This window comes from Aedes albopictus, chromosome 2, assembly GCF_035046485.1.
Source record: "Aedes albopictus strain Foshan chromosome 2, AalbF5, whole genome shotgun sequence".
Classification (NCBI taxonomy): Eukaryota; Metazoa; Arthropoda; class Insecta; order Diptera; family Culicidae; genus Aedes; species Aedes albopictus.
In genome coordinates this window covers 91,921,275-92,182,205 of record NC_085137.1, presented here as the reverse complement: position 1 = coordinate 92,182,205, position 260,931 = coordinate 91,921,275, and the positions used below count along the sequence as shown (strand labels likewise).

The window sequence follows — 260,931 nt, the reverse complement described above, 5'->3', positions numbered from 1 at the left end:
TAACCTCCGGTCTATCTGCTGCTGGATGGGACACGAGCTGAAATTCGTCGTTTCCGATAAAAGTTTATCACGGTCCCTCAAGACACACCGTGGAATTTTCAGCCAACGGAACAGCATGGAAATGTCATCTTCAGCAATAATTCCCCTGCTGGAATTACCCCGAGATAAGCAGGGATCCTCATTGCTTTCTCATTCGTCGTCGTCGTTGGATTTTTCCTTCTGCGGTCGCGTCGGTCCTACTAGAAGGGGTTATAAATGTGCTTGTTTACATGTCCCGACGCATTTCGTTTCCAACCCAACTCACTTAAGAGCGCTCTAGTTTGTGGCCCTCATCAACTGAGTCAAGTTTTCTTAAGACAACACTATGTCACCCCCCTCTGGAACCCTCAAATCTTTCCTTTAGATTTCCACTGCTTTGAACGGACTCATAAAAGAAGCTCCTTTTTTTCCTTTTTGGAGATGAACCATTCCATCGTGAGCAGTTTGTTTCCTTGGACCGAATTATCATAAATTTTTGATTTCCAAGCAAGTGTTGCGTGTGGTCAAAGGGTTAAAAGAAAGGAATTGAAAAGCAGAAAACGGATGACCCCGAAGCAAATTAGAACGCGCCCATCAGGGTTTTCCGATCTCTGGGGCGAAGAGTTTTGCACAGTGGCAGGATAGAAGCTGGTGCTGATTATCAAGTAGAATGGAATATCCTTTACATTTTGAGGAACTATGATGTTGCAGATATTTTAGAAAGCAAACGTTGGGAAATTTGTTTATGATATCATATGGAAGCAAAAGAGTGTAGCCCATTCGCATAAGGACGTTTCACATAAGGATGTTTCGCATAAAACATTTAAGCAAAATCGATGTTTCGAACGGTTCATACACGAGCAATTGGACTTGAAGTATTCAGCGATAAGTGTTGAGGAATGGTGTCCGGTCATTTGGCCGAATGCTGTTTGACCGAATGTCGTTTGCCCGAACGCCATTTGGCCGAATGCCATCTGGCCGAATGGGTCCTTTAGCCGAATGCCGTTTGGTCGAATCATTATCAAAAGATTCCAGAGGAATTTTTTGACATTCTAACAACTGTCAATATGATCATCAGAAAAATTTCATTCTTTCAATCATAAGGTATGCATTCAAGTTATGCCATTCAGGGATTAGTTGGCATTAAAACTGCTAGTATCAACGATTTTTCCATCTTTATTGTAGGCAAATCTTTCGAGTTATACTGACGTGGAAAATAGTGGAATGGACACCTATGTTCATCATTCATTTTTCGGCCAAACGGCATTCGGCCAAATGGAATTCGGCCGGATGACCCGGAACCTTGATGAATATCTTTTGCCCTATGCAGGACAACTGTATGTAGCGGCGAAGAATTAACTACGAGCTCGCTGTACTCTATGGCGAACTCAATATAGATACTGATAGTAAATCAAGCTAGACGAATAAACAGTGGGCAGGAATGTTGCAAGAATGCCGAAATAGAACCTCGCAAAGTTGGTGTTTGACCGACGAAACTGGAGAGCTACAGATACAAACCGAAAGAGTGAGTGTGTTACACTAAAACCCAAAATTCTGCCTGAACTCCAGGGGGTTCTATGAGGTCTTAGGGGCGTTTCAGAAAGCATCTGGGGGTCTGGAGGCCCGGGAGGATACAGGGCAGAGAAGGGAAGGTCATGTTCGGAAACAGAAACTGATGGAAATTTAATTCTGTTGGTCGTGACACCTAGCGGTAGAAGTCCCTTATTTTACACAGAAAATTTCAATCGTGTTGACATGGAATAGCAATGCATTTATGGTTTTTTTTTTACTATCGTACAAATTGGGGCGGAGGTTTTCAGAATTTAATAAAGCTAATTCTGTAAAATTTTAAAAACATGTTTTTTCTTCGTTCCAATTTTGTGGAAATTTTCCAGATGTTACTAGAATATCGACCGTCTTAATAATGAATTTCCACAAAATTGGTTATTACTCGGGAACGAAAAAACACATCCTCAAAATTTCCAAAATACAGTTTACAAAATTTTTCTTCCGAAATATTTATTTTTTATTTTTTTGGACTTCATAAATTGTGTTTCCAACCGATTTTCTCAACAGTGTAAAGTTGTGTGGAAATTATTTTGAGAATTTTGAGAAAGTTTGCTTATGATTTCACAAAAAAACATTGTGTCTATGATGCTTCGATCTTGAGTTATGCTGTTTCTAAATAGGTTGCATCTGTAGAAACGTTCTTGTTCTCCACTGGAGTTTTCTGGAAATTTGGGCGACCCTGATTTATTTCAATTTAATTTTTGTATTTGTAAATAATAACAATCTTTTGAGAAAAAAATCATATTCTGAGAACATTCATACCATTTTGTACGATAATAACGAAGACATCTCAGGAAGTTTCAGCCTGTTCCAGGCGGTTTTCAGAGGCATTACAGGTGTGTTTCCAGGGGTTTCAGAGGGTCTCAAGGCCATACGGAGTTTCAGGGAGTTTTCGGGGCATTTCAGAAAGTTTCAAATGATTGTTTAGCGAGGTTCCGGAGCGTCGCAGGTATGTTACAGGGGTCCTGAACAGAATTCAGTAGACTTTCGGATGGATTCCAGGGAGTTATGAAGGATTTTCAGCAACAGGCTTTTGAGATTATTTAGAGGCGTTTTCGGGAATTTCAGAGGATCTCAGGTCCGTTACAAGAAATTCGAGCGTCCCGGGGAGTCTCAAGGGGCCTCAGGGGCGTTTTAGGGGGCTTTTGGGGCATCTCGGGGAGTCTCGGGGGGTTTCATATAGCATCCCCAGGGTTCTCAGGGGGTCCCAATAGGCCTCAGAACCGTTTAAGAGAATTTCAAGGCCATTTCGGTGCGAGTTTCAGGGAGTTCTCATGTGGTCACAGGGGGTTTAAGAGGCGTTTGAGGGTGTCATAGGGAGTACTAGTAGACCTCATGGACGTTTCAGGGAGTTTTAGGGGGGTTTCGGGGGTGAGGTCTCAGAGGCGTTTCAGAGAGTCTCAAACGGTTCCAGGGATTCCAGGTGGTCAGCGTTGTTTTAGTGGTCTTAGTTACGTTTTAGAGGGCTTCAAACCACTCCATGCGGTATCATGGGCGTTTCTGGGAGTTTTGGGGAGACCCCGGAGGTTTTCAGGAGCTATTGAGGGGATTCATCAGGGATTTCCAGGAGGGGTTTTAGGAGATTTCGTGTACTGCCCCGCAATCCAAATATATATCCCTTCCGGGACGAAGCGCAAAAAATTGGAATTTCTATACAAATGGCCCAACTTAAGCTCTCCAGAATTCATAGATTTCCTTTGTTTCGTGAGGAAATGTATTTCGGAAATCCTTCCATTGCAAATTTTAGCGGCATTGACTTTCGAAAAAGGGTTATTTCTATGGCGATTCCTTTGGAAATTTATTATAGAATTTAATCAGCAATTTTGATTTGTGATTTGCTTCGGAAAATTTCTTCGATATTTTTGTTTTAAATTTCTCTAAAAACACGTTTGAATATTGAATTGATTTAAGAAGTGTCTCTGGCAATAAACTGTTTTTAAGTAATCGTTCAGTAATATATTGGTACATTTATTTAACAATTCTGTTGGGAATCCTTTAGAAATTCCTTTTGCCTATTCTTTAAGGATTTCAATGAAAATGATTTCGAATCTTTACTGATATTTTTTGTATGGATTCAGCCAATTCTTTTGAGAATGCTTTCGCTTTTGAAAGTTTAATCCTTTGGCAATTCTTATAGGAATTTTATCGGCAATTTTTATGGAGTTTTCTTCGGTAATTCCTGTAAAAGTTTGTTAGAGACAATAACTCAGCAATTCCAAAATAAACTCTTCCGGATATTCTTTTGGGAATCGTAATTGCTTTCGAAATGTATTTTTAATTCCCCTTAGCCATTCCAACTATGAATTTCTTAAACCTCAAAAAAATTATCTGAGAAATTTCCAAAGATATAGCCGAATGCGTTATAGAAGAAATTCCTAAGAAATTTCTAGTGCGTTGCCGATAAAGTTTTGGATTAAGCTTCCTGGCTATTTTATGAACAAAATTTAAAAGAAATTTGCTGCTAGACAAAGTTTTCAAAGATGTGCCAAAGCAGTTTACAAAGAGATTGCCAAAGAAATTTTCAAAATAGATTCTAAAGAATTCGCAGAAGGAAACCTCTAAGGAATTGCCGAAGCAGTTTCCGAGGAACCAATCTAAAAACAAAGAAGTTAAAGAAATAATCTCAAAAATTTCTGAAGATATCATCAAAAAAAAACTTCACCAGGAATTTACAATTGATTGCCGAATCACAGTAATTGTTTTTCAATTTTCCGTACAAATTATAATTAAATTTCCGAAGAAATTCTAAAAAAAAAACTTGACGAAGGAATTCCCAAGGAAATTGCCAATGCAATGCCCTTTTCTATTATATTCTATTCTAGTGCTTGCACAGCTAGTATTGAAAAGCATTGTGGAAACATCAATATTTATTTTGATATTTTCTTTTCAGCATTAATATTGGCAGCATGTCAGAGACGTGACACAAATATTAAAATGGCCAGGCCCACTGTGCACAGTGGTTCCATTTGTTCGGGGAAGCGGTCATAAATCATTTTTTTCGTTTTTTGAAGGGCAGAATCATTATAAGTGACCATAATGATTAAAAAAAGGATACTCCAGTTCATTTTCATGATCATCACTTGAAAAATATGAACTTTGAACATTTTTATTTATGATAAATGAAAATATCATTAAAAACCTTTATTTTGCATCAGTAATCAAATATTTTAATTATTATGAAGAGTGGGTCAAATTCTGAGGAATTTCTGCTAAGTATTGCACGTTAAAACATGTATAGCACGACTGTATCATAATAGATTCTTGTGAACAGAATCAGTATTAGCATTATAATTGTGATTTTATTAGTAGGTTCTATTTCTACTGCAATAAAATAAATATATGAAACTGAATATTTTTTTTTCAGAAATAAGGTAGTTTGCATTGTCGAAACACAGAAAAAATCACATCGAATTAGTATGTATAACTACAGTACCTAATGCCCAAAAGCGATAATTCTGAAACAATAGTAAAAATAGTGCAATTACAGAATCAATTACTTCTGAAATTATTTCAAACAAATATTCAGAATTAATTCACAAAACGTACGTAAAAGGAAAATTTTCATGGGCCTGCGTTTTGCACAATAAAAAAGATTCAAGTATCTGTCCAGCCGTATTTGTTTTTTACAATTGCATTGCAACTGCTATCCAGTAATATAGTACATGGAATTTTAATCATGTATAGCTCTAATCCAATAAAAAAAATATATACAAATACCCTTCGTCATTGCAATTTAATCAGCGCCTGCTATTTTAAAAGAAATGAATTTGTACACTAAGATTTAACGTTAATGAATTTATCAAATATTCCGATTTGGGAAGGGAATATAAGGAGTAAATACGCTCTTTTAGTAAATATTACTAAAAGAGCGTATTTACTCCATTTTCTTCCAGCACTACAGTATTAGGTACTGAATGGATTTTTAGGAAATTTTTTAAATGTTGGCAGCAAATGCGAAAACTTCTTATCAAATTCGACAATTACAGAGGTAAGTTTTGACGAGGCCAAATAAGAATGGTTGTTATGCAACTACTGAGGTATTAATACCTCAATTCCTCCAGAAGTGTATTTTTTTTCATAATAAAAAAACCCAAATTAATCCACCTAGTGGTGATAGTGCCTTTCTCGACGAACATGTTCTCACAATCTTTCCGGCAACGTAAGTCAAAGTGTTTCTGAATCCGAATATTTTTATAGAAAAGCAAGCATTTTATCAGACATCTTTGAATTGACTTAAAACTTATTGATTGCACATAGTCCGACGTTATGTTCAACGTATAAGCAGGGCTGAACAATATCAGACTTCTCAGTTGACTGCTTGAGCACTTTGTTGAGCACCTTCACTAACACTGGAGGCTGATCAATATCAAGACGATACTAACAAGCTAAGCTATAACTCTTTACACAATCACAGATCACAATTTTTTTTCTGAACATTTGGGCTATATTTTATTGACCGTTGAAAACAAGAGCGATAGGTAGTGAGTATAGTGCGACGTCTGTTTGTATGCGGGTTTAATTTGTAAGATTTTGTTCTCTTACACATATTTATCGCTTGCATTGGTTTTATTTACTTTCGTAGTTCCGGCGAAGCACCAAACGCTGGTTGTGCAACCCTACCGGTAGTCTGTAATGTGGTGTGAGCCTATTTTCTAGTTAACCGTTCCTCGGGTTATTCAAAAAGCCGTGATGTAATATGTTGCATGTTACATTTGGTTACTTTCGATGCGGTACCGGAACAGGTTCCGGAGCACACCGGGTCTCCCAAATATAGTCTGAGACTATTTCATTGCTAACGTTCATTAGGTTACCAAAAAAAAAAACACGATTTGATTTATCTCATGCATGGGTGGGTATAGATCACTTTTACGTTTGACCACTTCCAGTGGGACACCCAGAACTGGTTTCAGGAGACTACCGGTTGTCTAAAATATGGTCTGAGGCTATGTTCTTACGAATCGATCATCGTGTATTCAAAAAAGCTGCTATTTGATGTACTGTCAAACACTTATTTGTGCATTTCGCCAGTTCCGGCGAGACACTCGAAAGTGGTTCCGGTACACTACCGGTAGTCTTAAAGTGGCCTGAGACTTTTCTTGCTGACCGTTCTGCGCATCATATAAAAAGCCGATATTTAATGCGCGGTGTGCATGCGTTTGGTTCTGTTCTACATTTGACCACTTCCGGCGGAGCACCTGGAACCGGTTTCGGCACAGTATTGGTTTTCCAAAGTGTGGTCTATGATTGTTTCTCTTGTTAATCGTTCATCAGGTTACCAAAACAGCTATTTATGGGGTTGGTTCTCCTTTACATTTGACCACTTCCGATGGGGCACCCTTAATCGGTGAGGTGAGGAATACTACCGGTTGTTCCAAATATGGCCGGAAACTTTTTTTTTGCCAAATCAAGATACCTAAAAATCCGCGATTTGATTTGTCGCATGGGTTTGGTTCACTTTTTTGTTTGGCCATTTCCGGCGGGACACCCGGAACCGGTTCCGGATCACTACCGGTTCAGATACATATGGTCTGAGAATATTTTCCTGCTGACTGTTCATCAGGATATCAAAAAAAGCCTCTATTTGATATGTCGCATGTATGGGTTTGGTTAACTTTGAAACTTGGCCACCTCTGGCGGGACATCTGGAACCGGTTTCGGAACACTACTGGTTCCGATATGTTCTGAGAATGCTTTCCTGCATACTGTTCATCAGGTTATCGAAAAAGCCGCGGTTTGATATGTCACATGCATGGTTTTAGTTCAATTTTATATTTGGCCACTTCCGGCGGGACACCCGGAACCGGTTCCGGAACACAACCGGTTCAAATATGGTCTGAGAATATTTTCCTGCTTACCTTTCATCAGGATGTCAAAAAAGCCACTATTTGATATGTCGCATGCATGGGTTTGGTTAACTTTTATACTTGGCCACCTCCAGCGGGACATCTGGAACCGGTTCCGGATTACTACCAGTTCCGATATGGTCTGAGAATGTATTTCTTCTTACTGTTCATCAGGGTATCGAAAAAGCTGCGGTTTGATATGCCGCATGCATGGGTTTAGTGCACTTTTATGTTTGGCCACTTCCGGCGGGACACCCGGAACCGGCTCCGGGACACTACCGGTTCAGATATGGTCTGAGACCATTTTTCTGCTTACCGTTCATCAAGTTATCGAAAATGCCGTAGTTTGATGTGTCGCATGGATGGGTTTGTAGCGTTTTCATATCTGGCCCCTTCCTGAGGTACCGGTCCGGAACACCTTGTTGACCGTAACTCCGGAACGGCTGTACCGATCCGAACCATTTTCAATAGGAAACAATGGGACCACATTCCGCGTCGAATGAACCATCGGTCGTTAAAATCGGTTGAGGTTTAGTTCAAAAAAGTGATGTGACCTTTTTTGTACACAGACATACATACACACATACACACACACATACACACATACACATACATAAACACATACAGACATTTGCTCAATTCGTCGAACTGAGTTGATTGGTATATGTGATGCGACCCTCCGAGCTTTCTATCAAAAAGTCGTTTTTGGAGTGTACGAGAAAGGCAAAAAGGGTTTCCAGTTGGCCTAGTCGTTAAGGCTATGAATCTCCAATCCGGAAATAGTTTCATGCAAATTATTAATCAGTTTTCCTAAAAAGCCGCAAATTGATGTAATGCATATGCATGTATGGGTTTGGTTCATTTGTGAATTTTGCCAGTTCCGGCGAGGCACTCGAATCTGGTTCCGGAACAAAACAGGCCTGAGACTGTTTTCTTGCTGACCGTTCTTCGCGTTATCGAAGAAACCGTTATTCAATGTGCTGCGTGCGTGCGTTTAGTTCCGTTCTACATTTGACCACTTCCGGTGGGGCACCTGGAACCGGTTTCGGCACACTATTGGTTTTCCAAAGTATGGTCTATGATTTTTTTCTTGTTAACCGTTCATCAGCTTACCTAAAAAGTCATTTAATGTGTCGAATTTATGGGTTTGGTTCTCCTTTACATTTGACCAGTTCCGATGGGGCAACCGTAATCGGTTGCGGAACACTACCGGTTGTCCCCAATTTGGCCGGAAACTTTTTTTTTGCCAAATCAAGATGCTTAAAAATCGGCGATTTGATGTCTCGCTAAGCGATTCAGATATGTTCCGAAAATATTTTCCAGCTTACTGTTTATCAGGATATCAAAAAAGCCACTATTTGATATGTCACTTGCATGGGTTTAATTAACTTTTATACTTTGCCACCTCCGGCGAAACATCTGGAACCGGTTCCGATATGGTCTGAGAATGCTTTCCTGCTTACTGTTCATCAGGTTATCGAAAAAGCTGCGGTTTGATATGTCGCATGCATGGTTCAATGCATTAGTTCAATTTTATATTTGGTCACTTCCGACGGGACACCCGGAACCGGTTCCGGAACACAACCGGTTCAGATATGGTCTGAGAATATTATCCTGCTTACTGTTCATCAGGATATCAAAAAAGCCACTCTTTGAAGTGTCGCATGCATGGGTTTGGTTAACTTTTATACTTGGCCACTTTCGGCGGGACATTTGCAACCGGTTCCGGAACACTACCGGTTCGGATGTGGTCTAAGAATGTTTTCCTGCTTACTGTTCATCACGTTATCGAAAAAGCCGCGGTTTGATATGTCGCATGCATGGGTTTAGTTAACTTTTACGTTTGGTCACTTCCGGCGGGACACCCGGAACCGGTTACGGGACACTACCGGTTCAGATATGGTCTGAGACTATTTTTCTGCTTACCATTCATCAAGTTATTGAAAATGCCGTAGTTTGATGTGCCGCATGGATGGGTTTGTAGCGTTTTCATATCTGCCCCCTTCTTGGGGTACCGGTCCGGAACACCTAAATGGCCATAACTCCGGAACGGCTGGACCGATCTGAACCATTTTCAATAGGAAACAATGGGACCAGATTCCGCGTCGAATGAACCGTTGGTCATTAAAATCGGTTGAGGTTTACTGCCAAAAAGTGATGTGAGTTTTTTTGTACACATACACACATACACACACACACATACACACACACAGACATCACCTCAATTCGTCGAGCTGAGTCGATTGGTATATAAGACTTGACCCCTCCGGAGGCTCTATCAAATTTTCGTTTTTGGAGTGAACATATAGCCTTTCGGTACACCTTGGTGTACGAGAAAGGCAAAAACATTTTCAAAGATTGTTTTCAAATAAAATATCCCTCAACTATTGTAAAAAGCTTTGAAATATCTCCTGTAAAAATTTCAGTCATTTTGGTACGCATTTCAGACAATTACAGAAAAACTAGTATATATATAATTTTGTAGTTATTTGAATACATATTTTTTATAAAAATAACGGGTAACTTCCAATACATCCTGCAAGCTTGTATGCAGATATTTGCAGTTACAACCTTCACAGATTGATTACATACATACATACATTTATTTGTTCAACATCATTAAGACAAGACATAATCAACAATAGTACGCCACAATACTCGGTTTGTGGCTGCCGCTCTCCATCCTCGGTTGCGCCCAATGCTCGCCAAGTCACGCTCCACCTGGTCCGCCCATCGTGCTCTCTGCGCTCTACGCCTTCTTGTGCCAACCGGATCAGTTGCAAACACCAGCTTTGCAGGGTTGTTGTCCGGCATTCTTGCAACATGCCCTGCCCACCGTATCCTTCCGGCTTTGGCCACCTTCTGGATGCTGGGTTCGCCGTAAAGTGCAGCGAGCTCGTGAAAACTTTTCATCCTTCTCCGCCACACACCGTTCTCCTGCACACCGCCGAAGATCGTTCTTAGCACGCGTCGCTCGAAAACTCCGAGTGCTTGTAGGTCCTCCTCGAGCATGGTGCATGTCTCGTGCCCGTAGAGGATCACCGGTCTTATTAGCGTTTTGTACATGGTGCATTTGGTGCGTGGGTGAATCTTTTTCGACCGCAGTTTCTTCTGGAGCCCGTAGTAGGCCCGACTTCCACTGATGATGCGCCTCCGAATTTCACGGCTCACGTTGTTGTCAGCCGTCAGTAAGGATCCGAGGTAGACGAATTCCTCCATCACCTCGGAAGTATCCCCGTCTATCGTACTATTACTACCCAGACGGATCCGGTCGTATTCGGTTCCGCCTACCAGCATGTACTTTGTTTTTGAGGCATTCACCACCAGTCCGACCATTGCTGCTTCGCGTTCAGGCGGGTGTACAGTTCTGCCACCGTTCCAAATGTTCTAGCGATAATGTCCATGTCGTCCGCAAAGCACACAAATTGACCGGATTTTGTGAAAATCGTTCCCCGGCTGTTGAGCCCGGCTCGTCGCATCACACCTTCCAGCGCGATGTTGAAGAGTAGACATGAGAGTCCGTCACCTTGTCGCAGTCCCTGGCGAGATACGAATGAACTGGATAGTTCACCCGAAACCCTTACGCAGTTTTGCACACCGTCCATCGTTGCTTTAATCAGTCTAGTCAGCTTCCCCGGAAAGCCGTTTTCGTCCATGATTCTCCATAGCTCTGCGCGGTCGATACTATCGTATGCCGCTTTGAAGTCGATGAACAGGTGGTGCGTTGGGACCTGGTATTCACGGCATTTCTGGAGGATTTGCCGTACGGTAAAGATCTGGTCCGTTGTCGACCGGCCGTCGATGAAGCCGGCTTGATAACTTCCCACGAACTCATTTGTTTTAGGTGACAGACGACGGAAGATGATCTGGGATAGCACTTTGTAGGCAGCATTCAAAATAGTGATCGCCCTGAAGTTCTCACATTCCAAATGGTCGCCTTTCTTGTGAATGGGGCAGTTTACCCCTTCCTTCCACTCCTCCGGTAGCTGTTCGGTTTCCCAGATCCTGACTATCAGCCGATGCAGACAGGTGGCCAACTTTTCTGGGCCCATCTTGATGAGTTCAGCTGCGTTACCATCCTTACCAGCTGCTTTTTTGGTTTTGAGCTGGTGAATGGCATCCTTAACTTCCCTCAGCGTGGGAGTTTGTTCATTTCCGTCCTCCGCTGCACTGTCGTCGTCGTTCCTTCCGTTGCCGTGGGCTCCCGTGCCTACGTTCTCCACGCTGTTCAGGTGCTGATCGAAGTGCTGCTTCCACCTTTCGATCACCTCACGTCCGTCCGTCAAGAGGCCTCCGTCTTTATCCCTGCATATTTCGGCTCGCGGCACGAAGCCGTTGCGCGATGCGTTGAGCTTCTGATAGAACTTCCGTGTTTCTTGGGAACGGCACAGCAGTTCCACTTCTTCACACTCCGCTTTTTCCAGGCGGCGCTTTTTCTCCCGAAAGAGACGGGTCTGCTGTTTCCGCTTCTGTTTGTAACGTTCCACGTTCTGTAGAGTCCCTTGCTGCAGCATTACCGCCCTCGCTGCGTTCTTCTCCTCCAAAACCGTTCTGCACTCTTCGTCGAACCATTCGTTCCGTCGATTCCGTTCCACGTACCCGATGGTGCTCTCGGCTGCGTCGTTGATGGCTGCTTTCACTGTACTCCAGCAGTCCTCTAGAGGGGCCTCATCGAGCTCGCCCTCGTCTGGCAACGCGGCTTCGAGATTCTGCGCGTATGCTGAGGCGACATCCGGTTGCTTCAGTCGCTCTAGGTTGTAGCGTGGCGGTCGCCGGTACCGTACATTGTTGATGACGGAGAGTTTTGGGCGCAGTTTGACCATCACCAGATAGTGGTCGGAGTCGATGTTGGCGCCACGATAGGTCCTGACGTCGATAATGTCGGAGAAGTGCCGTCCGTCAATCAGAACGTGGTCGATTTGGGATTCCGTCTGCTGTGGTGATCTCCAGGTGTAACGATAAGGGAGGCTGTGTTGGAAAAAGGTGTCACGTATGGCCATATTTTTGGATGCGGCGAAATCAATGAGTCGTAGGTCGTTTTCGTTCGTTTGCTGGTGGGCGCTGAACTTACCAATCGTCGGTCTGAATTCCTCCTCCTGGCCTACCTGAGCGTTTAAATCTCCTATAATGATCTTGACGTCGTGGCTTGGGCAGCGATCGTACTCGCGTTCGAGCTGCGCGTAAAATGCGTTCGTGTCATCATCAGTGCTTCCGGAGTGTGGGCTGTGCACGTTTTTTATGCTGAAGTTGAAGAATCGGCTCTTGATCCTCAACCTGCACATTCTTTCGTCGATCGGCCACCAACCGATCACGCGCCTCTGCATATCACCCATCACGATGAAAGCTGTTCCCAGCTCGCGTGTGTTGCCGCAGCTCTGGTAGATGGTATGATTACCTCTAAACGTTCGCACCATTGATCCTGTCCAACATACCTCCTGCAGCGCTACGATGCCGAACCCGCGGTCTTTCAGTAGATCGGCGAGTATGCGGGTGCTCCCAATGAAGTTGAGAGATCGGCAGTTCCACGTACCGAGTTTCCAATCGCAAGTCCTTTTTGTTCGCTGGGGTCGTTGCCGTTGGTCTCGGTTCGTATTATTCTGTTGCTGATTTTCCATTACTATGGTTTTTTACGGCTGGCTCGTAGGGCCTGATACCAACCCCCTACTTTCCGGAGGACCATAGTGCACAGTTGAACTTAGAGTCCTTCCCTGGCACTCGGACGTAGATCAGCCGCCCCTAACATGGGGATCAGACGCTATTGTGAGCCGCTCCTCCTGGAGAACAGACGCTCAGGTTTGCCGAAGCAAACCCCCCCTCCCCTGTCAGCCTACGACCAAAGTTCCCACCGGGGTTGGTTACCCGATCTTCCCAAAGATTGCTCATAGTTTCCGGCCGGTACCGCGAGGTGGTAGGGATAGGAGTTGCTGAGCAGATGCTAGTGGATCACAATTGGATCTGAATTGCGCATCATACCCAGCCTTTAGCGTGCCCAGACTATTACATCTCATACAAAGTTTATGTTTTGTAGTGTTCAAGCTTTCAACTTATGTTTTGATACTTTAAATATTAATTTGTAGAAAATTTAGTATCAAACACCATGTCAACTACGGTGTTAGAAAAGGGTTTAGAATACTTGGGTTCATCTTCAGGATTGTTATAAAAAATCACGGATGTCTTCTGCATAAAATATCTGAATACTATCTATTTCTACTTATATTTGAGTAGGTACGAATCGGTTGTTTGGGCCATCAACGATGTCCAGAAGATTGATTCTGTGCAACGACGATTTTCGAAACATGTTTTACTTCGGTTACCATAGTCGTACCTGTACCAACTACCAAGCTACGTAAACTGGTGTCAGCTGATCAACTTGGAGACACTAAGGCGCTGTCCATAAACTACGTTGACTCACTCGCCCCTTTCCCTTCCCACCTCTTAGAATTTGTCCTTACAAAATTTTAGAAATAGGTTTGGAATGCAGATTTTGGCTAGACCTCTACACTACCCCCCCCCCTCGTAGTCTACGTAGTTTATGTACAGATAAATGGGGAAAACATTGATTGATAATGTCTAGATTAGTCGCCCCACCTCATTTGGGGGTCCTTATCACATCATAATTAGAGGCTTGATGCCACCCAGCAAACAGCAATGTCACAAACGCCACCAACCAGATCGCCCGTCGCCGAAAAGAAATTTACCAAATAAACATAAACGACACATTATAATTTATGTCGCTACGCATAGTTACAGAAAATGAGCAACTCTCTTTCAAATGTTCCCGAAGGCCGCTGCAGGCTGGCAGGCCACCAACCGACCGGTGCTGCGGTGGGGTGCTACTACTGAGTACTGACTGGTTGTGCATGAGGTAATAATTCAAATTTAACTGCTTTTGATACGGTTGGTAAATTAAAAATTATTTTTGAATAGACTAGTAGTACTGGGTTCGTGGTGGTCGGTGTGAGAGAGCAAGAGAGAAAGCTCGTTAGGTAAACTGGCAGGAGCCTCACGGGGAAGATGAAACGGCCCGAGAAGCCTGTCTGACAGGAGCTAGCTGCGTTTGATGAATGTCCTTTTTTCGACGGGAAGTTTGTAATAATTTCAACTTTCTTGCTTTTGCTGCGTTTTTTTTTTGTCTCTTCAAGGCTGTGTGTTGCCTATTATCCTTCTGTAAATTATGTCTCGGCCTATTGTTTCAGTGTTCGCGTTCTACTTGGTGCGGAAGATGGTGACGACAACGACGCACCAAAGAAATGACTCGTTACAAACGTGCCATCGTGTGGATTTTAAATGTGAGAGGAAGCATGGGATTTTACAAGAATAAGTTCTCTACACAGATGATGAAAAAACTCGGGGAAAGCCGCTTTCGCGATGATGGATGAAGTTGCAATTGTTAACAAGGATAAGCATATTTTAATGCATAATGTGCTCACAGGACCGATATACAGTACACCGTGGTTGCTTCAGAGAACTTGTTCCAAACTCTTTGAACCATACCTAACAACACAGAGATTTTCTTTTTCATTAAACGCAGGAGAAAAGTGTACACAGTACTATTTAGTTTCAATATATATTTTTTTTGCATAGCATAGCATTAACATGTACTGTATACAGAAATCGTGGGTGGAAAATTATGTCATTACCTTTACAGGTTGATAACAAACGAATCTTCGCACCTTCTTTGTCGTTTGTTTTGTGTTTTTTTACCAGTAATTCTTCTTACTGTAACTCGAGCATTGGCAATCAATTATTGAATCTGTTCTCAAAAAGTGTGGCTGTTGTGCATGCATAACCGTTGACTCTTGGATTTGCAAGCCACGGTGTATGTGGTTAGACATGCTTATGCTTGTAACTGGTTGTTGAATCTTGTGTGAGACAGAGACAAAAATTAATTTGATTTTTCACTAAAAGCATTAGAACTTTGAAAACATCCAGAAATCTACAAAGACAATCTGTTTGACGTATTTCTCAGCGGAGTAATAATCCATTCATGAGGATTTCCAGAACCCGCACTCCAGTCAGTTCCGCAAGCGCCAGCTGTACCATTTACAAACATCTTCAAACAATAAATTATATCCCAAATGCATCTCTCCTCCACACACGCACGGATGGAACCGCAGCGAACTATATCGCGCCATAAAATATATACAAATGAGTGCCCGAATAAAATGTATCAATATTTAGGTCTGGCACTTCGACGGCGGCTGACGGGAATGACGAGACGGAACCGTACACGTTGCTAACTATAGTATTGCCTAGTATTTTGATTTGTTTACGAGTGCGCTCCAGCATGGTAACAATAAATTCCCCCCCCCCCCCCCCCTGCAACACAACGTGCACAGCCCACGGATCGCACACAGACAGAACCCATCGGTTATGACTGCCCATCAATGGCACTTAATCAGTAACACCTTGCATCCGGATGCATCATCGTCATCAGCGCCATAATTTGCTCCGCTGCGATTGCTGGAACTAGTGCGCCACCCCTTTAGGCACCTCTAGGAGGGAGAATAGGTTTAAATGATTCATTTGTTGAAACAATATATACACTCCTGATCAAAAGTTTGGGGTCACCCCTTCAAAAACATGACATTTTTTAGGCCTATATCTCAGCCAATTTACGTTCGATTTCAGAACCCCATGTTTGTATGTAATCTTAAGCTGAAGTTGTCTCATTTTCTAAAGAATGAATGTAAACTTACGGCAGTGTCGCTGGAAATCGGGTCGACCAATATGATGTATCGGCCAAAAGTTTGGGGTCACTATCGTAAAACATGGAAAAATGGTTTGTATCTTTGTCATCTTTCATTCAATTTTAATTCTTCTTGGCTTATTTGAAACATCATTAATGATACTTGCTGAATAGACATTGAACCATACATATTTGTTTATATTTACATACTAAAACTTAACATAAAATTGCCTCCTTTTTTGAAATATTGTTCAATGTGTTAACTTGACTTAACATTTTCATATACAGGGGATAGACAAAATGATCGGGACAGGCCAATTTTTCACTTCTCAAAAAAAATTCAAATTGCCGTAACTTTTCGAAAAGTGCATCAAATATTTTCAAAATTTCACTGTAAGTTGATCATCTAGTTGTGTATCAGTGGACAAAATTTGGAAAAGATCGGGCTATTCTGCACAAAGTTATAAAGATTCCAGAAAAAGGTATTATTATCCGATATCCAACTTTGAGCTGTTATATCTCCGGATTGAATGAACCGATTGCAATGCAATTTTGACCATTTATGACTTATATAATGAGCTTTGAAAATTTTTTGACTTAACTCAAAATTCTTAACACGGAAGAAAATTATAACGATTGGATTATTTTTCTAATAAAATACCAAATTATCTTAAATTTCAACATCGTTTCAAAATTCAATATACTAATTATAGTTCATTTAAATTTCCTCTAATTGTCTCAAATACAGGGTGTTAGGTACCTGAGTGCAAACTTTTTAAAGGGTGATAGAGGACCATAAATGGTGAAAAAAATTGTTCTACGCATATGGTCAAATCTCAACCGTTACGTAGTTATTGAACTTCCCATGTTTTTGACTCTCATTGCCTTAACTGGCTATAACTTGAAAATGGTCAAACTTATCGCAATTTTTTGACCCTTATTCGAAAGATTATTGAATTTTCTATCGAATGGCATCTTTGAATCGATTGGTTTAGTTAAATAACTAAGTTTTCTAGGGCAAAATAGCTCAATATAGTGTGTTTTAATTAGTTTTTGTCAGTTATCTTTGAAACATGCGTAATAAATTAAAATTCTTTCTTTGGCAAAGTTGTGGGCCCTGTTCCACTCTACAATTTGTTCTTTGACACCAATCATCTAGCTCTTATTGTTTTCTTGCAATTTCGATTTAAATGTGCGGCATAGTGCGCAAAAAAGTGCTTACCTTGACAGTTGCAAATTTATGACCTGAAATGCGATGTTTAAATCAAAATTGCAAGAAAACGATAAGAGATAGACATTTAATGTCAAAGAACGAATTGTAGAGTGGGACAGGATCCACAACTTTGCCAAAGAAAGAATTTTGATTTATTACGCATGTTTCAAAGATAATTGACAAAAACAAATTAAAACACACTATTTTGAGCTATTTTGCTCTAGAAAACTTAGTTATTTAACTAAACCAATCCATTCAAAGATGCCATTCGATAGAAAATTCAATAATCTTTCGAATAAGGGTCAAAAAATTGCCATAAGTTTGACCATTTTCAAGTTATAGCCAGTTAAGGCAATGAGAGTCAGAAACTTGGGAAGTTCAATAACTACGTAACGGTTGAGATTTGACCATATGCGTAGAACAATTTTTTTCACCATTTATGGTCCTCTATCACCCTTTAAAAAGTTTGCACTCAGGAACCTAACACCCATATTTTGAAAGAGAGTAACAACATAGCCGGAAACTTATTGAAAAAGTAATGGGATGCATAGTAAAAATAGATCAATTTACTAAAAAACCAAAAAATAAATTAAATTGCTATAACTTTACCTCTTGCTAATAATTCAAGTTGAGTCAAACATTTTTCAGAGCTCATTATATAAGTCATAAATGGTCAAAATTACATTGCATTCGGGACATTAAATCCGAAAATATAATAGCTCAAAGTTGGCTGTCGGATAATTCTCCCTTTTTCTAAAATGCCTATAACTTCCTGCAAAATAGCCCGAACTTTTCCAAATTTTGTCCACTGATACACAACTAGTTGATCAACTTACAGTGAAAATTTGAGAATATTTGATGCAGTGTTTAAAAAGTTACAGCAAATTGAACATTTTTTGAAAAGTGAAAATTTTGCATGTCCCGATAATTTTGTCTATCCCCTGTATAAATAGAGTTGAATACGTTAAATTATAGACATCAAACATAAAATCAGTTAATTATCATTAAAATGATCCAAATAGAATTAAAATTGAACTATAGATGACGAAGATATCACCCAATCATTTTTCCATGTTTTACGAAAGTGACCCCAATCTTTTGGTCGATTACATCAAGAACTAAGGCTGATACTATTTTAATTTTGACTTTTTGTCTCCCCCCCACCCCTTCAACAATTTTTGGTTGGATTTTGCATTTTGAGAGGGCAGGTAAATCATATTCATCAAAAAAATCAGGGCTTGCTAAACATTCTTTAGCAAATCCGATGAGTTTTTGATATTTTTCTCATTAAATACTTTATTATTTTTATCCCCCCCCCCCCCTCGATCAGACAAAGAGTACGTAACTTTATTCCCAGCTTTTTAAGCCAACTTTGGCAAAAAGCAGTTTAAAGCTAATATTACCGCTCTCATCTTAAAATTTGGTCGACCCAATTTCCAGCCACACTGCCGTAAGTTTATATTCATTTCGCAGCAATTTCTTGGGTTTGTGCTCACGTAAGAACTTTAACTACGTTCTCGCATCGGTTCCCGTGGGTGTTTATATTCATTGTTTAGAAAATTTGGCAACTTTAGGTTAAGTTTACATACATATATTTTTATATAAGTTTGATCTAAATCATGTTAATTTTTTTTATTTATTATCTATTGAATGAGTTCTAGAGCTTTTAAATAGAACGTAAATTGGCTGGGATATGGGCTTAAAAAAATTACATGTTTCTGAGGGCGTGACCCCAAACTTTTGATCATGTATGAAATTTGAGATGTTCAATTAGACAGTATAACACATTAAAAATATGCCCAATTTCGACCTCGGTTTCTGCAAATACATGCAAAAACTTTCTAAACAGTTTCGGGGTTTGCTAGCTTACTTCCAAATTTTGTTTTATGCCATTAACACGTTTTTGACTAAAATTCGATGTTATGCGGTTTTATCAAGCATTTTTTTTTTTAATTTCTTAATGTGAAAATGTTCTTGATATACATAAGTTTTGTGAACACGTTGAGAACATATTTCCAATTTAGCATAGTGTTGTCATTGCAGAAAGCTGAAACATAATATATGTTAGTACCGTCATGCAGGGCTACTTTGGACACTCATGATTAATAATTCAAAACTGTTTGATGACATCGGAAATGTTATGAAGCATTTGGACAAAAATATTTTACAAACAGATCCTTAATTGCTTGTCAGTACAAGAAAATAAAATCGATTCAACCAAAAAAATATTATAAAGTACTCCTTGTGTGTTTCCGAATATTGTGCGTATGGGGATACATGAGATTCATTTGAGTGGAACTTCTTCAGAGGGATTCTAACAAGACTAAATTTTCAAGCAGAGATTGATTAGAAAAAAATCTGTTCTTTTTTTTTTAAAGAAATTTCTCCAGGGATTCATTTGAAAAAGCTCTCAGTGATTCCTTCAGAAATTTTTCAGAAGTGATCTTGGAAAACCTTCTGGAAATTCATCCAGAAATTTTCCAGCGGCCCTTGCGCAAATTGCTTTAGAAATTCCTACAGAAATACCCGTAGAAATTCCTTCATGGATTAAAAATAAATGCTGCATGGATTTAGTTTGGACGTTTTCTTAACTTTGAAAATTTGTCAAGCGATTCTTGAAAAAAATCACTGAGGATCCTTTTAAAAATTTACCAAATGAATATTTTGGAAAAATCTTGCATGAATTTCTTCAGAGATTCCTTTCGTTAGAAATTCGGTCAGAGATTCCCAGGAATTTCTCTACATATTACTGCAGAAAATGCTCCAGAACTCCCATTAACCCTCCTTTGGCATTAGGGTCATTTTTTACCCAACCCGTACACTACGCCAGTGAGCTGTTATCAACGTGATGCAAAAGGAAGGTTAAGGAGATTGCAGATTATGTTAGAGAACCTTTCAGAAAATCTTCTATAGTTTTCTGCAGAAGTTTCATAGAGTTTTTTAAGCAAATGTTGCTTGTATTGCTTCAGCAATCACTCCATGCTCTAGTTTAACAAATTATTCAGAAAGTCCTCCGGGTATTTTTTTTAGAAATTTCTTAAGGGATTCCTTTAGATGTTTTTCCATGAACTCATTCAAAATTCTTCCATGGCTTTCTTTCAAAATCATTGCAGGGATTTTGGAAAATTTTCCAATGATTCATTCATAAAATCATCCATGGAACGAGTGTAATCAGTTTCGTACCTTTTAATTCCGCCCTATGTTGCTTATCCTTTGACAGATACGCGTATTTCGACTACCACTTGTAATCTTCCTCAGTGGCAGTTGTAACTCATTCGAAGAGGGTATTCTGCTTAGAGGGTTCGAAAAGTCGGTGCAAGATCATCCATGGATTTTTTTTATGAAATTTCTCCTGGGATTTTCCTTGATTGCATTGAAAATTCAATCACGAATTACATTAGAAATTTCTCATGCCTGTTCAGAAATTTGCTGAGAGAATCCTCAAAAACAATATTTTGAGAAATTTTCCCAGAATTTTCTTGAAAAATTTCTATCGTTAACTATGGATTTTTTTAGGAATTCCGCCAGGAAATGTTCCACGGATCTCTTAAGGAGGTGCATACCTTACGGGGATAAAAAATAAACTTTTTTTGTTACATAATCTGAAAGAACACTAGCTAGACAATAAACATTCTAAATTTCATAAACATTCGAGCACTAGAACCATATTTACAGCTTATTTTAACGCTCGCCCTCCAAAAGGCCAAGGCAAGTGCGAAACTTTAAATGCGATTATCTCGGAATGGTGTTTTTAAAAAGTGCCATTACGGTGATCACGATATCTTTAAAAGTATCGATTTGCAAACTTTTTTTTTTAAATGCATGTATTTCGAATTTAGAGATACTGAACGGTTCACATTGCAGCAAGATTTGCTATATGGGTTTATGCTTGTATTCCTTCATGATTTTTCCAAACATTTCTCGAGGAATTCCTCCAGAAGCGTTGTCATATTTTTTTCTAGGAGTTTTTCTTCCTAATAGTAGTAAATAAATAGTAGTAGTAAAACCTAATAGTAGTAGTAAAATCCCTAATAGTAGATTAGGGATTGTTGTGTACAAATCCCTTCTGAAATTGTATACAATTTTACAGAGAATTCTTTTAGGGGCATCTCCAAGAGTTCTTCCAAAATTTCGTTAAAAAAATCAAGAATTTCTTCCAGGAGTTTTCTAAGGTTCCTTCAGAAGTTTTTTATGTAATTTCAGTAATATTTGTGCAATTTCTAGAATAACTTCCGAAAACTCTCTGAAGGAATATCTGAACAAATTCTGCAGGGATATTTAAAGACATCTCATGAGCAAGCCCGTGCACAAGGGAGGGAGGGGGGCTGGGTTGAGGTTAACCCCTCCCCATTAGCAACGCTTCATACATTAGGCGCCCCTCCGCTTTTTGCCGAAATTGGGAAAAACCCCTCCCTTGGTGCCACTTCTGTGCACGGGCCTGCTCATGAGATATTTCTTATGAAACCACAGGAGCAATTAAAACAATCATTGTAGGAGTTCCTGCTTGAATCACTTGAGTAACTATTTTTAAAGAAACCGAGACAGCAAGTCTGTGAAAAATTTACGAAAAAATGAAGAATTTATAAAGATTTTTCATAACAATTTCTGAAATACTCCATAGAAAAACTTTTGAAAAAATTCCTGGAGGAACTCCTAAAATTGTGTATGAGTCTCTGGAGATAACCAATATCTCCTTAAAAAAATATAAATGAAATCCCAGCAGTAATTTCTCAAGAAATTTTCCGTTAAATTTCTAAAGAAATCTAATGAATATTTATCCAGGAATTCCTGCAGAGAACTTTCAAGAATTTCTTCTAGGCGTTTTCAAAGGTATCTCCAAGAGTTTTTTAAGATATTTCAAAAAAATTTATGTGGTTTCTGGAAAAACTTCCAAAAACTTCCTGGAAAAATATCTAAAAAAAATATGCAGGGATCTCAAAAAACATATTAGGGGATATTTCTAATGAAACCACCGGGTCAATTTAAACTAAAAACATTGTAAGAATTTCTGCAGGAATAACGGAAGAAATTTCTGAAAACATTTTTGGAGAAACCGGAACTCTGGGAAGATTTTCCGAAGATATCTCTAAAGAATTTCTAAGGAAACTGCATGGAAAAACTTTTGAAGACATTCCTGAAGAAATCCCTGCAACTGTGTAGAAGTCTCTGGAACATATCTACTCAAAAGAGCTTTAAGAGGAATCCCAGTAGGAATTTCTCAAGACATTTTCAGTGGAATTGATGTGGAAATCTCAGAAAACAGTTTTGAGAAATTCTGAGTGAAATTGCAGGAGGGATCTCTTAAGAATTTCTTGGAGAAACACCTAGAACAATTTCTCGGGAAATCCTTGATGTACGTAGAAAAAAAATATTGAGTAATTTTATAGGAAAATTCTTGAAGGAATCCTTTAATAAAATTCTTGTTGAGTTTTGTGAAAGAGTTCTGAAAGCAAGATTTTCATGACGAAGTTCTGCATGGTTTGGGTGGATAAATCGGTGATGAAATTCCTGGACACTTTCATGTAATAATTTTCAATGGAACCTCTGAAGAAATACAAGAAAGAATTTCTGAATGAATCTCAAAAACATTTTCTTTTGGAATTTATGAGAGAATATTCTGAAGAACATCTTAAAGAATCCCTGTAGACATTTCTAAAGAAATCCCTGGAGAAATTTCCGATGATTTTGTTCAAGGCATCAGTTGAATATGTTCTGAAGTAATTCCTGGCAGATTTAAAGATCAAATTCCTGGAGTAATTTCTGTTGGAATCTTTGGATGAATTTTGGAAGAAATCCATAGAAGATTTCCTTTGACTTGGAATTAGACCTGTGCGCCGCCGTGCCACGCCGCCGCCGCCGACACTTTTTGTCCCACGCCGACGCCGACCGAGGTATCGGCGGCGTGCCATGCGCCGCCGTTTGTCACGCCGCAGATTTTCATTTTTCGCGCCGGTGATCAGTGCACGAACAAAATTAAGTTTATTTAAAGTTGAGATAAAAAAATCTCACGATTACTATCTTAGAAGTTTGATTACAATAATTGATTTCTTATCTCTTAGAACACACATTCACATCTCTCTAGGGATTCCTACGGAAGTTCCTTCACAAATCATTACAGAAGTTCCTTCAGAGAATCTTTCCGGGGTTTCCTCCTAGACTTCCTTCGAGGATTCCACCTGAAATTATTTCGGGGATTCCTTCTAATATTCCGTCAAATTTCTTTCGTGGTTCCTCCTAGAATTCTTTCGGAGATTCCTCATGGAATTCCTCCAGGGATTTCTTCTGCACTTTATTTAGGAATTCCTCTTGAATCCCTTTGAGGATTCCTCCTAGAATTCATTATGGAATGGCTCCTGGAATTTCTTTGGGGATTCCTTTTGGAATTCCATCGGGTATGCCTCCTAGACATCCTACATGGGTTTTTCCTGAAATTCTTGAGAGGCTTTCTCCTGATATTCTAACGTGGATTTCTCATGAAATTTCTTCGGGGATTCCTCCTGGAATTTCTTTAATGATTTCTCTTAGAATTCCTTCGAAGATTATTTCTGGATTTGCTTCAGTGATCCCTCATGGAATTCCTTTAGGAGTCCGTCTGGAATTCCTTCTGGAATTGCTTCAGTGATTTCTCCTAGAATTCTTTCAGGGATTCCTCCTGGTATTCCTTCGAAGATTTTTCCTGGACTTCTTATGGGAATTCCTCTTGAAAATCCGTCGAGTATTCCGCTTGGAAATCCTCCGGAGATTCCTCCCAGAACTCTTTTAGGGGTCCCCTTGGGATTCCTTCAGGGATTTCTTTCATTTTTTCGGAGATTTCTCCAGAAATTGCTTCAGGAATTCTTCCAGGAATCCCGTCGGATATTCCTGCGGGTCCTCCTTCAAAGATTTATCCTGGACTTCCTTCGGAGATTCCTCCTGGATTTAATTCGAAGATTCCTCCTTAAATTCCTTCGGAGATTTTTTCTAGAGTACCTTCGGGGATTTCTCCAGAAATTTCATTGGAGATTCCTCCTGATATTCCGTCGGGAGTTCCTCTACGATTTTTTTTGGGAGATTTCTCCTGGAATTCCTACGGGGTTTCCTCATGAAATCCCTGCGGGAGCTCCTCCTAGAATTATTTCAGGGGTTTCTCATGAAATACCTACGAGGACTCCTTCATGGATATTTTTCGAAGAAATACTTCGATGATTTCTTCTCGAATTCCTTAACCTTTCAGGACGCGTGCCATCAAGCAGCTGAAACTGCACCGCGCTCGCGCTGTATACGACGAACGAGGTTTTTTGGTAGTGTTGTACTTTAAAAAAAATCTGAAATTTCTTTGAGGATTTCTCCTGGACTCCTTCTTCTGTATGGCTCTACGTTCCCGCTAGAACTTGGCCTGTCTCCCTTCAACTTCGTGTTCTTCGAGCACTTCCATAGTTATTAATTGAGGGGCTTTTTTGTCTGCCATTGCATGAATTTGTTTATGGGAGTAGAGAGTATTTTCCCGAACGGAACGGGAATCGAACCCGCCATCTCCGGATTGGCGATCCATAGCATTAACCACTAGGCAAGTCCAGGAGTCTCCGGACTTTCTTCATCAAAACCTCCTGGGATTTGTTCGGGGATTCCTCTTGATATTCCGTCGTGGAATTCTCCTGGAATTCCTTTGGTGATTATTCTTAGATTTCCTTCGGGGATTCTTCCTTTCATTCTTTCAAAAAATCCTCAAGGAATCACTTCTCCTGGAATTCCTTCGGAATTTCCTTCTTGAATTTCTTCGATGATTTTTCCTAAAATTCCTTTGGGAATTTCTTCTGGTATTCGAAGATTCTTGCTTCGAGGATTCCTTCTTAAATTTCTTTGGAGATTCCTCCTCCACCTCCTATGGGGATTCGTCCTAGAATTCCTTGTAATTCCTTCGGAGATTCCTCCCGGAATTCCTTCGGAGGTAACCTCTGGCATTTCTGCAGGGATTTCTCCTGTAATTTCTTCGGGGATTCTTTCTAAACTTCTTTCGCGGATTCCTCCTAAAATTCATTTCGGGATTTCTCCTGATCGGGGATTACTCCTGGAATTCTTTAGGGGTTTTCTCATGGAATGCTTTTGGTGATTTCTCTTCAATTTCTTCGGAGATTCCTGCTAGAATTCCTTCGGGAGTCCTCCTAGAATTCCCGCAGGATTTCTTATTGGAATTCTATCGGTGATTTTTCCTAGAACTATTTCGAAAATTTCTCCTGGAATTCTGTCGGGGATTTCTTTTGGAATTCTTTCGGGGATTCCTCCTAGAGTAATTTCTGGGATTCTTTTAAGAATTCCTTCGGGGCTTTCTTTTGAGGGGTTCTTCCTTCGAGGATCCTTCCTCAAATTCCTTCGGAGATTTCTCCTGATATTTTTGTCAGGAATTCCTTCTGGATTTCCTTCGGGATTCCATCTTAAAATTCCTATGGTGATTCCTCTTCGAATTTCTTCGGAGATTCCTCCTAGAATTTCCTCGGGCATCCCTCACGGAATTCATCCGGGGATTTCGCTTAGAATTCCTCCGTCGATTCGTCTTTGTCCTCCAGGGATTCTTCCTTGAATTCCTTCGGAGTTTCCTGCTGGAATACCTTATGGGATTCCTCCTGAAATTCCTTCGAGGATTCCTCATGGAATTCTTTCGGAAATTCCTGCTAGTATTCTCTCAGGGATTTCTGCTGGAATTCCTTCAGAGATTCCTTCTCGATATTTTTCGTTGAATCCTCCTAGAAATCCTTTGGAGATTCGTTCTCGAAATTCTTTAGAAATTCCCGCTAGAATTCCGCCGGGGATTCCTCCTGGTATTCCTTTGGAAATTTCTGCTGTAATTCCCTAGGGATTCCTACTAGGATTCGTTTGGGGAATCCGCCTGGAATTTTTTTCGAAGATTCGTCCTGGATTTCCTTCTGAAATTCCTCGAAAACTTCTATCAGGGATTTCTTCAGAATTGTTTGCAGAGATCTCTAAAAGAGATTCTTGAACCGCCAGAAATTCCTGCAGAAGTTTCTTCAGGGTTTAATACAGCAGTTCTTGCAGATATTAGTCCAGAATTTTCTTCATGGATTTCTTCAGGAGTTTCTTTCAGGCTCCTCCTAGGATTCCTTTTGAGACTCCTCCCTGAAATCATTCGGGGATTCCTTAGTTCTTATTTACTAGTGTGACTTTATTATTAAGTTTGATAGCTTCTGAAGATTCTGAGAAAACAAAACAAAAAACTGTAGCAAAATCAATATTTAGTTGACCTTTATTTGCAATGGAGTAAAAGTAATGCAACATTAATTACATTAAGGATACCGGATTGTCTCAACATACCTTTAAAATTATAAATATTTGTTATCCCTAACCTCGAAACAGCCGTGAGTACTTTTTCTTCCCAAACTTATATAGTATTAGGGCAGTTAAAAATTTGAAAAATGTAAACAACGTAAAAACAAAAATGTTTTAATCATTTCGGCTCATTTATGCCCTTCACAGGAAACATTTTAGCTGTACAGGAGTGGAACAAAATAACTCTTGAGCAAACTTTAGTTTACGAAACTGTTATTCAACTTGTTCTGTTTGTTGGGATGCGGCGCCCGAATAAGTAAAAAAAAATGTCGCAATAGGTCTAATCACGCAGTGACGGACCTGAACAGAAATAAAAAAGATATTCATTCTAAAATAATAGTTTATGTCATCAATGGTCATGAAAAAGCTCAGACTACAAATTCTTCGCTTTGCCAATATTGAAATAAGGAGTGTATCGGAAAGTAGTTGAAAATGTTCAGGATGCTCTATCTCGAAGCTGGTTTGGTCTTTTCATTTCGGTTCTTCTATGTAATCTTCACAATATAGTTAAGTTTAGAACAGCTTGGAAAAAATTGGAAAATGTTTAGTATTATTGAAAATATGGTTAAATGTATACACCTCACAAAATAAAAATCTGAACAAAATGCAATTTTGTTAAAATTTTTCAACATTTTAAAAATCTGTAGCGCATAAAATTTGTACGATAAAAAATCTGGAAAATATTGATGCTTGTTAACAGTTAAGTACCGTCAAACGGGGTTACTTGCAACAGCGGTGTAACTTGCAACACGATTACATACATTTAATGTGAACTATTTTGCTCCACTATTTCGGTTATCAAAATTATGTGTACCAAAGATCGTTTTAATGGAAAAATCAGTTTTGTTTCTTTGGTTATCGCTTAGCTACACTGTTAAAACGGTTTGCTCATTTTATGCCATATAAACAAGTATGAAAATCGTGCTTTACCTTTCTCCTATGGTAAGTGCAATAAGTCTAAAGACATTGCTTGCAGTTAGGGTAACTAATAGTAAGCTTAGTTGAACGATAAAAGTTTGATAAATTTATCAACTAAATAATGTAAAAAATTATTATCGTTTTCGACAACCGCTGTGGGGTAACTTGCAACAGTTGAAATGATTAAAACTTTCTATAATTAATTTTCATTTCACGATATTTTGGATAGAAATAACTGAAATGGATCATTTATTAACTACGTAAAGTGCTCATATTCAAATCTCGACTCAATTTTACCATTTTTGCATGTGACTTTCAAACATTGTTAACCCTCCTTTGGCATTAGGGTCATTTTTGACCCAAACCGTGCACTACGTCAGCGGGCTACTGCTAACGTAATGCAAAAGGAAGGTTAAGGACTTTCATATTTTGACATTTTATTCATGTTTCACCTTGATAAAAAAATTAATTCAGTCGATGAACGTTCTAAAACAATTACCAACATCTATTCTGAACCTAGATGGAGTAAATTATTTCAACTAAATGCCCAGATTGACGGCTTTGATATTTACCAAGTTGAATGAATGTGTAAATCATGTTATTTTAGATGAAATAGCCAAACACCACTTCAAACTAAAAATTACCTCAAGATGACTGACTTTACATTTTCAACAAGTTACATTAAGGTTTGATGACATTTTGTAACTAGTACTGAGTCATGAGATCCATATATATTTTATGTTCGAGGGACGTAAGACCTGCTGTGAAACAATATACTCTCGCTTATAATAATTACCAACCCTTTAATGAAAAATCATATTTTAGTTAATTAATGTAGGGGAACTTACGTATCTTCGGCAGTTTTGTTCTCTTCGTCATGGGGGTTTTTTTGAAACCTGTTGATCTCAAAGTTGGCCTCAAATCCTTCCCAACCAAGCTGAGTTATATGCCCAAATTTCAGGCAATTTGGCCCACAAAAAAACCCAAGACAAAGAGAACAAACCTGCCGATAATACCCTTTGTCACCCTAATTCTTTTCATAGTATTTTTCATGCATTACAACTTATAATATGACCAAGAATTAGAATGTTAGTGCCGTTAAATGGTAGCTAACTAAGCTTAATGTCATGTGTTGCAAGTTACCCCACAGATGGGGTAACTTGCAACAAGCATGTGTTTCGCACCTCCTGATTAGGTGGCAGCGTATTTTGGTAAATGAAGTCCTGCATAGTATTCTACTCGTTGTAATTAGTGTACAACATGCTTTTTTCAATGATATTGCTTCAAAGTCGAAAAGTGTTGCAAGTTACCCCATTTGACGGTATGCATAACATATCATTTAACACCGACTTTCAAAATTCATATTTTCGATAGAAAAATCTCCTATATCTACAAAATGGTCCACTCCAAAAAACGTCTATTTTTTGATCAAACTTTGAAGATCTGCTTTCAATATCTTAAAAGGTAATAAAATTCTAATTTTTGCTCTAACTTACTCGTCCATAAATCAAAAAACATACCCTATTTAAAAATGCGAATTTTTCATTTTATGTTTTTTTTATTTACGTAAACATGATTTGGAGGAGCATAGAAAAAAGAGGTTCCTCAAAAATGGCATTTTTGTCATTTTTAAGAATTGCGCTTAAATGCAGTGGAGATTCTTCTTGAAAAAAATAATTTGCCTTTATAATGAGGATTCTGGAGCTTATTTTATTTGCATAAAAAAAAGTTAACAATTTTCGAGCATTATCGAGCTTTTTTCGCAATTTCATTTTTTTAGAAGGTGTGCAAAAATTTAAAAACATGCGTTCAGTAATCTAGGTTAAAACCCCAGTTAAAAGAACATGGTAAGAAAATCATAAAAGCCATTTCTTTTTTCAAGGATTTATACAGTACCTCCAAAAATAAAATTACTTAAAAGTTGTATTAAACTATTTTTGAGGTTATTCTGAACATTTTCAACTACTTTACGATACACTCCTTATCCCTCTAATACCCAAATTTTTGATTTTGATCTAAATCTCATTTTTCGTCATCTAAAATCGATTTAAACATGTTTTGGAAGATGATTCTTTTTAATTCTCGATTTCGTGAATTTCAGTTTTTGATTTTTCTAATTTTTATTTTTTGGCATCCCCACATTTTAATATTTTTCCTGGAAGCCAATTCGGGATACAGTTTTTTTTAGATGAAAACATTTTGAGATTTTATGATTATTTTTGAAATATTATTGTTTTAAATTTTGTTCACACAAAATTTTATTTTCCGTGTAATTTTAAGGAAAATAATTTTAGAGTGTATTTGCTTCCCTTAAACTATTAAACAAGGATAGAATGTACTGGAAAAACTTGTAATTAGAAGACACGAAATGTTGCTAATTGGCAAATTGAGAGATGAAATTTGTGAAAAAAATCGCGTTCTGGTGGGATTCGAACCCACGACTCCGTATTCGCTAGACCGGCGCTTTAACCAACTAAGCCACAGAACAGGTAATGGTTCTGCGGAATAGAAAGCCAAACTGACTCCGAAGCCGCACCATGAACACTCCTATTTCACAAACTCATCTCTCTTTTCGGCTTAGATGCCAATCCACAACACACTCCTGTTTGTGCCCACTACCTACAAGTGCGAGCGAGTTATTTATATGAAGCCGAGACTTACTCTCGCACTCCGCATACCTAGCCACCAGGCAGTTTGTTTTGCTGGTGTCTAATTAGTATGCGTCGAGAGCTCGGCACGGTCGGACGCTCCAATTAGCCAATTAGCAACATTTCGTGCCTTCTAATTACAAGTTTTTCCAGTATGTTTCAGACATACCAGCTAACCTGGTAAAATGCCAGTAAAATGGGCAATATATATCATTGTAAGGATAGAATGATTTGGGAAAAATTTAAAATATGTTAATTGTAGCGATTCAATACAAAATAAACAATGACTTCTAAAAGGTGACTAAAACATCAATTTTTCAATGATTTTAAAAAAATGTAAATACGCTTTAAAATACACCAAAACCATTTTGAGATATACAGAACAGTCCTAAATATCAGCCAAAAATATAAAAAAAAGATTTTCCACAAAACAAAAATTACAAAAATGCTCAAATTATACCCCGTCTAAAGGCGGTATTGGGTATTAGAGGGTTAATGGTCAAATTTTGGTCACGCCGATTCACGCCGCCGCCGCCGCCGCCGAAAGCTGCTACCGGCGTGACGTCGATGACGCCGCCGCCGCCGGTTAAAAATAGCCTTCACGCCGCCGCTGAGCAAAATATAGTCGGCGCACATGTCTACTTGGAATCTTTGGACTTTTTTATGGTAAAAATTTCTAAAGGAATCTCCTTAGAATCCTTAGAAAATTTCTGAAGCAACATTTGATTTTCTCAAAAAAAAAAAATCCCTGAAAGCATTTCTGAAGATATTCAAGGAAGCCCATGGAAGCTTCTTTAGAGAAGTTATTGGAAGATCTGTTAATTAAATTATAGAGTTAATCCTGCAGCAATCCATAGGAGATGTTCTGAAGAAAGATGAATTTTTGGAAAATTCTCTACGGAATCCGAGGAAAAATATTTGAGCATTCCACGAAAGGCTTTTTTAAGTTACTGTACACTGTATTTTAACTTGAGCTTATTCTACACAAATGATCTAAAGCTGTTTCATCATGCTTTGAGATAAATTATGATGCGAATTAGTAATTCAAGCGTCTCAAAAGTATGAAAAGAGGCCCAAGCGGAGAAGAAAAAAAAATTGAAAAATATGAAAAAGGCGCCGAATAAACTGTGGTATCTGCTGTTATGGATGGCGTTAAGCAAAAGTGTGGAGAATGTTACCAAACTACCTGCAATAACTGTTCCTATGCAATGTATTTTAACTGGGGTAAATATGTGTATAAAAATGGCCATACTAAAACAGGAAATTTCAAAGAAAACTAACGGCGTTGCAATAATTCAGTGATCGCTCTTTATGTTTAATAAGACAACCCGTTTCAAGCCAGTTGATCAAAATTGAAAGTTTTTTTTTGTATTATAAGTACTTAAGTAATTTTATCATTATTCATGCATACTTTTGACTGAAAAGAATGATTCATCATGCTGATGAGGATTGATCGTGCTTGTACAAAATGCTTGAGTGTAACTCTGTTCGTATTTGAGTTACAATAGGGAGTTCAGCTCAACTTTTATGACTTTTGGCTTAAACAAACATTGCAGTATTTTCAGTCAATTATTTGCAAATTTTAGCAATCCAATGCAAATCTACAGTTGTAACTGCCAGCTCAGATTATTTCAGATTCATGTTTTTTTTTTCAACCTTTGGTATCACATAGACATTGAATTTTCCCATAATGATGAATTGTTCAATGCAACCGACATTTGCCACTTATGATTTTAAGACTAGAGCCGTGCTGTTAATTTATATTTTGATTTGAATATTTTCCCTCAAATGACACATTTTATACCGATCTCCCTCTATCCAATGATGACGCCGGCCACTGGAGGCATACGGTGGCAGAACGGAACATAAATTAGGCTGGAAAATTATGACGTTGAATGAAATAGAGTTCTGATAGCTTGCTGGCGGTCCGTAATAAACGCCAGGTTGAACTCACTCGCCAAGTAGTACGTAAGCAGCAGCAAGAAGTGAAGAAACCGCCGCCAACCGTTCTTACACCTTACTAGAGGTTTCCATTTTGGTGTGTGCAGCAGTGCGTTAGAATCGAGAAGAGGTAGGAACTGAACTATGGGAAAATGGGAAATGTGAGCAGAGAAGAAATGCATCCTTGGCGCCAGCCGTACTCCGCTCCCCAACTGCGAGCTGGCCTACCTACCTAGACGAATGCTGTGTGCAACGCAGTCACACGGTGCGTGGCGTTAATAAATGATCTGAAAATCATCAAAAACACTTGTTTTATTATTTATTTACATTATCAATTATAGAAGATTGATGCATGTGTTAATGCAGTCGGGGCAGGGTTGTATGCAGATTGTATATACGTTTTGCTTGCATACGCACTTACAAGTTTTTTTTACAGATTGGTCTCTCACATTGTTCAAATATTGTTTCTTCGTAACATTACTACCGAATGTGAAATCAACGAATTTGTCGACACGTACGCATGGATAAACAATAAATAAGAGCAACCACGTGGATCGGCGACGCCTCCTGGGGCTGTGTGACGCCATCAGCTACGCTTCCCAACGATAGATCTTGTAGATATTGCATCGGAAAATTGTTTATTTTCCCAAAATATTGATAGCACTAGCGTTGTTACTCCCTCAAGAATAAACAAGCCACGCGCGTGAAGATGGCATATTCAATGAAACTAAAATCTGTGTAATCACGTAGAAGCCAGAAAAAAAGCCGCCCGGGTTTGATCAAAGCGCAAACACTTTGCTTTGATATCTCGTGTTCTGTGTTGCTCCAGGAGCCGTTCGACTTGGGCGCAAAAGTTTTAATTAGAGAAATGTAAGGTACAAGTCCGTCCGCGAGAAACGCGGGTGGATAAATATTTAAAATGATATAACAGCACCGAATGAAACGCTCAAATAGCAGCCTCCTGTTGATTCTACGGCATTTGGTGTGTAGTTGATGCCATCTTCTCTTTGCGGTACGGCGATGCGGGGATTTCGAAATTTGATTAAACTAGGTGTAAATTGGAGCTCACCCGACGTACATACTACGGGGAGACATTTAAAGGCGCCCATAAAATTCGCAGAAGTGTACAACTGTTGGATAAACTAAAATTTGGATTAGATACCAGAGGACACACCCAATTAGGCAATCAGTAGCACAAGTGGTCCAAACCCCGATCACAAATTATCAAATTAAAAAAACCGACAGGAAACTAGAACATCAAATAATAGTTTAAAGATTGAAAAACCAAGAACAGTCGTACTCAATACTCAATACTGTAAAATGCTTTGAATAGCGTTTAACCTTTTTCTGTAACATTTTTCAATATTTTTTTATTCTATTAAATTTTAAATCTAATTTTATTTTTAAATATATTTTGAATTTTATTATTTTTCAAACAACCATTTCCCGCAATATAAGTTCCGATAACAACGTTTGGTTTTAGACAATTTTACCTTTTTTTTAATAACTTAACCTAATTTACAGCTCTTTTGTCCACTAGCGTACTACGTGAGCGATTCCAATTGGACGCTGCTTTCCATTTAGGACGCTGCGCCTAAATGTATTCTATTCTATTCTACTTTATTGCTTTTGTGCTTCTTTCACTCTTCTATCCTGTCCATGGTAGAATGATGAGCACGATGATGCTGATGTGTGGCTGCTGTTCCTTTTCTAGTCCGATTGGGGGTCCATCATGAGTAGTGGTTCGCCGATATCCAAATTCCGGGTCCGTTAGAGCTATATGCTCCGAAGAGGGTCAGGTGCCAGCTGCTCTCGGGGGGAAGAGCAACTGACGAAAAATTGCAAGTGCCGAGGCTGGGTTCGAACCCATGACCATCCGCTTATAAAGCGAACGTGTGGACCACTGTGCCACGGGCCCCGACATACAATTTTACTTTGACCCAGAAAAAAAAATCTTGTGCGTTATTTTAGGTAAAACTGCGGACATCCTAGCAAACTTTTTCTGCTGAACAAGAGTTGAGCAAACGTCTCTCAAGCTCTTTGTAGCTTAAGAAACTGTTATTCAGCTATGTCTATTTCTTCACACCAAAATTTTTTTATGGTTTCAGCACAAGAGATAACAATCAGCGAACTTACATTTAACTGATGAATCAGAAGTTTGAACTTACTTGCTGAAAACCAGTAGACTTGTCGAATTTCCTGAATTTTCAGAAAACTTTTCTGCCGTCAACCGAGTCAGCCACTTGTCAAAGCAGTAAAAAAAATGTTTCGTTTGTGCATGCTGCTATTTTTCGGAATAACGCATTGTAAGTACTTGAACTCTTGTCTTTTTTCATTTTTTGAATAAAACTATGTCTTCTTTGAACGATATACCAACACCAAGAGTATCACCACCGAAGATGTCAGAGGAATGAATCACAACTTCAAGGGTTCTTCGTGTCGTTTTAGATTGGCTGTGTAGGAAAATTTCATCAATCGTACCATTTTATGTGCTTAGGTTGATAAATAAAAATAAAAGAATCAAAACAATTGTCTTCGTTTAAATTCTTCTTTCAGTTTGATTTGCAAAAACTTTACAACATAGTGGTAGTAATCTCCACGATGATCGAGTTCACTGAAGCTTCAGCATTATGTGCTGATCAGTCAGTATATTTTTGACAAACACGATAACAACCAAAATTGCTGAAAAATTCTGCATTTTTTTTACTCAATTGATCGCTAAAAAAACAGGTAGGCAAAATTCTGCAAAACTTTGCTGATTTTCAGCGAAAAAAAAATGTGAGTAACGTACTTCTTTAACAAGCTATTTGGTATATTTTCAGGATTTTTTCAGCAATTTATTACACTCAGCGATTCCTTCAGGATTCCCAGCTCTTCAGAAGTTATTATTTTCATTTCTTTTTATTCGTGAATTTCAACTAATGCTAACACTTCACACATTTTTCAAAAGCTCCTCAGGTAATTCTTTTAATAATTCCCCAGGAAATTTAAGAAATTCAACGATTGCTATTTCAGACATTCTTTCAACAGTTTCTTTGGAATTCCTTCGGCAATTACATAAATAACTTCTCTGGCAATGATCCAATAATTTTTAAAAGAAATCCTCTAGAAATCCTGAAAAAATTGTGGAAGATTTCTGGAGCCTCGTGGCCGTGCGGTTAGTGTCACCAAGCGTATTACCGTGCCCATGGGGTGAGGGTTCGATTCCCACTCCGAGTGATGAAGCGTTTCACAAGAAATGTTTCTTCCTCGTATCCACTGGTGCTCGTAATATGTGTCGTGTCCATTGTCTAGTGTGAAGCAGGGTCGTGCAATTTCGAAAGGAAAACATAACGTACGACGACTGCAGCATATCGTTTCCCATGCGAACGGACTGCTGTGATGCTTCATCTCTCACCCAGCAACACACTCGTTCGTTGCTGCTACAGAAACAAGTGTGTATGAAACATGGGATGATACACTTGGATTTTTGTTTCATTTATGAGTCATTGAAATACTTCAACATGCTAAAAACACTATTTAAACCACTTTTTCAAATAGTGGTGCACGCCAATAGAATGATAGGGTATCTGGATGCTTCGTTGGCATAGTCCCCTCGTTCGGCCTATCTCAATGTAAACCAAAAACTCAAACAAACACGCATAACTGGATATCGGAAAAGCTATGCGCCAAACAGCTGTAACATTTCGTTTCAATTTTAGCACTTTGGAACATTAAAATTGAATGAAAATGTCACTTTGTTTAGCTTTTGTAAACGCCATGATTCTTCGGCTTAGTGGGTAGTCTATACACATGATCATAAATGGCATGATTCTGAAACATTTCGAATTGACTTTTCAATAACTGAACATTTGATGCGACGGTCAAAGACGCTATTTTGAACTTGTGTATTTGTTTTCAACGAATAATAACTATTTTACAAATTGAATGTGGGACGAATATTGAGGACATTTTTTTCACTATGTACCCAAATCTTGGCCCATCAGTAAAGTGACGTCAAAAACAGCGATAAAAAGACGTCAACAGCATTTCTTGCGTAAGAACCAGAAAGAACGAACATGAAGAAAGATTTTGTGTGCGGTGACTGTAAAAATATAACATAGTAATAGGCCTTTGTTTTCGTTACTAATTTAAGAAAGAACTTTAGTTAAAGTGATTTATTTATAGTTTTTTGAAAATTGGGCTCCGAAAATATAATTTAAAAGTAAGATTGGTGAACAAACAGAGATAATACTTCAGCAGAAATATTGAAAAAAATAGATAATTAGTGGTTCTAGTGCATGGATAGCAATAGGCCAACGTTGTATCCACTAATAGGCCAATTTTTGTACCATAGACCAACGTTGCATACCATCGCATCGAATTTTTTCAACTTAATTAAGTAAAATCTTGAATATTTACGTAAGTTTACTTCCAATTGGTGAAACATGCATTGCCTAGAGTGTGTAATAGGGTCGACATATTATTTCTAGTGCTATTAATTCATGAGTTATGGTCAAAATTGTCAAGGCGGCTTGCAAATTAGGCCAAGGAATGGTACATATACCCTAATTATGTTTTATAAAAGAGGATAACAAATTCGACCACTTAAATCCAATTAACCGGCGCCCGTAACCATTGAGAGACTAGCGCGCACCAGTGAGACACTAATGCTCTGACGGGTGCAGCACAAGCAATGCGACCGGGTGGGAGACTACTGAGTGCTACGATGAGTGGAAAAGTTTTTTTTAACGACCGAGTCATTAGAAAAATGTATGAAACACTTGAAGTGACTCATTCAAATGTTGCATGAAAGTGTATCATTGAAACGAAATTGTACGCCCCTGGTGTGAAGTTTCGTTCAGTCTGTACACCCAACTAACAATCGCAAGCCGCAAACAAGCATGCATGCTGAATTGTTGCTTTATAATAGAAATGATAGCTGAACTAAAATTATGCTATACACATTACTGTACAAATGTTTTTTCAATTGAAAAAGTAGCCAATGTACAACCTTTCGTATCGGTATTAACAATTATAAATTTAAATACTTTTCAAGCGTTTAATAATATTTTTATTCGACTTGCAGTTACTTCTTTACAGAATAGTCTAACAAGACCTTTTTCTGCTTCTTGTCAAGTACATGCAAAAATTAGAACATGTATCTGTATAATGTGTTTTTCACAAGTCACATAAGCGCTTTCGTTTCATCATTCTTCGACTCAGTGTACAGAATGAAAAACACGTGTTTTTTTACTGAACAGCAGCTGAATAAATGTGCTCTTCAGTTGTTAACCATAAACAGAACATTATTCACCACTGCTGAATAGGAGTCAAAGTGTAATCATTATACAACCACGGGAAGTTTATGTTTTGATTTGAGCGCTGCAATTCATCATCTCTAGGATGGCGCAGATAGAAAGGCAAGCGGCTGGCAATCGATGGGTCTCGAGTTCGAATCTTGATTTAGGTAAATGTATTTGTAGTTATTATTTCACAATAGCTGTTCACAGCATAAGTGTCAATTATAAACTCTCATAGAAATTGAAAAATTTTGCATTTTATTTTTTTCAATCATTTTTGTAATAGCTGAAAAACAGCTTTACTAACAGTTTGTAAAACGTTTTTAACAGCAAACAGTTCAGTCGGTACACAACACTATGTTTTATTGTTTCTCCAAATTTGTGTGAACAAAACCCGAACAAAGGTTGTGTCTGAAAATTATTCAAATGTTATTCAGTACCATGCTAAATTAATTCGTCGTAAAAGTGCATGTAAAAAGAGTGATTGTTAGTTGGGCAGCCTCTGGCTGTAGACGGTGTTCGTGTCTTTTTTAGTGTTCTTCTGACAACATTTGAAAACATTTCTCCGCCAATTTCTTTCAGTAATAGCTCATGAAATTCTCTTGGGAGTTGCTTCAGAAATCTAATGAGTAGTTTTTCCATAAATTCTCTTAGCGATTTCTCCGTTAATTTATTTTGTAAAAAGTCAAGTCAACTTTGCTGGCATTTTTTTCATGCTTTTATCGGCAATTAATGTCGATATTTTCAAAAAAATGGTTGCATGCATTCCTCATTAGCGTAAACATTCCCCAGAAAATGCTTTTGGAATTTCCTCCGGGTATATTTCCTTAAAATTTCTTCACAAATCCATCGGATTGATTCCTGTGCCAATGATTAAAAATACATCTTGAAAATTCAATGCAAATATCTCTGGTATATAACTTAGGAATTCGTTCAGTAATTCCTTTAGAAATTAACTCGAGAATTCTCCTATAAATAACTCAGGAAATATTTACGTAACTTCCTCAGACAGCTTTTTTAAGTTCTCTGGCAATTATTGAAGGAATTTCTCCAAAAAAATATAAGCAAATGCTCCATCAACCCCTCAAGCAATTTTAGCAACAGTTTCACCATAAATACTTTATAGATTTTTTTTCGGAATTCTTCTGGTAATTTCTTCGGGGGTTGTTCCTTCAGGATCGTTCTAAAAATCCCACCAAGTATTCTTTCGCAAATTATATCTGATAGATTGTTTGAGAAATTTTATTGCAAATCGATTTGAAATTCTTCTCGAAAGTGTTGCACAATTTATTCGAAAGCTTCCCTGGAAATATCTTTAGGAATTGTACTAGAATGTGCTCTGGAAATTGTTTCCTGGTTTTCTACGGCGTCCGATAAGACACTTCTCCGAAATATCTTTTTAGTTATTTCTCCGGCCTTATGGGAATAGCTTTTGCAAATATCACTATCTTCTTCGCTTCTTTATTTTTCTTTGAAACCTTCTTCGAAAATTTTCTCCAGAAGTCCATTGGACAATAAGTTTGGAAATTCTTTTAGAAATATCAAAGTAAAGTCATTTATAAATCCCTTCAGCCATTTTTTTTTATTTCAGAATTAGGGAATTCGTCATTCTTTAGAACTGTTTTAGTAAATTCCATAAGGAACCTTCCAGGAAAGGGTTTTGTTGGGTTTTTCCGGCAACATTTTCAGGGTTTTCTCAGAAATTTGCTTTCGGAATTCAAGCCGCAGTTCCTTCTGCAATTCCTCCGGTATGTTTTTTTGGGAATTAATCCTGAAAATTCTTAAGAAATTCTTCTGGCAATTTGATGAGAATTACCGCAATTATTTTTTTCAAGAATTTCTCTTGCAATTTATTCTGGAAATCTCTTCAGGCATTTCCCTTGTGAAGACTAAGACATTTTTTTAAAGAAATGTAACATAAATAACTTGAGAAACTCTTGGAGCACATTTCCGGAGGTGTTCCAGAGAGAAATTCAGAGTAATTCCTAAAATAATTTCCGGTTGAATTTTTGATCAAGTTACCGAAAGAATTATTAGCAGGGTTTTTGGCACAAAATCCAAAAGAATTACCGAAAAATTTTACAAATGAATTGACGAAAGAATTTTTGGATGAATTGTTAAAGAAACTGTCAGAAAACGACCTACCGAAAATGTCGGAGGAGTTTCTGAAGTAGCTACCTACTTGACGAATTAAAAAAAATCTGTTATGTTTCAGAACTAACTGTTAAAGGAAGACCTGAAGGGATGTCGTCTTCTATTTAACAAAAGTGCTGGTGGAACTTCAAATCAATTTGCTAGAGAAATTCTGGAAAAAAAATGGTCGAATTGATCGGAAGTTCTATAGGAATTTAGGAGAATATGCTGGAAGAATTTCTAGAGAAATTGCTCAATTAATTTTATGGGTAAGCAATTTCTAAAGAAATTTCTGAAAAACTGCTGGAGGAATTTCTGAAGAAACTGTTGCGGAATTCCTAAAAGAATTCTTGGATAAATCCTGAACCTACTCTTGAATTATTCCTAGAAGAAATCCTTCAAAGGTACTTGAGCACTTCTTCGAGAAATGTCAATAGGTTATCATAGAAAATGCCAGAAAAAAACGTACTTTTTTGCACTTTTTTCATACGTTGTTTTTATTTTGTCTAAAACGATCTAACTAATGACGATAAAGTTTGGCCTAGGATAGGCGGAAAAACTTTGCCCAAGACCGCAAAGTGATCCGACACTTGTGACAAAAGTTATTACGTTCAGATCGTCTTATGGTGTTTAACATTTAAGATGTAAAGGAATAACATCAGTAATAAAATCTCAATTTTTGGCCTAAGTAACCAGGTGAATAACTTTTTTCACAAACGTTGGATCATTTTGCGGTCATCGGAAAAGTTTTTCGACATATCCTATACTATACTTTAACGTAATTAGTTACATGGTTTCAGACCAAAAAAAAAATCAGCTTATGAATATAATGCAATAAAGTATGTTTCCCATTCTCATTTCTATAAAAATTTCAATCGCAACGCGGAATACGGGGACGCAACCACTCGCTTCCAAATTTTGGACTCGCTTCGTTGTTTTGGACGTTAATATAGATTGAAATTGCAACAGCTTTGTTCCGGGTTGATGTTATCAAATTTAAGTTTTTCCCAGATAACGTTGGCCCACTCTAATGCTAATGCTCAACAGAAGTGCAGCGCAGTCGTTTTATCGATGATGATGACAGTCAGAGATACAGCTTATACCAATTACTAACCCAAAAACGTCATCTAACGCCTTTTTTTAAATTTTGATCCAGATTACTGTTCTATCTGACTGTCGCAAAAACCTTTTGACGCATCCAATCCAACTACTGAGTTCACTCAGTAGACGGTATGTTTTTCTTTGACTTAATCGCCCCGATGAAGATAAGAATGAGACGTTCCAATCGGCTTGTTTTAGCAGCGATGTTAACAAAAAAGTTTGTCAGTAGAAGGTAATAAAATAATTTCAAAGAGTAAAATCAACAATTAAACAATCGACACACAAATTGGGCCTTTGATACCGGTGGAAAATTAATATCTAGAGGAGGACGTGCTCTTGGGAAAGATCAACAACACGCTTGTGGCGATGAGTAAACATGGGTGAACGAAATGTTAAGGTAAGTTATGAAATATCGCCTCTCGGTCCTTTGATCTTCGAATGAAGTGTAAGATGATTAAAACCTGAATTTGAATGTTTATACAACTTTCCATGGATTTGAGCCTCAAAACCGTGATCGAATCCTTACGCTCAACCGTTTCCAACCAGCAAATCAGCTCACAATGAAAACAAATCCAGCTGGCCGGAATCATTGTCCATGCGTTATAAATCCCATAAATCACACGACTGCCATCGATCGATTGCATTCGCATCCCAACCGCCCGAACAGCAATTGGTTTTCATCACCTTGGGCAAACCGTGGCGGGAAAATGTTTACATACAATCATCTGTGGATATGATGGTGGCGTCACTGGATTTTCCAGGATTGGTGCCAACAGTTGCGTCAGCACCACTATAGTTTAATGATTGAAGAGGATAAATAAACAGCGTTTTGTTTTCATGTCAGATTTTTTTTTTCTTCAAGATGTGATGAAGGACTTATTGGGTACTGAGGAACTGGTAATGCTTGTTCGGTATGTGCGGATGATGGTTTGATCGATGCCAAATTGTTCTGATTTAATGGTTCTTCTCCTTCTCCATTCTGGCCAACTAGCACCGTTCGGCGCCAGTTGTGTTTTACGTCGGCTGGGTCTTAGACCTGCGCACCGCCGCGCCACGCCACGCCCACGCCGACGGCGACGCCGACCGAGGTATCAGCGGCGCGCCATACGCCGCTGATTGTCACGCCGCCGATTTTCATTTTTCGCGCCGGTGATCAATGCAAGAACAAAACTAGGTTTACATAAAGTTGAGATAAAAATGGGAATTTGACTGCAATCATTGATTTCTCGTCATCGATTTTCTCATCTGCAAAAGTAAAACGATCATTAGCGAAAGAGAAAATCGATGATTCATATTAGATTACTTTTTCAAATTGACGGGCTTGGTGGTCTAGTGGCTACCGCTTCTGATTTGTATGCAGAAGGTCATGTGTTCAATCCCTGGCCCGTCCCTTTTCATCCTACTTTGTATCTTTCTATCCACTTTATCTCTCTCTCTCTCTTCTCATGTATATTCATATGTATATTCATATGTTCATAGCCATCGCTAGAACCAGAAACGAATTGGAAAAAAGTCGTTCCCCTCCCTTCCATCTTCCACTCACAGCACAGTGTATATAACGCCTACAAGTTATGCAACCAAAGCGTGCTGTGCCGCTTGACCTTATTCACATCATTCACCACACAATCTATCACCTTACGAACACTATAAATAACCCCCTATCCATGGATCGCATCACCGACCCAACGGTGACTCCCAGATCTCCCATCCTTTCCGTCTAACAAATACCCCAGTCCGTGCGAGTTGTGGGGACGCAGAGTGCTCTCGGTCTTTAGTAGCAACAACCAGCACACACTCTAACATTCCTTTCCCTTCCCAACTGACTATAAGGACGTGGCCGACGCCGGTATTGATCTAAAATGTATGAGCTGCTAGAATTGCACTTTGAGAATAAGTGGAGTGTCCCAGCCCTTATTCATTTGGATCTCAGTGCAATTGGTACCAGCTCAGATCAATAACGGAGTAGCAACCATTGACATGTATACATAGTCAGATTTGATCGTTGATCGTTGATCGATTCATATTAGATTACTTTTTCAGTTGAAGATGCTAGTCAAAACCATTCTCTAGCAGATTACCATGGATGGCATTATCCAAAAGGGATCGTATTTTGGAAATAATAATAAAAACCCAGATTAATCCACCTAGTGGTGATAGTGCCTTTCTCGTCGAACATGTACTCATGATCTTTCCTTGGTTGGGATACGACTGGGATGATTTTGCTTCAGAATGTTGGCTTCAGCCTTTTGGGGGAATCGAAAACACTAGTTTATGATTTTTTCCGACGTTTCGATCTGTATGGCGCCGTTTCAACGGTTCAATCGGTCAAGGTTTCCTAGTCAAGATGGCCTAGCCTAACTTAAAAAGGTCATACGGAAGTTTTGGTATTTATTGAGTCCGTTCGGTTTGAAACCGTCGTGATGTGGACAATCTCCTACCTATCGGGCGGTTTAGAATTCGGTCCTGTTTTTTGGAATCTTCTACTATTGTTAAGCTAGTTTATGTGCTAGGGCCATCATTCCGAAGCATGATCTTTCCGTCGACGTAATGCGAACTGTTCCTGAATCCTGAGAATACCTTATTTAGAAAAGCAATAATTTTAATAAAATTGGGAAATTTATTAATTGAACATATTACGACGTTACGTTAAACGTATAGACTGGGCTGAAAAATATCAGAATTTTCAGTTGACTGCTTGAGCACCTTCACTATCACTGAAGACCGATCAACATCAAGACGATAATTACAAGCTAGGATATAACGTCTTTCACAATCACAGATGATTTTACGGCAGGCCTACCCAACCTTTCGTGGCCGCGGGCCACAAGTGATACTCCATACCAGTCGACGGGCCAGACATTAAATTTCGACATCAAATTTCGAAAGCACGAATGCAACAGTAAAATTTTGTACATCCGATTACCCGTTCTCACGGCAAATCACAACACTGACATCATTTGGGTCATAAAATGTGAGCAAGAATTCTTGATTGTTTTGCAAAAATCACCCTGAATACTTTTTTACGGAATTTTTCCGAACTGCAGGTTGCAGCAAACAATTTGCTGAAATTCAGCAATCTTTCCTGATTCATTCAGTCAACTCTGCTGTTCAGCAGCAACGTTTTTCTGAAATTCAGTAAATTTTGCTGAAATTCTGCTTCAAATTTGGCTGTACCTTTCAAGTTTAAAATTTTTAAATTTATGTATTTAAATTTTTTAATCTTTGAAAATTTTTAACAAAACACTCTATCTATTTCGAGTTTATTTTTAATATTAAATTTTATTTAAATATGAAATATCTTCAAATATTTCAAACCTTGGGCCAAGTTTCATTCATCGATTCTGCGGGCCGTATGTTGGACAGCCCTGCTTTACGGTCTTCGACATAGTTTTTTCTTCACACTTTGGGCTATATTTTATTATCATAGGTTACAAAATTCATGTAAAATTTGACAAAAAATGCAAGCAAGTGAAATTGCCCATACTAAATCCCATAAAAAAAAATTCCCAGTAGTTTTAGGGGATGGTAACAAAAGGCTGAATTTCAAAAGGCTGAATGCACATAAGGCTGAATACAAAAGGCTGAAACTATGGATATGTAACAAAAGGCTGAAATTACAAAAGGCTGAAATAACAAAAGGCTGAAAACAGGGCAAATTCCAAAACTTGAAATATGCATAATAATGAACTCTATAGAATCTGAGCTGAGGGTTTAATGATTTCAAAGATGGTATTACACAAGGTATTATATTTTCCGGGATACTATTCCCCGGAGTGGCATTTGCCGAAATGTCGTTCCCATTGGTGCTGTGTCATTATGCCGAAGGATATCAGGCCTCAAATGCCACTAAGGCGAATGGGTTATAATGATTTTAATGCTAAGGAGGTTTACTAGGCAGCCTAGTTGAATAGTTAAATTATGATCTATGCATTTACCTCGAAAGAACAGCCTTTCTTAAAAAGCGGGAAAAATCTCTGATGGAAGAGTAAGTATTGTGGCCGCAAATAGTACAGTATAACGACCAAGCAGAAAGGTTTGATGATAATATTTGTATACTAATAACTCTCCCGTGAGTGATTTTTCCTTCTATTAAAAATAGGCTGTTCTTTTGAGGTATTTGCATATATTCAGTGTTGGCATTCTTACCAATGTGGAAAATGCAGCGAGCTTTTGCTTGCGCATATTCCTTAAAAACGATTCATCGGAGATTTCCCCTTCTTTTGAACATAGGCCTTTCTTACTGTGCTTGAATGTTATAGCTGCATCTTTTTTTTATCAAAGGTTTTCTTTCTTTTAAAATGTTGGAAGAATTATAATTTAAGTTCAGGTGTTGAAGCTGCGTACTTTTTACCAGATGTTTCTCCTTCTTATAAAATAGGCTATTCTTTCAAGCAGTATTGTATTCGAACAGAACGTGAGCAAAAAATGAACTGAACACTTTAAATTTTTTGGTCGACAAAGCATTGAACTTGCCTGTCAGAGCTTTTGCTGCTTAAGAGCGCCCGCTCGGTTCCCATTCGACTCTGAGTTCACATGCGCTTATCTTCATCATTAAATCCTATGTGTCTTTTTTCCTAGGACTAGAACCTTGTGCCGCATCTACATGTTTGGACGTTATTATGTTTTGTCACAGGGAAATGCATCATAGATCCTTTGGTACGACATTGTGGTCTCGGATATTGAAATACAGCTCCAGGAATTTAGATTTTTCGAAACACACGATGATCGGACTGGTTCACTCTTCAATAAAAGGAGATTGAATTAGCCCAAAAGATTGCCAAAATTGATGGGTTAAATGGCGCAAATATGACCATTTTAGTATCACAGATACCAGGGTAACATGTTAGTCAGCATGCTACGGGTTCAGTCCTTTCCAGTTCATGCCGCGTTCAATTTGCATGTTCAAATATATTTGATCGCAGTGTGCCGAGTATGAACTTCAATGCAAATTGAACGCGTACACAGTGCAGTGCTGCAACTCGGTTCTGAATTCTTATGCGCACAACATTGGGGGAAATAGTTTCTGTCGATATGTGATGCTAATAAACCTGTTTAGTTACCCGGAGTTCCTTGAGAAACTTAATCAGGAATGGCCAACTGATGGACCGACGATCAGACTCTATTGGTTTAGGCAATTTTATGATTTTCGATAATTCATGCCAATAACTCCGTTACTGTATTGTATTAAATCATATGATTGGAAATCCGGATTTTCCAAAACCCATGTTGACCGGATTGGTACGCTCAGATAATGTTCCAATAGCAGAAGAATTTCTGAATCTAATGAGCTCAAAATGTTTGAAATCTGTGGAAACATGGTGGAGGTATGGCCATTTCAGTTTCGCGGATTTCGCTAGTGTTCAATTTAGAGCTCGCACGCGTTATAAATTTAGAACTGAACAAAGTTCAAACATTTTTGAGCAACAGTTAGGTACAATAATTTTTGCCTCAACTACCGCTTATTACCCGAATTACCCGAACAATTGTTTACATCTAAGACTCATTCAACCTAGTTTCCGAGTTGACACACATAGTACTTCAAACGAGTGGAAATAAATTGTTGGCGAAATCCTTTGTAAATTTGAGCTAAAATAGTTTAGTATTAGCGGAGTATTGGCCGATATGATACTGAAGAAAGTACAATAACATAGACATTATGATACCGAAATCTATAAGATTATGTTCCACTTGAATGTCTTTTCATCAGTTAGAGTTAGCTCACGTGACCAGATGTCCATTCGATGAATAGTCGATTGAATGTCATATACTTCCTCTTCCATAAAATGGGTTTTGACTAAATGACCGTTTGACCAAATGTACTTTCGAGCAAAGATTATTTTGTTTCCTATGATCATTTTCAAGTCGAGTCAAATATTTATCAAAGACCAATAGATTAGCCATAAATGTCCAAAATGTCATTTCATTCGATTCTCTGCAACTTTCAAAACTTTTCAACATGTTGATATCTTTCAGCCTTTTGATATCTTTCAGCCTTTTGACGCTTTCAGCCTTTTGATCATTCAGCCTTATGTGTTTCAGCCTTTTGATCATTCAGCCTTATGTGATTCAGCCTTTTGTACGTAACCCAGTTTTAGACGGAAAAGAGGATTGAAAAAACTTTCTCCGGGGTTAATGCGATAATTTTCTCATATAACGTTGACCTATCCTACTGTATATTTTTACACCTCAGTGATTTGATGAGATTGCTTTAGTACAGACAAACAGACATATCATTCGTAACATATTGCTATTATATTCATCGTTACGAAAAAAATAATCGCCAAATGCTAATCAGGTTGCGTTTCACTGCGGCTTGATGTTGGTAGTGAGTAGACGTCAAACAAGCAACAACGATCAATACATATTTGTTTCAACCGTTGAAAACAAGGACGATGGAGAGTGAGTAGAGTAAGACGTCTGTATGTATGTGGCCTTAGTTCAGTCAAGATTTTGTTTTCTTACACATATTTATCGCTTGCATTGACTTTGTTCATTTTTGAAGTTCCTGCGAAGCACCCTAGGAAGCACCCAATGCTGGTTTTGCATCACTATCGGTAGCCTCTATTGTGGTCTGCGCCCTTTTGTCTTGCTAATCGTTCCTCATGGTTTAAAAAAAGACCGCGGTTCGATGTGTCGCATGCATAGGTTTGGTTCTTTTTGGCATTTGGCCACTTCCGGCTGGACACCCTAGATCGGTCCTGGAACACTATCGGTAGCCTTTATAAAGATCTGCGTTGTGGTCTGAGCCTATTTTCTGACTAATCGTTCATCACGTTATTTAAAAAGCCGCTGATTAATGTGCCGCAGGCATGGGTTTTGATATCTACTACATTTGACCACTTCCAGCGGGACACCGGAACCGGTTCCGGAACTCTATCGGTTGATCCAAATATGATCTGAAACTATTCTCTTTCGTTTATCAGGTTGCCTGAAGAGCTTGCGATTTGATGCGTCGCATGTAAGGGGTTGGTTAACTTTTATACTTGGCTACTTCCGTCGTGACATCTGGAACCGGTTCAGTAACACTACCGGTTCCGATATGGTCTGAGAATGTTTCCCTGCCCACTGTTCATCAGGCTATCGAAAAAGCCGCTGTTTGTTGTATCGCATGCATGGGTTAGGTTCACTTTCATATTTAGCCACTTCCGGCGGAACACCCAGAACCGGTTCCGGAATACTACCGGTTCAGATATGGTCTGAGAATGTTTTCCTGCCTACTGTTTATCAGGTTATCGAAAAATCCGCTGTTTGATGTGTCGCATGAAGGGTTTGGTTCACTTTCCAGCGGGTCACCCGGAACCGGTTCCGGAACACCACCGGTTCAGATATGGCCCGAGACTATTTTCCTGTTTACCGTTCATCATGTTTTCGAAAGTGCCGTGGTTTGATGTGTCGCATGAATGGGTTTGTAGCGTTTTCATATCTGGCCCCTTCCTGGGGTACCGATCCGGAACACCTAAATGGCCATAACTCCGGAACGGCTGGACCGATCCGAACCATTTTCAATAGGAAACAATGGGACCAGATTCTGCGTCGAATGAACCGTTGGTCATTAAAATCGGTTGAGGTTTACTGCCAAAAAGTGATGTGAGTTTTTTTTGTACACACACATCCACACACACATACACACACACACATACATACACACACACAGACATCACCTCAATTCGTCGAGCTGAGTTGATTGGTATATGTGACTCGACCCTCCGGGCCTTCTATCAAAAAGTCATTTTTGGAGTGAACATATAGCCTTTCCAGTACACTTAGTGTACGAGAAAGGCAAAAATTAAATCACTAAAGCCCTCATGATATTAAAATTGAAAACAGAACGTTATAACAATTTGAAGTGTGGTGATTGGAACTTTGGTGTGTCTATTTTTTCGTTCTATTGTTTTACGCAAACTCAGCAGATGACTCTTATTAAGAGTTTCTGAAGAAACTCAAAAGGAATTTCAGCGTGTCCATTCAAATACGAAACCTTTACTGCCGTAATTCTGCAAAGTGACGTAAGCGACATTGATAGTTTTTACCCATTTTTTGGTTATCTATATAAATAAAAATGGAATGTTGTTTGTATGTCACGAATAGGCTCGAGAACGGGTCAATGGATCTGCACCTTTCTTTCAGTGTTTCATTCGTACAGGGCTCCGACGTGTTCGTACGAAAAAACAACTAGAAAATTTGACCGGGAAAGCACCGAAAACGAAAAAGTTTGAAATTCCATTTTGAGGGCCATTTCTTCATGGAACTGGATGACAAAAAACAGAGTAGGCAGGCAGGACGACGTTTGCCGGGACTGCTAGTTATACATAAAACTCTTGGACATCCTCTAAGTACCTTTCCATAGATGATAAATTACGACTGGATTTTGCATTCTAATACAGCAGGCATGCCACAGTGTTATTTTTACACCAGATATTATAAATAATTTATCAAAAAATGTCGAAATTTTGAATAGCACTTACGTCACTTTGCAGAATTACGGTAGTTTAGAACATTTTTTTTTCTATTTTTCATTAGATTTCATTCATTATTCATCACTCACATCTCTCCAGCAGTTTCTTCAGAGATCTTCCAGAAGGATTTAGTGATGCCTCCAGGAGATCCCCCAGGGATTCCGCCAAAAAATAAATAAAAAATTCAGAGATGCCTCCAGAATCTAATTCAGGATTACCTACAGGAGTATCTTCAGGTAAAACTCCAGGAGTTCCTTCAGAATTTCTTTCAGGAGGATTGAGGGATGCCTCCTAGAGATACATCAGAGATCTCTCAGGGATTCCCATAGGAGGTCCTTCAGAGATTAGTCTGAGAGTTCATTCGAAATTTCCTTAAGGAATTCCCACAGGAGTTTTTTCTAGGAACTAGTCCAGGAGTTTCCTTCTGGAGATCCTTCAGAAATTCCTCAACAATTTCAACAAGAGATTTTTCCTGACGTTCTCTCCAGATGGTTCTCTCCGGGAGTTCATTCAGGGATCTCCCTACTAACTCCAGGAGTATTCAGGGTTCCTTGGGATTTCCTTTAGAAGTTCTCAAAGCTATTTCAACAGGAGTTCGCTCAGTTATCCTTCCTTCAGAGATCCATCAAGAATTTCGTAAGATACATACATACATTTATTTGTTCAACATCACATTTAAGACAAGACATAATCAACAATAGTACGCCACAATACTCGGATTGTGGCTGCCGCTCTCCATCCTCGATCGCGCCCAATGCTCGCCAGGTCACGCTCCACCTGGCCTGGTCCGCCCATCGTGCTCTCTGCGCTCCACGCCTTCTTGTGCTAACCGGATCAGTTGCAAACACCAGCTTTGCGGGGTTGTTGTCCGGCATTCTTGCAACATGCCCTGCCCACCGTATCCTTCCGGCTTTGGCCAATTTCGTAAAATGTTTGTCCAGATATTCTTGCAGGAGGTCTTTAGAAAATAGTTCTAGAAAGGATAGTCTTTAGAAAGAAGTTCCTGCAGGGATTCCTTCTGTAGTTCCTTTAGAAATTCCTAAGGGAGTTCTTACAGAAATTAGTCCAGAAGTTCCAGGAATTCTTGCAGATGTTTCTTCAGAGGTTCCTCCTTAATTTCTTCAGGGATTCCTACAGGAGTTCCTTCAGAAATCTCTCCAGGAGTTCTTTGAAAGAATCTTATAGAAGGATTCAAGGATACATCCAGGAGAATTCAGGGATTCCCCCAGAAGTTTATTCAGGGATTCGTATATAAGAGTTCCTTCTAAGATGCCTTCAGGATATCAGGATAGATAGATTGAAATTTTTTCAAGAGAACTCACGGATGCCTCCAGGAGTTACATAAGAAATTTCTCCAGAAATTCATACAGGAATTCATAAAGGAGTTCTTCAGCGAATCTTGTAGGATTTTCTTCAATAATTTCCTTGGGATTATAATCAAGCTTACCTTCAGGATATTCTTGAGGGCTCTTTCATGGAGTTTCTACAAAAATTCCTCCGGGATTCTTTCTGGAATTCCACTAGGAATTCTTTAGGGGATATCTCCTTCAAATCCTTCCACCTACCTGGAAAGATTTCCTTTGGGAGATTCCACAAAAAATCCTTCGAGGATTCCGCCTTGAAATCCGTCTGAGATTCCTACCGGAATTCTTTCCTTTCCTGCTGGAACTTCTTTGGTGATTCCTCTTAGAATTCCTTCAGTGATTCCTCCGGGATTCCTTCTGGACTTCATTTTGGGATTCCTTCTGGAATTCTTTCGGGGATTCCTAATGAAATTCCTTCGAAGATTCCTCCTCGAATAAATTTTGGAGTTTCTCTTGGAATTCTTTCGGGGATTCCTCTTGGAATTCTTTCGGGGATTCTTCCTACAGGGGATGGCCAAAATGTTTGGGATAGGCAACTTTTTTTCTCTCACAAAAAGTTCAACATGCTGTAACTTTTCATAGAGTGCATCAAAAAATCTCAAATTTTGACTGTTTGTCAACCTATTATAAGTGCATCATTGGAATAAATTTGGGCTTGATTGATTGATCTTTCGCAAAGTTAGAACCGTTCGGGTAAAACACTATTTTTTAGACAACTCATTTTTGAGCTGTCATATCTCGGAAACCAGTGAACGTTGAGTAACGTTACATACAAAAACCTGATTAATCCACCTAGTGGTGATAGCGCCTTTCTCGTCGAATATGTACTCATGATGTCGACATAAGCCGAAGTGTTCCTGCATCCTGAGAATACTTTATTGAGAAAAGCAAGAATTTGATCAAAGCCATTATCGAATAGAAAAACTTAGTGATGACGCATATTCCGAAGTTATGTTCAACGTATAGGCAGAGCTTAAAAATATCAGAGCTCTCAGTTCACTGCTTGACCACCTTCACTGTCATTGGAGGCCAATCAATATGAAGACGATGATTACAAGCTAAGATATAACCTTTTTCACAACCACAGCACACTTTGGGGTCGTCGACAAAGTTTTTTTCTGTACACTTCAGGCTATATTTTATTATCGCTGATTACAAGACCCATGTAAAAATGAACAAAAAAAAAATGCAAGTAAGTGACATTTCCCAAACTAAATCCCAATAAAATTTCAACCACATTACAGAGCGCAAGGGCGCAACCAGTCACATCCGAATTTTGTGTAGTAACTTTAGACGCAAAAGGGAATTGAAAAAAAATGTTCAGGGTTGTTGCGATTAAATTTTAATTTTCCCATACAACGTTGACTGTAAGGATGAGTAGGAATCTGAAATGATGTGATTTGATGAGTTCTGAGATCACTTTAGTTTTGTCATGATGAAGAGAACAATTACACATATCTATCGCTTGCTATGATTTTGCTCACTTTCGTAGTTCCGGCAAAGCACCCAAAGTTGGTTCTGTAATACTGCTGGTAGTCTCTAATGTGGTTTGAGCCTATTTTCTTGCTAACCGGTAATCAGGTTATCAAAAAAGCCGCGATTTGATGTGTGGCATGCATTAGTTTGGTTAACTTTTGTATATGGCCACTTCCGGCGGGACACCCGGAACCACAAACACTACCGGTGGTAACTTATGTAGTCTGTGCCTATTTTCTTACTAACCGTTCATCAGGTAATCGAAAAGGCCGTGATTCGATGCACCGAATGCATGAGTTTGGTTCAATTTTACATTTTACCACTTACGGCGAGACATCTGGAACCAGGACAGTACCAATTGTCCCAAATATGGCATGAAACTAGTTTCCTCTAACTGTTCATCCAATTTTCTAGAAAGCCACGAATTGATGTGTTACATGCATGGGTTTGGATCATTTTTACATTTTACCAATTCCAGCAGGACACCCGGAACCGGTTCTGGAACACTACCGGTAGTCTCTAATGTGATCTGAGACTATTTTCTTGCTGATTGTTCTTCAGGTTATCGAAAAAGCCGGTATTTAATGAGCCGCACGCATGTGTTTGGGTTCCTTCCACATTCGTCCACTTCAGGCGGGACCGCGGAATCGGTTCTGGAACACTACTGGTTTTCCCTAATGTGGTCTGAATTTTTTTTTGTTAACCGTTCATCAGATTACCTAAAAAGCTGCGATTTGTTGTGTCACATGCTTGGGTTTGGTTCTCTTTTACATTTGACCACTTCCGGCGGGACAACTGCAACCGATTCCGGAACACTACCGGTAGTTTGTAATGTAGTCTGGTTCTATTTTCTTGCTAATCGTTCATCGGGTTTTCGATAAAGCCGCAATTTGATGTGTTGCATGCGTTACTTTGGTTCACTTATTTATTTGGCCACTTCCGGCGGGACACTCGGAATCGGTTCCGGAAAACCACCGGTTCAGATATGGTCTAAGACTCTTTTCCTGCTTACCGTTCATCAGGTTATCAGAAAAGCTGCAATTTGGTGTGTCGCATGCATGGGTTTGGTTCACTTTTGTATTTGACCAATTCCGGCGCGACACTCGGAACCGGTTCCGGAACACTACCTGTAGTTTCTAATGTGGTGTGAGCATGGGTGTGAGCCTATTTTCTTGCTAACCGTTTATCATGTTATCGAGAAAGCCGCGATTTGATGTGTCGCGTGCATAGGTTTACTCCACTTTAATATTTGGCCACTTCCGGCGGGACACCCGGAACCGGTTCTGGAATACTACCGGTTCAGATATGGTCTGAGACTATTTTCCTGCATACCGTTAATCAGGTTATCGAAAAAGCCGCTATTTGATGTGTCGCATGCATGGATTTGGTTCACTTTTTTATTTGGCCACTTCCGGCGGGACACCCGGAACCGGTTCTGGAACACTACCGGTTTAGATATGGTCTGAGAGTATTTTCCTGCATACCGTTCATCAGGTTACGGAAAATGCCGCGGTTTTATGTATCGCATGCATAGGGTTGTAGCATTTTCATATCTGGCCCCTTCCTGGGGTACCGGTCCGGAACACCTAAATGGCCATAACTCCGGAACGGCTGGACCGATCCGAACCATTTTCAATAGGAAACAATGGGACCAGATTCCGCGTCGAATGAATCGTCGGTCATTAAAATCGGTTGAGGTTTACTGCAAAAAAGTGATGTGAGTTTTTTGTACACACACATACACACATACACACATACATACACACATACATACACACACACATACATACACACAGACATCACCTCAATTCGTCGAGCTGAGTTGATTGGTATATGTGATTTGACCGAGCCGGGCCTTCTATCAAAAAGTCATTTTTGGAGTGAACATATAGCCTTTCCAGTACACTTAGTGTACGAGAAAGGCAAAAATCATTAAAATGTTTGAATTTTAGGGCTTTTTGGAATTAATTAGGCAGTGGTATATTTTCAAGGTAAAAATCATTTTTTATTTTAATGATTTTTTAAGTGACAATAATTAAATAAATAATCGAATACACATGGATTATTTCCAAAGAAACCATTTTTGGCGAGTTTGATCTCAAAGTATTGGTGATATTTGAGTTTTCACGCATACAAATATGAGAAGTTCCCATCATAATACCACCGATTCCAAACATTTCCAAACAATAAGCCATTGCTTACATACTCAAAAACTATCCTTAATGTTGTTTGCGTATAGCCTCATTGACGGGAGGTGGCGGCAGCTTAGTTTACCCAAACTCCCCTATAAAATTTATTTTTTATTGTTTTTAAATTAAAACAACTTTAGTTGAAATTTAATTTCTATGCATGATGTGAGTTAATATTGATGAAGAGCCAACCAGTAATAATTTTGCATCCAATGGAATTTGAAAATTTAGGGCACAATGGAATTAAATGATAAAAAAAAATCCAAAAGCTTGAATGACCATACAAGTTGACAAATAGCTTGTTTGCGTAATGAGTACGATAAATTTATTCGAAACACTTTATTTTCTAAATACCTTAAACTATGGCTTTTTACCCTTCTTACACCCATAAGAAGGGTATAAATACCGCTTGGAAAACCGACTTTCGATCCGAGGCCCGCAGGGCCGAGTCACATATACCAATCAACTCAGCTCGACGAATTGAGCAAATGTCTGTATGTGCGTGTGTGTGTATGTGTGTGTGTATGTGTGTGTGTATGTATGTTACAAAAAAATGTCACTCACGGTTCTCAGCCGTCTGTTGACCGATTTGAGTTCTCTTGGAAGCAAATGAAAGCTACTACATCCTAGTAGAACGCTATTGAATTTTATTTTGATTGGACGTTCGGTTACCGAGATATCTTTCAAAGAATGCTAGGGAGTAGTACAACTTAATTATTTTAGATATTTTTGACAAAGTGTATCACCATAAATTTCTCAGCCGTCTATCAACCGAATCGGGTTCTTAAGGCTCGAAACGAAAGCTACTGCACCCTAGAAGAACGCTTTTGAATTTCATTCCGATTGGACATTTTGTAACCGAGATATCTTTCGGGGAGTACTTTGGAGTAATACAACTTAACTTTTTAAGAGGTCTTTGACAAAATGCTTCATAATAAATGAATCAGCCGTGTGTCAATCGATTTGAGTTCTCTCAGCATCAAATGAAAGCTACAGCATCCAAGTAGTATGCTATTAAATTTTATGCCGTTTGGACATTTTGTTTCCGAGATATCTTTCCACGAGTACTAAGGAGTAATGAATATTTACGCTTTTGAGAGATTTTTGATAAAATGTATCATAATACATTTCTCAGCCGTTTGTCAACAGATTTTTTATGATCATATTTGGTTACACAAGTTAGTTATACATAAAAATGCAATTGCATCAAATACATAAAAGCTACTATCTCTTTGTTATATTTGAGCTTAATAAACAGTAGCAAAAATATCACGGAATGTATGTAGGAAAAGCCTATTTTTTATGATCAAATTTGGTTTCTCAAGGAGCTCTGCATGAAAATGCAATTGCATCAAATATATAAAAGCTACTATCTCTTTGTAATATTTGAGCTTAATAAACAGTAGCAAAAATATCACGGAATGTATGTAGGAAAAGCCTTTTTACCCTTCTTACACCCATAAGAAGGGTATAAATATCGCTCGAAAAACCGACTTTCGATCCGAGGCCCGGAGGGCCGAGTCTCATGTACCAATGAACTCAGCTCGACGAACTGAGCAAATGTCTGTATGTGTGTGTGTGTGTGTGTGTGTATGTGTGTATGTGTGTATGTGTGTATGTGTATATGTGCGTTACAAAAAAAAGTCACGCACGTTTCTCAGCCATCTGTCAACCGATTTGAGTTCTCTTGGAAGCAAATGAAAGCTACTACATCCTAGTAGAACGCTATTGAATTTTTTTTCGATTGGACATTTGGTTACCGAGATATCTCTCGAAGAGTACTTTTGAGTTATACATCTAAACTTTTTAAGATTTTTGACCAAGTGTATCATAATAAATATTTCGGCCGTTTGTCAATCGATTTGAGTTCTTTTGGCACAGAATAAAAGCTACAGCATCCTAGTAGGTCGCCCAGAAATTTTATTTCGATTGGACATTTGGTTACAGAGATATCTTTCGAAAAGTACTTAGGATTTATACAACTAAACTTCTTGAGTTTTTTGACCAAGTGTATCATAATAAATATCTTAGCCGTCTGTCAACCGATTTTGGTTATCTTGACACCAAATGAAAGCTACAACATTCTAGTAGAACCCTATACAGTTTCATTAGGATTGGACATTTGGTTACCGAGATATCTTTCAAAGATTACTTGGTAGTAATACAGGTTAACTTTTTGAGAGATTTTTGACCAAGGGTACCATAATAAATATCTCAGCCATCTGTCATCTGATTTGGGTTCTCTAAGCACCAAATGAAAGCTACAATATCCTTGTATAAGGCCCTGAAATTTTATTTCGATTCGACATTTGATTACTGAGATATCTTACGAAGAGTATTTCAATAAATTCTTTTTACCCTTCTTACACCCATAAGAAGGGTATAAATATCGCTCGAAAAACCGACTTTCGATCCGAGGCCCGGAGGGCCGAGTCTCATGTACCAATGAACTCAGCTCGACGAACTGAGCAAATGTCTGTATGTGTGTGTGTGTGTATGTGTGTATGTGTGTGTGTGTGTGTATGTGCGTTACAAAAAAAAGTCACGCACGTTTCTCAGCCATCTGTCAACCGATTTGAGTTCTCTTGGAAGCAAATGAAAGCTACTACATCCTAGTAGAACGCTATTGAATTTTTTTTTCGATTGGACATTTGGTTACCGAGATATCTCTCGAAGAGTACTTTTGAGTCATACATCTAAACTTTTTAAGATTTTTGACCAAGTGTATCATAATAAATATTTCGGCCGTTTGTCAATCGATTTGAGTTCCTTTGGCACAGAATAAAAGCTACAGCATCCTAGTAGGTCGCCCAGAAATTTTATTTCGATTGGACATTTGGTTACAGAGATATCTTTCGAAAAGTACTTAGGATTTATACAACTAAACTTCTTGAGTTTTTTGACCAAGTGTATCATAATAAATATCTTAGCCGTCTGTCAACCGATTTTGGTTATCTTGACACCAAATGAAAGCTACAACATTCTAGTAGAACCCTATACAGTTTCATTAGGATTGGACATTTGGTTACCGAGATATCTTTCAAAGATTACTTGGTAGTAATACAGGTTAACTTTTTGAGAGATTTTTGACCAAGGGTACCATAATAAATATCTCAGCCATCTGTCATCTGATTTGGGTTCTCTAAGCACCAAATGAAAGCTACATTATCCTTGTATAAGGCCCTGAAATTTTATTTCGATTCGACATTTGATTACTGAGATATCTTACGAAGAGTATTTCAATAAATTCTTTTTACCCTTCTTACACCCATAAGAAGGGTATATATATCGCTCGAAAAACCGACTTTCGATCCAAGGCCCGGAGGGCCGAGTCTCATGTACCAATGAACTCAGCTCGACGAATTGAGCAAATGTCTGTATGTGTGTGTGTGTGTGTGTATGTGTGTATGTGTGTGTGTGTATGTGCGTTACAAAAAAAAGTCACGCACGTTTCTCAGCCATCTGTCAACCGATTTGAGTTCTCTTGGAAGCAAATGAAAGCTACTACATCCTAGTAGAACGCTATTGATTTTTTTTTTCGATTGGACATTTGGTTACCGAGATATCTCTCGAAGAGTACTTTTGAGTCATACATCTAAACTTTTTAAGATTTTTGACCAAGTGTATCATAATAAATATTTCGGCCGTTTGTCAATCGATTTGAGTTCTTTTGGCACAGAATAAAAGCTACAGCATCCTAGTAGGTCGCCCAGAAATTTTATTTCGATTGGACATTTGGTTACAGAGATATCTTTCGAAAAGTACTTAGGATTTATACAACTAAACTTCTTGAGTTTTTTGACCAAGTGTATCATAATAAATATCTTAGCCGTCTGTCAACCGATTTTGGTTATCTTGACACCAAATGAAAGCTACAACATTCTAGTAGAACCCTATACAGTTTCATTAGGATTGGACATTTGGTTACCGAGATATCTTTCAAAGATTACTTGGTAGTAATACAGGTTAACTTTTTGAGAGATTTTTGACCAAGGGTACCATAATAAATATCTCAGCCATCTGTCATCTGATTTGGGTTCTCTAAGCACCAAATGAAAGCTACATTATCCTTGTATAAGGCCCTGAAATTTTATTTCGATTCGACATTTGATTACTGAGATATCTTACGAAGAGTATTTCAATAAATTCTTTTTACCCTTCTTACACCCATAAGAAGGGTATAAATATCGCTCGAAAAACCGACTTTCGATCCGAGGCCCGGAGGGCCGAGTCTCATGTACCAATGAACTCAGCTCGACGAACTGAGCAAATGTCTTTTTTTTTTTTTTTTTTTTTCCTTCTAATCCATAGGGGGATAAATCTGCTCATCAGACACCCTAACAGGAAGGTTAGGGTAGTGTGGGGATGAGGCCGTCTTCTACAGTGCCGGTAGAAGCCAGGACTACTCTTTCCTCGTCCCACTAAAACACATTCCTATGGTCGCCAAACCCTACGTCTCTCCGGAACCACCAAGAAGGTATTGCTTCAGAGAAATGTCTGTATGTGTGTGTGTGTGTGTGTGTGTATGTGCGTTACAAAAAAAGTCACGCACGTTTCTCAGCCATCTGTCAACCGATTTGAGTTCTCTTGGAAGCAAATGAAAGCTACTACATCCTAGTAGAACGCTATTGAATTTTTTTTTCGATTGGACATTTGGTTACCGAGATATCTCTCGAGAGTACTTTTGAGTCATACATCTAAACTTTTTAAGATTTTTGACCAAGTGTATCATAATAAATATTTCGGCCGTTTGTCAATCGATTTGAGTTCTTTTGGCACAGAATAAAAGCTACAGCATCCTAGTAGGTCGCCCAGAAATTTTATTTCGATTGGACATTTGGTTACAGAGATATCTTTCGAAAAGTACTTAGGATTTATAAACTAAACTTCTTGAGTTTTTTGACCAAGTGTATCATAATAAATATCTTAGCCGACTGTCAACCGATTTTGGTTATCTTGACACCAAATGAAAGCTACAACATTCTAGTAGAACCCTATACAGTTTCATTAGGATTGGACATTTGGTTACCGAGATATCTTTCAAAGATTACTTGGTAGTAATACAGGTTAACTTTTTGAGAGATTTTTGACCAAGGGTACCATAATAAATATCTCAGCCATCTGTCATCTGATTTGGGTTCTCTAAGCACCAAATGAAAGCTACATTATCCTTGTATAAGGCCCTGAAATTTTATTTCGATTCGACATTTGATTACTGAGATATCTTACGAAGAGTATTTCAATAAATTCTTTTTACCCTTCTTACACCCATAAGAAGGGTATAAATATCGCTCGAAAAACCGACTTTCGATCCGAGGCCCGGAGGGCCGAGTCTCATATACCAATGAACTCAGCTCGACGAACTGAGCAAATGTCTGTATGTGTGTGTGTGTGTGTATGTGTGTATGTGTGTGTGTGTGTATGTGCGTTACAAAAAAAAGTCACGCACGTTTCTCAGCCGTCTCTCAACCGATTTGAGTTCTCTTGGAAGCAAATGAAAGCTACTACATCCTAGTAGAACGCTATTGATTTTTTTTTCGATTGGACGTTTGGTTACCGAGATATCTCTCGAAGAGTACTTATGAGTCATACATCAAAACTTTTTAAGATTTTTGATCAATTGTATCATAATAAATATTTCGGCCGTTTGTTAATCGATTTGGGTTCTCTTGGCACCAAATGAAAGCTACAGCATCCTAGTAGATCGCCTAGAAATTTTATTTCGATAGGAAATTTGGTTACAGATATATCTTTCGAAGAGTACTTTGTAAATCCAAACTAAACCTTTTGAGATTTTTGACCAAGTGTATCATAATAAATATCTTAGCCGTCTGTCAACCGATTTCGGTTCTCCTGGCACCAAATCAAAGCTACAACATTCTAGTAGAACCCTATACAATTTCATTAGGATTGGACATTTGGTTACCGAGATATCTTTCAAAGAGTACTTGGGAGTAATACAGGTTAACTTTTTGAGAGATTTTTGACCAAGGGTACCATAATAAATATCTCAGCCGTCTTTCAACCGATTTGGGTTCTATAAGCACCAAATGAAAGCTACAATATCCTTGTAAAAGGCCCTGAAATTTTATTTCGAATCGACATTTGATTACTGAGATATCTTACGAAGAGTATTAAAATAAATTCTTTTTACCCTTCTTACACCCATAAGAAGGGTATAAATATCGCTCGAAAAACCGACTTTCGATCCGAGGCCCGGAGGGCCGAGTCTCATATACCAATGAACTCAGCTCGACGAACTGAGCAAATGTCTGTATGTGTGTGTGTGTGTGTATGTGTGTATGTGTGTGTGTGTGTGTATGTGCGTTACAAAAAAAAGTCACGCACGTTTCTCAGCCGTCTCTCAACCGATTTGAGTTCTCTTGGAAGCAAATGAAAGCTACTACATCCTAGTAGAACGCTATTGATTTTTTTTCGATTGGACGTTTGGTTACCGAGATATCTCTCGAAGAGTACTTATGAGTCATACATCAAAACTTTTTAAGATTTTTGATCAATTGTATCATAATAAATATTTCGGCCGTTTGTTAATCGATTTGGGTTCTCTTGGCACCAAATGAAAGCTACAGCATCCTAGTAGATCGCCTAGAAATTTTATTTCGATAGGACATTTGGTTACAGATATATCTTTCGAAGAGTACTTTGTAAATCCAAACTAAACCTTTTGAGATTTTTGACCAAGGGTATCATAATAAATATCTTAGCCGTCTGTCAACCGATTTCGGTTCTCCTGGCACCAAATCAAAGCTACAACATTCTAGTAGAACCCTATACAATTTCATTAGGATTGGACATTTGGTTACCGAGATATCTTTCAAAGAGTACTTGGGAGTAATACAGGTTAACTTTTTGAGAGATTTTTGACCAAGGGTACCATAATAAATATCTCAGCCGTCTTTCAACCGATTTGGGTTCTATAAGCACCAAATGAAAGCTACAATATCCTTGTAAAAGGCCCTGAAATTTTATTTCGAATCGACATTTGATTACTGAGATATTTTACGAAGAGTATTAAAATAAATTCTTTTTACCCTTCTTACACCCATAAGAAGGGTATAAATATCGCTCGAAAAACCGACTTTCGATCCGAGGTCCGGAGGGCCGAGTCTCATATACCAATGAACTCAGCTCGACGAACTGAGCAAATGTCTGTATGTGTGTGTGTGTGTATGTGTGTGTGTGTGTATGTGCGTTACAAAAAAAGTCGCGCACGTTTCTCAGCCGTCTCTCAACCGATTTGAGTTCTCTTGGAAGCAAATGAAAGCTACTACATCCTAGTAGAACGCTATTGATTTTTTTTTCGATTGGACGTTTGGTTACCGAGATATCTCTCGAAGAGTACTTATGAGTCATATTTCTAAACTTTTTAATATTTTTGACCAAGTGTATCATAATAAATATTTAGACCGTTTGTCAATCGATTTAAATTCTCTTGGCACCAAATGAAAGCTACAGCATCCTAGTAGATCACCCAGAAATTTTATTTCGATTGGACATTTGGTTACAGAGATATCTTTCGAAGAGTACTTAGGATTTATACAACTAAACTTTTTGAGATTTTTGACCAATTGTATAATAATAAATATCTTAGCCGTCTGTAAACCGATTTCGGTTATCCTGGCACCAAATGAAAGCTACAACATTCTAGTAGAACCCTATACAATTTCATTACAATTGGACATTTGATTATCGAGATATCTTTCAAAGAGTACTTGGGAGTAATACAGGTTAACTTTTTGAGAGATTTTGGACCAAGGGTACCATAATAAATATCTCAGCCATCTGTCAACCGGTTTAGGTTCTCTAAGCACCAAATGAAAGCTACAGCTTATCCTTGTATAAGGCCCTGAAATTTTATTTCGAATCGACATTTGATTACTGAGATATCTTACGAAGAGTATTTCATTAAATCGGGTTTTACCCTTCTTACACCCATAAGAAGGGTATAAATATCGCTTGTAAGTTACTACGCCACACGGTAGAGAAAATAAGTCAACATTGTAAAATTGGCCAACTATAATTCTCGAAGAAAATAATCCTACTTTCTCAAATTGACCAACCATGATTCTTTGTAGAGAAAAAGACAAAATAAAAAGGTTAGAATTTGTTGAACACCAAACACGCAAGTTGTGTAGTTTTTCTTACTCCGTTCTTTCTCCGAATGTTCCGGGGTTTCCGGGTCAATTCCTCATTTCCCGTGAAGCGAGAATTTAGGAATCGACATTAGTGGTCCTTCGATACGAGAAAATAAATAAATCAGTGCGTGGAAAGGGTAAAAACCCGAATAAAAAACTGAAACAGTGGAACGCTCAAAGCAAAATGGCGGATAGTCATGTGAAAAAAACTCTCGGTGCTTACGTGCATCCCATCCGCTTCAAGTTTGCAACCAAAGAAGTGGTACAGAAACTGAATGTTTTGCTGTTTGGTGTTGAGGGCCAGTTGAATAGATATCGTGCAAATGTGATCAATTTTGCTGGCTTCCGTACGAAGAACGAACTGGAAGATTTCCATCGAAGACTGGACCTTCTGTCCGAAGAAGAAGTGCCAAACATCGCGGAAGTGCTAAACGGAGATGCAGCCCAAGTTTCGAAACAAGATTTGTATCAACTCATAGCGAAACTGGGGCCCTCTCTGAAAATGGAAATGGATGATGCAGCCCGTGGAAACCAGTCGACTTCAGAGCTGGGAGCTAAGCGTGCTTCCAGTGCGTCGAAATCGGTCTCAATGCATAGTATCCAGTCCACATCGAGTACGGCCGTCGAAGAAGCAGAAAAGGAATTGGAGTTGACGAAAAAAATTCTGGAGCTGGAGAGATCGAAAATGGAAGTTGAACATAACCTCAAACTAAAAGAAATCGAAAACAAAATACTACAAGCGAAGCTGGTAGAACAGGACCATCAGTCCGAAGCAGAGTCCCTATGTAGTCTGGAAAGTTCGACGAAAAGGCAGTTTCAGAAGGTTAACGAATGGATGGACAAAAACATACAGTGCGGCCAAGAAGATACACCTGTTCAATTATCAGTTCATAAAAAGATCCCATTGCTTCAACGACACGTACAACCTTCCGTTTATGAAACTCCTCCGTCAAGCCGCCTGGAGAAACTGCTGGCTAGGCAGATACTGGGGTTTGAATTGCCACGGTTTGCAGGAAATCCAGAGGAATGGCCAAGTTTCATAACGGTGTTCCGGCGTTCTACCGAGGATGGGGAATTCAGTGATGCCGAAAACATGATGAGGCTGCGCAAGTGTCTGGAAGGTCCAGCCAAGGAAAGCGTGGAAATGTTACTACTAACCAACGATGTTCGTCGAACCTTGGACGTCCTGGAAAGAAACTATGGAGACAGCAAAGTGATTCTGCAGAAGGTTATGGACAAAGTGGCAAATTTCAAATTCGTACACGATCCGAAGAGCTTCCTTGAATTCAGCAACTTGGTGGAAAACGTAACCGTTATCATGGGCTCCTTTGATGCCAAAGTCCACGACGTTGAAGCTGTGCTGGAAAAGCTGCTACAAAAGCTGCCGGATTACTTGCGTATACAGTGGGGTTCGTTCCAACAGGATCATCATATACAACTTGACAACTTGGATGGCTTTTCTGTATGGGTGCGCAGACAAATCGCTGTCGTGAAAAATGCTCATATTGGACAGCGGTACCCACCACAGGATTATGTCAAAACAATCACCAGTCACAACGTAAAAGTTTGTCTCGTTTGCAGAACCGCTGAGCATCAAATTGAAAAGTGCCCTGTCTTCACGAAAATGGACCTTAATCGACGATGGGATGCAGCAAGGAAGTTCAGCTTGTGCTTTCTGTGCCTGACGAAGCACAACACGAAATGCACCAGCAGTGCGGTGTGCGGATTGAATGAATGCAACAGACGTCATCATAAAATGTTGCATCGCATGGAACCGTCCAACCCTTTGGGAGCAGTCGTTGAGGATCAAACGCGATCGGCTATTCTGAAATACGTCCCCGTTCGAGTGAGCGGCCCCAAAGGTACGTTGTCAACCACTGCGTTCATAGACGACGGCAGTAGCTTGACTCTGATTGAAGCCGATGTGGCAGCCGCCATAGGAGTGACCGGTTGCAAGAGCCCTGTATCCTTTACTTGGACCGGTAATATACGCAGAGAAGAAGAGGATTCTGAAATCGTTCAACTAAATATCAGTGCTGACATTCCGGGTTGGCCTGAATATGAGCTGGATTGCGTGCACACATTGGACGGTCTCAACATCCCATACCAACAGTGGGACACCGAAAAACTTCTGCAGAAGTATCCGTATTTGTCATCAATCGACCCACGATCGATCAGCGGAAGCCAACCGACTATTTTGATTGGCCAGAACAACGGTAAACTCATCGTACCTAGAGAGCACTACGCGCCAGACGGGCAGTCGCCGATAATCAGTAAAACTCGTTTGGGGTGGGTGGTACACGGGCCAGTTGTTGGTTTGGGATTCAGGCTTTGTGGATCCGAAGAAGATGTAGTAAATGTATGTGTGGATGATCAATTGGCCGAACTGAATGAACTTGTGAGAAGTAGTATGTCACTGGACAATTTCGGCGTGTGTGTCAGTAATGCGAACAATCAAAGAAGTGTTGATGATGTACGTGCTTTGGATATCGCTAAGAGCACGGTTAATAAAGTGGGTGAACGTTATGAGATTGGGTTGCCATATATTTCTGATGACATCGTAATGGAGCGTAGTCTGCACACTGCGATGCGTAATCTTGATTGCGTCGAAAAGCGGTTGCAACGACAGGGGCTAACGGAACAGTACAGGAACATCGTTGAATCCTACCACGAAAAGGGTTATGTCGTCAAGGTACCGTGGCGCCAGGTGGATTGGAGTAACGGTAAGCTCTGGTTCTTGCCTCATTTTCCGGTCCTCAATGTCCACAAGCCAGGAAAAATACGCATGGTGTTCAATTCAGCAGCTAAAAGCAACGGAAAGTGTTTGAATGATTACTTGCTTTCTGGACCACCAAGTGGGGTAACGATTTTTGGCATTCTTGGTCGTTTTCGAAGATACCCAGTGGCAGTTGGTGCTGATGTGACCGAAATGTTTCACCAAGTGATGGTGAGAGAGGAAGATACTTGGTCCCAGTGCTTCCTATATCGTGAAAGCCCTTCGGATCGCCCACAAGTTTACCGAATGAACGTCATGATTTTCGGAGCAAACTGTTCGCCATTCCTGGCACAATTCGTTAAGAATCACAATGCCGAGCAGCATAAGCACGAACATCCAGAAGCAGCATCTGATGTCATCGAACAACATTACGTCGATGATTATTATCAATCATTCGAAAATGTTGAACAAGCAAGCCAGGTATGTAACGAGGTCATCCGTATTCAGCAAGCAGGAGGTTTCCATCTTCGGGGATTCATCAGCAACTCCGAGGAGCTGCTGTCAACACTCCCGAATGATCGAGTGGGGGCGGTTACAACGGTGAACGTTGATGGAGCACCAGTTCATCGTGTACTTGGAATTCGATGGAATGCTGCAACTGACGAATTTGAATTTGTTCCCGAGTTTCAGCATATCTCCGAATCAATAATGGCCAGGACGCAAAGACCAACAAAAAGGGACATACTGAAGGTGGCCATGTCTCTTTATGACCCGTTGGGGTTTGTGAATCCGATCAGCATCAAAATTCGTATCTTGATACGCCATATCTGGGCAGCCAAGGTTTCTTGGGACGAAGAGTTAAGAACCGATTTCATTGCTAAGTGGCATGAATGGCTTAGTGACCTGGAAAAAGTAAGTACTGTCAAAATTCCTCGTTGCTTACTGATGCATGCTGAGAAAGTCGTTTCAATTGAAATTCACACCTTTTGTGACTCTAGCCACTTGGCTTATGCGGCTGTAGTTTATTTGAGGGTGAAATATCATGACAAGTATTGCTGCTCATTCCTAGCTTCAAAAGCACGCGTGACACCTCTCAAGGAAACCACATCAACCACGCCTAAGTTGGAGTTGACTGCGGCAGTCCTCGGTACTCGACTTTGTGAGACCGTTATCAAGGAGTATCGACTACCGGAAGCATCCCTACATTTTTGGACGGACTCTACGACAGTGTTATGCTGGTTGAATTCCAAGAAACGTTTAATACCGTTCGTCGCTGCTCGGGTGAGCGAGATTCTATCGAAAACCAGCAGCACAAATTGGAGATACATTCCTTCTTCGTCGAACCCGTCCGATTTCGCAACTCGTGACGGATCCATATCAACCGATAAGCTTCGTGTATGGGTGGCAGGACCTAACTTTCTTGCCCAAAGCGAGGATGATTGGCCAATAGAATTGAAATGCTACAATGTCTCACCAACCGACGGGTTTCTGGCTACGACAATTGAAGACACTGATGGAGGCGGAAATTATGATCTCTCGAAGGGGCTGCCCGACCCAGAACGGTTTTCGAACCTGAGCCGGCTTATCCGTTCTACTGCTTGGATGATACGGTTTGTAAGAAATTCTTCAAAACAGCATGACCGGCTAGGAGGACCATTGACGGCAAAGGAGGTGAGCTACGCTACAACGTTATGGATCCATTCTGTTCAGCAACATGCCTTTGGAGATGAGTTGAAAATGCTTCGAGCAAATAAACCGGTTCAAGACAAACTCCTCACTCAACTGGATCCATACGTTTCGGATGGTATTATGCAAGTTGGTGGGCGATTGCGGAATGCAGAATGTCTCGATGATAATGCCAAGCATCCTATCATTCTTGACAGACATCACCGATTCGTTAAATTGCTGATTGAAGACTATCATAAGCGAGCGAACCATTTTGGGCTGGACTTAGTACTAAACCAGATAAAAGAAAAGTACTATTTTTCGAAAATGAGAGCAACTGTTAAAACTGTCATTCACAACTGCCAGGTATGTCGAGTGCATAGGGCACACCCGAAAGAACAAAAAATGGGAGATTTGCCTAAATTTCGCCTTGAGCCCGGATTGCCAGTGTTCACATATACCGGTATGGATTATTTTGGACCACTCACGGTCACGGTTAACCGGCATCACGAAAAGCGATATGGAGTGATTTTTACGTGCCTCAATTCCCGGGCAGTGCACATCGAAGTAGCGGGGAGTCTCACTACGGATTCCACAATTATGGCTGTAAGGAGATTTATATCGAGGCGACCGAAACCAAGGATGATCATCAGCGACAACGGTACCAACCTACGAGGTGCAGCGGTCGAGTTGAAGAAAAGTTTGGCGGATTTAGATTTGGAGAAAATTGCAGACTGTTTATCAGCTTATTCTATCGACTGGAAATTTATTCCACCAGCTAGTCCACACTACGGAGGAGCGTGGGAGCGAGTTGTGAGAAGCGTTAAAGTGGCTTTGAATGCTGTGCTCAAAGAAAAAAGTCCTAAAGAAGAAACATTGCAAACCTTACTTGTGGAGGTAGAACATTTAGTTAATAATCGTCCTCTGTCCTACGTTTCATGCGATCCCGATGACCCAAGGAGCATCACTCCAAATGATCTTCTTCTTGGGGTACATCAGTCTGCCAATGCAGCTCCTGGGATTTTTTGTGACGGTGATGAGTTCTTAAGAAAACAGTGGCGTTATGCTCAGTTGCTTGTGGATCGATTCTGGAGTCGCTGGATTCGGGAATATCTTTCCACCCTACAGTCTCGCGTCAAGTGGAAGGTAGCGAAGGAAAACATGAAGGTTGGGGATGTGGTGAAAATGGCCGATCCGAAAGTTCCTCGAGGAGATTGGCCTTTGGGACGAGTTGTGAAAGTGTATACCGGGGACGATGGTCTTGTGCGCTATGCAGATGTGCGGACCCAGAATACTACACTGCGTCGACCTGTAACGAAGTTGGCAGTTATTGAAGGTTTAGATTGAGTAGTTGGTATGTTAGTATGACGTCGGTCTAAAAACGAGGGGGAGAAAATGTAAGTTACTACGCCACACGGTAGAGAAAATAAGTCAACATTGTAAAATTGGCCAACTATAATTCTCGAAGAAAATAATCCTACTTTCTCAAATTGACCAACCATGATTCTTTGTAGAGAAAAAGACAAAATAAAAAGGTTAGAATTTGTTGAACACCAAACACGCAAGTTGTGTAGTTTTTCTTACTCCGTTCTTTCTCCGAATGTTCCGGGGTTTCCGGGTCAATTCCTCATTTCCCGTGAAGCGAGAATTTAGGAATCGACATCGCTCGAAAAACCGACTTTCGATCCGAGGCCCGGAGGGCCGAGTCTCATGTACCAATGAACTCAGCTCGACGAACTGAGCAAATGTCTGTATGTGTGTGTGTGTGTATGTGTGTATGTGTGTGTGTGTGTATGTGCGTTACAAAAAAAAGTCACGCACGTTTCTCAGCCATCTGTCAACCGATTTGAGTTCTCTTGGAAGCAAATGAAAGCTACATCCTAGTAGAACGCTATTGATTTTTTTTTCGATTGGACATTTGGTTACCGAGATATCTCTCGAAGAGTACTTTTGAGTCATACATCTAAACTTTTTAAGATTTTTGACCAAGTGTATCATAATAAATATTTCGGCCGTTTGTCAATCGATTTGAGTTCTTTTGGCACAGAATAAAAGCTACAGCATCCTAGTAGGTCGCCCAGAAATTTTATTTCGATTGGACATTTGGTTACAGAGATATCTTTCGAAAAGTACTTAGGATTTATACAACTAAACTTCTTGAGTTTTTTGACCAAGTGTATCATAATAAATATCTTAGCCGTCTGTCAACCGATTTTGGTTATCTTGACACCAAATGAAAGCTACAAAATTCTAGTAGAACCCTATACAGTTTCATTAGGATTGGACATTTGGTTACCGAGATATCTTTCAAAGATTACTTGGTAGTAATACAGGTTAACTTTTTGAGAGATTTTTGACCAAGGGTACCATAATAAATATCTCAGCCATCTGTCATCTGATTTGGGTTCTCTAAGCACCAAATGAAAGCTACATTATCCTTGTATAAGGCCCTGAAATTTTATTTCGATTCGACATTTGATTACTGAGATATCTTACGAAGAGTATTTCAATAAATTCTTTTTACCCTTCTTACACCCATAAGAAGGGTATAAATATCGCTCGAAAAACCGACTTTCGATCCGAGGCCCGGAGGGCCGAGTCTCATGTACCAATGAACTCAGCTCGACGAACTGAGCAAATGTCTGTATGTGTGTGTGTGTATGTGTGTATGTGTGTGTGTGTGTATGTGCGTTACAAAAAAAGTCACGCACGTTTCTCAGCCATCTGTCAACCGATTTGAGTTCTCTTGGAAGCAAATGAAAGCTACTACATCCTAGTAGAACGCTATTGAATTTTTTTTCGATTGGACATTTGGTTACCGAGATATCTCTCGAAGAGTACTTTTGAGTCATACATCTAAACTTTTTAAGATTTTTGACCAAGTGTATCATAATAAATATTTCGGCCGTTTGTCAATCGATTTGAGTTCTTTTGGCACAGAATAAAAGCTACAGCATCCTAGTAGGTCGCCCAGAAATTTTATTTGGATTGGACATTTGGTTACAGAGATATCTTTCGAAAAGTACTTAGGATTTATACAACTAAACTTCTTGAGTTTTTTGACCAAGTGTATCATAATAAATATCTTAGCCGTCTGTCAACCGATTTTGGTTATCTTGACACCAAATGAAAGCTACAACATTCTAGTAGAACCCTATACAGTTTCATTAGGATTGGACATTTGGTTACCGAGATATCTTTCAAAGATTACTTGGTAGTAATACAGGTTAACTTTTTGAGAGATTTTTGACCAAGGGTACCATAATAAATATCTCAGCCATCTGTCATCTGATTTGGGTTCTCTAAGCACCAAATGAAAGCTACATTATCCTTGTATAAGGCCCTGAAATTTTATTTCGATTCGACATTTGATTACTGAGATATCTTACGAAGAGTATTTCAATAAATTCTTTTTACCCTTCTTACACCCATAAGAAGGGTATAAATATCGCTCGAAAAACCGACTTTCGATCCGAGGCGCGGAGGGCCGAGTCTCATGTACCAATGAACTCAGCTCGACGAACTGAGCAAATGTCTGTATGTGTGTGTGTGTGTATGTGTGTATGTGTGTGTGTGTGTGTGTGTATGTGCGTTACAAAAAAAGTCACGCACGTTTCTCAGCCATCTGTCAACCGATTTGAGTTCTCTTGGAAGCAAATGAAAGCTACTACATCCTAGTAGAACGCTATTGAATTTTTTTTCGATTGGACATTTGGTTACCGAGATATCTCTCGAAGAGTACTTTTAAGTCATATTTCTAAACTTTTTAAGATTTTTGATCAATTGTATCATAATAAATATTTCGGCCGTTTGTTAATCGATTTGGGTTCTCTTGGCACCAAATGAAAGCTACAGCATCCTAGTAGATCGCCTAGAAATTTTATTTCGATAGGACATTTGGTTACAGATATATCTTTCGAAGAGTACTTTGTAAATCCAAACTAAACCTTTTGAGATTTTTGACCAAGTGTATCATAATAAATATCTTAGCCGTCTGTCAACCGATTTCGGTTCTCCTGGCACCAAATCAAAGCTACAACATTCTAGTAGAACCCTATACAATTTCATTAGGATTGGACATTTGGTTACCGAGATATCTTTCAAAGAGTACTTGGGAGAAATACAGGTTAACTTTTTGAGAGATTTTTGACCAAGGGTACCATAATAAATATCTCAGCCGTCTTTCAACCGATTTGGGTTCTATAAGCACCAAATGAAAGCTACAATATCCTTGTATAAGGCCCTGAAATTTTATTTCGAATCGACATTTGATTACTGAGATATTTTACGAAGAGTATTAAAATAAATTCTTTTTACCCTTCTTACACCCATAAGAAGGGTATAAATATCGCTCGAAAAACCGACTTTCGATCCGAGGCCCGGAGGGCCGAGTCTCATATACCAATGAACTCAGCTCGACGAACTGAGCAAATGTCTGTATGTGTGTGTGTATGTGTGTATGTGTGTGCGTGTGTGTATGTGCGTTACAAAAAAAAGTCGCGCACGTTTCTCAGCCGTCTCTCAACCGATTTGAGTTCTCTTGGAAGCAAATGAAAGCTACTACATCCTAGTAGAACGCTATTGATTTTTTTTCGATTGGACGTTTGGTTACCGAGATATCTCTCGAAGAGTACTTTTGAGTCATATTTCTAAACTTTTTAAGATTTTTGACCAAGTGTATCATAATAAATATTTCGACCGTTTGTCAATCGATTTAAATTCTCTTGGCACCAAATGAAAGCTACAGCATCCTAGTAGATCACCCAGAAATTTTATTTCGATTGGACATTTGGTTACAGAGATATCTTTCGAAGAGTACTTAGGATTTATACAACTAAACTTTTTGAGATTTTTGACCAATTGTATAATAATAAATATCTTAGCCGTCTGTCAACCGATTTCGGTTATCCTGGCACCAAATGAAAGCTACAACATTCTAGTAGAACCCTATACAATTTCATTACAATTGGACATTTCATTATCGAGATATCTTTCAAAGAGTACTTGGGAGTAATACAGGTTAACTTTTTGAGAGATTTTGGACCAAGGGTACCATAATAAATATCTCAGCCATCTGTCAACCGGTTTAGGTTCTCTAAGCACCAAATGAAAGCTACAGCTTATCCTTGTATAAGGCCCTGAAATTTTATTTCGAATCGACATTTGATTACTGAGATATCTTACGAAGAGTATTTCATTAAATCGGGTTTTTATTATTGTATTCACTTGTTATCTTGCATTAGTTTTTCACCAGTCTATGGGAAATTATTTTTCAATAAATTATGCTGATATCATACAAAGTGTATACTAGCAGGTTATTGTTTTCAACAAAATTTTAATTATCAAATTGCAAATACACATGCATTTTATGAAAACTAACAATATGATAAATGATAGCTTTGAATTTATATATTGTGGAAAAAATGCAAGAACCGGACAGCCAAAATAACTAGTTAATGCCAAAACTGATTAACTTAGTAGATATATCATTTTTGTCCTTTTTACACCATAACCATGAATACCAAGTACTTCGGAGCCAATTTATTCGACTGATTAAGAGATATTAGACAAAGTGCATCTCGCTGATTTTCTTATCCATTTGTTAATCGATTCAAGATTATTTGGCAGTTAACAAAAGATACAATATTTCATAATATGAAAGCTATTTTTTTAACATTCCATATAAGATTCTAGGAGGTGTCTGGCATTTCTGGTAAGTCCATGGTCTGATGCTATTTTGGGAACCAATTCACTAGATGTCAAATCAACAATATTTTCTAAAACTTTTGGTCAATCACACAAAATAAATTTGCTTAATACGCATAATACAACAATATTTTTAATGAGTGTAAGAAGGGTTCTGTTCACCATAGGTGGATTAAATCGGGTTTTTATTATTATATTCACTTGTTATCTTGCATTAGTTTTTGACCAGTCTATGGGAAATTATTTTTTAATAAATAATGCTGTCCTCATACAAAGTGTATACTAGCAGATAATTGTTTTCAACAAAGTTATAAATCAGGCCAAACATTTCAATAGGTCCTATCTGCATTTGAGAGGCTCTCTTTGTTCACTTTCTCTTTCAGTTATTGCAATATAATGGTACACTTTTTAACTGTTTTTGCAGTACAAATCAAAACACGATTGTTTTGACCATCGTTCAATGCAAGGAGACAATCTTAATTCAAATAAATAGCTGAGTTATTAACGGAAGAGAGGGAAACCAAAGAGAGCCTCTCTTCTGCAGATTGGACCTTTAGACATGTTTCGCCTGAAATAACAAATTACAAATACACAGGAATTTTATGAAAACTAACAATATGTTAAATGAAAGCTTTGAATTTATATATTGTGGGAAAAATGCAAGAACCGGACAGCCAAAATAACTAGCTAATGCCAAAACTGATTAACTTAGTAGATATATCATTGTTGTCCTTTTTACACCATGACCTGAATACCAAGTGCTTCGGAGCTAATTTAATCGACTGATTAAAAGATATTAGACAAAGTGTAGCTCGCTGATTTTCTTACCCTATTCTTAATTGATTCAAGATTTTTTGGCAGTTAACAAAAGATACAATATTCCAGAATATGTGAGCTTTTTTTTTAAACATTGCATACAAGATTCTAGGAGGTGTCTGGCATTTCTGGTAGTTTAGTCCATGGTCCATGATGCTATTTTGGAAACCAATCCACTAGATGCCATATCCACAATATTTTCTAGAACTTTTGGTCCATCACACAAAATAAATATGTTAAATACAAATAATACAACAATAGTTTTAATAAGTGTAAGAAGGGTTCTGTTCACCATAGGTGGATTAAATCGGGTTTTTCTTGTAAATGTTGCTATCCATTGCTACACTCAGGCAAATAAACCTAAGATTATCATAAGGTCTAACTTATGAAATGGCCTTTAAACAATTCATAACGGCTAGAACGATTTTCATAAGGCCGGTCTATGACGCAAAATCGACTCACAGTTTGGCTTTTATACACATTTAGCAACACGATATTCTCCAGCGTCGATAGCCGAGTGGGTTGGGCACAAGCTCAGTGATCTCAACGTTCATAGATCGATTCCAGTCTGCATCATTTTGTGATTTTTCCGCTTTTTTCATAAGTTTATCTTATGTAATTAGGTCATGATAAGCATGTTCAATTTTCATTAGGTATTCTTATGGCATCCATACTTTACAGTTATGGCTAAATTTCATGAGGTATTTTGATGAATTTCGGTAGTTTACTTCGCTGAGTGTACCATTCTTACATTTCCTATGCAGTCCCATTTCCATCAATTCCAAAACAACCCGGCATACCAAGGCCCTCTTCGCAATAACATGCTTCAAAACAAATCAGTAACCGTCATAAAAATTTATTAACAGCACTCTCTTTCGTTCTCGATCATCCCGGTTTCCCTGCGCCCATTCCTACCATTCGTCCTGTACGCAAACTCCAAAGCATAAATCTCTCGTCGATGCCCGATGCAATTTGCAATGCAATAATAATGGAATAAATCTTCTTAAAATATTTTTATAGCATCAAAACTTCGGTACAGTTTCGATGCAATTGCTGTTCGGCTCGATGTCGATTCCTCCTCAGCACTCTCACTATCTCTCCTGTTTCTCGCGGCATCACCTTCAAAGGAGAAAATCTATGACCGAGTCTAGCCCTACGCGATGGTTCATTCATTCTTCACTGTCTTCGCGACTGCAGCAGGTTTTCTTCCGTTTCGAAACCATCGGTCTCTTTTTGATATCTTTTCGTATACTGAGCTGATGGTAAGTGGTGTAGATACCTTGGTAAGATGTATGACACCGGTTTCTTGGAAGGAAACGAACCTGTTCTCGCTCGCTTGCTTAGGGATGCAAGTAAATATGGGGATGCAGGTATGGCCTAATGAGCAATTCCTAGAGCAATTTCCAGAGAAATTTCTTGAGGAGTTCCCAGAAAAATCATCCAAGAATTTCCAGAGGAATTCCCTAATGTACTATAGAGGAATTCCTGACGGGATTCCTAGAGGACATCGTAAACGAATTTCTAAACAAATTTCATGAGAAATTTCTAGGGGAATTTTTTGAGGAATTCCATAGAGGAATTCTAAATGGCATTTCTAAGGAATTTCCAGGAGAAATCCTTAAGAAATCCTAGGAAAAATACATAAGAAATCCAAGAGGAATTCCTAAAGAAGCTCCAAGAGGAATTCCTTTATGAATTCTTAGAAGAATGCCCAGACGTTTTTCTGGAGGGATTCCCAGACGAATCACCAAAAAAAATTCTAGAGTAATTCTTCTTTACTTCTTGAGTATTCTTAGGAAATAAGTTGCCGCATTCTCTGCTCCCAAAGGTATTTACTCACATTGCAGAATGGACCATTCCCAGTAAAATCATAAGGAAAGAAATTATTGCATCACAAATCCTGGGTGGAGTTTCTAGCCTTTTTCCACTATGGTCCCAGGATGTTGATAGCATACTTGTGTGTGCCTGCCTGCTACCTACTTGTGTTGAGTACGAATCGATTCGCCATTGAAGAAGTAGTGAGCAATCAAAAAATGTGATTCCAAAGAACGTGAGCTCGGCGCGGTGCCACCGACCGGGTTCCTCCGATGCGCGCTGGAGAACAATCTTCCGTCTTTCCACTTCGGGCCATAAATTTTTGTGTTTCCTTCTCAAGATTTCATTTTTATAGAGAAAATTTATAAATTTACGATTATTTGAAAGAGATTGGGTAGGATAGCTGCATTTGCCATCAAACATTTTGCTTTTGCTGCTGCTGGAAACTGAAGTTTTCATTCCGTCCTTCCGCCAGGCTAGCCCCATCCCTTCATTCAAACACACAATACCAACCAGCCAGGAGAAATCTTTTGAAGAATCCGGATTGTGGGTGCCGGGCGATAACCGGGGAAAACCTTTCTCTCAGTTCCACTTGATGTGCAGTGAAGATGAAGGGAGAGAAAATAATGGTAGATGCACTCGTATATCACTCCTGAGTTGCACCCACCATAAAATTGGCGTTCATCGCCAATCGGTTATAGCATCATCGTCGGTATCGGGCGGGAGAAAGAACCCGGTCGGTGGAGGTGCGCTTCTGTGTGTGTTGTTCAAAAGGAAGGTTTTTCTTATATTCGTTCTGCTGCATGTCAGGACGCGAGTGTGTATGATCGGTGGAGGGTAGTGCAGCGGCAGGTGGAAAACAGAAATCGTTTTGAAAGCTGCATCAGTGCACCTCATTGCTTATTGGATTTCGATTACAGTTGAAGAGTGCCATGGACCGTAAACTGCGCCATTGAGATGCATTCTCGATTGTTTTGTGCTTAATTGAAGCGAGAAAGAAATCACGTGGAAGTTGGTAAAAGTACTTTCTTTCAGCCATTCTAAAGATCAACAGGATAGTTTTTGATATACTCATTATGGGCACATTTCGATTACTCAAATGATAATAAAAAACTCTAATTAATCCACCTAGCGGTGATGGCATTCTCTTGAAAACCCATTTCAACAAAACTCAAGTGGCATGTTGATTAATACCGCGCTTCCATACGTTTAACAGATATCCATTTCATGGCACCAGAAATCATATTGTTTTACTAGCTCTTGATATTTGATCCTTAAACTCTTGAAAAAAAAAGCCGCAATCTTGAATTTTGATGCGCCATTTTGGATTGAAGACCGACATCTTTGAAATTCTGGTCGCTATTTTTGGACTCCAGAATTCTTCCCCATAACAGATATGCCCATATTGAATGGTTTTAGAGCCTACATCTCCATTAAACAGCCGCCATCTTAAATTTTGAGACGCCATATTGGATATTTTGGTCACCATCTTTGATATTTTAATCGTAGTTTTTGGAATCCAGAAATCTTCCTAATACCAAATATACCCATATTGAATGGTTTTAGAGCCTAAACTCCAATAAACAGCCGCCATCTTGAATGTTGAGCCACCATCTTGGATTTTCGATCGACATCTAGGATATTCTGATCGCCAATTTTGAACTCCTGACATCTTCCTCATGCTAAATATACCCATATTGCTTGATTTGAGAACCCACATTTCCATTAAACAGTCGCCATGTTGAATTTGGAGCCGCCATCTTGGATTTTAGACTGTCATCGTGGATATTGTGGTCTCCATTTTTGAGCCCCGGAAATATTTCTCATATCAAAGATACCCATATTGCATGGTTTTGAGCCAAAAACTCTATTAACCGTTATGTGTCCGACAAACTTTTTGCTTTTTTCTACACCGTGCTTTTTAAATGGGCGATGGGTACCCGGGTACCCTGTCGGCCACATAAGGGTTAAACAGCCGCCATCTCTAGCGTCATCTTGAATTTGGAGCCGCCATCTTGGATGTTCGGCTGCTACCTTTAATTTTGGGTCGACATCGTGAACATCTGGTCTCCAGTGTTGATTTCTGCACAAAATTCGTCAACCATGTTGAAGGTAACAAAAATCGCCGCAGTTTGATGTGTCGCATGATGGGGCTTGGTTCGGTGCTGGTCCGGATCACTGGAATGGCCATGACCCCAGAACGCCTTGACCGATCCGAACCATTTTTAATAGCAAACAACGCGGTAAAATTCTGGTTCGATTCAAGCTATAATTCGAAAAGTGGCCAATGGGAAGTGCCTTAAAAGTGAATGAACTTTTTTGCGCACAGACATACATACATACACACATACAGACATCATCTAAATTCGTCGAACTGAGTTGATTGGAATATGTGACTTGGCCATCCGAGCCTCCTATCGAAAATTCGTTTTTTTTGAGTGAACATATTGGTACACCTTGGTGTACGAGAATGGAAAAAATCAATGATATTGTGAAAATAGCAACTTACTTATTCCATGACTGTTTTAAATGATTATCAAGGGCGGTTGAAATAATTGCCCAGATCTATTCTCATATCAAATTTGCGTCAAATTATTTTAATCTCATAGTGAATCCGTTATAAGCCTCTGCTCTGGGCCTTCCAATTGTCGTGCTGTGGGCACCCGTCCCACGAATATAAATTGGCAGATACCGTATTCGCCCCTACGTAGCATGTAAGCTCCATGCAAGAATTATATAAGGCAGGTATCTGAATAATATAAGACGGCTATCTGACTTCAGCTAGATTAACCCTAAAAGGGATACCTGGGGTCCATTGGACCCCAGGTGCCTTTCAGAGCTCGTCTTTGATGGAACACACTGAGCGAGGTGACGAAACTGAGGCCATGAAAGTATCCCTTTTAGGGTTAAGGAGGTACGACTGTTCAACCAGGAAGGAGCGGCTGTTCAACCAGGAAGAAGCGGCTCAAAGCACACATCAAATACTGCATCACGCCCAGCTAGACCCAAGGCGGTAGCCCTATCAGCGTGGCCGTCCCAGTGTTGGTTGAGACGTTAAACAGAATTGGCACGATGGCCCTCCGTCAAGACAGGAGTGTTGGCGTAGGCCCAATAAGCCACCCGTTGCCACGCATTGCGAATAATATAGGAGAAAATACGACTCGATACAATCGACAAAGAACTAAGCGACGCAAAAAGGACTACGATTGGGAACTTGGAACATAGAATTGCAAGTCACTTGGTATCGCAGGATGTGACAGCATGATCTACGACGAACTACACCCCCACAAGTTCGACATCGTGGCGTTGCGGGAACTTTGTTGGACTGGACAAAAAGTGTGGAAAAGCGGGCATCGAGTGGCTACCTTCTATCAAAGTGTGGCACCACCAATGAACTGGGAACAGGATTTATAGTGTTGGGCATGATGCGACAACGTGTGATCGGGGAGCAGCCGATCAACGCAAGGATGTGCTGTGCATGTTAAAAGGTAAAGGCAGTTTCTTCAACTACAGCATTATTAACGTGCACTGCGCACACCAAGGGAGACCTGGAAGTGGAGATAAAGGTACAGACCGGTAATCAGGAGAAACAACCTGCGGCCAGCGATGCGTAAAATTAGCAGCCTCCCATGGTATGGTAGTCCGAAGCACCTTCTCCTCCCGCAAGGATATCCACAAAGCCACCTGGAAATCTCCCGACCATCATAAAGAAGACCAAATCGACCACGTTCTAATCGACGGTAAATTCTTCTCGGGTATAACCAATATCCGCACATACCGCAGTGCGAATATAGATTCTGATCACTGCTTAGTCGCTGAATGCATGCGCTCAAAACTTTCGACAGTTATTACCACGCGTCGAAGTCGAACGTCGCAGTTCAACATCGAGCAGCTGCGTAACGTAGAAGTGGCTCAAGACTACGCGCAGCAGTTAGCAGTGGACCTACCAAACGGAAGTGCAGCTTGGTGTAGCTACACTTGAAGATATCTGGAAGGACGTCTGATCCGCCATACACAGCTAAAAATGTTGAAATTTAAATTGCATGTAAAATATAAAAACACTAAATTTACATTACTTGAAAACGGAATATGATGGAAAATTAAGTTGAAATCGATGCACATAATAAGAGCGTCAAAAAAGATACAATTTTACATTTTTATGCACACGAAATCACTTCATCGTGCATTTTCAACATTGCTCTCAAAAACGCATTGATATGCATCGATTTCTCTATCATTAAAACTATAATTTTCCATCGTCGTGTAAAATCAAACTGACGGCTTCCAAAACCGATAAGTTCAGAAGTGAAATATGGCCGACACGAAATAGTTTCCCTGCTGAAGATTTTGCAATTCCGACCATTGCACTGGAGAAAAAGCAAGTGCGTTAGATCGAAACCCATTTTAAGTGAAAGGTAAGTACAGATAAAGTATTTGTTGTGGAGTGAAAGTGTTTTCTATCCATAAATTGCATATTTGCAGATATGCGCATAACACAACACACTGGCTGCTTCTCGCTCGTTCCAATCAGCCTACGGCGCTCACCATCGAGACGGGCGACGAGATTCACCAATTTTTGGAACCGCAGCTGCTTTTACGAATTAAATGTCGATACATACTATGAATATATGGAAACAGCGGAATAAAATATACTTTTGAAACCATGACATGATCTACCGATGCTTAATAAATCATATTCTCTTCTACATGCGAGGGAAGTGGAATCAGAGGAACAAACGGAAAAAGGAACAAACGAAAGCCATGGAATGTGTTCAATGTAAAAATCAATGACGTTTAAATTTACACGATTTATCTCGCATATCAACTCGTGTAAATTTAAAACATGATGGAATTTTGAGTTGAAATCGATGCTCCAAATATGTGCATCAAAATAAACTCAATTTTACACTTTTATTTTAACTGTGTAGGTAGTACCTCGGCTACAGCACTAGGCTTCGCGACTCCGAATCACAGAAACGACTGGTACGACGGCGAATGTGAGCTGTTGGAAAACGAGAAGAATGCGGCATGGGTGAGAATGCTGCAACACCGTACGAGAGCGAATGAGGCACATTACAGACAGGCGCGGAACAGGCAGAACTCAGTCTTCCGGATGAAGAAGCGCCAGCAAGAAGAACTAGATCGCGAAGCGATGGAAGAGCTGTACCGCGCTAAGGACACACGGAAGTTCTACGAGAAGCTGAACCGCGTGAGGTGGTCGAGAGGTGGCGGCAGCACCTCAATGGCGACGTTGCAGGCACCGTAGGTGGCGTGGTAACAGATCTAGAAGAACGTGCGCAGGACGAAAGATTTCCAGCCTCTAACTTCCACGAGATTAAGGAGGAGGTAAGCCACTTGAAAAACAATAAAGCCACTGGAGCAGATCAACTACCAAGCGAGTTACTAAAGCATTAGTGAGACTACTACACCGGGTTATTGCCAAGATTTGATAGGAGGAAGTATTACCGGAGGAATGCCTGGAACGTATCGTGTATCCCATCTACAAGAAGGGCGATAAGTTGGATTGCGGGAACTATCGCTCGATCACACTACTGAGCGCTGCCTACAAAATACTCTCTAAAAGTTTATGCCGCCGTCTACCACCGATTGCAAGAGAGTTCGTGGGTCTATATCATGCTGGATTCATGGATGACCGCGCTACATCGGACCAGATGCTCGCCATCCGTCAGGTGTTGTAGAAATGCCACGAATACAACGTACTCGCACATCACTTGCTCATCGATTTCAAATCAGTGTATGATACAATCGATCGAGATCAGCTATGGCAGATTATGCACGAGTACGGATTCCCGGTTAAACTGATACAATTGATCAAGGCGACGATGGATCGAATGATGTGCGTAGTTCGAGTATCAGGGACACTCTCGAGTCCCTCCGTATCTCGCAGAGGGTTACGGCAAGGTGATGGTCTTTCGTGCTTGCTGTTTAAAATTGCTTTGGAAAATGTAATAAGGAGAGCGGGGATATACACGAGTGGAACGATTTTCACGAAGTCCGTTCAACTGCTTGGTTTCGCTAATGATATTGATATTATAGCTCGTAAATTTGAGGCGATGGCGGAAACGTACATCCGACTAAAGAGTGAAGCCAGGCGAATCGGATTAATGTGTCAAAGACAAAGTATGTGATGGCAAAGGCCTCTAGGAAGGAATCACCGCGCCTGCCACCCCGAAATTCTATTGACGGTGTTGAAATCGAGGCGGTCGAAGAATTCGAGCTTACTTTGGACTCCACAGAACTCTACCACCGAATAAAGTCCGCCGTAACACGAAGTTAACTATCTTCAAAACGCTGAGTAGACCGGTAGTCCTCTATGAGCATGGACTCTACGTGCAGAGGACCAACGCGTACTTAGAGTTCTCGGATGGTGCTGCGTACCATCTACGGCGGAGTGCAGATGGAAGAAGATACTTCTCTCTCTCTCTTCTTGGCGTTACGTCCTCACTGGGACAAAGCCTGCTTGTCAGCTTAGTGTTCTATGAGCACTTCCACAGTTATTAACTGAGAGCTTCCTCTGCCAATGACCATTTTGCATGCGTATATCGTGTGGCAGGCACGAAGATACTCTATGCCCAAGGAAGTCAAGGAAGTTTCCTTTACGAAAAGATCCTGGACCGACCGGGAATCGAACCCGTCACCATCAGCATGGTCATGCTGAATACCCGTGCGTTTACCGCCTCGGCTATATGGGGTCAGACGATACTTAGAGAAGGCAAATGAACCACGAGCTGTATTAACTGCTGAGAGAATCATCCATCCGGAGTGGACGCAACAATCGGGAAGCTACGGTGGGCGGCTCACGTCATCAGGATGTCGGATAGCAACCCGACTAAAATGATTCTCGAAAGTCATCCAGCCGGTACAAGTAGACGTCGATCACGTGGAGGACGATCTGCGAACCCTTCGCAGAGTGTGGAACTGGAGACACATAGCCATGGACCGAGTAGAATGGAAACGGCTACTATGTACAGCAGAAGCCACTTGGCCTTAGTCTGACCGGTAAGGCAAGTACAACCTAGGCATGCTTCTTTTACCACTAGATTAAGGATGTACGCTCCGAGCGTCTGTTTACCAAGGAACACTCCAAATTTACAATAGTTAATCTTTTACCAAAGAAGGCAGGCCCTTCAGCGTGTCACTATGGTAAGGTAGCCTGATAAAAACCTTCAACTACCAAGAAAGAAAAGTAGGCATCTGTAAATGAAGATCTGGAACCTAGTCTGCAACTGATACGCACCTGGTTTCACTGGCATATCCCTTTCGGGACGAACCAGCACAATCGTGCTCTTTTTCTGCATTAGTTTAACATATTTTCTTCAACTGTTTTTTTTATGATTGAGTGATTACTTATACTTGAATTTATGAGCCTCAGCTTTGATTGGAATTGTTTATTAAAACGCCACAATAAATTAAACAAAAAGTAAACGATCACCCTAGAGTTAAAAAGTGTTATCTGTCGTATTTTTATAAATATAGTTCTGCAAAACGGTTCTTTGTGGTTCTTTGTTGTAAAGCGACAGATTTCTGATTGGTGAAAGTGGGATCAGCACAATTGTACTTGTTCGTCCTCAAGGCGGTCGAAGTTCCATCGGAAGTTGCCAAATGTTAGGCGTTTCACGGTATTGAAGATTGATTTTATATATTAAACCACTACAGGTATACCTCGATTTAGTGGACATTTCAATTTTTGAAATGTCTATAAAATCGAATTTTACATAAAATCGAAGGAATTTTTTTATTTTATTTTTATTTTAATTTTATACCAAAATGTGCTAAAACATATGAGGGCCCAGAATCAAAAGGGTGTAAGTGACCATTTTGTCGATTTTGAGTTGAATATATCATAACATTCTTCAGATTTCAAGCTTTAAGGAACTTTTTTAAGATTGTTTCTACGATGATTGGAAAAATTACAATAAATCAGAGAAAATTGGGTTGATTTTGAAACTGAAACGAATAAACCACTATCTCGCTATTTTGCTACGATCGAAATCTTTTGTCCAAAACTATGCATGGTTGATTGAAAGGCCAATATTTTGAGAAATTGATATACACAGAAACGTTGTGTGCACAAGCGTCCCAAAAAAATGAAAAACAAAACAAAAATTCACTCAGGCATTGCTTTAAAAACTCTCCGAGGATTTATTTATCCTGGAATTTCTTTACGAATTGATACATAAATTCTTCCAGAAATCCCATCTGAAATTCAGAAAGATTCTTGACAAGCCCTTGATAGAGCGTGGTTACTGGTTTTGCTATATATGCCGAACGATCTTTCTGTATGAGTAGTGTAGTCTGATCGGTCGCCTTTTATTACAATTCTGAGGTGTTTAATAAAATTAAGTGAACCCAGAATTATCAACTCTATTTCGACGGTCTTCGAATAAAACTTCCTACATCGTACCATCATGTTACAGAAAAAAAGAAGAAAATCTTCCAAGTGTTCCTTAAAGAGTTATTTAACAAAATTTTGAAAAAATTGCTTCACCAATTTCTACATGATTTTTCATAATTCGCCCAGGGATTACTTCAGAAATTCCTCTAGTTATTTATTTATAAATTTCTCTAGGCGAATGGAGAATCTTTTGGAATCTTTTGAAAAATCTTTCAAAAATTATTCAGAAATACTTGTAAAACATCTTTCTATTTTTGTTTGCGGAAACTTGTCCGAGTATTCGGGCAAAAAATCCCTTATGAATTATTTCAAAAAATCATCCATGGATTTATTTTGGATTTTTTTTTTCAGAGATTTGTTTAGAATTTCTTTTTATTCTATAACTTTCACAAAGAATTCTTTCAAAACATCTCTCTTGATTCACTTTAAAATTCCTCCACATTAAAAAAAAATATTCATGAATTTGAGTAGCAATTCCTCCAAGGATTCTTACAAAAATGCGTTCAGAGATTCTTTAAGGAATACCTTTAAACATTTACTGAGTGTAGAATTAGCATTTGAGTTAAAATACACATTAATAAAAACTAAAAAAAAAAAACTCTTGACATTTATGCAGAAATTTCTCCAGAGATTCCTCAAATAAAAATTTGTGCGATGGCTTTATAAACTATTTTTCAGAAAATGTTTCAAAAGTTTCTTCAAAAATATGAGCTGGGGTTACATTAGAAAATCTTTCAAGGGTTTCACCAAAAAAAAATCCTACAGCAATCTCTACCGAAATGCCACTAGTGATTTCTCCAGAAGTTTCAGAAAGAGTTGTGTATGATTTTTTTTGTAGAAGTTCTTCCAGTGATTTCTTCAGCAAATCCTTCAGAAATATACCTCTTTTTCGAGATTTTTTCCGAACAATCCTACGGAAATTCCTTTAAGCATTCTCTCAAATGATCCCCTAGGATTTTTTTAAAACTTTCTCCGGGGTTTGCTTTAGAAATTGCTCTTGATAGTTTTTTTTAATCTGAATTTCTGACAGAAAAACTTCCTGGGATTCTCTAGAAATTCCTTCAAGGAAATGTGAGATCCATTCAGGAATTTTCTGCAGGGATTCCTGTAGAAACTACCCTGGGAGTTCCTTCGGAAAATTTCCCCTGGCTTCTATTATAAATTCGACCAGTAATTTCTTCAAAAATATCTTCAGATTTTTCTCCAGAGACTTCTTTACATATTTATCCATTATTTTGTAAAAACTTCCACAGATTTTTCGATAATTCATTCATGTACCCCAGCTGAAATCCATCCAAGTTCCTTCACGAGTTCCTGAAAAATCTTTGGAAAACTGCTCATAGATTTACTTCAAAAATTCCACCTGGAAGTCCGAAAGAAATTCAGCCAGAATTTTTTTCACAAGATCTTCAAGGGATTCCTTTAAAATTGTGAAACTTCTCCAAGTACTCCTTGCTTTAGTAGAGATTCCTGCAGATATTTTTCAAAGCATTCATCTAGAAAACCTTCCATAAAGTTTTTCAAAAAAAAAATATCCCTGAACTTATTTTAGAATTTGATTCAATCCTTGAAGAAGTTTTGAGTTTCTGATTCTCAATGTATCAGAAAAAAATCTGAGAAGCATTATAAAGAACAGTCACCAAGGATTGCTTTAGGAATTCTACAAGAGATTATTAAGGAAATTCCTTAAATTTATTCACATTCCTTTAGATATTGCTTCATGACATTTCTCTTCCAGAAATTGCTCCAAGGATTTCTTAAGAAAATCTTAGGAAATCCACCAAGGATTATTTCAGAAATTTTTCTACAGATTTTGCAGGCTTCTACAGAGGATTGCTACGGAGAGGCTAGAAGACAATCTTTGCAGAGATTCCTGCAGAAATTGACACAGAGAATTCATCAAAAATTCCACCGAGTATTCCTCTGTATATTTTATCAGAAATTCCTCCAAGATTTCCTCCGAGCGTACCTCTAAGAATTCCTCTTTGGATTTCTCAGGAAATTTATTGAAAAAATGTTTAACATTTTTATTTTGGGGATTTCTCCAGGACTTTTTTTTTCAAAAATATCTCAAGAGGTTTTGTTGGTTATTCCACCAGGAGTTTCCAGGTATTTCTTCCGGAACTTCTACAGAAAATCCATCTATTTATTTAAAAAAATATTCAGGAATTTATTAAGAATTTTCTTTAGATTTTTCAAAAATTCCTTCTGAAATTTCTTCAGTGATACCTTCGGAATTATCTTTAGATACTTGTTCAATGTGACTAGAATTACTTCAGAAATTTCGGCAGGGATTTCTTCAAAAATTGTTCTATGGATTATTTTAGAAGTTGTTCCAGCAGTTCCTCAAGAAAGATTCCTCCAGGAACCCATCCTTGGGAATGTGCACCTAAAGGGACGCTAAAATCGGGAAACCTTGACTAACTAGCTCTGATTCTACCATGACAGCACTAGAAATAATTTATCACACATCTTACCAGTAATCAGCCGAAGCATTACAATGACCTTTTTATGGAATTTGCTACAAATTTTGGAATTCAATCAGCAGGCATCTACCAAAAAATCTCAGAAATATAATACAATTCTCGATGAGGAAGTCATTAGAAAAGTTGAAAAAAGTTTGTTAGAAAATTTGAGGGAAGATTTGGTGAATGAGCAGTTTGCATGCATCCACTAAAAATGTTGTCATTTCTAAAGGATCTGTAAAAAATATCGCCAGAAAGCCACTCCGTATACTCCGCTTATCGTGATCATCGACAAGGCCAGGGATATTAAAAAAATGAAGTCAGAAAGGGAAGTATGAGATTACGGTAAATATGTATATAGAACTAAGTATATCGTGAGGTATGCTTTGGCGCTACTTTGGGGACTCCACAAAACAATTTATTGATATGAAGTGCTCCGCTTGTCACAAGGCTGAAACCCCTGCATTATAAGTCATCATGATACAAACTGCAAGATTTAAACTGATTAAATATTATAAAAATGTACATAAAATCGAGGTCAATTGTACATAAAATCGAAGTACATAAAATCGAGGGTCTATATAATCGAGGGTCCACTAAGTCGAGGTTTACCTGTACAAAGTGTTAGTTTGTAAAAGTTTTGATTTATAATTGACACTCAAGGAACACAATATCAGCTTGTACGAGTATTTCAAAGAATTTTGAATACTTGGTTGATTAATATTACTCCATATTATCGAACTCATAAATTAGATTGGAACAGGGATTTGTTGTTCTTAATCACTTTTTCTTATTTACTTCAATGATTTGAATACCCTGTCCATCTGACCTCGTGAGCTAAAATTCTACATCTTAATTTCTACAAATTAACACTTTGTAGTGATTTAAAAATTACAATCAATCTTCTATGCCATGAAATGCCTAAAAGTTGGCAACTTTCTACAATTTTTTATAGAACATCGGCCGCCTTGAGGAAGGACCAGCACAATTGTGCTGGTCCTAATTTGACCCCAAAAAGTGCATAGGTGGATGAAGTAGCCGAAGTTAAGAAAGTTTTCTTCTAGAAGACGTTAAGTTTATAAGAGAAAAATTGAGATAATCAGTCTTCTATGGTTCGTCCCGGAGGGGTATGGCACCACAGATGTTACGTTTAGGTTAAATCTTGGGTTGAATGTTTCACCTTCATGGTAAATAGGCGTTCGGGATGTACCTTTTCAAAGTAGCTGATATCAGAAGGTCAGGTTAGACTTCCAGCTAAGCGTACAACTCTTTGCTTGCGGTCTATGTAATCGAATGACCCGTGGAAGCATGAGGTACGAACTTGTTAAGACCAGAGCTGTGTTGAACATTCCTTCTAGGTTGTCGACCTCCGTTTTGCATTCCAATATTGATTAAAGCTTAAATTAAAGCTTAACCAAATTAGGATTATAGCCTGTAGCTATACATAGTACATAATTCCAGTTTCAAGATGTTGATTGTGCTATTTGACAGAAATGCATATGAAGAATTAACGAAAATTTAAATAAGTACTTTCTTTAGAAGATTTTGCATAACATAATGATTTAATACTGAACGGGAATCATAAAATCATTCAAATTGTTTTAAAAATCATGTACTAAATAATCGCAAATCATCGCAAACGCCAATGCGCATCATCACACACAAGTTAGAGTCATTTTTGGCCAAACCCCTCTCGAATATGTCCGCACATGAGCGACAGCCCCCATTTGATGCAATGGTGCCGAGGCGAGGCTGATGCTGCCGGCCGCTTGCTACACTAATGATGACGAGGACTCGCAATCGCAACTAAACCAACCTCTAGCAAAAACAACAAATCCATCCCGCCAGTTGCTGCTGACGATGACGATGATGACGACGACGACGATTCCATCCACCAACGACGACGACGCAAAGAGAAGAAAGCCAACGGATTGGGCCAGGTCTGATGCGAGTTGAACCGGGAGGGATGTGTACCCATCAATCATGGCTACATAAACAGCGCGCTGCTGCCTGGTCGGTCGCTCGCTCGCTCGGTCGGTCGGAGTCGGGCGGAGTACGGAGAAACGCGCGCGCTTGCTTTTGCTGCCAGGCGATTGGGGATTTACGACCGGGGCGAGAAGGTTGCTTTATGTATTTCTCGTTTTTGCCCGTCCGCCTCGCCACGCCACGCCAGCCGCAGCGCCAGCGTCTCGCAAATCCTGTGCTCATTTTATGAAATGTGTTGCCCGCGCTTTGCTCTTGTTTTTCCGAATCACGTTGGCACAAGTGTGTTGAGCCAGTCAGTGTGTTCGAGGTGGTTGTGATTCCTCGTCGGTGGATCTGTGTATGTGAGTGATTTTTACATAAAACAACTATAAACTGCGCTGGAAAATATACGCGCCCCCGGAGCAGAGACAGCTGGAAAAGCAAACGAATATATTGCTTTGAGGGTAAGAATAGCGGTCAAGATTATTGATGAAGGAGAGGCAGAAAAGAAAATCGAACGTCATTAATGGATGAATGATATACGGAATGACATGCACTACCTAACAAATAAGTTTGTTCAACCATCGATTAAGGAATTTTTGAAGAACTATACATGAAAGGCATGGAAGTTATGATTAAGAACCCCTTCATGGAGGTAAAAGTAATGTTACGATTCGAAATTCTTAAAACTCTGAATGAGTGCATGTCATTGCTAGCATGCCAGGAGACGTCATGAAAGGTAATTGATGAAGGCTATTAACAAAAACAAAAAACGTAGATGGACTTCTGCCATGGAGGTGGCTGTGCAGTAGCTTGACTCCATAATTGACTTTACGTTCTCAGAGTAGAACATCAACACCTAAGTAACATTTTCAGTCAAATAGACTAGAAGAGGTTCTTAGTACCATCATAAAACCAAAATAAGGGAGCATTCATTAAGTTCTTCTTCTTTTTTATGGCTCGACGTTCGCATTGGAACTTGGCCTGCCTCTCTTCAACTTAGTGTTCTTAGAGCACTTCCACAGTTATTAATTGAAGGGCTTTCTTTGCCTGCCATTGCATGAATTTGTACATTTTGTGGCCAGTAGGTATAATATGCCCCCCTTAAGCAGAAATGGCAATATATCTAAAACTAGAGTCATATTCCGTCTGTTATCCACTGCAAATCGTTGTTCCTAAAGTCAGTGAAGTGTTGCATGCGAGCTTTGCCTTTGGAGGGGCAGCTATGGAAGCTTTGAAACGTTTTTCGAAAACGTTGCAAAATTTGCCTTTTCAAAACAAACGGGGCAATACGCCCTATCAAAAGAAAAACATCCAGCCCAAACAATTTTCCGAAAATTTCTGGTTCCCCGGGAATCCTTCCAGCAGTGCTTCAGGAACTCCATCAGCAATTTCACAGTAAATCAATCAGATGATTCCAATGAATAGTATCAGAAATTTATCTTAAATTCCTCCATGGAACCCCCAGGAACACTTCAAGGAGTTTCATAACAATTCCTTTAGAAGATCATCAGTAATTCCTTAATTTGTGGAATAATTCCTTTAAATTTTCATAAGATTTCTCTCGAAATATCTCTCTAAATAGTCATTCAGAAATTCCCACCCGTTTATATGCAAAACTTCTCCAGGATTTCTTTAGGAATTCTTCAAGAATTTCACAAAAAAAAATCATTACACGAAAAGTTCTCCCTAAGTTCCTCAGGAGTTTATCGGGCGTTCTTCCAGAAGTTCGTCAAAATCAAGAATTGCTCCAGGAGTTGCTCGGGTATTCGTCCTGGAGTTTCTCGGGAATTTCTGCAGAAGTTTCTCGAGTATTCCTCCATAAGCTCCCCGGAAATATTTGTAGGAGTGTCTCTGAAATTGCTCCAGGAGTTCATCGGGAATAGTTATAGCAGATCCTCAGGAATTGCTCCAGGAGTTCCCCGGGATTTGCTCCAGGAGTTCCTCGGGAACTGCTCCGCGAGCTCCTCGGGAATTTTTCCAGGAGTCCCTAGAAATTCCTCCAGGAGTTCTTCGGAAATTCTTACAGAATTTCCTCCTGGATTTCCTCGGGACTTCCTTTGGGAATTCCTCCAGGACTTCCCCGGGAAATGCTCCGGGATTTCCCCGGAAATCACTCCAGGAGGTCGAGTTCATTCAAATATTACGTAACGCAAAAGACCCCCTCCCTCCCCCACGTAACAACTTTTGTATGAGAAATTTTAAAATTTTGTATGAAACGTAACACAGCGCTAGACCCCCTCCCTCCCCCTTTAGCGTTACGTTATATTTGAACGAACCCTTCCACAAGAATTGCTCCAGTAGTTCTTCGGGAGTTGATCCAGGAGTTCTACGGAGATTCCTAAGAAATTTCTTCTATAGATCCTCGGAAATTCTTTCTGGAGTATCATTAAAATTCCTTGGGAGTTCTATTAGAATTTCTCGGGAATTCCTGAAGGAGTTCTTCGGGAATGCCTCCAGAAGTTTTTCGATGATTGCTCTTGGAGTTCCTCGAGAATTCTTCGTGAAGTTCTTCGCAGATTTCTCCAACATTTTCACGGGAATTCCTCAAGGAGTATCTCGGGAAATGCTCCAGGAGCTCCTCGGGAATAACTCCAGCAGTTCATCGGTAATTCATACAGAAGTTATTCGAAAATATTTTCAGGAATTCCTCGGAATTCTTTCTCCTGGAGTTCTTCGGGAATACTTCCAAAAGTTGTTCTGGAATGTCTCCAGGATTTGCTTGGAAATTCCTCCAGGAGTTCCTCGAGAAATCCCCAAGAAGTTTCCAGTAATTTCCTCCAAGAGTTCCTTGTGAATTCCTTCAGAAGTTTTCTTCCAGAAGATCCCCGGGAATTTCCTCAAAGGTTTTTTGGGAAAATATGGGGAAATATGTTTGGGGAAATATGTGAATGAATGTGTTACTGCTGTGACACATATGTCTTTTATGTCATCATGAGCGGTAACTTTTAAGTCATTCATGAATTCATTCCCTTAAGGCGAAACTGGAAGCATTTTCTCATTTTTTCGGTTTTTGATTTTTTATTAAATAAGGAAGCAATATTTTCAAAATCGGTTTTCGTGCACATGTAGAGTATAGATCAAGGTATCTTCTGAATTTTTTTGAGGTGGAATATGTTTTCCATTTTTGCAGAAACCTTTTTTTGGTGAAATTTTGTTCAAAAATTGTTTTTGCAAAAACGAAAAACATTTTCCACTACAAAAAAAAATCGGAAGATACCTTGATCCATACTCTACATGTACACGAAAACCGATTTTGGAAATATTGCTTCGTTATTTAATAAAAAAAAAATCAAAAACCAAAAAGTGAGGAAATGCTTCCAGTTTCGCCTTAAGATTGGTTTTTAATATTTATAACTGACACATTTCACGCGTTCCGTTTTGTGCAAGAATTAATCTTTTGCTTCTAAAAAGTGTTATGTTATTAAATACATGCTAATATTGTAATCAGATTTGTATAGAATATTCAGTTTATGCTTTCTTATTGGTAATTGAGCCTTTTTACATCGAAATAAATAAAGTAAAACAGCGTAATTGGATACCATCGGGCAACCTTGTGCTGGAGGTCTACAGTGAATCGATCGAAGAAGTGGAATAGACTGCAGCCCACTCGATAGCAATTCTGGAAGAGTGGAAGAGAGCTCCAGGAAACTGAAATTTACGCACCACATATTGAGGTGGTGGTTAACAACCGAAAGTCGAAGCAGCTACCGGGAATTTGTGTAGGCGATAGGTGAATTCGGATGACCTCCAATTGTAGAGGCGCCAAGTGAGATAAGGTGAAAATCGTTTGTTTACATCAAAAATTCAATTTTTTGTTTTCAAAATTTACTGATATTTTGCCTTGGTAGTTGCTATTTTCCATTGGTAATGGCTTCTATTATCATCAATCTCTATGGCCACGGCGATAGACACCGGGTTGGCCAGCTAACAAAAAATCCGGAAGATTGCCCGCCGGAGGCATAGCAAGAGCTCCTCAAGTTAATCACATAAATTGTTCGTAAGTACCTACCGGATCTAAGCGCATCTGAAAGAGAAATAGATTTTCTTTCCAAAAAGTGCTCGTTTGTTTCTGTACGATGCGGAATTCGATATAAAAAAGTGAAAAAAGTGCAGTTTGCCTATGCTGCGCCATGGCAAATTTTGGCGGAGTCACTCTTTTCTTCATAGGTTTCTCATTCCTGCCACCAGATGCGGAGGGATCGTTAGCTTCCGTTGGAGTTGTCTATTGCACTATCACTTCGAAACCTTGACTTTGACACAACCTTGCTATTTTGTGAAAACATAGCCGAGTAGTCTTGAGTCGTTGTCAACAGCTAGCAAAAAGTCTCTAATTATCTTTCGCCGCTGAGTGGACGCCTTACAGTCAAGCCGTGCTTTTCATCGCTGAATATGCTCATCACGAGACATAGTTGGCTTGGTATGCGTGCACGTTTTTGTCGGTATATTCGAATGCTTTATCTGTGTGCACCGCAAGCGATCGGGCCGAACCTTATCTATCCAATCCATTCGGTATGGCCGAGCCCAACAAACGAGCGCGCTGCGACACAAGCAGGTGCTCACACAGTCGTTTGCGCTTTTCATTATGGTTTTCTTTCCATATCTTTGCTCCTGCTCATCGATGATCAGAGCACGGCATAATCACGCGTAACTAAAATACAAATGATGAGTTTTGATGAGCAAGTAACCAGAGAAAAATAGGAACATTGCTTTAACACTTGACTTTTCACGAGTGATCGGGACACCGACTCCGGACAATATTGTACACAGAATGTGAAGATATATTTTTGGCTGAAAGGTTATTTCATTGGCAATGGCTCTGAACTCAGAACAATGAAGAAGCGCGTGGACTCGAGGAGTGGCTATATCAGTCGTCATCAAAATGTGGTCTCAGAGCTCGGAAGTCGGCTACGCAGGTCATGCCAATGCCCTGCGGTCGACCCTTCTATCGAACAGTATGTAGGCCGTTGAGAAAACACCCTGCTATGTCGTCGTGGAGGCGGCAGCTTAATAGTTTGAATCCGAGCTTAGATAGGAGCCTCCGAATAGGTTTGGGGCAGACGGAGCCCAAGTAACATTTTAAGTTTTGTTCGGCTCTACAAGAGATCTTCATGACCAATTTTATAAAACTCGCAATAAAACTGATTTATACTTCAAAACCTCTTGATAACCTCTTTAAAAGCATCTTCCGACTCTAAGTGGACTACTCTCGGAGAGGTTTTGCAAACCGCATTAGGAGTAGCAATAAAACCGTCTTAAAAACTAGTAGAAAAATTTGCCATTCTCGATTTTTGTTGTTTTTTTTTTTACAAAAACTATGACAGCTCAATATGCAGAGAAGCTTTTTCGATGGCACGAAAAGTTCAGGACGATACATTATTCGTAAGTAGAAGCGGTCATTTCAAAGTAATATTTTAGTTATTGTGTTGGTAGGCTTATGCGCATTCAACTTTACCGTGAATATTGGGGTGGCAGAATCATAAAATTAATGCGCTTCAAAAATAGTGAATATTATCATATTGGAATGAAATAAATCAATTTGTTTATTTAGTAAAACTATCTCGAATCACAAGAAAACTCAGCAGGGAGAGTTTATTTATGTGAGCATGTTATGGAAATGGTGGCAAACTATCAATTCATTGCTAATTTGAGCAAAATTAACTATTTTCAATTCACGTTAGCTAATTCTTCAATATGGCGACAACCATAATCAGCGAAAATAAAACGAAAGCAAGTTTACTTTTATGATGACCGCAATAAACCTAGAAATGTCATAGGTCTGCTTTTCGACCAACAGATGTCGTTACTAATCGAACGGATCGCCATCTGTTGAGAGTTTTAACAGTTTTATTGTGGTAATAATGATTGCCAGAAGGTTTACAAATCGGAAAGTTCTGTTTACTCTTAAACTCTGTCTTTATGGATATCTTCAAGTTTACTATAAAACATTTTATCAATGGTTTTCATAAAAGCAGTCATAAAACTGAGAGTTTTAATTATTGCTGTAATAAAACCCTAATAAAAATCAAACAAAACTATTCAGTAATGAAATTGTTACTTGGGAGGCTCCATGTCGACAAATTCTTCTGCAGTGTAAGAGGTTTAGGCCTAGACTATGAGGAGGTCAAGTTCTTGATGATGTCGCGGGCAGCAGGCGTAGATGCAGCGGGCAGCAGGCAGCAAGCGTAGTGGCGACCCTGCCTCACCTTGCCTTGGTGAATGGTCAGGTTTGACTCGACCAGATTTTCATTAGTTTTAAACAGATGTTTTACAACCCGTTGAGGCAATCGTTCTCGTGGTACCGCAAAGCTAATAGGTGAAGTTGTAAAAAAATGATGATTATGATGAATTACAAAATTGTAGGATATTTGCAAATATGTGAAGTTTCAATACCGAGATTAAAAATGCAAAAAACCTGCACTCGTGTCATGAACCTCAATCATCCACCTTCCCATATTCTAAATACGGTAGCACTTTAACAGCCGGGTCCACGCTGCTCATTGTCGTTATCACACTGCCACCCGTTTGCTAAGTTCCATCGCGACGACTACGACGTCGTCGGTCGCGGAACGAACTTGGAGATTTACGACCGTGCGTTTAATGGGGCACGCGGCACCCGGTAGTGCGTTTCTGCCTGCCACTTTCTTCCGTTTTCGTTTTGTACCAAGTCTTGTCCCCGGACTGACTGCTACCGTTTTGCTACATACTGTTTTATGTAACTTCCAGCCAGTGAACCTCTATGGGGAAGGTTATGGTTTGGCGGCGTGAGATGCAGCCGCCCCATAATCGGGGGGAAGGATATGGCTAACGACCGGCAGCCAGTCAGCCAGCCAGCCAAGTTGGTTGGATCTCCTTCTTTTTGGCCCCATTTTGTAGGTCAACGACTTGTTGATGGTGGTGGCCACCACCACCACAGCTGATTCTGTGCGTGGGTAAGAGTTATGGCAAGTGGTTGTGATTTAAAGACTAGCCGCGGAATATGTGCGTGGGTACTTGAGAGTATTTCTTGCTAGTTAAATTGAGGTCAAGAAAATTGGAACAAATTATGAACAACATATAACAGGCCACAAGCACGATCTTTTTGGCTGACAAGAGTTAGGAGTTATTTATAATAAAATTTCTAGTTCTTAGGCCGGGACGTAAGATATAGTGACATTTTCCAAGAATTTCTACTGTGATTCCCCCAAACATTTTCATAAGGATCCTCACAGTTATTTCTTTGTGTATCCCCGCTGTTAAGGGAATGCAGTTCCTACTGGAATGCCAGCAGGAAATACCCTTTGAAGTATATCCCTGTTTACCCCAGTAAGATGTTGGGGTCAGGTTATTGGCCCAGGTTAGCTTTCTAAGAGGGTAAACCTAGTATTGTTTGGTGAGATTTCTACAAGTATTCCTTTACAATCTCCTGGGATTTCTTTAGTGGTTTCTCCAAGGAATGCTGAGGGAATTCGTCCAGTGATTAATTAAGGATTCTGCTGAAAATACGTGTAAAATATCCAAAAGTATATACAGGGGATAGACAAAATGATCGGGACAGGCAAAATTTTAACTTTTCAAAAAATGTTCAACTAGCTGTAACTTTTCGAAAAGTTCATCGAATATTCTTAAATTTTTACTGTGAGTTCATCAACTAGTTGTGTATCAGTGGTCCAAATTTGGGAAAGATCGGGCCATTTTCCACGAAGTTATAAAGATTCTTGAAAAAGGTAAAACTATCCGATAACCAACTTTGAGCTATTATATCTCCGGATTTAATGAACCGATTGCAATGGAATTTTGACCATTCATGACTCATATAATGAACTCTGAAAAACGTTTGACTCAACTTGAAATTAATAACAAGAGAAAAAGTTATGGTGATTTCATTTATTTTATGACTTTTTAGTAAATTGGTCTATTTTTAATATGCATCCTATTACTCTTTCAATTTATTGCCGGCTATGTGGTTACTTTCCTTCAAAACATATTTGTATTCAACTCAATTAGAGGGAATTTAAATTAACTGTACTTAGCATCTTGAATTTTGAAACGATGTTGAAATTTAAGAAAACTTGGTGTTTTATTAGCAAAATAATCTAATCGTTATAATTTTCTTACGTGTTAAGAATTTTAAGTTTAATCAAAAGTTTTTCAAAGCTGATTGTATAAGTCATAATTAGTCAAAATTTGATTGCATTCGGTTCATTGAATCCGAAGATATAACAGCTCAAAGTTGGCTATCGGATAATTATACCTTTTTCTAGAGTCTTTATTACTTCGTGCAGAATAACCCGACCATTTCCAAATTTTGTTCACTGATACGATACACAACTAGTTGATAAACTTACAGTGAAAATTTGAGAATATTCGATGAACTTTTCGAAAAGTTACAGCCATTTGAAAAAAATTTTGAGAAGGGAAAATTTTGCCTGTCCCGATCACTTTGTCTATCCCCTGTATGCTATTTTTTTTTTTCAGAAAATCCTGATAGTATTTTTTTCCTGGTATCTTCCTAGAATTCCTCCAGAAACTCCTCTGCAAATATTTCCGAGAATTCTCCAAGATATCTTTCAGGTATTTCTCCTGCATATGCAGTTGTTCTTTATAGCCTCAAATCTGTTTTAGACAATGTTTAGCGAAGCCCTATATCATATCATTTCAAAATAGTTATGTTTTACAACACTTCTATTTGAGTGAAAAATCGAAGGTGGACAATGGAATTTTAAAGAGTGCAGAAAAATTCAGGACGATTTGCTAAGAAATTTCTAGGTGATTATGGGTTTTAGAGGGCTTAATAAAAAAATCCTCCTGCAATTTTGCACGGGGTCCCTTTTCTTTCTGGAATTTGATCTGAGATTTTTTTGTGGGTTCCTCTTGTGATCTTTTAAGAAACTCCTTCTTGGATTCTTATAGGGATTCCCATTATAATTTTAATTCCTCCAAAATCCCTGGGAACCCTACAGAGAAATTTCCCATGCGATGCTTCAAGGAATTCTTCCGGATAATCAGAAGTTTTTGTGGGAATTCCGGAGAGGATTGCTCCCCTGTGGTTATTCATAGATTCTTAAAAAAATCCTCCATGGATTCCTGTGAAATTTCTCAAGGTCTTCAGAAATTAGAAATATTCAGAAATTCTTCCTGTAATTTCTCCAGAAAATCTTCCATTGAGTTTTTAAGAAATTTTGTAAGAAATGCCTTCGAAGATTTTTCTGCCAATTTCTTGAGACATTTTTCCAAGAATTTCTTATTTATAGTGTCCAATAGAATTTTCTTTAAATTTTTCTAAAGATTACTCTAGAATGTTTAAAGGAATCCTTTATAAAACCTTCTTTGGGTTTCAAACCTAAGTTCTCCAAAAAGAATCATACGGACGTATCTATAATGATCGATTTCCTTTCATCGATTCTCTCTTATGTCAATAACTCGACCAGCAAATAATTTCCAGTTTTTTATTGTCTAGATGCTAGTCCTAGTCGTCCTGAACTGTAAAACACCAAGAGATCATCTGAACACCATCGTATTTGCCGGAAAAATCCAAAGAGAAAATCGATGATGAGAATTCAATCATTGTAGATACGCCCGTATGATACTGAACGCGAGAATTTAGCCATGAATCCCTTTTAAAAAGTATTCCACAAATTCCTTCTGAAAGTTCTTCCAAGGTCCAGTACTTCCAACAGACATACCTGCATATACTTTCTCGGAAGTTTCTCTGATATTTGCTTTAAAGACAACTGTCAACATTTCTGAAGAAAATAATTCAGAAATATTTTCTAGAAACATCGACAAAAACTCCTTTAGAAATCTTACTATTTTTTTCAATGGATCTTTACAGAAGCTTATCTAGGAGTTTCTCCATGTATTTCGACAAACAATCCTTCAAAACTACGTTCACAGATTGTTCCTGGATTCCTTTAGAAAATCTTTCAATAAATTTTACTAAAAATTTATCCAGGATTTCTATTTAATTTTCCTCAATAAACTTTCCTAGGAATTCCACCAAGTGTTTTCCTAAGAGTTTCTCCAGCTATTTCTTCACGAAATTCTCCAGAAACTCGCCCTGGGATTTCTTCGAGAATTTCATTGGAATCTCTTCTCCTCGGATGCCTTCTGAAATTCCTGCAGGGATACCTTAAATATATCTTAAGTGACTTCTTCAGAGTATTGGAATTTTTTTCAGAATTTTTCAGCGTAATACTTCGAAAGTTCTTCCATGTATTTTTTTTTGGAAATTCTTTCGGAAATTTTTGCAAAAGTTCCTCCAACAATTCTTTGAGGAATTTCTTTAGCATTCAGATATTTGTACAGAGATTTTTTCTGAAGTTTATTTTCAGAAATGGCCCAAAAATACTAGTAGAATCTTAAAAGAATTCCGAAAGAAATACCCAACGAAATCCCTTGAGGATTGCCTGAAGGAATCACTCCAGGTGATATTTTAAAAATGAATGAATGAATGAATGAATATCTTGAAATTTTTTTGTAAAATGTTTCCATTACGATAATTTTAGAAACCAGTTTCAGAAGTTATCTCTGAAGGAATTCCTAGACAAAAGCCTGGAATACTTGAGCAAACTATCTAAAATTCCTTCTAAATTCCCAGAAAAAAAACTATGAAAATCCATAGTTCCTTGAGTAGTTCCATAGTTCCTTGAGTAGTTCCAAGAATTTCTTCAAATATTCATAGTTTTTATTAGGATTTTCTTCGAAAGATTTCTCTGGAATTTTCAAAAAACTTCTTTATATCGCTTTTCTTAGATTCCATACCAAAATTGCTCTTTTAGAACATCTTCCAAAGATTCTTGCACTATCAGTTTTAGTGGTTCAGGCAGGATATCCTCCAGAGATTGCAGCAAGATTTCAAACACAGCTTTCTCCAGAATTTCCTACTGACATTCCTGCATGTACTTTCTCTGATATTTCCTCTTAGGACAACTCTCAGCATTTCTCCACGGATTTTTTAAGAAATTTATTCAGAAATATTTTTGATTGATTTGTCTTTATTAAGAAGACTTTCATCCCTTGGCTGGTTCGTCCCTTACCGTATTCAGAAATATTTCCAAGGAACTTCGACAGGAATTTCTTTAGATATATCTCGAGTTTTTTTATGATCTTTACAGAAGTTTATCTAGGTGTTTTTTCTTCAAGTATTTCTGCAAATATTCCTTCAAAAATACGTTCATAGATTGCTCCTGGACTAATTTCAGAATATCCTTAAAAAATGTATTTAAAGATTTCTCCAGGATTTTCATTAAAATTTCCTGAAATAAACTTTTGTATGATTTCCACTAAGCGTTTCCCTAAGAATTTTTCCAGTTATTTCACCAAGAAGTTTTTCAGCAGTTCTTTCAGGGATTCCTTAACGAATTTCCTTGCGATATCTTCAGATATCCCTCTTAAGAATCATTGGAGAGTACTTCTTCCAGAAATTCTTACTCGGATTTCTTTTGAAATTTATGCAGGGATATCTTAAAAAAAAACATCTTAAGTGACATTTTTAGAGTTTTGGGAATTTGAATGAATGAATGAATTAAAATCTTGGAAATTTTCTGAAAGAGTTCAAGAAAATTTCTGAACCTATTTTTGAAGTTATTTCTGAATGAATTCCTAGACGAATTCCTGGAAGAATACCTGAACAAACTTTCTGAAATTTCTTCTTAGGATGAAATGCTTTAGGAGAAACTCTGAAAGAAACTCTAAGGAAAGATTGGTTTAGAAATTTGTGGAGGGATTCCGGCAGAAATTCGTGAAAGAATTTCTGAAAGAATTCTTAAGAGTTTCTAAGGAATCCCTGCGGAAATTTCACACCAAGGTAATGGCGATGCTCTTGAAGAAAATCCTCAATCTTGCTTTCAATAAATTTGGAAGATTTTCTGGAGGCACCCTGCACATACCTTTGGAGGAATTTATAGAAGAATTTCCTTTACAAGTACTGAAGAGATTTCACAAAAATCCCAAGCATTATTTCACCTAGACAAATTTTTGAAGAAAATCCTGCAGAAAAAAAAAATGTCATAGATGTTTTCACTGAAGAAATTTTTGAAAAAAAAAAGATTTTTCAAGAAATCTTCGAAAAAATACTGGAAGAACTAAAGAAACTTGTGCAGGTGTGCATAGAAAAGTATCTTTAAAAAAAATCATTAAATATTAATTGTTGAAAAAGTCTTTGGAGAAATTCCCCGAAGCATCTTCGGGAAATCTTCTGTAAGAATCCCTGAAGAAAGGTCTAAATAAATCTTAAGGATAAATCTATTGGAATTTCTAAAAAAAAACACGAAATAGTTCCAGAACAATCTTTTGAGGACTTTCAAGAGAAATTTCTACATAAATTCCAGAGAAAATCCCTAAACATTGTTCCAAAATCCCTGAACTATTGTTGCATTACTTGAAGGAACCTCTGGAGGAATTCCAACAATTATTTTGAAAGATTTACTGGAAACTTTCTAAATTTTTAAAGAAATTTTTAAATAAAATGCAAGAGAAAACTCCCCGTAAAAATTCTGATAGTTTTTGTAATTCCTTAAAATTTATTTTGAAGAAATACATGCCGGAATACTTGTACGAACTTCTGTAGCGATTTTTGAAGAAATCCCCCTGAGGAGTTTCTGAAGAAATCCGTTTCAAAATGATGCTTTTTGAAAATTTCTTGAGAATGTCCTGGACAAGCTCCAAGCAAAATTCGCGGATGAATCTCTGGAAGAAATTTTCAAAGGAATACATGGGCAGAAACGGATTCTAAAGGGATGCCTGTAATACGAAATATAAACAGTAAATATGAAAAAAAAATTGAGCAACTAATTTCAACTACAATCGAGTCTCCTATTAGACGCTGCCACCCACCATACGCCCACCGCAATTTCTCAGCTGTCCTGCATCCAATCCAGCTGTTTTTTAGAGCAGTTAGACTTATCACATACAAAAAATGAACTAAATTGGTTAAAAGATAGCCTGGAATGCGCGCTGGGAGTAAAGTGAGTGAAAGCGTATAATAGAAGACCCGACTGTATTTGGTCCTTTCAAATTCCACGACTGTTTGTTTCTACATTCTAAATACCTACCGTGTGCTGAAGATATGACTCTTTGAAGGAATGGCCTTTACAAGACTTTGGATTCCGGCAGATTTGGCAAATGCAGTGGTCATACAATCAGACATAAAAAAAAGAGGCAATGATATATGTGAGCAAATCCATAGGACATCATTTCTTTCCAAAGTCATAACCCCCTTGACCGACAATCCGGAATAAAAACATCTGTTTGTTTGAAATTTTTAACATATACATATTTTTATTTTGAGCTTTCCTTTTTTAAAATTTTTAAAAATTGCATTTAAATAATAATTGATATTTATATCTCGTATAATATATATTTATATCTATATTTATAGATTTTGTTTTACTTTTAGTGGGTGTATTTTTTCTTACGCTGGTTTTTTTCGGATTCCTCTCAAGGAAATCGATTACCGTATCACTGGAAAAATCAATCTGCGGTTGTTGTGGTTTACGTTACGAAGAAAAGAAAAACTAATTCATTAGTTATCATCATACAATAACAAATCGTGGATTCCGTTACCGCCAATTCTAGCTTTTCAACGAAGGATGATTGGATAAGAGGAAAAAGATAACAGTCAGATGAAATCGATTTGCCATAGCATTCGGAAATTGATCGCTTGCATGTTTAAATGAACGGTTTTATTCTGCGTACCATTTTTTTTATTCAATAATTTATTTGCATTTTCAAATGTTCTCATCAATGCAGCGTTTTTTTTGTTGTTTGTAATGTGATATCACTATAAATACACTGGTTTCTATTTACTCGTTATTATTCATTTGATTTTAAGTGATGAGAATCGAACTCCATCCAAGTTCAGATTCTTTGAATAGTTTGATGGGAATTCCCCAGAGCTTATTGCTAATGCTAACGTTCTATTTTATCGTCCAAAATTTACAATTTTCCAATTTGACATCTCAGATTTTCGAATTGATTCGTTTTCTTTCATTCCCTTTCCATAATTACGTATACCATTTTAGTACTTGTAGTTCCGTTCGACTTATCAAGATGACTGTGTTTTTTTTTGTAAACTATTTTCTAGGGTTTCGTATCATCGATTTGATTTTAGTGTGTTGCACGAGTATACTGATGTAGTTGGATCTTTTTGTATCCGTATACGACGTTGCATGCTGTTCACTCGTATTGTTGGCGTTAGCGCATTGTTTTTCTATAATACTATTTAAGGTGTAACAACTTCCATCGGAGAGAAGTTAATAATTTCAATAAATACGAGTTTGTGTGGCTTTATTGTTTTACTTTTCATTTAATCCTACGCAGTATTTAGTTCATTAGTGTCTACAACGTTTGAAATTGTGTGTTTCTAAGCTGTTTTATGTGTCCAATCAAATGATTACTTCAAAGTCCGTACGTTGTTTTCCTTTAATATATTTTCTTTCGCTTCTGATTAAGGTAGTAGAAAAGTGTTCTCAAGGTGTACGTCTAGTTAGTATTTACATCGCATTTCACGGAATAGTCAATTTGTGAGTTTTACAATAAAATTGCAATTTAACAGAATCAAACAAAAACTTATTAATTTTGCGAATGACTTACACTCTGTACAAGATGTGAAAGCAATCTACTATTTACAGAAATCACAACATTTTCGCTTTAGCGTTACAGAAAACAAAATAAAAAAGAAAACAGAAATATTAACACGTAATAAATGCAAATCTGGGAGCAATTGAAGTGAGTTGCTCTTAGTTGTGTAGCAATCTGTGACGTTGTTGAACAAAGCTTTTTATACTACTATCTGCATGTGGTGGAAAACGAAGCTTGTGGTTGTTTTGACTTTAGATTTGCTTGTTTTTGCTACACGAAAGAGAGTTGCTTAAGCTTCTTTCGTGGTTATAGGTATACTGAATTTTGGCACGCAATGAGTATGCTATAATACTTTTTCGATTAGGTTCACTGGTTCGTAACTGAATACCGGATATTTTTTTTCTCAATTTCCAGGATTTTCGTCTTTTTACTCCGTATACCAAAAGTTTCAATTTCGTATAATTTTGTTACTGTGGCTGGTTACAGCTGCTTATCGTGTAATTATGTTCCATTAGGGTCGGAAGTGATAATATAATACTTATGTTTGTTTTCCAGTGTAAATTACGTATACCAAATTTTCGATTGAAATTGAATAATTTTAACATATTTTGCTTCATGCAGAATTACTCACAATGGTTTCTAGTTGGATCTTATTAGTTTGTGTTTCGTTCATCGTATAGCTTGATTCTTTATGTTTACTTTCGCTGGTACTACTTAAGAGGAGATTCTAAAGATTTTTTTCTGTTCGTATGTTTTTCATGACTCGTATAGCTGGATTACTTTTTACATTCAAATACACATTTTTTCCAAATGAAAACAAAACCAATGAAATGGCATCTCTTACAGAAGGTTTATGTTTTGTTTACGATTTCTTGCCAAATGTTTTACATTTTATGCGCTCGCAGGAACACCGCGAAGTTCTTAGTAGCGAAAAATTTAAAATTTTTGCGTTTCCAATTTGCTGTCTTCAAGATATGTGTAATCACATGTGGAAATGGAATTATGAAATCTACCATCTGTTTAGTGTGTAATTTCCTCCTACAAAAAGAGTTGAAAAGATCACATAAACAAGTACAGAAATTTTTCGAGTGCAAATGAGACGGTTCAGTTACATGTATGTCAATATGTAGCCAACTTGCTGAATCAGAAGCAATCGAAGCCCGCGAGGCTTGTCCCATCTTTCTAAAGCCCCATGCAAACTCCATTTTGTTTTTTCTGCAACCAGCGAACGGCCTTCTGATGGCTTTCTGTCTGTATTTTACCCTTTCCATCTTCCACCCATCAACGGGAACACAAGCCCAGCCACACGGCCAAGATATTTCGCTGACGTTGGTTTTATTTTCTTGATTGATTTCTTCTCCGTCCTCCTTCTCGCACAGCACAAACAAAAAAAATCAAAACTGCACTCTCGGGCCAAACTCACACTGTAACGAGTTGTGCCTCGCTCTACTTTGTGTTCCCTCCTCTGAGAGTTGTGTGTGCAGTAGCAGTTGATGTGCCCTCGTTTGCTTCGTACGTCGTTCACTTGCTTGTGTTGGAGTTTCTTCTCACATACAACGGCCACCATCGTCACTACTGATGATGGCAAGAGCTGCTGATGTGTATATAAAAGTCATTAAAGCGAGTGATTTAAAAGAAGCGGAAAAAAGAGATTCACCAACACTTCTAAAGAGGCCGCCTCGAATCGCACATAGAAGAGAAGAAAAAACCTGCTCCCGTCGGCTTTACCGCTTCTGTTGTTGATCACTGCCGCACGGACCGGTGACCCTACCATCCCACACGCTCTTTCCGTCTCCTTTTGATCCGTTCCTTCGTCGTTTACATTCCTTCAAGTGGTTATTGAACGCACCCATAGCAGAAATGGATACACACATAAATACTTTATTTACTGCCTCGTTTTCTTCGATTTTCCCCCTCTCGCTCGCACTCGAACAATTTCTTTGCGACGTTTGCTTCTTCGCCTTCTTCGTACACAAACCATACCCTCTTGCTCTATCTCGCTAGCCGTCCATCATCGTTCCGACAATTCAGCGGATTATATTTACATAAAAAATACAGCACAACAGGAAAACGAAACAAACCTACCGGGTTTTTGCCAAGAGGAGCGCGTATGCAAACTTAGGAATGTCAGACGTATTTGGATGACAATTGCTTGGCCAGTTCGGTGTACTTGAGAAACTTGGAGTGCGGACTTTCGTCGAATGCCGCCGGTGACTGCGCCGGAGGTGGACTCTTCGCCTGTCCATTCCCACTACTGTTACCGCCCCCACTGTTGCCGAGGCCACTGCTCGGTGGAATTGGTGTACCTCCTCCGTCGGACCGATTTACACTATCACGACCGCCACCACCTGTCACCCCGCTGCCGGTAGATTTGGGCGAAAGTGGGGAGCCCGGCTTCATCGACGAACCTTTTGGATCAGGAATCACGTCATCGTTTACAAAGTGAGCTTTCGATAGATGATGCCGGTAGGCTCCCTTCGAGGTGAACGTCGTATCGCAATAGGCACACTTGATCACCGATTCATCCGAAACTACCGCGTCGTTGCAAGCCCAGCTGAACGCCAGTATCGCTCCTGGAGCAGTCCTGCTCCCGGGAGCATTTGTAGTGGCCGACAGAAGTGCACTGCTTGCTCCTCCTCTTGCATTGGGAGTAGTTTCCGTCTTATCACAAAGCTTCTGCAAAGCCGCCAAAGGATGAGCACTGGACTTTTTACCCGATCCTCCCGACTCCACGTTGCCCGAACTATTCGCCCCCGTCAGACTATCGAACATCGAAGATAACGCTCCCAAACTGCTGCTTACACTCGCACTGGATGTCTTCTTACCAGCGCCACCACCACTCGCTTCCGCTCCTCCCGGCGTTGATCTCGAGGCAATGGAATGATGATCACTGATTGGACTAGCTGATGGACTCAACGGTACGCTTGCCGTCGATAGACGTGGACTTGGTGCAGGACTTGACGCAACACTACTCCTCCGCTTCATTTCCTTCTCCATATCGGACACGTCCTCATGTGATTTGCTCGGTGGTCGCATCGGCCCTTCCTCGTCATCGTCGTCGAGTTCCTTTTTGATTTTGATTTTCGGTGGTTCATGTTTGTCCGCTTCATCTTCGTCGTCACTTTGCATCTCCCGTTTGATGTTGATCGATCCTTGGCCGTCGCTGTTGTTATGATCATCCATAAACTGTTTTTCCGGTGTTCCTCTTGGCGTTGAGTGGCCGGTTGTGTCGAATTTCTTATCGGGGGTTAGGGAATCCACTCGGCTCGATCCTCGTTCCGAAATGGAACTAGATTCGCTTCCACTTCGTTCTCGTCTTCCGAACTGTGCCACGTATTGCTGCTGGTGGTACGTTCGTAACAAGTTCATTGTCTGTGGGTCCACCAAGGGCTTAGTGTAGTCTACACTTTCATCGATTCCCAACCTTTTTAGTATGCTTGATCCCAATGGGGTAGTGCTTTGACTGTTGTTACCGAAGTTGGCATTGGGGTGCCTCGATCGAGTATCGAAACTTTTTTCAATTAGTTGTTCTATTGCGTTCAGTACTGATGGGGAAGAACTTTTCTCTCCGTCTTTCTTGGCTGACGCCGGAGAAGACAGGTCCGCCGGCATGGGTGACTTTTGCAGGGAAAGCGGTGAGGACAGATCATCCCCCACTGATTTTCTACCATCCCGGCTGGTGGGTGTCACTGGGCTGATCGAGTCCGGAGGGATGATCGTATTGGACAGGAGGGCATTCTTGAGTTTCTCTCGCTGCTGCTGAGCTTGGAGGATGGCCGTTCCACCAATGCACTGCCTGATATGGTCCACAAACATGGTGGTTTCGATCTTTTCATTGCACTTTTCACAGGTGATTTTGCCAGCTCCCATGTCACGGATTGGTTTGTTGGCAGCGGGGTTCACCGCTGGATTTTCGCCATTTTTGAAATCATGCTGAGCGCGTTCCATTTCGAGAAGTTTGCGTACAGGAAGAGACTTCTTTCGTTTCTCTCGTGTCTGTCGACGTCGGCCACCAGTTTCCGTGATGGAACGCATGATGTGCTCCTTGTAGTGGGCGTTCTTGACCATGTGATTGCTGAGTTCCTTTAGCGAGGAGAATGCTTGATCGCAAACCTTGCAGGTCAGCACTGCGCTTACGTGACTGTTTGCTTGCGCAGGTGGAGCATTAGGTGCTCCCGGAGGTACTGGCGTGGTTCCACCGCTGGGACCAGGAGGGCCTCCGGGTTTGTCATCCGTTGATTTCCAGGATATGATTTGTTCTTGCGAGATTATGTTGGTGTAGTGTTGCGTCTGTTGCATGTGAGTGGTCATTTCGGCCAGAGTACGGAAGCTTTGACCGCACCACATGCACTTCAGAATTTGTCGAGTCTGTTCAGCTCCTTTTCCAAGCCAAACATCTTGGCCGCGGACCAACTTCCTTGGGAGAGGCATAGTTTCCTTAATTAATAGATTCAGTTCACTGGGTGTTGGTTTGTTGGAAGCACTACTACCGCTGTTGGGAACGGACGAATTCGGTGGTTGTTGCTGGATGGGCTGTTGAGGCATTCCCGTGCCGGGAGGAACGTTAACTCCGCAGTGTTTGGTTTCCTTCATGTGAGTTGTCAAGGCAGCTAGCGAAGGGAAGCTCTGCTTGCACCAAACGCATTTTAGCACATCCTTGGCAGAGTCGGCACCTTTGTTGAGCCAGTGGGACTGCCAAGCACTATGGCGGCCACCGCCAGCGGTAGCTCCTCCACCACCTCCAGCGTTATTGTTCGACGGCCTGTAGATTTCATCCCCACCCAAACGACTCATTTCGGTCATTTTTTCTAAGGCTTTAGCGGCTTCATTGACGACACCTTTGTGTTTGCCGTTCCAGTCTGAGTGGTTGTTCTTGGGAGACATGCTGGCAGCTGCAACGGCTGCGGCAAAGTACGGAAGCTGTGGACCAACAGGTGAACTCCAAGGACTAACTATTGGTGGTTTGTATTCCAGAGATCGTGGAGCTTTCCTTGGTGGAGGCGATTCCGAGTCATCACCGGATCGTTTCCGGGTGCTAACCGACAGATCCAGCGGGCTGTTCTCGCCGGATTTCCCGCTCAGGTTCACAGCGTCCCCTTCGTCGCAGTCACTGTTAGCGTCCTCGTCGGCCGTACCACTGTCGGATCGCTTTTTGCTAAAGTCCAACACGGCATCGTCGCTCTCGTCGGTCGGGGACGCCAGCGGAGGTAGAATCGGCGGTGAGCCGTTGCGGGCGGCTGCTAGTCCGGCCAGCGGGGATCCTAGCAGCAGTCGGTTCTGCTGGGCCGCTACGGCCGCCACGTTGAGATAGGCGGCCATGGCGGCTGAATGCTGAGGCAGGAGGGCGGCGGCGGCTGCTGGCGCGAGGGTGGGCGGGAGCGTGATCGAAACCGGGCTCACGTTGGCACCGGAGTTCTGTCCGTCCCGGTCGCCCTCGGAGCGAATCGATTCGTCCGAGGGGCAACGTCCACCGCCGGATGACTCCCTCGATTGGCATCTAGGGCTGGCCATTTCACTGGAAGGGTTGGAGAAGAGAGAATGGTATTTGGAATTAGTTTTGAGTGTATAATGAGTGAACAATGACTAACTTAATTGTACCCCAGTAAATAAACAAGTATTCAAGCTTATTATGATTGAAGTTTTCATCGATTGAATATAACATCTGGGCATTTCATTTCATAGCAAACATTAAGTGGCACCATGCGGTGAGTATATGACATACATCAGAGCAGACCATAACTCTTAACTCTTTCAAAAAAGTTGTGACCAAATAAATGTCCCGACCGAAAAAAAAAACGCACTTGTAACCTTCGCCACGGGATAATGATGCCCCTACCACGCGTATAAAGTACGAACGAGCTCATTCATCCGAGTCCGAGATCGCGGTGCCCTCGCTCGATGTATGCAGACCAACCCGAACTCGGCCCGATCCGAGCGAGCATAATCTATAAAATGTTTAAATGACTGAATGAAAATTGATTTATAGTTGTGTGTATAGTTAGATGTTATTGGATAATTCTGTCATTGTCAATTCGACTTGATTTACAGTTATTGTTTTATTACGAGTTTATTATTATTATCATAGCGAAATAACGCAGCCGACCGACGAAGGCCGCTGCGAGACGAGATGGATGAGCTATCGGTTGGTGCGGATGCTGAACAGGCCCCATTCTCTTTCTCTCTCTCCGTCTATCTGTCTCTTGAATTGTCTCTTCTTCGGTGCGTTTCGTCGGTTCGTGATGATATGATATGTGCCAAACGGGCGTTCATCATGTGCGTTCGAGCGCACCATCCACCACCATCATGATTAAAACTGAAAATGGTTCGAGAGGGGTGGGTGGGGGAGGTGGTGTGATGGGTGGGAGGTTGACAGCCATAAAGCATAGATCATCATTGCCACATGCGTGTATCTACAGAACGTCACGGCGAACCCCGGTACGAGTCTACAGTCTTTTTCGTAATGATGACAATGACGATGATGATGATGTGCGTTGTCAGAGCTGATTTCGGTTTGGAAAACTCCGGATCTAGAAAACATAAATTGTCCATGTACAGAAAACTGTGGATGAACGCCATTTTTTCTGAGTTACCCTCCTTCGATGCTTGTGTTTATTCAGTCGAGTCGAAATGACGCTCGCTCAATGGGTCGCTGTCTACGGCCGGAATCCGACTGTGAGCGAGTGCGATACGAGAATTATTATCAAATAAATCATATTTATGATGGTTCAGAAATAAATTTTAAAATTTATCTACACGTTTCATATATAATGATGTGCGTAAACTGCGGGGTCCCTCGGTTGATTCGAAATTATGCTTTCAATCTCACGTTCTCCCATTCCACGTCCATATTTTTGAAAATGTTCTGCCTACATCATCAGAAAGTGTCAGCGAGAGACAGGTCCCTTCCTTTTCTTCCACTTACTCGAAACAAGCGAACGACATTCGAAGTGATCAAATGCCTACGTCCACACGCGGGGACAGGTTCACCACGGGCATCACGCACTGACCGGACTAGAAGAACCAGATGACATGTGAGCGGTCTGTCATTAATCATAGATTTATTTTTTCAACCCTCTTCTTCAATCGCACCGTGTCCATTTCGTCGTCCCCGCCATTCGATACGTAGGTATAGGCAGGCCAAGAACGACGACGAGAGACACACTCTCGAGACATGTAAATCAAGCGAAGGACCGAGTATAGTCGTCTTACGAACTGAACTGGCCACGCCTCTCCTTCGTCCGACGAGCGACATTTACGAGACGATCGAATGATGCTTGGTTTGGTTTGGGCTTGGACGGGCGATTCGATGATGGTAATCGGTCTTTTCTTCGCCATTTCGGCATTTATCTCTGTGGCACGGTGGGAGTCGTGAAGATCAAAATCAATTTTTTTTTTTACACTTCGCAACTGTTTCTGCTAAATCGTTGCACTTCTAGAATCGTCATTAATTTGAATACATAGTACCAAAGACCATAATTAGAATAAATGATAAGTTTATCATGTCCTAAGATCAGCTGAAAGGTTGAAAGATAATTGGGGCTTTACGGTGGGATGAAGAGGGTATCACGGTATCACCATAGTACTAGAATCCTAAATTGTTACGATTCGATGTTATCGCACTTGATTTTCCAGAACCCTAGTAAGCAAGTGTAACGGTTTAGAGACCTTATGAGAAAACCTCCGCTATCGGGTAGGTATACATTTTCTTCAAAATAATGTTTCCTGAGCGATGAAAACTGCTAGCATGTCTGCCTCTACCTGGCCTCGCTAGTGAACAAGTCGCAAATATCCACTTATTCCTAATACTATTTATATTGTAATCTTTGTAATCGTATTTGTCTTTATTTGTATAGATGCAAGTTAAATTTGAACGTAGAAATAACAAAGACCGACTTCAAAAGAAATTCTAATTGATTGGTTCTCTTAAGCGAGTTTGTCTCGTATTATTATGAGAGATGTATACTGACTGAAGTATACGGATACGTATATCCTAGACTGGGTCAACAAAGTCGATTTTTTTTAAACCAGACTTTTCCGATTCCTTATAGCGTCCAAATTAACTGTGCAAAATGTGGGAGCAATTGCTTGCGTCCCCGTATTCCGCATTGCGATTGAAATTTGTATGGAACGTGCTTGTTAGCATTTTTCTCATAAATTGAAAATTTTTGTCTAAAACGATCTAACCAATGACGTTGAAGTATAGCCTAGGATATGCCAAACAACTTTGGCGAAGACCGTAAAGTAATACGACACTTGTGACAAAAGTTATTACGCGCAGATCGTGTGATGATGCTTAACATTTAACATGTAAAGGAATTACATCAATAATAAAATCTCAATTTTTACCTAACTTGCCAAGCGTATAACTTTTTTCACAAGTGTCGGAACACTTTGCGGTCTTCGGCAAAGTTTTTCAGTACATCCTAGACTTTACTTTAACGTTATCGGTTACATAGTTTTAGACAAAAATTTTCAACTTATGAGGAAAATGCAAAAAAGTAAGTTTTTCCATACTAAATTCTATAAAAATTTCAATCGCAATGTGGAATGCGGGGACACAAACAATCGTTTCCAAATTTTGCACAGTTGTTTTGAACGTTAATATAGATTGAAAGAGCTTTGTTCCGGGTTGATGCGATCAAATTTTAATTTTCCCCATACAACGTTGACGCTAGAGTAGTATATACAAAAATATGTAAACAAGTCTCCAGAAAATCACTATAAATTTCGTCATTCAAAAATTCTTCTAAAATATGTATATTTTTTCATTTTTTGGAGACAAATTTAAAGATCTTTTGGTGTCTATTCAAAAGTGTGAATGAAGTAGTTCTTGAAGTAAATCTGACAGAACTCCAATAGATAATTCCAGCAGAGTTTACGTAAGGTTTTTCCTTGAATTCCTGAGACGTGTATTGGCAAAATGCGCAGACAATTTCCCGTATTGGGAAAATGGTGGCTTATGCAGTATCTTCATCTGTTATTGTCGTCAAAGTCCAAATCTGCATTAACATGTCTAATTCGCTATGGTTAATAAGCATGCTTTGGTCGCTGTAGGGTCCCCAAGTAACACACTTTGTTATATAGTTGTACGAAATACACGTTCTATACAAATCCCCTTGTTAGATTATGAATAAGCAGAACTAAAATCTGTACACCTATAACACCGAAAAAGCGCAAAAAATGGCGGCTTATAGAACATCTTTGATGTTATAAAAGATGTTTTCCATTACATAGTTAGAACAATAACAAAGCGCCGCCAACATTCACTTGTTATAACTAAGCTGGCAGGAAGTTAGCGATAACCAATTGCCGATTATTGAATAATATTCGACAGCTTCAGCTCAAACAAAATGAAAATAAGCATCCTGTATACAAAACCTCTCTTGAAAATTGCTAATAAGCAAAAATGATGTACATGCTTAGTATAAATTGGATGATTGATATACGTTTTCATTACTCAGGAGTAAGTAACTTCAGTGCGATCCATGATTTTTGATGAAATATACATTTTTATTCTTCATAAATTCATGCGCTCTCAGTTCGACGAATATTGAGAAAAATATTTCGTTCATTTCTTACTTTTTAGCATCTTCTTTCTATTAGGTTTGCAAAAATGCAATATGGTGGCTTGGCTATGGGATACAGTGTCGTCTAAAAAAGTTGCAATTATATTTTTAGTTGAATTTGGAAAGCCTTTGATGCAGCAAGCGTGCAGATTACAACATGTTGGGAATGTGTGAATTTGATCATTTAGATTTAAACGATTACATAATTTATGTAGCTACGTCATCTAAGATGAAGATGTATAGATTATTTTACCAGGCACTGTAAATCCATTCAATTTAGGAATCATTTGCCTGCTATAGAATGATTGTTTCCAAAACCTTTTGATTACGTTCCAGAAGCAACACAGTAACATGTTTGTTTAATGCAACAGATTAACGTTGAAATAACATCATATGGACGAATTATAATCATCTAGCTGTTAATGTTGTAGGAAGCAGATGACTGTTGTTTTGTTTAGGTTTAAGGCACTTATTTATAACATTAATACAGCAAACACGAACACAAAGTGTAGATCGCAAAATCAAAACAAACAGTTTTGGTGAAAAATCTAAACAAGTCAGTTTTGTTTTTTTTTCACTAGTGTTAGGCTGTTTAAGCAAAATTGTTTGGGATTCTGAGTGAAAGGCAGTCTTCACTCAGGTAAGTAGACAAGTTGATATCAATTTGTAGCCTCAGCTGACATGGGAGATAGTTTTAAGGGGATGTCCATAAACCACGTGGTCATCAAGGGGGGGGGGGTTTCGGCCAATGACCATTTTGTATGGACAAATAAAAAATTTTGTATGGACCAATGACCACGCGGGGGGGGGGGGTTTAAAAAGTCCCAAAAAAATGACCACGTGGTTTATGGACAGCCCCTTAAAGCTTCCAAAGCTGCGCGGTAAATTCACTATCGGCGAATGTCATCCGCAATGACGGATCTATCAAACCCAGATTTCTCAGTTACCAAGTCCATCAAACATCAGCATATGTGTATATCAGAATAAGTAATCGCTCGAAATAGGTACGAAATAAAAACACAGAATATTAAAAATGCCAGGATAAAAGTCATAAACATTGAGTGCTATCATCTTTCAATTATCTTGCTAACAAGAAGTACTTGTTCTATTTACGTATTATTGACGTAAAATAAACATGTTCGAACTTGTTAGTATTTATTAGGTTGAGCCCATGTTCCACATAACATCTTGATTGAAGGAGATACAATGAGCCTAGGAACATGTGGAATCAACGTATTTTGAACGGTATGATAACTTGAAATAAACTAATACGATTTTGGTAGCAGATTGTTACCACTATACTTAATACAAACTTATTTTCAACTAAAGATGTTTTCATATTCATTACTAATACTCTTGTAATACATCTTTTTCAAATAATATTTGAAAAGATGTTTTCGGTGTTACTTGGGTCTCTCTCGATACACCTACACTCCCGATCAAAAGTTTGGGGTCACCCCCTCAAAAACATGTCATTTCTTAGGCCCATATCTCCAGCAATTTACGTCCGATTTTAAAACTATATATCTCATTCAAAAGATAATACGTCAAAGTACTTTGAACATGATTAAAATAAAACTTTTTCAAAAATGTTTGTAAGTTAACTTTAGCTAAAGTTGCCAAATTTTCTCAAAAATGAATATAAGTTTACGGCAGTGTCGCTGGAAATTGGGTCAACCAAATTTCAAGATGAGAGCGGTAATATAACCTATTAAGTATGAAAAAAGTTTTGAAGTAACTCTCGATAACATCGACCAAAAGTTTTGGATCACTTTCGTAAAACAAGGAAAAGTGATTTTGTTATATCTTCTTCATCATTTTTTTCTGAGATCATTTTTTTTTTATTTTTTAAGGTATTCTACGAAACATAAGAACTACCACACGTTTTTTTTAGCTTTTTTGTACATATTTCGGCACCAACATTTCAAAAGGGCGTAACTGCTTTTGCAACCAATGCTTTCTCACAGAGCTGTGGGTCGTATTTCATTCATTTCACGCATTTCACATCCATTAATCGAAAGAGGATTTCATCTTTCTATTTGTGCTAGTGGATTGCTTGAGAGGGATGGGATACGCTCCACAGCTTTGTGAGAAGGCATTGGTTGTAAATGCAGTTACGCCCTTTTGAACTGTTGGTGCCGATTTAATTCCAACTTTTTTTTTTGAGTTTATTCGATCCTTCAGATGGCAAAGCTTGTCATAAAACGAATGCAGTAAGCCAGCAATCAAGAAATTTGTTTGCCTAATGTTTGTTGCTACTGGCGTTGTTGAGAAACTTGAAAAAAAAACAGTTTTTGCATTGAGAAGGCGCGTAACGGCGGTTCTTGATTAAATATTCCAGCGAAAGTTACTCTTACCATTCGAGAAATAACTTTCTGAACGATACAGTAACGTTCATTGTGTTTGGGATTTAAATATTTTATATGTGACTTTTTTTTTCTCTTTTCTAATATGCTACATTTTTGACCATATTGTGCAACTTCATATTTAAATCATGTAGTTTACAGAGCCCTATTTTTGAAGTTTTAACAAAGTTGAAAATATTTGCTGCATTAGAACGTTTACTATAAAAGCTTGAAGAAACTTTGTTAGATATTGTTCTCAACTTGGAATGGCAGTCAATCGTTAGTGTATTTATTATTTCTGAGACTTATTTCATAATTCTGAGTCAAATTTTGTGGAATTTCTGAACTTGTAGGAAAGTTTTATTGAATACTATGTCATTATGTAGGATCTGGAATTCCTGATGAAGTTAATTTCGTGTGATAATCCTGTTTATAGTTGTTTGTTTATGTTTTGCCTTTCTCGGACATCTAAGTGTATTGAAAGGCTTTATGTTCACTCAAAAAACGAGTTTTCGATAAGAGGCCCTCCGAACCTCAAGGCACATATAGCAATTAACTTAGTTCGACGAATTGAAATGATGTCTGTATGCGTGTATGCATGTGTGTCTGTGCACAAAAAAGTTCACTCTCTTTTAAGGCATCGGTAGAGCTGGTCGTATATAAAACTTAACCAAGCCCCATCATGCGACACATCAAACTGCGTCGATTTTTGTAACCTTCAGCATGATTGACGAATTTTGTGTGGAAATCAACACTGAAGACCAGAAATTCCACGATGACATTCCGAAATTCAAGACGGCAGCCTCATATTCAAGATGGCGGCGGTGAATTATTTTTAGGCTCCAAAACCATGTAATATGAGGCATATTTGGTTTGGGGAAAATGTCCGGCGTTCATAAATGGCGACCAGATTATCCAAGATGGTGGCCTAAAATCCAAGATGGCGGCTCGAAAATCATGATGGCGTCTGTTTAATTGAAGTTTAGGCCTCGAAATCATGCAATATTAAAATATTTGGAATGAAGAAGATGTCCGGAGTCCAGAACTGGTAACCAGAATATACAAGATGGTGGCCTATGTTTCAAGATGGCTGCTTCAAATTAATGATGGCGGCTGTTTAATGGTGTTTTAGGCTCTGAACAATGCTAAATGGGTATATTTGGTAATAATTTTCAAGGCAGACTTAAATGGTGACCAGAATTACCAAGATAGCGGTCTAAAGTCCGAGGTGGCGGCTAAAAATTCAAGATGGTGCCTGTTCAATGGTGTTTTAGGCCCTAAATCCAGGCAATATGGGGCATATTTGATACAGGGAAGATGTCCAAAAAATGGCAACCAGAATTTCCAAAGTGGCGGACTTAAATCCAAAATGGCAGCTCGAAATTCAAGATTGTAATTTTTTAAGAGCTTTGCTTTAATATTAAAATCCAGATAAACGATATGATTTCTGATGCCATGAAATGGATTTTTGTTAAACGTATGAGTTTTATTGAAATAGGTTTTCGAAGGCACGAGAAAGATGACATCACCGCTAGGTGGATTTACTGGTTCTTTTTTTTGTTACAGTCGTGAGAATTCATTGGTTGGTTAAAAAAAAATCAAAACCATTCAATATTATGATTGATAATGTGCTTCAAAACCAAAATCTTATCATTGACTTGAACATCAAAATGATAAAAACCTAGTGGGCAGGAGGGATGAAAACATCCACTTTCAACGAGTTAAATTCATTGTCTACTGTCTCAGTTCAGAACCATACTATCGAAAAATAGTCTATGGAGGATTTTTAACTTGTAGTTTTGTCTAAAATTTGTCCAATAACGTAAGCATTCCAAAGACGTGAAAGAGCCATGAAAGCAACTCTCCACGTGGTAAAGGTAAATCATTCACGCCTTGGACAGTTGCTTTTGATGCTTTTTTGCTGATTTAACTATTAAAGCTTCTACAAAGTTTCGGGTAAAATTCACGTGACAAAGTCTGCTATACATTATATGTTCTTGTAGATAAATCTTCATATTCCTGGTAAGCAGATAATTTTCACATAAGTTCAATGCTTAAACTAAACTTAAAAATTATCAAGTATTAAATTTGGATTTATTAATTTCCAACGATGTAAAACATAATGTCTTGATGTTACTAAAAGTAAGGATAATTTTGGATGAATTTTAAGTTTACTTTCAAATCTTGGATAATATGAAGAGACGAACCAGCCAAGGGCTGAAAGTCTCTATAATAAAGACAAATCAATTGGATAATATCCCAACTCGTCGTCTGTTGAAAGGCCCTGCTCACCAGGTAGGCTGAAAACTACCTAAAATGAAAGGCCTTGTCGGTTTACCTAAAAAATGTTGTAACAACCTCAATCCAAATTGTTGAACATAATATACATACTATTTCAATTTATTAAAACATTATTTGGAATTAACTCGAATCATTGTAAGAATTTTTTGGCTGGTTATTGATTTAGCAACCTTGTTACTATATTTTTACGTAGAAAACGATTTCCAAAGTTCTATTATAGTCTTGAAAATCGGAATGTTTTCATCAAGTTGTTCGTACCACTTTTCTAGCTCTTTCAATTAAACAAAAAAAAAATCTTTCGATATTTCGGTACCATTTTCCAAACTTTTACAAAATATTCTCTGAAACTCGACAAAAATACATACTCAAAAATTTAAGTTTTTTATTGATTTATTAAAGAGACAAATTATTCATTTGTCCATGAATTCTGCTAAAATCACTACAGGAACTTTGCCAACAAAAAATACTAGAACCTTTCTCAGGAACTCTAACCAACTTTTTTTTCGGAAATTCACGCTGTGATTCAATTAAAAAATATTATTTGTAAACTTTGCTGATAAGACACTAAATTATCCACCTTCGTAAAGTTAGGACTAAAACTATAAAACTAGTTGAAATCAGAATCCCAACCTCAATGAGATCATGGAGCAGATTGCTTTAAATTTCGATTGAAATAAATGATTCAGATTCGAGACACAATCCGTGTTGCGACAACGAGGTTCCCTCCGAAATTCAGCAGAGTTAAGCTACTCAAAGTTAAAAAAAACGCTGCTCTATGAAGTTCCCTATCGGGGGTTTAGGAGATCAAGTTGTTTTTGATATAAGTTGCTCCTTTGAATCTTTTGATTTATTTTTTCGTACATATATACCTAGTACCAAAGACAAACAGACGTAATATTTCGAACATTTTTCGATTCAAATCACAGTCACGGAAACATATACGCCCCAAGCTAAAAGGACTATGTTTGGCCGACCACCAACTAGGTGGCGGTAGTGAGCAAAGGTCAAACTCGAACAAAAACGATGCGAGCGCTACGGTTGGGCAGTTGATCAACTATCAAATTTTGAAAAAGACCGTTAAATCGGTGTACGATGGGAATTATCAGAGTGTTACGTCTGTTTGTACTGTAAAACATCTTGGAACACTGACTCAAATATCGACTGCTATGAAGTTGTTGGAATTTTAGATGACTGTAAGCTTGAAGTGAACTTAAGATTCATTTACAAGAGTTTGTGTTAAATTAACTAGTATTTCTAAGTATTTTTTTTAATTAATCGCAAAGCTGATGTTCACAGATGAGCGGACTAGGTGTAGAACGATCTGGCAAATGAGGAAAGCGGCCGAGGATGGACGATTGCAGCCATAAACCGAGTGTTGTGACGAGGAATTATTTATTCATATGTTATGCTAAATAAATGCATGAACTAAATGAAAAACGTACATTTCATGGAATTCCATGGAATTGGACTTCAAATTTGACCACCAAATGACCCGATTTCGTCCCACTATCCCACCCGACCGACCTCGTCAATCGTCAAGTGTGAGACAGTCAAGCCACTACTACCACCACCACCACCCTCATCCCAAAAGCGAATCGAAAATGGGACCACGGCGGGTCCAGAAATGGAAAAGACATAAATTACAATTTATGAGAAATTTGAAGATTCTCCGCTCGGGTTTTTTGTGTGTGTGCCCACCATGCATAAGTCCGCGCTGTTCGCTGCCTGCTGCTGCTGTCATCCGCTGATGATTTCCTGTTCTGGGGGTTTTTGGCTTTTGGGAGTGATTCTATACCTACTCTGGAATTCAATTTTTGTTCCAGAACGATAGAAAAGATATATATTTTAGTAAAAGCCTCGCGCTGAGGAATGTCAGTCAGAATCAGTGTGGGACGAGTGAGTGGAACAGCTCTTTCAAAGCCGGGTGCGGAGAAAGGAGAAAAACCAATAAATTAAATTTTGTCAGTTAAAAAGAGATTAATTTCCAGATCCAAGTGCTGAAGCCGTGTAGGCCCCGAGGAAAGACAACGCTGGCTGGTCCCACACCGAGCGTCAAAGGTTGCCTTTGGACTGACTTTTGATGTTTGAAGATGTCTTCTGCTGCGCTTCGGATCCTCCCCGCACTCAAGCCCCGATGGCACTAGAGAAGACACACAAAGACAGACGCACAGACGACGGCGACGACGACGTCGAAGACCCAACCAAAGAGGCATCAATTGGCCTTAAAACATAAAACATGTTGGAAGAGATAAGCACGATTGATTTATCGACTGGAGTAACGAATGCCGACGGATCATGCGCGATCGCCTTCGCTACAGCAGCGAGCGAGGCTTGCTTAATTGCTTCTACACAGCGAAACGCGTCGCCTTCGTCGTCCATCGTTGATCGCCATGATCGGTTCTGCGCTATGGTCGATCGTCGTCCGTCGCCGCCGTGTTCGTGAGGATCGATTTCGATCAAGCCCGGTCAGGCGGCGCACAGCACTGGAAAATGCAATAGCCAATGGTCATGTGTGTGCGTTAGGTTTCGCGGCTTGTTGGTTGCTAAACGGTTCCATAATTGAATTCAATAGGTTTGATAACAGATTAATTCGAACCTCAGCTCAGCGGTCTCGCAGCAACAAAGGGAGAAATAGATTGGCACGAGGTGCAGAATGTGCAGCATGTGTCAGTGTGCGGCATTGGGGTCTTGGATCACAACGAGTCGTTATCGGAAGCTCGGGCTTGGGTTGCCATAATTAGAAGAAGTTGTGGATGGATATGGATATGCTTCAGGGCTGTTAGCAGTTCATTATTTATGAATATTTTAAAAGAATAAAATGCTTTTACGATAGACCAATGGCGCAAATTTAAAGCATTTAGTAATTGGAAACCTGGAACTGCTTCTCTTTGTGCTCCATCTGGTCCACCCATCATGCTCTCTGCGCTCCACGCCTTCTTATGCCAACCGGATCAGTGGCTTTAAAGGGTTGTTATCCGACATTATTGCAGCATGCCCTGCCCATCGTATCCTTCCGGCTTTGGCCACCATCTGGATGCTGGGTTCGCCGTATAGTGCAACGAGCTCGTGGTTTATCCTTCTCCGCCACACACCGCTCTCCTGCACACCGCCGAAGATCGTCCTTAGTACGCGTCGCTCGAAAACTCCGAGTGCTTGCAGGTCCTCCTCGAGCATGGTCCATGTCTCGTGTCCGTAGAGGACCACCGATCTTATTAGCGTTTTGTACATGGTGCATTTGGTGCGTGGGTGAATCTTTTTCGACCGCAGTTTCTTCTGGAGCCCGTAGTAGGCCCGACTTCCGCTGATGATGCGCCTCCGAATTTCACGGCTCACGTTGTTGTCAGCCGTCAATAAGGATCCGAGGTAGACGAATTCCTCCCCCACCTCGAAAATATCCCCGTCTATGTATATCGTAACATTATTATCTAGACGGATCCGGTCGAGTTCGGTTCCGCCTTCTAGCATGTACTTTGTTTTTGAGGCATCTACTACCAGTCAGACCTTTGCTGCTTCGCGTTCCAGGCGGGTGTACAGCACTGTCACCGTTCCAAAAGTTCTGGCGATAATGTACATGTCGTCCGCAAAGCACACCTTGTCGCAGTCCCCGGCGTGATTCGAATGAACTGGATAGTTCACCTGAATCCCTTTCGCAGTTTTGCACATCGTCCATCGTTGCTTTAATCAGTCTAGTCAGCTTCCCAGGAAAGCCGTTTTCGTTCATGATTTGCCATAGCTCTGCGCGGTCGATACTGTTGTATGCCGCCTTGAAGTCGATGAACAGGTGATGCGTTGGGACCTGGTATTCACGGCATTTCTGGAGGATTTGCCGTACGGTGAAGATCTAGTCCGTTGTCGACCGGCCGTCGATGAAGCTGGCTTGATAACTTCCCACAAACTCATTCGTTTTAGGTGACAGACGACGGAAGATGATCTGGGATAGCACTTTGTAGGCAGCATTCAAAATAGTGATCGACCTGAAGTTCGGCCCATCTTGATGAGTTCAACTGCGATACCATCCTTACCAGCTGCTGTGTTGGTTTTGAGCTGGTGAATGGCATCCTTAATTTCCCTCAGGGTTCATTTCCGTCCTCCGCTGCACTGGCGTCGTTGTTTTCTTCGTTACCGTGGTCTCCTGTGCCTGGTGGTGCTGCTTCCACTTTTCGATCACCTCACGTCCGTCCGTCAAGAGGCCTCCGTCTTTATCCCTACATATTTCGGGTCGCGGCACGAAGCCGTTGCGGGATGCGTTGAGCTTCTGATAGAACTTCCGTGTTTCTTGGGAACGGCACAGCAAGTCCATTTCTTCGCACTCCGCTTCTTTCAGGCGGTGCTTTTTCTCCCGAACGAGGCGAGTCTGCTGTTTCCGCTTCTGTTTGTAACGTTCCACGTTCTGTCGGGTCCCTTGCTGCAGCATTACCGCCCTCGCTGCGTTCTTCTCCTCCAAAACTGTTCTGCACTCTTCGTCGAACCACTCGTTTCGTCGATTCCGTTCCACGTACCCGATGGTGCTCTCGGCTGCGTCGTTGATGTCTGCTTTCACTGTACTCCAGCAGCCCTCTAGAGGGGCCTCATCGAGCACGTCCTCGTCTGGCAACGCAGCCTCGAGATTCTGCGCGTATTCTGAGGCGACATCCGGTTGTTTCAGTCGCTCTAGGTTGTACCGTGGCGGTCGCCGTACCGTACATTGTTGATGAGAGAGCCATCATATCTCATTTTATTATTATTCTTATTTATGTTATTTATGAATAACACTAAATAACTCGCTAAGAAAAAAAAAGTTCTACTTGCAAAATTTGTTATGTCTGAGTTATTATTGAATAACAATAAATAACTGAATGATATCAAAACATGAAGTAATAGCAAAATAAGTTCTCATGAGCAAGTAAGTAAAATAACATCATAATGGTGGAGTGGACCTGGTGTAATGGTTAGAACACTTGACTATCACGCCGAGGACCTGGGATCGAATCCCACTCCCGACAAACTCGCAAAATGTGAGTTCTTCCTTCGGAAGGGAAGTAAAGCGTGGGTCCCGAGATGAACTAGCCAAGGGCTAAAAATCTCGTTAATACAGATAAAAAAAAAAACATCATAATGGTATATTTTGCAATCATTACTTGTTTTGATGTTGATGAATTATTTTTTTTTTATTTTAAATAGTATATTGATTATAAGCAAATTTCGTTATTGTTTGTTATGAATAAGAGCTGAAAGAACAAGAAATAATAACCCACTTCGTTCCAGAAAAAAAGTAAATAATAACTAATTTTGTTATTATAAGCTCAAACCAAGGACAAAACATTTCTGAACTGAAGATACAGTTTTTTTATCAATCATAAGAACAAAGTTTATAATTATGATGATCTGTTCTGAAAAAAACTTATTTTGTGCACACTTTGTTCTCAATTACTTCATAATAACTTATTCAGTTATTCTCCATTTGGAAATATTTTGTCTTTGGTTTGTTCTTATAGCGATAATATTAGTCATTATGGAGTTATTTTCCGGTACAAAGTCAGCTATTATTTTTTGTTCTTCTAGCTCTTTTATTAAATGGTAAGATTTGACCTTCGTTAGTAATTTTCTTCTACCCGGGATCAAAGGATTCGTTAAGGGGTCAAATTTTGACTGATAAAGGAGCGTGTAAAAAGCTATAAATTTCAAACACAGATTGAGATACCATTTATTGTATTGTATACACATTTTTGACTTTTTGACAAAGAACTGATTTTTTTAAATGTGATTCATATTTTCAAGAAAGATGTAAAAGTTTGAAATTTTTAAACCGCTGTTCGAACTAGATCAGAGCTCTATTGACTTATTGAGCAAAATCTAAAAGCTGTCAGATGATTCAATTACAGCCGGGAAAATCCAGAAAGTCTCATAGAAACTTGGAGTCCAAAAGTTTTTTTTATTATTGTTTTATTTTGTTTTTTGAAATTTTTGTTAAAACTTCTGAAGCTAAGCTTAAAAATATTTTGAAGAGAAATTTTAACCTCAGCTTCTGAATGGTTTCTTGTTGGAATTTTAGGGTACTTGTAGAAATTGAAAAAAAAACTGCCCCGATATATTATTGTGAAAATCCTGGAAAGACTTTTTCACTGGAAACCTGTGTACATGATTTTCTGTTAATGTATGTTAAAAGTTGTTGCTGATGTAGGAATGTAGAAAGTCTAATAAAGAAAGTTCCGAATGAAGTGCCGAAAATGTCTGACAAGACTACTAACGGAATTTTAAGAAAAGTCTTTTGCAAACAGCTTTGTTAAAATATCTAAAAAAATAAGAAGTCTGGAGGAAGTTCAAACGCATTTCACGAAACAAATGTTGGTTTAATTCCTAACTATTCTAGAAGACATATTTCTGAAGATCATAGAAACAGTAAGTTTACCTCAACCAGTTTCCGAAGAATTTTCTGAAAGTATTGCTAGAAAGTTGTTTTAAAGAGTAAGTTGTTCAACATCTGATTTTTTTATGCGGAATTCTGAACTGTTCCCGAAGGGAAACCAAATTTTTCACAGCAGCTGATTGGTTTTCAGCAACGCTCAAAACTGAAATTTATTGAATGAATTATTATAATATTCCTAATCTAACTAAACCTAATACTTACAAGAAGTGGTTTCCTTCCCCACTACTTCGTCTCTGGTTTATCCCGAGATCGTACTTGGCGCCTTCACCCTAACCTGACCAATGGGATACATAAACAATTCAAGAAACAGGTAAGTCTTTTTTTTTAGCTTTTTTCTACATGCTACTACTCACAGTGTACCACAATGGACCTTTCTCCCCTATTTGCCCTACCGGCTGCTGTTGTGTGTCTGCAGCAAATCCACCGAGGCTGAGGAAGTTTTTTTGGTAAACATTACTAATCCTATATTGGTCACTGCACTTCAATTGCTTACCCAAGAGATTTTTGTAGTGATTCGCACCAACTTTTCGACCTCCTGGCACAAAATAATTCACAATATTATTGCTAACAAACGGCACTTCTGAACCTAATTTGTTCGATTTAACTTCGAGTATTCACGATGACGCTACTTTCCGCTCAATAGTAAACAGATTTCTGCTAGCCTTTTTTCCTTTTCCCTATTCTATCGCATCCTACCACTACAACCGCGTGTACGCTGTTATGCTGAGACTAGGCCTGTTCAACGTATTTTTAAAACCTACCACGGCGTTGCAACACCCCAGCCCGTAACATTCGGTATTCACGAATTTACCGTTCCTTTCAACGACGTCAAGTTTCGATTTTGTATCATCAGCGGTACTCACGCGTGCTTGTCGGATTCGTCCATCCGAGCTCTGCATATTTACCTCTACATCTTCTCGCTTCAACGACCTTCGATTTTCGCTGTGGATCCCGAATTCAGAGTCACCCAACTTGAGTGGATTTTGCTCATCGATGCACTTGGGTTGTTGCTGTATATTCTCTGGCGAACTTCCCGATTGGCGCTTCCACTTTCTGCTACACGTGTTCATCAATACAGACCAACTGCCTGCCTTCTGTGCTTTTGGCTGCTCTTCTCGTCGAGAATATGCTTCCTGCACCGACACGCACTTTGTTGTTGTCCCCTCGATTACCAACCTCTGTTTTGGCGGAGCCGCGAAATTGCCACATCGCTTCTGGTTTTTCTCGAAGCGCTTCTTTGTAGGCAGTGTCCTAGGATAACTGTCCGGAATTTGCAGATCATCTATTTTCCCGAGCAATTCAGTTTCGAAGCAATCGCCGGTCGGCTTGTTGGTGCGCTCCGGGCTTCGCTGGAGTTCTTTCTCTTCATCTGTTTGCTGAGAGAGTGCTCTCATTGTATCTTCCGTCGCATAACGGCTTTTGAGATGCTTATGCTGGTCTACACTGATAATTTGCTGGTGGTAGCCCAGATAGTTACTGGCTGCCACGCTGGTCGAATATCTTGGGCCGTAGACTGTCCACCCGAGATTTGTCCGAACAGCGATCGGTTCCATCGGATTTCCCACCCTTGCTTCCATCGGAGCAAACGAATGAATATTGTTCGCACCGATGAGCAGTTGTGGCTGACCGTCGTACGACTCTATAGGAAGTCCTCGCAAGTGGGCGTACTGCGCAGCGATCTCCTCGTAGTCTAGCTTCTGGTGCGGTAGCTTCAGGTTTTGGACTGTGTGGACGGTGTGCAGCAACGTTTTGTCGCTGGCGTTAGCACTCGAACTTGATGTCCACAGACTCATCCGCCGTGAATCCTCCACTCTAGAAACGTCTCCTGTCCACCGGATGGTCAATCGCTCTTGTACTCCGACCGCGCCCAGACGGTCGGCGAGCTTTTGCTCCATCAGCGTGACGGAAGCACCTTCGTCCAGGAACGCCAACACTGAAATTGTTTTTCCCTTGCAGTGCAACTGTACCGGAACGATCCGGAACAAGACCGCGCAGTTTGCATGGTCATTTGCACTTAATCCGAACGTATTTTCGACCGGATGCATCGACGAGTTGTGGAATTCTCTGCGGTGGGTCTTCTCCTTGCTGACATTTGCTGCTGAATTGGTGGTCACGCTGTGACAGTATAGTCCGGCGTGCTCCTCACTTTCCTCTGGTTGAGGAATTGTGATGGATTGGTGTAGCTGCTCAAACTCCATGTCGACGTTGGCTTCGCAAGCATCTGCTACTATATCCATCAGGAAGTCCGTAAGTGTTCGCAAAGTTACTTCGCCACGTCCTCTACGGTAGTGGACCCACTCGCGCTTTTCACGATCCGGTAGCTTTGCGACCAGTGACTTGATCAGCAACGGGTTCACGAGATGCTGCCGCATATCCGCCGCCTCCATATGGTCGCAGAGTTGTTCCACCGTGTTTCCGAATGGGATGAAACTCTTCAGGCTGTCCGGTTGAGGAGGGTCTAGTCGATTGATTTTGTCCAGCAGACTTTCAAGAAGCTGCTCAGGACGGCCGTAATGGCGACGCAGCTTCTCGATGACCCTTGGGATTGTTTCGGGAAGAAGAAGCTGTCCGCTCACCAACTCGAGAGCATCACCTTCGAGCGCTTCCTGCAGCCGCATCAGATTTTCATGGTTCATGTAGCCACATGTTGCGTTGGACGCTTTGTAGGCGGCGTAAAACAGTGGCCACTGTGCTGGTTTGCCCGAAAATTTGGGGAGCTTGTATGTTAACCCCTGCCTGGCAGCGAGCTGTGCCTTTGTCGGTCTGGGCTGCTGTTGCCCCAGCCCGTTTTGGCTTCCACTGTTGACCTGCTTCCAGTTTCTCAACGACACATTTTTCTTGACCTTCTCCCCCATAGTCGAATCGGAACTCTGGCTGTGCCGATCCGAATTTTCGCAGTATTCGTCAACCTCACTCTCGCCCTCGGTACCTTCGTCGTCTTCCACGGACTCCATGATGTTCGCCTTCATCAGCTTCAACGCGTTTTGGTTGGATTTGCCGGATGGACTCACAAACATAACATCCGCAAAGCTTTTCGACGCTGGCTTTAGCACCTTGCCGCCCGAGAGCCCCGCTAACTCCTTGTCCAAGTCCGCCATCTGCTTCTCGAACGACTCCCGGTTCGCTTTCATGCGCTGGATTTGGCCTCTCTTCTTCTGGAGTATCTTCGCCTGCCAAGCACCTCTTTCTTCTTCTTCCTCTGCACTCATTTGCAGCTCCATCTCCATCTTCTTCTTTTCGAACGCCCGCTGCATCTTCTGCTCCTTCTTCCGCAGCTGCATTTCCACTTCCAGCTCTTCCAACTGCCGCTTTTGACGATCTTCTAGCGCTCTGACTCTGGTTTCAACGATAGATGCCCCCGAGCGAGAGTTGACGCTGGCTTTGTCAGACTCTTCGGTTTGCTTCCGACTGCGAGTCTGCTTCTTCCGTTTTTGATACTCCAGGGCTTTCTCCTGACAGGCCTCGCTGTGGCAGTACCAATTTTTGGGTAGTTTACTTGACTGGATACCCACGCATCGGATATGAAAACACCTCGTACATCCATCACATTCAACCATTATTTCGTCACAGATCGAGGCACCGCATATCCCACACGAAGTTTCCGTGAGATTTTGGACGATTTTGTCCTTCACGGATTCGGAATCAGAATTCATTTTGCGGGTAGGACGAACTTCTCACAGCGACACTTCGTATCACTTCTTTTTTGAGAATGTTCCCGAAGGGAAACCAAATTTTTCACAGCAGCTGATTGGTTTTCAGCAACGCTCAAAACTGAAATTTATTGAATGAATTATTATAATATTCCTAATCTAACTAAACCTAATACTTACAAGAAGTGGTTTCCTTCCCCACTACTTCGTCTCTGATTTATCCCGAGATCGTACTTGGCGCCTTCACCCTAACCTGACCAATGGGATACATAAACAATTCAAGAAACAGGTAAGTCTTTTTTTTAGCTTTTTTCTACATGCTACTACTCACAGTGTACCACAATGGACCTTTCTCCCCTATTTGCCCTACCGGCTGCTGTTGTGTGTCTGCAGCAAATCCACCGAGGCTGAGGAAGTTTTTTTGGTAAACATTACTAATCCTATATTGGTCACTGCACTTCAATTGCTTACCCAAGAGATTTTTGTAGTGATTCGCACCAACTTTTCGACCTCCTGGCACAAAATAATTCACAATATTATTGCTAACAAACGGCACTTCTGAACCTAATTTGTTCGATTTAACTTCGAGTATTCACGATGACGCTACTTTCCGCTCAATAGTAAACAGATTTCTGCTAGCCTTTTTTCCTTTTCCCTATTCTATCGCATCCTACCACTACAACCGCGTGTACGCTGTTATGCTGAGACTAGGCCTGTTCAACGTATTTTTAAAACCTACCACGGCGTTGCAACACTGAACATTTGCCATTATTTAGGTTTTTGGGAAAAGATGTACAAGAGTTTTTGGAACATATTCACGCTGGAATTACTGAATGAATCCTTGAATTAAACGAAGCTCATAAGAAACATACAAAAACAATGTAAGAATCTGTTTTTTTTTATTCTTTTGAGAGGGCCCATATAGCCGAGGCGGTAAACGCACGGGTATTCAGCATGACCATGCTGAGGGTGACGGGTTCGATTCCCGGTCGGTCCAGGATCTTTTCGTAAAGGAAATTTCCTTGACTTCCTTGGGCATAGAGTATCTTCGTGTCTGCCACACGATATACACATGCAAAATGGTCATTGGCAGAGGAAGCTCTCAGTTAATAACTGTGGAAGTGCTCATAGAACACTAAGCTAAGAAGCAGGCTTTGTCCCAGTGAGGACGTTACGCCAAGAAGAGGAGAGAGAGAGGAGGTTTTCAGATTAAGAGCTGAAGAAGGTCCTGCCTTCAGAATCTGTTTTAAAATTAAAAAAGATACAAATAATTTGTTTAAAAATGTCATCGTTTATAACATCTGAATGAATTTATTGAAAACACAAATCAAACTTCTCATAATTCATTTCATAGCTAGATTCCTGAGATTTACAAAACTCAGAGTCTTGTATCGACTTTTCGAACCCTCTAAGCAGAATACCCTCTTCGAATGAGTGTAATCAGTTTTATACCTTTTAATTCCACCCTAATTGCTTATCCTTTGACAGGTACGCGATTTCGACTACCACTTGTAATCTTTCTCAGTGTCAGTTATCCACTGGATAATCTGTCTTCTCTGATCAGAATACTTACTTGCGATCAAGTTGAACATGATGTTCTGAATCACTTGGCAATCATATGACTCATTTATCTATAACTCATTTTACAAACTTAACATTAAAATGTAATGGTCGGCAAACTGGTAGGATACTACTACAATAATCACCAGGACCGCAGTATTCTAACTTTAACATTTAAAGTGAGTAAATGTTAGTGTCAATTGCCTATGGTAAGCCGGCGCATACATGAGTGTGCCGGAAAAGAGATGGGTTTGCGAAAAAGGGAGTGTTCATGGTGTGATCTCGGAGTCGGTTCGGCTTTCTATTCCATAGAATCGTTACTTGTTCTGTGGCTTAGTTGGATAAAGCGCTGGTCTAGCGAATACGGAATCGTGGGTTCGAATCCCAACAGAATGCAATTTTTTTCACAAACTCATCTTTCAGTTTGTTAATTAGCAACATTTTATCAAGTATGAAATCAAAGCATAAAAATCCAAAAAATAAAGGTTATTTTTGACAAGAATAGTCCTTAATAAAAGCTTTCACAAGCTGATAGCTAATGATAAGACATCTCTGAAACGATTTATTGAGACTAAGGAAAGAAACACGTTTTTCATGCTGTTTTGTCAGTTGAGTGAGAAACCGTAGACTGAAGTAATAAACTTGTGAGTCTGTTTTGTCATAATTTTCTCGAAAAAGAACTTCAAAAGGTTTGACATCAAATGACAAATTCTTTTAAGGACAGACTTGTTAGAATCCCAAAATGGCCGACTTTGGCACCTACTCACGATTTCGAGGGCACAAATTTCTTCGTAAACAAAACTAGCACATCTGAGCTTCTCATTTTAAGCTCATTACAAGTGAGCAAGAACAGAATAATAAAATGCTCTGTTGTTTGAATCTTGCTTCATGAGATTTGTGCGTCTGAAGTTCTGATGCACTGCTGAAGCGGGATTTCAAGACGTTTGACCTTAAGGGGAAGTAATTTGGCAAAATAGAAGCCTAATTAAAGTTTTTTATGCAAATGACCGGCATTTGTTAACGATCGTAGATTCTTTCAGCCGATTTCGATGGAAAATGTTCAACCGTCCTCATTCATATTGTAAGTACCTATAAAAAAATACTTTTTTGAAATTCACAAAGTGTACACCCTACTTTCCCCATGAACAGATGAGCTGCCTTCCCAAGAAGTATAGTTTGAAATTTCTTTCACCGATCGCCGACCCAAGCCCACCTCCACCAAAAGAATCCATTTCACGCTGCGAAAGGAAACCATAACTCAATCACCCGTCACTAGCAATTATGTCGAATTTGAATTATGACCCACCTCCTGCCAGAACCATAGAAGAAAAAAAAAACCGAAAACGTCAAAGACCCCTCATAGTCGAACTTTGTCCTCTTTCCATCATGTCCTCCGTCTGTACGTACGTATGTTCCCTTTCGACGCAAATTAGGTCCAAGGTCTTTCGGGCCAGGCCGGTGGTGTCGTTGTGATGCAACATTGTACCACTTTCCAAGAAGCCTAGACCCATACCAGCCCCGGCTGGTACCTGCTCAATGCAACATGTGTGTGCTCTAACTTCTAAGATTCTTCTACGCCATCATCCCTAGAGTGGAACTCCGGAGTCCGGAATCAGTCAACAAACCGAACTTGAGCTATAGCGCTAGCTGAAGCGCGGAGACACGTCGTCACGGATGGATGACAGCAGCGCCAACAACGCCGCGGAGAAAAGAACAACGGTCTCGCGTCTCTCCCGCTGCTGCTGGCGCTGGTGCTGTTGTGGGGTGCAAGGCAGTGAGCGCAAAAAAAAAACTGCTGAGGGCACGACTAAGAAGTATAATTTATTTGCCTCCAACCGTTATTTATTAGTCGAACATTCCGGACTTAGTGGCCTTGTCACTTTCGGGCACACTGAAGCAAATGCGCAGGTGAGACTTCACTCATTGCCATTTTCTGAAAGATTTAGAAGTTCTTTTGCAAACCAAGTTAGTTGTAAGGGTCCTTCTGAAGCTGACGAGCTTGAATGTCTTGAGATGTGAATTCACATGTAAAAATGTTGTTCATTGACTGAAAATGAATTTCATACGAGTCGTTAGTATATTCTTGTTATTTTCGACTACTTAATTTTATTTAAAAGAAGTAGGTTTTATGACATGTTGTCAATTTATTTGTTTTCAAATAAAATTAATTCTAATTTAAATTTCATTTATCAAGTGTAGTGGAGATAAAAATCTCTCCGAAAGTGGTATTTAGAATTGGAGCAAGCGAACTTTTTTTTTTGAACTCTTAGATAGAAGTATATACCTTACACTGATAGAAATAAGCAAAGTCTTAAGTAATATTTGAATATCTCATAAGATTATACGCAACATGGAAATGATCTTTTGTTTCAGTGTATCAAGATTCTTTTTCATATCTCATCATGCTCTCATTTTCGGTTCGCTCATTTTGTTCGATGACGAATCATTCATGTTCTGGATTTTCAATTAGCGCAACATTTAGCTGGATCACATTGAATCTCGATCCCAAAGTCTGCACTGACGAATGGGACAAGTATGTCAATGTTGTCACAAATCATAACTCATTTTAATGACATCCGCGTGGATCCATATCAACCCCCCAGCCAGTCAGAGTCAGAGTTGAAAATCGACCGGAAATCGACCGCTGCTGATTGAGCAACTACCAACAACAATGCGCGCCCACCATGGCGACGAGATTGGCGGATGCGGACGGACATTAAGGACTAAAAATATTGCACTGACGGACGCCGACGATGCTAGAATTGCTTGCACATCACGCCGCGGAACTGCCGTGCTGCTGCCGGCGATTTCTGGCAAAACTGACATCTGGAAGTGATGGGACAAATTTTATATTCAACAAATTCGAAGCTGTGATTGAATTGGTGTTGTTTCCTACTTATTGGACGGATGTGTTTGATCGGGTGCACCCACTATGTCCGCGCCCGAGTTCGAATGTGATTTCTATGGGGTGTGAGACGAGAAGGGAACGAGACATTGTTTGGATTTTTTATTAGATTTAAGCATTTTACAAGTCTTGCTTTACTAATTACAAATAGTGTTTACGTTAACGTCGTGAAATCAAAACTTGGTAGTTAAATTTGCATTATTTGGAAGATTTTGAATCAAGTTAAGTGGCAACACTGGATATTCATAGTCGAAAATAAATGAACGAAAAAATAACAAGGCATTCGAATTTCAGTTGTCACCACATCCTATCCTAGGGACCATCCTGTTCATCCTACGGAAAAACTTGTAGTTAGAAGGCTCAGAATGTTGCTAATTGACAAATTGAGAGATGAATTTGCGAATAAATCGCGTTCTAGAGGGATTCAAACCACGACTCCGTATTCACTAGACCACTAACCAACTAAGCCACAGCACAGGCAATGATTTTGCGGAATGGTAAGTCAAACTGAACCCGAGCCCACACCATGAACAGTTCTCTTGTCACAAAGCATCTCTCTTTCGGCATAGATGCCAATCCCCAACCAAACCCGCGTTTGTGCCCACTAACTACAAGTGAGAGCGAATTGTTTATATGAAGCCGAGACTTGCTCTCGTACTCCGCATACCTAGCCACCAAGCAGTCTGTTGGCTGGTGTAAAATTTTCATCTTAATCCATTAATCTATTAATCTGTTCCGACACGAATGCCTATCAGGGTAAAGTGTCGTGAATAAATAACAATAATAATAAATTTTTGTGTAATACGGAATGTGAAACCTCGGAACATCTGCTTTTCAGTTGTGGTACTTTATACACGAGCAGGCGAATTTTTCTTGCAACCCAGTGAGATCTGGTCTGCAGATTCTGGTAAGGTTTTGGGGTTTATAAATTCCATTGCACCTGACTGGAAGACGACGCGTCGTGGCAGAAGCTGATTACTTGAGACATGGTAATTAGCTAGCTAGATGCAAATATCAAAATGGGACATGCCACAAACGTCCAGCTTATTGGACGCAGCGGGTTAGTTTCCCCACCAGAGGGGTGGAAAAAAAAATGTATTACTTATCGCATAAAAGTTATAGAACCAGCGGATTGCGCTACATCCTCTTCAGAGTAATCAACACACAATCAGCGAATGTTTGGCATTCACGCACCAACGTGAACCCTCTGCCACACAACCATTTCCCAACACTATTACGACATCCGCATGAACTTGCGTAGACGTAGTGCAAGCGATTGCATTCATCACTTCGTTCCGCTCCTATACAGGGTGTTCAATAAGTTCGGATACACCATATAACTTCAATTAATTTCATATCTGTAATTCAGATTTTCAAAGTAAAAGTATTTATTGAAAGGTCATATAACACTGATCAAATATAGCATATGGTTTTGAATAAAATTTTTTTTCTTACTTTTTTATAAGCCTTAGATGTATCTAAAGTTTGTTAGCTCCGGCACGCTGGAATAATTTTCGATAAGTTGCTCAAGCTACAGAAGTCTAAAACGTTGACTTTTGAGTTTACATCTCACTATACTATATTAAAATAACTAAATTAATAGACAAAACCTTTACACTGCTATTTCAGTTATGATATGGTGATAAATTTGCAAGTTTAGTCAAAATGTGCTTAAATCTATGAAAAAGGCATAAAAACATTATATAAAGCCAATTTTGGTTCAAATTTGCCACAATAGGGATATAATCAAGTTTTGGAAAAGATAACTATGGATTAAACTGAGATATAACGCAGCCTTGCTTTTTGACAAAACAAAAATCATTAAACCAGGTACAGCGGCAATTTTAGCAATTTTAAAGATCAAAATAAAATGAGTCCGTATTTCACCCAATCTAAATCTTATAGATTATTTCGTTTGGCCATAGTTGCTACCACTAATGCTGAGGACAACAACCTAATTTGATTCAACTTAACACCATTACTCAATAAAAGCTAGACGAAATACCAATGACAGACGTGCGTGCCGGCCAAAAGGAACTTGAGACACATTTGCAATTATTACAAAAGGATAAAGGACAGTTTATTTCAAAACATATACTGTATTTGATCAGTATTATGTGAGCTTTCAATTAATACATACACTTTGCAAAACTGAATTACATATGGGAAATAAATTCAATTTTACTGTGTATCCGAACTTATTGAACACCGTGTACATTGACCAGACAATCTGACGTACGAGGCGCCATTCTTGCCTTTGATCACCAACACTCACTCACTACATAAAAACCAGTTAGACCAAAGCATCTATCTCATTGGTGGCTTGTGTGAGTGCCCAAGCAACACACATGTTATATAAGAGTTACGACAGCGCAAGTTTTGGTTGTATACAAGTTAATTTAACGTAATTCTAAAATTGTGTTGGAATAACGTAAAATAAACTTCTATGCAACCAAAACTTGCGCTGTCGCAACTAATATATAACATGGGTGTTGCTTGGGTGTAGCTGGTCTGACGATACTGGAGTAGCGTCTACGCGTGGTCAGTCAAGCACAAGTTTTTTTTTAACTTTTCATTCATTTAGGGATCTATCGTGTATATTGCTTTACGGAGCCGAAATTCATGTTATATGGGTAATATACATATGTATTATTATGTACAATATTTATTACAGAATGGAGAGAGGGTACTCGTGGCGGCTCGAGATTAGCTGGTCATATATATTTTAGGGATGGAATAGGTTGGGCAGTTCAAGCTCTATATCAATAAATCTGCTTAAAAAACGCAGTGTATTTTTTTGGGAAATTTTGTCACACGATATACGATTGTGAAAATCGTGTGAAAAATAAAGATATGTGTCAAAAACTAAACAGGACGGATGGTCAAAAAACATTTAGCAGAATTACACTTGCCCAAATGAGAAAAGTAGAATGGACAGATGATCAAACAGACAGGTAAACATAACAACAAATGAACGATTAAATGATATTTTTCCCTCTATTGAATTTGGGTTCCTTCTAAGAATTGATAAATTTGTCCTCTCGGCCATCTGTTCGTTGGACCGTTTGTACTTCGGTCAATTATCGTTCGGTCAACTGAAACTCGGTCAACTGACATTCAACAAGCGTCCTCCAGCGTTTCCCGTAAGATTATGAACATGAAACCCGGGGAACACGCTTCGTTCTAGTTCTCAGACAACCAGGAGTTGCAACAGCATATATGTATTATATCTTAAAAGGCTCTTTTTTGGGTCTCCAGTTAGCCTAGTGGTTAAGGCTATAGATCGACATTCTGGAGACGGTGGGTTTGATTCCTGTTCCGGTCGGGAAAATTTTCTCGACTCCCTGGACATAGTGTATCATTGTACTTGCCTCACAATATACAAATTTATGCAATGGCAGGCAAAGAAAGCCTTCAATTAATAACTGTGAAAATGCTCAAAGAACACTAAGTTGAAGCGAGGCAGGCAAAGTCTCAGTTGGGCGTAGAGCCATCAAGAAGAAGAAGAAGGCTCTTTTTTAGGTCAAAAACACCCATAAGTGCAACAAATGGACAATTTTCGTCGCAAATGTATGGTGTTGTTTGTTCAACTTACTGGTTTTATGTAGTCTGTTTAAACTCGTATAATAATATAAATTAACTTATCTGTGGTGTAACTATAACGTAATAAACGATGTTTTCATGTTTTATTGCGCTACACATAACATACTCGTATAAGCGTCTGAGCAAACTCACATAGTATCAGTTGAATTTGTTTAATTTCATGCAGCGATGATTATGTCCACGTATTTTCACTTGGTATTTTATTTTGTTTTGTCACTTACATTGATTGATGAATAAGCTCACATAAATGCAAAAAAAAAACTCTTTCAAGTAAACTTATAAACTCAAATGTGCGAGAATCGTTTATGCAGACATTATGCGATTTAATAAGTGATAATAATGAAAAAATGTATGTTTAATTGCGTTTCTGTTTTGTTTTTGAAACTGTTTTAACGAATATTACACTAGTTTACAGCATTTTTGAACTCGGTAAGCTGATGATCATTTTTGGTGTAGAATCATGCCCTGAGTTCGAAAACGCGTAAGAAAAAAATTACAGTAGAGCGGAATTTTTTTCGACTTTCCATACAAGGTTGATGATTTGGAATCGATTTTTGTTCTTTTTTTGAGCAATGTCGCTAACTTCAAACATTTTATTCTCCGTAATCAATGCTCCGATTGAGCTGAAATTTTTACTGTGACTCCCCTTCATATGATGTGTCAAATAAACGTCAAGAAAGAATTTTTAAATTGTGTTTTTCTTATTGAAAAAAAAAATACATTTCTTCAAAATTTTTTGGGAATTTTGCTGAAATTCAAGGAGGTTGTCCCCAAAACTCGCCAATATCTTGAGTTTTCTTCAATCTGACGCAAAACCTGTATTTAGATGATCGATTGGTATTGTATTCAGCTTTTAATTTATGGAAAAAGATTTAAAATTGGTTAAACAAAACGCAATATATTTTAATTTTAGTAAATTACATATTTTGAAAAGTTGTAAAACTCGATATTGAGCTAAAACTCAAAAACTGTTCTACTTAAATTTTTTTGAAGGTCGGTTTCGAAATCAGCGCTACATTGTGCTTCAAAAATTTTGGTCGTTGACAGAAGTTCACGACTTTCATTTTATTTTGTAAACTAGTGTTATTGATCCGCATAAGATGCTACATTGCTTCGCAATAGTGCATACCGTAAATCGTATAAGAATACATTTCGAATATTTTTGATTCACATAAGATACCACAATGCATCGCAATAGTGCACACAGTAAATCGTATAAGATTACATTATTCACCTATTATTATTATATTATTGTTTTACGAATATTATTGATTCACATAAGATACCACATTGTATCGCAATAGTGCACACAGTAATTAGTAAATCGTATTACATTATATAATTCACCTGTCATACATGTATCACCTTCAGTTTCGCTGTATCTTATGCAAAAATTTCTCCCGGATAATATATTTCATTCGTGCAAATTGGACAGCAATTTGTCTTCTCGGCCAGCTGTTGATTTGAGCACTTGAATTTCAACCAACTTTCGTTCTGCCAAATGTTATTCGGTCTGCTGTTACAAAGAAACTTCGGCAACAAATTATGCAAAAATCAACAGAGGACGAAGTTATGCTATGTTATACATTCAGTCTATTGTAAAAGTTGACGAATGATTAACTTTTAGACAAGCAAATTACATCTTCAAAAAGGTTATATTGAAAAATAAATAAAAAGGTTAAAGTCCTTCTCAAATTTCAACCTGACAAACCGGTCCACTTGATGATAAAGATTTCGTAAGTATCTTATATATCTCACCGCTTACAAAAGAAAATAACTCATTTGGTATAAAATTTACTAAATGATAGCAGAAAGTGACCAAAATAGTTTCTCTCTGCCCAACCCGCTCACCCTCTATTTCATAAATAGTGATCGGGATTCGGACCGCTTTTGCTACTGTTTGTCCAACGTAGACGGACAGTAGCGAAAGTGGTACGAATTTCGATCACTAATTTTGTTTTAATTATATATAATTTTCCGGATATATAGAAGTGTACAAGAATCTTTTTAAATCATTTTAAATCTCAATGACTTTAAAATGACCAAAAGCTCAAATCCTTGGCAAATATCAAATCGATTCGGATCAAAACTTCAGGATAAGTTTTAAATAGCTGCTTTATTTTAAAAGAAAGCGTATTTTCAAAAAAAAAAAATGTACTCTATGCCAAGCGTTTTCAAAAAGTGGCCTTTTATCATGTTTATTTTAAAGCTTGTTATATTTAATATCTGACAATCAAAAATTGGCTCATTTATATCACCATAGTAGGAGCCCTACGGCCTAGCCTACGGCCATAATTGGTACAATGAAATACATTTTTAAAACTAAAATATCATCGTCAAGGACTTTTTTTATATAAATTTAAATTCTCATCTGTTCCATTCAGAGACTCGGTTCGTACTCGGTGTAAATTTCGTTTCAAGAGTATGAAATTGTTATTTTATGAACGAGCGTTATCCTTGAAACAAGAATAATTGAATGACAATTTTAGTTAAAGTTACCTAATGTTGTTCAGGAGTGGTTTAATCAACTTCTGTACATGTTTAAGACTTGGAAGAACTTGAATGAGCAGGAATGAAGGAAGCTGTGTCCTTCTGAAGTAACCGATTTCAAATAGATTTTTTTATCTGCATTAACGAGATTTTTAGCCCTAGGCTAGTTCATCTCGGGGTGCATGCTTTAGTCCGAAGAAAGAACACACATTTTTGTGAGTTTGTCGGGAGTGGGATTCGATCTCAGGTCCTCGATGTGGTAGTCACGTGCTTTGACCATCACACCAGGTCCACTCCACTAGAATGCTTTAAGCGAAGAATTGGATATTCACTTAAGCAAAAGATGAAGTACTTAAGCGGCGAAGAGAGCAACCAAATTAAACATTTGATACTTACAAAGCATCTGGGAAAAAGTAGCAACAAATTGTGCATCTGAGAGGGCAAATATTTGATACCATTTCAAGGTTGTCTCTTAAGGCGAAACTGGAAGCATTTTCTCATTTTTTTGGTTTTTGATTTTTTATTAAATAACGAAGCAATATTTTTAAAATCGGTTTTCGTGCACATGTAGAGTATGGATCAGGGTATCTTCTGAATTTTTTTGTGAAATTTTGATCAAAAATGGTTTCTGCAAAAACGAAAAACATTTTCTACCGCGTAAAAAATTCAGAAGATACCCTGATCCATACTCTACATGTGCACGAAAACCGATTTTGAAAATATTGCTTCGTTATTTAATAAAAAATCAAAAACCGAAAAGTGAGGATTTGCTTCCAGTTTCGCCTTAAGCCTGTCGTTACGGTTTTTGTTTTTACATACGGCTTTGAATCTGGATGAATTTAATTTGTAATCATTGATTTGTTTTGTTTTCAACCAGGTGCTGTGCAGACTGAACGATCACTAACATAAGATAGTGCATGACACATAAAACACCCAGTGGTCCAGTGGAGAATTTTCCATTTAATGAATTTTTTCACCGAACGGAGTGGGCATCGAACCCACATTCCAAGGTTTATGAAAAGCTTAGGCGGCTGACGCTGCTGACTGCACGGCTACGAAGCCTGCAAATTATAAACTAAAATAACTGTATTGCAGATGCTACATTTGATATGATTTGGGATCTACCGTTTCGAACATCTTTGAAATCCTTTTATTTACATCTTTGTTCTCAAAATTGATTAAACATATGGTGACTTTGGATATTTTGAAGGCAAAATTGTCTGAAACATGATCGTATAGATCAGCTTGGTTGTGAATGATTTGACGCCGAGTTTAAGTTTAAAAGGTTTTAAAAAACCAACCGTGACGGAAAGATTAAAACTGTTAAAAATCATAAGTTCCACTATTTTGAATTTTTATTTATGAAATAGTCAGTGCAAAACACTGCGTACACAATGACATCCATTCCATCAGTGGATTCTTAGTAAAATATTCGCACGAAATTCAAATTTTTTTTTTATTATTTTTATCAATCATGTTTTGGATTAGATCTTCATGCATCGCTTTCTTCGCAAGATGAAACTTGGACTACGAAATTACACGCAATTGTTGGTAGCTTAGCTTTACTAATTTGGTTGCAAGATGCTTCCACAAGCTTGAGCAGCGAAAGCTTTCACTATTCACTAGACTGCGAGATGTGTTGAATCCCCTCTGTTCCAGTGGAGATTCCACAAAATGCATACAGGCACTCAAATATCACAGAAATTTCAAGCCTTACATTGATATTGAAGCCTAACTACTACGTATGTATTTTACTTCAAAGTGAATTGTACAGGATTTTTTTTGAAAATGTTTGTTCTTATTCACAATAGTATTCCCATATTTCAAATACGTTTGTAAGGATTGCTTTTTACGTGCATACGCTACGTGTAAAAACCAGCATACTAATTTTTGCTGTCTCATTTGACTATGTTAATTTTAGTTCTCACATTTGGTTTTTCCCTTTTACTTTTGAGGGATCTTAATTTTGAAAACAGATTTGTACATGTTCGTAATGTATACACACACTTTTAAGTTACATTTCGATGTGAGTATTATTATCTTTAACATTGATTGCAAACTATACTCATACTATAAATATTCCAAAACTCTAAATTCAGATTAATTCATGAAAACGGCATTCAACCGCACTGAGTGCACCGAGAAACCGACCGCTCACATAAAACTTTACGATGTTCCACTTAAAGGAGAACCATAAATCGAAGGCCGTCCACGGCGGAGCAAAACAGTAGCCAGACTTCCGATCTCAAACACACACCACCACCATCTCCTCCACCATCATTATCATCATTATCTACGTGTAGCACAACCGCAATACCGGGGCTATACACACGCACCATTGACCACCATTGATCAAAGCTTAGTGGGAAGAAAATAAAACAATAGTAATCGTTCGCACCACGAAGACTGATGGTTAAAAAAGTGGGAGGTCACACACCCGGCAAAAACACACAATATTGTTGTTACACTTTTAATTAGCCCCCATTTAGAGTGGCAGGTCCGTTCCGAAAACAGAACTATAAATAACACCGCACGTCGCCATCTATCATCGTCGTTTCGTTAGTTGATTTCGGTTTCGCCCTTATTGTCTATGATTGGCTCCGTACACGGTGGGAGACGTGTGATAATAAATGGATGATTACCTAGCGTGAAGTGCCTGACGGTAGATTTCCAACATTACTGCCTCGTGGAGCATCATTGATGGGAGATTTTGGTTCTCAATTTTTGAAACGTTTTCTTCTGACCGGTTACTCCAGGAAAATCAAAACTGATGGATCGGGAACTAGGTTCGCGGGAAGCTTAACTGGTCTTCGTTCGTTTGTTGGGTTCAGCACATTTTCTGTTATCTTCTTGGTTACGTTATGCTCTTCGAGTTTCGAACTCTGGCGGTATACTTTCACTTCGATTAACACCACAACGACTGCGACACTTTGTGACGACTGGTTTTGGGTGAACGAATTTTGTTTAATCACTTCGGTGCTAAGATTTCATGTTTGCCTTGCGGACTGACGAGCACAGGTGCTGCTGTTTGCATACAGGCAGCCAATGTGAGTGAAGGATGATGATTACAAGAAGCGACCGGGTCGCGAACACTCGCGTATTCGACAGAACACTACCAGCGCACATAACACGAGGGGACACATTTTGCTCATGATATCTTTTCTTGGATTGAGCTGTTCGGCAATCGCACGATACACCACAGTAGCGTCTCTCTTCGGGCCGGTGGCCAGCGGAGAAGGTTCTAGCTGCCAATTCCTGGCAAAAGATGTCACTATGTGCTAGACTCTGTGAATTGACTGAACTGTGTTGTTCTGTACTGGTGCTAATGTCGTTGTAGTTCTTCTTGTTCTTCTACCACAACACACCTCTACACTAGCCACTGTTTGGCGCCGTACTGCTGGCGGATGCTTTTGTCCTTCGTCCTTTCACCGCGGATTTGACTGATGCTGTGAAGCGCGCTCCGGACTTTGACGAGCTCTTTGCTTCCACACGGACATCACATCATTGACATGACGAGAGCGACACAACACGTTCGCTGCTCCCGGTTTGATGATGACGACCCGCGCGCTCTCGCCAGCAGCCTGCCGTCAGGAGCATGTCACACACAAGCAAGCACAGGTCGTACCTCGTCGTCGACAGCCCGTGTAGACAGTGACATGCACACACGATATACACAAAACACTCACGAACTCGTTTCAGCAAAAAACAATAACATCCACACAACACACAGTCACGTCCAGAGAGAAATCACCCGAAAGGAACTCGCGTCTTCGTTCTCTCCCTGCAACCCCCTAGGTCCTTGCCACCTCACACCCAAGGCGAAGGGATCTCTTCCTCGCACGAAGTCTTCGTGCCCGTCGCCATGTACCAGAAGGACACCTCTGCCGTCGTCAGCGCGACTAGCACACTGAAGGCCGAATGCGCCTACACGCGCGCACTCACACTGTCTCAATAGCACCGAGTAGCAGTTGCACACGCGAGATTGTTCTGTTTTCACCTTCGACGTAAAACGCACTCCTCAACTAGATCTCAACAACTAGAAAACTGCGAGGGCGAGCCGACCAAACACACACCGGCCGCAGGTCTTGGTCCTTTGCTTTGACGCGTTCTTGCTATACCGCCTGTCTACGGAACACTGAGTGATGGCAAGCTGCTGAAAGGAAACCGAACTTCGGGCCCATCAAACGCTCTCAGTTCGGGCTTTTGCTCTCACTTCAGTGGTGGGGATAATCACTCTCATCCACAAGGGGAAGATCATTCGCCACCGCACACAATCTCCAAGAAGAATGACTCCAATCATGCAATACACTCAAAGTACACGGCAAGGTAAATAACGTAAAACATCGAGAGAAGTTCGGTGTTCGCGAAGGGGAACGTTTCCCCTTCCCTACTAACGCTCATTCTCTCGCCAAACTCTCTTCGTGTCCGCGTCGCCATAAATCTCTTCTCCCGCCGCCGGTCGAGCGAGCATGGCAGGCACGAAAAATGCCGAGAGCTGACAGTTCCAGAATGCATGTTGTTTTCATAATTTATTGTTATTGTTTTTCGCCCTACTACCAGGCGCTGGTGGATTGCGTGCGCAAGGTGTAGCGCCCGGCTGCGCTAGTGTGAGTGCGCTTCGAGAAATTTTTCCGACACCATCATGGGATGGGTGGAAAACTGCGAGCATGAATGTATGCTGCGCTCAGAAACCGCTCACTTGCTCACCACCCGAACCGAACAGAACAGCACAGCAGCGGCTGGCTGCCGTGGATGGAGTTGGACGCTCGGGGAGAACGTGCAAAAAGTCCGGGGCCGTGTCGTAAATTATGACCATTTCCAGATGAGTGTGTGATGTGATGTGATGTAAGTCTGGTTTCCTCGTCAAGTCGTGTCCGCTCCGGATCGAAGCCCCCGGAATGAGGAAAGGGATTTTCCAGTTGGATCCGCAGGCAGTGGAACCCTTTATCCGAAACATATCAGCCCCACAAGCATGGTGGTGGGAAGAGTGACGAGCATGGGTGCGGCAGCGATAATCATATAATTGAGCATTACTTTTAATGTGTCGAAAAAGAGCGGTACGTGATAGGTATGAAAATTTGATGAGTTCCGGGTGAGTTGCGGAGGTGTGATGGTTGGCGGTGGTGTGGTGGTGGTGCCGGGACGTGTCATTAATTTTGATCCCATCAACCTCGTCGGATCCCGGAGAGATGTGTCACGACAACTGAAATGGCAAGATTTTATCGAGCAATGCCAAAACGACGACAGAGTGCTTGCTGGATGGCTGGCTGGCTGGCTGTGTAGTTAGCGAGTGAGTTCGATTGGGGTTGAGGAATTTTACCGACGGAGGTTGGCAATAAGTGATGGGATGTGGGTGTTCGCCCGTTTGTCGGTGTAATGCGTCGTAAAAATTTACGTGCAAAAAGCAATCTTCTTGGGGCGATTCGGAACCGTCGAGTGACAAATGCTTGATTCAATATTGATCCCTGGGTCGAGTGACTGAGGACTTTGCGTGCATGGGACGAGTAAGTGAATGTGGCCGGGCAGGGCAGGTGACTGGTAGTGTGCAGTGAGAGTAGGTTTGGGGGATTGATTTGTTCATTGTAATAGGATTGGTGAAGATTTTGGCACTTCTGAATGAATGCGGTAAATAATTGTTGGAATGCTTGTAAGAGAGTGATCTGTGTTGGATCAAGAATTTAAATACGGCGGAAATCATACGTGTTTACAACCTTAGTTCTTTTAGTGAAATTAGGAATTAAAATAGATGGATATTCGACCAGCATTTTCAGAAAAAGAATGAATTGTTGGAAATGGCATTTTGTATTTATTTCTCATTTTTTGAGAAATATTTTTTTTTGCTGTAAATCAAAACAACTCACATAAAATCATATTTTATCCCTCAGTCATGTCGACCACTGTGGATTCAGTTTCATTACAAAAACGTTAGTTTTGAACGAAACACTGCTTTCGAATGTTTGATGGTGAGGATGATTTAAATGACTAATTGTTCAACTTTAACTGAATTGATCTATTGAAGTTTTCTTAGTTGATGTCACGATTCTACATGTTTTAAAATGTTAGTTCCACTTTAATTTTGAGAATTTTAAATTTATTTCCTTGGAGTGATAAATTGAGTAAATTAATTCACCATCTTTCATTTTATTGATCGGAAGTCTCGAGAACGCTCAATAATCGTTGAAAATATACCACTTTCGGATTAAATTTGTTGGCGGCTTTGTGGATCTGTAGATAGTGAGTGCCATAGCTTTAAAAAAAAATTCAGCCATGCCTCTGCCAAATCGCCCCTGAGGAAAGACGAAAAAAATCGATTCTACTGTATTTTTGTTTTTCTTTACGTTTTTGAGTTTAGGACATGTTTCTTCACCATGAATGATCATGATCAATTACATGGAGGCGCATAGTTGTTGATGTCTACGCTATCGATATGACGGGTCATTCAATTTGACAACCGTGATTTTTGAATTTCGTCGTTAACCCTCGCGTCCTCGGTCACCCTCAGCGACATCACGCTCACGCTGTGTACCACAAACGTGATTTTTTCGTGGTGCGTGTACTCAGTACACGATGCGACCGCTCCCGGGTTAAGTGGCATATTACACCACTTCCGTTAAACGGATTTTTCCAATTTTTAAAACCGCTAAAATCGATGAAAAGGCATTAGTTTCGTTAATACATCATAGGGTAAGAAACCAAACTTTGAACTAGTCAAATTGTAATCTTAATTTGAACCATTTAGATATTCATTAAAACGACGTACTTTTTGGGCAAATATTGTCCCGAAAAAGATGTTAAACAGCTTTCCGTAACATAAACTGATAACATGGACTTTAAAAGGATTGAAAAAAAGTGATTTTGTCTTGGAAAACAGGCAATTGAAAAATCAATGTGATTTCACCCATTTCCCCCCAGAGAAAGCACATTTTCGGTGCATTCGTACAGCTCATTCATTGTATCACACGCAATATGTGAACACGTCAAATGAAAGCTTATTTATCGTAGAATCGACCAACCGAATAATATTCCACATTATTTGTCATAAAATTATCAAATTTAAGTAATTCTTACTTGAAGAATGTTATCTTAAGTTGAACCATTTGTAATCTAAATTTGAACTAGTAAACGGGGGGCGAGCTTCCAGTGTTGGCCTGCAGACTGCGCTACTGGTTGTTTTTTTTTATTTATTTATTTATTTATTGTTAATTTTAACTGACCTCTTCGGTCTTATTAAAATGTGACTTAATTCTATACAATTACAAAAATTCACACGGATAACAGAAGAGGTTACAACAATCACTAGTTCATATAACATCAATAAACCTGAGCGAAAAACATAGTTGACCAATCACATATAAGCAAAAATAACAAAAAGAGTCACTAACTATGATTTGGTTTCCAAAACACGCGGCGATCTTCAAATTCTTTGAATTTCAGGTATTTTGGCCATGTTGAAGGCTGCATTGCCAACGATTTCAGTTCTCTATCTAGTGTAATTTTGAATGAAATTAAATCTCTTTCAATTCCAATGTGTTTCGAACCAAGCTTCCTCACCCTAACTTTACAGTGATCAACAATATTCAAACACTCACATACTAGCTTGGTTATATCGTCACCAGGGATGGGAACACTCACTTGCAAAGAGTTACACTCACTTGCTGTTTTCTCAGCTCAGAAGCGTGCTATCAAGGAACGATGTATGGACGACTTTTGCCTTGTGATTTTGGCTAAAAGTTTGCCGAATAGAGTAGGGGTCGCGCACGCATACTGAAGTCGTGAGGAAGTTGTGACGGCAACTCTCCACGAGGTGAATGTAACTTACATTCACCTCGTGGAGAGTCGCTTTCACAGCTCTGTCACGACTTTAGGTTGCGTGTGCGACCCCTACTCTATTTAGCAAACTTCTAGACAAAACCACAAGGCAGAAGTCGTTCATACATCGTTCCTTGATTGCATACTTCTGAGCTGAGATAACAGTAAGTGAGTGTAACTCTTTGTAATTGAGTGTTCCCATCCCTGATCGTCACTTGAAGTTTTACACTCAACGTTGGTTAAAAACAGAGAGAACGTGTCACAAACATCAGGCTGCATTAAAGAACGGCTATTATCACTATTACTAACAGACTCGCACGCGTTCGTATCTCTAGTTCCATCAAAAAGGGTACTATTGTATACTGCAGGTGATACAGGCGCAGAATGCTGGTTGTGCGGCTCCGGTTGTGTACGTTGAGATACCATCGTATTGAGCACATCAATAATATCGGCAACTTTCGTCTTTAGCTCCTCGATTTCGGCTTCACATGTTGATTTATCATTACAGCAATCTTTGGTTTTTTCATCTTCTGCGGCGGCATCCATAAGCGTAACTTGGTCATAGGTCTAGGGGGGGCCAAGGCCATGTCGATATAGATTTTTTGTACTATAAAGATACTTATCGCATGAATCTGGTGATTTTTTTTCGAAATAAAATATTCTAAAGGGGGCCAGGCCCCCCCTGGCCACCACCTATTTACGCCAATGGCGGCATCACGAGAGTTGCAATAGTCTGCCAGGCACTCGTCGCACATCCAAAGGATGTTTTTGGAGAACAGAGCGCGCATGGTATCTTCAGCTAGGCCAACGCAGTGAGCGTGATACCGTTTCGCACATTTCCCTTCGCAGATTGTGTATCGTTCAACCTTACGGTCAATAGCGAACGCACATTTGTTGCAATGCATCATTTTGATCTCAATCACTCACAAGAATGTGAAATGGCGGTTGCTAACTCGAGGGACTTTTGGATGCCGATTCGGTTGCTGTCAACACAATTTTATCGTCGAAATAGGCAGTGGATCTTCACGAAATTACGACAACACGATTATGATGTTCCACTTTTATCACTCAATAGTTAGCAAATAATTTTGGCGGATGAATGAATAGGTTTTTTGCAAAAAGAAGCACAGCAAATCAAACAAGCGATCATTCACAAAGCAAGTTGTGTTTGTTTACTCTTGGGGGATGAAAATTCCAAATTTAGTTTCCAAGTTCCTGACGGTTTTAGATCATTTTTAGTTGAAATTCCGCTGCCTTATGAAAAATAGTTATGAGAATTAGCAGATCCAAGTGTTTTTCTATTGTTCAGCATGAAATTGGTTGTTGTGGGAGATGCTCGAGCTGCTGCCGCCAGTAGTTCAAATTAAGATTAAAATTGGTTCAAATTATGATTACGATGGTTCAAATTAAGATTAAAATCATTGTTGACGAATAATCGAATTTTTCAATGAAATTCAGTGCAAATACAAACTTTTTACCACTTAACAAAAAGCTTATACCCGTGGCTTTCAGGTGCATACGATTTTGCCATAGTAAATTATTTCCATGTGGGAGAAAAAATCACTCAAAATTGGGGCTACTTCGGAAAGCAGCAATTTGGTTCAACTTTTGATTACCTACCCTACATAAAAAACACAGCGTAACAAAAATTAACTTTTTGTCTGTCTCAAGAGCAAACTTATGTGTCTCCGAAGGATTTTGGGCCGCTGAATCCGAATCCGGGCTCAGATTAGCTCTAACACGTCACAATTTTGAGCTATACCTCAATTTATAGGGCAAAATATGCGATTTTGTACTTTTTTGACTGCAAGCCATTAAGCAAGGAAATATTTTTTTTAAACAATCAAAGGATTAATTGGTCAATTAACATCTAAATTAACGACTCATGCAAAATATTTCATTTTACCAAATCGAGTTTGATAGTTTTAATCTTAGTTTTAGGGCCACGTTTGCTTAGGGGTGCATATTACCCCACCTTCCCCTATCCTTTATCTACGGGAAAATAACAAAATATTGACTCTTTGAGGTTATTATGAGCATTTTATTCTTTTTTTTATCGAAAAAAAAACATTCACACCTAATTTTAAATACCGTGTTCGATAAATTTTTGACGAAAATATAACAGCTGAATACAGCAATAGTGTACTGTTTACCTTTTGCACCCGGTTTTGACAGTTGGTGTACTGAGTTTCAGTAAAATCGATTACCGAAGCTACCGAAATAATTCTGCTGTTCTATTTTTGTCATAAAAGTACCGAACAGGTAATTCAGGATTGAGAGTGCTGTGTTCCTAATGTTGCAGTATTTGTTCCTATTGTTACGGTATCCCATTGAAATCATATGGGATACCGCAACATTAGGAACACTACCGCAACAATAGGAACGCAGCAGCAAACAAATCTTAAGCAAACAAATGGTGCAATCTCATTATTTAGGCACAATACATCTATTGAAAATACCATTTGGTAACATTTCAGTAGAAAAAGTGCTCAATTGCCATTACCGCAACATTAGGTACTACCACAACGATGGGAATAATTACCCTAGTTTGATAGATTTCGTAATCATCGTAACGGCACCTTTCAAAAACCTCGAGATAATCGCGTTTAAAATTTTACGCTTTGCCTTGTCCCTAAGGAGGGTGCGCGCTACAACGTGCTGTGACTAATGCTCCAATCTTTATGAAATTAGGAACCTGTATTGTGAGCCTAGTATACTTTCAGATTGTGCCAAAAAATTGTTCGATTTCCAATCTCCGCAAGGTATGTAATCCCTTAAGCATAAGTGTTCTACTTAAAAATACAATGTTGCCAAGGAGTGCGAACAAATTATACTTCATCTCCAATGGGGCAATACTTGGAAACAAGTTTGGGAAACACTTTGCTAAAAGGTCATTATTGGGACTCAACTAATAGCAGTGGACAGCATTTAGCTGAGAAACAGGCTTTGTCGCAGTGAATGCATTACGTTACGAAGAAGGGAGAAGAAGAATAATTGTTTTTTTTTCGGTGCTGTGGTAAATCCACAAAACTACCCTACATTCTAACACAACATATGCAGGATAATAATTCTTGTCACTGTTTTCTTAACGTTCTGTTCAAACGCTTCATGGGTATCAGGTATCAGTAGGTCGGCTCAAGAGGCATGTTCTCCTCCATTTGGGAAATTTGTGTCATCGCCATGAATACGAGCCTATTCATCATTTACCTGAGGGAGAGCGAAGAGAGGAATAAGGGATGGGATAGGGAAAGGGAAGGTAAGGGAATAGGGTCGACATAATCGCATAAGCGTACCACAACGGGTTCAAACAGCGCCCTGAAAAGGGCACTGTAAAAAACGCATAAAACGTAAAGTAAGCCTATAGCTACTTGCCACAACGGGTTCAAAACAACAGAACATCCTGAAGATTCAGGCTTCTTAGGTCGGTTTTACTTAATCAAGTGTTTATCGAGTACTTGGAAACGCAATTGCGTAAAAACTGGGTAGTTACATATCAAATGATTCAAAGTTCCACAGTCGGATTCACAGTTAAGATATACAAATGAAGCAGCCTGTTGAGGCTTGTGATGGACAAAATCATAAGTAGGAAAACCACATTGAGTTATCTCAATTGCGTTTCTGCTACGAGATTCCTCAAAAGTGATGGCAAGACTCCCGCATGGGGGCATCCACAAACACTCAATTATCTAATCCGATTAGACTAATCGCTGCTTGACGTAATGCCGAGAAGAGATGTTGGTTTTTGAGCATTTGGTAAATCCAATTGGAAATCATTGAAAGATAAATAGGACAATCCATGCGGCTTCCAATATGGAATCGTAAGGTACGTGTTCAAATGCATCCTGGAAATCCGAGAAAACACCCAAACAAAATTGTTTTTGAATGAATACTTTTCCGCTATAGTAAACAACATTGTGAAAACAAATCACAATGGACTTTCCATTTTGGTAACCATGTTGATTCCCATGTAGAGGCATGTTTGCTAGAAAAATATCACGGGTGTGATGCTCGACAAAGCGTTCTAATCATTTCAGAAGAAAGAGGTCAAATTGATAGGTTTGATCTTCATACGAAGACATTATCCACTTACGGAATAAACTTGACAGTATAATCCCACCAAGATTTGGGAATAGCAAGGCTGCAGTTTTATCAAAACATTGTGGGGCTCGAGGCATGACACGCAAGATTGTCATTTCAATTTTAATGAAAGTAGCAAACATCGGGTCAAACGCAAAATGCGGAACTATATAGGTGTTAATTAACCCATTAACGCCCGAATTATGTCACAATCACAGTAGATGTCTGATTTTTTCTGGAGAACCTCAACCCCATAAAAGAAAGTTTTTGCAGTCATTTAAACGGAAGTCTACGGTGAAATTTTCGTTTTAATACACAGTGGGGCATATGCACGTGAAACGTTGAATTTTTTTTTATTTTTGCGCAGCTACCTTATTTCTATGAGCTATATAAATCTATTTTAGATGACTGATCATTAGTTGATATTCTCCTAATAAAAAAGTTACAGTTTGAAATGTTTCAGAAATGGATTACATTAGTAATAACTAAAACAATCTGCTAGTAGCTTATCAATGGATAGTTTTCAACAGTTTTAGGCATTTCAATATGCATCATTCTAATAATTTCTATAGATAATGGGTTGATATTCGGAGTCTAGGAGTATATCCTGCCCACCGTATCCTTCTGGCTTTGCGAGCACGTGGCTCACCCTCTGCCGCCACACACCGTTATCTAGTACAGAGCGAAAGATTACCTTAGCACTCGTCATTCGAAAACTCCAAATATTTGCAATTGTTCTTTGAGCTTGGTTTATGCTTCATTTTTAAAAAGGACCACCTTATGAGCGTTCTGACCATCTCATTCTCCCGTGCAGAGCTATGGAAAATCATGGACGAAAACGGCTTTCCTAGGAAGCTGACTAAACTGATATTGTGCATTCGAAACGCAAATATCAAATGCAGGAACACCAAATGCGGTAAGATTTTCTAACAAGTAACCCGATGTCAGTGGGAGCATTTACATCCTAGGTTGGCGGTGGTTTTGAATATGGTTGCTAATTTGCCTTTGGTAACAATGTGTTACCGCGCTTGAAGCGCATTTGGGCACCGTTTGCATCTTGAACGCACACAGTAATAAAAGCAACGATGGAGGGTGTGCAAAACTGCGTAAGGGTTTCGGGTGAACTATCCAGTTCATTCGAATCTCGCCAAGGACTGGGACAAGGTGACGGACTCTCATGCCTACTCTTCAACATCGCTCTGGAAGGTGTGATGTGACGAGTCGGGCTCAACAGTCGGGGAACGATTTTCACAAAATCCGATCAATTTGTGTGCTTTGCGGACGACATGGACATTATTGCCAGAACATTTGGAACGGTGGCAGAGCTGTACACCCGCCTGAAACGCGAAGCAGCAAAGGTCGGACTGGTGGAGAATGCCTCAAAAACAAAGTACATGCTGGTAGGCGGAACCGAACACGACCGGATCCGTCTGGGTAGTAACGTAGTAACGTGAGCCGTGAAATTCGGAGGTGCATCATCAGCGGTAATCGGGCCTACTACGGGCTCCAGAAGAAACTGCGGTCGAAAAAGATTCACCCACGCCCCAAATGCTCGATGTACAAAACGCTTATACGACCGGTGGTCCTCTACGGACACGAGACATGGACCATGCTCGAGAAGGACCTGCAAGCACTCGGAGTTTTCGAGCGACGCGTGCTAAGGATGATCTTCGGCTGATGTCCTGATAAACTTTGCTGAAGACTAAATTTTTCTATTTTCGAGATACAGCAGCTTAGAATTTTTAAAACTCACTAGCGCTATCTAGCGGAAAAACCTTTAACCAACTAGTTCACTATCGGATAGATTGTGATATCGACCTTGCTGAAGACAAAACTTTTCTATGTAGTCTGATTTTCGAGATCCAGAAGTTCAGAATTTTTAGGGCTCCTAACGGATAAACCTTGAACCAACTAGTTCAGTATCGGATAGCTCATGATGTCCTGATCGACCTTGTCGCAGACGAAATTTCGAAATTTTTCTATGTAGTCTGATTCTCGAGATACAGAAGTTCATAATATTTAAACCCCACTTGCGCCACCTAGCGGACAAACCTACAATCAACTAGTTCTCTATCGAATAGCTGTTGATGTCCTGATCGACATTGCCGAAGACGATATTTTTCAATGTAGTCTGATTCTCGAGATACAGATGTCTGGAATTTTTAGGGCTCACTAACGCCACCTAGCAGATAAACCTTGAACCATCTAGTGCGCTATCGAGTAGCTCATGATGTCCTGATCAATTTTGCCGAAGGCGAAATTCTTCTATGTAGTCTGATTCTCGAGATACAGAAGTTCAAAATTTTTAGATCCCACTTGCGCCACCTAGCGTACATACCTACAATCAACTAGTTCACTATCGGATAGCTGTTGATGTCCTGATCGAGATTGCCGAAGACAGAATACTTCTATGTAGTCGGATTCTCGAGATACAGAGATTTAAATTTTAACGGTTAAGCCCAGAACCAACTAGTTCACTATCGGATAGCTATTGATGTCCTGATCAACTTTACCGAAGACAAAATTCTTCTATGTAGTCGGATTCTCGAGATATAGAGGTTTAAATTTTTTAAGACTCACTAGCGCCACCTAACGGATAAATCTAGAACCAACTAGTTCACTATCAGATAGCTCTTGATGTCCTGATCAACTTTGCCGAAGGCAAAATATTTCTATGTACTCTGGTTGTTGAGAAATAGAAGTTAAGAATTTCTATGACTCGCTAGCGCCACCTAGTGGATAAACCTAGAACCAACTAGTTTAGTATCGGTTAGCTCTTGATGTCCTGATCGACCTTGTCGAAGACGAGATTTTGAAATTCTTCTATGTAGTCTGATTCTCAAGATACAAAAATTCAGAATTTTTTGAGCCCACTTGCGCCATCTAGCGAACAAACCTACAATCAACTAGTTCACTAACGAATAGCTGTTGATGTCCTGATCAACTTTGCCGTAGACGAAATTTTTCTATGTAGTCGGATTCTCGAGATACAGAGGTTCAATTTTTTTAGGGTTCACTAGCGCAACTAATGGATAAAACTAGAACCAACTAGTTCACTATCGGATAGCTATTGATGTCCTGATCAACCTTGCCGAAGACGAAATTCTTCTATGTAGTCGGATTCTTAAGATATAGAGGTTTAAATTTTTAAGGACTCACTAGCGCCACCTAACGGATAAACCTAGAACGAACTAGTTCATTATCGGATAGCTATTCCCGGGTAGAGGTGAAATACTGACGATCAAAACGTGATATTAATTTGATTGATATAAGAGATGAAAGATCAGAAAATAATATCTAAAAAATGTTCCTGGAACATCTGAACAATATCAAAATTTGATATTTCAAGATCGAACGAATAGCTTGCTGCTATTGGTTAGATCTTACAAAATCAAAATATGATGTGATGATGATGTTCCAGGAGTAAATTTGTGATATTATTTTTAGATCTTTTATCTCTTATATCAATCAAACCAATATCACTTTTTGATCTCCATATCAAAATATGCTATTATTTAGCTCTTTTCCTCTACCCGGGTTGATGTCCGGATCAACCTTGCCGAAGACAAAATTCTTCTATGTAATAGGATTCTCGAGATACAGAGGTTTAAATTTTATAGGACTCACTAGCGCCACCTAACGGATAAATCTTGAACCAACTAGTTCACTATCGGATAGCTATTGATGTTCTGATCAACCTTGCCGAAGACGAAATTCTTCTATGTAATCGGATTCTCAAGATACAGAGGTTAAATTTTTTTATGACTCACTAACGCCACCCAGCGGACAAACCTACAATCAACTAGTTCACTATCGGATAGCTGTTGATGTCCTGATCAACTTTGCCGAAGACAGAATTCTTCTATGTAGTCTGATTCTCGAGATATAGAAGTTAAGTTTTTTAGAGCCCACTAGCGCCATCTAACGGATAAACCTAGAACCAACTAGTTCACTATCGGATAGCTATTGATGTCCTGATCAACCTTGCCGAAGACGAAATTCTTCTATGTAGTCAGATTCTCGAGATACAGAGGTTTACATTTTTTAGGACTCACTAGCGACACCTAGCGGATAAACCCAGAACCAACTAGTTCACTATCGGATAGCTCTTGATGTCCTGATCAACTTTGCTGAATATATTTTTTTTCTATGTAGTCTGATTCTCAAGATACGAAGGCGACAGTATTGGGAATGGCTGTTGACGAAACACCTGTCAAAGCACAATGTTTCGTGATCACTAGTGCCACCTACTGGAGCGAATACGTACTAAATTACGTACTATCGAAGAGTCCTTGATCTTCTCAACAACTTTGCTGAAGACACCAGTCTTCCAAAATGCTTCATTTCTCCGCAGTTATCGCAAAAGTTACTGATCTATAAATAGATCACTGGGCGTTTGAGGCATCTGATCTATAAATAGATCGCTGGGCGGAAATGGGTTAAAACATTTACATCTACATAGAAATGCTCCCTACGAAAGTAAGGTTCTTGGACCAAAGCTGTTTCTTTTATGCTGACGATTGATCTGAGCTGTCATAACCGTAGCCACTACCCAAACTAGGCACGATCAAACTCTTACAACCTCAACACAAGAAAAAAGAGCAGCGATAAAAACCAATTCGGTATCGATTGAAGAACGCCAGAGACGAACATACACAGAGGACACTGTGAAGAACGCATAATGCGAAGAGTCATAAAGGTTATAATTAAAGCTGATGAACAACATACTAATAATCCCACCCTTGTTGAGCCTCGCAGTTGAGGCTTAAGAAGGATAGCAGATTATCTCGAAGAAACACAAGGTCAACTGCACCATTGCTCCGGTTAGCGCAGTAAGGGCAAAATACTGTGGAGGGCGCCCTAGTACTCCACAGGCTCCGTTTGTAGTTAGGTTTTTATTTAGACCCCCCTAACCATTCATTCCTTGGCACGGTAAGCATAAAGCCGCATAACACCATGAATTAGGGGTCACCTGTTTGGTGGACTCTTACCACTGGATCAGGCGATCCGTAGTGTTATTCTTAGCCAATTGAGACACACGCTACCGACACTACACAGCTATCTAGGCTGATCGGGAAAAAGAAGTTAACATTGATGGTCAACTTCCAAACGAGCCCGAACAGCCCCACTATGGGTATCCATTCGACCGTTACGAGAAATAACCTGAAGCTTATTTCAGGCAATTAAAGTTTATTCATTTTTTACCCAATAGTTTTCACTTATTACCTACTCCGTGTTCCTCTGAATGAAAATTTGAATGATTGTTTCAAAATTCTTCCATCTCCCAGCGCTACTCAACTCGTACTCGTAACCAATACCTCAAACCTCTAGAACCGTAGACACAACTGCCTTGCCGCACCCCACACCACCCATCATCTCTATCCAGTAGACATACGCAACATTACGGAACGGCCACGTTCACCAGACTTACTGCATGCACACGAGTAATTTATAAATACGTCACGTAAATAATGATCCCCCTGTGCAATATTCACTTCACTTGGAGGAACAACCACCGACGACGACGACGACGACGCACCACCTCACCCTACCTACAGTCATGTCGTCACTCACGTACACGCGGGGACTTTCGCCTTTTTTACGCTCATTCTTCAACCGTAGAATTTTTCCGACTTCGTCGTACGTCGTACCGAGTCTATTTCTCCACCTCCGGTGACGCGGCCAGTCACACTGCAGTCGTCCCGACAAGTTTAGGAAAAATTTTACGATTTTCGCCCCTTACCATCATTCAGTCACGGGTGCGGAGGATGAATTTTCGTGGGTTCGCGGCCTCCTTACCGCGCAAAAAGTGTCCTCCAGTTGCTCGTGCCTCGATACGAATCTGGTGGAATCCCATAAAGACATAAATATGGACCAGTGGTTGCTCAAAGCTCAATCTTTTGAACAGAATATGTACCTAGCATAATTCTGTACGCCAGCTGGAGGAATGTCCTTTAAAGTAAGCCTCGTTTATTTTCAGATCTTTGATGGCCTTATCTAAAGATCTCTCTATTCAGCTAAGTTTTCGGTTATTGAACATGATGGCAGACGGTGCAGTTTTTCTCAGTACGCCGTTGGAAGTTTCGTAAAATTTCCACATATAGTTCTGTTCTACATCTCGGTAATGACAATCTTCCAAACTAACTACATTTTGCCTTCTCGTGGTTTTAGGGATGTTACTTGACCAATATAGAGCACGTAAAATCTATGACAGTATTACATCAGCTCTAAGACGCTTAACAGCGCCTAAGTGTCCTTTCAGTACCTCCGCATGGATTTAAAGCATCTTTGCCTGCAGTTTGCAAACATGAACATCTTTTGGCATTCCTTAACCCTTTGAAGCCGGATTTTTTCGTTATAGTAGAGTTTTTTCTACGTATGTCTGTGGTTTTGGTACTCAACAGCATAGAAAGGGTATAATATGATGCAGATTTTTTTTTTTCTGGATAACCTAGGTCATCCAAATTGTTCTTGAGTTTAGATCTTAAAGTCTATGGGCATAACGGTAACTTCTTACATTATACAAAGCTACGATTTGTATTCAATCAAGTCCAGTAAGTCTTCTGAAAGTTAAATAGACAGTATCAGATCAGACGGGATATCCTAGATTATCCAAACTATTCTTGAGTTCAGATCCTGAAGTCTACGGGTGTAACGGTCACTTCTTTCATTATGCAAAGCTACGATGAAGTCTCAAATACAAATATTCGCATTTTTCCTTAATAGAGGACTTTATTTGCAACAACGTTGTCGAAGACAGTATTCTGATTTATTGAATGTGTGAATTAATACAGCCGTTTCTATGTTGGGGCCATATACGAACCCTCCGGCTTCAAAGGGTTAAAGAAGTTTCTTCTGACAGTTTCGCAGAAGGTTGTCTTGAAATCCTTGCAGGAGTTCCTTAAAAGATTTGTCCAGGAGTATCTCTACGAATTTTTCAGGAAGTTTCTTCAAGGATTCCCATAGGGGGCCCTACCAGGAATACTTCATGAATATTTATGGGATTCCTCTCGGTAATCTCGGAAGTGCTCATAGAACACTAAGCTGAGAAGCAGGCTTTGTCCCAGTGAGGACGTTACGCCAAGAAGAGAGAGAGAGAGGCTGTACTACCTACGAAATTTGTGCGACTTGCTTAATGCTCATTTTTACTTTTTCAGTGGTAACCAGGTAAATGTTTAAACCATGACCATTTCTCGTACGCTTTTTCGCCAAGGAAAGCACCCCAATAAACCCTATCCAATTTCCAACTCCAGATATCTATGAAGTGGGCCAAGTTCTTGGACATATCCTGAGTAGATATCTAATCAACATTTCCTCCCCATCCCCGCTGATCGTAAGGACCTGGCCAGGTGTCGAGAGTTCGTTAAATGAAAGGTTTGTCAAGTCCCAGGCAACTTTTCTGGCGCATTAAACTTCTCTATCGACAGGCACCCCAGGATGTGTACGGTCGGCTATGCTATGCTATTTACAAATAAGTTTCTGACCTCTGCGCTTTGTCCAGGAACTCTGGATTATTCAGGAATTCTTTGTAGGTATCAACCAGATGCCCCTTTCTTTACTACTTGAGAAGTTCTTTCGGTGATTTCTTGAAGAGGTTCACTTGGATATTATACAATAGATCCACTTTTACCAGGATTTTCTTCTGAGATTCACCCAGATGTTCATATTTCATATTTCATATTTTTTAAGTTTTCCCAGAAATTCCTTCTAAGGTTCTTCCAGGAGTACCTTCTGGGGTTCCCTGAAAGGATGTTCCTAAGATTGTTGCTGTGAATACCAGGCAACTCACTGGAACAATCCGTTCCCAGCCATCTTAGCAAACTGCAGTAGAATCACTTGGCATAATACGGAACCTCACGGTGATGACGACTTGCTCCGCCAACAGTCCACTCGTCAATGAGGCAGCATCACACTGACGACGACCCCGTCATGGTGCTAGCTGTCACTGATGCTTGCTAGGGGAAATACACGCATGGGAAATGCTACTCAGCTTTGTTCATCCCCCACATTCTCCCTCTTCTCCGAAAAAAAAAAGTTTTCTTACTAGCAGGCTTGTTATTTTTACGCTCAAACCCTCAATTTCGTTCTCTTCATCCTTATGGCACCAATGCAACAAGATACACTTCAAGATACAAGAATTAAGACGAATGGCCACATTTACTTTTTTGTTTAGTAAACGCACTTTTGTTAATATCGAACCTATATCATTTGATTGATAACTTGCAATGCTAACCAATCATCTATGGGGTTTTGCCGAGCTCCAATAAAAATAACTACAACACACGCAGTTGGGTGATGCGTCTTCTCTCCTTCAAGCGCACGTCTCGTTATGTAGCCGGCCCTGTTTTTCTCTCACTCAAATCAACCGTTATTCACGATTGCGAAAATTCGACGCATTCAAAGAAAACGAACATATTTTGTAAGAATTATTTGTCAAAAAAGGAAAAATACAAGAGATTAACGAATTTGAGATTTATCAGACTTAAGATTCCGTATATCATACAACTCCATTTTCAATGCTTCAATGTGATGGTACAGATGGATCATATATAACACACAAATGTCCTTCATTATACGAAAATAGACTCTACATAACGAGTTCGAAAGAGGTTCTACAACATATTTTCAGTAGATATGTTTTCATTGCGTACTTCGAATTTTAAACTGTTTTACGATATGCAATTTTTATGGGCGGTTTTCATTACACGTCCCTGCATTTTCCTCACGCACAGCTTTCGGCAGTTATCATGCAACGCCATTTCCTTAGACGGGTTTCTTTACACATCGCTGCATCAATGATGCAAATTATCACCTCACTAGTGCTCATCACAACTCATCAACTGTATATTTATCGCGTGCGATTGAACTGTGCACTGATCAGCGATGACCACTAGTAAAGAGGTGACAAAACGAACATGATGTAAATCGCAAACGATTTTGCACACATCTGACTGTGCCGCCACACGCTCGCCCGAACAGCCGAACCATACCGAATAGGTTTGGTTTGCGAAGCTACGGCACAAACGCTCGACACGCACACAGAAGCAACATTCGCATGTACCGATACCATACTAATAAAGCTTCCAGCCAACGATGCTTCGCGATAAGCTGTCGAAAAGCATCGAAAGCGATGATAAGAGATGCTTGGCTAGAATGCAACGGCTCAACGGCGAAAAGGAAGAGTCAACTATGCTGATCAGTGTTGAGCCCGTTCGTGTGCTACTCGTATGGGAGGTTGATTGAATAAAGCGAGGATGGGTGAAAACGTATTCGTTGTCGAAAGCAAATCGCATCATTTCGCGAATGTTTTCATCAAATAGCAAGCTTGCGCTGCATTTTCCTGATGCAAACAATTTTCGGCAGTTTTTCAATAACGCCATTTCCTTGGACGGATTTCATTTCACGTCCCTGTATTTTCCCTATGCAGAAAAATTTTCGGCGGTTATCCAACAACGCCTTTATCTTGTACGGTTTTCACTACACGTCCCTGCATTTTCTTTATGCAGAATAATTTTCGGCGGTTATCCAAAAAATGCCGTTTCCTTGGACGGTTTTCATTACACGTCCCTGCATTTTCCTTATGCAGAAAAATTGTCGGCGGTTATCCAACAACGCCTTTACCTTGGACGGTTTTCACTACACGTCCCTGCATTTTCTTTATGCAGACTAATTTTCGGCGGTTATCCAAAAATGCCGTTTCCTTGGACGGTTTTCATTACACGTCCCTGCATTTTCCTTATGCAGAAAAATTTTCGGCGGTTATCCAACAACGCCTTTACCTTGGACGGATTTCACTACACGTTCCTGCATTTTCTTTATGCAGAATAATTTTCGGCGGTTATCCAAAAATGCCGTTTCCTTGGACGGTTTTCATTACACGTCCCTGCATTTTCCTTATGCAGAAAAATTGTCGGCGGTTATCCAACAACGCCTTTACCACAGACAAACAGACGTAACACTTGCGAAATTTCCATCGACCACGCTTTTAACGACCATTTTAAATTTTCATAGTTGTGGCTTTTACAACCAGAGGCGCGCGCATCATTTTCCTATGCGTTTGACGTTTCACACTAGCGCCTTCTGTTGACGATATTGCACAACACAGTGATTCGTGCAACTTTTCCACCAGATGATGGTAGTGTGAACTGGGCGATGGATTTCCATGAAAATCGTTCAAGGTGTTACGTCTGTTTGTCTGTGCCTTTACCTTGGACGGTTTTCACTACACGTCCCTGCATTTTCTTTATGCAGAATAATTTTCGGCGGTTATCCGAAAATGCCGTTTCCTTGGACGGTTTTCATTACAGGTCCCTGCATTTTCCTTATGCAGAAAAATTGTCGGCGGTTATCCAACAACGCCTTTACCTTGGACGGTTTTCACTACACGTCCCTGCATTTTCTTTATGCAGAATAATTTTCGGCGATTATCCAAAAATGCCGTTTCCTTGGACGGTTTTCATTACACGTCCCTGCATTTTCCTTATGCAGAAAAATTTTCGGCGGTTATCCAACAACGCCTTTACCTTGGACGGTTTTCACTACACGTCCCTGCATTTTCTTTATGCAGAATAATTTTCGGCGGTTATCCAAAAATGCCGTTTCCTTGGACGGTTTTCATTACACGTCCCTGCATTTTCCTTATGCAGAAAAATTGTCGGCGGTTATCCAACAACGCCTTTACCTTGGACGGTTTTCACTACACGTCCCTGCATTTTCTTTATGCAGAATAATTTTCGGCGGTTATCCAAAAATGCCGTTTCCTTGGACGGTTTTCATTACACGTCCCTGCATTTTCCTTATGCAGAAAAATTGTCGGCGGTTATCCAATAACGCCTTTACCTTGGACGGTTTTCACTACACGTCCCTGCATTTTCTTTATGCAGAAAAATTTTCGGCGGTTCGACACGCCATTAATTTGCCCAACCAAAAACCCGAGCAAAAACCTACCCAACCAACCAACGCCGCGAGTATTTTACGGCAACATTCACAATAGTCAAACACCTCTACCATCATGCACATCAACCTGTTTGCATTTACCGTTCAACCGAGCGACAACACGAGCATGTACGATCCGAGGAATCAACGAAAGCGCGACCATCCATGCCGAGCAAGAACATGAAGAAACATGCATGCAATCATCGACCGACCACCTATCCACAGCGTGCTACCAGTCGACAACAAAAATCAACCACGTCACCGCGCCTTTGTTCATGTGTTTGTGCTAGAACCAAGGCTAAAACAGAACGCGGTTGGAATGACAAAAACTTTCCGCGCTCTAGCTTTCGTCAGGAACCGGAGAATTGCAACACCCACTTCACTGTGTTTGCAGCACCACCACACACTTCACACACCAAAACGATTTGTTTTCTCTCACTGTTTTTATGCCAAGTGATTCTACCTATTTTATGATTAACTTGTTATTGATTATGATGCACTCCTGGCAGGATCGCCAATGTGAATACCAGGCAACTCACTGGAACAATCCGTTCCCAGCCATCTTAGCAAACTGCAGTAGAATCACTTGGCATAATACGGAACCTCACGGTGATGACGACTTGCTCCGCCAACAGTCCACTCGTCAATGAGGCAGCATCACACTGACGACGACCCCGTCATGGTGCTGGCTGTCACTGATGCTTGCTAGGGGAAATACACGCATGGGAAATGCTACTCAGCTTTGTTCATCCCCCACAGTTGCTTCTAATATTTTTCCAGGGAATGCGTACCGAAGACTTTCTGGAATATCACGAGTATCTATTAGGATTTCTCTAATGGATTCTTCTAAATTTCCACTTCAGGATTCAGTACTTCCTACTGGGAATCCTTAGTAAATTTCTTCTACCACTGTTGCGACGGGTATTTATTCCACCGCAGATGTTTTGGACGCTGGAATCAAAACCAGTTTCACAGCATTGTTTTCCAACGGACAATATATTTCAGTATAAACATTCATTAAATAACATATAAAATCACTTACGCTTTTAGTTTCGTCCAGACGTTAACAAAGTACGGATGCAATGACAATAATCATCTACATACAACATACAATTTGACGTTTCACTACGGTTTGCGCTTCCAACTTGTACAAGAAATTGTATGCAAGCGATACAACATATTTATGCACAATTACAGTGCCGTTCATAAGTGTTGGAATGGGCGAACAACTCAAGAAAAAAACTTTTGAAAATCTTCCAGGAGCTTCTCGTTGTGGTCTTGATGAGACAACGATCGCCATTGATTACACTAGTTTACAAAATAAAACGAAAATCGTGAACTTCTGTCAACGACCAAAATTTTTGAAGTACAATTTAGTGCTGATTTCGAAGCCGCGCTTCAAAAAATTTAAAGTAGAGCAGTTTTTGAGTTTTAGCTCTATATCGAGTTTTACAATTTTTTAAAATATGGAATTTAGTGAAATTCAAATATCTTGTGTTTTGTTCAACCAATTTCAAATCATAAATAAAAAGCTGAATACAATACCTTTCGATCATCTGAATGCAGGTTTTGCGTCAGATTGATGAAATTCAAGATATTGTCGTGTTTTTGGGACGATCCCTTTAAATTGTAGCAAAATTTCCAAAAATATATGAAGAAATGTATTTTTTTCAATAGGAAAAAAAACAATCTAAAAATTCTTTCCCAATGTTTATTTGACATATCATATGTAGGCGAGTTATAGTAAAAATTCAGCTCAATCGGAGCATTGATTACGGAGAATGAGATGTGTGAAGTAAGCGACTTATTATGTAACAAATATGTCAATTCCCTCAGCACCTTTTGGCTTCAACTGAAGAATCTTCGCACCATGCAAGCACTAAAAACTTTGCAGAAATACTTCAAATTTCTTGTTGGGAAGTTTTCATGTGTTCTTTCTTGCCCAAGTAACCAAAAATTCAGATATAAGGGTACTTTATAAGCTAATCAGCTCATTAGAGGTTGCTCATTAGCCTTCTAAGCAGCTTCATTTTTAAATAATTTTGGAACTTGAAAGTTCACATAAGCACGCTGGATAGCCTCCTAAACAGCTTCTGACAGAACTTTGACAAAATTCAAGCAGAAACAAAAATGTGTTTTCCAGAATCACAACCCTGTTGTTGTTGGTCGGTTTGTGGATTCATGTCCGGAAATTGTTTCTGATATTTATACTTTCACACATGTCGCTGCTATGTAGATTTGAACTGGATCCTCCTGCGTGATAGCCTGCCGACTTACCGCTGCGCTGCTGAAGACACTTGACAAAGTCTAGCTAACTTCACTACTGTTCAAATGTGCAAAACTAGCTGCCGACAGAAAATCGATTCAAGGCAGACTTCTGCTGCTATTCACTAAACGCAACTGTAGTACTGTGGTAGAGCGTAGGGTACTCACGCAGCGACTATCGGTTCGAATCCGATGGGCGGCAATTTTTTTTGTTTGCTCAAGCCTAGTATTCATTGATTTGATAAATTCATATTTGTCTTTTATTCGTGTATGTATAAACAGTTGTTTTCTGTAAAAGAAATAAATTTAATCTTCATTGAAACACAATGCTACTGAACTGAACATCTATGAACTTGAAAGTTCCGACAAAGTTCCGAGTAGCATCTTAAGCAGCTTTAAAGTTCAGCGAAATTCAGATAAAGTTCGGAATGAAACTTTATGGCTGCTTATGAGGCTAACAATGAGCCTTGTCCGAACTTGTGACCGAAGTTCCAGCAAGGCTCACCTTTAGCCTTTTATGCAGCCAAAAAGATCCATTTGGAACTTTATCTGAACTTCGCGGAACTTGAAAGAACATTTTGTCATGGGAAGCGGAACTTTTGATTGCTTGTGTGGATTTCAACAGAATAATTCTTTAGGGATTTTGCCAGGAGTTACTTCCTTTATCTCAAAAGAAATTCTTCTGAAGAATCTCCAAGAGCTCCAACAGGAAACCCTCCACGATTTCTTTCAGGAAACCTTTTTGGAGCTTATTCTGTTAATCTTCCAGGATTTATGCTTTGGAACCCTTCAGAAGTTCTACCTGAATATCCTTCAAAGGAACTCTTGATAATCCTTCAAAAGTTCCTTTTGGAAATCTTCCAGGAGTTCTTTCTAAGAAACCTTCAGGAGTTTATTTGTGGGAACTCCCTAGAAGTTTGGGACTTCTACAGATGTTCCTTCTCTAGTTTCCTATGGAAATCTTTCAGAATTTTGTTTAACCTCAAGGACCTCCTTCTGGGAACTTTCAGAAGTTTGTTCTGAAAATCTACCGGAAGCTCCTCTGGAAAATCCAGTTGTGACGGTTATTGGGACCGCGGCGGTACGTCGCCACCGCACTCTGCATTGACACCTCTCTATTGCGATGACGTTTTGGTAGCAGTCAAGATGAGAGGAAAAAATTGATTGTCATTCGGTGAAAGTAACCATATGTTGAACTCGTGCCCAAAATTATATTGCTTCATGATAATTGTAGTCATAATTGCTTTTAGTGATTAGATGTACTAGATTCTGTTAGCTAAGGTTCTGAAGATAAAAATGCTAGGCAGGAGTTGTAAGTTTGCTACCTTTGTGACTGATTACATACCACCGCATATGTTTCTCCAATGCTCTGTTCCCTAAATTCTAGTTAATTTGGATTAATATTGGAAATTACTATTAGGCGGTGGAAGCGAATACGTTTGCCCATTTGATTAAGTAATACGTAGGTATTTGATGAGTTTTGAACCAGGAATTGAAATACATTTTACTAAGTTGTTCGTTCTACAGATAGTTCCATAACCTCACACGGTTCTGCGGGATTCGTAGGCGAAATCTCAACTGAGTTGTTAAACTAATTTGTAGGTAATTATCAGATGTTAAACAGAATTCGTATTAATAAAACTATAATTCAGTTGAGTCTCTCTCACACCACACGAAAGGACTACGAAAAGTTTATTTACACCAGTAGTTCCTTCTGAAAATCTTCTAGCTGTTCCTTGTGGTAATCCTTCAGTAGTTAATTTTGGGAATCTTTCAGGAGTTCTTCCTAAGAATCCTCCAGAGTTCCTTGTTGCAATTCTCTTGCTATTTTTTGGGATTTCTTGAACCAGTTTTTTCTGGAGTTTCCTATGAAAATCTTACTTTATTCAGGAAATCTCCCTGGAGTTTTTTCTGTGAATCTCTCAGAAATTCTCAAGGAGTGAATCCTCCAGAAATTTCACCTAAAAATCCTTAAAGATATCTTTCAGGAAGCCTTTTTTAGAGTTCTTTTTGTATTTTATCTGAGATAAATCAACCTATGCCTGAATATCTCATATATATATATATAATAATAAAGAGTTCAATCTGTAAATCTTCCAGAAGTTTTTTTGGGATTCTTTAGAAACACCTTTTGGAAATCTTCCAGGAGTTCTTCATGAATTCATTGTGGGAGATCTCCAGGAATTCTTTTTGAAATTCCTCTAGGAGTTCCTCCTTTAGTTTTTTAAGGGAATCTTCCAGGAGTTTTTTCTTCTTGGAATTCTCTTGGAGTTTTTTTTTGTGAGAATCTTTCAGGTGTTATGAAATATTCTGGGAGTTCCATCTGGGAATCCTCCAGGAGTTTATTCTGAAAAACTTCCACAAGTTTTTCCTGACAATTCTACTAGATTTCTTCCGAAGGGGCTTCTGGAGATCATTCAGGAATCCTTTAGAAGTTCCTTCTGAACGCTTTTCAGGAATTGCTTGTGGGAATTCTGCAGAAGTTCATTTTGAGAATCTTTCAAGAGCTCGCCTGGGCACATTTCAGGAATTCCTTCTGGGGTTTCATCTGAAGTTTCTTCTGTCTGAAACTCCTTATGGGAATCTTCCAGCAGCTTTTTTTCAGAAATAGAAGGTGATTGGCTTGTGGCTGAAACGAAATAATAATAATAATTTCTAGAAATCTATAAAAAGTTCTATCCAGAAACCTTTTAGGAGTTCTTTTCTGTTTAACAGACTAAGATCCTAAAAATCCACCCAGATTTCGTTCAGGGAGCCTTTTGGGGATTCGTTTCAAAAACCTTCCAGGGGTTATATAGCCGAGGCGGTAAACGCACGGGTATTCAGCATGACCATGCTGAGGGTGACGGGTTCGATTCCCGGTCGGTCCAGGATCTTTTCGTAAAGGAAATTTCCTTGACTTCCTTGGGCATAGAGTATCTTCGTGCCTGCCACACGATATACACATGCAAAATGGTCATTGGCAGAGGAAGCTCTCAGTTAATAACTGTGGAAGTGCTCATAGAATACTAAGCTGAGATGCAGGCTTTGTCCCAGTGAGGACGTTACGCCAAGGAGAGGAGAGAGGAGGGTTATTTTTGGGAAAGTTTCTTCTGAATATCCTTCTGTGAACACTTACCTTCTGTGATAATTCTTTAGAAGTGCCTTTTTAAAGTTCTTCAAGAATTCCTCGTGGGAATTCCTCAGGAATTATTTTTTAGATTGATCTTGGAATTCATTTCTTATTTGTTGTTGGAGTCTTTCAGGAACATTTCTCTACTATCTTGTACCGACTTTTCGAACCCTCTAAACAGAATACCCTCTTCGAATGAGTGTAATCAGTTTCGTACCTTTTAATTCCGCCCTATGTTGCTTATCCTTTGACAGATACGCGTATTTCGACTATCACTAATAATCTTCCTCAGTGTCAGTTATTCACTCCCACTCTACCAGTTTTTATTTGAGTGTCTTTCAGGAGTTTTATTAGGAAATTCTCAAGGAGTTACTTCTAGGAATCTTCTAAGAGTTCGTTCAAATATCCCGGAAGCTCCTTCAAAAAATCTCTCAAGAGTCCCATGTGAAAGCGCTGCTGGAGATCATTCAGGAATTCTCCAGAAGTTCCTGTTGAAAATCCCCCAGGAGTTCCTTGTGAAAAGTCTTCAGAAGATCATTGTGGGATACTTCCAGAAGTTATTTCTAGGTTTCCTGCTGGAGTTCTTCTTGAGATTGCTCCAGGAATTTCTTCTGGAAAATTTCCAGGTGTTATTTTTTAGTAGCCCTTCAGAAGTTCCTTTTTGAAATCCTTCAGTGTCTTTCTAAGAATCCTTCTGGACTTCCTTATGAGATTTCTGGTACACTGGAACCACTTTTTATGCATATGGATGGGACTGCATAAATTAAAAATGTGCATAAGTTAAACAAGGCATAAAAAGAGGGAAATTTATGCATAAATTAAGTTTGGGCTTTAATGAGGGAATCTAGTTCGCGAGAACAGGTCTTGCTCCTAGGCATTTGGGGTGGGGCAATGAGGGTTTCCAGAAGGTTCCCAGAGAGCCAAAAGAAGGGGGTTTCAAGGGGCTTCAGGGGCGTTTTTAGGGATTGTTCCAAGGAATTTGAGGAGCCTTTTATGGGTGTTCTCAAAATTTGTTTGCGTGTTAATGGGAATACGAGGAATTCAGGGGCATTCAATAGTATTGAAGGGGGTTCTGGAACGTTTCAAGGGGTTTTAAGAGCAATTTAAAGGAGCCTTTAAAGGACGTTGCAAGGGGCGAAATGTCCCTCAACGTTTCAAGGTATTTCAAGAGTTTCAGGGTGTTCAGGAACATTTTAAGGACAGAGATGAACCAGCCTTGGGCTGAAAATCTCTTTAATAAAGACAAAAAAAAAACATTTTAAGGGCATTCCCAAAGATTTTAGGGACGGTTGATAGCATTTCATGGGCGTTTCAAGGGGTTTAAAGTTGCGTTTCAGGGGGTTTATTGACCCTATAAAGGCGTCTAAAGGGTTTCAAATTAATTATGATGATGTCAAGGGCGTTTCAATAGGACTACGGAGGTTTCAGGGGCCTTGCGAGGCATTTTAGATCAGGGTCATATCAGAGGGTTTCAAAAACACCTTTAAATCAAAGGATATTTCTGAGGCGTTTCAAGAGATATATGCTGGGGTCTTTAAAATTTTCTGAAACTTTCTGGAATGCCTCCTAAACATCCTAAAAATCCTAAAATTCCTAAAAATCCCCCTGAAACCCCCTCAGATCCTATGTAACGCACCTGAGACGCTCAGAAACCCTCGAAAACTCCTCCGTAACGCTTGCGTAACGCCTCCGAATCCTACCGATAATGCTCTGAAATTTCCTGGACTGCTTCCAAAATCCCCCTAAAATTCCCTCGGGTCCCATGTAACGCACCTGAGACGCTCAGAAAACCCCGAAAACTCCTCCGTAACGCCTCTGAATCCCACCGAAAATGCTCTTAAACTTCCTGAATCCCTCCAAAAATCCCCCTGAAATCCCCTCGGACCCAATGTAATGCATCTTAACTCCCAAAAATGCCTCCGTATCCCTCTAAGACCCACTCGGACCCCATGTAACGCACGTGAGACCCTCGGAAACCCTCGAAAACGTACCAGTAACGACTCCGAACCACCTGAAACACTTTTGAGATTGCCAGGTATCCCTCTGAAACCCGCTGCGACCGCTTGAAACACATCTGGGATCTCCTGGTATCCCCGCTGAAACCCATTGGGACCCCCTTGAAACGCCCTGGAGATCTCCTGGTACCCCAATGAAACCCCCTTGGGATCCCCTGAAGCGCCCTGTAAACTCCTTCCTCTCCTCTATAAACGCCCCTGGCCGCCGATGGTTACCGTCGATCTCCCTGCAATGCTTTCGAAAACCCCTCCCCTCAGACCCTCTTAAGCTCCCCTGAGATCTCCTGGAACCCCGCGGAAACCCCTTGGGATCTTCTGACGACATCTCTTTGCTCATCCCTATAAACACCCCCTGGTCGCCAAAAAAGGTGCATAAATTGAAAGTGCATAAAAATAACATGCATAAATTGAGGTTTTAGTGTATTCATCTTTCTGGTAACATTTTGATGAACTATTAGTCTTATAGAGGTTTTGGAATCCGTCATAAAAACTTATACATGTAATTTTTGTTTTATTATGGTTCCAAGATCCCCTTCTTGTCTATTTTTACTAAAAATGTAATATGGGAATTTTTTCTGAAGTTTTTTCTAGGAGTTCCCTAGGGGATTTTCTGCAATTTTTTCAGGAATTTGATTTAATAATACTCAAGGAGATCCTTGAAAATTTTCCGGAAGCTGATTCTGAATTTTCTAAAATAGTTCCACCTGGAAGCATTCTTGAAGCTTGGAGATAATTCAGGAATCATCCAGAATTTCTTTGTTGAAGTTCTTATGATATCATACAGTTTTTTTTTTCTAGGAATCATTCAGGAACTCTACCGGTGAATCTTTCAGCAGTTTCTTTCGAGATTTCTCCATGAGTTCCTTCTAGGAATACTCCAGCAGTTCCTAGAGAAAAAACTGGATCAATTTCTTGGATTATACTTCAGAAGGAATTCTCGGAGGAATCCAAGACATTAAGATTCAAGAATTTTCGTTAATAAACGACATTATGCAATCGCTTAACATTTCTTCTTATTTTTTTATTTTCATAAATTTAACATTAGGTAATTCTTCTGGTTAGCATTACCAAGAAGCTTGAGAACCTCTGACACAGCGAGACGAAATTTGTGTATTGCCGTTTGTGGAAAATCCGCTACTCTCGGGCGGGTGTGGAAATTCCTGCAAGTGTTTGATGAACTTTTTTTTCTCAAAAGGTTTTTCTTCAAACTTGGTTTCTGTTTTGGTTCTGATCTTCTTCGTACCGAGAGACGAGAAAATCGGCTGCAAGGAAAATGCACAAAAAAAACTAAACCACGAGGAGACAACACTGGGTTCTATTTCATTCTCTCTTGTCGGTCTTGAGTTGTGTGAGAGTTACGACGAATTTCCAACGCGATGTGCGTGCGTGCCCCATCCTCGGGTGGCGGAAACCGGGAACGCAGGAGAGTCCTAAACGAGAGCGGATGGTGCCATTCACATAAATTTCCACAAAACTTTACCAGACACGGCTGAGTACGCGAGCCCCACCACCTTCCGCAGAGGCAGTTTGGCAATGTCCGCAAAGATGTGTACGCAATTTTTGTTTTATTATCCCATGAGCTACTCCAGCTCGAACGAGAAAGAGAGAGTGTGGTGAAGCAGAATTAGAATCGTTTGTGCATGCTGGCCATGCCGACTTGGCGATGCGATGGTTTCCTCTCGTTAGAGATGTCGAATGTGCTATGGGGGTGATTAGAGTAAACAGGTATAATATGCCCCCCCTAAGCAGAAATGGCAATATATCTGAAACTGGCGCCTTATTCCAGCTATTGTTCACTGCAAATCGTTGTTACTAAAGTTAGTGAAGTGTTGCATGCGAACTTTGCCTTTGGAGAGGTGGCTATGGAAGCTTTGAAACGTTTTTCGAAAACGTTCCAAAATTTGCCTTTTCAAAACAAACGGGGCAATACGCCCCATCAAAATAAAAACGTCCAGCCCCGTGATAAAACTGTCCCAGGGGATAATTCCACCACGTGCTTATCCTAGGAGGGTCTTTCAACAAGTGTTTAACTGCATAAAAGTGGCAAAGTAACACAAGCGAACAGAACTAACTTCGTTTACAATGAAGTCAGCTTACAAGAGGTAAAATATTACGCCAAAAGCCTCGATTTCAGACTTTTTTATATTTTTATTGCTTTTCTGTACCAATCCACAGCTTGATGGCAATAATTCTTCAATATTTGAGATTTCTTATCGATCACGCATGCGAAAAGCGCTTGAATCGCTAGAAAATGAAGAGGGGCGTTTTGCCCCGGTGGGGCGCATTATACCCTTTTACCCTATTTGGGTGCTTCATGAATGGGTGGGTGGTTGAAGCGTGCTACCAGGCTTGTTTTTGCTGCTGGTGTTTTCCGGTATTTTACGTTGCGGTCGAGACGGAAAAGTGCGTATGCTTTGTATTGACGGGATTTGCTAGGGTGGATCGTGTATAACGTGGCTATCTTAAATTCTAATTGTTTACTTCTTTAAATATTTGAATTGTTCAAACGGCTACTGTTTCTTGTTTTCCTCCTCCTTCTTCTCATTCTTCTTCTTCTTTTTATTTTTTTTTCCTGTTTCTTTTGCTTCTTAGGTTTCTTCTTGGCGTAACGTCCCCGGTGCGATTGAGTCTACTACTCAGCTTTATGTTTTACGATCTCTTCCCCGGCTGTCAACTGCTTATCCTTTGCCATTTTTCATTCGTATACCATGTGACAGGCATGAAGATACTGTATGCCATGCTGAACATCTTAACAGATTGGGCTGTATTGGCCTTCACTATTTGGCATTAGCAAAAGATGTCATATAATATTTGGCAAGAGGTTGTACTTAAGTCTCGAACTCTAGAATTCTAACCCAAATAACCAGCAACAAAATTCACCAACCATGCAAATCGAAACACCCTAGTGACACAATCTCACCCGGCCGGAATGGGGTTGGAAAAGGTCCTTGCTAGATGGGAGTCAAGTGGATGTTCCATTTATCCCATTATTTCAACTTTTTAACTGGATTATGCAAGATCAAAGGGGTTCCAGTATTGAAGAAGTATCTAGCTGGAGTAGTGAACAGACAAAACGAGAGTGAGAGCGGGCGACAAACAGTCGATTGTTGTAGGTTTGCTAGTCTGTTGGATGAGCCTACTTCCCGACGACGACTGCGGCGACGATTTTTTCGCCACCCTTTTCTATCGAACATGTGTTTGGCGAGGCAAATGTTTAACCGCACACACCTCTAACCTTTTCTGGATTGTTTTTTTTCCTCCAGTAATTTTTACTGTAAATCGAGGGTGAAGTGAATATTTTTGACATACTCCAATGAAGTAAAAAAAATCCTTAACGAAAAGTTCGTGTATCGTCCGAGAATCGAACCCATCACTCTCAACATGGTCTTGCTGAACCACCGTGCGTTTAACGCATCGGTTATATGGGTCCCATATTTTCTAAATATTCGTAAAAAAGTATTTCTGCAAGACCAGGATTTGGTACAGATTGTAATCGTCCACATGTCCGACAACCTTCTTGTAGTGAGACTTGCTCCGACTGATTCATCAACTTGTAGTTGCGAAAACTCTGACGTGACAATCCAGTGTCAACAGTTGAACCGAAGGTTGAAGCTAGTGATATTAACTGTTCATATAGAAGTTTATCTTTAAAAAGTGGTAAGAACAGGACTAGAGGTGATATGTATCACTCAGTGACATCAAAGACGGGAAGTACGAGTAACGAACGAGAAGAAAATTATACAGGGTGGCAAGAGCAGGAGAGAAACGAATCCATCACGGTAAGAAACAGGAACATGAATAGAATTTAATTACTGAAGAGCAGGAAGGCGTGAATCAGAACGATATGCGAAGGTTTTATGGAACTATCAATGGTACAAATCACAAGACTGCGCTAGTGATCGGAAGAAAAAATCCGGCAGATAATATAAAACGTGGAGAGACCTCTTTGAAGAGCTGTCGAATGGTAACAATGATGGTGTGCCCAGGAAAAGGATTAACCCTCGAGCAGACGCGTCTTCAACCATCCTTGGTGACACCATGCTCAGCCTATGTACCACAAGCGTGTTTTTCTCATGGTGCGTGTACTCAGTACACGACGCGACCACTCCTGGGTTAACAGTGGGTGACGGCAGTGGTGACATCGAGGTTTTTCCAGGTTACTCACTGAGTAACCACCCAACTAACAAAAATAGCTGAATAGGAGCTTATAGGGCAAACGCATTCGGAAGGTCGGAAGAAAGCTCTTTTAAGCTCCTATCCAAAAAATTAGTTGGGCAGCCCTTGCGGTAAAAATAACTCCCTACCAGAATGAGCACTAAAGGATTACCCCACAAAATTCTCCGGAAATAACTCTACAGAATTAAAAAAAATTAACGAGAATTTTTTTCTTGTGATTTCTAGAATTTCTTACAGTGACTAATACATCTATTTCACTCATCACTTCTCCGAAATTACCCAAAAGGTTAGTTAAGAAAATCTTGCAAGGGTTGCTTCAGAAATTTATCCATGTTTTTTTTAAGAAATCCTATGGTGATTCCTTCAGAAAGTTTTTGAAAGATTCCTTCAATAATTCATCAAATGCTGCATTTGTAAAAAGTTCATGGATATCCTTAGACATTACTCCATGGAACACTGTGAAAAAATCCTTCAGAAATTCCCAAAGCGAATCCATCCAGATTTTTTTCCAGAGAGCTAACAAAATATGTTAGGAAAGCTCTAGGAAATTTCTCTAAGAATTCATTCAAGAGTTCTAAATAAAACCAATAGTTGCATTTAGAGTTTTCACCTATTTCGTTTTGCGAATAACCACAGAAATTAACTAGACAACTTTTTTATAAAACCTCCCATGGATTTCTTCCGAAGTTGCTCCACGTATTCCTTTTAGAAAAATTAAAAACTTTAACTAATTTTTTACTGGTTCCTTTCGAAACATTTTTTTAAGGAAATCTGCCATGGATTTCTTCAGAAATAGCTTTAGAATTTCCTTTAGAATTGCTTCTAGACTAGAGGATCCTCTTCTCCATAAAAGGTTTCCAAAATTCCAAACAAGGCTTCTATCAGGAAATCAGCCATGGATTTCTTCAGCTATACTTTCAGGGATTACTTCTTAAAGCCTTAGTTCAGAATTCCTTCAGAAATTTCATATTTGATTTCTTTAGAAAATGTTTCACTAGCTCCTATAGATTTTTTTTTAAATCTTCAAAAATTTTGGAATTTCCCCATTTTTGAGAGATATTCCAGAAATTAATTTAAAAACTCCTATATAAAACCTTCCTTGGGTTTCTTCCGGAATTGTTCTGTGAATACATTTAGAAAATCTTAAAAAAAAACTTCAGAAAGTCTTCTATGGATTCCGTTCGAAATTTTTTTTAGAACATCTGCCTCCATCCTCCAAAAATGTCTTCAATAAGAGAATTTGTTCAGAAAACCATCTTCGGATCTCTGCAGAACTGCTTTAAGCGATTCTTTCTTAAAACCAAAAGTTCAGAATTCCTTCTAAAATTCTTTTGCTTCTTTTTTTTATAAAATCTTTCACAAACTCATTAAGGATTTCTTCAAACATTTTCTTCTGAAATTCTTCCAGGGTTTAAGAAAATTTCTTCATCAATTCATTAATTTGTCCAAGTATTCCGTCAAGTAATCTTCTATAAATTACTTTCAAAATTGCTCCATGGATTTTTAAAGAAAGTTTCCATCAGAAGTTCCTTACAGAAATCTTCAGAATTCTCCTGAAATTTACTCAGGAATTCTTTCATCTAGATTTCCATGAGTTCCTCCTGAAACTAAGCCAGGCAATACTTCAGAAATTCTTCTAGAGATTCGTTTAGGAAACCATTCGAAGATTTCTCCAGGTATTTCATCACAAATTTCTACAAGTATCACTTTGAAAATTCTTTCAAAATTTCTTTCATAAATTCTTCTAGTGGACTCTCCAAAAAATTAAAAAATCCGTACAAGTCCACCAAAGATTTGTTTAGGAATTGCTCTGAGAATTCCACTTAAAATTCACCCCATAGTATTTTCAGGAACTTCTACAGGGATTCACCCAGAAAATCCTGCAGGAATTCTTCCAGAGATTTCTCCAGAAGTTCATGCAAAGATTCCTTCAGGATTTCCTCCAGATATTTCTCCATGAATTTCCCCAGAAATGTCTCCGTGGATTCTTCAGTATTACTCCGCGAATTCCTTGTGGAGTTTATTCTGAAATGTTTTCCAGGAGTTTCTACATGAATTTCTTTAGAAATATCAAGAGAGTTTCTTAACGGATCTATGCGTTTCTTGTTCAAGTATTTCTACAGAAATTCCCTTAGCCCACAAATTGCATCACTTTTAGAAATGCTTTCAGCGATTCCTTAAGAAAATCAAAAGTTTAGGATTCCTCCAGAGATTTCTCCACGGGTTTCTTTAGAAAATCTTCCTCAGCCTTCTTTAAGAATTTTATTCAAGGATTTCATCAGAAATTACCTTAAAGATTGCCTCATTGGGCAAAATATCATTATTTTTTTCTGGGAATTCCGCCCAAGACTTTTCCAAGGGGTTTCTCCACGTTTTTCTCGAAAAAAATTCTCATTCACCATTCGTAAGTACTTCTTGAGATTTCAGTCAAAATTTTACTGAAGGTTCCTTCTAAAAATCCTTCCAAAATTCCCGCTCGAATTCCTTCTGATATTCACTCAGAGACAGTGATGCCCAATGATGTTCAATCAGTGCGAAAACGAACACAAATAAACGAATGCAGTCTACCACCAACATGACGCCGAGAATGAACATGACAAAGAGAAAGCAAGACAATGAGCGCGACGCCTCGTAGTGTAATCAACGGTAGCTGAAGTTCTGTTTTGATCTTCAGCCCGAGTTCGGTGAATATGAATTTGACTTTTTTAATTTGGAAATGACTTTTTCTGATTTTAGGCTATTTAGGGCACGCAAATGCCGATATGTTGCCCTAATTCTATTTATTATGCTTGCTTTAGGTGAATGGTATGCACCAAAGGTACTTTTTGCTTCTAAATCGTGCTTAAACCAAAAATATCAATTGAATATGAATATGCTGACTTTGAATATCAGTGGGTGGGTGAAATTCTGCAGACAGCGAGGTAATGAATTTTTCTTTGCTTGAACTTCAGAGAGTGGCACACAGGTTGTCAACACGACAATCAAAACAAAAACAAATCTACGACGCAGGAGTAACTGGGCGTCGGTTCGGATGACTGTAATTTGACAAATTAAGACACTGCTCAGAGATATTTCAAAAATATCTTCGGAGACTTCTTCAAAGTAAAAGGCTTTTCTTCAGGAATTTCAGTGCGGAATTTCTTCAACAGTTCTTTCATGGAGTTCTACAAAAATTCATCGAAATATTTCTTTAATCCTCTAATACCAAACCCCACCTTCAGTCGGGGTATAGTTTGAGCATTTTTATATTTTTAGCTGATATTTAGAATTGTTCTGTTTCTGTATATCTTGAAATGGGTTTTGGTGTGTTTTAAAGCATATTAAGATTCAGAAATAGCTTTAGAATTTCCTTTAGAATTACTTCTAGACTAGAGGATCCTCTTCTCTAGAAAAGGTTACCAAAATTCTCAACAAGGCTTCTATCAGGAAATGTTTCAAAGCATATTAGGATTTTTTTAAAAGTCACTGAAAAATGGATATTTTGGTCACTCTTCAAATGCCATTGTTTCTTTTGTATTTAAACGCAACAGTGAACGTATTTTTAATTTTTCCTCAATCATTCTTTCAAAGTAAAAGAGTTTAACGGAGTTGAATGCACACTAAAATGATTTTCAAAGAAAAAAAAAAATGCACGGAAAATAAAATTATTCATGGAAAACCTTAAAATAAAAATATTTTAACAATATGTAGTCATAAAATCTCAAAATGTTTTCGGCTTAAAAAAACGGCATTCCAAATAGGCTTCCAGGAAAAATATAAAAGTAAGGATGTTCAAAAATAAAAATTGAAAAAATCGAAAAACAAAATTCTCAAAATCGAGAATTAAAAAGAATCATCATCCAAAACATGTTTAAATCAATTTTAGTCGACGAAAAATGCTATTTAGATTGAAGTTAACAAATCCTACAGAGATGCATTTGGAAATTCTTCTATGCATTCCTTCAAGAATTCCATGAGAAATGCCTTCTGGGATTCCAGCAGAAATTTTCACACGATTTTTTTTTTTTTTAAAGGGGGGTTTCAAGAGGCTTAAGGGGCGTTTCAGGGAGTTGTTTCAGGGGATTTCAGGAACCTCTTAGGAGCGCTCCGTCAGCTATCGTTGGCGTGTTAATGGAATTACGGAGATTTCAGAGCGTTTAAATGGGATTAAGGGAGTTTCGAAGACATTTCAAGAAATTTTAAGGGCGACTCAGGGGAGTCTTAGGAGCCTTCAAAGGGCGTTTAAGTGGCGATTTAAGACAGTTCAGAGGTATTCCAGAAAGTTCCATGGGGTTTCAGTAACGTTTAAGGGAGACTCGAGAGGTTTTAGGAACGTTTCATAGCTTTTTATGGGCGTTTCAAGGGGGTTTGAAGTGCATTTCAGGGCGATTCTGGTGCCCCTTTCAAAGGCGTTTCATGTGGTTTCAGGGACTTACAATGGGTATTTCAAGAACATTTCAATGGGATTATGGAGGTTTCATGGTCTCAGGAGTTGAAGAGCGTTTAGGGGTATTTCAAAGGAATTGAGGGTATATCAGGACACTTCAAAAGTATGAAGTGCACTTTAGTGACTCCCTGAATCTTCCACTCTTTCAAAGAAGCCCCCTGAGATGGCCTGAGGCCCCTTGAGACCCCGGCAATATACCTGAGAAGTTCAGATACTCTTTGAGAGATCCCCTACAACACCCCTGAGACCCCCTGAAGGACACTTGATACCTTTTGGGACCCCTAAAGCTAGTGATCCAAAATGTATTGTCAAAAGCAGTAGCTTATATGACAATCATGGTTATATGATCTAGACTATCATGCAACAAAAACATTCACGCGTTTCCAGAAGAAACAAGCGTAGGTAATTCTGACATGTTTAGATACTTCTTCAGAGTTTAAGGAATTTCTTCAGAAATTTCAGAGAGGGGTTTCTTCAACAGTTCTAGAGTTTTACAGAAATGCATCGAAAAAATATTTCAAAAATATCCTACAGAGATTCAGAAATTCTTCTAAGCGTTCCTCCAAGAATTTCATGAAATATTCCTTCTGGGATTTCAACAGAATCTTCTCCACGATTTTTTTTAAATTGCTCCTGCGGATCCATCAGAAGTATCTCCCGGAATTCCTTAAAAGTTCCAAGTAGGAAATGTTTCGGATATTCCGTCAGGGATTTTTTTTTCAGAAGTTCTTCCAGAAATTTCAGAAAAATGACTAAAAGATCTCTTGAGAGATTCTGATGGAAATTTGTAAGAAATCCCTGGATGATTTTCTGAAGGTATTTCATCTAATAAAAATTCTTGATTATAACTTTGGGAAACTTTCTGGAGTGATTCCTGGACAAATATTGCTGGGAAAATACCTGAAGCCACTCTTTGAGATACCTCTTGAATTACTCGAAAAAAAAAACACGAGAAACTCCTTTTGGAACTCAAAAAAGAATTTCAATAAAAATTGCTTAGGAAATTTCTGAAAGGATTTCCGCAGAGATCGAGGGATACCGAGCCACTTGGATAGTGGCTGTTATTTTGGGAAGTTTTTCACTATAGCTCAGTCAATTAAAAACTAAGTGACCAGAAATTTTGTAGACGGCTAGATACTCTATGTATCTCACTGCGTTTCAAAAATCAATATATTTCTGAAAAAATCTGAAAGGATCCTTTGAAGAACTCCCGGAGATATCTCTGGAGGAATTCAGAGAAGAACTTCTTATACAATTTCTTCAGAGATAATAATATAAAAACCCCTAAAGAAAAAATATTGAACATAACCCTCCAAGAACAAAAAAAAACCTCATGGAGAAATGCTTTGGAGAACTTTCGAATGAATTTCCAAAAAGTGTATTTTTTAGAGAATCTTTAAAAGAATACCTGGAAGAACATACCTGTGCAGGTATTTCATAAAAAGATTTCTTGATATTTTTTTAAATGCTGAAGGATTGCTGAGAGAATCTTTGGATATATTGAAGCTTTTCTGGAAAAAAAAATATGAAAGAATCCTTGAAATAAAGTCTGAATAAACCCTATGCTATCCCTGGAGGAATACCGGGGGGAACCACTGCACAGTGGTACCGTCATAGGCCATTGTATAATTTTTACAAATCAATGATGACCCCAAGAATGCAGAAAAGTCATTTTGAGGTAAGTTTCTGTTGCATATTTTGCGTGAGAGTGTGGGTACTGTCATGCAATTTGACAATCTCAAAATTTGTCGAAAAATTACATTACTTTTGAGTTCTACACCGCGTCTTCGTATAGCAAAACAAAGTGGATTTTCAAATGGTTTTCTTCGCAGAGAATCAGAATAGATGTTTATCTGTCAAATTCAAAGCACCAAGAAGTGGAATTGGATGTTTTTGCACCTTTGGAGATGTGAGTAATAGCCTCATAATTTTACCCATAGAATATATACATAATAAAAATTCATTTAACATTTCAAACATGTTCTTAACCACATTTAATCAATCGTCAGCCATCAAATGATCAGATTTGAGTAGGAGAATCAATCTGTGAAGGTTGTAGCTGCAAATATGTGCATGTAAGATTGCGGGATGTATTGGAAGTTACTTGTTATTTTTATAAAAATACGTATTAAAATAACTACAAAATTATGTATATGTACTAGTTCTTCTGTAACGGTCTGCAATTCGTACCAAAAAGACTGAAATTTTAACTAGAGATATTTCAATGCTTTTTTCAATAATTTAGGAATATTTTGTTTGAAGACAAACTTTGTAAATGGTTTTTTAATTATGAAAAAAAAAATACAATTCTAGAGGAGGTATGCCTTGAGGTATGAGTCATTGCATAACATCCATTCTCATTTAGCCTCGTCAAAACTTACGTTTGTTATTGTCAAATTTGATAAGAAATTAGGCATTTACTGCTAACATTGACAAAATTTTCTTCAAAATCCATTCAGTACCTAAAACTGCAGTGCTGGAAGAAGGAGCGAATACGTTCTTTGAGTGATATTTACTGGACATAACTCTTCATATTCTCTTCCCAAATCTAAATAGTTGATCAATTTATTTATGTTAAATCTTACTATTCAAATTGATGTCTTTGATACTACTGCAAGCACTCTGTCGAATATACATATAGCAATGTAGAGCGATATTTGTATATATTTCCTGTATTGGATTTTGTATTGGATTTTTGATTGAAATTCCACGTACTTCATTACTGGATAGCATTTCCAATGCAATTGCTAGAAACAAAAACGACTGGAAATACTTTTTTTTATCAAAACGCAGGCCCATGATCATGAATCGTATGACATGCAATCGTGTAAACAATTAAGTTTACGGTTTTAAAATTTCCTTTTAGGTACGTATTGTGAAATAATCTCGAATATATGTTCAAAATTTTGCAATTTAAGTAGTAATTGATTCTGTAACTGCACTATTGTTCTATTGTTTCAAAAATATTACTATTGGTTATTTGATACTGTAGTTATACATACTAATTCGATTTGTGATGATTTTTGTGTATGACAGTGAAAACTACCTTATTTTTGAGAAAACATCTTCAGTTTTATATAATGTTTTATTACAGCACTAATAAAACCTACTAATTAAATCACAATTATGAAGCTAATATTGAAACTATTCACAAAAATCTATTATGATACTTTCGTATGATACATGTTTTAGCTTGTTACACTTAGCAGAAACTGATATAATTTGACCCACTTTTCATAGTTATTTAAAAATATTTGATTTCTGATTTGTGTGCAAAATAAAGAATTTTTAATGGATATTTCATTATCATAACTAAGAATGTCCAATGGTGATATTTTTCAAGTGATGTTCATGAAAACGTACTGGAATATCCATTTTTAGTCATAACATGCTATATCTGGTCATTAAAAATGATTCTGCCCTTCGAAAAACGGAGAAAATGATTTATGACCGCTTTCCTGAACAAATGGAACCACTGTGCACTGAAGATTTTTTTTACAATCCCTTGAAAATTATTTAAAGAAAATTACATAAAACCAGAAGGGAAGACTGGAGAAATTCCAACAATTAATTCCTGAAAGACGTCCTGAAAAAAAATATACATTTTTAAAGGAAACCCCAAGCGGAAATTTTGAATGAGTCACTTTTTGAAGAGTTTTTTTTTTGCTAGAAATATTCGAATCCTTTGAAGGTAAGAGAAATATATGGAAGAATTCTGATACAAATATTCCAGGGGTAAATTATTACAAAAATGTTAGAAGAAACGCATGAAAGAACACATACGTAGAAATCCTTGAAGGCATTTACTAAAAAGTCACTAAAGGCATCCCAGGAGGAATTTCTGAAGAACCTTGTTGACTAGTTTTAAGATGAACTGTTTGAGAAATTTCTTGGGAAACTTCTGAAGAAGACCCAAGGAAAATTCCTGGAGGAGTTTGGGAAGTAATCTCCGAAAAGAAATTTTCAAAGATACTGGGACAATCTTTGAGGGAATATTTGCTTGAAAAATTCTTGGTAATCCTGCGAGAAATTTCTTTCCATTAAAATTCTAGAAAAAATATGAATCTTTAAGGAAACCCTGGCTGGCTGGCGGTGTCCCTGGAGTTAATCATTAAAAAAGTTCTTGAGCAGTACAGGTAAAAGAATGCATTCTGATAGAATTTTTGGAGGAATTTGATTTTTTCCATTTAGTAGTTTCCCCGGAATAGTTCCTTAATGGGCGTAATATTGCAGTCATTCATACGGTATAGAGGGTGAGCGAAGAGATTTGGAAATCTTGAATAATCAGCTCTGATTTTACCATACTAGCAAGTAGTGGATGAGGTTTTGAAAGCCATTTAAAAGCTGAAAAACAACAATTGAACAGTGCTGATAGCAGAGGATGTAAAGAACTAACATAAGTTTAAATAATATACAAAAATAAGAAGATTCAGAAGAAAAGATTTTTTTTTTAGTTTCATCAATTTCACGCCGGTTCACGGTAGCTAGATCATTTATTCTATACAATCTCGTTGCTGGAAAATTGGCTGCCGTGGTACGGGAAATTTGTGTTATAAAATTTTTGTTTTTCCTACCGGTTTGTCACCACATGCCGGTGGGTTTCTAGCTTTCCCTGTGCTAGCAGAGCAGTCCATCCGGGCTGCTATCGCTGCCCGAGTGCCGCCAAGGGGAAATCGTCGTGAGGCGACCGAAAAAAGGGACAAATAGTCAAATTCATTAGCACGTGATTTTTTTGAAACCGGATTTTTTTCCTCGATTCGGTTCCGCTTTGACCGAAATCCTACATAGGATGAAAATTTAATAATTTATTCATTCGCTCTTGTGTATTCGAGTGGTGGTGTCACTCGACCTCCACGTCCTTTCACCCTTGGCGGCATCCCCTGGCGCGCGCGCGGCTCAGTCCCCATCTATCCGGAGAGGCTACATGATCTGGGAAGGGGTTTTCCGGGCCAAGTTTGTTGACAAGCCTCAAATTGCTCATTTGATGGAATATAAATTATCACACTAGTGTGAAAGCCTGGCGTTGCTGCTGCAACGCCAACAACCCGACGACGTCGGTGGTAAAACGGTGCTGCGAGATTCACGAGAGGGGCCACGTTTCAAATCAAATGTTTCGATATCACTGTGAAATTGAACGTGTGATGCCGTATCTCTTCGTGAGCCAGGGGAGGTTACCACCACCGCACCGTGTAGGCCTATTGAGTGTGGCAGCCAGCGGTGGTGGAGTAAGACTTCGATCCGATATGTATAAAAAGCCGATTTTGCAAATGAAACGTGCCAAAACAGGAGAGCCTGATTGACATTTTATTCGTTATGGAATCAATAATTTATGTGAACTACCTACCATGCTTCGGCGGCCGTATCTCGACGTCGAACACCACCGACACGGCCGAAGAGGAATGAGTGGGTATCGAAAGCGGGCCTTTTCTTTTCATTAGGCTCGATGGTATTAAATTTTCGAAGTTGACAAAAATGAAATTGTAATAAACGGAATGGTGTGACTTTTTTTTCGGTTCCAATTGCATTTCGACTGATTACATCATAACTGGTTCGATGGCTGGGAAAGAAATCTGTGGTTTCATTATGATTAAGTCACCTTGGCATGGTTTTAATGGTTGGATTGCAAAACATATACCAAACCTAGAATTAAACATGTTTCAATGCTATACTTTTTTACTGAAATTTTCGTTTTAACTTTTGTTTATTTATTGAAACGTTTTTAATAAGAAATGCTGCAACCAAACATATTCAAAGAAAAGTCTTTAAAAATTTATCTCATAATGAAACAACTTGTAAACCATGAGCCCAGGCAACTTCAATTCGTTGCAAGTTTTATCCCAGATTTTGGAGGCAAAATGGCCAGGATTTTGTTAAACCGATCCAAAGAACATTTTCAAAGAGTTTTCTTAGCCATTGGATGGAGAAAATTTTAATCTTCCTGCCATGCAAATTCCAAATTTCTGCTTGCAGAACATAGGAGTAGAAGCCTTTAAATAGCGTTAAAGAAGTTTCAGGGAAGTTTTAAGGCATTTAAAAGGTATTGCGAAGAGTTCCAGAGGATTTTAGGAACGATTTCGGGGCGATCCGAGAGGTTTTGGGAGCCTTTCATACCATTTAACCCTTGAGCAGTTACGTCTTCGACCACCCTCAGCGACACCCCGCTCACGCTGTGTACCACAAGCGTATTTTTTCATGGTGCGTGTACTCAGTACACGACGTGACCGCTCCCGGGTTTAGGAACGAAATGAAGCGGTTTTCAGGGTCATTTCAAATTCAATGGGATTGAGGAGGCCGTTTCGATGAATTTCAGGTCGTTTCATAGAGGTTTCAAGAACATCCTTCAATCCAAAGTGTTTCAGGAGCATTTCAATGGGATGATGCAGGTTTCAGGGTCTTAAGAGTTGAGGAGCGCTTATGGATATTTCAAAGGGACTACGGGCATATCAATAGTATGAAGCACGCCTTAGAGACCTCCTGGAACACATTTTCATGAGAATTGATTCAAGTTATGGCAATTGGTGTAAGTTATGGCAAACTGGTGACCTGTGCCAAAATAAATAGTGTGTATAGGGATTTCCAAATTGGGGGTTGCTTGGGGCGCTGCCGGAGGATTCAGAGAGTAACGCACCTGAGATTTTCCGGAACCCTCGGAGACGCCCTTGATGCCCCATGCAACGTATCTGAAAGCCGCTGTAAATCCTCTGAAATTTCCTAAAATGCCTCCGAAATCCCTCTGAAACTTCCTCGGACCGTAACGCAACTGAGATCCTTCAACACCACCGGAAACGTACCTGTAACGCCTGAGGAAACCCCCGGAAACTTTCCTGTAACGCCTCCAAAACCCGTCAAAAATCTTCTGAAACTCTCTGAAATGCTTTCGAAATTATTTATATTTTATATTTGAATTTCTTCAGACATTCTCCAAGAACTCCATCAGGTATTTCTTTAAGAATTTCAACAGAGATTTGCTCAGGAATTATTCTAGTTCCTTTGAAAATTCCCGCATAAAAAGGATATAAAATTGCTTCAGGAATTCATCCAGAAAATCCTGCAGAAATTCTTACGGAGATTCTTATACTGTTACTGTCAGTGGTTCAGGCGGGAATTTCTCCAGAGATTATTACTATAGTTTATATAAAGTTTTGTTCAGGATGTCCTTCAGATGTTCTCAGTATATTACCCCAGAAATATATCCGTCATTTCTTCTAAAGACAGGTTCAATAGTTCCTCCACAGATGCTTTGAGAAATTTTTCCAATGGATATTCATTTAGAAATATCACAAGTGTTTTCTTTGCAGACTCTTATCTCAGCGTTTCTTGATAAATTGAAGATTTTTTCAAAAATTTGTCTACAGATTTCTTCAAGATTACTTTCAGAAAATCTTCCAAGAATTTCAAAGGATTCTTCAGGATTTTGTCCTATAAATTGCTCTATATTTTTTGCCTTTCTCGTACACTAAGTGTACTGGAAAGGCTATATGTTCACTCCAAAAATGACTTTTTGATAGAAGGCCCGGAGTATCGACTCACATATACCAATCAACTCAGCTCGACGAATTGAGGTGATGTCTGTGTGTATGTATGTGTGTGTGTATGTGTGTGTGTATGTGTGTGTATGTGTACAAAAAAACTCACATCACTTTTTGGCAGTAAACCTAAACCGATTTTAATGACCGACGGGTCATTCGACGCGGAATCTGGTCCCATTGTTTCCTATTGAAAATGGTTCGGATCTGTCCAGCCGTTTCGGAGTTATGGCCATTTAGGTGTTCCGGACCAGTACCCTTGGAAGGGGCCATACATAAAAATGTAACAAACACATACATGCGACACATCAAACTGTGGCATTTTGGATAACCTGATGAACGTTTAGCAGGAAAACAGTCTCAGACCATATCTGAACCGGTAGTGTTCCGGAACCGGTTCCGGATGACCCGCCGGAAGTGGCCGAATATAAAAGTGAACTAAAGCCATGCATGCGACACATCAAATTGCGGCAATTTCGATAACCTGATGAACAGTTAGCAAGAAAACAGTCTCAGACCATATCTGAACCGGTTGTGTTCCGGAACCGGTTCCGGATGTCCGGCTGGAAGTGGCCAAATATAAAAGTGAACCAAATTCATGCATGCGACATATCAAAGCGTGACTTTTTTTTATAAACCAATGACAGGTTGGCATTAAAAAAAGACTCAGGCCATATCTGAACCGGTAGAGTTTCGGTACCGGTTCCGGATGACCCGCTGGGAGTGGTCAAATAAAAAAGTGATCCAAACCCATGCATGCGACACATCAAACTGCGGCAATTTCGATAACCTGATGAACAGTTAGCAAGAAAACAGTCCCAGACCATATCTGAACCGGTTGTGTTACGGAACCGGCTCCGGGTGTCTTGCCGGAAGTGGCCAAATATTAAAGTGAACCAAATCCACGCATGTGACATATCAAAGCGCGGCTTTTGTGATAATGAAAGGTTGGCATAAAATAGACTCAGACCATATCTGAGCCAGTAGTGTTGCGGAACCGGTTTCGGGAGTTCCGCCGAAAGTGGCCGTATATAAAATTTGACATAGTTTTTACATGCGGCACATCAAATCACGGATTTTCCGACAACCTGATGACCTTTTATGCTAAGACCACATTATGGACTGTCAGTAGTTCCGAAATTAGTTCCGGGTTTCCCTCCGAAAGCGGCTGAATATAAAATTGTACCAAACCCATGCATGCGACATAGCAAAGCGCGGCTTTTTTGATAACCTAACAAACGTTTGCAAGCAAATAGGCTCAGATAATTTAAGAGACTATCAGTAGTGTTCCGCAACCGGTTGCGAGCCGAAAGTGAAAGCAAACTAATGCATGCGATTGAGGTATCACGGCTATTTAGGTAACATGATGAACAGTTGCAAAAAAAATAGACGCAAGCCATATCAGTGTGTTACGGAACCGATTCCGGTTGTCCCGCCAGCAATGGTCAAATGTAAAAGAGAACCAATACATGTAACATATCAATAACATCAGTAACATGATAAACGATAGCCAACAAATAATCTCAGACCATATTTGGGAGAACCGGTAGTGTTCCAGAACTAGAGACGAGATGAGTAGCCCACCGGAAGTGGTAAAATATAGAAGGGAACTGAACAATAGCAGCGTTTTTTTATAATCTGATGTAAGGCCAACAAGAAAATAGTCTCAGGCCACATCTAGAACTTGTAATAATATCTCGGAATCGGTTGTGGGTGTTCCTTCGGAAGTGATTTAATAGAAGTCTCCAGTTAGCCTAGTGGTTAAGGCTTTGGCTCCCTGAGCATAGTGTATCATTGTACTTGCCTCACAATATACAAGTTCATGCAATGGCAGGCAAAGAAAGCCCTACAATTAATAACTGTGGAAAAGTGCTCAAAGAACACTAAGTTGAAGCGAGGCAGGCCTAGTCCCAGTGGGGAAGAAGAAACCAAAATCATGCTTGCGTTACATAAAATCGTGGTTTTTCAAAAAATTGTTAAACTGTTAGCAAGAAAATAGCCTCAGATCACATTAATTTTCAGCTTTTTAGGTAACTCGATGAACAGTAAACAAGAACATAATCTCAGACCACATTTTAAACAACCAGAATTGGTTCCAGGTGTCCCACCGGAAGTGGTCAAACGTAAAATTTAACAAAACCCATGCAAGCTGCACATCAAATAGCGGAATTATAAAAGTGAACAAAATAAATGTCAAAGCGATAAATCAAATCGTGGCTTTTTTGATAGCCTGTAAACATTGGGTAAGATTATAAGTGAAGAAATGGTCAAAGTCTTCATATATGCAAGAGAACAAAATCGTGACCAGTGATATCTTCAAATCACACCATTTCAGATTCCAGCGGTGTAAATGCATAGTAAGATGGATCAACGTTTTATGGAAAAATTAAAATCTAATCGCATCAACACCTTATCAATTTTCAATCTTCAATCTACTTTTGCTTCTAAAATTACTGCTCACAATTTGGGTGCGGCTGGTTGAGCCCTCGCTCTTATCATTGCGATTGAAATTTGAATGGAAATTTTTACATTTTCTGCATTTCAGGCCAAACATTTCAATAGGTCCTATCTGCATTTGAGAGGCTCTCTTTGTTCACTTTCTCTTTCAATTGTTGCAATGTAATGGTACACTTTTCAACTACTTTTGCAGTACAAATCAAAAGACGATTGTTTCGACCATCGTTCAATGCAAGGAGACAATCATAATACAAATAAACAGCTGAGATATTAACGAAAGAGAGGGAAACCAAAGAGAGACTCTCTTCTGCAGATTGGACCTTTAGACATGTTTGGCCTGATTTTACATGAATCGTGTTACATTTGGTAATAAAATATAGCCTAAAGTGTACTGAAATAAACAATGGCGAAGATCACAAAGTCATCTACGATTGTGAATAGAGTTGACCTTCTTCATGCATTAGCTGACGCTCACCCCGCTGCCGTAGTGCATGGAATGGAGTCATAATGACCCCAATCAGAGATGCCAGATTATTTTTTATCAAAAATCTGTATCATTACATATTTTTCTGTATCGCCGTATTTTAGGGTATAGCAGACACCGAGAGTCCTAGATTTCAATAGGAACTAACAAAAATGTACTACTTTCTGACAGTTTAAAACTTTTGCAGGTATTTATTTTTCTAAAACATGTGTAAAAATGTCCAAATTTTCATAAATTCTTTAAAGTTTAAGCAACAATTTATAAAGTTTTCAATAAATTTATTGCAAAAAGCTTCACATTTCATGCTTTCTGGAGAAATCTGTATAACATTTCAAAATTCTGTATTTTTCTGTACTCTATATTTTGTCTGTATAGAAGGTCAAAAATCTGTATAATGCAGAAAAATCTGTATATCTGGCATCTCTGACCCCAATATACGATCATGGTTAAGGTGGTCAAGCAGTCAACTGAGAGGTCTGATATTTTTCAGCTCTGCTTTGCTCTTGAGCATTACATCGGAATATGTACCATGAATAAGTTTCCAAAATCGATCATGGATTTGTTTAAGTTGTTGTTTTTTCTATATAAAGTATTATCAGGATTCAGGAACATTTTGGCTAACGTCGACAGAAAGTTCATGAGTACATATTCGACGAGAAAGGCACTATCACCACTAGGTGGATAAATCTGGGTTTTTTTCAATAACTTTACTAAGCAGTTTCTCCATTAAATTCCATAGAAATTTCTCTTAAGATTTCTTCAAAAATTTCTCTAGGTTTTCTTCGGGAATTCCTCCGGAAGTTCATTCCAGTGTACTTCCCAAGATTTCCACAGGAATTTTACTGAAGACTTTTTCATTACCACAAATCATTGCACCCGAATATTAAATCAGAGATACATGTTGACACTTCAAGAGAGAGTCCACCTTCCTGATCACGGGATTCCTCAGGTTTTCGTTCAGAAGTTGTTGCTGGGATTTCTTCTGAATTTTTTTTGAGAAAATATTCAATCACCAAAGAATTTTTCAGAATTTTTCCGGAAATTCTTCAGGAACTTCGGCAAGGGATTTCTTCAAAAGTTTTTCCGAGAAGTTTTCCAGAATATGTCCCTCAAATTTCTTTGCAAATTCTACAGAGATTGCTTCGGAAGTTCTTCCTTGAGTTCTTTTAAGAAATATTTGATAAATTCCATTCAGTGATTTCTCAAGAATCTCACACAAGGATTTTTATGGAATTTGCTTTTGTGATTCCTTCAGAAATACCTCCTGGGATGTCTTCAGGAATCCTTAAAGAATTTGTTAAAATTTTCTAAGAAATTCCACAAAAGTTACTGAAGGGTTCGTTAGGAAATCTCTGAAGTACTTAAAAAAATCCGTAGAGGATTGTCTCAAGAAATCACTTACAAATTTCTGATGATAGCTTTGAAAATTCCCAAGAAGAAATTAGTGCTTTTTTGGGGGGATTCCTGGACAAAAATTCCAAAAGCAATTTCTAGAGTAATGATGTGAGTAATTCCAGGATGAATGCCTAGGAGAATACCCGAAGAAACACCTTAAGATACTCCATTTATTCTCTGAAGGTACACGGTGTGTTGAAACAGGATTATTATCGCACTTTCATGAACCTAAAATATTTTTTCGTTATGAGTTAGCCTTAGCTGTATATATTAATATTCTGGAGGTTAAAAAATCTTTCATCGGGGAAAATTAAAATAAATTCGATTTTAGTAGTTTACCACTTTTCCCATATGATATGGTATTTCGCAAATCTGATGAACTTAAACTCCGCTACAAAAAGTCCCCTTTCTATTAATAAATTTGAAACCATTTAGTGAGAAACGAATGTAAAAGTCTTTGCAACGAATTTAAATTTGTTTGGCGTTCGTTTCATGTGTCCAGCCCACTAGAGTCTGCCGAAAGTCATAAATCATAAAAGTCTACATTTCTTCCATTTGTCTGGCACATAGATATTTGTAATGGAGGTAAGGGGCCGTGCACAAATTACGTCACGCTTTTAGGGGGGAGGGGGGGTTTTGCAGAATGTGACGACCCATACAAAAAATGTTTAGGTCCCATACAAAAAATGTGACATAGGAGGGAGGAGGGGGTTGAAAAAGGTCGATTTTGGCGTGACATAATTTGTGTATCACCCCTAAACAAATACTTCCCATTAGTGCGACGCATACATTTGAGGAAGCGCGATACACCCGTGACTCGTAGCATTTGCAGCACAAACTCTTCATGTACTAATTTGCCAGAAATTGTGGGTATTGGTTGCACATACTTTGCATGCCAAACCATGTAACGATGCACCTAAACGACGATCACACGGCCACGAAACATGCTTCGATTAGGAAATCATTAAACAAATATGGTGACCTAATCACGCGTATTTTTTTTTTAACATTAATGTTAACTGTACATTTACTTGTTTTGAGCTGGTTTAGCAGAAATACTGATAGCTCTTCGAATATAATAAGAATTTTTATGTATATTGTGCTCTGATTTTGCTGGCCTTGATGTTTTACGAACAAGTGAAAATTCATTCTATGAATACTTTTGTTTGCATGTAGGACACATAGGGCCGATTTCTTCACCCAAGTAACAATTTAAATTCCTTTTAGATTTGTTTATTTTTATGGAAGCTTTATCATAGCATGAAGAATTCATGAAACATTTATAGTTGTTTTTATCAAGAGAAAATAATCTCCGTTCGTATGCGGTTTTTAAGTTTTCTTCAAGTTAATTTTGAAAACTCCGCATAAAACAACTTGATTCCCTAAGGCATTTGATCTTATTATAAGTTTTAAGACGTATTTGAAGTTATTTTCAACACATAACATCAACAAACTTTATTAAAAGTTTATGCTTCGTTTATTCAAGTACAATTCATCTGTGTTATTCTCCTTTAAAAACTTCTTAAAGCTTTCAATTCTTGAGCTAGAGCCACTAGTCTGGAATAAGAACTAAGCGGAATAATAAAATCTTATTAATTCAAATAATGAATTATGCAATAAATTGACTTCTTTATGCAAATATAAACACTCAAATATTTTTGCTCACTGTTGATTTTGCCGTTTTGGTGCTCAAAAGTAATCATATCGACGAAATATTCATTTTATAGCCAATCAAAAATGCGAGTAGCTTGCTGAGGTAGTCCAACCTTCAGCCAGTTACTCACACAGGCCACAGCAGCTTGAATCGAAAATGAAATGGGTACTTACTGTGACTCTTCTCGTGCTTATGCTAAATAGTGTAATACTAGTAAGTTTTAGAAATGCACTTATTAAATAGACGAAACTATAATAGAATTGGCACTTCCTGAAGCAAAATGTACAGAAACAACTTTCTAGCTCCAAAAAGGTAAACAAACAATTGTCAAAGGCTGTTACTCTTGAATAAAACGAATAAGTTTCATTTAAGACGAACAAATCTGCCTTAAGATCATCACTAGTAAAAACAATCTTCAATAAATGCTGTAGATTTCATGCAAGGTGACTTGGTTCCATCATTGTTTTGAGGTGGTTTGGATTAAAGGTAATAACAATTGATGGCGGCTGCATGAGTTTTGTTCGCTTGGAACGGCAGCCATGTTTAGAAAGAATTGAAAAAGTGGCGTAGGCTTTTGTTTTTACAGGAAATTTATGTCTTCGTATATTAATGAATGATATTATTTTTGAGGCGCTTTGTTATTTTCGTATGATTTGGGTGGCATATCAACAACAAAGTGGGTATGGCACGGAAAATTTTGATTCCCTGTCATCAATGATCTGTCAGGCAATTTTGATGCATTAGCCATTTCAATGTGATGAAAATTAATTCGCAGTTCAATTAACATTTCATCCATGAAATAAAACTAGTTCGCATCTGCATAATGCTCAGGTAAAAGATTTCATTTATCATGCACTATTAGCATTTTTGAGAAAGACAGCTAAAAGATCAACATGCTTCAATCTATTCTTGTTAAAGTTTTATGAAGTTCTTAAAACCAATCATCAGTGTTAGTACATAAATACAACTAGTTTCGAAGCAGTCTTCAAAACCAGTCTTGAAGATCTCCTGAAGAGTGGGCCAGATTAGTCTCATGGATAGTTTATACCTTTTTTATTTCGGATTTGCAGAACAAAGAGCTTTATTGCTAAGTTTTATTATTCAATCTTAGAAATTACTTCAGGATTGCCACAAAAGTATAATTGTTACTTGGGCACCCTCGCTTAAGCGTTAAACCAGGTTTAACTATATGGGTAAGCCTGGTTTACCGGTTAATCCGAGGTGAAGAAATCAGCCCTTAGAGAATAGCTTTTGATTACTCTTTCGACACACACCCTTGATACACGTACTTTAAGGTAAGCATATGTAATCACTTTTTTATTGTGAAATCAACTAATGTTTGATTGAAACAGTTTTAGATTTGATAATGATGAACCTGGGCATGTTAGCGGAATACATGTACGTAAACAGAATATCGGATTAAGTACGAGACACTGAAGATGCCTCACAGTTGAGGTCGAAATACGTATCTATCAAAGAATTCAAAATCGTAGTGCAATTAAAAGGAACAGTCCTTAGCTCTATTTTCTTTTTCACTTAGTTTTAGATATGTTCATTGTTGTTTATGCTGAGAACAAATTTAACTAAATCTACAGATAAAATGAAAATTGAAAATGTAGAACAATATTCAGAAGACATCAATGTTCTGGGAATGTCATAAAATATATTAAAAAAAAACAACAGTGATGTGTAAAGTGAGGCAAGATTGACGCAATTTGAGGTTTTAATACAACTTTTAAAGAACTTTTATTAGTTATTTTATGCTTCATTTCGGAATCATTGGATAGATTTTGATTGCTAAATTAAATATTTATAACACATAGAATATGGTTGGAAGGTATCGAGTGTACGGGTGACTTTTTAATTCGTTTTTATCACATTTCTCCCCATACTGAATTTGTTGTCAAACTCACTTTGCAAAAATGAAGGGATTTTACTTGAGAAAAAGAAATTTTATTTCTTGCAGTCATAACATTGATACCATTAAAATGCATAAAGTTTTTATCAAGACCAAAGTGTCTTATAAAATAGAACTACAGATAACCCAGACGAACATAGAAAAAAATCACTGCACGAGACTACCATTATTGAAATTCATCAGATTACTTACAAATTGATATGTTTCCAATATATTCTAGGCTTATACTTTGAGGGGCTGTTCATAAACCACGTAGACCAAAATTTAACCATCTCAGAACCCCCCACCTCCCTCCCCACTCGTAGACTTTCGTTCATACAAAAAATTTAAAATTTGTATGGAGCGTAGACTTTGGCCAGACCCCCCCCCCTCTCTCCCCCCAAAAAGTCTACGTGGTTTATGAACGGCCCCAGATGTGATTCACATTGACATATATTAAGTATGCGTTGCATTCGGTAAATTCTTAATAAAAACTTGTCAACTTATCATGACTAGACATTATCACGTTAACCCGCTGTTTCTTCTTACCTCACCCATTTTACCTTGGCCCGGTGTTCCTTATTTTAAACCAAATGTTGAATAATTGTTTCGGATGCATTAATATAATATGACAACGCCAATCTTATGTATTTTGCATCAACTTTTTGTTGTTTGAGACTCAACAGCCCACTGACCCCAAAGGTATCATAATTTTAAGATTTTGAATGGACAAAAGTCCTCAACAGATCAGAGGCAGAACTTTTACAAATAAGTCATGCACGCTCAGTATAGTCGACTCATACTTTTTGGCAAATATCTATGTGGATGTGGTTTGACGTGTAAAGTATGTGCAACAAATAACCGCCATTTCAGGCAATTTAGCACATGAAGGGTATGTGCTGCAAATGGTATGAGTCACAGGTGTATGGCGCTTCCTCAAATGTATGCGTCGCACTAATGGGAAGTATTTGTTTACCTCCATTACAAATATATATGTGCCAGACAAATGGAAGAAATGTAGACTTTTATGATTTATGACTTTCGGCAGACTCGAGTGGGCTGGACACATAAAACGAACGCCAAACAAATTTAAACTCCTGGCAAAGACTTTTACATTCGTTTCTCACTAAATGGTTTCAAATTTATTAATAGAAAGGGGACTTTTTGTAGCGGAGTTTAGGTTCATCAGATTTGCGAAATACCATATCATATGGGAAAAGTGGTAAACTACTAAAATCGAATTTATTTTAATTTTCCCCGATGAAAGATTTTTTAACCTCCAGAATCTTAATATATACAGCTAAGGCTAACTAATAACGAAAAAATATTTTAGGTTCATGAAAGTGCGATAATAATCCTGTTTCAACACACCGTGAGGTATTCTGTAAGTAATTCCATGTAAATCCACCATTCCGAAAGAAATCCTCCAATGCATTTCTGAGGGGTTCCTGAAGGAGTTTCTGAAAGAATCCTTGGAAGAACTCCTGGAGATATCTCTAGAGCAATTTTCAGAAAAAAAAACTTACACAATATCTGAAGAAATTTGAGCACAAAAACCATTAACTAACTGGAGAAATTTATGTAGGAAATGCTGCATATAAACCAAAAAAATCTAGAGAAATGAAAATAAAACAATAAAAAAAAAATAAAATCTTTGAAATAATACCTGGAAGAACTGGAGCACCCTCTGCAGTTACTAATCGAACAATTTCTTGAAGAATTCCATGAAAAATGCTATGGAATAGATTATGCAGGAATTACTTCGTGGCCATGCGGTTAAGGGCATTCGTCAGTCGTCAGACCGTTTCGTAAGCCGCGTGGTGTGGGTTCGATCCCCGCTCTAGTCTGTGAAAACTTTTCGTCAAAGTGCCCGAGAAAACATCTGGTTGCCTCAATGCCTAATGAAATTAAAGAAATAAGGCCGTTGCAAATATTTAATTTATTTTATGTCACCAATCCACCCCCCCCCCCCCCTTCAAAAATCTCAAAATATTGAAGGGGCGAAAAAAACATGGCAGCCCATGATTACATTTTCAATAGAAAAAATGTTTACAAGCAACTTTTTTTTCAACAGTTGGAATTTTTTTTTCAAAAGTGGGTATAATTTTATTTTTTTTCAATAGTTTTTTTTCGTTGATACTTTTTAATTTTTGTCCCCTCCCCCTCTTACCCAATGAGAAGTCTCGGACATAAATAAAAGAAATATGATGATGATGTACCTGGACTTGTTAGGGGAATATCTGTAAATAAAAATCGTGTTAAGTACTGTTCCTTTTAATTTCACTAAGAATTTGCATCCTTTGACAGATACGTATTTCGACCTCAACTGTAAGGTCGTCTTCAGTGTATTGTACTTGACTCGACTCAAGTACAAGACACTGAAGCCGACCTTAAAGTTGAGGTCGAAATAAGTATCTGTCAAACGATGCAAATTGTCAGTGTAATTCAAAGGAACAATACTTAGGCGCCGTCCATAAATTATGCAACGCTCTAGGGAGAGGGGGGGGGTGGCCGAGCGTTACGCTCCATATAAAAAAATTAGGATTTTCTTACAAAAAAGCGTTACGGAGGGAGGACCCCTCGATTTTAGCGTTACGTAATAAATGAATGCTGCCTTAACATGATTTTCTTTTTATTTAAAAGAAATATAATGTTTGAATCGGCCTAAGGCCGTTACAAATATTTATTTCCCTTTTTGTCCCACCACTCTTTGGCTGGTCGAGGGAGGGGATAAAATAATAAAGCATTTAATCAGACAAATTTTAAAAACTCAACGGATTTGTTGAAGAATTTTTCGCAGGACCCGAAATGTTGATGAATATTTTTTATATGCCTCTTCAAAATGGAAAATCCAGCCAAAAATTTTTGAAAAGGGAGGGGACAAAAAGTCTAAATAAAATTTGAATCTACCTAATTATGAAAAAAAACCTGCGCAAAATTTGAGTATTGAAAGAATAACCTTAGATAAATTTCAAGAAGAAGTTTTGGAGAAATTCCAAAAAAACTCTTGAAAAAAAATGTACAATATTTATGGAGGAAAAGTTTGAAGAAATGCATGAAAGAATACAAGCAATGCACTTCTGTAGCAATTCTTGGAGGAATTTCCTATAAAAAACAGGAATCCAAAAAAGAATTTCGGTAGAAATTTTCGGAAAATTAAAAAAAAAATTGGAACAAAATTCTTGCAAAACTTATAAAAGGAATTACTTTTTGCGAAAAAAAAACAGAAAAATTTCCTAAAATGATAATTAATAGAAAGGTTTTTCCGGAATAATTTTTAATGAGGCGCAAAAGTGTAATTTTCTTAGGGATGTACCAGTGCAGGGATTTTGAATTCTGAGTAACCAGGGTTTTACAATAATAGCATTGCCAGAAACCCCTCAGAGCCCCCTAAAATGTTCTCGATATCTCCAGGTATCCCTATAAACCCCTTTAGATCCCCTGAAACGCCTTGCGATCCCCTGGAACCCCTTGAGACCCCTTTGAGACGCTTTTGAAACCCATTAAACGCCCCTAAAACATCCCGGTACCACCCGAAATCTCCTCGGACTTCGCCACTGAAATCACCTCGAACCTCCTGAAACACTATGATGTGCCCTTGAAACGCCTTTGGGCTCTCCTGGTATCCATGAAACCTCCTGAAAATCCTTGTAGCGACTCTGAGGTCCTAAGAAACGCCGCTGAAACCCTCTAATGCGCTCCTGAGACCTCTTGGACGCCCCTGAAACCCTCAGAGACCCTTTGAAATGGCCTTGAGAGCTTCTGGAATCCCTATGTAACCCATTGGGATCCTCTGCAACCTCTCTATTCTCTCTTCCTTGATACCAATCCATCATGTGAATCTAAGCACTAAAAAGTATTGGTTCCCTTATTAAGCATGTAACTCCCTTTTTCATCCTACAAAAAAACAAAGGATTGAAGCGTTGTTGGTTTTATTTCGTTAGAAGTGAGCATGCGCAAAAACAAAAAGTACGGAATCAATCGTTGCCGTAATCGCTTGTTTTCGAATAGGATAAATTTGGAAGCGTGAGATTACTGATGGCACACATTAAGCCAATCATATTGGTTCTGATAAGTGTGCATATAAATTACCTGCATAAAAACCGGTTTAATGTAATGAAGAATGAGTCGAGCAGAACCATATCGAACTCGTTACCCTCAGCATGCTGAATACCCACACCTTTACAGCTGGCTCAGTTTTCCAGAAAACTATGAAACATTTTCCACTAGAAAAAATAAACAGTAGATACCTTGATCCTTCCTCCAACTGTGTAAGAAAACTGATATTGAAAATATAAGTAAATACATCACCTTATCTTAGCAACCAGAATGTTAACTTCAAATATAGAATTGTTACGAATAGTCTGAAGTCAAACGGCTATGCAATTTTTATTATTTCTCTAAACCATTTCCCAAGTTACAAGTGCTACTTGGGTAATAAGCGATACTTATTAGTGCTTAAGATAGGTACCTGTTGATATCATCGTCGGTAGAAAAAAAGGACTTTTATATTGTCGGTACGAAAAATTTCTGAAAACCATAGGCTCCCACTGAGAGATCGCACATATCAGGATTTACCTATCCATACGTCCCCACAAAATATAAGAACCATTTTTCAGGTCACTGAAGAATATTGCACCGTCATCACACTTTCCGTCGAAGTCGATCCATCAGCCTCGGTAGCTGACACGACAAAAGACTGCCTAAATGGAAGCCACTTGTGTGAGGATGGAGCATTCCACCGTAGAGCTGCAAGCAAAATCATTTGTATCAGTAGGGGATAACATCGAATTATTGAAAGCCATTTTCCGTTTAATTTCGTAAACTCATCCACGGTCGACCCGAATCCCACCCCCTTGCCATCGCAATAATCGAGCGCCAAAGTTGACAAAAATCATTTTCACTAATCGTACAACAACAACTGCCCCCATATACATGCATAGAGAGTCAGTCACACAATAAACCGTCATTAAGCATTTTCAGCTTCAGATTTGGGTTATCGGGGAGTTGGTTGTGGAAGGGTAGTGGTAACCCAGGATAACACGAGGCTTTCATACGGCCTCCGTCCGGTCGGTGCACTGACTCATGAATTCCAGGACATCACACTGCGTCTCCGCTGACGCTTCAGCTGTACCCCTTTCCGATACCCCGTGGCACCCGGCCCGGGTTCCAAGTTGAGATGACGAGCCGGGACAGGATTTACTGTTATGTGCAGCCGAGAACAATCGTGTGTGACAAATATTCCTAACAGGGGGATATTATTTCCGAAAATTACATTTCATTTTCATTTTCATTCTCCGTTGATTGTGCTGGAAAAAAAGGGGTTAGGGGGGCGAAGGGGTGGATGGATGCGGAAGTGAGCGGCTCCAAAGGCTTTAGAAAATAATGCGGTTGTAAATTATTTTCAGGTCTTCTGGTCGGTTCGGCACGAGTTCTGGGTATACGAGGTATTCGCATACGTCAAGCGAGTGCTGCCCAGCCCATCGGATCGCATCGTCCCATCATGTGATAATGACGACGATTGTGGCGATGATGGTGATGATGACGATGCTGGTGACGGGTGATGATGATGGCCGAAAATTTCGTGCCATTCTTGTCCGGTGACAGTGATTGATAGAACGTACGTGTATTTGTCATGTGTCACATAATTAGAAGCTTGAAGTGTGGTTACCGGTTGAGTGCATGACGTGGACATGTGGAGGTTTACGTGGTTCGAATCCTGGTGAATCACTAGGCTGTTGTGAGTGTTGGTCAGGTTTCAGTTATGTTAGCCTTTGGGATTTAGGATATTTTTTAAAGAAATATGGATTAAAGAAACAATTTCACCGGTATGTTCTGAAAGGTGAGAAAGACGAATTCATAGACTGCGCCACATCCAAGGATATGGCCATTTGAAGCATCCTACTTTATTTGTAGATCACTACAGAAAATGGATCCCCAAATCAACCACGGTCTGAATGAAGATGATAATTCTGCTGCCTGACTCATCATCTCGAGACAGCATGGAGAGTAGAGACTTTTTGTAGTAGAATGTTGTATTCGGTAATGCTGCAGAATGGAACCCGGCAGAACGTGAAACAGACCTATGAAAGCGGAAGCAGCGAACCCGCATCTTTAGCAAGAAAATAAAAACGAGACCTGGTTGAAGTGAAGAAATAGCAGGTAACTTCTGCCAGAAACTCAAAGCATATAAGACATCTCACAAAGAATTTATAACACGAACCAAAATGTGCAAGGACTAGGACGCGATTCTTTTGAAGGCAGACGTGAGTGGGTCGAACAGTGAACTATTTCCTTTGGCCGTTCCACTGTGTATTCTTAACGTAGCTGTTTTGCAGCCTTGCAAAAAAAAAAACAGAAAACTTATAAGTTCATAGACAATTATATATTTTTAGACCAAATTCACAATTAACATCACTTCTCGTTCTCAAACACCACACTTTGGTAGGACTTCCGGACAATCTTCCCGGTGTCGTTCCAGTATACACTTCGTTCCGTATCTGTCAGTCTCGTAGATTCTCCAACATTGTCCTCCAAATTCACGTTGTCGTCCATGAGCCGCATCAGCCACGATGACATGAATCGTTCGCTTGCCATGCCTCGGGACCGCCGAATCAGAGTCAGCAGGCCACAGCAAATGAGCACTTCTACAACGAGAATACCTGCCACCAGGAAAAATATCATTTTCGATTGAAGTAGTGCTAGGGTTTCATCCTCGGGAATCTCGGTGGTGGTTGTTGTTGTTGATGTATTCAGCAACGGAATATCGGTGGTTGACGTTGACGACACCAGAATGGGCCAACATCCTCGAACGCCGCAGGCTAGTTTCTCCATGTTGATATGTAGAGGTTGAATGCTTGTTAAATTCTTACTGTTTGACTCAATCTTTATTCTGAGCCTATTTATACTGCGGTGAGAAGTCATACCTAACACTTTTCCAGTCGACTGCTGGATACCTATCAAAATTTCAATTATACCTAACTAAATCCCATCAGCAGAATATCCTACCCAAATATAAATAAAAACAACTTCACTTTGTCTGAGTGGAGGAAAAATAGGTTGATTTATACCTGTTCGTTGTAGAGTATAATTCAATTGATTACCTGAATGGGTCACGTTGTGTACATGTAATGGTTATAAAATGCAAACAATGTTTTATCACATGTTTTGTCTATTTCCCAAAAAGCTTATGCTCAATTAGGAGGCTTTACATTATAATTTTTAATGAGGGATCGTGAATACATTGATATTGTTTCTTTTCATGTATAACGATGAATAAAAAAATACAGATCGTCGTCAAAATAGCTCCGTCTACTCTGACTTTATTAGGTATTCAAAATGTCATAGACTATATCAATATCAAAATACATATATGTTTTCACCAGAGCAACATCTAAAAAACTGTTGCTTTTCATTAAAAAAAAAAATATCTCGGTAAGCTCTATGGTCATGGAAAATGGACTAAGGGCGAAACTCGAAGCATTTCCTCCCTTTTTGTGGTTTTTGATTTTTTATTAAATAACGAAGCAATATTTTCAAAATCGGTTTTCATGCACATGTAGAGTATGGATCAAGGTATCTTCTGGTTTTTTGTTTGTAGTGGAAAATGTTTTTCGTTTTTGCAGAAACCATTTTTGAACAAAATTTCACAAAAAATGTTTTTTGCAAAAATGGAAAACATTTTCCACCTCAAAAAAAAAAAAAAAATCAGAAGATACCTTGATCCATACTCTACATGTGCATGAAAACCGAATCTGAAAATTTTGCTTCATTATTTAATAAAAAATCAAAAACCGAACAAATGAGAACATGATTCCAGTTTCGCCTTAATGGACCATAGAAGCAAAGCGCATTTCAGTCCAAAACATGGAAAATATGTCAGATTTGACTCGCTATTTTTCAATTTGAATGGGTTTCTTTACGCAGAGAACTACGTCATTTGCTTTTGCATTAACACATAACCATTTTTCCGCACCTAACTTTTGAAAAGGGCGTTAGAAAAAAAAAACCGTATTTTTTCTTCAAAAAAGTATAACTCGTAAACGGTTTGTTGAATTGAAAATCATGTGCTTTGAAATTGTTTGAGAATATTTGAGGGATTTTCAAAAAAAAAAAAAATACGACGAGAGTAATATTACCCAGGTAACCGCCAAGCACTATAGTTTGCAATAATACGGCCCTCAATTTGCATTTCATTTGCTTTCTGCTACTTATCAGCACTACCAATGCTCATTGGTCGATAAGTAGCACCATCCATGCAAAGAAAATGTTTACAGTTTTAAAGTAGCATTTTGAAAGCATACCTGCACCCCAAAGGCCCTGACGATGCTTCACGATTTGTGTCGTTATCGGTTCAAATGTGTGTTTATTTGAAGCTGTTTGCGCATCATCTCAAAGTATAAATTTCGTCCGCAAACAATTCAAAACATGGAAAATTTTGAAAAATGGAATAAATTAGTGAAAAGTGGATCGTACAATAGAAGTTTGAAAAAATACGTAGCTATAACATCACCAGATTCTGAAGAAAATGTGTGTCAATTGGGAATCTCAGAACCGACAGGAAGCACTTCTATGTTGTGTATGCCCATCGAACCCCTAGCGGATTGCCAAAGAGATACAAATAATTTGGCACCATTTGAGGATCACGATGGTGAGCTGTCGGAAATAGATGACGTGGATTTCACAGCGCAAGAAGATGACTACTACAGCCTCGACGGTAATTCCAGTGATTTCGAAGCAAGCCATGACACCGTGGAAGAAGACCTCGCAGGATTCCTTCAAAAATGGAGTTTAGATCACAACATACCACATTCCGCTTTGAAGCCTTTGTTGGTCCGGTTGTCTCAATATGACCGTACACTTCCTGAAGATCCTCGACGTTTGTTGGAGACTCCACGGAATTTGGCCAACGTTGTACAAATCCAAGGTGGCCAATACTGGCATCACGGTCTCGGTAAATCCCAGTGTATATTCAATTAAATTTCAAAACTTAATCTATTAAAACTTTCCACAGAAAACTGTCTTCGATTCGCTTTTGGTAACCTAGCAGAACCTAGAAATATTTCAATCAATATAAACATTGATGGATTGCCATTATTCAAAAATGGTACAGACCAAGTATGGCCTATACTATTCAATGTTCATGAAGAAGAAAGGCTAAAACCAATGATCATTGGAATTTTCTATGGTAAATCAAAACCAAAGCGCGTGGAAGAATATCTGGAACCTTTTGTTGCGGAGGCAATTCCTATTTTGAACTCGGGGATAGTTATCAATGAGCACAAATTGCAGGTAAAAATCAGATCCTTCATATGCGATTCACCGGCCAGAGCGTTTATTAAAGGTGACCTGATAAAAACAAATTATGCATCACATCACAATATCATTCCTTTTTTTTCTTAACCTTACTATTTCAGGCACAGCTAATTTCAATGCTTTTCATGGTTGCTTGAAGTGTACTGTCGTCGGAGAGCGTCAAAACGATTTGCACACTAACGTTTTTCCTACGACCGCTGCACCGAAACGTACAGACCTGGAGTTCCGAAATAAGGCTTATGGCGCGCATCATCAAGTGTACAAAGTCTTAGAGAATGGAAAGTCAAAAAAAGTTTATGTAGAGACCCCTCTGTTACGCCTACCGTTAGATATTGTGGAGGATGTCATAGTGAGCGATTCACTACATCTTCTTCACCTTGGAATTACCAAAAAACTATTATCGATCTACAAAGATGGCCAAATCCACCACAAAAAATGGTCACCGGATACTGTAATAGCTATTGACAAAATATTGAACACTATTAAGCTTCCAGTGGAAATACATCGCCAAGTTCGTGGTTTACATTACCTGAGCCACTGGAAAGCTTCCGAATGTGGTTCATTCTTAAATTACATAGGAATAGCTATCTTATCTGAATTTATCGACAAGGCACAATTTGAAAACTTTACTAATTTATTTTGCGCTGTAACAATTTGTTCTAACGATTGTTACAAGACCTATCTACCTGTAGCGCAGCTACTCTTTGAGGATTTTGTCGAGAAGTATGCAAAACATTTCAAATCGGTTACAAGTAATCAGCACAATCTCGTTCATGTTGTTGATGAAGTACGCCGCTTTGGTGCATTACATACTATTTCATCGTACCCATTTGAAAATCATTTGTTTCAAATAAAAAATCTGGTTAGATCAGGTCGATTACCACTAAACCAAATTATCAACCGTATCGCGGAGAAACAACGACAGGGCCACGACGATCAGATGGATAAATGCTACCCCATGCTAAAATATCCTTGCAAGGATAACAATTCTATTTACTTGTGCATCGTCCTTAAAGAGGGGTTAACCCTGTCCAATGACTTTCCTAACAAGTGGTTCCTAAGTTCGACTAAAACGGTACATGCTATGGTTTATGCATCCAAAGATGGAATACATGGCCAAAAGCTCAAGCATGTTGAAACCCATTTTAAAACCCCGTTCCAGTCTATGAATTTGAACGTTTTCCGATCAAAACACGATCACATCTTTGAGTCCCTCAGGCTACATTCATTGAATGATGTATTCTGTAAACTTGTGGCAATTTCTGTGCCAGGTAAAACCGTCTTTATTCCACTCCACCACACATTATCTGCATATAAAAAACAATAATTTGTCGGTTTAAGTCATCAGTTTTATTATTGTTTGACGGTACAATAAATTGTAATCGCGTTTTTGTATTTATTTGTAAACTAGTTTTGATTTAAAAAAAAAAAAAGAAAACAACATCCTTTCTCAACGAATTCAATTGCCATCTGACAAAAACTTCATAACAGAAACAAAAAAAGGTAAAGTTGCGTAAAATCCAGAGCAACGCTTAGTTTACGTCTGCTGCGGCAACTTCCATGGTCCATACTGTTTCAGTTCCTTCGGTTTCCTCTTGGTTTTCCTGCTCCGTATCATCAAGATATTCTTCGTCCTGCTGATTCAATTCGCGAAGCTGTTTGCGGTTGCGAGCGACCGGCTTCCGTGTTCCTCCCAGCTCCTCCAGTCGTTGTTTTGCATTCCGGAGGCAGCGGTGCAGAAAGTTCTTACACTCGTCGAAGGTGAACTCGGGATCAGAGTGAAGAACGGTTTGATAGAACAGGTCGATAACCTTCTCATACCTTTGGAAGGGTATTTTTCGCGGCACTTGTTGATTTTCTCCGAGCTTGCGGCTAGTTCCTGTCCACGAACAATGCACGAGGAATTCGCGATCGAAGAAATAGTCAACAACCTGCAGACAGACAGTAGCACCTCGAGAAGTATACCGCTGCCGTCCATGCAGCTGACCGATTGACGCAACAGTCGCTTTGACAAACTCCTCCCTCTTGCAGTTTTCCTCGAGTGCTACCAGTTCCGTTAGACTTTTCACCGGGTTTAGACTGATCTTTCGAAGGGTTACAGTAGCGCAGTCGTGCTCGCATTTGCTGGGACCAGCAGATCCTATGGCATCCAACTTAGCATTTGCATGAGCCAACAGTAGCAACATTTTGTTGAGCTTCATGTCGGTGTTGCTTACTTCTGCCGCTGGAGCCAGCTGTTCCGTTTGGGTGCTCGAGTTTTTGAATTCTTTTTCTAATTCTCTCGGCTCTGGGGTTTCCTGTTTCAATGCTTCTAGCAGGGCAGCCGCTGAGCGCTTCTTGGATTGATTCTTGCGGGACATGATATCTGCAACAAAGTTGAAAATAAATCAATAAAGAGGTTCACCGTGGCAAAATAACACAAAGCTACCACTTTCGTCGGATTGCGTTTGTTGACGGCTGCTTGGGACTCGATCTGTCGATGGATTCCCTCGAAACGGATCAAGTATCGGTTTCAATATGACGTTTGTTTAAATAAGCCAAAAATCATCGGTTTTCTCACGGCTTCTGTGGACCCAAGGATTGAAGCGCAGCAGAATACTCAACAGCACTTTACACTACGGATAGTTCGAGCCTCACAAAACAACAGGAATGCAAAATAAACAGCTCTTACAGGAGGTCTAGGCAGGAAAAAAGAGAGAGCCAATGATCCGCGGACAACATGAAAGTGAAAGAACACTTTTTTTTTCTTTTTTTTTGTTCATCAAAACAAACTCTTCTGTCGTTGCGCGAGCGTCACTGAAGCGTTACCCAAATTTTGACAGCTGTAGCATTGAGCGGTTTACAAAATAGGTGTCTAGCACTGAGATGGCACGTTATTTCGCCAAAAGTGGCTGTGGAGCTGCATTTATGAATCCTACAATTCAATGTTGCACTAAATGGCATGTTTTACAGGATACTATATTGCTAAGGTTATGCTATTCCAAGTGCTTGGTGGTTACTTGGGTAATCATAAATTTATAGTATATGTCACATATAGTTTTTTAAAAAAAACCTTACCGTTCGATTTTTTGCGTAGAAAGCAAACTTCCAGCCTCAAGGTTTGCCAAGTAGCGCAGGATGGCAAAATGCTTATGAATGTTTCTCTCGAATTTTGATTTTCCATCGAAATGTAAAAGAATGTTGGAGATTTTTGATATCCGTTCAACCGTACTTAACTTACAGCGTATCTATCTAACATAGATCTGCAATACATGTTACTCTCCTTTTTATGGAAGTCTTTCAAATATCTTCAAACATCTTCAAATATACCATTTCTATCCAACAAACTGTTTTGGAGCGATATTTGTTTAAGCATAAATTTAGTTTTTTTTTCAGGCGCTCTTTTCAAAAGTTAGGTGAAGAATAATGCAAAACAAATAACATTGAACAGACTTTCGAAAAGAACATGAGCAACATTTCATTTGAAATAAAAAAACGTCGCGTCTACGCGATTCGTCCCTGGGATTGTTCAGAGACTCCATCTGGAATTTGACCTTGAGTTAGTGAAATTTGTTTGAAATTACGTGCATTGTGGACATTTTTAGTTTGATGATGGGTAGAGTTTTAAAATTTACTTACCAGTATCAACATGGCAATTGCGATGGCTGTTATTAATGGCCATCGTGTAAAGCAAAAATGGATAAACCCCAATGCCAAGGTGTCATGCGACCCGTGCCGAGGGCTGAATGATTGAGGGAGTTCTAAACATGCTCAACCGCAAACGGAGCCTGGGGTGAACCAGGGCGAACAACCCAGTAAGCAGCCCTCACTACACTACGGTGGAGCACTGGTGCAGCGGACATTTATTTCCCTAGCTACTCGTGGGACCAAAAATGAGTACACATTCTACAAACAACCTTCAAGGTGACGACTGCCTCTCTCAGTCGTGTGAGAGCGAAGTGAAGAATACTTTGAGTCAGCTTGGCCTTACCGAAGACCAGCTACTCAGTTGTTCGCAGGAGAAGATCGAAATATCCTGCCCCCAAAGCTTACCTCCCGGAGCAGCACATGTTTCGTCAAAGCTGATCCAGATCTACAACCCCCCTCATCGACAGACTGGACATGGAAGATAATAAAGATGATGGTATAAGGATCGTCATCAACCCCCAAGAATCTTTAGAAAGTAGCAAAGGATCCGAAGATAACAAGGGTTCAACGGAAGCTATGGGGGCTCCGAGCAAGAAATTCCCCACACTCACACGCTCACAGAGGAAGCAGCTTAGAACTCTCCGGGAGAAGGGGAAAGACCGGAATCAGGCCTTGTCCATAATCCTGAATAAGGAGAGCGAGCCCACCTCCTCAAAACGCTCGAGAAACGACCTAGACAAATCCGCCACAGAGGACCCCAAACAAAAAAGGGTGAGGCACCATCTGGATCCGAGAGAGCGCGCCCAACAGTCCTCAAACAGCGCGCCTCAGAAAAACGTGTCTGGACAACAAAACCCACCCATGAGGAAAACAGCTGGTATCAGCTACAGTGATATGGCCAAAAGCGTGAAGGTCGGGATAATACCCAAAGACTTACCCACCGTCCAACTCACTACAGCCCAGCTAGACCTTCTACAAGAAGCACTCCTGTTCAGAGTAGTTCAACAGCGAAACGAGCCAATAAAACCCAAATTCAACAATCTCATCAACAAGTCCGGTTACATGGTTCTAATCTGTAAGGATCAAGAGACTTCTGAGTGGTTAAAGAGAATATCCCCATCCATGAAACCCTGGGAAGGTGCAGAGCTGATGGCAATGGACGAAGTGGTGATTCCACGTCCAGAGATGATCCGAACATTCTTCACACAAAGCTCCAGCTATGACGACGACCGAATAAAGGCTCTCATAGAAAGCCAAAATGACATCACAACAACTAATTGGCGTATTGTGAAACGATCCATTCTGAAGGACATTCGTGTCGAATGGATCTTCACAGTAGAGGGTGCGTCGATGGAAAAGTTGAAGAAGTCCAAATACACCCTCAACTACCGATTTGGTGAAATCCAACTAAGGAAGATTACAGATCAACCGACTGCCGATACCGCCAATCCGACTGGAAGGCCGACCCAAGAGCAATCTGAGGGGGCCTCCTGTTCGGGCGAGGTTAGTAAATCTCACCCCAAATGCACCATAAAGGCTAGTCAGTCCGCTTCTAAAGGAAAAGCTCGAATCTAACATGCTTACCCCCTGCTCTAGTGGTACCAAACCAATGGTATCTAAACAGGGCAAAGGGGGTGCAAAAAGCGACAGTTTGACCACAGAGGCGAAACTGGCGGGCCAGGTCGCTACAGGGTAGAGAAACAACCCTAACTGTAACATCAAACGACATCCTGATGATCCTCAACATCCAAAGCCGGACAGTCGTCGTCCGGAAAACAGCGGGAACCCCGGAAATGGCGACTAAAGTTCTGAAAGTGAACCTCCACCATGCTAAGAGCGCCACGGGTGTGCTCTGTCGGAGGTTCACCAAAGAGAATCTAACCGTGGCCCTCATTCAAGTGCCATGGGTCAATAAATCCAGAATACAAGATATTCCACAACACTCATGTAAGTTGGTATATGATGACAGCCAGCTTTCTCCTAGAGCGGCTATTTTATTACATAGCAACTGGAAATACTTTCCAATTTCAGAATTCATAAAAAGGGACATCGTAGCTGTCCCTTCCGCTGGATGGAGGTACCTTCCGCTAGAGGGAGTAGAGAGATCTTGATGGTCTCGGCATACTTCCCAGGTGACGTGGTCGAAATCCCTCCTCCAGAAATAGCTGCGCTCGTAGCCTACAGCCACCAACACAACATCCCCTTCGTCATAGGGTGTGACCCAAATGCACATCACACCGTATGGGGAAATACAAATATAAACACCAGAGGTGAGTACCTGTTACAGTTTCTCTCTTCCAAGAACATTGACATTTGTAATGTTGGTGACAAGCCCACGTTCGAAAACTCCATTCGTCAGGAAGTTTTGGACTTGACTTTATGTAGTCGGTCTATCTCTGATGAAATAAAAAAAACTGGCATGTTTCTGAAGAAATATCAATGTCAGACCAAAAACACATCATCTTCGAATGGGAAGGGGGTCTAACGAAAGAAAAAACGTTTAAAGATCCCAAGAAAACTGATTGGGAATCCTACTCAGCTATCCTACAATCCGAAGAGTACATCATAGAATGTCACATCAAGTCCATTATACAATTGGAAGATGCGTCCAAATCCATTAAAAACAAAATCCTTATCGCCTACCAAGAGAGCTGTCCAACTAAATTAATTATTTCGAGTAGAGACGTTCCATGGTGGAATAAAACTCTTGAGCAGAGTATAAAATTTTCATATTCAATGAGTGAAATTCAACGTGAATTTTAAAAATTCTCAACTGAAGGATCAAAATAAAATTCATTTTGGTGAATGAATTTTTCACCTATTCATTCATTTTTCTGTCACTGACAATTTTCACTCAGAAATATAACTGAACCGTAACTCCCGATTATACTTCCAATCACATCAAAACTTGTGTATAGTAGTTAATTAGAAGATTAATTATCTTCTCTATTTGTCCATTAAGTCGAATTGTGCGTCTGTTAACAGAAATTGGACATTTTACGACGTGCGAAAAAATATTCGTGACATAGAATTGAATGAAAAAAGAGAGGCATTCAGCTGACAATGAAAGTGGCCAAAGACGAATGAATAAATGAGAATGTCAATCTTCACTTTCAATCTTCGAATTTTTTACTCTCTGCTCTTGAGAAGCTTAGGTAAACTGAGCGTAGGGAATTCAACCGTGCCAAGCGAACCGGCGATTGGAGCCTATACAGAAAGGCCCTGACGAACTACAACAAAGAAATAAGGTCAGCCAAACGGAAATCGTGGATTCTAATGTGTGAAAGCATGGAGGGAGAATACACCTGTAGTGGCCAGACTCCAAAAAAAAACTCTTTCAAAAGACCACTCCAATGGTGTGGGTAGTCTCCGAAAGACGGATGGTTCGCTCACTGTAGAGCCTAGCGATACACTGAGCGAATTGTTAAAGATCCACTTCCCTGAGTCGAGCATCGGCGACCAAGGCACTGGGATTGCTGTCTCAGATCCACAAGAGATCCAATTATGGATTTCTGGATCTAAAAAAGACGCAATAAAGGTTGCAAAGGAAGCTTTCACTCGGGCCAGGGTTGAGAGGGCTGTGAGATCTTTCGAGCCATTTAAGTCTCCTGGCATGGATGGAATATTCCCAGCGTTGATCCAAAAAGAGGAGAAAACACCCTTGGTTGAGATTTTTAGGGCGAGTCTGATTTTAGGGCAAATACCTAACGATTGGCGTCAAATCCAGACTGTCTTCATTCCGAAGGCAGGAAAGAGAGGTAAAACCAACCCCAAAGCATTCAGGCCGATAAGTTTATCCTCTTGCTCTTGAGAGAAAAAAAAAATGTTGCGCTGTGCTATGAACACGTCATAGGACGCCACGGTCTCGGAGAAATGAGCGAGAACGGTGAGCAGTTTGCAGAGTTTTGTCCCAGGTAACAATTTGATGTTGATTAAGCGCTTCTCTAACTTATGCTAATCAGCCTTAATTTGAACAAAAGCTGAGCAAAAGAACTGTAAACATTTGTTCAGCTCTTATACACCCAATTTTGGTGATTTTATCCAACCATAGGTTGATTTGAGCTCTCCATGAAGCTGGATTAAGGTTGAAGAAGCGCTTATATCCGAGCGAAGAACGCTTTTCAGCCTTTATTCAGCAAATGGGAATGATTTATGATTCTATTTATAGAACAGACAAGGATCAGTCGAAGCTTTAGAGTCGCTTATTCATCTTCAGTTCAGCAATTCATCATCATTTATGCAGCACTACCAAATAAAAAAAATCAGAATAAGTCCCACAGAATTTAAGCCTGAATTGCCAGGACTCTTGGTCTAGATGTAGAATAGTAGTTCATAGTTGCTGAAATTGAAATATATAAATGTTGATTATAATTGAGAATCGAACTTCGGTGCACTGATTCATAGTCACTTACCTTAGCATCTGCTCTACCTGAAATGGTACGAGCTTAGTGATTTGTGAAAGAACAAGCTATACCGTCATGTCTGAATAAAGGTTGAACAATTTTGAACAAGGGCTGTGTTGAGGTTGAATAAGCGGTGAAAGTGCTTTGTTACGAATGCATGGACTAGCTGTCAAATCATCATTGTTTTGTTTACAGTTCAGAGCTCCTCGCTTCGCTTATCGCAAAACACCGCTGCAGTCAGAGAAAATGAACAGAAATACAGGTAAATATTCATAATTAATATTCCACGGTGTGGATAACAAGTATCTGTTATATATTTTTAGAGAACGCTGGTTGTTTCGCCGTTGTCGAAACGGTAGAACGCGGAAAAACCGACGACATGCTCTAAATTATGAATGTTACTTGTAACTCAACCCCATAGAGAGTTTTGAAATCCTCAATATACTTCTCGAACAAGTATATTGAGGATTTCAAAACTCTCTATGTCTCTATCAGTTGAGCAAAACAATCAGTTGAGCAGTTTTTCGATGTTGTTTATGAGCATCAAAATCCTTAATCATGTCGAAACCAGGTACTTTCAAAATTGGAGAATTAAAGACGACAAAGTCCTTAACAAAATCCTATTCTTTATTTTCAGAAAATATATATATATATATTAATTTCCTTTTATTTGTGAATTTTAACTTAGGCTAATTCTTCACACCCAGAAAATATGGTCTTCAACACTTTTTTATATTTCTCACGTCTTTTTTTTAATTGCGGTAATAAGTATCATTCATTTTGAATGTTATTTTTGATTTACAATCCAATTTTGTGAATTATTATGATCCGCACAACTTTCTCACTCATGGTTTGTTATTATCATTAAAGGCTGAATAAAAGAGTCCTAGCGCATAACTTTTAATATTGTAGAAAGGCTGGATAAATGGATATAGAGAAGTTGGATAATCTTCTTGAGTATCATATTCATCAAACTTTGATAAGCTGAACAAAAGATGCTTTGTGAACTCAACAAGCTACTTTTCAACTAGATGTTCAGCTTTCGGCTTATTCAGCTATTGGCACCATTAACCAACCATTGTTCAGCATTGACTCTCACTGTTCAGCTACCATTGTTACTTGGGGTGGCAACAATGAAATAATGATTGGAGGATCGCTCTTTCCCCATTGACCAGTGCACAAAGTGACATGGGTTTCCCGTGATAGCGTAGTGCCGACATTGCGTCCGGCCACCATCTCCTAATCGGGCAGATCCGACTGGAAGACGCTGCGGTGAAAAGGATCGCTGCAGATATTCTGAAAGGTGGAAGCGTAGAAAATCAATGAAGCATCATCAAAAACGCCTTAATCGTCACCAGATTAATTTGGGTGAGCTACGCACTCAGAGAAAGCAGTGGATCACAGATGGCACCTGTGAGGTGTGCATTGTGCTTAACCTATGTAAGGTTCCTATCCCTAACAATCGATAACGCATCGACAGTTGGTAGCGTTATCAAGACGTCATTCTGTCGACATTGTTGGTAACACTACAAAGCGAACGACCACACCCGTCCCGTGTCTCGCTTCCGCATCGGCACGTCGGCCGTCGGCCATTGCGTAGTGAAGTGTTCAGAGAGGTAAGTCGTGCTTTTGGATTGCTGTTGATCGTTGGGTGATTCCTTTTGGGAATTTGAATATTGAACGTTTGTAAACCGATGCGTTGTGCAGAAGTATGCAATAAGTGAGAACTTGGCAAATCACAGCACCTGGAGGAATACAGAGGAGCAAAGGAACGCCAAAGCCCCGTTAGAGCGAATGAAAATACCAGAAGTCAAAGCAGTAGCCCGTCAGAGCTATTCGGCTCTTGAGAAGGAAGTGAAACGCTCATGTAAGTGGGACAAAGAGCGCGGGCGATCTCCCTAGCCGACGAAGGCGAGAAAGCTGCAAATACCGGCTACATTCGTCTCCTCTACGATGTCTCACGTCGCCATAGTGGGATTAAGATGAATGCTACGATGCCCGTCAAAGACAGATCTGGGGAGTGATTGATCGATCCGGCTGACCAGCTGAAACGCTCGTTCGAGTACTTTGGAAACCTTTTTCAAGTATCAGCCATGCCATCAACACCTCAGCATGATCCGTCAAGGGTTCGACGCATTACCCGTGTCAACACCGAAACGCCATCAGTGCAGGAGATATAAACAGCCATCTGACCCCGTAGTATCCGCACCACGGTGCTCCCCAGACCGTTATTATAAAATAAAAATCTCCATCCAATCGGTGCCCACCATTCGTTTTCTATGGCTATCCTGCATGTCTGTGCAAAATTTGAAAAAAATCGTAGGGCCCATTTTTGAGTTACGCCCTTTTAAAGGGCGTACAGCCCAATATTCAAATAAAAAATCGAAATATTTAGTACTCAACCATTTTTTAACGATTTTGATGAAATATTTTCTTGAAGAATTGTATTGCATTGAGTATTATATTTATTTAGCATAGTTTTTGTTGAAATAATTGATGAAAATATGACGTTTTTGTGAGTTGACATAAATAAAAATGTATTTATGTATATCAAAATAATTCAATAATATTTGTAACCGCTCAGGTTCAAATACGGTAAGAAAAACGTGAATGTATAGAAACAAAAAAATAAAGTAAACGAAAGGAAAGCTCTTGAAAAAAGAAACCTAGCAAAACATGTGAAAAGGACCTAAGTGCTTTTTGTAAACAAACACGTTTCGATCGCTGTAAGGCCCAACTGTATCCACCCACGAATATCCGCACCCTTTACCGATTGCCCGAAGATTGCTCTTTCTGATACTGTTTACAAAAAGCACTCAGGCTCTTTACACATGTTATGCTAGAAACGATATTATGTGTGTTTGAATAAATGGAAGAAGAGCTGTTGTTTTAAGCCCTTTACATACTAGTTTTATTCGCACAAGACAAAAAAAAACGAATCAGTTCTGTATAAAATCATGAACACCAATAAGTGATGATTTATAAATTTTTAATGATAATTACATCTAATCAGATATGCATTGTATTTGAAAACGTAATATTTTGAATAAGCAAGTAATCGGTAAACACCGGTGAGCACCATTGCCCTGAAGGAATGTCTAAGTCATCTCTGGAGGATTGTCTTAAGGAACCCCTTGCTCATCAAAGCTCATCATTAGTATTTCAATCGTACGCTATTGTGGCGTGTTCTGATCATCGATAACAAGGAGCAAAGCTATGGAAAGAAAAACAATGAAAAGCGTAAACGACTGTGTGAGCATGTGCTTGTGTCGCATCGCGCTCGTTTGTTCGGGTCGGCCATACCGAATGAATTGAACAGACACGGTTCGGCCCGAACGCTTGCGGTGCACACAGATAAAGCATTCGAATATACGGACACAAACGTGCACACATACCAAGCCAACGATGTCTCGTGATGAGCACATTCAGCGATTAAAAGGACGGCCTGACTGCAAGGCGTCCGCTCAGCGGCGAAAGGTTATTACCGACATCGTTGATCGGTGCCGAACCCAATCGCGCGCTATTCATACGGGCGGTTGCACAGGTGCTGCGGTCGAGAGAGACTTTTCGCACACTGTTGAAAACTACTCAGGGCTACTCGCCTATGTTTTCACAAAATAGCAAGGTTGGTTTTAAGAACTAGGGAATCGCGCTACTTGGGCGGTGGCTTCTATATTCGTCTGTTTTCCACTATAACTCAGTCAATCTTAAACCAATTGACACAATTCTTGGAATGCGGTGAGATAGGTATAGTATCTACCCGTGTACAAAATTTCAAGTCAATCGGTTCAAAATTGACCGAGTTACAGTGGAAAACAGACGAAAATAACAGACGAAGAAAACCACCGCCCAAGTAGCGCGATACCCTATAAAAAAGGGAGCATTTAAGGGAACTGATATCTTACGTAGATTATGGACAGCGCCTAAGTTGAAATTAGCCGCGCAAATATATAGTTATTTCTTTTAAAATAATGAGATATAAACAGACTTGCTTCAATACAATACATATCTGATTAGATGTAATTATCATTAAATATTTATAAATCATCACATATTCGTGTTCATGATTTCATACGGAGTTGATTCGTTATGTTGTCTTGTGCGAATAAAACTAGTATGTAAAGGGCTTAGAACAACAGCTCTTCTTCCATTTATTCAAACACAGAATAACGTTTCTAGCATAACATGTGAAAAGGGCCTAAGTGCTTTTTGCAAACAAACATGTTTGAGAAAGAGCAATCTTCTGGCTATCGGTAAAGGGTGCAGATATTCGTGGGTGGATACAGTTGGGCCCTACAGCGATCGAAACGTGTTACAAAAAGCACTTGGGCCCTTTTCACATGTTATGCTAGGTTTCTCTTTTTAAGAACTTTCCTTTCATTTACTTTATTTTTTTGTTTAAATACTTTCACGTTTTTCTTACCGTATTAGAACATAAGAAGTTACAAATATCATTGAGATATTTTCATATAAATACACTTTTTTTATGTCAACTCTTAGTAAAGGTACCCAAAAAGGATGACCTGATTGTATGCGATAATTGGCGGGGTATCATGTTACTGTGTATCGTTCTTAAAGTCCCCTGTAAAGTGACCTTTAACCGGATACAGGAGAAGATTGACGCAACTCTTCGACGGCAGCAAGCAGGATTCCCGGACGATCCTGTGTGGACCATATTGTCACGCTCCGTATCATTCTGGAGCAAATCAATGAATTCCAAGAGTATCTCTAACTGGTGTTCATTGATTACGACAAAGCTTTCGACCGTTTCAATCACGGAAACATGTGGGAAGCCCTCAGGCGCAAGGATTTCCCTGAGAAAATCGTCGGCCTCAGAGGGCATTTTCGTGCAGAGTACTGCACAACGGTGTTTTGTCCTATTCCATCCCGGTCGTTGCTGGAGTGAGGCGTGGATGAATACTATCACCGCTACTGTTCCTCTTCGGAATCGACGAGATGCTGGTAGGTGCGATTGACCGTGAACCAAATCGTGAATTGCTGTGGCAGCCCATTACCATGGAGCACCTAAATTACTTCGAACTACTGACTGTTGACGTTGCTCTACTAGCTCATCGGTGCTCTGATATGCAGATCAAGCTTGATAATCTTGCCAATCGCTCATCGGCGGCAGGTCTTACCTCGTCAATGGAGAATGTTGAATGCTTCAAATATCTTGGTAGTCAAATGGCGGCCGATGGTGGCACCAAGATCGACATAGGTGCACGGATCAAGAAGGCGAGGGCTGCTTTTGCGGGTTAAAGAATTGTAAGGAAAAACAACCAGATTAGTCGACGCACCAAAATCCGAATTTTCAACTCGAACGTGAAATCTGTGATGCTATACGCCAGTGAAACGTGGTGTGTAGGGGAACACTTGACGGCTGCAGGTCTTCATCAATAGATGCATGCGGTATATAATTCGTGCATGGTAGCCTCACAATTGAATCACCAACGTGGAGCTCCATCGTCGATGTCATCAATAGCCGATAGCGACAGAAATTTGGGAGCGAAAGTGGAGGTGGGTCTGCCACACTCTACACAGGGCCGGAAAATGCAAGCAAGCGTTAGATCGGAGCCCAGCAGGATATCGCAGCAGAGGCAGGCCCAGAGGCTCATGGCGGTGCAGCCTCAACAACGAAATCAAGCAATAATTAGTTTAAGTTAGGCAAGGGTGAGGATAAGTGAAAAAAAAAAGTTTCTGACATGCAGGCGTAAAATAAATCAAGCAGGTCGACAGAAATTTGATCTGGCCACAGGTCAAGGCGATGGCTGGCAATCGCCCAGGATGGTGAGCATTCAATTCGGCCCTCTGCACCATCATGGGTGCTTAGGACTACAAGTAGGTAGTTCATTGGTGATGGAAATACTAATGAATCATACCTACGATTGACGTTTCCATTCATCTGATTGCTCCAACAACTTAGGTCATGAATTGAACATTTACATTCAATAGATCTGATTATATAGCTTCACTTGTCAGTTTTCTATACAATACAATGCTTACCATCTTAACCAAGTAAACAGGAAGTTGAAAGCTTAACAGGAAAACATGTGTAGATTTGGATTCTACCCCATTACCCCGAATGCCACTACCCCGAACGCCATTACCCCGAACGCCACTACCCCGAAAGCCATTACCCCGAATAGGCCATTACCCCGAAAGCCATTACCCCGAATGGGTCATTACCCCGAATGCCACTACCCCGAATAGGCCATTACCCCGAACGCCATTACCCCGAAAACATATTTTTAAATGAGTTATTCTGATGATGGTTTATATATATTTTTCGTAAAGGATATTGAAAGAGAAGCCATTGTTGAAAGAAGAAATAATTCAATAACATTACTGACAGCTTCAATACCAGAAGATACTGTTTAAAAGAATAACCTCAAAACAACATAAAGGAGTTATGCGTACTCTAGTGTGCGCAACTTTTCTTTGGGCTGAAAGTCTCTATAATAAAGATAAATCAATCAATCATTCAACTTTTCTTTTTTTTCTCACTCACTCTCGTAAACAAACACGAGACAGAAACAGATAAAAGAGGGGACATTTTGCCTCTTCTATCTCGATCTTTCTTGAGTATATCAAAGAGAATGAGCGAGAAAAAAGAAAAAGGTGCGCACGTAAGTGAATGCGTGTTAGAGCTGATCTTGCATGAGATATAACGGTCAGCAAAGGTCTGTTAAATACTGGCTGTCAATACTGGCTCATTCGGCCGAAAAGACATTTGGACAAACTATCACTGTGCCAAATGATCAAAAGGCTAGATCAAAATAGTACCGATCGAAAAATTGGCCTCGAAAGAACAGCCTATACCTAGAAGAAGGGAAAATCTCTTAAGGAGGAATAGACAGTTTGGTAATTAAACTCTGTAACAGTGTAGCTTAAAAAAACAACAACACATTCTTAACAAGAGGAAAAATGTGGTTAATAGGTTGGTCGCCAACAAGGTCTGCATGGTTATAACTAGAAAGAATAGCCTATAAATTAAAGAAGGGCAAATCTCCTATGGGTTCATTCATAAACCACGTAGACCAAATTTCGGTCACCTCAGACCTCTTCTCCTCCCTGTCATATAATTTTGTCCATACAAAAATTTAGAAAATTGTATGGTGCGTAGACTATGGATAGACCCCTTCCTCTGAAACTCTACCTAAGAAAAAAAAAATCGCGTTAAGTACTGTTCCTTTGAATTCCACTAAGAATTTGCATCCTTTGACAGATACGTATTTCGACCTCAACTGTAAGGTCGTATTCAGTGTCTTGTACTTGACTCGAAGTCGAGTCAAGTACCAGACACTTGAGGTCGAAATACGTATCTGTCAAAGGATGCAAATTCTTAGTGGAATGCCAAGGAACAGTACTTAACGCGATTTTCTTTTTTCTTACAGATATTCCCCTAACAAGCCCAGGTTAATCATCATCAACTCTACCTAGTTTATGCACGGCTTCTATACAGAAACCTGCAAGGGCCAATAAACCACCAGGCTACCGAACAACTCTGTAACAATATAGGTCGTAAGAATAGTCCAATTTTCAAAGAAGGAAAAACACCAGATAGAATTAATAGATTAGTCGTCAATCAACCCGGTAACGATGAAACTAGAAAGAACAGCCTATAAATTGAAGAAGGGCAAATCTCATATACAGTAAGCAGTTCAACTGTCAGTAAACTATGTAAGTGCACCTAGAAAAACAGCCTTTGACGAAAATAAAAGCTACAGTTTAATGGCTAGACAAAAAAGTCCATTTGGTCCAACGATGCTGGATTTACTTTGCAAGTACTGCAAGTACTAAAATCTTGAAAATATTTGAAAACAATTTTAAGGCTTGACGTTCCGGAAACTGATTATCAACTGATACAATTAATTAAAATAAGAAACAAAATATCAGATCATGTTTAAATGTACTAAAATTAATTATTATAATGATCTCAGGTTTTCTTTGAAACAAATTTTTCGAAAAAATGTGGCATTCTGGAAAATAGTATAGAACCAATTCATCATAGTAGGGCCACAGCCAATGCAGACTGATAGACTCAATCAAGATAATGAGTTTATATGTCAACTGAACCGCTTCATTCTAGCATAGCCATGAACGTTGAGGCCGAATAAATTATAGATCGACTGTAGAGCAGGCCTCGGAAGAACAGTCTATCATCAAGAGAAAAAAATTGGACCTATTTGGCCGCCACTTAATTTTCAATAACTTAATTTGAAAGAACAGCCTATTATTCTAAGAAGGATCAAATCCACTATGGAGTTAGTGGTTTGTCTGTAAATAAACTATATAACACTCAAACTCTAAAGAACAGCCTCTGCTTAAAAGAAGGAAAATGTCTATAGATAAATTAACAGGCTGCCAAACAACTCTGCAAAAGTACACGGTTGGACTCTGTAAACTCAAAAGAACAGCCTATTTTTTAAAGAAGGCAAACATTTGAATAAGTTCAGTTTTACCACTATAGGGAAGGGTGGAGAAGAGTATTCATACACTTGTTACTGATTAGCGTTTTCTAACTTATAACCATCAACTTCTAATCGGCCATCACTTTTTTGGTGATCTCCTGGATGATTGGGGGTAATGGCCCATTCGGGGTTGTGGCTTTCGGGATAATGACCCATTCGGGGTAGTGGCTTTCGGGGTAATGGCTTTCGGGGTAATGGGTTTCGGGGTAATGACCCATTCGGGGTAGTGGCTTTCGGGGTAGTGGCCTATTCGGGGTAATGGCTTTCGGGGTAGTGGCGTTCGGGGTAATGGCGTTCGGGGTAGTGGGGTGGAGCCGTAGATTTGATCAGATAATTCGACACTGATGAAAATCCGAAAATGGGCTCCACCGGGTTTCGAAAACAGACAGGTGAGTAAAGCCATCAGCGCCCCATCCCCACAAACACCTAACTAGCGAGTTTTCGATCTTACCATTCCTCCACCAAATGTCGCACTGCTAAGCGGATAAACGAATGTGTTGGCAGTCAGCAGCGACGACGGAAGGATAGTCTAGTACCCCGAAGATGGCTCTCGTCGCCACCAGTACCGCTACTGAAGCTCACTGTCAGCTATGATGCAACAAAATCCGGCAGGCACCATCATCAGTAGGAAAGTGCGTATGTGGCAGCCAGCACCAGGGCTCAATAAAGTGGTCATATTTTTCCCCGGAACGACCGACACGACGACTCCGGAACTAAATCCGCTAGGAAACCATTCGTTTGCGGGGTGTCTTAAATTTCCTCAGCAGTATGCTTTCGTTTTGCCCAGTGTGGAGTTTCCTTTCCGTTTCTTCCGCGGGCAACGTGTGCTGCACCACACTCTGCAGGATTCTCGCCTCGGCAGGAGGCAGGAGGATGCGAAATGCGAATACAAGCTACTTATGGCGGCGTCCGTACCTACGGCTGTCAGATGAGCCCATCGACGACGACAACGAAGACGCAGTCAGCAACGTGCGGATGAAGGAAACCCAAAAGTAGAGCAACGACGACGGCAGCGCGCGCGTAGAGAAATAAAGAAAAGAGATTCAGATTAAGGCAGCGCCATCCGTCTAGATTCTTTATGTGTAGCATAAAATATGAAACATTTGTATTTAAGTTTACGAGTGGCGGGATCCCTTTTTTTAGGTTTTTCAGATTTTTCTTTCCGTCCGTCGTCGTCGTCCTCTAGGTTCGTGCTTCAACCTGGACGGACGGAAAAGCATAAACACACGCAGTGTTGGGTAAATTTACGAGCTCGTAAGTCACATCACCTGGAGGGGGTGGTTTCTCGCGCTGGTGAATATCCAAACACCACGAAACAGCCGGGTGTCAGTTGGAGGCTCAAAACGGAGCTTAGAAATGATTATCTCTCAAATTTACAGGACTTCGTGGACACAGGTTGATTTCAATTTTAGAAATTATTTTTCTTTTATTTTTTTTATCATGTGCTTATATTGCCATTTGCATGCAGTATGATATTTTATATAATTTACTGGCTGCCCGACAAAGCATTATATTGGCAAGTTACATTGTGGTGGTTTGTCTGTTGCGTCGAGATGTTCGATCTTTGAAACAAAGTATTTTCTGATCCTTCTTTCACGCCAAAACAGATGTGTAAAATTCTCCCTGCAAAGTAAACAAATTGATATATGAAAAACACTTAATTGGAGTAATCTCTAGAGGAATTATTGGATAAATTCGTAGAGGAACTCCTTAAAGAATGCCTGGAGGAATTTATGATGGAATACCTGAAGTAAATCCTGGAGGAATTCGAGGAAAAAATCCAGAAGTACCCCCAGAATAAATTCATGGATGAATTCCTGTAGTAAACCCTGGAAGAAATCCTGATGGAATCCCTGGAGGATTCCCTAGAGGAAATCTGGGAATCCCTGGAAAATTTTCTGAAGAAACCTCTTGAGGGATTCCTGGAAAAATCATTAGAGAAATTTCTGGAGAAATTCCTGGAGGAATGCCTGGATGAATCTATGAAGCAAATTCTGAAGGAATCTCGGGAGGAATGCATGGAGGAACTTCTGGACAAATTTCTGGCGGAACCCCTAGAGAAAATTTTTGAAAAATCCTTGAAGCAACTCCTACAGAAATCGCTGGAGGAAATTCTTGACAAATTCTTGGTGGAATCTCTGGAGCAATTTCTGAAAGTAGACCTGGAGGAATTTCTGGAGAAATCGTTAGAGGAATTTCTGAAGAAATAATTTTTTAAAGGAATAATCCTTGGAGAAATTTCTGGATGAATGGATGGAGCAATCCTTGGATAAATTTCTTAACAAATTCCTGGTGAAATCCCTAGAGGAACTCTGGGAGGTACATCTGGTAGCATTCCTGGAGCAATCCCTAGATAAATTCCTTGAAAAATCTCTGGAGGAATTCCTGGATGAATCCTTGGAGGAATTCCCAAAGGAATTCTGAAGCAATTTATAAAGGAATCTCAGAAGGAATACCTGGAGGAACATCTGGACAAATTCCTGGCGGAATCCCAGGAGGAATTCCTGAAGAAAACCCAAGAGAAATTCTTGGAGAAATTCCATGGAACTATCCCTGGAAGAATTCCTGGAGGAATTTCTGAATGAATTCCAGGAGGAATCTCTGGAGGAATTCTGGGAGAGATCCGTGGAAAAATTTCTGCAGGAATTCCTACAGAAATTCACATAGGAATTCCTGGAGAAATTCCCGGTGGTATCCCTGGTGAAATTTCTGAAAAAAAAATCCTAGGATTTTCTGGAAAACTTCCTGGAGGAATTTATCTGGGAATTCCCGAAGATATTCCTGGGTCAGTTCCTGGATAAATTTCTGAAAGAATTCCTGGAGAAATTCCTGGAGTAATTCCTGACGGAATTCTTGGTAGAATTCCTGGAGGAGTCCCTGGAGAAATTCCTGGATGAAACCATGGAGGAATGCCTGGAATAATTTCCGGATATATTCCGGGAGAAATTCCTGGGGGAATTTCTGAAGGAATCCCGAATAAATCCTTGAAGAAATTCTTAGATTAATCTCGAGATGAATTCATGCAGGAATGCCTGAAGAAATTTTTGGAATAATTATTGGACAAATTCCGGGAAAAAATCTGAAGAATTCCTAGAGGATTTTCTGGAGAAATTGTTGTTGTTTTTTTGTTTGAAGGAATTCTTGGACGAATGTCTCAAGGAATTTCTGAGATAAATCCTGATGGAATTTTGGAGATTTTCCTGGAGGAGTCCCTGAATAAAACCCTAGAATAATCCCATAAAAAATCCCTGGAGGAACTCTTGAAGGAATGCCTGGATAAATTCCTGGAGTCATGCCTGTAGGTATTCCTGGAGGAATCCCCAGAGAATTTTCTTGAGAAACCTCTAGAGGAATCCCTGGAGGAATCCCTGTATAAATACCATGAGGAATCCTTGGACCTAGAGAATTTCCTTGAAGAACCAATGGCGCACTTTCAGGAGGAATCCATTGAGGAATCCCTGAATGAATTCCTAGAGGAATTCCTATAGGAATTCCTGGAGGTATCTTAAGAGGAATACTTGTTGGAATTTCTGGAGGAATTCCTAGATAAATCTCTTGAGAAATTCCTAGAAGAATTTCTGGACGAATTCCTGTAGGAATTTTTAGGGGAATCCTCGCAGGAATTCTAAAAGGAGTTTCTGAAGAAATCTAACAAACAAGTACTGAAGAAATCGAAACTGTGAAGAAGCCATTGAAATTCCTGAGGAAATCCTGAAGGAATCCTAAAAAGTGTACGTAGAGGAACTCTTGGAAAAAAAAATCCTGTAGCAGTTTCTGAAGGAATCCCTGGAAGAGTTCCTGAAAATACGCAGAATGAATCTCGGAAGAAATCCCAAGATGAATTCCTAAGGGAATCTCTAAACAGTTCATGGAAGAAGTCTTGGATTATCTCTTGGAGAAATTTCTGAAAGAATTTCAGGTGAAATTCCTGAAGGAATCTCAAGAAGTGTTCTAGGCATTTTTAAATAATCCTGGAAGTTGTTCCTGGAAGAATCACAGAAGAATTTCCCGGGTGAATCCGTGGAGGAATTCTTGGAGGAATTTATAAAAAAAAAACCAGAATAATCCACCTAGTGGTGATAGTGCCTTTCTCGTCGAATATGTACTCAACATTTTTTCCGGCCATAAGCCGAAGTGTTCCTGAATCCTGAGAATACTCTAGAACGGAATAAATCTCATTTTCTTCTTTTGTCACTGTTCTCGTTGACTCGTCAATGGTGGTCAATGGGTGGAGTTGATAAATCGACAATGATTTTTCATAAGGGCCCAACTGACTTGGTCGATTTCTCTTCGTCGACTCTCTCTCTTTCGCTAATACTTGACCAAAACAAACCAAATCATTATTCTTTTTGTTTCTATAGCAAGATGTAGTCGTCTCCTTTACATTTCAACTAAAAAAAGTTGGGAAAACTCAATACACAGTCTGCAATAACACAAAGAGAGGATCGATGAAGAGAAACCGAAAATGTCAGTTAGGCCCAAATGAAAAATCAGTGTCGAAATAATAAATGTATTTATCAAATAAAATTCTTAAAAAAAATAAGAAAAACCGCTTAACTCATCGGTTTTGATAAAAAAAAACTTCTGGAAGACTCTAATTTCACTTTAAAATTGAGAAATTTATTGGTTTATTTATTTATGCCCTTTTTCAAAATGTTGAATTCCAACCAAAATTTCCAAGGGGGGGACCCCTCTGGACTTAAGAGAAAATCGAAATTTGTGTCAGCCTTATTCAGAAAAGCAAGAATTTTATCAAAGCCATAATTAAATTTGGAAACTTATTGATGGCTCATATTCCGACGCTATGTAAACGTATAGGCCGAGCTGAAAAATATCAAATCTCTCAGTTGACTGCTTGACCGCCTTCACTAGCACTGGATGCCTATCATTATCAAGACATTTCGGCATTTTTTTTTCTGCGCACTTTAGCCTATATTTTATTATCATAAGTTATAAGATTCATGTAAAATTTTACAAAAAAAATGCAAGCAAGCGAAATTCCCCATATTAAAACCCATTCAAATTTCAACCGTGTCTCAGAGCGCGTGGGCTCAACCAGTTGCATCTGAATTGTTCGCAGTAATTTTAGACGCAAAATGGGATTGGTGCTATAAAATATAAATATTTCCATACAACGTTGATCCTCAGGAATCTAAAATGGAGTAATTTGACAAGATCGCTTGAATTTTTATCAAGATTTTGTTCTTTTACACATATTAAGGTTGAAGGATTCGTCATTGACATAATCGTCATCATTGAAAATTCAAAAGCAGTTTTCTCGCTCAAAACTTAAATGTTTGCATTGAAAATGTATTCACTGTACTACATTCGCCACCAGCAATACAGTGAATACATTTTCATTGTGAAAATTTCAGTTTTTAGCGAGAAAACTGCTTTTGAATTTTCAGTGATGACGATTATGTTAATGACGAATCCTTCAACCTTAATCGCTTGCATATCGATTTTGTTCACCTGCGTAATTCAAGCAATGGATCCAATCCTGATTCTGAAACACTGCCGATAATCTTAAGTGTGGTCAGAGACTATTTTCTTGCTGCCCGTTTATCTGGTTCTCAAACACCTTCGATGATTTGATGTTTCGCATGCATGGGTTTGGTTTAGTTTTTTTGATTGGTCACTTCCGACGGGACACCTGGAACCGGTTCCGGAACACAACCGGTTTAAATACGGTATGAAACTATTTTCCTGCTTACCGTTCATCTGGTTATCGAAAAAGCCGCTCTTCGATGTGTCACATGCCTGAGTTTGGTTCACCTTTTTAATTGGCCACTTCCGGCAGGAAATCCGGAACCGGTTCCGGAATACAATTAGTTCAGATATGGTCTGAAACTATTTTCTAGCTTACCGTTCATCTGGTTATCGAAAAAGCTGCTCTTTAATGTGTCGCATGCATGGGTTTTGTTCACTTTTTTAATTGACCACTTCCAGCGGGACAGCTGGAACCGGTTCCGGAACACAACCGGTTCAGATATATGTAGTCTGAAACTATTTTCCTGCTTACGGTTCATCTGATTATCTAAAAAGCCGCTTTTTGATGTGTCGCATGCCTAGGTTTGGTACACTTTTTTAATTGGCCACTTCCGGCAGGACATCCGAAACCGGTTCCGGAACACAACTGGATCAAGCATGGTCTGAAACTATATTCCTGCTTACCATTCAACAGGTTATCGAAAAAGCCGCTATTTGACGTGTCGCATGCATGGGTTTGGTTCACTTTTTTAATTGGCCACTTCCGACAGGACATCCGGAACCGGTTCCGGAACACTACCGGTTCAAACATGGTCTGAAACTATTTTCCTGCTTACCATTCAACTGATTATCGAAAAAGCCGCTATTTGACGTGTCGCATGCATGGGTTATGTTAACTTTCTTATTTGGCCACTTCCGGCGGGACACCCGGAACCGGTTCAGATATAGTCAGAGACTCTTTTCCTACTTCCTGTTCATCAGATAATCGAAAATGCCGTGGTTTGATGGGTCGCATGCATGGGTTTGTTGCATTTTCATATCTGGCCCCTTCCTGGGGTACCGGTCCGGAACACCTAAATGGCCATAACTCCGGAACGGCTGGACCGATCTGAACTATTTTCAATAGGAAACAATGGGACAATGTACCCCGTCGAATGAACCATCGGTCGTTGAAATCGGTTCATATTTACTATCTAAAAATAAGGTGACCTTTTTGTACACATACACACACACACACATACATACACACAGACATCATCTCACTGGGCTAGTGTTGCTACGTCCATACTTATGTATGGCGGCCCGGCGTGGGGTACCGCGCTAAGTACGGAATGCTACCGACGGAAGCTGGAAAGTACTTACAGGCTTATGTGTCTGAGGGTTGCAAGCGCGTACCGTACCGTGTCACACGACGCTCTCTGTGTCATTACTGGTATGGTGCCCATCAGCATTCTTATCAGTGAGGACATGGAGTGCTTCGAAATGCGCGGCACAAGAGGCATACGCAAGACTGTCAGGATGGCCTCTATGGTCAAATGGCAGCGCGCGTGGGACAGTTCCACCAAAGGAAGGTGGACCCATAGGTTGATACCGAGGGTAGATAGTTGGATTAATAGGCGCCATGGGGAAGTTACATTCCACCTGACACAGGTCCTTACAGGTCATGGTTGCTTCCGACAGTATCTACACCGTTTCGGGCATGCGGATTCTCCCGAATGCCCAGTGTGCAATGGTTTAGAGGAAACGGCGGAACACGTTTTGTTCGTGTGCCCGCGTTTTCGCACAATGCGTGACCGCATGCTTGCCACATGCGGGGAGGACACAACTCCGGACAACTTGGTCCAGAGAATGTGTAGGGATGAGATTAGCTGGAATGCCGTTTCAACGGCTATCACCCATATCGTCTGGTAGCTACAGAGGAGGTGGCGCGTGGACTCGGAGAATGGCTAGTCCAGATGCAGTACAAGAGGTGGTCCAGGGGTTCGAAGTCGGCTTCGTAGGTCATACCGGTGCCCTGCGGTCGAGATCGACCCTTACAGCGATTAAGTGGCCGCGGAGAGGAAGTCCCGGTAGCGGTGCTGTCGTGGCGTCAGTCTACTGGGTTGGATCTGAGCCCGCGGTTGGAAAGGGGTCCCCGGCAAGGGTCGGGGTAGGTGAGACCCTGCTGTCTGCAACCTACGGGTGCATCTGATAGGTCCTGAAGGGTAGTGATACCCTTCCTTACGGGCAGGTCAGATCGGGTTGCACGTGGGCATCAGTTCTTTATGTCCGCTCAGCAGTAGGGCGCGGGCGGGGTTGACCCTGCCCGCCTTCCGAGGACAAAGGGAGTGGCGAGGACCACTCGGGAAACTGGCTAAGCGCCAGCATGCTATCGTGATGGACTCTCCAGAGCGAGTCATCGATGTTCGTTGCTGCTAGGCTACGGCAGCTAACCTTGAGGGTGCGATATGCACTAGCCCCTCTCTGAAGCAATACCTTCTTGGTGGTTCCGGAGAGACGTAGGGTTTGGCGACCATAAGAATGTGTTTTAGTGGGTCGAGGAGAGAGTAGTCCTGGCTTCTACCGGCATTGTAGAAGACGGCCTTAACCCCACACTACCCTAACCTTCCTGTTAGGGTGTCTGATGAGAAGATTTATCCCCCTATGGTTTAGAAGGAAAAAAAAAAGACATCATCTCAACTCGTCGAGCTGAGTCGATTGGTATATAACACTTGACCCCTCCGGGGCTCTATCAAATTTTCGTTTTTGGAGTGAACATATAGCCTTTCGGTACACCTTGGTGTACGAGAAAGGCAAAAAATACACTCTTTCTCCAGTCAGTGTATAGCACGCTCGAGGTAGAACGAATTCAATACAGGACGGATATAATAGGAATTTGTTTTCTACTTCTCTGATCGAGTGCGCGTGCACTCGTAGCTACTGGGGCTCGATTGTCTGCTGCCATATGTAATGACGGGGTCGGTCGCAGAGGTCGGATTAATTTATTCGGTTTATTCCGAAATAAAACTTGTGGAATAGTGTAACTGTAACTTATGTTACAGCTACCTACTTCCTTCAAAAATCACGATTCGCCTATAGCAGATCACTTCGTCCACGGTTGGGCAGTAAAACAACCACAATGCGGAGAAAAATATCACTGTTGAAAACTACGCGAAGTAAACTACCTGCGATAGAGACACAGTCCAAAAACGAACCGGATGCTTCAAGCGATCGGTAAGGAATGAAATGGAACATCTTGTTAAGCACTACAACTGCCGAATAAAATAAGCTATCTCTAACGCACACTAGAGGCGGCTACTATGTAGGGGGGTGGGGGTAACACGGACATGTTTAGGAAACACTCTATTTTGACAGTGTAAACAATGCGATAGTAAAAATTTTATCTCCATACTATCTACTTCAACTAAGGTACTTTACAGTCTGCAAGCCGATTTTGCAATAAAATTTGATTTTCCATGACTTTTGCGATAATTAAAAAGTGATCTCCAAATGTATGTTTTTCAACAGTGTGGGTAAGACGGACCGGTAGGGTGGGTAAGATGGACACGTTTGGAAATTTAGCTAATACACCTCTAATTGTGTTAAATGATGTTTGTGGCCGTTTGTATTCGGTAGATCAATCATAGTAGAATCTAAATTTGGCCTTAAATCTCTTAGCGAAACGTGTTTTTGCAAATTAAAATCTATTTTGTAAATTGGAAACCTTCATAGACTGATAAACGCCTAACAGTATGCAATGCTCTGTTAATTTTAGAAAGTTCAAACTGATACAACAACAAAAATTCTAATATAATGAATTTTTGAACAAAAAATCAATATGAAATGCTTTATACGGCTTCCACAATCATTTTTGTACTCCATAGATTTGAATCTGTGAACAATGTGTGGGTTTTAATGTGTTTCTCATGGCACTATCAAAGTAACCCCAACACTGTCCGTCTTACCCACCTTCAAGGTGGACCGTCTTACCCCCATATAACGCAAAATATTCATTCCACCACCGTTATTCATAAACCATGAAATTTACCTGAAGTTCGTTGTGTATAGGACGAAACAGTTTAAAATTACTGGGAAACTCAAAATAAAATGCAAAAACTTAGCAATTTAATGTTAAAAAGCTTATTTATTGCCGCCTCGAAATTAGATCTTAGCACAAAAGCGTGTAGCCTGGTAAATGATTGATTATTTTTTGCACTTTTGACATATGTATTCTCTCATGGAGTGGTTCAATAATCATGAACTGATAAGAAGATAGAGTTAATCGCAAAAGAAAGTCAAATTTCAGCTCTTAAGTGACAGAACTAGTCAGTGGTCCGTCTTACCCACCCGGTCCGTCTTACCCCCACCCCCCTACAGCAGAGGCCACCCCGGCCTTAGCCTGATCGGTAAGGTAAGTAACGCACACAAGATAACTGGCCAAACTTTCATACAGCTGAAATCCTAACTCTTTCGCTCCTACAACGCTTATCCCTGTATAGTCTGATCCCTATCAAAACACAGCCAGCCACTTTAAGCCCACCGCATTTTCTACAGGCTGGCTTTTAATCAATTCAGGTCACTTTCGCTATGTATCAAGCTTATGGCTGACCCTAACTTAACACATAGGGGAACTTACGTATTCTCGGCACTTTTGTTCTCCTCGTCATGGGGTGTTTTTTGAAACCGGTTGGTCTCAGAATTGGCCTCAAATCCTTCGCAACCAAGCTGAGTTATATGCCGAAATTTCAGGCAATTCGGCCCACAAAAACCCTCCATGACGAAGAGAACAAACCTGCCGATAATACCCTTCGTCACCCTAATTCAGTGGGCGAAAAGTGGGTGGCATCGTCTCAGAAAAGACCCGACTGTAAAGTAGGATTCCGCTTGATAGGAATTAGTCTACCTAGTACGAGACTTGACAGAACTATCATTCATTGTTCAAGTTCAATACTTCCAATCACTCCTAACTTGATGTCTCTGAAGTACTAATATCTTGGAAGAAAATTTACGTTATCCAATGCATCTTGTACGGGATGCAAATAAGTGCTATGTAAAACAGGTCACAAGTGCCAGGATAAAACTTTTCCTTTTATTTTACCATTGCCACTCATTCCATTTTCTCGAGCTCTTGACCAAGAAGGAAACCCAAATTTTGCATCCAACTGGTTTCCAAAAATTTGATCTTTGTCCATCTCTAGTCGAACCACATCCTGCAAGCGACCACCGTCGCGTCGTCCCGTCCATTCGTTTCTTGGCTGTTGATGTGCTTCAAGTGGTTTCACTCGGCAAATTTTCATGCTGAAATGATTTCTTTGTTTAGACAATGTCAAAAATTGTCACCAACCTTCCTGTCGCTTGGGCACCGTCATAGTCTGACCCAGCAGCCAGCAGTGGACCAGGCGCAAAGTGGACCCAGTCAGTGCTGCTGGGTGCGGTCATTGAAGCAAGTTCAAGAAGCGAATGACATCCGTCAATCAGGCTGCCACCGACAGACGATGGAAGGAAAAGTTTTCCTGCCACCCACCCACCGGGCGCCAGTGCAAACACACGCAGTGCTGCAGTGGGTTTTCTTACATCGGCTGCCCCGTGTAAGATGAGAGACGGTGAAAGAAAAAAAAACAGGATGAAGGAAAAAAGTTTTCCGACGTCCTTCTAATTATCACAAGATGTCATGAAATGTTTGACAAGAGATGGCGACGCTGGTAAAGGTGAGTGAGGGAGGCCAGCGAGGATGACCGTCCATCAGCGGGAGATTGACGTTGATGTAACGAGAGTTTTAATTTGGCAGCTAATTACTGCCATGGTATGTTCAACGAGGATGGGGGACGGAGGCACGGCGGGTCTTCACTGCGGGTACGTTTGATGGATGTAATTGTGGATGTTGAATCGATTATTGATTTTTGTTCGAGATAAATAAATGGTTCGTTGGATCAGAATGACGAGACGGACACCGATTATCGTTGGGCTTCATAGTGATTTGAAACAGCTCTTGAAGCGTCCGATCCAGCAGGTTGTCGGAAATCATCTTGAAATTCAATTAAAAGAACACAAGCATTCAATTATTATTATGTTTTCATTTATTACTCAACACACCACTAAACAAAACATCACTTCACAATATCATTCTCAAAACTGATTTTCTTTTCCGATTTGCTCAATCAACAACCCTATCATCATTCTCTTTCTTCCCTTCTTCCAAATGTCAGTCGTCTCTTTCTTGCCATCCACCGGCGCTCGACGGAGAGCTGGATTTCGAATGCTCGCTCACCATCAATCGTATGCGTTGGAGCCGGATTTCGTATGCACAGTTACACTCTAGGAAATTGTTATGCTCCTTTTTTTACGTTACCTGAACCTATTTTATTATTATTATTTTTTTTTTATTTCAAATGCTCTATTTCTACACAGGTATCTTTGCTCACCAAAATCAATTGGCGTAACAACTGATTAACACCAAATAAAAGTGTCGGTGTACCTCATGGTTTCGAGTATCACGTTTGCTCTTTGCTCAACATTAACTCACTACTACTCACTGGTACCCGTCCAAACCAAAGCATCAACATCGAAATCAGAAATCAAATTTGCAAAATTTCACCCTGGGTATGAACGACGATAGTTCAAACAACATAACTGTCAACGTCTGTTGTCATCATCAATCGATCTCTTCAAAACGGACACATTTTCAACCAACCGGGAGCAATTCCTCTGAATGGCTCTGTTAATACCTGGCTGACAAAAGCAAGCACTAGCGATAGCACCACCACCCGGTTCAGAATAAACAAAATGATTATTGATTGATGACAGGTTTTTGCCAAAAAAGAACAAGCATTGCAAGCCTTCGCTTCTTCCCCTATTCCTCCCCCACAACACCGTTCGTCTCCTGTGCATATTTTTTTTTTTTCGTTTCACTTATTTCTCGACCTGTCTCCGTTGCTGTTGCTGCTAGCCATCCTGGCGCAGCGAGACGAGAGATAGTGAATGAAAGGCGCACTAAACCGACGGACGGCGACGTTCGACTCGACCAACCACTCAACCCACGACGATGTTGACGAACTCTTAGCAAATGAACCAATAAATGAAAAAAAAAATCTTCGCGCCAGAATGCAACGGCGACGTGACGGACAGGGTTGCAATTTCGCAAGAAATTTGATGCCACTAGGATCGCGAAAAATAAAAAAAATCAGACCGCCGAAACGTGGCTCTCCGCCGCCCACGGTGCACAAATTAGAAGCGTTGAATGCTCTTCCACATGAAGCACGAGGTTTGGTGAACGGTGGTGGTGCGGGAATGCGGTGGAGCGGTTGGCGAAATAAAAATTCAAGCAATGATTATTGATATGTGTCAGCTTCTGCACTTCCGAATGGCCTTCCCGCCAGCCCCCACCATGGGGCACTTTTTCCCTCCTCCAAAGAGCTTTCCTTCAAACTGACTTCAATTGTGATAGCATCCGCATGGACGTGTCAGGGGATCCCATAGAGGGGATACCTATATTGATATCTATCTCATAATAAAAATCCTGAGTTTTCCAAATTTTTGTATGGGGAGTTTTGAAAATCCATAAAAATATGGCCCAAATTTTAAAATATCTAGGTGTAGAGTAAGGTGGGGCAAAAGTTCGACCCTAGTTGAAAATACAACTTTTTTCAAAAAATCAAAGCAGATAAAAATAAATGAATACCGTATGGTGATTCTACCATCCATGAGCTAAAATTTTGCTGAACAAAGTCACCCCAAATGTCTTTTCAATTTTGAGTTACAACGCTTTTTGTATGAGCGCGTTTTATTCGAACTCTTGCCCCACCACTGGGGCAAAAGTTCGAATCAAGTGTTCGTGGAATTTCGCTAACCGTAGCACACTATTTTGACACTTTGGTAATAGGAATACCTGAAATCAATTAATATTTGATGTTGGAACTGGAATACACTTTAAAGTTCGATCTGGATTTTACCCAAATCAGGGTTAAATTTACTACACCAAAAATTAGTAGTTTTTCGTCAAATTTAGATAAAACAACATTTTTTTTCAACTTTGATCGGATTTTCTCACTAATTCCATCATTTTTAGAGATAATATGTACATTTTGCAGAATTTTAGGTTTTTAACTCAAGTTGCCACATGACTCGAACTCTTGCCCCACAATTCGAACTTTTGCCCCACTATGTGTAAAATATGACTTCCAAATCTGTTTTGCAAAATGTTATACATGCTAAAGCATCTTCAAAATAAACCTAGTTACGCCCTAAAACAAAAGACTGAATTCAATTTCATTACAATTCCAATCCATGTGTTGGAAGGACCATCGCATATTACAATTTTTTGATCAAAAACCAACATTTTGTCATAACTTTTCGAAATATTGATCTATTTTCATAATTTTTGGAGTGAAAGACTCTTTTTTAAAAAGGCTTCGAGCAACCTTGACACCCGAAAGAAATAATTTGAATTGAACTCAAAAACTTCAAAAGAAACTCTTGCCCCACTCGAACTTTTGCCCCACTCTACTCTATATTTTACAAAATAATTCAAAAATATCATTGAAGAACTTAGTAAAAAAATAAGGGAAAATGAGCAATATTTATCAAGCAAGAAATTCCAATAAAACGCTAAATTCCTCCAATTTTTTTTTGCAAGACCATTTTGAAAACGAAAAAAACTGTCAAGGAATATTTAGGTATTTATAATTTATTTTTTCAAAGAATTCTTATGAGTAAATAGCAAGAAATTGATTTACCATATCCACCAAAATTGTCTTTAAGACCGGATGATTTCGCCATTGTGGCCGTAACATCGCTGGTCTCGAACACGTTCGTTATGCTCGGTTTTAACGCTCCAAAGGGTTAAGAAGAAATTATATCCAAATAGTCTAAAACATCAGGAAGAAAACATTCAGGAGTCCAATCAATGATTTCACAGTCCATATGATTGCTGAGTACCTTACACAGCATTGAACATGAACTTGGACGTATATTCGTTGAGCTGGATTTCGAAATTATAACTATGATTCTTCTATAAACTTCTTCCAGGATTCCCCCTTGAAATTTGATCGCAATTCCTTCTTCATTTTTTTTCGCAGTTTCTCATAACATTCTTCAAGCGAGTTCTTTCTTTAATTTCCCTATGATTTTTTCCCTGAAGGCGGGTGGAAGCTCAGGTAAAATATTATCTCCTGGGCGCCCATTAAAAACACCGCCCCCGGCGAAGACTGGCGCTCGCGCCTAGCTTTTTAGCACTGTAGTTGGAGGAAATGCCAATGCAGAACCCGTAGCTTCCGGGAAGGTAAGCCCAGCTCCCTGGGTTAGTGGGTTGGTGTCAGGCCCTGCGAGCCAGCCGTAAAAAAGACTAGCACCGGAAAATCAACAAGAGAAGAATGCGAACCGATACCAATGGCGACGACCACAGCGACGAAAAGGGACTTGCGATTGGAAGCTCGGTACGTGGAACTGCAGATCTCTCAACTTCATCGGGAGCACCCGCATACTCGCCGATATACTGAAGGACCGCGGGTTCGGAATCGTAGCGCTGCACGAGGTGTGTTGGACAGGATCTATGGTGCGAACGTTTAGAGGTAATCATACCATCTACCAGAGTTGCGGCAACACACGTGAGCTGGGGACAGCTTTTATAGTGATGGGTGATATGCAGAGGCGCGTGATCGGTTGGTGGCCGATCGACGAAAGAATGTGCAGGTTGAGGATCAAGGGCCGATTCTTCAACATTAGCATAATAAACGTGCACAGCCCTCACTCCGGAAGCACTGATGATGACAAAGACGCATTTTACGCGCAGCTCGAACGCGAGTACGACCGCTGCCCAAACCACGACGTCAAGATCATCATAGGGGATCTAAATACTCAGGTAGGTCAGGAGGAGGAATTCAGACAGACGATTGGAAAGTTCAGCGCCCACCAGCTGACGAACGAAAATGGCCTACGCCTCATCGATTTCGTCGCCTCCAAGAACATGGCCATTCGTAGCACCTTCTTCCAGCACAGCCTCCCGTATCGTTACACCTGGAGATCACCACAACAAACGGAATCGCAAATCGACCACGTTCTGATTGATGGACGGCACTTCTCCGACATTATCGACGTCAGGACCTATCATGGCGCTAATATCGACTCTGATCACTACCTGGTGATGGTTGGACTGCGCCCAAAACTCTCCGTTATTAACAACGTACATTACCGGCGGCCGCCCCGGTACGATCTAGAGCGACTGAAGCAACCGGATGTCGCCACCGCATACGCGCAGAATCTCGAGGCAGCGTTGCCGGGCGAGGGTGTGCTCGATGTGGCCCCTCTAGAGGACTGCTGGAGTACAGTGAAAGCAGCCATCAACAACGCAGCCGAGAGCACTATCGGGTACGTAGAACGGAGTCGACGAAACGATTGGTTCGACGAGGAGTGCAGAGCGGTTCTGAAGGAGAAGGATGCAGCGCGGGCGGTAATGCTGCAGGATGGAACCCGACAGAATGTGGAGCGATACAGACAGAAGCGAAAGCAGCAGACCCGTCTCTTCTGGGAGAAAAAGCGCCGCCTGGAAGAAGCGGAGTGCGAGGAAATGGAACTGCTGTGCCGTTCACAGGAAACACGCAAGTTCTACCAGAAGCTCAACGCATCCCGCAAAGGCTACATGCCGCAAGCCGAAATCTGCAGGGATAAGGACAGGAGCCTCCTGAAGGACAAACGTGAGGTGATCGAAAGGTGGAAGCAGCACTTCGACGAGCACCTGAATGGCGAAGAGAATGTAGGCACGGAGGACCAAGGCAGCGGAGGAAATGACTATGTTGGTGCAGCAGAGGATGGGAACGAACCAACTCCCACGCTGAGGGAAGTTAAGGATGCCATCCACCAGCTCAAAAACAACAAAGCGGCTGGTAAGGACGGTATCGCAGCAGAACTCATCAAGATGGGCCCGGAAAAGTTGGCCACCTGTCTGCACCAGTTAGTAGTCAAGATCTGGGAAACCGAACAGCTACCGGAGGAGTGGAAGGAAGGGATAATCTGTACCATCCACAAGAAAGGCGACAAGTTAATGTGTGAGAACTTTCGAGCGATCACCATTTTGAATGCCGCCTACAAAGTGCTATCCCAGATCATCTTCCGTCGTCTGTCACCTAAAACGTATGAGCTCGTGGGAAGTTATCAAGCCGGCTTCATCGACGGCCGATCGACACCGGATCAGACCTTCACCGTACGGCAAATCCTCCAGAAATGCCGTGAATACCAGGTCCCAACGCATCACCTGTTCATCGACTTCAAAGCGGCCTGCGACAGTATCGACCGCGCAGAGATGGACGAAAACGGTATTCCTGGGAAGCTGACTAGACTGATTAAAGCAACGATGGACGGTGTGCAAAACTGCGTAAGGGTTTCGGGTGAACTATCCAGTTCATTCGAATCTCGCCGGGGACGGACTCTCATGCCTACTCTTCAACATCACTCTGGAAGGTGTAATGCGACAAGCCGGGCCCAACAACCGGGGAACGATTTTCACAAAATCCGGTCAATTTGTGTGCTTTGCGAACGACATGGACATTACCACCACAATATTTGAAACGGTGACAGAGCTGTACACCCACCTGAAACGCGAAGCAATAAAGGTCGGACTGGTGGTGAATGCCTCAAAACAAAGTACATTCTGGTAGGCAGAACCAGTCGAGTCTCCAGTTAGCCTAGTGGTTAAGGCTATGGATCGCCAATCCGGAGATGGCGGGTTATATTCCTGTTCCAATCGGGAAAATTTTCTCGACTCCCTGGGCATAGTGTATCATTGTACTTGCCTTATGTACAAGGTACAAATTCATGCAATGGCAGGCAAAGAAAGCCCTTCAATTAATGTGGAAGTGCTCAAAGAACACTAAGTTGAAGTAAGGCAGGCCAAGTCCCAGTGGGGACGTAGAGCCATAAAGAAGAAGAAGAAGAACCTAGCACGGCCGGATCCGTTTGGGTAGAAATGTTACGATAGACGGCGATACCTTTTAGGTGGAGAAGGAATTAGTCTACCTCGGATCCTTACTGACGGCTGAAAACAACGTGAGTCGTGAAAACCGAAGGCGCATCATCAGCGGTAGTCGGGCCTACTACGGGCTCCAGAACAAGCTGCGTTCTAAACAGATTCACCCACGCACCAAGTGTACCATGTACAAAACACTAATAAGACCAAGTGGTCCTCTAAGTGTGACTTGGACCATACTGGAGGAGGACCTACAAGCACTCAGAGTTTTCGAGCGACGCGTGCTAAGGAAGATCTTCGACGGTGTGCAGGAGAACGGTGTGTGGCGGAGAAGGATGCACCACGAGCTCGCTGCACTTAACGGCGAACCCATCATCCAGAAGTAGGCCAAAGCCGGACGGATGCGATGGGCTGGGCATGTTGCAAGAATGCTGGAAAACAACCCTGCAAAGCTGGTGTTTGCTATTGATACGGTTGGCTCAAGAAGGCGTGCAGCGCAGAAAGCACGATGGCCAGGTGGAGCGTGACCTGGCGAGCATTGGGCGCGACCGAGGATGGAGAGCGGATGCCATAAACCGAGTATTGTGGCGTACTAACTATTGTTGATTATGTCTTGTCTTGAATGTGATGTTGATCAAATAAATGTATGTATGTATGTCTGTATGTATCCCACTCCTGGAAAAATCCGGTGAAAATCTGAAATTAAAAACTCAGCTAGATCACTCCTAGTAATCTGGTAAACAACTACGAGGAAAAGCCTAAAAAAGCTCTTAAAAAAATCGTGGGAAGAACTCCATCAGCAATAGCTCTTGAAGAAATCTTAGAGGCACTCCGAAAAAAAAATCTTAGGATAATGTTCAGATAAAATTCAGAAAACTCTAGAAAGTATGCCAGGGCTAACACCGGAAGGAATCTTCTGAGAGAAGTACGTGGAATAACTCCGAGTGAAGTCTCAGGTGAAACTTCCAAAGAAATCCCGCGTAAACATTTAGGAAGTGACCCAGTTGAAATTCCTATTGAAAATCAGGGAAAAATCTTGAATCGGTTAAGGATAATCATCGTGGACCTTTACTATTATTTGGTTCGATTGGCTTTCATCGGTGAATTCGAAATCCACGACATGCGTGTCGGTTGGGGATGGCCACAGCGTAGTTTTATTCCAGTACCGAGTAGTTTACTCCTGTTTTCCCAATCATAAATGGATCCCAGGTCTATATAACCGTATGCAGGCTGCGAATCCACAGTGACCCACGAAATTGCCGATCTCTTTCCGAGTCACTGCTGTAACACTTTCTTTTAACATCCATGCTATGTGACTGAAGGCCCTTGACACGATGCATTGCATACTAAAATAGATACCGGCAGCACAGACTGCTGTCAAGCTAGGTATGTGGAGTGCGAAGGTTGGCTTTACAATCATTTTGCCACGTTCCTTGCTGCAGAATTACCGCACGCACTGCGTCCGGCACTACTCATTGAATTCATCGAACCATCCGTTCCGTAGATTCTGCTCTACATACCCGATGTTACTCTCGCCTGCGTTGTTTATGGTTGCTTTTACTGTACTCAAGCAGTTCTCTAGAGGTGCCACATTCGCTGTCTCAGCTTGCTTTGAATAGTCTACGGATCACCTGTTGCGATGGTATGAGTTCACCATTTAAACCCGCCCAATTAAAAGTGTTAATTAAGTAATTTATGCCAAAGGATAGGAAACTCCATTCTGTCCAGCTAACATGCTGGGAGAAGTCATGAATGGAGTTTCTTTGATGAGGGCCAGCAACAAGAACAAGCTTTTTCCATGGATGTGGCTCCGCTGCAGCTTGACTTCTTCATTGACTTTGCACCTTCGAAATCAAACATCAACAAAGACTCCATGCAGGACTTGATTAGACTTCATAAGTCAACGAAGGTGGTCAAACAAAACCATGATAAACTTATGATAAGCAGGGCCCGTGAAGCTGAAGATGCCGAAGTCTACCCAGTTGGAGGCCTCAGCATTAGCGGGTAGCCGGAAGGATACGCCTGACGCGATGCGACAAACAAGTAAGAACACTAAGCCAAGGAAAGGTAGAAGAGCAGGAGCCAATCCGGAAAGTGATGGATGAGAAGCAATGCCAAGCGCGTGTATCCTGGAGCGGACGTGCACAGTGGTCAACGTGCTCGTACAGGCGATTTGATCCTTAAGCTCCAGCGCGGTAAAATTCGAAATTGCGCCTCCTACACATGTTTGGCGGGGTAGGTCACTAATAAGATCATTAAAGGTAAACATATGGATGAGATCACGAGCATGGAAGAGATTGTCACGGCACTACGACAATAGTACGAGATGCATGTGGTCATCGCAGCCGTTTGGCTACGGAAAGGCACGACCGGACCACAGTTGGCCTCTAGGTAGACTGGTCGGTATGTCCGCAGGTAATACACGAGTCACCTGAGGTTTGCTTCAAGTGCCTTGAACCACGACACAAGTCGTGAGACTGTTAATGTCCTGACAGGAACAAGCTTTGTGGGCGATGGATGCGGAGGTGAAGGCCATGACGCAAGAGACTGCCTAAACTCTGCCAAGTGCTCGATTTGTTCGCCCAAGGTGCCTGGTATTTAAAAAAGCCACAGCTGACAAGTGTTTGAGTGGGGGAAGGATATTGCCATGGCGGCGATATGGACAACGGGGAAATCCAAAAGTTGATGTCTACATCCTACGAAGGCTTCTATGTTCTATGCGTTTTCGCGGTGGTTGATCGAGCAATTCACGTAGAAGCTGGTCTGTATTACGGTCGTGTTAGCAGGATGTAAACCGGTAGTATAATAACGGGTGACTAGGCCGTGAAATGGTGAAGCTGTTTCCACAATCAGATCCTGCTGCAGGTACTGGTCATGCTTAATGTTGGTACTAAAAGTACCCGTAGCCGAAACGTAGCAGAGTAATTATTGACGTTACTTTAAGAACATGCGATGGATGCAGAGAGCACGACGTAATTTGAAGAGAGTGCCTATAGCGTTGGTAACGTTCCAGGTCCAGAGGGAGTTTTGATCATGTCCTTAAAAATATAAATTTCCAGTAAGCTCCCAGGATGTTCAGATCTAATACATGGATTAGCTGCTATCATGGCTGGACGAGGGAGTTTTTCCAGAGGTTTGGAAGCGACAAAGATCATTGCCAAAGGTTGGGAAACAATATACAGACGCGACAAGACAGGGAAGGTGCTCGAGAGGACCACTCTCAACAGACTGTTAAGGTACACCGAGGGTTTAGAAGGTCTCTCAAGTAACTAAATATTTCGTATTCCGGAAGGGTGGGTCGATCATAGACGCAATCTTGACGGTTAAATCAAGTCATTATTATTATTATTTATTGTATTATCGAGATTTTCAACCCTCGGCTGGTTCATTTCGTTTATTGTCGCAATGTTCGCTTATTGGAAACTTACTAATAGTTATTCAACTCAGAACTTGAAAAAATATTGTTCCTTGTGACCTGTATAAGGATGAACCTCAATCATCACACTCATATAGCTAATTGTGTGGACTGAATCTACCATAAACAGTCCCATAAGATCTCAATGCATCCCTCTCCTCCTCTAAAATCTGAGAATATAGCTTGAACGCCCCTCACCTTCCATCCACTTAAGCATAGGTTTCTTAAAAAGGTTATTATTCTAGTCTATAGTAAAAAAGCAAAACTATAAAATGACACTTAAAATCATGGCATCCAAACATCTCCCTTGTATACGCCCATGAGCATCAGTACGTTTCGCAGGTTCTGATTTGTTGTGGAAATTCCGAAAAAATCAAGTGATTTTCTAACAAGTGCATTTGTTTATTTGATGTGATAGCGAGATGGTTGGGGCCGCAAAAAAAAAAGAGCGTTGAAATTTTTTATCGCGTCATACTGATAGCAGTTGATTTTCGCTTCGCCGCCGGCCGTCTGCTCTGGCACTAAATCAATGGCAATGGTCGAAATGTGGAGAAAATAAAAATGCATCGAAGGCCTCCCGGAGCCTTCGCAGACAAGAGAGACAACCGATAGACAACTGCTGTGAGGAAGTGCTCGGAAATGCCCGAAAAAAAATGACTATGCACAAGGCAATCCTCCTTTGACGGCCCGTTGAGGCAAGTCTTCCATCAACACTTACCCCTTCCGGGAGGAGAGAGAGATAGGGCAGAAACAAAACGCTGCTGCCTGTGGCCTATCAGCCCAAAGTGATCACCAGGCGAAGCGACGACGACGACGGATAGACACCATTTCCGGAGCCTAACCGAGGGGGAAGGTCACGACCTCTTTTGGGCGACGATCTGTGCTGCTGCTGCTGCTGCCACTACTGTTGTCGTTGGTTGGTGGCAAGGGTGGTGTAGTGCCAAAAATTGAATTCCATTTTACCACGTGATAATGATGGGTCAGAAGCAGAGCAGCACTCAACGGAAACCAAAGTCAAACGTCGTCACCGCCGCCGAGGCCGTGTTGTTAGTTGTCGCATCGACAGGCGGAAAGTGGCAAAAAGCGAGAGCACTACGGCGATGGCCTTGCTCCACTTGAGATGGGCTCGGTGGTGTGGTGGCGGGGGATCTCGTAGGCCATACAGAAAAAGGACACTAATAGAAAGTGTGTATGAACAACTCCTTCGGGTGTAGAGATTTCCATTTTCTGTAGTACGCACATGATGGTGGGTGGGAGTGAAGTGCCATCCTTTTGGATATGCAGGCTCAGGATCAGGTCGGACATGCGTTGGCATAAGGATTTGTCGGTCGGTGTATATTGAATAAGTAAGAAAAGGCTGACGATGGTGGTCCGATAGTGTCGAACGTGGAACAGAAAGTGTCACCATAAATTTGTCTATAAATTTTGTCGTGGAAAACCCTGCCGGGACCATAGATTACAGTTGAAAGTTGTCCCAAAGGGATGTTTTTGAGAAATAAGGTGTCCTAAATGTAACCAAACTTCTAAAGAGGTTGTTTTTATTCATGTCGAAAGGTTCAGTTGCTTTCTATTAATTAAGAAGAAATTTGCCCTTCAAGAACATCTTATGATATCGCTAAATTTGACTGAACAGTAAAAAGATAACAGAAGATTCTCTTCAGAGACTATCTGATATGATTGAAAATAAAAATCGGATCGAGTTAATGTACACTCCCGTTTAAAAGTTTGGGGTCACCCCCTCAAAAACATGTCATTTTTTTAGGCCCATATCTCCGCCAATTTGCGTCCGATTTCAAAACCCAAGGTTTCATTCAAAAGATAATAAGTCAAAGAAACTTTGAACATGATTTAAAAGAAACTTTTTCAAAAAAAAAATTGTATGTAAACTTAACTCAAAGTTGCCAAATTTTCTAAAAAAAATGAATATAAACTTACGGCAGTGTCGCTGGAAGTTGGGTCGACCAAATTTTAAGATGAGAGCGGTAATATGACCCATTTTCTATTAGCTTTCAACTGATTTTTACAGAACGTAGCTAAAAAATCTAGAAAAAAAGTTAATAAGTTAATTAATCCTTGATGTCATCGACCAAAAGTTTGGGGTCACCCCTCAATATGATGTATCGGCCAAAAGTTTGGGGTAACTTTCGTAAAACATGGAATAGTGATTTGGTGATATCTTCGTCCTCAATAGTTCAATTTTAATTATTTTTGGCTCATTTCAAAGATAATTAACTAAATTTACGTTTGATGTCTTCAACTTCGGGGCCTGGGCTCGTCTGGGCTCCGTGGCCGAGCGGTTAGCGGCGTCAGTCGTTTAGGTGTCTCGTAAGCCTCGGAGTGTGGGTTCGATTCCCGCTCCAGTCGGGGAAAACTTTTCGTCGGACGAAAAATTCTTCACTGGGCCACTGGGTGTTATATGTGTTGTCCGTTGTCAAATGTTAGTATTGTTCAGTCTGTAGAGGCCGCAAGGTCGAAGACGGTGTAATTGTCTTTTAACGTATTTAACGATTTTTGTATATAAAAATGTTAGTAAAGTTAGCACATTTTACCACGCTTCAAAAAATGAGGCAACTTTACGTTAAATTTCAGTATGTAAATTTCAACAAATATGAAAGGTGGAGATATGGGCCTAAAAAAATGACATCTCTCTGAGGGGGTGACCCCATACTTTTGAACGGGAGTGTATGTACTTCGAAGAAATATAAAAAAAACTCCCTACTTTTATTACGAGTTTCGTCTCAAATTGGATTATCGTTCTATTATTCCTAGTACTTGTGAAAAGTATGATGGAAGTTCATACTGCATCGGATTGTCTCGACGTGCGATTATTCGTTAACCCTCCTTTGGAATTAGAGCCATTTTTTACCCATTTCATCACACTACGACAGCGAGCTGTTCCCAACGTAACGAAATCTTTGGAATCATAGCTCAAGGGGAGTTGCATTTGATACTAAACTACCGTGATGATGTAGGATCCTGTTATCCCGTGATGATTCGAACAAACTGAATTACTTGTTTGAATCTTTTAGCTTCGCTCACCATCCAGAAGTGACTTTGTAATGGTGAGTCGGGTGAAAGCGTGCAACATACAGGGGATAGACAAAATGATCATTTCTCAAAAAAATTTCAAGTAGGTGTAACATTTCGAAAAGTGCAACAAATATTCTCAAATTTTTACTGTAAGTTGATAAACTAAAGACTGGACTCGAAAAAAATGAGACACACTATATAATGTATAACTTTTGATTGCATTCACAAAAATAGCTGATTTTTAATCAAAAATAGCATATTATGTGAAGTTAATACCCTAAAAACTAGTGTTTTCCATTCCCCTTAAGACTGCGAAGCCAAACCGTAACACTAAAAATTTCATTCAAATCGGTTCAGTATTGGCGCAAATATTGTCGAGACAATAAAATGTGATTTGGAAATTTTGGACGTCCATTTTAAAATTTGTTTAGGCTATAACTTTGCTGTTAGCTTATGAAAACGTCTGAAAATTCGACTATAGGTTCTCCAAGTAAATAAGTAGTGAAAATTTTATTATAATCAGTTCAGTACTTTTTTTTTAACAATTCAAACAAAAAAACAAGTTTTCCAAATTTTGGGCACTTTTTAACATTTTAAAATCAGTGTGCACTATTTTGACTGCAGAATTGACAAAACTATCCCGATTTTATAAAATTGTTGTGTTAAACTGTTTTCAGTGAAAATTTCAGCCAATTTGGTTGAACATTTTAAAAATTAGAGCAGATTGAAAACCACATCTGCATATTGCGACATAGTGCTACATATATGACTATAACTTTTTAACGGTTGGATCAAATTGAATGCAATTTTGACACAATACTTCTTCATACATACTTTTTGCACAGAAAAATTTTGATTGAAATCGGTTCAGTATTTTTGGCTCTACAGTTTTAGGTAAAAAAAAAGATATTTTTTAAAGTGTTTGTTCGCCCAAGATTCTTCTTTCAACGATATCTCCGCCAACACATAACCGATTTTGATGAAATTTTTATGGCATTAGTTACACATAATGTACTATTCCTGGTAAAAAAATCAGCGATTTTTGTGCACGCAATCAAAAGTTATACATTATTCTTTGTGTCTCATTTTTTTCGAGTCCAGTCTTTAGTTGTGTTTCAGTGGTCAAAATTTGGAAAAGATCGGGCTATTCTGCACGAAGTTATAAAGATTTTAGAAAAAGGTATAATTATTCGATATCTAATTTTAAGCTATTTCATCTCCGGATTCAATGACTCGACCGCAATGAAATTTTGACCATTTATGACGTGATTTTGAAATTTTTGAGATGTGAAAATTTTACCTGTCCCGATCATTTTGTCTATCCCCTGTAGTTCTTACTCATGATTCCTCGTCATGATAAATATCATAGACCGCTAACTAAGAGTTTAGTGCTTTGCTGGAAGTGAAATACTTCGCTACCACTCACTCCAACACCTGCAGGTCATCGAAAATCGTCCTTGGTATTTGTCGCTAGAACATGCCAAACACTTACAACTCTCTTCAAGCACGGTCTAAGTACTACAGGGGATAGACAAAATGATCGAGACAGGCAAAATTTTCCCTTCTAAAAAAAAAAAAAAATAACAATAAAATAGATGTAGCTTTTCGAAAAGTGCATCAAATAGGGTTGAAAGCACACAGCAATACTTTTCAGCTAAATATATAACAAAAACACAAGTATTATCTGTCATATCGTAAATCACATACATACACAATACGCACAAATATACATATTCCTACATATCTCATCATGTATTGGGAAAGTGAGAGACCATCAGGATACCCGATTGAAACCATTTGCACAGCACTGCATACTGCATCTATTGGGAGTAAATTGAGGTCTTGATTTTGCAGTTGTTTGAGAGAACTATTTTCTGGAAGGAGATTCTTTTCCCCTGGCGGGAGTTTCCTGCAAGTATCTCTGCTTGTGGGTCCGCACAACCATTTTTGATCCTGCATACAGGAGAATGACTGACCACTAACAACAGCACAATATTGATCAAATAGTGTTTTAAATGGAGCAGCAGATGCCAACATTATCAAATAAAAAAAAAAATCAAAGATATTACGGGGATTTCAGAGCGTTTCAATAGTTTGAAGCACCACAGAGACCCCACGGAACCCCTTCTAAACCCCATGAGTCCACCTGAAACCTCCTAAGACCACCTGAAATGCGTCAGAAATTCTCCTCAAACCCCCTCAGATCCTATGTAAAGCACCTTAATTTTTTTTTGATTTTTAAATGCTTGTCTTTTTACGGCTGGCTCGCAGGGCCTGACACCAACCCACTAACTCAGGGAACTGAGCTTACCTTCCCGGAAGCTAGGGGTACTGCATTAGCATATCCTCCAACTTCAGTACTAAATAGCTAGGCTCAAGCGCCAGTCTTCGCCGGGGGTGGTGTTTTTATTGGGCGTTCAGGAGATAATATTTTACCTGAGCTTGTAACGCACCGGAAACCCTCCGAAACCACCGAAAATGCACCCGTTACGCCTCTTAATTCCTCAGAAGCTTCCTGAAATATTTCCAAAATCCCCCTAAAATCTCCTGGGACCGCATGTTACGCATATGAAACCCTCTGAAACCCCTGATAACACCTGTGTTATGCCTCTCTGAAACCCGCCTGTAATGCCCCAACATCCCTCTAAATCCTCCTCGGACACCTTCGATACCCTCCAAAACCCCCGGACCCTATGTAACGCACCTGCAACTCTCCGAAATCACCAGAAACGCCTGCATAACGTCTCTGAAACACTCTGAAATGTGAAACTTCTGAAACTTCCAGAAATGTCTCTGACATCTCTTGAAACCGTTTTGGACCCCATGTCTCCAAACCCCCCAAAACGCCTGCGTAACACTTCTGAAATCCTTCGAAAATCCTCTGAAACTGCCTGAAATGCCTCTGAAATCCCTCAAGACCCCCTCGTACCTCATGTAACGCATCTGAGACCTTTCGGAACCCCAGACAACGCCTGTACAATACCCCGGACACCATTCTTGAATGGCCCTGAGACCCTCTGGAGCCCTTTGGAACCCTCTGACGCCATTGAGACCTCCTTAAACGTTCTTGAGACCACCCGAAACCTCCCAGAATCCCTTAAACGCCCTAGAGATCTCTTGGTATCCCATGAAACCAGCTGAAATTCTCCTGAGACCCGCTGGAACTTCACTGGAACAACCTGAAGCGCCCCTGAGACTCCCTGGAATCCTCTGAAACATCCTGGGAGGACCCTGAAAGCCACTTAAACGTCCCTGAGACCTCGTGGTATCAACCTTAAAGCCTGTGTTTGTTTTTCCCTATAAACACCCCTGGCTGTCGTAGCCATAGTTACCGTCATTATTACACTTTATGCACAGTTGGTTCTGAGTAGCTCTTCCTCTTTTATGTTGCATAAATAAGAAGAGCCTAAAATTAACCTACATAAAAAGAGGTTTGAATGTAACATTAGTATTATTGAAATAAGCCTTCATACCGAAAAAAATCTTCTCCAAAGAGTATGGGCGCAGTTTCGTTAAGCGAATCTTTTCATAACATCCACGACAAGGGTACTGCGAAGGAAGTATGGAACTCCCTGTGGAACACGTTTGCGAAGAAGGGATTTGCAATGCAAAACTACATTCATAGATCCATCAAGATGGTATTAAAAGAAAAACTGTTAATGGGACATTCTCGTCGCTTTGCTGAGTTGATTCACCAGTTAAAAGGAGTTGGAGCTACTGTTTCGAAGTATGCATGTCATGCCAGTTATTCAGCTATTCACTTCTGTCGTCCTACGATGTCATTACTGCCACTGTTGAGAAACTTGGAGGTGATCAGCTGTAATTGGACACTGTGAAAGCAGGATTATTGGCCGAAAATCATAAACAATCGAGAAGATAAAAAGTAGTTTAACCGTAGATGATGTTCTGGAAGAATCAGGATCGACTGTCAGGAGCAGGGAAAATATTTGTTCAAGATTCATACGAGTTCGGCGATGGGCCGATTCTTACACTTCAGCATTATTAACGTGCACAGCCCACACTCCGGAAGCACTGATGATAATAAGGATACATGTTCTGAGCAGCTCGAACGCGAGTACGACTGCTGTCCCTGCCACGACGTCAAGAGACCTGAACGATCAGATAGGAAGTTCAGTGCCCACCAGCTAACGAACGAAAATGGCCTACAACCATCGGGTACATGGAACGCAGTTGACGGAACAAATAGCTCGACGAGGAGTGCAGAACAATTTTGGAAGAGAGAAGGCGGTAATGCTGCAGCAAGGTACACGGCAGATTCAACGCTGAAAGAGAAAAATCTAAGTGGGAAGGAGGGAACTCAAATGGTCAAAAATGAGTCTACGTAGCTTATGGACAGCGCCTTAGACATGGACTTTCATACCTACTTTTCAACATCGCTCTGGAAGGTGTAATGCAAAGAGCCGGGCTCGATAGCTGGGTGACGCATGCTAAGGACGATCTTCGGTGATCTGCACGAGAATGGTGTGTGGCGGAGAAGGAAAAACCACGAGCCCGCTGCACTCTGGGCCTGTCCATAAACAACGTAGACTCTGAGGGGGGAGTGGGAGGTGGGGTTTCTAGGCAAAGTATACACATTTTCATATTTATGTATGAACAAAAGTTTACGGAGGGGGAAGAGCGTAGGGGGGGAGAGGTCTGAGATGGTCGAAAATAAGTCTACATAGTTTATGGACAGCGCCACTATAGTGGCCCCAGAATCTGGAAGGTGGCCAAAGCCGGAAGAATGCAGTGGGCAAGGCATGTTGAAAGAATACCGGACAATAACCCTGCAAAGTTGGTGTTTGCTACTGATCCAATTCGCATAAGAAAGTGTAAAGCGCAGAGAGCCCGATGGGCGGACCAGGTCGAGTGTGATCTGGCAAGCTTTGGGCGCGGCGTGATTGAGGATGGAGAGCGATAACCACTAACCGAGTTTTGTCGCGTAGGGGAGATAGGGGTACAACGCGCTCCCTACGGAGTTTAACGATTTTAGCGCATGAAACGCATGTTTTCAAAAGTTCATCCTGTTTTCTTACAATTACTGAAAACTGTAAATAAAATTACGTTCTTGAAGCATCATGTTGGACCAATAAGGCGCTGTCCATGAACTACGTAGACTTTTTTGGGCCATCTCAGACAACCCCACCCCCCCCCCTCGTAGACTTTTGTTCATACAAAATTTTCGAAATTTGCATGGAGCGTAGACTTTGGCCAGACCCCCCGTCCCCCCCCCCCCCCCCTTAGAGTCTACGTAGTTTATGGACAGCCCCTAACATGTTTCCTTCTGTATTTATGCCTGTTGCGGCTTGCGGCTATATGGGGGGGCCCATATAGCCGAGGCGGTAAACGCACGGGTTTTCAGCATGACTATGCTGAGGGTGACGGGTTCGATTCCCGGTCGGTCCAGGATCTTTTCGTAAAGGAAATTTCCTTGACTTCCTTGGGCATAGAGTATCTTCGTGCCTGCCACACGATATACACATGCAAAATGGTCATTGGCAGAGGAAGCTCTCAGTTAAAAACTGTGGAAGTGCTCATTGATCACTAAGCTGAGAAGCAGGCTTTGTCCCAGTGAGGACGTTACGCCAAGAAGAGGAGAGGAGGCTTGCGGCTCGAAGTTGTATTGTTAGATTTCAGCTTCAACCGCCTAATTATTTGAGTATTGTAATCTAGAAACCAACCAACTTGCCAAGATCAACCCTACAACAAATTCACGTTCCATAAACATTCCATAAACACAAAATCACCAAATCCATCCCTATTCCTAACTATCATCGTTAGAAGCTCAACTCAACACCATCGGCGATGACGACGCCGACGACGTCCACGACGAAGGGTGAAAGCAACCGAGAGACAAGCAGCGCGCCGGCCGAGCACAGTTCAGCTCAGCTCAACTCAAACAACAAGCCCAGCAAAGTGCAAAAAAAAAGGTGCGATGCTTTTCAATTCGAATTGATTGATAGGTTGATTGATTGATGGATTTCGATGGACTGACTGACAGCGTTATTGAGTGCTAAACATTGTGCTCACTTTCTCTCTCTATCGCTCACACCGCTTCGGTGTTGCACCCGCACCACGTGGCCCTAGACGTTGAGAGTCAGCTGCTTGCGGTCGTCCGTCACTGCGTTGGATCCGTACCGGTCGGTCCGATTCCGATCCTTAGCGGAACCGAACTCCCTCGCATTTTTCGGCGGAGCACATTTTTAGGTTAGATTGGTGTCTGCCTGCCGCTCCTGGCTATGGCAAGCAGATGCGAGGGATTGCTGTTGGCTGAAAAAGACACGTTGTTGGTCGTCCTGGGCCGGTGCTAGTGAATCAGCGCGGCGATGGTTCGCAAGGAAAGCTAAGAGCAAAAGGTTTTGGCGACGGTTGATTGGGTTTGAAACTGGTTTAACGATTAGCAGCTGTCAGCTGTCCCGATAAACGTTGAATTACTTAATGCTTAGTCCTTTTTGAGTTGTCGTTTCGCATGTGCGAACGGAAAACAGATTTCGTTGGCATACTATGCCAGCCAATAGCAGGGCCTCTAGTAGTCCCCGCGTTTTTTCTTTGTTCGGCATAAGGATGGATGTTCATTGGTGAGCTCGTTCCATATTAGTTGAAAACCTTTTTTGAGTATTGATGGTTCACTCAAAGCTGAGGCAATACTCTTTTGATAAATGTCAAACTCGTGCTGAAAAAAGAGCTTTTCTTCAACTCGCTGCATAACTAAATATTTTCAAAATCGTTGGAAAGATAACCATGATTTCGGCATAATATGCACGTATGAATCGAGCTGCCTGACCTGAACATTACCGGACTTTCGACTATTGCAGATTTTCGTCGGAGATGAACTGAGATGGGAAGAAGAGCGGGTACGAATAATGAAATTTATATTTATGATGTGTTGGTATTATTATTTTTAAGAGCAATGAATATTGATTTTGGTTTTATTTTTACTTAGTCATGGTTCTACGATTTGTTCTCTTGTTGATTCAGACAGACGGCCACGAACGGATGGACGGGATAGATGGATGGATGGATGGGTGGGATAGGTGATCGTGATCAAGTGTAGCATTGGATGCGATGCCAAGACGGGTTTCGCCCTTTGATGGAGAATATGGATGATGATTGATTGGATTTTTGTGTGATGTTGGCTGTCGAACGATGATGCTTCGAAAATATGTGAATAGAGCTAATATAAAAATCTGGATCGTTATTGTCGAGAGCATCATTTTTGCTCGCCACGTCACTGTTAGAGGACTTTCGGGGTGCTGCTGCTGCTGACGATGGTGAGAGATTTCACCAGCCGTCGTCGTCGAGAAGCGAGGAAAATCACATGGTAGATTCCGACCAGATTCACACAGCTGATATTACAAGTGATTAATGTCCTCACAGCAAGAGCGACATTTCATGTTCTGAAGAAAACATCACACTCCTCGGAACAGGGAAGAGGGAGAGTAAGAGAGCGCAAGTAGTGCGTGTTTGGGTGACCCAACCGAGCAATTCGTCGATTTGCTTCACTATCTGCGATTGTTCCATACGTTTTTTGCCTTCTGGGTCCTCTCACTTTAGGATATCCCGGCCGTAAATCACTCAATGGCAAAGAGAAAGTTTTGTTTTGGACGTGCTCTTGTTTCCTGCCAGCGGTGCGCGCTGCAAAATGACAACAAATTCCGAAGAAATCTTTGACGTTCCTGGATGGCATGTCCGAGACAAAACGGTTCATTTACAAGGACCCCTAGCATGGGGTAGTTTTGGTTGTACGATTATGTACAGCAATTAATCTACCCGTAGCTCGTAAATATGTCTAGCTTGAAAAACTAATATTTTACGTTATGCAAAATTAGGCATGCTTTCTTTTTGTAAGATGTTCATATGCATACCATCTTTGGTCAGCATGTTTTTTGTACAAGTGGTAATTATATTTCATGTGGTAAAGTTTCCAGTCATCTGTTCCAAAAAAAAAAAGAACATCTTTGTAGATATTTTTTTAATCACCAAGTTTTTTTTTTCATGAAAAAAAAATGTAATGCGTTATCTAGGCTATGATGATGATAAGTAAAATGGTACCGATTTCGTGTAAGGGAATTCTTGGTTTTCAAATATGTTTCATGAACCTCAAAAAAAAAAACTCGAGAGGGATTCTCTCAGAATTCTAAAAAGGATTCTCTCTGAATCCTTAGAGAGATTCTCTCAGAATCCTAAGAGGGATTCACTCAGAATCCTGAGAGGGATTCACTCAGAATCCTGAGAGGGATTCTCCCAGAATCCTGAGAGGGATTCTCCCAGAATCCTGAGAGGGATTCTCGCAGAATCCTGAGAGGGATTCTCCCAGAATCCTGAGAGGGGTTCTCCCAGAATCCTGAGAGGGATTCTCCCAGAATCCTGAGAGGGATTCTCCCAGAATCCTGAGAGGTATTCTCCCAGCATCCTGAGAGGGATTCTCCCAGAACCCTGAGAGGGATTCTCCCAGAAACCTGAGAGGGATTCTCCCAGAATCCTGACAGGGATTCTCCCAGAATCCTGACAGGGATTCTCCCAGAATCCTGACAGGGATTCTCCCAGAATCCTGACAGGGATTCTCCCAGAATCCTGACAGGGATTCTCCCAGAATCCTGACAGGGATTCTCCCAGAATCCTGACAGGGATTCTCCCAGAATCCTGACAGGGATTCTCCCAGAATCCTGACAGGGATTCTCCCAGAATCCTGAGACGGATTCTCCCAGAATCCTGAGAGGGATTCTCCCAGAATCCTGAGAGGGATTCTCCCAGAATCCTGAGAGGGATTGTCCCAGAATCCTGAGAGGGATTCTCTCAGAATCCTGAGACGGATTCTGGGAGAATCCTGAGACGGATTCTCCCAGAATCCTGAGAAGAATTTTCCCAGAATCCTGAGAGGGATTCTCCCAGAACGCTGAGACGGATTCTCCCAGAATCCTGAGAGGGATTTTCCCAGAATCCTGAGAGGGATTCTCCCAGAATCCTGAGAGGGATTCTCCCAGAATCCTGAGAGGGATTCTCCCAGAATCCTGAGAGGGATTCTCCCAGAATCCTGAGAGGGATTCTCCCAGAATCCTGAGAGGGATTCTCCCAGAATCCTGGGAGGGATTCTCACAGAATCCTGAGAGGGATTCTCCCAGAATCCTGAGAGGGATTCTCCCAGAATCCTGAGAGGGATTCTCAAATAATCCTGAAAGGGATTCTCCCAGAACCCTGAGAGGGATTCTCCCAGAACCCTGAGATGGATTCTCCTAGAATCCTGAGACAGATTCTCCCAGAATCCTGGAATTCTCCCAGAATCCTGAGAGGGATTTTCCCAGAATCCTGACAGGGATTCTCCCAAAAGCCTGACAGGAATTCTCCCAGAATCCTGAGTGGGATTCTCCCAGAATCGTGAGGGTGATTCTCCCAGAATCCTGACAGGGATTCTCCCAAAATCCTGACAGGAATTCTTCCAGAATCCTGAGTGGGATTCTCCCAGAATCGTGAGGGTGATTCTCCCAGAATCCTGACAGGGATTCTCCCAAAATCCTGACAGGAATTCTCCCAGAATCCTGAGTGGGATTCTCCCAGAATCGTGAGGGTGATTCTCCCAGAATCCTGAGAGGGATTCTCCCAGAATTCTGAGAGGGATTCTCCCAGAATCCTGAGAGGCATTCTCCCAGAATTCTGAGAGGGATTCTCCCAGAATTCTGAGAGGGATTCTCCCAGAATCCTGAGAGGGATTCTCCCAGAATCCTGAGAGAGATTTTCCCAGAATCCTGAAAGAGATTTTATCAGAATCCTGAGAGGGATTCTCCAAGAATCTTGAGAAGGATTCTCCCAGAATCCTCGAGGCAGAAATAACACACTGCTGCAAAATTCTTGTGATTTCTAGCAGGGAAAAATCTACTTTGTCATATGCGCTAATTCCCGTCACCAAAAGCTGCTCATATTTCACAACTACAGAGAATGATTTCTCCGTTGCACTGTGATGACGTATTATGATCTGGTGGGCAAACATATTATTGGTCGTTATTCAAAAAACTACATCCATCTCAATTTGAAAGATTTCTGCTCAATAAACACATGCTTTGATTTGGATTGCAAAGAGTTTGATTGACTTTTCAAATGAACACCTACGGTCAAATCATCATTTTTGATCATACTATGCACCACAGTGTCAAGAAGAAGGTGTGACGGGAATTGAATTCAGGTTCTGTTCGAAATAGACGTGTACTAGACGGAAATAGATTCAACCTGGTTCTTTTACAATATTATTTTTACATCGCACTCAATCCTGTATAACCTTTTTTGACGAAATTAGAACAGCAAAGCATCGGTAATTGACTTTACTGAGGCTTATTACACCAACTGTCAAAAACCGGTACAAAAGGTAAACAATCCATCATTGCTGAACTCAGCTGTTATAATCGTCAAAAAAACTACCAAATACAATATTCAAAATTAAGTGTATAATATGGAAGCTAATTTATGAATTAGTGATTGAGACCAAATCGACTTGAAAGGGCTAGTCGTGGAGCAAAAATTGATTTGATCATTATTTGTCGGTGCTTAGATAGACGGGAATTAGATAAAAATCTCTGTACTATTAACACTGCGTCAAAGAGAACACAACTAGTTTTGGACGGCAGAGCGTCCGACAACGCGCACTAAGTTTCAACCAACTAGATGGTCGCTCAAGTAACAGTTTCCAGTCAAATAGACTAGAACACGTTCTTAAAACAACTATTATACCAAAATAAAAGCTCTTAGGTTTTATGACGGTTTTTAAAACTTCTACTAGATGAATTGGTCATCAAATATTATTTTGGAGGCGATGCTGGACATCCTAATTTTGATGAATTTTTAGCTTTTAGCTGGTTTGAGGTTCTTTAAAAGGTTGAATAAAAGCTCAACATGCACTTAACCAGTAGGTAAATAAAAAAAAATGTTCTGAAATAAAAATAAAAATCGTTTTGAAATTCAACTTTTTGTCCCTAAGCCATTATTCCTCATCTTTCGCGGATTTATAGAGGAGCTCCCAAAATAGTTTCACGTATAAACGCCAAGAAGCGTAAGATGTGTTGAACAAACACCCATCCAGTTAGTAAGTTCCCAGTGTGTACTCACCGTTCGACGCTGGGGTCATGGATCAAAGTGGCTGGAATGCGATGCTCAACGTCGTCGTGTGAATCAATCAGCGAAGGCGACTGACCGCCACCACAGGACCGGTCGACCCCGGCCACGGACAACGATCGATTCACTACCTCTGCCAGCGCCAGCGCTGCTTCTGGTTGCACCGTGACCACCGACGCCGGTGGGGACGACGAAGATTGCGGTGTTTGATTTCGTCGTAACAGTGCAATTTTCCTGCTGCGGGTGGTGCCCACTACTGGCATGAACTGCACCGGGGAAGCACCCTCCGGGGAATGTGTCGATGATGGACTGGCTGACCCAGACGATAATACATCTTTCGTTTCCGGTCGTTCAAGACCACCACCGCCGTCGCCGCTGCCGTCATCGTCACCGCAAGTATCGCCTTCGCCTGCGTCGTCTGCGGAAGAAACAAAAGAGGGAAAGACGTGAAAATGAAAATTTTCTCTCCCCTTCCAGGGTGCCAAAAGTTGCTGGACATGGGATAAGGTTCTGGAGGGTGATGGGTGCCAGAGGCGTGCGTTAGATAAGGTTCCAGTAAAATTGGTACAATATCAATACCTAAATGAATGTTCTGATATTGTACAGCGCGTTACAAAAACATACAAAAAATATAAAACATAATGAGAGTAATTGAGGAAATCATGTATAGATCTCCTTGGAGAAAATTAAAATAAATTTAGTGTTGTTTCTGTAAAAAAAAATGATAAATAGCTTTTGCTATCAAAAACCTGTTCCGGCTGCAAACTCTTGTACTGCCTCTGAACACAAACTATCGGACCAGATTGGAGCAAACCACCCGTACTGAGCTAGATGAAATTTTGCACAAAATTTATCTTCATACATCTCCACACTCATCGGTGCCATTTGAAGCTTCTGTTGTGTGTGCTCAACGTTGCACCAGTTGAGCTAAGGTTGAAATAAAAAGTCTAACATATACTCACACCCACCGGAAGAGGTTCACTGTAATTTATCAATATTATAAAATTTCTCTTCCGTCCAGCTCGATTCAACTGAACCAATTTTCGGGTGCTGAAAAATGTGATGACCAGCAACCGTAGGAGTAACGATCATCCTCCAGCCAGGCACCAACAACCGGATGGCTGCAGCAAGACTGATGTTGGATCCCAGTGGTCCCCGAGCTGTCCAGGTGATAGGAAACGATATATTTTTGGAAAAAGTTACAGTGCATCGGAGATTTCCCTCACATACAAACCACAGCCGTAATTTTTCTCAATTAGTTGCCATTACTGACAGCAGAATCGGTACGGATTCAATACCGTTTGCGCCAAATGGTAGGATTGTTTGAAATATGTCGGTTCGTATCCATCTAATCTGAAAAATGTTCCCCTCAAGCAAAGCTTGAATTCCGCCAAATGTCCGTAAATTAAAACGATTACGCCTATCGTTCTCCGTCAGTGCAGTGGTTCAAAAGTCAGCATCGTGCAATATACGACTTCTATTTCGCCTTCCTCTTTACGTATGCAAAAATCGTCCGTGGCAGCCAGCCGCTAATAACATGTTTCCAGACCATGTATCATTCAGCGGCGAGCGACGAAGACGACGACGACGACGACCGATTCAAAAGCACTGAAAGAAATATCACTTCTTGAAAATAGTACCCCCAAGCGTATTGTAGCAGAGACAGTCGAACAGCAGCAGCGGCGAGCGGCAGCACCAGCAGTGGAGTTTATGGCTCAAGCTCTCTTGGAACGGATTGAATTGTGGGCGGGGTGTAGACTTGATAGAAACACCGCAGTGTGGATATGCATCAAATCAAAACGAAAATACGTGATGCTTAGGGTCTGTTCATAAGGAAAGGAGGGCAACACTAGTTCTTCGCAAGAAGACAAGGTGTTTTATTGACGATTCTGTTGGGGATTTCGATCAAACGGTGATTATTATCGAACTTCCATGTACAAAATATAATTCTTCGAATACGACTACTATTTTGGCTAGGTATCCATAATCGGAAAACTTGAAAATATTTTACCGATGAATATTTTGGTTTAAAATCATACACTAAAACCTTATTCTTAAAACTTGAAAGGGTGTTTCAAAGGGTCTCAGAGGCATTCCAGTGGGTGGAGAGGGATTTGGGTGTCTCAGGGGGTTCCATGGGGTACTACGGGGACTCAGGGGCGTTTCAGGAGATTCATATGTACGTGATATTCATGGTAGTCGCTATAGCCTATAGCGGGTCAAGAACAACAGAACGTCCTGAAGATTCAGGTTTCTGAAATCAGTTTCACTTAATAAGTGTTTTCCGAGTACTCGGAAACGCAATTGCGCAAAAACTGGACAGTTAAATATCAAATGATACGAAGTTCTATAATCGGATTCATAGCTATCACATGCAAATGAATCAGCTTGCTGAATATTCGCCATGTGATAACTGAGTCGGCAGTGGCCAGTCAATGCTTTGACCAGCATACTGCAATTCTGCTTTGACAGATTTGTTAGATACTTTGCCTCCCCTAGAGATGGCGCAGTACAATACAATTTTGTTGGACGACATGACTCCAAACTATTCCAATATTGTTTGTGCTGAGTGGCAGCCCAGGTGTCAATCTGAAGCTTTACCCAACACTTGGATACCGGAATAGCTGGCTCAGGGCCAATGAAGTCATGTGATGCTCCAGTGCGAGCTAACTCATCAGCCATTTCATTTCCAGCGATGAAAAAATGGCCACGTACCCATACAAGGTAAATAGCGTTTGCTGAATTCAGCTCCTCGATTTGAGTTTGACGAGCGACAACTATCTTCGACCTGGAGTTGGCCGAAGCAAGTGCTTTAATAGCAGCCTGACTATGTGAACAGAAGTATATTAGTTTGCCCATTACGTGCTGCTGAAGTGCTGATTGCACTACACACATAAGAGGAAAGATTTCGGCCTGAAAAACGGTGCAGTGTCTACCAAGTGAGTAAGACAGATACAGCCTTAGCTCACGAGAATATACACCAGCACCTGCTCGACCTTCGAGAAGGGAGCCATCAGTGTAACATACGATGCCGTCTGAAATACTTCCAGATAACCAGATGTCCACTCTCCCCGAAAAGGGAATTTTGTGGAAAATGTCCTATATGGAAAATTACAAGCAATTGTAAGATCACTTGGAACAAGGACAACTTTGTCCCAATTCACCAAAAGTGGAAACAACGAGGTGTATGTTGAACTGCGGTTCACAGGAGTTTCCTCTAGTAAAGCAAATATCCATAGACGGTAAGTGCAAGAAAGTACTTCTTGTTTGAGATGAATGTGTAGTGGAGCAACGTCAAAGAGAACTTCGAGCGCTGCCGTAGGAGTTGAAGAGAACGCTCCAGACATCGCCATTAAGCACTTCCTTTGGAGATGGCCTAATTTTGATTGGACCGTTCTCACTTCACCCCTTTTGCCACCACACAAGACATCCATAAGCCAATATTGGACGAACATCAGTTGTGTTAATCCATTTGATATACTTGGGTTTAAGACCCCAAGTTGTACCAAAGGTTCGCCGGCATTGCCCGAAGGCCATACAAGCTTTCTTGATTCTGAACTCAACATGAGGTGTCTAGGAAAGCTTGGAATCAAGAATGACTCCAACGTACTTTATCATCAAAGTACGTAAAGGTCGAACACCATTACGGTTTCGCTTTTCCGTGAAAAGAACAATAGATGTTTTACTCGGATTTACCGATAGGCCATATTGACGACACCAACCCTCAACTACCTGAAGAGCGTTTTACATCAGGTCGAAAAGGGTGCTGATGCACATACCGACTAGCAATGTTAGGTAGTCGTCGGCAAAACCATAAGTAGGAAAATCGCTATTATTGAGTTGCCTCAATAGCGTATCTGCTACGAGATTCCACAAAAGCGGTGATAAGACACCCCCTTGGGGCATCCACAAACACTCAATTTCCTAATCGCTGCTTGACGCAATGTCGAGAAGAGATGTCGGTTTTTGAGCATTTGGTGAATTCAATTGGAAATCATTGGAGATATACCATGACCCCGTGCGGCTTCCAATATGGCATCGAAAGGCACGTTGTCAAAGGCACCCTCGATATCTAAGAAAACACCCAAGCAGGATTGCTTTTGAGCGAATGCCTTCTCGATATCGTAAACAACTTTGTGTAAAAGAGTCACAGTGGACTTTCAAGATTGGAAAGCATATTGGTTCACATGAAGAGGCACATTGGTCAGATGAACATCACGAATGTGATGATCGACATTGCGTTCTAAGCATTTCAGAAGAAAAGAGATCAAACTGATATGTCTGAAACTCTTTGCTTCTTCATACGACGCACGACCCACTTTCGGAATAAACTTTACAGTAATATCCCGCCAGGATTTGGGTATATTCCTGTAGCAAAACTGCAAACAAGTAGTTTTTGCCTTTCTCGTACACTAAGTGTACTGGAAAGGCTATATGTTCACTCCAAAAATGACTTTTTGATAGAAGGCTTGGAGGGTCGAGTCACATATACCAATCAACTCAGCTCGACGAATTGAGGTGATGTCTGTGTGTGTGTATGTGTGTGTGTATGTGTGTGTGTATGTATGTGTGTATGTGTACAAAAAAAACTCACATCACTTTTTGGCAGTAAACCTCAACCGATTTTAATGACCGACGGTTCATTCGACGTGGAATCTGGTCCCATTGTTTCCTATTGAAAATGGTTCGGATCGGTCCAGCCGTTCCGGAGTTATGGCCATTTAGGTGTTCCGGACCGGTACCCCTGGAAGGGGCCAGACATGAAAATGCAACAAACCCATGCATGCGACCCATCAAACCACGGCATTTGCTATTATCTGATGAATGGTAAGCAGGAAAATAGTCTCAGACCATATCTGAACCGGAAGTGTTCCGGAACCGGTTCTGAGTGTCCCACCGGAAGTGGGCGAATATAAAAGAGAACCAAACCCATGCATGCGACACATCAAACAGCGGCATTTTTGATAACCTGATGAGCGGTAAGCAGGAAAATTGTCTCAGACCATATCTGAACCGGTAGTGTTCCGGAACCGGTTCCGGGGGTCCCGACGGAAGTGGCCAAATCTGAAAGTGAACCAAAGCCATGCATGCGACACCTCAAATCACGGCTTTATAGGTAACATGATGTACAGTTGACAAGATATCAGTGTTCCACGGAACCGATTCCGTCTGTCCCACCGGAATGATTCAAATGTAAAAGAGAATCAATACATGTGACATGTCACATGATTTATTCGGTAACCTAATGAACGGTTAGCAAGAAAATAGTCTCAGATCAAATTTGGGACAACAGATCCTTTCCGGGAACCGATTTTGGGTGTCTCGTTAAGTGGTAAAATATAAAACTCTACCGAACGTATGCATGCAACACACTAAATCGCGGCTTTTTCAATAACCAAATTTTAACAGCTAAGCTAAAAGTTTCAGACGCATATTTGGGAGAACCTTTAGTGTTCAAGAACAAGTATCGAGTGCCCCGCCGGAAATGGTAAAATATAGAAGAAAAGCAAAATCATGCATGGGTAAGTGGTAAGTGTGACAAGCAATGTTCTGCATATCATCGCATAACTGTCCCATATGAATTCGAAACCCAGCAAATATGGGACTGATATGCGATGATAGGCAGTGTAATCAATATAGGAAAAGCCCGTACGCGTAGGGGGGAGGGGGGTCTTCGAAAATTCCCAATTTCAGCGTAACATACTTACTTAATGGATGCTCCCCATGCAACACATCAACTCATGGTTTTCTAGGCAACCTGATATCCAGTTGACAAGAAAATAGCCATAGATAATATTTGGGACAACCAGTAGTGTCATAGAATCGGTTTCAGGTGCCCGCCGGAAATGGTCAAACGTAAAATTGAACCGAACTCATACATGCTCCACTCAAATAGTGGATTTATGAAAGAGAACAAAACCAATGTTTGCGATAAATCAAATTGTTGCTATTCTGATAGCCTGATAAACTTTGGGTAAGATGAAAAGTGAAGAAATGGTCAAAGTCTTCATATATGCAAGGGAACAAAATCGTGACCAAAGCAATCTCATCAAATCACACAATTCCAAGTGCCTGCGGTGTTTATATAATGTATGATGGATCAACGTGTTATGGGAAAATTATAATTTGATCGCATCAATACTGAATAAAGTTTTTACAATCACCTTTTGCGTCTAAAATTACAGAGCACAATTCGGGTTCATAAGGAGGTCAAATTTTACATGAATCGTATTAAGCGTATAAGTGTTCTTAGGATCAGCTAATGTCGACGTAAAGATTATGAATATATGTTCGACGAGAAAGGCACTACCACCACTAGGTGGATTAATCTGGTTTTTCAAAACATGTTTGAAATGATCAAATCCCTACTGAAGCAAAATAGGATAAATTCCATTTGCCCCAGGGGATTTGAAAGGAGCAAAGCTTTTAAATGCCCATTCAACTGATTCTAAAGTTATGATACTCCGAGCCGAAGCTAAAGAATCATAACTACAAGAAAAGACATCAGGTTCATCCGATGATGTAATATCCACACATCTGGGGAAGTGTGTACTGAATAAACATTCCAAAACTTCCTCATCAGAGGAGTGAAATCACCATTTGGCAAACGAAGTTCGTTCACTTGAAAATCGTTAGATTTTGCAAGGATTTTGTTCAATCGACTGGCTTCACTCAGACTGGAAACATTTGTACAAAGGTTTTTCCAGCCGGATCGTTCAGCAGACCGAAGAGCTTTCTGGTAGACCTTGCGAGCCGACCTGAAAGCCCCCGATCCAGCCGAACGTCGTCTGTTCCAACTCTTTCTACATTGTTTCCTGAGCTTCGCCAGATCAGAGTTCCACCAAGGGGTTCCTCTTGTGGTCATCACAGACCGCAGAGAGCAAGCTTCTTCAAAAGCTTTCATGATGAAGGTCGTTGTAGTATCAACGGCATCATCTAAATCACTTCGAGTGCAAAGTTTGCGAAGTAACATTCACATGTTCAAACAAGATGTAGCGATGGTCAGATAAAGATTTATCATCTGACACATGCCAATTGGTCAGCTCGTGACTAATTCTGCTAGAGCAAAGCGTTATGTCTATCACTCCCTCTCTACCAGATACCATGAAGGTTGGGCGGTTGCCTATGTTAAGTAATCCAAGATTTGTACTACTTTTTTTTTGTTGGGTATATTATCACTGCGACCATATTTTATCTTTTGTGATACACAACCCATTTTACTAGTTGTACCTTGTCAAGGTGATTAATTTCTATATGTCAGAAATCATCAACGCAAGACCTAGGTATCATCCCAGCTAGGTATAATGTGCCGTATGAAACGCACTACCTTACTTAAACTTAAAAACCATACTTCAAAGGGCTGTAAGAGTCCCTTATCAAAGAAAATCGCTCTTCTGTTGAAAAGAGCAGGACAACTGCATAATAAATGGTCGGAGGTTTCAATCCTCCTTACAAAAGCGACAAATATCGTTTTCAGCTTCGCCCATTAATTTCAGATGATATCTAACAGGGCAATGTCCTGTAATTAGCCCTGTGTACGAACACAGTTCATTTAGAGTAAAAGCTTTTGTGTATTCGATATATTAGGCATTATGATTTTTTTGGATTGCCGAAATGCAACAGCATTCCCCCAGTTCGTAATCACCATCTTTTGTTCCCAGTTCCTGAGTTCCATATTGACAGAACATTTTGAGACTACGCAAAATGGCTTTGGCTCTAGAAATGGTTGGTTTGATCCGATCCTGGCTAATTCATCAGCCTTTTCATTACCATCGATACCACAATGCCCTGGTACCCAGTAAATATTGACTGTATTATTGATACATAATTGTTGAAGTAAGAGAACACATTCCCATACTATCTTTGATGTACATGTAAACGATTTCAAAGCAGATAAAGCTGCTTGACTATCGGAGAATATACAAATGTTAGTATGTTTATACTTTCTTTTTAAACAAATAGAAACACATTCCAGAATTGCTTGTATTTCAGCTTGGAAGACGGTTGGCCATCTTCCCATTGAAACTGAGAGATTTACACCAGGACCTGTTACTCCTGCTCCTGTTTGGTCATTTTGTTTCGATCCGTCAGTGTAAAATATTCTAGATCCAGGTCGAATATGTGGTCCTTCCACGGTCCAAACAGTACGATCTGGTTCTATCACATTAAACATACGGTCAAAATTGAATTTTGCTTCCATCCAGTCATCAATGGATTAATTTTGATATCTTTCAAAATACTTTAATGTCCTTTGATGTCACCGTCAAGGAGAGATTTGTATTGCTTAATACGAAGCGCGCTTTTGTCTGCTTCCAATTGAATGAACTGATGAAGTGGCAAAAGATTCAAAATTGCATCTAAAGCTTTCGTAGGTGTGCTGCGCATTGCACCTGTTGTACAAACAGTAGCTAGCCTTTGAAGTTTTTCTAGCTCTTTGATACTACATTTTTCTTTAGTTTCGGTCCACCATACTAAAGAAGCATAAATGATTCTAGGTCTGATAATAGCCGTATATATCCAGTGAATCATAGCAGGCCTTAGTCCCCATTTGTTTCCGAAAGTTCGCTTACATATCCATAGGGCATTTGTTGCCCTTTCTATGATCTGTTTTAAGTGTGAATTCCAATTAAGTTTGGAATCTAATATGA

The 260,931-nt window shown here is 40.0% G+C and overlaps 5 protein-coding genes across 8 annotated transcripts; 2 read left to right on the top strand and 3 right to left on the bottom strand.

Annotated features, from left to right (window-relative positions):
• Positions 1-62,501: 62,501 nt before the first annotated feature.
• LOC115255174 (uncharacterized) lies at positions 62,502-68,045 on the top strand. Its single transcript, XM_062847691.1, has 2 exons — positions 62,502-65,945; positions 67,827-68,045. Exons 1-2 carry the CDS (start codon positions 62,502-62,504, stop codon positions 68,043-68,045), a joined length of 3,663 nt encoding a protein of 1,220 aa, XP_062703675.1.
• A 33,065-nt stretch (positions 68,046-101,110) lies between these two features.
• On the bottom strand, positions 101,111-252,817 carry LOC115254961 (protein tiptop). 2 transcript variants are annotated; one of them, XM_029852653.2, is made up of 2 exons: positions 252,278-252,817; positions 101,111-107,958 (listed from the first exon to the last, which is right to left on the bottom strand). In XM_029852653.2, exons 1-2 carry the CDS (start codon positions 252,544-252,546, stop codon positions 104,571-104,573), a joined length of 3,657 nt encoding a protein of 1,218 aa, XP_029708513.2. In that variant the 5' UTR covers positions 252,547-252,817; the 3' UTR covers positions 101,111-104,570. The 2 variants fall into 2 exon arrangements, with proteins under 2 accessions (XP_029708513.2, XP_062706049.1); XM_062850065.1 differs by lacking the exon at positions 252,278-252,817 and adding an exon at positions 139,912-141,450.
• Positions 123,268-127,461, bottom strand: LOC115254954 (uncharacterized). Of its 2 annotated transcripts, XM_062850064.1 has the most exons (4): positions 127,183-127,461; positions 127,043-127,118; positions 126,892-126,964; positions 123,268-126,832 (listed from the first exon to the last, which is right to left on the bottom strand). In XM_062850064.1, the coding sequence occupies exon 4, from the start codon at positions 126,712-126,714 to the stop codon at positions 123,760-123,762; it is 2,955 nt and encodes a 984-aa protein (XP_062706048.1). In that variant the 5' UTR covers positions 126,715-126,832; positions 126,892-126,964; positions 127,043-127,118; positions 127,183-127,461; the 3' UTR covers positions 123,268-123,759. The 2 variants fall into 2 exon arrangements, 1 of the variants encoding a protein (XP_062706048.1); XR_009997437.1 differs by having other exon boundaries at positions 123,268-123,490; positions 123,555-126,832; positions 126,892-127,461.
• On the top strand, positions 199,925-202,139 carry LOC134287667 (uncharacterized). 2 transcript variants are annotated; one of them, XM_062850062.1, is made up of 3 exons: positions 199,925-200,450; positions 200,511-200,840; positions 200,914-202,139. In XM_062850062.1, exons 1-3 carry the CDS (start codon positions 199,925-199,927, stop codon positions 202,137-202,139), a joined length of 2,082 nt encoding a protein of 693 aa, XP_062706046.1. The 2 variants fall into 2 exon arrangements, with proteins under 2 accessions (XP_062706046.1, XP_062706047.1); XM_062850063.1 differs by lacking the exon at positions 200,914-202,139 and having other exon boundaries at positions 200,511-200,899.
• On the bottom strand, positions 202,345-203,814 carry LOC109417639 (uncharacterized). Its single transcript, XM_029852618.2, has 2 exons — positions 203,241-203,814; positions 202,345-203,177 (listed from the first exon to the last, which is right to left on the bottom strand). Exon 2 carries the CDS (start codon positions 203,170-203,172, stop codon positions 202,345-202,347), a length of 828 nt encoding a protein of 275 aa, XP_029708478.1. The 5' UTR covers positions 203,173-203,177; positions 203,241-203,814.
• Positions 252,818-260,931: the final 8,114 nt, after the last annotated feature.

What these genes read in the sequence shown, in the direction of transcription:
- LOC115255174 (XM_062847691.1), top strand. Translation starts at nt 62,502, where the DNA reads ATGGCGGATAGTCATGTGAAAAAAACTCTCGGTGCTTACGTGCATCCC. An exon ending in GGCTTAGTGACCTGGAAAAA is followed by an intron (nt 65,946 to 67,826) that starts GTAAGTACTGTC and finishes TCCACCCTACAG; the next exon opens with TCTCGCGTCAAGTGGAAGGT.
- LOC115254954 (XM_062850064.1), bottom strand. Translation starts at nt 126,714, where the DNA reads ATGAATTCTGATTCCGAATCCGTGAAGGACAAAATCGTCCAAAATCTC.
- LOC134287667 (XM_062850062.1), top strand. Translation starts at nt 199,925, where the DNA reads ATGGAAAATTTTGAAAAATGGAATAAATTAGTGAAAAGTGGATCGTAC. An exon ending in ATACTGGCATCACGGTCTCG is followed by an intron (nt 200,451 to 200,510) that starts GTAAATCCCAGT and finishes AACTTTCCACAG; the next exon opens with AAAACTGTCTTCGATTCGCT. An exon ending in GGCCAGAGCGTTTATTAAAG is followed by an intron (nt 200,841 to 200,913) that starts GTGACCTGATAA and finishes TTACTATTTCAG; the next exon opens with GCACAGCTAATTTCAATGCT.
- LOC109417639 (XM_029852618.2), bottom strand. Translation starts at nt 203,172, where the DNA reads ATGTCCCGCAAGAATCAATCCAAGAAGCGCTCAGCGGCTGCCCTGCTA.
- LOC115254961 (XM_029852653.2), bottom strand. Translation starts at nt 252,546, where the DNA reads ATGCCAGTAGTGGGCACCACCCGCAGCAGGAAAATTGCACTGTTACGA. An exon ending in CATGACCCCAGCGTCGAACG is followed by an intron (nt 107,959 to 252,277) that starts GTGAGTACACAC and finishes CAACCCTTCCAG; the next exon opens with TGAAATGGCCAGCCCTAGAT.